Consider the following 207,500-nt stretch of genomic DNA (forward strand, 5'->3'; position numbering starts at 1 on the left):
TTCTTTCTTTCTTTCTTTCTTTCTTTCCCTGTTTATGTCCATTAATAGTCCAGCCCTCAGAGGGGTCCTGTCTGCACACAGACCACTATTACAGATGAAGAGGCAAAGTGATTTCCATGTAAATGGTGTCAGAATGTCATTTTCAAGTGAAGCTGCTGAGAAAATGAATTCCTGAAGACGAGAGAGATTACCAAGGGGCAATGACACCTGGATTGCATTCTCACAGATTCCCTATGCAGCTCTTGTATAATAGTCCATCCATAAAAATAGCTTCTTCTTTTTTTCTTTTGGCTTCGGGACAGTGTAGATACTAAAGTGTCAGTCAGCCCAGCCAAAGAGGGTAAAGGGAAAAGGACTCAAATATTACCATTTAAATGTATGCTAATATAGTCATTGGTCATTATTTGATATGAACAAATCACAGTTAAACTGAATGTGAAGTATGTGAGCAATCTTACTGAAGAAATGTATTTTCTCATCACTGTGTAGTATGAGTACAAGTTGTCCAAGGTAAATAAATCATATGTAAAATCACTAGACCTCAGGGTCACATTCACAATCATGAAAATAAAAACAATAATCAACTATTAAAGAGGGCAAAAAGGCTAAGACCAAGTGCCCTAATGCCAACGTTCACAAAGGTAAGTATAGTGCTTCATTGTTACTGTGTGACTAACCTTATGGCGCTGGATAATTTCAGAATATAAATGAGAATTTAAATATAGTTGAGATTCTAGGTGGTTCGGTTTTTACTGTGAGAAATATGTAGTGGTGCGTTTCATTTGTGTCTTCAAATGCAAATGAAATGCACCACCACACAGCTAATGTAGATGCAAATCACATTTGCATCTGCGTTAGCTGTTTCCTTTATTTAATAATAGCTTTAAATAAATCAGTTAGATCCCACAAATGGGAAATGCAAGTTTTAATTAGTCCTAGAATATCATTCAATAACACAGTGTTTTTCCTCATCTGGGCGTTTCAGGTATGTTTTTTTTGTTCAGTTATTAGTGGAACTATAGCTCTTTTCACACAAGAACTCCAGAAAATGTCAAGCGAGTCAGGTCTGGACTTTGTCATCACCTGCAAATAACTGCATTTGGTTTATGATTGGTTTGGTGAGCACTCCTCTCGCATAGCTACAATTGGACATCACTCAGACTTTGTCCAGGGAGCTGGCAGGTTAAAGAGAATTTAATTGTCTGATCTGACTGCACTGAATATTTGCATTTGCATATGCAGCTCTGTCAGATATTGTTTAGAAAGGTTCACATTCCAGTTGCAAAACACTTTATCCCAATGAGTAAATCAAAAACAATAAGAATGATGCATATCTCAAAGGTGACAAGGAGCTCAAACAGCACATGCAAACAGATCCACAGAGGACGCCATCGCTGTAGCTCTCCACTCTGTGTTGAGCCACTTGGAGCAGCAGCAGAGCTACGCTCGCATGCTCTTTGTGGATTACAGCTCAGCGTTCAATACAATCATCCCAGACATTCTCACCACCAAACTGCACACACTGGGCCTCCCCCCTCTCACATGTTCCTGGATCAAGGACTTCTTAACCAACCGGCCCCCAGACTGTGAGACTTGGCCCCCTTCTCTCCTCCACCCGCACACTGAGCACTGGCTCCCCACAGGGCTGTGTGCTGAGCCCCCTCCTGTACTGCCTCTACACCCATGACTGCAGTCCGGCCCACAATAACGACCTCATCGTCAAATTTGCTGACGACACCACAGTGGTCGGACGCATCTCAAAGGGAGATGAGGCAGCTTACAGAGAGGAGGTCCTGAAGTTGACAGCCTGGTGTTCAGAGAACAACCTGGTACTGAACACCATGAAAACCAAAGAGATCATCATCGACTTCAGGAAGCACAGGACTGACCCAGCTCCCCTCTACATCAACGGCGAGCGTGTGGAGAGGGTCCACACCTTCAGGTTTCTTGGTGTCCTCATCTCTGCTGATCTTTCTTGGTCAGATAACATCACAGCTGTTATCAAGAAGGCTCAGCAGCGACTTCACTTCCTGAGGGTCCTCAGGAAGAACACTTGGACCTCAACCTGCTGCTGACCTTCTACCGCTCATCCATTGAGAGCCTGCTGACGTACTGTATCACAGTATGGTACGGCAGCTGCACTGAGGCAGACAGGGTCAGGCTTCAGAGGGTAGTCAAGACAGCACAAAGAATCGTTGGCTGCCCTCTCCCCTCCCTGATGGACATCTACACCTCCCGCTGCATCAGCAGAGCCAGGAACATCATCAAGCACAGCTCACACCCTGGCTTTGACCTGTTTGACCTGCTGCCCTCTGGCAGGCGCTACAGGTGCATCAAAGCCAGAACAAACAGACTCAAGAACAGTTTCTTCGCCAGAGCAATCACCACCCTGAACTCACACACCTCACCACTGTAACTGTGCAACACCCACATCTCTGTGCAATATTAGATTATTCATACTGAACAATATCTAACATTCCTATATTGGTAATATCCAGTATTCATTCACTAGTGCAATATTCATCATCTTCATTTTTATATGTATGCACTTATTACTTTTCTTACAATGTACAGATGCACCAATGTATGTATATATTTTTATACATTCTATTTTTTTGTTATTTTATACATTGTTTATTTTCTGTATATTTCTTGATTATACTAGACTAGAATATTTTTATTTTTTATTTTAGAGAATTTGATTTCTATTGCATGGCAACTGAACAGGAGTGGCCCTCCTATCTCATTGTACATCCTTTATAATGACAATAAAAGGCATTCTAGACATAATCTAGAATTCTAGATTCTAGATTATGTTAATTTTTTATCAGCCTAACATTTAATATACATGGAAGGGGATGTGACTGTCATTTGTTTCCTACAAATACATGACTGCAGCCTTCAACTAAGATTAATTTTGTTCTCTGATTGGCTGATTCATGCTGTCTGTCTTTTGTCGACGTCACCCCAGGTTCAAACTGCTAGTGGCTTGCCATTCTAATCACTGAAGCAGCATTCCTGCCAGATATGGCCATGTTCCTTTTGATTATCTTTCAGTGTCACACTCACAGGTCTGCTCCTGTTAGATCGATGACCGTGATATTGACTCGAGGTTAATTCAAAGCTGCACTGCTGAGTTAGATGAAGGATTTCGATAAGAGTGCTGACGATAAGAGTGCAGTTGAAAAGAAAAAGGTTTTGGGTCGCATGCCATGATGCTCCTCCACTGCAGCATCAGACTATTTACAAGTCCCCATCTTTTTATTATTTTTTTTCTTCAGTAAGAATACTCCAAAGCTGTTGTTGAAAGCTGTTATATATGTGGTGTGTACTTGAATCTGCAGTGCATTGCACAGGTTTTTCCTCTGATTTATTGTTACTTAGGAGAAGACATTTTAAACTGGAGATGCCTCAAATGTAATATAAAAGGATGCCCACACAAAGTAAGTGTGATGGGCTCTACTGAATCCTGTATGATATATTGAGTTGTCTAAGAAGCTGTTAAACAATGCTGCGGATCAATTCCTTTTGTTAAACACATCATTTCACACAAGAAGATTCATTCACCAGTGGACATTGCCTTCTGTAAAATAAAATAAACTCTGTACTGCAAATACTGTAAAGTTACTGTAAATTTAAATTGTTTGATGTGAGCACAGGCGACATGTTTACACAAGTGTATGATGGGAGGCAATAGAAAAGGGCAGAGCTTAATAGTCATGCAAGTCAGGTGGACTCAGAACCTCTAAAATTTCTGTTGGTGCAAATGTGTTTGTATTTGTTATCTCCATGATGAATTGGGCGTTTTCCTGCCTTGTGACCCATGCATCCCTAGGTTCCAGCACCCCCACTGTGTATAGCTGAATAGGAATGAGAAAGAAGAAAAATTAAACGGGCGAAACGCGTTTCAGTTTCACTCACCGGGAGCACCAGCGAGAGAGGCAGGCAGGTTTTGCTGCAGGTAAACATGGACCCTGTGGGATACTTTTGTGCAGATTGAGAACCACGAAACAAGGATGTTTCCCCTTATTGCAACAACACACCACAGTTCTCTATCCATTTCCACAGGTATCTGGAACTTTGCTGCTCTATTTGGATCACTATATATGTACATACATGCACTGATTTCCAAATTCTGTCAAACCATGCATGATGACAGTGCATTTTGCTATACATAAACAGCTACAATAGAATAGTTTTGTAAGAAATGACAGGGTAGTGTTGAGCACAGATGCAGTAAAATGTTTAAAATGCAAAATCAGTCAGAATTTAGTGCACATTAAGACACTGGTATTCCTGAACACAAAAATATATTTCCTTGGTTTTATTCTGTTAAGGTTTAATATTTTCTAATGTGCTTGAATGTGTGAGGTGTTAGTCCTCATATGTAAGAGTAAACTGTTAGAGTGTAGCCTTAGGACCCTGAGGATATTGGACCTAGGTTGCTGCAGAGGTAGGTCTGTGATTTGTATTCACCCCATCTGATAGCGTCTCCTAGATCACAGATGGATTATTTAGGCTCTTCCTCCAGCATAGGCTCCTTCTTTTAACCCCCACCACTACCTTTTTTTTTATACAGGTCTACAATGTTCCTTCTTTTTTCTTTCTCCTTCTGCTTCCATTGTGGGCTACTTGCATGCCTCAACAACACACAGTGGCAGAGATTTGGCTTTACCAGGAAAAATGGAGCAGTAATACTTAAGGAATAACCCAGAGGGGTAAGTTGTAAAGTTGTTCTCATTCATATTACTAATTGCTTAGTGATATCACTGTCGTAAGTGCAGTTTTTTTGGCATAGGTGGCTTCAGAGGGAACTGAATCCTATTCCTATTTATACTTCAATGCACAGACACTGTCCACGTGCTGTAGTGCTGAAAGTTGTTTAATTTATTCTGATCATTAAGAACGAATTTTTTAATAGAAGGTTTCTAGAATTTTCACTTTACTTAGTGTTCAAATGTTAAATAGTAGCTGTATCACAATTTTCCACTTCTCTTATTAGTTCAAAAATAATAAAATGCTAGTCTAGACTGTAATCCTAATGAATGTAAATGCTGGCAAAACAAAATAATAAACGTATGTATCAAACTGATATGAGAAACCTGTACCCTGGCTTCTAGTTCTGAACATCCACGGGTGGTTCTGGATTGATTTGGCTGTGAAGATGTGCAGTTTAAAGATGGTAGAATTACATTCAAAATAATTCAAACTCATGACTGTTCATCTGGCCGTTTTATATTATTTGTCTGGAATAACTCAGACAGACCCCCCCACCACCACCACCACCAAAAAAAAAAACCCTGAAGTTGCTTTTAAATTACTTTCCAGGCCAAATGTGTGGAAGTATGATGAGCATGCTGTATCACTAGCCACTGAAAATTAACAGTTGTCACACTGAGTGGGATTAGTGTATTTCCCTTGAAATCTTTTGATCTGACAATGCCTTGGGCTGTGCTTGTGCTGTATCAAGTACAGATAATGCAATAGTTTGCTGCAGTAGACTCACTGCTGTGCTGTGATTTGTGTTGTGATCTATTTGTTGTTTTCTTGATAAAATCTAAATTCTTAATTACGTGTTTACTGCTAAAATACAAAAACACAAAGCCAGCAGCATCTTCAACTAGGAAAACTCCTGATCCTGACACGCGGGGGTCATTCATCCTCTGGGGTCACGCCCTCTGTGGCTGCTCTGTGGGATCATCTGTTATCCCTCTTTCTTGTGTTCTTGCTCCACTGTGCCTACTCAGCTGACTATGACTTGTTACTATGAACCCTGACGGAGCTCTAGACATATTCTCTCATACTTTTAATATCCTTTGTCTTGCTCTGATAGCTCCCTTAATGCATTCTTGTGGCAGTGATGAAAGCTTGCATTTGTCTCCCTACCATCCATTTCCCCAAAAGACACAGCAATATGTCACAGAAAACTGCCAGGTGTTGATAAGAACTCCCCAGAACTTCTTAGTTTTTCCACGAGAAGACAGCAAGCCTTGTATAATGTAAAAGTATGTGATATATGACTTTCCCTGAGTGACAGTAATATATGCAGGTGGGATGTGTGTTGTGTATACATCAAATGCCTGAGCCTGGCTTTCTCAATAGCGTGAGCCTCTTTCTTTACATACCACCCACTGTGGCCTTGATTTAGACTCCAAAACTGTCAGTGAATCATACTTCCTGGTGGTGCCCCCTGCGTTCAGTTATCGCCCTGGAGCTGTTGTAGTAGAGAAGTCCTGATCAACCATTACAATTTGTGCATAGTATGTACTGAGATTTAAATATGCTTGGTGTTAAACTATGCAATATTACATTGATAGTCTTAAAATATGTATATACCTCAAGCACTTATTAATCATATTCCTGCAAGGTGCATTGAATATGTCTGCTTTCCTCGTAATTTGTATCCATGGTAAATATGCTTCTTGACAGACTTACTATGTATCTAAGTGTCTTCACTGTGCTTTTTGACATGCTACATTTGGCAGCATATTGCATTGCACGTATCTGTCTCCACGAGTACATGGGATTAAATTTTGGAGGTTGAAAAGATGGGAGCATGTGTGTATGTGGGGGTGCTGGAAAGTGATTTTGTTCACGGTCCAGTGCACTCTACTGTATTCGATCTCTCTGCTCTGGTATAGGGGGAGTTCTAGTCTGCAGCATCTTATTGACAATATGTTAGATGGTGAGCTGTGATTATTTCCCAACAGACAGAAAACGGAAAGGGACATCAGCAGTTCCATCTCCTGTGGACTGCCCTCTCTTCCCATTAACTCAAAGCCTGTGTAGATGAGTCTAATAGATACTGTCTTTCAGCAAGGGCAGCTCTGCAAGTGTTGGCTGTGAGTGGCCCTGTGTCCAGAGAGGAAAACAGCATCCCATGGAAATGCTTCTTGATGCAGTACAGATGCAACTGTACTATAATAGTGATTACAGATATTCTTTACATAATGCAACTGCTCTACTCTTACTCTTTATTGTAGCTTTTATTGTAGATTTGTTGGTGTGGTGTTTTTTTTCCTGTGGAGTCATTAGCATATTATGCATACCCTTATATGCAGTTTCTGTTTGATTAATATTTTTCTTCTGCTGGCATATTTTAAAATTACATTTTGATTTATACACCCACTTTCTACCATTCCCCTCAGCATTCTCCAACAGATGTTAGATAAAACTAAACAGTGCAATGTTATTATTACTACCTGCATTTAATATTCAGCACACTGCAAAAATCCTTCTGCGCTCATTATGTTTACTGTAGATTTCAATATGAATGGTATTCATAGTTCAGATTGTATTTCTATGAAATATTATTATTTCTGCTCATGGTTTTTGAAACATCAGCATCTTTACTAGATTTGCACAATATTATAAACACTGAACCCATCACAGCAGGATAGTTTTGAAGTGCCTACACATATGCTAAGCCCACAGTGTCTTGCAAGACTCTATAACTACTAAACAGGGGAAAGAAAAAAACAGTAACAGCTCATTGGAACAGAGACATTTTAAATGACATCATTATTGTTTACATGTTTCACAATCTTAGTTTAACCTGGTAACACATTTGAAAATTAGTGTTAAATACTGCAGAGCTGAGCTTTATGCAGATCTCATTTGCAAGCCTTTGGTCAATAAATAATATAGTGTGTTAAGCAAATTTTTACTCCATGGTGTTGGGTGCAAGATGAGAGCCTAAGGTATCACCAACTGTTGTTGGAGCATTTAAGAATCACAGATCTCAACAGCATTGTGATGCTAAAGGGAAAAGTCATGGGATCCTCTGACTGTGTGAACATCTACGCTAAATGCTGTGCCAGTCCTGCTCATAGTGAGATTAAATGAGAAATTCCACCTGCCACTGATGAAATGTCAGTTAAGCTGGTCCACTGGTCATCTGTAGAAAAGACACATGGTGGCACACCTGATTTTTTTTCCTCTGAGATCAAAAATGCCAGAGTCATTGTGGTGCCAGAAGAAAAGTTATCAAATTACCAAAGTCATTTGGATTCATGCTCTGGGGACCATTAATGTCTCTGCAAACCTTCTAACAGGCGCGATTGTGCAGACAGTCTGTGAGTCATTGAGATAATTTGGTCTGGTGTAATGAATTCACATACCTTTATATATTCCAGCTGTCATATCTGCAGGTTGAGTGGTACAGAAGCAAAATAGTGCATCTTGTTTGGTTTTCTAGGTTCTAGATATCTAAATTATAGAAGTCAAATTGTAAATTGTGTATTCATGAATCTCCACTACTCACACTTTGTGAAAATGACCAAAACTCCCCCCAAAAACCAAACAAACCCAGAAGCATAATCTTGCACATTACTGTAAATCTCCACCATCAGACAAAAAAGAAAATCATACCATTTCTATGTGCATAGAATATTCATGTTTGATTCAAGTTTTGGCACGTTTCTAGCGTTGGCTGTTGGTGTGTAATTCTCAGAACAATTAAAGTGATGCATGGAGCCGATGGCCACAGGATGCCAAGACTTCCCAGGAATCTGGCTGTCCATCAGACAGCTAGGAAGAGTTGCAGTGGCGTTTGTACCACAGATGGCTGATCAGTAGAACTGATTTCTTTTTTCTCCCTTGCCTGGAACTGTCACTGTGTCTCATCACCATACTCACTTGAGAGTAATGGTTTGTTTCATCTCGCTTTGTGTGTGAAACTGTGTGTTTGCAGCATTAAGATGGGCTATGCAGCAGGTAAACGTGACCATATCTCCACAGTGTTTGACTTGGAATATGTATGAGCGCATGAAATTTTGATGGAGCACTTCAGCACAAAGCTTACTCCCGCTCAGTTTTTCACAAAACACATAGAAAGCATCTTTAAGGTTTAGAGGCTCACTTGAGTGTTGGGGGTTGAAAGGAAATTCAGCACAGACTCCACAGCAATCTGCATTCACTTGCTAAGGTTGGACTGGATCAGACTGAAACAGGCAGACCCAAAGTTTGTATTCTGGATACATTTCAGAGGAAAGTCCATCTGCCTGCCTCTTTTCTTCTTGTGGAATTTCACACAAAGACATGCCTGCACAAACTAGCCAGCAGTGTAGATGGTGGATCATGAATGATTTCACTTTGGAACTGTAATCAGAATATCTGTGGTAGCAATTTGATGAAATGTTTAGTGCAGTGAAAATAGCAGTAATAGGCACATGAAACCGCATGTTTGTATCGAGCCATTTATTTCTGATGTATGTCCCAAATTTGGCTCAGTATATGTAATGTCCTAACAATACTTCCCCCTGTCTGTTTGCTCTAGCTTCTTTTTTGAGGACTTCCTGAAGACCCCCTTTGCCTTTTGGGACTATGCTGGTTATTCAAATATTCATTCTCATCGGCCTGCTTTGTATGAACCACCTGCAGCAGGGCTGTGCCATGGACTTTTTATCAGGTGAGAATCTCATATGTGGATGTAGGAATGATGAAGAGTAATATATTAGAAAGTACTTGATTGACTGTCTTGAGTACTAACTTGAACTTGACCTCCTTCAGGTGCATTTATGTTCTCCTATTGTGGCTGAAAACATGGAAGCAGGCGGTTTTTCTCTTTTATAAGCGCAGTGGGAGTGAAATGCATACTCTCCATTAGTGTACAAATCACACTGCTGCTTTGTGCGTGCAAACATTTCTTGTAATTGCCGACACTGATTAATTACATACACTCTGAGTTGTCTTTGAGTAAGATTTTCTTCAACCAACAATTATTTCAGGTAAAATAGATTTTAATTAGTCAGTAATTTTGCTTGATGTGTACCAACGTTGCTAATTTAATTAATTTCTGTTGATTTTTTTTTTTAGGTTTCAAGTGACGAACCCATCCAATGTCAAATGTGAAAACACTTTTTTTTTTTCTTTGAGCACATCTGACATGTTGAAATTTCTGGGTATTAATTTAAAAACTTAAATATTGAAAGACTAAAACATGACAGTGACTAAAATAAGCTCAAACACTGTACCTCTGTTGCCTTAACTCTGCTGTATTGATTAGGTAGTGGCGCCCTCTGGTGGTACACAGCACATCATACCCACACCACACACCTAACCATTGTCCCAATCAAGGGGGAAATTAATGAAAACTTTGAGGTTGATTTATGAGGATTTGTTGGACGAACAGACTGAGTGCTCACATTAATGTAAACACGAAAAATTAATATTGCATCTTTCTCTTTATGATCATAATAAATGTAGAAATTTCAGAAAACTTTGCAAAAGTTTTAGTGGACATTAAGCTAAATTCCAAATTAATATTGCACTACATTTATTTTCTGCTTACACATAACAGATCACTTTCCTCTTGTGACTGAGATATTAGGATGTTTTTTACACTCTTTTCTGTTACCGCAGGATTAAATCTGAATGCACTTCATGAGGTTTAGCATCTATAAAATGTGCTTCCAAAGCAAAATTATTTATCTACTGGGAAATATCTCTTTAACTTAATCTATTTATTAACTTCAACTAGCCAAGTCATCATTGAATACAATTAAGTCCTTTCCTAAAATGCCAAATGAAGTTCACAAAACTGCTTTGTTGCAAAATACATTTTGAAGATACCGAGAGATGATTAAAATTTATGTATGCAGTTTTTAAATCTAATGTAGTGCATAACCATTCTGCAGCAGTTTTCAGTTTAGTTAGCTGTTTGTGGTTAAACTTAGGTCAAGAAGACAATCCCTGTATTGTACAGGGAGCCACTATAAAGGGGCAATGCTTGTGTTTAAGGACTTAAATCATCTTGTACCTGCATATGTGTTAGACATGCTGCGTCCATATACTCCCTCAAGATCATTAAAGTCTGCCTCTAAGCCACTTCTGATCATCACACGCTTATTTCAAAAGGGACTCGTGCCTTTGCTGTTGTTACACCAGAACTCTGGAATGACCTCGCAAGTGACCTCAGAGAAGCATCAGCTGTGACTGTTTTTAAATCTAAGCTGAAATCGTACGTTTTCTACCAAGCTTTTGGAAACTGCTGATTTCTGGAACTGTGATTGGATGATTGGTTGCTGTTGGGTTATTTCATGTAAACATTGTGAATGCATGTGGCGTCACTTTTTTTTTTTTAGGAACCTGTTTATTCTGTTTTGTTTTAGTGTAAAGCAGTTTGGTTAAAATGTGCTATAAAATTTGCTTACTTAAATATAACACATATATAATACTGTATTTTTTATACTTGCTGTTGTTTTTCCTGTACAAACAAATACAGACAAACACAGAAGAAACCATGAGGTCATCACCCAGTCACCGGCATCTGAACCAGAACTTGAACAAGGCAACAGTCTGGGGTATAAAGGTATGATCCATGCATGAGCTGCTATTAAACAAAAAGTCTTAAAGTCTTGTGTAAAGCATCATACTGCTTTTACTACAGTGTACAGAATGCTTGGGTTAATTTGGTTTTAGGCAAAGGATTTAATGTCATGTTACTAGTCTGTATGTTTTTTTTTTATTTCATGGGATCCAATTTTGCTAATATTGGTTCAACAAAACTGTTTGCTTTTGCCTTAGTTTTGTCTTGTAAAATGGCTTTAAAGAAGTGTCTGAAATAAGCTTCAACAAAGCTGGTGGTGAAGTGGTGCTCCAGGTTGTGCTGATTCTGTATTTGTCCATTGAAAAATACAGTGTTGAACCCATTTCCCGGGAAGAATACCACATTTCCTTTTGCTGACAAAGACTCTAATACCGTTTAATGCCAGTTCAGCAGCTGTCGACCGCAAGTTCTGTGTCCAAAGCCAACACAGTTCAATCCTCCATCCCTTTGCTCTGACATTTTATGGTAAGGGCTTTGACATGAAGGAATGCTGTGGTAGAACAAAGCTAAACATATAAGTGTTCGGTCTCTGCAGCCTCTTTACTTTCTGAAGATGACAAAACCCCCCAAAAAAACAAAAAACTGATTTGTATGCTGAGCACTCTTCTGAATTCTGAAGCAAAATTAACACAAAGGAAAAAAAAATGACATGCCACAATATTGTGTGTGTCTGTGTGTGTGTGTTTATCTTTAATGGGCACCATGAAGATGTTTTCTTTTTCTATTATGAAATCAAAAGTGGAGCCTCCACTGTTCGTTTCTGTGGCACTAATGGTTGAAAGTGGAATTTTTCGAGCCTTTTCTCACATTTAAGATCTTAGTAGACCAGCAGGAAAAAAAAAGGACTGTGAGATGGTGCAAAGTTGAATGCATGTCCAAGTCTTAATGAACGATAAGACCATCCGGGCGGCTGCCAGTTTGCCAGTTTGGAGGAACACCGAGAAAAACAGAAGGCATGGCTGTTGCATCAGCATCATTTGACTGTGTAGATGAATGTGAAGGCAGGGGCTGCTGCACATTTTGCCTTGGTATTTTATATGATCCTGAGCAACTGTGAAAGGCATTTGAAAAATATGATACAAGCTGTCGGATGAAGAGGAGAGAGAGAAAGTGGTGAATCAGCACGGAAATCACATGGGTAAAATATGTGAAAGGAGCAGCTAATGGCAGTGATTTGTCACATACACGACTGGTATATGCGTACGAATCATGAAAGACTTTTTAGTGTAACACATTTTTAAAATTGTCCACATTTCTAGTGGATAAAAACAGTTGACAGTGCCTAACAGATGATTGAGGCCAAGTTTGTTGCTCTGAGGAGATTCCAAATTATAAATTTTTTGTAAATATTTTTTTTTCGGGGGGGGGGGGGGGTTATTGGAGATATTTCTCTCTTGGATCAGAACCAACTGGATAGCCATTCTAGGGTGAAATAAATAAATAAAATTAGGTCTCAGTACTTGGCACTCTCTCCTTGAAATCCTTCCCATTTTATGTGCTGTGTTGTCGTGAAGACGTGCATGTCTTTGTGCTCTGTTTTTTTTTTTTTTACACCATCTGTTCCTGGAAATATTGGTGCTTTGGGCCGCAAAAGACACAACAGAATTCACAAACTCTGCATTTACACCTGGTGTTATGTTTAGGCCACACATGCGTTAAAAGATCCACTCAGAAACCTCTGTTCTTTTTGTTTTTGTACTTTAGCGCTTCTCTGATTGCAGCAATGTATTTATATTATTGCAATGAATTGCAAACGATATGTCCTGCAATACAATCATAGGCCAACTATTGCTTATAGTTAAAGCCAACTGGGCTGCCAGAGAGTCATATTGTAGGGATAATATTAACTTGCAAGAAATGAAAAAAAATGTGAACAAACAGAGACCCCTTTGGGAAAATAAGAAGGAAAAATGCAATATGTGCAGCAGATAATTAAAAATGAATAATAGAGGAAAGAGCAAAAAGAACTGCACAACTGTACAAATATTTTTTTATCATCATTGTATTGTTAAAATACTATATATAACTTAAGAAAAATTGAAAATGCAGCAGAGAATGAAATGTGTTTACAGTGAAAAGAATAGAGTGCATGTTTGATGAAGGCAGACAAGAGCTCATAGTGAGACTGTAATTTCCCATAGTTTACTGGTTGTTTACCAACTGTGATGTCTTGGCATAGAGAGCTGAATGCATTCAACAGAGCCACCAGTGGTCCACAATGGGCAATTAAAGGATTTGAGGCGAGAGTGAAGGGAGTAAACTTTGTTCTGTCTAAATGTGACTTAAAAGAGCTGAAGCATCCCTGCTCCTTCTGTGGCACGAGTGTAGGCTGGATGGAAGCATTTGCCTAAATGCATAATTATTGTTTCTTTTCTTTTGTTACTAATTTCAGTCAGATATGTGGATGAATTTTCAATTGCACACTTTTTATTGTAGAAACTGAAGGGTACCTATTATGCTTATTTCCAACTTCATATATATATATATATATATATATATATATATATATATATATATATATATATATATATATATATATATATATATATATATATATATAAACCTAGCTTTCTCGGGTGGGTGGGGCCTTTGTGCGCCGTGTGCCTGAGATGACCATATTAAGGACGTTCTCAGAAAGCCGAGAGTAGAAAAAAAACCTGAACCAGAGCGTGTTCAGTTATCTGAAGACTGAGCTTTTGGTTCTTACGCATTACTTGCATTAATTTGCATTTATTTAAAACTTTGGGCACGGTTAATATAAGGAAACCAAGGAAAAGCATAATAAGTGAGAAAACTTGTAGTGAAATGTAGCCTGGCTGTTTCATTCAAGGGGCTTTGGGGGTTTCATTGTGGGGCGGACAGAATCGGAATGCAAACATTACATTTAAATAGTGTATTTCAGAATAAAATCCAAAACCAACGACAGAAGCGGTCACGTTGCTGAAGAAACAGGGAATATCAGGGAGAAGCTACATATCCAAGGAGGAATCCTTCCCACTGGACTGCACTGCGCTCTTACAGCCAGCAGAGGGAGTGCTGACCTGCTCAGACAACAAATACATTTCTGTGGTTTACTAGGTTAGAGAATTAGTTCAACTGCTAAGTTTATATATTTATCTTTATCGATCGAATTTTATTTATTTTATAGGGACATCACCGAGGATGTCCAGTTATTACTTCAAGGGGACATTAGGACACAATCTACTAGATATCACATTTCTAACACACTTTAAAATATCACCTAATTTCACAGTAGTGGAGGTCAGAGGGTGCGATCTGGATCGATTTTTTCAATTTCTCTGAAAGGCACAGTGCTGCTTCAGCCCCACAGATGAAGGCACATTTTACCGGCTCATTAAGATCGCAGCAGTTCTTTTGTGTGTTGCCTGAGCTTGTCCCTTTTGGATATAATAAGAACACAGTGCACGTCTCTCTTGATGGTGGTATAAAAATAGTATAAATCATTCATCAAGGTCATTTGTTCACTTTCAGCAATAGAAACGCTTTAAAATATTAAATATAGTTGAATTGGGGGGATCTGCATTTCACTAATGCTCTTTTTTTTTTTTAAACATGTTTAGCAATGATGGACACTTGACAGAGCGTTTAATTGGCGTTTATTGTCGTCCACTGCAGGCTACAACCAATAAACTTGAGTGGTTTTGCTTGACTTACATATGTGTTACTTGATCTTGTGGCACTTTGTCTGCTATGTTTAATTAACTGGATATTCCAACAGTTTGAGCTATTTTGATGGTTTTATAACACATATTAGACTTCTTCAGCCTCATTAAAAAAAACCGAGAAAAACTGTTGAGCATGATGCAAAGCCTAGTGGAGCCTTTTGCTGTCAGTGTGTCCGTATGCGGTTAAATGGTGCCTGACTCGCAGGAATCTCCTCTGCACAACAGAAAAGCCTCTGACTGGGTAGGAAAGCCAGACCAGCTCTGAGCGCAGAGACGCACGGCGCCTCATCCAACCAGCGCCAGTCCCACTAAACCGGGGTAACACTGCACGTTTTAAACCATTAAAGTGACTGCAAGTGGACGTTTCGGCTCTTTTCGGATCCTTGCTCTTTATTCAGCCGCGGAAATCTTCTTTCGAAGTCGGACAGATCTGATCCCAGATGAATTCCGTGAAGTTAGCAGCGTTTGGAAGTGAGGCGCTGGGCAGTGGGAGTGGAGAAAATCCAAGTGGCGTTGAGTGGATTAAGGCTACTTGTCGAATAACCCGTAAGGATGTCTCCGACTGATTTGAACTTCGATTCAAATACAAACTCACTCTCCGAGGAGCAGTTCTGAACATTATTATCTGTATTGTTGCGGAGCTCAGGAACTCTCCTCCACCCTGATCCCAGTCTTCGGCTCTGCTGGAGAAGTTCTAAATTAGATGAAATAGACAAAACACATTCTTACTGGATTAAAACCGTTCCCAGCCGCTCTTAGAGATGCCTGCGTATCACACAGGAGTTTACCTTCTACTGGCATTTCTAAAGATTTCTTCAGGTATGAGTTGTTTATTGCCTAAACATTTATTTTTCTTAGCCTGTGCTCTGGTGATGGAAAGTTTCCAAATAGTACCCACTGGGCATGTGTATATGCAGTAAAATAAAAAAAAAATTAAAAAAAATGCGATGGTGAAACCGAAAATGAAGTGACTCTATCTATCTGTAACAGCAGCCTGCAGGTATTTGGGTCACCTTTGCTCTCTGTAGACTGCAGTACCAGCATGTGGCCCCTGACCCGTGCTGCACGCTGTCTGTAGTAGCTGGAGGTGACCCATCTCTCCTGCGCTTTCTACAGTCCACTGAAGTACTTTTTACTTCTTATAACTCATGAGGTACTGTATGTGTGGAGCTCAAAGCTAAATTCACAGGCTGCTGTTACATTTATGTGAGAACACTCAGTTTTGCAATTGCATGAGATCATTTGCATGACTAAGTGCAGGAGGAGTTAGTTGGACATAGTAGGCTGTCACCCTCTAATTCTGAGTATGCATCAGAATATGCACAACATCCTCTCATGTTCAGACAGTGCATGTTGGGAAATCAGCCACCAGCCATCTTTAGACATCATTCTCACTGGGAGAAATCTGAGACAAAGAAAAAAAAAAAAAGAGCTTTGGATTACCAGTATGCACATTGATTATTACCCACAGAGTTTCATTTTCAAGGTTAACTCTTAGCAGTGAAGTCACAGATGCAGGTTGGGGGTGCATGATCTGAAAGGAAGGTTTTATTGGAGTGTTTTGCACAATTTATTGCGATGTATATAATTTGATGGATTGGCTCAGTCTATGTTGAATAACCCACAATGACCATTTGAAAGCATGCTTTTAAAAATGTGCGCAAATGTAGTTTTAACGTGTGTGTGTGTGTGTGTGTGTGTGTGTGTGTGTGTGTGTGTGTCAATGTTTGAATGCACTTTTATCCTCAAACCATTACATTTCTTTCATTTATTTATTTATTTCATTTCATTTAAAGAAACCCTGATGTTTTCTCCTGGCGCCAGACTTGGTCGCTCCGTAAGGCACAGGCAGCTGTCAGTAACATTAACAGTGGCAACAAGCTGAAAAAGAACTGCATGATTTCAGCACTCGAGCATTCATAAGCATCTGACACTGAGTGATGGCTTTATCTGGTGCAGAACTTCCTTTCCTTGACAGCACAGAAGGTCATTCTTCCAAAGCTTACAGCAGCTCAAGTAACTTCACACATGGGTTAAACACAATCTTATTTTTGGCTAGCGTCTTTTAAAATAAACACATTATGAAAAGTCTTATTTATTCAACACTTTCCAAACCACTGAAAATGTCCTGAATGGCCTTCCAGGTCACTTTGATCAAAGCGAAAAACAAAAAACAAAATGTGCAGCACCAACGTGGCTATAATGCAGCATTTTACCTTCTCTTTTCTTAAATTTCAGTGGTCAGTCAAAAATGGAAACACGCGAACGCTTGGCCCATCCTCTTCAAGAGCTCTAAAATGTGCATGACACCAGTTTTCCAGTTCGTTGTCTGTAAATTTCCAAACTGACAAATTTGGTAACCACATGATTCCAAGAGTTTTCAAGGAGGTCTGAGAAGTACAGCTCCCTTGTCTACTTTTTTATGTCTCTGAACTATAGTAATGTGAAAATCTTAATACATGAACCACAGCCAACTATTCTACAGATTTTTTGACAAACTGCAAGAAGCAAATTGGCAAGAAGGAGTTTAAAGTGCACATATCAACGTCTGTGTGATTCATGTGAACAGCCCTGAGATGAAACTAAAGTGGTTGCATACTAACAGGAGTCGTTAACACTTCATTCTTTTTTGGCTAATGCGGTGGCCAAACGCTCACTGACTGAGCTGGAAGAGGTGATTAGGTACACAGTGCATGCAATACCATTGTTTAAACCCGTGAGAGTACGGGCTTATGATTGATTACAGAGACGTTATACCTGAGATAGCTGACATTTTTATATGCCTGCTCTTGTAAATGGTCCAAATTGCAATCAGAATAATTACATCTTTTCCCCATTCTTCATGTGTTTAAAAGAAACACACCTAATATGGCAAACAGCAAACTCTTAAAGCTGTAGTTACTTAATCACATGGAGAAACCTGGAACTCTCCTCAGTTAATAGTGTCATTTTAAATAATAAATCAGGTAGTAATAATTGGATGATGTGTAATAATCCAAATGATGGCCATGAAAAGCATGTGCTTGTGTCGAGATGCCCTTTTCCCTTTCTTCCCACAGATCTTAATTATGCATCCCCAGAGTGTTGTTGTCTCACCATTCTACCTGCTTTGTTTAAAGGTCTACAAACACGACATAAAAAGGAACTACAGGAAAATGTACGATTGGTGCATCTTGTTATTCTTTATTATGATGACTGTTTTACAGCCGTGGCTTTCAAACTAAGTACAGGATCATTCTAATAACTGTAATGGCTTAGCTGCCACTTGGATCATTACTTTAGCCTTTAGCAATAAATATCCAAATCCTCTGAGGCGACATCTTACCTTTATAAAGCTTCTCATCCATGTGCTATCAGTGGATTAGCTCACTGATAGCAAAAGCATATTCTCAAGCAGTGTGATTGTTAAGTACAAGAGGGGCTCAGAGACCAGCAGAACACAGCACCGTTCTATAATCGGTGTGTACAGCAACCCCACAGGGGGTAGTTTCACTAAAACATCCAGCATGCTTCCCGGAGCTTGCTGTACACAGGTCAGAGTTCGCACATACTTATCATTTTTTTTTTGGGCAGAGGATGCAGTAGGTTAACTTTTGTGATGCAAACCACAGCAGCCAGCACCTGTTACTCAGTGCTAGACCTTAAGTAATAATAGCTTGATTGGGGGAATCTGGCCCACTGTGTCAGCCTTTGAGCTAACAAGACTCCTTGCAGTCTTTGTGATGGCGACAGTGATGACTCCCACTACTAATGAGGAATTCTTTGTTATGGGTCATCCAGGACATCTTTGTACACCAAGAATTCCTTTGTTTGTTGGATGAAATTGTGATATTCCTTAGAAATAATGCAGCTCAGAAGCTTCAGTGGACACTTGTTTGGTTGGAAAGAATCTTCATGAAGGTTTATTTTTGTTTGAATGCACCAGTATGAGGGCTCTTCTTCAGTCATACTGAAGAAGAGCCCATTTATGTGCATCCATATGTTCCGGTATGCCTTGATTTTTCATTAATGCTTTAAGGGTTTTAAAGAATTTGAAGATGAGATACAGATACAGCAGACCCAGCGTGAGGTACATATCTGGACTTCCTAGTATTTTATATAAATGCTTCATATTTTTAAAGATTTGAATGTGACAGACATCTTAAATCTCAAATGATAATTACATTGTCATTCAACACATCCAAGTCAGTCAGTGTAAAAATGAGGTCATTTCACATGAAGGTTGTCTGACACTCATGAGAAGTTGGCCCATCAAGAACTGCTGAAACAGAATAACTAAGGCTGCATGTTTACTTTCCCAAACCGCTGCACATGTTGCTGCAATTGTTTGCTTCAGCCTGAATGTGCATAAATGCATATGTAATGCTGTTAGTGTAAGCTTGTTTTTAATGTGTGTTTTCAGATTGTCTCCTGAAAGCTGTGATTCATAATTGCTTCCCTTGTTTACTCACTTGTCTCTCATGGTGCTGTGGGGCTGAATGCGGTTGCTTGCCTAGGGAGGATCAAGCTACTGGGAGCTTTGACAAGTGCCTGTGGGCCTCTGGGCAACAGGTCATCACACCTTCACACAGACACACAAATATATACACAGAGACACACAGGCATACAGTGTGTAAAGCAAAAGTACGTGTACACATCTCATTTTGAGAGCGATCGATTATTGTCTGCCTACCCTACAAAGGTAGCAGGTTCTCTGCCTGAGGGATCTTCACAAACCTCGACTACCATCTCAACCTTTTCAAGTCGTATTTGTAAAAATAATACAATAATACAAAAATAATGCAACATAAAAGAATACTTAGAATTGTGTATCTCAACAGACTATTATTTATACATAGTCACATCTTAATTAAGTTCAAAGGGAAGTCATGATGAAGGGAAACACATTATGTGTTTGAATTAAAACAACAAAATGCTATTAAAAGCATAAAGCTAAGCATAAAATGACACTCTGTCATTGTTACCTCACTGTGTATTAACTCAGCCTGATATAATATATACAAATTAATATAGTCTGTTACTTTGGTGTAAATCCAGATCCAGACCTGCAGAATAAGTTTCCTTCCAGTTTTTATGTTTCATCAGAAAAAAAACCCCCCCAAAAAACAGCTGAGTTTGATTAGCTGCTGATTGTCCCTCAACAATTTTGCCGCATCACTGGCCCATCTGTTGAGGGAAAATCAAAGGCAATATAAGATTAGCCAAATGATATAGACAGTATGCTAATGCTAAAGATTTTCCCATTGTTGTGAGGACCTTCACCATCAAAACTAAAAGTAGTTGACTGGGTCTTTAGATCCTCAGATGCCAGGACTGAATGAAAACCCTTGTGTTGCCAACATTTGGTGATCTTTGCATATACGAAAGACTTAATTAATACAAGTTGCAAGACATGAAACGAGCAGACTGTGAGGGAGCAGATCATTCTTTGTTTAAGGGCAAGCAAAACTAGCTGCTAGGTGGACATTATACAAAGGTGTTACACAGTGATGCAGATAAGGTAGAAAGAATTAGCTTGATCGGCCCTAATGGCGTGATCTTTCCAGATTTGCAGACCAAATAGAAAGACCCAAAAAGCAAGAATGGGCAATCTCTCTCTCTTTCTCTCTTTTTTTTTTTTCTTGTCACCCTGTGGTGCTGTTCTTCATTCCTCAAACCCTGTCAAGAAAACCTTAAATAGTAAAGCAGTAGCTTTGCTCATCTGGAGAGAAAAACTTCTAAGCTCAAAATTTGCTGTGGGTTTGTGGTTTTCTCTGGGTTGTTTGTACTCCTCTGGCCATAGTTTCCTGTTCTGAGGTTATTGTCCAGCTATGTCTGTGCGCCGAAGCACTTAGGACAATTACTTCTCTAAATAAATCAGCTCTCCATTGTCCTGAGGTTTTATAAATATTGTGACACTCTGCACCCAAAGCGTGTGGTTAATTTGCATATACGTGTTTTTTTCATCCCCTGATAATCAAGACAGTGCTGATTTTTCTTTTTTCTTTCAGACAAACTCTATCTCTGAAACTTGTTGTTAAGACCCGTTTCCCATTCATGCTGGCAGTGATTGAAGTGCTACAGTTCAGTGGTTGCAGTACTTTTAAATGTAATTATCCAGGACTTGGATTTGAAAGGGTCAGAGTAATAGGACCTCACGGATACGTCTTGAAGTGACCTCTGTGAGTTATCTCTTTTCCAGCAAGGCATGCTAATAATCAATAAAGTCAATATTCTTTTTGATAGGCCTTTAGAAGTCTTTTCGTAGCAATGCTCAGACATGCGTGAAAATAGATGGATTCTCTCACATATCTATTAGGCTAGCTCTGAATGTTAAACCTAAGATAAGCTATCAAAGAAAAATGGCTCAGGATTGTGAGAGAACCCATCAGTAATGCACATTACCCGTTTGCCATTTCCTCAATCCTTCTCATCTTTCACCTTTATTTGCCTGCCGTCTCTCCCCGTCATTACTGACAGGGTTCAAAGCTCTCTATGTGAAGACTTCAGCATAAAGAACTGTTTCCCACCAGAGCATCTCTCACCGAAGAGCCCGAAACGTGCATAAATTGCTTTAATTAGGGCACCTATTATTAGTTAGCACTTGAAATGCTACACTCTTGGATCCGTGTTTCCTCTAGGATTTTGTCAGCATTGGGGGGGGGGGGGGGGGGGGGGGGGGTGTTGTTCCTGGGTAGTGCACGGGTAGTCTGTTGGGAAAGTGCTGCTTCACTGTAAAACATAGTAAGGAAATATTAGCTGGCATCTATGCGTTAATACCTAATGACACTTTAGCATGCTGCTTACAGAGCATATTTTAGCCTCAGTGGCAATTTTTGCCAACTGATTGAGTGCACTTCATTTTTGTGGAAGTTTTAAAGTTTTAATGGAGCAGGGTGTGTGATATAATGAGCAATGGAGGGATCTCACTGAGAAACAGTGAGATATTGCACTTTCATACAGAAGTGACTTATTAGTCTCAAGGCAGCTACTGTAATTGTGACTTTAACTGAAAATGTATATATGTATCTGATCTGTAGATGGTATACTCATCATACACATATCCCCCCTCCCTCCAAAAAAAAACAAAAAAACTCAAAACAATTGGCATACTGTGTTATAAATGAGTGTCAGACAGTATAAACATTATGTTGTGGAAAAGACCTGCATCTCTCCAGGTTTGGCAGTATGGAAACAAAAAGACTGAAGCTGTTTCTTTTTAATTAGATCATTTTTGAACATATTCCAAACATGTTTTAGAAGAAAAGTTAAGAGGAGCTTTTCATCACGCTGTATATTTTCAGACATAGTGACAGATGGCATGCTGTCAGCTTCTCAAGTACAGTATATGGAACCGAGCCACTGTGTGCTAATAATATATGAGAATTTCACGTCATTTAAATTCAGGCATCAAAATGAATTCCAAAAGACTCGAACAGAACACTGAAACCCAACACTGTACTTTGCTTCAGTGTATGATAAAGACAGCAGCTTTATCAGTAGTCCAGTATGAACACGATATCCTCAGGACTGACTTGTTAGTTCAGGGAGAGGACCAGGGTGCCTAATATTTCCTTCATTAGGTAGAGGTGGATGTAGGTCAAAGCATCTCAAGCATTTTGATATTAACTCTCATTAGGTTGTGGAGACAGTGGGAGATATGTGTCCTATGTGTTGGTCACCATATGCATGATGATGTGCACCGAGTGTGTAAAGATTTAAAATGGGATGTAGATGAAGAGCCGTTTCTCTGCACCTGTTCTGATTTTTCTTAACTTTAAAACCTATTTTCCCTAATTTGGAACAAATATGAAAAGTTAATGTCATTCATGTATTTTTGTGCTTTTTAAAAAAATAATGTTCAATATTACAAATTTATGATATACTGTCATATTAACAGCTGTCACTGCTATATCTGAATAATGTGTATTTTTTTTTTTTGTTCACAGTCATAAAGAATCTTCCATCTTTGAATTCAGCTCTAGAGTTTGTGTAAATAAGACTGAAACTAATATTGTAATAAAGCTGGGCTTTGCCTGCTTAGACTGAATTATCTCTCTCGCAGTGCTCGGCTACAGCGTGCCTGAAGGCCATTTTTTGATAGTCGGTGTAACTGAAGCTTGCTGAGTGATATGATAGCCACTGGCCGCTGTCTCATCCCATTAGAAAATGGCTCAGGTTAATGAGAGGGAAGGAAAGACAGAAAGAAATGTTGACAGGAATATCATCAGCAGGCTTTGGTCACTGTGTTGTGAAATACATTAATTAACCCGTGTTCAGAATTTGTATGAAAACAGAGATAAAAAGAAACTTCAGACAGCCATTCATCCCACAGAGGTTGTGTTCACATTGCCTGTGATTCGTCCACTGCAGTAAGAGGTAAAAGAGCAGATTTACACCGGATTTAATGCCAGTCCACAGAAATACCTGCAGTGGAATTGCCGATTTCAAACAGCTACTTTGTTATGAACTGGAAGATTGTCATAAAATGTGGTGTGCAGCCAGATTTGCTTTTATTTTCCACAAATAAATCGCACTTCTATTCAGTCAACAAGAGCTCCCTTTTACAAGCAGCTGAAGTTTTAAAACTGAAAACAAAGTGTTAACGCTTGACACAAGGTTTCAGAACACACAAAGAAACATTTAACCTTGGAAACACCTTTTTGATAACCATGAAAGCATAAAGAGGTTGTTGGCTCATTACCCTCCAACTAATCCCAAAGCTAACCCAAAAGGTGGGCTTACGTGTCAACAATCAACCTAAGGGCAGGTGCCAACCTTTGTGATCAACAGCAGCGCCACAAGTGGGGCCAAATAAAAAGCTGTTCACACAGATTCTCAAATTGATGCCACACGGGTAACCACCTTCTTTAAAATCTACGGGAGCAGCCTTTCCTATGGTAAGCTTTTATCATTTACAGAAGAAAAAAAAATAGATTGAAGTTATAAACACTTCAAATCACTTCAAAAATAGTGAAAAGCAATTTGTGGGGAACACAGACTGGTATCCGTGCAGTGGAAGTGACTGACAGGTTTGAAAAAAGAAATAAATCAAAGAAATAAATAAAGGTCAGGATATTATAGACTTCCAGAAGCCAGTTCTCATCCTCTCCCCGCTGGGCTTTCTCGCCACTTGTATATTACTGCTTCACTGCTCCATGCTTTACATGTCAATTTGACAGTTCAAATTCACTCAAGTCAGTTCAAGCAAATAGCATCACTACCATTTGTTTTTATTGCTGTTATTGTAATTTCTTTAAAGCAGGTTTAAAAACAATCTATCCAAATGGATCAAAACTAAATTTTGCACTGTGGCTTCACTAAGGCCTAATATTTCAAATGAGGAATGTGTTTTTATGTAATACAGCACCGCCACCAGCAGCAGAGGTGGCAGCTGTGTTTTGATAAGCTTTACATGTGGTTCCTCAGCTCGGGCGCTGCCAATGTGTCAAACACCAGTTGCTGTTTTTGAAAATGTTCAGACTTAAGATTTGAAACTGTTTTGAGAAAAGACAAAATTACATTTGATTTTTTTACGTGTTGAATTGTGGGTAAAAAGTAGCACACCGCACTTCATTTCTTGTGAAAACCAGCTTTCAGAGAGTTTCCTCAGTGACAAGGAAAAAAGGGAAGCCTGAGAGACCAGATGCGTTGAAGATCTGATGAGTTAAACGATCTCTGCGGATATTTATCTATTGAGTCTCTGTGGCCCAAGTAGCAGGTTTAAGTCCAACAGGTGTCAGCCAGCTCAGATAGCAGGCTGTTAGTATCACCACAAAGTGCAATCTGTGAATCTGAAAGAGGAACCCATTTTTAATGTGTTAACATGTAGTGAATGTTGATTTAACATTTTAGGAAATGTGCTCATTCACTGTCTTTCCAGTGATTAGATTAGAAGGTTATTAACAATCTTAATATGTTAACTGGTGAGATTTAGAGGTATACTAATCTTATTTTTGGTCAATGGTTCCCCTTTCAATATTTGAGGTATACTAATCTGCTGTCTCTAGGATTATACTCAGGTGAGAACCAAATATTGCCTATTTTATATATGTATATATAAATACAATTCACCTATAAAGATATTAAAATGAGCACTGAAAAAATGACTATAATACAGCGCATTACAAGATTTTAAAATGAAGGAATTTTCTGTTAATTGTTTTTATGTTTTTTCTGTATTTAAAAAAAAAAAAAAACTAAAACAAAAAACAAGCAAACAAATAATACACTGGCAGAAAATTGCCAAGACATTTTCCACTTTTTAAAAAAAATACAAATTAAATTAAAATGTATTGCCTACACTTGGGAACTGAAAGCTTGTTCTGGGTTTAAACGTATGTGTGTCCATTAATGGCATGAACAGCATGTGCGCAGTATGTGGCTGTGTCTGAATGTGTATGAAATGGGATTTTTCTAACCAGAGTGCTTCAGTTTTGTAGTTGAGTTTGGTGCTTTGGGCAAAGTCTCTGTCTCCCCTCACAGTGTGATAGTCAGTTCACATCTGGGCTGCCACTACCAGGGGCACAATTAGGACCAAAAATAAATATAGGTCGTGCAGACATGCAAGTGTGACATGCAGTAGCACAGCATGGAGCTGATGTAACATTGAAGTATTGATTTATTTAGTTTAGCAGAAAATGATTCAAATAAAACATTTTTGCAAGGTACAAGCCTCAAAGGAGATGAGGAAGGAAACAACATAGACTACAGGTGGTCGGATGCACTCAATTTAACTGTAGCTTCAACTTAAATAGGACAAAAAAAGGTAAGACACACACTAAAACTGTAACATATTTCATTAAAAAATGTGTCAAACCAGTACATGTAACCAAATCTATTAATTTATATACATATATACAAATCTTTCTTTTTTTTAAACATAACAACATAACATAACATTTTTTTTTGTCTCTCTATTCATGGGAAGGTTTGCTCTCGAATTCTGCCTGAGTGATAATCAATGGCCTGTACAGCCACTTTACTTTCCACTGAGCATTTAATGGAGTGAGCATAAGTCCCTCAGATGGGCTACTGGCCTTTCCAGGCACAAATACTGGAGGTAAAATGCTGAAATCATCTCACCACAGCTTATGGTGATAAAATAAACAATATATAGTCAATATATAAAAAGCTAAACACGTAGAACCTGTTGACAAGACCTGACACAAGTAGAGGGTACTATTAAACAGCATTAGCAAACCTTGACTGGCAATGAATGAACTGATGCAAAAATAAGTTATGTGATTCTTAAAAGGTGCAGGGATATACGATGAGTGCAATGTGTTTGCCCCCTTATGGGAAATATAGACAGCCTGATGGATTTATTCTGCACTTAATGTGTCCTGGTGACCTACTTGGCTCAGATGATTATCACGTACCAGCAATGTTCTGGTTTGAGTATGCCCAGGGGACTTTATTGTGTGTTACCTTCCCAGTGAGCATTTAACAGATGGCAACCCAAAAGGCTTTTTTTTTTTTCTCCTCTCTTTTATTTACCAGCCATAACAGTGTGTCTGGTTACTGTTTTCACCATATGAGTCTTTATGTGTATACAGTGGCTTGCAAAAGTATTCATACCCCTTGAACTTTTCCATATATTGTCACATTACAACCACAAACATAAATATATTTCACAGGAATTTAATGTAGACCAACACAAAGTGGTATGAAGTGGAATGAAAATTACTTTTGCAAGCCACTGTATGTGTGACAAAATGTGGTACCAGCCACCCTACTGTAGTAGAAGCTAGCACAACAGAGGTTTCAAGTACTTTTGCAGATGTTTAAACAGGATGTCTGTCAGTCTGTGAATAGGTGTTGAAAGTTTGATAGCATCTGCATGATGCAGTCAAGAGATGCTTTACCGCAAAGAAGCTCTGAAATCCGGAAGATGGGCATGGTTTGACCAAGCGGCAACATTACAGGGCTGAAAAATTAAGTCAACATGCATGTATCAGAAACTGCAGTTTCTCAGATGTCCATGTCCCATCACTCCTAACAGACTTCATTTAAAAATCAAATGTACAATAGGAACAGAGCTGGTGCACCTTGTCTTTGATCTAAGTTCCCCTTTCAAAATACCTGTTCATAATAGCCGAGGGGATATGCCTGCAAGAGGTCCCCATACAGTCTATAGATGCAGCTAGCTAATCAAGCTAGCTAGCGTCTGCTCATTATTTAGCACTCCACCTTCTTGTCCAAACACAGTCATTTCTGACTCAATAGAAAACAAAAATGTGGCTCAGGTCTAAAATCAAGTTTTTCAAAATGAGATTTTCCAAACAAATGGGTTTTACATACAGTGCTGTCAAAAAGTGAGAACAGTTATCCACAAATGGAGAAAACTTGGAACAGTAGTGAACCTTCCCAGGAACCTTCCCAGGAGCGTACAAAATTACTCCAGGAGTACATTAACGATTCATCGAAGAGGTCACAAAAGAACCCAGAAAAAAATCTAAAGAACTGCAGGCCTCACCTGTATGAGTTAAGGTCAGGGGTCATCATTCAACAATAAGAAAGAGACTGGGCAAAAATGGCATCCATGGGAGAGGTCCAAGGAGAAAACCACTGCTGAAAAACAACACAAACGCTTATCTCACATTTACCAAAAATCATCTTGATGATCCCCAAGACTTTTGGGAAAATACTCTGTGGAATAATGAGACAGAAGCTGAACATTTTGAAAGGAGTGTGTCCTGTTACATCTGGCATAAAACTAACACATAAAAGAATATCAAAGCAAAATGTGCTGCATCAGGACCTGGATGACTTGTTGTAATTGATGGAACGATGAATACCAGAAAACCCTGAAGGAGAACGTCCGGCCATCAATTTGTGCCTTGAAGTTCACATACACTCAGGTTATGCTGCAAGACAATCATCAGAAACACACCACCAAGTCCACCTCTGAATGACTGACCCCCCCCCAAAAAAAAACAAGCCACAAAAAATAAAACAAACAAACAACAAAAGAACAAACAAATAAAAAACAAGAAATAAAAAGTGAAGGTTTTGGAGCAGCCTAGTTAGAGTCTGGAAGTAGATCCAATTGAGATGCTTTGGCGTGACCTTAAACAGGCCGTTCATATTCGAAAACCCTCCAGTGTGGCTGAATTAAAACATTTCTCCAAAGCAGAGTGGGACAAAATTTTTCCACAGTGATGTGAAAGACTCACTGCCTGTTATCCCAAATGCTTGATTACAGTTCTTGCTGCCAAGGGTGGCAGAACCAGTTATTAGGTTCAGGGGGCAATTACTTTTTCACACAGGGCAGGTAGGTTTGGAGAACTTTTTTTCCCTTAATAAATGAAATCATCATTTAAAAACTGCATTTTGTATTTACTCAGATTATCTTTGTCTAATATTAAAATTTGTTTGTTGATCTGAAACCTGAAAATGTGAGAAATATGCAAAAAAAGTTAGAAATCTGCACTCTTGTAAGGTTTGTTGTTACAAATGTTTTTGTGGTGGTTCGCCTATGGTTGACTTTGGTGAACTTTGTATCTCAAAGTGAAGAACTCGATAACAGCCACACGCTAACGACATTTTAGCGTGTGGCTTTGAGTGTGTGTGAGTGACTATTTGTCTACGCCGCTATGGGCATATGCATGCATGTAACGGCTCAGCTTTACCAGTTGATTGGTGAGTCTCTAGTAGAAAACTTATGTTAAAACAATATACAGTATGCTAATGATACAGTATACATTTGCAAACTGCTGTCGCCAATCCGTGCAGAAGCAGCTTCATAACCTCATTTAATGCAAGTGATTAATTTCACAGGAAAGGTTTGGAGGTTGGTTGGACAAAAAAGTATTTCAAACCATCAAATTTGGTATTCACTTAATTGTAAATGTAATCATTAAACATTAATCTTAGAATAAAAAAAAAAATCAATAATGTAAACACCTTCAGTCCGCATCTTGTTAAATCAATTCTTAAGCCTGTGGTAAGCTTATTTCCACTCAGCTCATATCTTGCCCTGAACATCTGGGTGCTGCAGTTGGGAGGTTTTATCTTGTCCGTGACCTTGACTGTCCTCCTTGGAGGCTGCCTCACTGTGCATTGTGTTGTTGGAGGGGAAGGAAGAAACATTACTGTAACCAAAGTTGATCATAACTTCCCAGTAATTATAACCATCTGTATAAATGCAACTTAAAATCAAATGCTTCAGCAAAATATAAGATAAAGTGTGGTTGTAGACACCTTGTCCTGGCCACACACAGGCACAAAAACACACTTGCATTCCTTCTCCTACATTCTTGTGTGAATGACAGTGTTCAACTGTTCCACTTAATTGTAGTTTATATTTATACAGCCTGAGCAGGAATGTCTGGCATCCATTGCTTCATTCAGTTTTACTTTACAAATGAGTGAGTATGTGTAAATCTTTGTGATATGTGTCTCCCACAGATGAGTAACTCAACTGCTTGACATACTGGGAAATGTGTGTCCTACCAAGAGTGAGCTGAGAACATGGATGAAACTCTCACATGGTTAGCTTACCGCAGCATAAAGACTGGAAACAGGAAACTTTAAAAAAACAAAAAACAAAAACACCCTGAACTGTAAAAAAGAGTTGTGGTTTAATGGGGGGGTTATGTGCTGGAGTGTTTCTTGGCAGGTAGCAGCTAAGCTCAGCTTATCGTCTCCTGGCTGTAGATTTTTAATGAACAGACATAGTAGGTGGATCCTCTCATCTGACATTCAGCAAAAAACACACAGAAGCATGTTTCCCCCAAAGCCATATCTTTATTGTAGAAATATAAAAAAATAATCTGACTATGAGACTTTTCACTCATATAATGTTTTTCCACTGCCTTATTAAAGTCGGTGTTCTTGTCAGAACTCTGCATCAAACAATAGCACATCTATTCTCAACCTCCATAAAAGCTTTAGCACAATGTCACATATTTGATTGGTAACTTAACCGTATTTCTTTTCCTTTCAAGTTTTTAAATAATATGAATATTCCCAGTTGACATTCACGCTGATCAATTGTTAAAGTAATGGGGGCAGATATGACATTTATAAGCTCCCCCTTTTGAGATAATTATGATTCAGTGTGGACAAAGTTAATAGTAAAAGATCATGTGGGTTGCTTTTAAAATAGCTTTTGGCGTGCACGTAACCTTTTACTACACAGTTTTATGAAACAGGTGTCTGGTCTCTCTTTTAGCCCCCGCTTGATATAAACTGAATCCACATTAGTGCAATCATGGCCTTAGAGGAGTGGATTTGTCAGATGTTATGCTGACATTTTAGTATAATAAGATGCGTTTAAAATACCAAAGTTGTGCAGTGATGCACAGCAAAAAGCACACTATCATCCTCTTGTCACACTAATACCTTGCTGCTCTTAGTTAAGTGTCAGCTGTGTTGCCTCATTTCTTATTCAGATATTATAAGATTCATTCTACAATGTAAATTCATACATAAACCAGTATTTTTTTTGAAACTGAGATATACTGTAGGTTGCTGGCCGAAGGTGACGAAGTAACAAGATGCATGTGGCACTTGCTGGCTGCTCAGTTTAAAAATATAATTTTTCTCTTTTGACTGCTAACTAAAAATCAAAACATCTTCAAGCATTTACTTAATTCACTTCATTTTTTTTCTTCTTTCACGCAGTGCTCTTCGATGCTATGGTGGTCATTTGCATCTTAGTGCAACTTGTCACGGCTGTCTCTCAAATGCTCTCTTAAAATCCTTCAAATCTCTCTTGTTTCGCCCTCCTTCCTTAAAATGTGCCTCGAGAAGTTCAACATGCGCTGCCATTTGATGCACGAGTACTGAACTTAGAAGCTTCTGGAAATCTCTGCCTCTCCATTAAAAGTGTGGACTTTGATCCATGATCTAGCCCAAGGCTCACAAAAAAGGAAACTAAATGACTTTTTCCACACTGAAACAAAGAGACTGCCTTAACAAGATATAGCTGTTCCACTTATTCCACATTGTTAAGCCTCACAAAAAAATTGGTCTGCCTTTTATTAGCTGTCTTCTGAATCCTGCTTCTCCAAAATGACATTGCCACTCAAGCACAGGTAATCCCATTGTACTGCAGGCAGAGATTTACCACCGCAAGAGGCTCTGGCAGTCTTGGTGTCAATGTTACTCTGTGTTAGTGTGTTCCTCTTGCTGCTGCTGACAGCTGGATGATTGTGTCACACAGCTGTCAGCAGCAGCAAAGGATGCCACTGAGTCTTCAGCATCCTACACTCAGTGCTTTTCTAGCACTCGCTTGTTTGGACAAACCGCAACGAGACAATTATGCACATTCTAAGAAGTGAATCTTAAGACTGAAGAAGATTTTGAGACTGAATGTGAACCAGAGGTGAAAAGTGTAACCCGAGACTCCGAGTGAGGGTTCAAAAATATGTGTCAGTATGTGTGTCGGCTAATTTGGTTATGCTACTTGATATTTTCTTTCAATTTTTCTTTGGCTTGTTTCCAAATCCATACATTGTTCTGCTGTAGATGACACCGGGGTGGGCTACCTAAGACCACCAACACTGCGATAAATTACATTTACAGTGTGTTATTACAATCTTGGTGCTTATGATTTGGTATTTTAAAGCCCCTTCTTCCCCCTTTATGATATCTTTTTTTTTCTCCTACTTTCCACCTATTATATATATCCCTCTTGCCTCCTTTTCAACTTTACGTATTCAGAATTTGAATTGCATACAAAATACCCAGCTTGTTATCCCAACATAGTTTGGCTTTCTACTGCATTTGATTCTCCAGACAGATGCACTGTTCACCTCTTTTCTTCATTGTCTGAATCAAAACTACGAGACAACAGCGCTGCCTCAGGAAAGACTGACTAAAAAAAAAAGATTTGTAGGTTCATAGGTGTTACAAATGACCCTTGTTGTGTGTGTGTGTGTGTGTGTGTGTGCTCCATTGTGCACCTGTGTGCATGTTTTTGCATAATGATTGTCTACTGGCTGCTGGCCCTTTGCAGATAAAGCCTGGTCTTTTTGGGGTCCACTTGTGGCAGGCTGATATTGCCTTTCAGTAATGCCAAGGAGCTCAGGGACTTCTGTGGACCCCTAGGCATCAGCCCAACACAATTAAGAACAAGGAAACAACATGTGTGTTGTGAGCAGGGACCGAGGGCCACATTGGCCGCCTTGTTTGTATTGTTCTGATACTGGTTTAAATGTCTAGACGGTGTGTAAAATTGCTCTCAAATTAAATATTTACAGTTTTTGCCCACAGCTATATGGGTGGGATTGGCTTTTTTTTGTATTTGGTTTGAAAAGCTACAGAATGTGTTTTGCTTTTCTTTGTGTTGGTTAAGATTACTGCACATCTTTCTCTAAATGATTCAGGGCTCCTTCACTCAGCTAACATTGTTTCAGTTTCAATTTTAGGATGAGAAAAAATGCATTTGAGAAACTGCTCTGTGCTGATACCTGAAGAATTACTTACCCAATTTACTTTTTTTCTCCCCTCAGAGTTCTAACAATTTAAGTGCACAACTGAAGTGTAAATGTTAATAGTGCCCAGGGGATGAATTCTTGTAAGCTTAGTCATTCTCCTTCATTCAAGTGCATCACAACCAGTCCTCATTTCCATCAGCCACAGCTATAAATGCTACCATGTTAACATGCATGCTCATCTGAGATGCTGGGAATGGTTAGTGCTACACCTGCTGAACAATATCGTATTAACATTGTCACTGAGAGCATCTAAACATGGTAACAAACAGTTACTATATAAGTGCTCAAAACACTGCAAATGTTAAAAAGTAACTAGCATTGCTTCAACATTGTAACAATTAAATTCCCCATTATTCCCCCATGATGCAGGCAGAAATCTCCGACACAAATGAAAAAATGAGGAGCAGGTATATGGTTTTGTAACTTGTGCAGTCTTGAGAACATTTCCAATTGATTTTGATGTGATTACTGCTGTTCATACTTCATGTCACTACAGTGTGGGAACTCAAAAACACTTATATGATGATTTAGATTCTGGGAGCAATAGTCGGTGTTTCAAGGCGTCCTAGTTGATGCTCTGGTCACACAAGGGAAAACAGTGGTTGGAGACTGCGGCATGACCAAAATTGTAAATCACTGTATGCAGTGGACTTTCAATCTTCTTGTCTCTGAAATGGTTGCTTTAAAGACAGGGAGCAGTTCTGAGACCCCTTTCAGTCAGTCGCCATCTCCAAAGTGACTCTGGTACTTCTAAATGGCAATAAAACGGCAATAAGCTGGAGTCAGTCAGCTATCAGTCTGCTATCAGCTTGTAATTGAATGGGGTCAAGCTGGCAATTACATGCGATCTGTTTGTGATAATATAACAATTAACTGTGATAAATCAGCAAAAATCACAAATTCACATTAACTATTTAGATTCAGAGTCCCACCAGAACCTCATAGATTTGAAAGAGAAATTCAGAAATTCTGCCACAAATCGTGACATAGCTGCCGCAGGATGGTGATTTAACCGCAGAATGACATAGGCACTTGGTAACCTTGCTTTAATACGGGAATATAATCCCAATACAACCAATTGAGTTGAGTCCAATAGTGCGAAGTGACACATTGCAGATGAGTTGCACTCATCGGTCCAAACTGGCTCAGATTGATTGTAACTTCTTGGCAATCTGCATTCATAGATTAGACGGCATGTATTTGTAAACCTTCGACAATCTGACTGCAGTTAGTCTGAGTCTAAAAGCAATTGAGACAGGTGGCCTCCCCCCAAGTGACCTGTGCAATCGCCTTGCGATTGAAAGTGATTGCGTAGAGGCTTAACCTCTGGGTGGTCACTGCACCTATTTGCAATCAGTTGCTGAGTACAATCACTGGGAAACCACCAATTTTTCCGAGTTGCAAGGAGTATGCTGTCTTATTTTTGTTCTAGTGTGACTGAGCCAGCTGATATCCCTTAAAGAGAAAAGTTTATAAAGGTTTACAGAAAGCTTATGGTACCAAAAATCTTGTGCCATGCTTAAAAATTCAGCACGTTCATTTTCAGGCATCTGTTTAAACAGATTTCTATCATTGTTACATGCCTTCAGGCTACATTTGCACCATGCCAGGGTGTTTTTGTTAAATAAGAAACTGCTGTGGGGTTCCTGAATAATTCTGGGGATCATTTTTTTTTTTACATGTGTAATTACCTGTCTTTTGTAGAAATCAGCTTTTGTCAAATTTTGCATTCATTACCATCTAGCCTGTTAGCTAGATCAATCATCTGGCAAAAAACGTGACGTGGAGACAAAGGCAAATATTAAGCAAACGATAATAAAAAATGTAAAAATTGGGCAGTGGGAGGACTCTCGGCTGTCCACATCCATTTAGTCAAACTGCTACTGGCCATGAATTATGGAGTATTTTGGATGCAAAACATACAAATGCCCGCATATCGTTCGATTTTAATGATACGCTTGCATACTTATCACATTTTTGTTCCTATCAGTTGGTGAATGGCAGAGTTGTAAGCTACTTATAATTAAAAGAAAAAAAAAATCTCCTCTAAAAGCTTTAAAAACCAAACAAACACATTCAAAAAACAAACAAACAAACAGAAATTTCAGTTTTGTGCAAGCACAGGAACTGTACCACACTACCCAGTACATCAAATTCTCACTCATTTCACAAGGTGTTATCTATCTGTGTAAACACTTGTCTGTATGGGATTTATTGGTTGCAGCGGGAGTGTAGGGGCTCATCACTCTCTAACACAGTGTGATTATCAGCTTTACAGGGCCACTGGTACATTAAAGTAAGACCGACTGAAGGCGGTGTAAAATACTGTTTGAAACAGCAGGAAAAAAACAGAAGTGTTTCTACAGTTACAGGGAGGGTAAACAGCAGCCTCCTTTTCCTATAGTGTGATGTTTTCACCTTTAAACGCACTTACTTGTGCCTTTTGTTTCAGGATTACAGGTGATCTAAGCTGATTCTGGAAAACAATAACACCTGTAGCAGTTTTGCAGAATTCACTCCAGATTCAGAAAATACTGGAGGGAAGAAGGACAGAAAATGAGTAATGGTCTGTTTGCAGACTGGTTGGTGGTGGGCTTGTGTGTGTACGCTTCAGTGTGATGGGGGGTTGGAAAGAGATGAATAGAATGTAAGATGTACAGAGGCATTGCAGTTGTGTACCTGGATCTCATTAGGGAGGTTTTCTTTGTCCTCTGCCTCACTGGGACTCATTCTTACACAGTTTCTTTTACAGCCCAGTATGACTGACATCTCCACAGTATTTCGTGGATTAGAGGTGATTTTGTAGGCGTTAGTGCAGGTGTGGCTGCAGATATTTCATTTGGGTTTATTTAATAATTTGGGAGGCTGTGGTGAAACTGGCTCCAACGTAGAGATAATCTATTTTTTTGAAAATATACATTTCCTTGATCATTTATAAAGTATACTTATTAAGAGACTTAGAGGCAGGTGCTTTTCTGCCTCTAGTTTCAGTTTGAACTGAAGTGCAGTCTTAATACAGTTAAACATGTTAAATATTTAAATTAGCAGAATAAGTGCAAAAATTGACATCACGGTGTTTTGGGGGGGGAACTCAGATAACGCCATAATCCTATTATAGTTCAGCTTAAAAGATTTTCTTAAAAGCTGTGAATACTTACGTCTTACAAATACATGTTTGAAGGCTAGACGTGTTTTCAGAGATATTACTTCCTGAGGATTTCACCTGTCATCGTTTTTTTTTAATTATCAGTGCCTCATGGGGTTCCAACTACTAAACAACAGCAAAACATATTATGAGGAGGGACGTGTACTATGAGAGGGGATGTGTTTGTGTGGTAATTACATTGTCAGACTGGATTATTGCTCATTCAAGGCACTTGCACATCAGTAATAACGTGCCATGTCTAATTCCTTTAGAACTGTTCCTGTTTTGATTAGCACCACTCTTTATTGAGAGGAAGGATTATTTGTTATATTTCACTATGGCTTGTTGTGATGTTTTTGTGTTCCGCTAACATGCACAACAAGCATAGCTTATTTAGTAGTAAAGGTTATACCTTATATTTTGCACAATTCTTCCTCTCTAGGGTCTCGTCTTCGCCAGGAAGACTTCCCTCCCCGTATCGTGGAACACCCTTCTGACCTCATCGTGTCCAAAGGGGAGCCAGCCACTCTCAACTGTAAGGCAGAGGGCCGTCCAGCCCCTACGGTGGAATGGTACAAAGATGGGGAGCGTGTTGAGACGGACCGGGACAACCCCCGCTCCCACCGTATGCTGCTGCCCAGTGGGTCCCTCTTCTTCCTGCGTATCGTCCATGGACGACGGAGCAAGCCGGACGATGGCAGCTATGTGTGCGTCGCCCGAAACTACCTGGGCCAGGCGATCAGTCACAATGCGTCTCTGGAAGTAGCCAGTAAGTTCCTATTAATGTGTTTTTGTTGGTGTCTTCTTGTTGGTAAGAGATGCAAATGGCATCACCCAGGAGGGTTTATCTATCAGAATCAGTGGAAGCAGTCAAGCAACACCAAAGTATGTCTCATATCTGTAAGCGTTTGATCAGGAATTCAAAAGTTCCATCTAATACCCAGGTCCAATACCCACATGACCGGATTTTAATCACCTAGGCTTTTATAAACATTTTAATTAAATCTTCCAAAGGATAATGATAACATCAAATTTAATATCTTCTAACCAAAAGATAATCTACTGCATGATTAGGTTTATTTATTTATTTGTACTACAGTGAATCTATATTTAAGTTTTTAACCACTTGCACTGATCTGATTAAACATGAAATACATCATGCAGTTCTATTCCTTTTCATTTTGCAACATTCATTCTAAAATAGTTCATTTTTATGGTTGAGAGACAGAAGGAAGTTCAGACAAGCGGCAGCTGTGTGTCCCTAACAGGTGACAACCTCAACTTGCTGAATCATGGCCTTGCTGGAAGCAGCAAGTATGGGGGAGCTGCCAGTAAAACAGCTCTTTACTGCAATATGTCTCAGGCAGGAATCCAACTGGTTGGATGCAGGAACCAATCATATGCATGTATTTATATGTTATCTTGAGTGTTGGAATGGAGCATTTGAAGAAGAAGAAGGCAAAGAGCAAAAGGTCAGGGCTCATGACCATCAGTACAGGGTAAGTGTAAATAGACTGACAGCCTTGCATAGGGCAGTTTTTGTAAGAAATACCAGGATTAGTCTGAATGAAACAAGAGTAAATAATGGACTGAAAGTGTTGGTGACAAGGGTTAATAACCATGGCCGTGCCCTCACTCACTTCATAGCTCCCCCATCTTTTACTGTCAATCCCCAGTTCTGCTCAGCTGCTTCAGCTTGCAGTGCACTAACCCAGACTCGATCTCCTGGGCAGGCATCAAGGTTTTGGAATAATAATACCCCTCCAGTATCTCTTTCACCTTTTGAATTGTAATGAAAGAGATGGTCAAATGCTATATTGGTAATGCTAGATCAGCGGTCCTACCTTGAGAAGCTAAGCCCTCTAGGGAGAGAGTTTATTACTTGTAGCTCACTAAATTTACTGCCAGGCTTTAAGGTCGAGGGGGAACACAGAGAGGACTTGTTGAAGCTGCCTGGATGAATTATGTCTCCCTGCTTTATCCTTCAGAGGTCACACAGATTCATGGGTCACCCTGGGGCTAGATGGTAAAACAGAATGCCCTTTGGCAAATGCTGCTGAGTTAAGAAGTTTAGAAGAGAGAGGTAAAGAGCTGGGGAGTGTTAAAAGGAGGACTGACCTCACTCTGTCAAACGGGTGTGAAATAATTTGTTTAGGCTCTTTAGTGTAATAGTAACTGTGTAGCGTTGCTTTGTTTAAAGGAGATGGTTTCTAAAAGGTGAGAGGGTTTCAAGCTGACATGATCCGGTTACTCTTTTTTTTATTCAGCTGTTTCCTAAAAGTTAAGATGCTGTGCAAATTATTTCGGTGCTATATTTAACAACAGTAATACATGCCAAATGCTGAAGCTGAAAAAGTGCATTCTCATTGTGAATTGGATGCCAGCAACATTCTGTAAGCGCTCAGTAACCATGAAGGTCAATTGCTGCAGTTTGTGAGCAAAATGTTTTCTCAGTCTTGCTCGATAAAGGCTTTTGGCTGCTCAGCCATTCAGGGCATCTTTTGCAAGAGTTCTTTATTTAATAATGCGCTAAATGTTTTCAGTGGGCGGAAGGTCAGATGACAGGCACTTTTACTGCCTGCATGCTGTAATAGATGCAGGAAGTGGTTTAACATTGTCTAGTTGACACAAACAAGGTCTCCCATGAAAAAAAGACAATGGGCTTCATTCACTAATGTGTGTAGGAATAAGTGCACATGCAAAATTACTGTGGAATTCAGTAAATATGCACGCTGGCCAATTTTGTTCTCACCACTGTGCATTTTGTTGGTGAATCACTATTTAAATCTACAGGCATGTTCTTGGTATCTGCAGTCAGTTTGACGTATAGAAATTACAGTGAGAATAAGCGCAACAGACAGAAGAATGAAGCAGATGGTGAAAGGTGCTCATACACACAGTTTAAGCAGGGATTCGTGTATACCCACTGATTGTGAATGAGGTCCACTGTCTAGGTTGAAGCATATCTCCGTGTTTAGTTCACTGTGTATAGTACCTTCACAGATGTGCAAGGTATCCATCCAGCTTCATGAACAGCAACTTCCCAACATGGTGACCATAATTTCCTGAAAAAAAAAAAAAGAAAGCATTTTTGACTTTGCATCAGTCTCTTTGAAATGAGCTCAGGTCAAGTAAAGACACTAATGTTTCTTGTTTTATATGTGTTTTTCTTTTTGCTTTGCATGGTATACAATACAGAGAACACATGATGATGGCAGTTTATTACATGCATATTCTATTTTACCAGTGTCCCTCCCCCCCAAAAAAATCATTAAAGAGGTCAGAGTCAATTAAAGATGGCTGTCATCAACATCTTACTACTTCATATAATATTTCAAATATGTTTCTGTAACGTGAGTTGGAGATGCTGCAGTACACTGACGTGGAGAATTAGCCTTTCCGTCTCTTGCGGACAAAGTAAATGTGAAAGCTACGGTGGAAAATTATTACTTACCAAAGCTTCAACCCAATTCCAAGGAAAATTACTGTATTAAAACCATTTCTGCTGCTCTTATAAATTAACTAAAATAAGGGAACGATGATGAAAAGCTTTGAGGCGGCTGACAAAAGACTGTTGGAAGCTGACAGATGTAAAGGGATGGGAGCAGGAAAGGAGTGACAGAGACAGACTGGAACGGAAGACACTGAGGAAGAAGTATCTGTCCTTCAAGGCACAGAAGTGGAACTTGTTTGCGGAAAATTGAGGTGAAGTTGTAGAGACAGTGACAGATGTACTATGTGCTGGTGCCTGAAGCATGACCACAGGGTTGAAATACTGTGTAAGCATGCACAACATGCGCGCAGACATGTGCACAGGCATACACACTCATGTGCACAAACAGTGTAGAGGAATCCTCTCTAAAATTGAAAGAGATGAAATGAGAGAAAAAAAAAAAACTTAGTTCCTATCCAATAAATGTCACTGAAGACACTCAGCATATTTTTCCTGCCTGCAGGGACCCTAGAGGACCCTGGGAAATGAACATATGTCCTGTTGACCTCAGCCACTTGATTCAATCATGAAGAGCTTTATTGAGGTGAAGGCAAAGTCACGGCTTGCGTACTCTAAAGGTTATTGGGTAATATAACAGTTTTAGGTATAGTAAGAGAGAGAAAGAAATAAATGTTATTCTTAATCAAATTGGACACTGTCATTTGCTAGAGGAAAGTGAGGCTCATTGCAGGGCTGAAGGTTAAGCAGAAGGACTGCAGTGATGAAGTAATGAGCCACAGGGAAAGACATCCATGCAGAAACACCACTCGTCATGCAATTAGAGTGTCCCACTAGATTGCTCTGTTTGTATATACAGTTTATTGGGATATGAACTAATGCATTATTCATATTATCAACAGATGTGCTCTACAGTACCATGTGTCCCTTCTCACCAACAGATGTTGCAATGCTATTATTTTTACTTCATGATTCTATATTGAAGCATGTCACTTGTCATAACCTGACAGTTTACAAGAAGCTTACAAGCTGAAATTACAGCACATCTCAGAGCCATTTTTTTCATTTGATTTCGCTCAATAAACTTGTTTGGATCCATTGTTGTTAATACTTTTTGTTGTTGTTGATGTGTTTGTTTTTTTAATAGAACAACTTTATATTAATCTGCACCTACTCAGAGAACTCATTGTCTTGTTTAATATAATTGGTTAAGACAATACTCTGAGCCACTTTTGGCCACCACACTCTGAGAGCTCTGGTTGTAGCTGGGAAGTCAGTGGACACCATGCGAAGTATTATATATATATGCATTAAGATGACAGACATGTCCACTGTAACGTCATTCTCTTTGATGTGGACGATGAGATATGCTTACCTCAGTCGCCCTTTCAGATTGGCAGCTTGTGGTGGGACCCTGTCTGTCTCTGTGTCCACAGCTCTGTGGTTGAAATCTTATGCTAAAACCAAGCAGGTTCAGATATGAGATACGATACGAGGCAGCAAAGACAGAGGCAGCTTCTTGGAGTTCACGTCCCCCTCTGACTGCCCTTATCCATTAAATGATGCCTCTTTACTTCAAATGGCTGTCACTGCTGCTGACAACATCTTGTCTCCAGTCACTCTGGATGAAATGCAGTCTAAGAGGCAGCAGAGTGGTATGTCACAGGAAGGTTGTCATTTTCTCTCCATATGGACCAGAAGTGATGTTGTTTCATAGACAAACACTGACACGTTGTGAATGGTCTTCATTCACAGCCACAGAGTCACATATCAGTATTTATTTCCAATTGCCTGTGACAGTCTGTGAAAGCTGTGCTAGCCTCTTGTTCCTTATCCTGTTTTCCGCTCCCTTATTCTCTCCCAGTTGGCCTATGGTTAGATCAGTCAGTGAATAAGTATCACACTCCAGGGACAGCTGGTTTGTGTTTACAGTCTGGAGACTGGGGGCGAGTGCTCCTCAAGTATTGTCTAAACAATTTCAGTTGCTGTATTCCCTTCAGCTGAGCCTTTCCAAGAGCCAACTTTGTACCAGAGTCTCAGGATGAAGGGAAAGACTTTGTTTGGCTTGCAACGGCATGGTGAAGGGAGAAGGGAAGTACTCAAGAGCCTCTGACAAAGACCATATGGCTCCTGGGTGTGTGGCCGTATAATCAGAACACAAAAACTTGGCTTTTAGTGTGTGTCTCTGTGTATATTATATCAGAAATGTGCTGTATATGTATGTATGTTAACTGAAACAAAAGCTGGAGCTTTGCAATAGAGGAAAGGACTGACCTTCATATTTTTACACTCTGGGTGATTACTGAATGACAGCATTAATTGCAACCACCTTGCTTTCTGATACTTTCTCTAAACAAAAGAATACTGTGTTTTTGTATGGAAATCAGCAGGGAATTTGTTAATAAAAAAAAAGCCCCCAAATCTGATGAATCTACCTTTATATGTGATTATATAAATTAAAAACATATTGTAGGAAGCCACCTTTACTGGCCTTACTGTGTGTCCCGGTCATAAGGTTATGGCAGCCTGAGGAAGTCACATGAACAAATCTTGTTTTTGAAAATGAGGAGACTTTTGTGCAGAGTTTGCCTCTGAGTATATGAGTGGCATAAAACATATACACTGGGTAGCTTTCCATCATTTGCCTTTTATCTCTTCATTTCTTCTTCATCCATTAAATCATGCTAGGTGGCATTTTGTGTTTAATTAGTGCGTTCTGCTCCAATTGTTGCCTGTTAGATACTGTTTGCCTTGTACCATTTCCCCTGACAATAACCCCCACCCCCCACCCCCACCCCACTTTTCACACTGAAAAACTTCCTTGTTGGCTGCATTTCACTGCATCCTTAGAGCAGTAATCCAGCTTGATTTTATCTATTTCCTGTATAACCCTGTGCTTGCTGTGTCAGGCTGCTCTGACATCATGTCCCCTTGGCTTGCTCCTTTGCTTATTTGTAACATAGCAGCATAAACAATAAGCAGCACTAATGTGCTTAGCTGCAAAAGTGTTTCTAACAACTGAAATTAAATAACAAAAAAAAAAACAAAAAAAAACCATCATCAAGCCACAACTTGTGACAAACCGTGTGCACTTACATAAATTATATGTCCGCTCTGCCTTTTTACTTGTGAAACTGTCAGTGTGAAAATATTAAGTGCTTACAGCATGGCTTAGTAATCTTGCTGTCACCCACAGAAGAGTGATGTCTGTGCATTTGCTAAGATATTAGTGTTATCCATCCTCGATCTGTCACACCACAGTCAACAGCACCCACCAGCCTTATGCGTGCTCAGGGTTAAAGCTACTGTAACACCCTCAGGTGTCAAACGTTGTTTTGCCTTTTTTCGTTTCCACCTTGCGTTGGTTTTGATTCTTAAACTTGCCGTCTTTTTTCTTTGCGCTCCATCTCAGCAGCCACTAGAAGTCGAGTGTTGTTGTGTTAAAATAAATAAAGAAATAACACTGTGCACAACTCTGACAGTCCCTTCAGGCCATGGAAATGAAAAATGAACACTCTCCCAGATGGTGCGCTGTGTAATTGTGGTTTGATGATTGTTTGTTAGTGTTTGTGAATTAAATGCCAACTTTTTGGGCTATCATTAAGCAAATCAGAATTCTAATGTGATCTACTGGAGGTGGACACTTTTATTTTATTCCTGCCGAGCACAATCAAGTCTTATATGTTGTGAATAAATACCAGGCAGACAAATTGCTGGAAAATTAAGCTCAGTGTTTATTGTTTGTTATTAACCATGCTTGAAGCAAAGCAGTTTAGACAAACAGATCCTTTCAGCGCCATTCACATTTTGCTTAACAAAGTCAAATTGGGACGCCATTAGACTGAAATGGTTAGCTTTTGCTTTTGTATCTGCTTCAAAGGCAAATAGCTTCTCTAGCTTTATAGCCATCATTACAAACCTGAAAATCATATTAATTAGCTGTTTCACAATCAAAGCATTTTATTTAACTTTCATACAGTGATAAGTCTATTGTATCGTATACATATAATGTAAAATATTACATTAATTTTGTAATAACTTATTCAGGGCTTTGCAGCCAAGCTACATTCGGGCCTTAGATGTTTGGTAAATTCAGAAAATCAGAATTAGCTGAATACTTTTGCAGCCAGCTAGCTGAAATGATTGATTTATAAGCTAAATATCATCTTCACCACAGCGACCACAGGTGGTCTTACTGTAAAGTAAATTATATATAGTTAGAAATATATACTGGCTAAATGTTACAGTATATTATAAACTTGACTACTGAAGCACAAACATAATATAAATGAACAAATGTGGAACAATATGGCCAATGATCAGTGTTGGCTTTAACATGATCCAAATTAAACCATAATCACATCACAGTTTTGAGGAACACAGTCATGTAAATACATTATTCTACTGATTCAGTAATACAGTTACTTATCAAGCAATAAGTCATCTGTTACACGCGTTGTGTTCTTCAGTTATATGCATGATTGACTGTTAGAAAAAAAATCAACACACCCTTTTCCTGTGGTTATGTACTAAAATGATATATATGGCACAATAGAACAAGAATGAGTAAAGTGCACTTTAGCTCTTTAATGTACAGTCAGTAATGCTTGATTTTCAGCAGGTAACAAAAGTAGTGACAGGCTTTTAGCGCTGTAGCCTCCATTTATGTAACCTCAAGTTTGCATTTTTCATTTTTAGCAGGTTATTATGCGATGGTGCATGTTTCCTGGTAGTAAAAAACTTAATGCAACAAGTAGTGTAACAAACTACTTTCTTCAGCAAGTAAATGGGTAACATGATTTATGCCTTTTTTTTTTTGTTTTAAAGTAGCATATAATGTGTAATTTTTGGAGTACCAACCCCAACACATTTAATCACCCAGTTTTAATAGAGAAATAATACGAGACACTGGGAATACTGTATCATGGCAGAGTACTTCACAGAACTCACACTACATAAAAGCGCTGACAGACACTTGGAATCAGAGATGTGAGCAGTTGCTAGTGCAGCAGCAATGTAATTGACTGTGGATGCAGTGTTGTTCCTCCTGCTTAGCCACCACAACCAAAGATTCTGGTATCTTCTCTAATAGGCTGCAGATGTGGTAATTTATAACATGCAGCAAAAATGGGGGGTGGGGGGTGTCGTAGGGGTGTGGTGGGTTCTCAGTGGAAAGTGGAATAATGAGATGAATAGTTCCAAGGCACCACATTCCTGTGCCTGCCTGGCTGTCAGTTCTGCATCTCCTATTTTCTGCCATTTTCTTCCTGCTTCTCTTCCTTCGTCTCTCCTGTGGGAATACTTGCAGACAGGTTTGTGAAGGAGCTGCTGCTGTTGAAGCTGTTTGCTGAAAGCTTTTTTGACCAGTAATGCCCCCCCCCCTCCCATATTATAAAATTGTCATACACACTAGCATACAAATTGTATGCATGAATGTGAGAGAGGCAGTAAAACAAAGGTGTGCCTGTGTGCTTTCATGAACCTTAATACTCTAACACACCTCAAAAAAAAAAGCACAAATATGGTTTATTATGCTTTTTTGGTTTCCAGTACCTATAACATAATTAAATTATGACAGTGTTTCTAATCTTTGAAGGGCTGTGCTTCATTTTTTTTTTTTTTTACCTTTTGAAAACTGACAGCCTTTTTGTGATGTTCAATTCAGAATTCAGATTTGCAATTTCAATATTTTTTCCAATTAATTGCAAGTGTGGGTGTCATAAGAACTAAAATTCGCAGCCTTTTGTTTTTCTTCCACCCTCACCCTCAAACACATTTTTTTTTCTCTGTCATCAAGGCCAATTTCAGGGTCTGTGTTATGTTGTGCCAGACAGACAATTGAATGAAAGCCTTCTTCAATCTGCTGCAACCTAGCAATCTAGTACAAGTGCCTACAAACACAATTGCAGTATATGCTTACAAGTAGACTTTCTATCCCATTCATTCTCTCAAATGTATAAAAGTATTTTATCTTGAAATGATACAGAATACGAAAATACATTTCATAATGCAATCATCCTCTGCCAATAGATCCCTCCTCTCTGTTTGGCCATCCTCTCTCAATCTGTGTTTTTCTCTGTGGAATATTTACTTTGCTGTTTCTTCCCAAGGCTATTGCAGAAATATAACAAAGAGGCACAAATGCAGACAGCATTAGAAGGAGCTGTGGAAGCTGAAGGAGAGGATAAAGCTGAGAGGTAAATGAAAAGTAAGGCACATCGAAGAGGAACTGGAGATAATTAAAAGGATCTTCTGAGTGATATAGCCCTAAGCACTGGGACTTCATATTAATTTATACAAATATAAATGCCCCTGCACACACACACACACACACACACACACACACACACTAAAACCACACGATGTACCTATACTCAGTGGTTTTTATATTTTTATGTTGCATTCAGGGCATAAATCTGTCTTCTCTCTCACACACCCCCAGTATATTTAATGAATTATGCAAAACATGTCAGCATTCACAACAGCAATCTACTGGCAATTTTTCACAGTCAACCATAAAAAAAATACTATCATGCCACCAATATTACTTTTTGGTGGAGTTTATTATGTCTGTTGTATTGTTATTAATTTTGTATTTCTTAATAACAATAAAGAAACACATTTTCAGGGTTTGATGTCAAATTTGAATATGTGCATTATACTAATAAGCGTTTTCCTCCATTTCTGCTACATTGTAACTATGGAGGCATGACCAATAAACATTTACAGCTCATCTGTCAGATCATCATCTATCATAGCAACTTGTTTTCACTGTTAAAAATGATAGGGGACTTTCTGTAGCTTTTATTATACATATAAAATGCATATTAGTTGATCAGCTTCTGATAAATAACCAAATTTAGTTCTGTAGGAACAGTCCATGCCATGTATGACTGACTTCTATTCCCTGCACTGATGTCGTGCTGCATTCTTGAAATGATGAGGCAAAAGAAACGAGCACCTGATTGTTTTAATCAAACAATGAAAAATGAGCACCGCCCCCCCCCTAGAGTGTGCATGAGTGTAAAGGTGAGTATGGGTATTGTAAGTGGAACAACCACATAAAGAGCCTAAAGAGAAATTAAGTAGATGCATGAAGTAGTAGCAGGCAAGCAAAGTGAGTGAGAGGCAGAATGAAGTGCCAACCACAGCTTTATAGTCTGGGAACACAGGGACCAGGTGTTCCCAGCTGGTGGTGACGAGTCCTGCCCCACCAACCACGGACCTGGAGCACATGCAGAGGAAAAGGTTGAGAGTAGGGCAAAGGTCATCACACATGGGTCAGAGAAATGGATGTGTAGGCATACTGCTCTTGTTAATCAAACTTTAAATATTGTATTGTGTAGTAAAATGTCCCCCTTCCAGTAAAAAAGAAACATGAGTTACATGATAAAAGCTTTCAAATCTCTGTGCCTGATGGCACCGCTAGCTTCTAGACCAGCATTATGTATAGTAGCAGATGAATGACAGGCATGCTCTTCTACCCTAATGCACAAATTCTCTCAGCTCCAGAGTGCTAATGCTTTGCTTTTAACAAAAACTGCACAAATATATTTGAATTTTCCACAGAGGAAATGAATTCCCATGAAAAAACAAACAATCAAACAAAAAAAAAAACAAACAAACAAAAAACCCAATTTGTTTCTTTGGTTGCTTATAATTTTATTGATTTCTCAGTGTCAATTAATATTTTAATATTATTAACCTACATTCCTGATGTAAAAGAACACCATCAAGATCAAGTCAACCTAGAGAGTTAAGAGAGTTAAGAGATGGTTAGCTGCTGCTTTTTGATTTTAATATTTCAGTGAGATGTATAGTGTGTGAGATCTCACCGTGCATTCGAACACTTCAAGTCTGAATGGGTCTCTTGGTGCAACTGAGTCTGAGTTTCATATTGACTGTAAGCAAACCTCCTCCTGGCAGGTTTTACATCTTCTCATGAAAAATTCACAGACTGACAAGAAATTTTTTTTCCAAACTCAATTCCTATATTTTATCCCAGTGGCCTCCAAGCAGAGCGGGCTAATTATAGGCCCACTGAATTCATTGGAGTGAATGAATTGAGCCAGGTTTCATAGCTGGACTGATAATTGGATTGATCAGGTGCTGAGAAGCAAGATCTCCCTCATCCAATTTAGTACTGCAGATAAATAGAGCATTAACATAGAAAATGTTGACATTTACACATTCTTTGTGTCAATTTTTGTATTTTCAGTATTGTTACTTGATTGCGAAAGCTTTCAGAACCTGTAAATAAATATACCAGATAGATCATGGTTGATGGAAAGCTCCCCACCCCTGCTGAGGCGCCCACGAAGCAACAAGATCCACTTTTTCTGTTTTGCTGCCGGCTGCCATTTCAGTGCATTCTCGTTTTTTTTTTTTCTTATGGGCCTTTATCAAACCAATCTATGTCACATATGCCATGAAAAATGTCTCGCTAAAGGTCTTGAACCGAAACGTCGACAGACAAAACATACACAACCACCTGCCACGGGCGTCTTTTTCACCCACTCTGCTCTGAGTGTGAGAGGCTTCTCATGATGAGTGCTTGTTTAATTGACAGCTGCTTCACTAACTGGTTCCCTTCACTGACAGATGAGGAAGTTTTTAGACTAATAGCCACTGGACACCTGCACCTCTTGTCAGCTTTCCTTGAGGTTTGTTGACACCGTGTGAGGAGACAGCGACTGTGATGCAGGAGTGCTGTCAGTCTGATGCCCCCCCCCCCCCCCCCCCCTTTTTTTTTTCTCCTCACACAGTGTGCCATTTATAAATAGATACTGAAGCCATGTGGTGCTGTTTTTGTTGTTGGAATGCATCATTTAAACGTGTGTATACTTATAACAACTTTTACTGCTTGAAATTGTTCAAAATGACAGAACTGTAGAGACCATCCCTTCTCTTCTAGCTGGCTTTTTCTTATGTGAGCACAGCTTGGCCTTGAATCAGCCTCTCTCCACCTTCTCTAGCTGGCGCTGCTCTGTTGGCATTGATTATCTCCGACCTGAGGTCTCCGCTGTGTGTGTACTGTGTGTGTTTATGTGTTTCTCCGTCTCTGGCCCTGGTGCATGCTGAGAAGGCAGATATCTCTAGAGGCACTGTAATAGAGCAGATACTGTTGCCTGCCTCACATTGCCACGGGGATGTGGAGGTAGTGTTGGATAGTATGGAGGAATGAAAAGGAAATAAATAGGGTAGATGGCAAAGGATCAGAATAACTGATGCTTGCTTGCAGATACATATGAAATCCTATCTGTTTGATTAGTCTGTTCACTCCACAGTTCACACCCCTGAATGAATTGTGTGTCTTCAGGAGATATTGTTCAGAACCTTCTGTCTTTGTGCTGGTCAGTGGTCAGTTTGCTGCCATTCATTTTGATATTATACACCTTTCATGTATGAACTGCAGGCAACAACTGAAAGAGCTAGACTGTGGATGAAGCTGGCTGCAGTGAGTTTTTTTTTTTTGTGGCAGACCTCAGTCTCTGTGTCAGGGTGCAAAGCTCTGCTCTGCAGGAGGACCTTGTATTACAGACACCGCTTCTCCAAATTAAAAAGAGTGAGTTAAGGTGGTCCGGTCATCTGATTAGACTACCTCTGGGCGCCTCCTATTGAAGGTCTAACTAGGCATGGTCAACAGGGACGAGACCACTAAGTTGGCTCAGGATCTGATCTGAGGATCTCGGGGATTAGCTGGAGAAAACAGTAAGGAACAAGGACGTCTGGCTTTTTTTTTTTACATTCCTTACTGCCACTAGGACCCTGGGTCTAAGAAAATGTATGGCTCAGTGTTTTAAGATTCTGAGATGTCTTCATCTATCCAAATTATATAAAAGAAAAATCTGTTTGTGGAGTACCAGAACAGGAAAAAACCCCCCAGAGATTTAGAAGAAGCAGCCCAAAACCGTGGTTAACAGTTCTCTGGATAATACAGAACAATAAGATCAATGTAATAAGTAATGTTCTAGAAAGATGTGTTTCCCTTGAATCTATTATTTTCAGTGCTGTGAGCACAACAAATAATTTGCCTGCACTGCACTGGGTTGTAGCAGAAATCTTATAACCTGTTATCTCAGTGCCTGACAAGCCTTCATATTTATGTGAGAATGGTTTGTTGTAAAGACCAAATATCAGTAAGGTTGATTTCCAAAGTCAGAGGAATGTTCGTTTTTGAACATTTTCTTTACAATTCAATTTTCCTTCAAGATTTGGGAATACATAACTGTAATAGGTACATGGACCAGTGTTTGAACCCTGTGTGTGTAGGCCTACATGTACGTAGTTAAAAGCAGTGGTGCTGCTTGGTAACTCCTATACCAAATTGCTTTTGGGAGGGTAAAGTGGAAGAGGCTGTACACTCTCATGAACACACAGCAGGAAATGTGCTGTACATTGTTTACAGTATACACAGTCTGCCATGTTCAATAGCTCTCCCTCTCACTCCCATTTGTTTTCTGCACAGAGCGACAAGCTCAAAAACACCAGGACTTTAACAGCTCATGCATGTTAGTCAGTATGCGTCAATGGATGCTATTAAACATGGGCTACCTTCAGAAGAGACACCTACTGGGTCTAATCAAGGGTTTCAGTCCCAGTAAAGCTCGCTGTTCCTTGCCTTGCAAATTACTGTAAGACTACCGTAAAAGTATGTTGACCTCCTACTTTTTATTCAAACCCCCCAAGCAATTGCATAGTTATGTCAAGCAGAGCGGAAGAAAACAGTGTGTCCAACAACAAACCAATTAATTTGGACACATGCTGCCAAATGAGACAGTGAATTGAAATTAAGAGAGTGGAAGCCAACCAAGGCTAGATTAAAAAAAAAAAAGACCCCTTATTATGATGTGGACCTGTGTGCTTTGCTGCGTGGGAGTGTGGGACTACAGCCTGAATGATATTTTGCACTGACCTCGTCTCAAACCGGATTCTCTCCTCTTTGTGGAGTTCTTTTGCTCTTCGCAGCCACTCATCTGTCTCCGTACAGACACAGAAGACTCTCTTAACAGACTGTGAAGGACATTATTTAATTTTAGTCCACAATGCAAAAACTGTCTTCCCAGAAAAAGGTTTTCCCTACCCCTAACTGCTCCCTTTAACATTTCTTCCTGTTTGGATCCAGACAGTGCTGAGTCTGCTTAGAGGCAGACAGCTGGAGGGATTACAGTGAACTAATTATAACCTATCTATCCATAATTGCAGCAGATTACGCTATTATTCATACACAGCTTAGCTGCATAAAATGCTTTAACCACCATCACATTACGTAGCATATATTGCTATGTATTATTCATTATTTGCACAGCTGAAGCTAAATACCACATTTCAGTTTGAGTAGCCTTAAGGGTGAAGACTAACCAAACCTCATTACCCTATTACAGCTTTTTCTCTCAGTCTGTAACACATCATTGATGACTCCATTAGACTCATGCATTGGGGGTATTGTTGGACAGAAATGAGGAAATGACATTGTCCATTCAGGTAGCAGATCAATCAGTGAAACTAATTCTTGTTTTTGGAGGAGTGCATGATTTGACTTCTAGGCTAAGATAACAAATAGTCTGTAGAGGAAACCATTAAGGCAGATGCTAGAGCTTCACTCGTCTAAGCAATCCTGTCATCTCCTGTACCCCCTCACTTCCTTTATTTATGTAATAATAATAAAAAAACAGGTGGATTTAAGAAAACTACAATACAGTGTAAAATTAAAGCAGCTCCTCATTTCTTTATATTTTGCTACCAAAGAGCCTTTTATGTATTTTTTTTAAAGTGCTCTTGAGCAATAGTTCTCCAGGCTTTCTGATGGTCTTTCAAAGTTTTTCTTTGACATGACCTGTTTTGGCACTCCTTTTCAGAAGAATATATTTTGTTAAGCCACTTAACAATGACCTGTGAATCATTTAAGCATAAATAAGGCACTGAAATCAAAGTGTGAACCAGTGTTGTGTCTTCACATAACAGACAACTGGACAAGTGGAGGACAAAAGAAGAAGAAGTGGAAGGCCTAAAAACTATCTACAGCAGATGAACAGTATCTGAAGCCTCATCAGAAATGCTCTAAATGGAACGGTGGCTGTCAAGAAGCCATTCTTAAGGAAAGGAAACAGGAAGGAAAGGCTGGAGTATGAAAGATTAAACACAAACTGGACTGAAAATCAGTGGCAACAGGTCTTATGGAGAATGAATTGTCGTCAATATGTAGGTCAGGAGAGAAGTACAACAGTGAGTGTCTACAGCCATCTGTAAAAGACGGTGGCGGCTCCATCATGGTTTGTGGCTGCATTTCAGCCAGTGGTGTTGGAGCTGAATGCAGAAAACAACGGTCAGATTTCGATGTACCATGCAATACCATCTCAAAAGTTCCTGACTGGAAACATCTTCATTCTTCAGCATGACAATGATCCCAAACACGAGCATACCTGGAAAGAAAGACACACAATGGAACCTTACACAACATGGCTCAAGACTTTTGTACAGTGCGGTACAATTTTAAATGCAAAGTTGGAAATCTGCTTTCTCTTCTTCATTAATTAGCACTACTTTTCAGTTGTTCTAAAACACCGAAAAATTGTTGGTATACAGTACAAGTGGTTTATTAATGGTCACCAGGTCAAAGTGTTAAAGCACCAGTATGTCTTGTGGTGAGTGGTTGCAACACTAACTTCTGAGGTTACAAGTTCTGCTGGGCTTGAATGGTGACGTGTACTGGAGCAGAGCTCATCGATGCTTTTGTCTTTGTTGAATATGCAATCAACAAAAACAAAACTGTAATTTTCATGCAAAGCAGGCATTCTACTTTCCTCTGCAAGAGGCAGCGTAGTGTGCATTAAATGATATTAAATGATAGTTTACTTTGTACGTGTTACCTTTTGGATATTGAATCAGGGTTATAAACAGCAATGAGAGAGTCACATAAACTATATCAAAGTAAAAGAGAAGGTATCTGTTTCTATCAAGATACCAAACTATTGGTTGAACCTTGCTGGTTGGGTTGTGAACAATAATTAACAAGCTTTGCTTCACAGCTTTGCTAACATGACCAAATATTAAGATTACATGGCCAAGAAGAAAAAAGCTGACTTGTTATTGAGCCAATTGAGTCCAAAGACTGTTTACATCTGCTGTTGTCTGCAAGAAAAAGTGCAGGAATAACTCACCTGGTTGTGGTAGGCTTTACGTTAGTTAGCGACCTGACATGCTTACATCTTTTCTGCTTCTTTGTATGCTTCTTGTTTTATAACTTATGCAGAGCCGGAGCCACATCAATCCCCTGCTGCAGAGCCTTGTGTCCTTAGCGACCGTATTGACTGAACTCTGCTCTCAGCATCCCAAGAAACTCCCTTTACCAGTGAGATCATATCCACTTACACAAGTTACATAGTGGGGAAAGCACTTGAGGGTTTGAGTGGGAAAGGAATAGATGCCATTTGCTCTATTAGAATTCACTGTCAGATCAAAATGAGTTTTGAGCTGTTGCAGTATTTAAAGGAAAATGGTTATGAGATATTTTTATTTCTACTTTGCACCAAAATAAGATGTTATTTTGTGTTTTTTTTTTTAGACATGAGTTTTAGAACTACCTTAAAAGAGTGCAGAAAAAACCAAAAAAAACCAAAATGGGAAGTACAGAGTTCTCCAGCTCCATTTCAATAAGCCTATGTGAGATAATCATAATTAAACAACCTGAAAACCATCTGTGATGTCATAACGTGTACTTTTCACTGGATTCTGGCGTGTCTTGTGCTGCTTTTAGTAACTTTTCTATACCGGTTATGTACGACCAGTGGGATAAGGAAACAGATAGTTGGTAACATACCATTAAAAGAGGGTTGTCTAGACATGTGGATTCACAAATGACCAGCAACTCCTATTACCACAGGAGATTAACAACACTAGACAGAAATATGTCCTTTGTGTGGGCCTCAGTGGAATTAGAGGCAAAGTGAATATTTACAGAGTATGGTACAAGTGTTTGCATGTCCTTCCATCCATCTGCATCCCTGTGTTGCCAGGCTGACAGTATGTTGTTTATCAACCTGGCTGGTTTTTAAAATAATCTATTTAGCAGTATGTTCACTTTGCTCCCTCCTACCTCCTACCCATCAGAGCAGCTGTCTCTGTGCACATGGTGCAGCAAGCCAACCTTAACATTTTCTTTGCACTGCTGCTAAAACCAATTAAATTTACAGCAAAGAAATCACCAGATTCTAAAGCTCAGCCCACCCCACCCTCTTTCTTTCCCCCTGGTGTGTGTATTCAAGTGTGCATCTGTGTTTGCATGCCACCAAGGGCAATGTTAAGAGCTGATCAGGTGGGAATGTGACATACTTTCAGCTTGTGTGTGCGCCTGTCTGTTTGCTAATCCATATGGGCGCGGCACTAATTAAATCCAGCGGCTCAGCCATTCACACCACTGACTGCTTGGCACTGAGCAAAAAAATCTGTTGGTGTTCTGTCAGGTAATATGACAAAACCAGCAGGGAGAGTTTCAGTGAGTGTGTGCTAATGTCAGTGAGAGAGACGGGGGGGCGCTGTTTGGGGCTGCAAAATGATTTTGTTTGTGCACAGAGGGAGCGCGCTCATCTACAGAGGCGGAAATATTAATTCCAGTCCAGTGTTTGTCGATGGAGCAGTCAGATTGGCAGCTGATGATGTAGATATTTGTGTAAGAGGCAAGCTTTTGTCAGCAGGGTTAATAGCAGAGGGGACATCATGTCATGTGAGGCAAGCCTGCCCGAGTCACTGGGGGAGACTGGCAGGCTGCTTGTCTCTAAAAGTGGATGCCTCACTCAGCAATTTCCAGGCCTTATCAAATCTAACCAGTATAAATGCTGCCTTCCCTCTTCCCTGACCCTCATGACTCCCTAAAGCTTTTTCCAGCCCCTTCCATCTCCACAGCGGAAACTTATTACCAGGGTTATAAGTGACGTGTTTTTGCCCCCAGATTTATTCTGTGAGTGCATCCCTTCTAGTATGCTTTCAATATTTTTTCCTCTCTCTCTCTCTTTTTTTTGTTTAGCAGGGAATGTTTTGGTGTTGTTTGCAGATGTTTGTGAGTAAGGGCACTTTTCTGAAGGGATTTTATAATGTCTTTTTGATTTGTGTGTGTGTGTGTGTTTGTCAGTAATAGGTTCATGTTCGTTACACATTGTGCGATACGCTTGATTGGCTTGTGCTGCTTGGGAGGGCTAATGTGTTGGTTTATTGGTGTTGTGTTAACAGGATAAAGATTTATGAGGGGCAGACCAGCGTGTGTTCTGTGGTTCACGAAACACAAAGATAAATACGTGGAAATTGTGTCCATTTGTCACTGTCTTGGCCTGCCTGGGATGTTGTCTACCTGTGGAGTGCCGAGCACAGCAGAGATGTGACAATTTGTCCCCGTCAGTCTCTTATCATGTTGTCTATCACACCAGTACCTGTGAGCCTGTTCCAGCCCCCTGCCTGCCCTGCTGTTGTTCACTCTTCCAAGGCAAAGAGCTGTAGCCTTGTTTGAATTCCTGCTGTTTGTGCTGCCACATTTTTAGAAAAGTTATCTCTGGATGAATTTGTTGCTCTAATGAAGAGCTGCATGGATCAAAACCAGCGGGATATAAACCAGACTTATATTTTCCTTAAATTCAAGGTGGGAATTATTTGCATTCTTTTTTTTTAATCTGTGCACTTTTACTTTTTTCATCAAAAGTGGAGTGCAGGGGTTCATTTTTGACTTGCATTTCTGCTTCTTAAACTAACTATGGAGAAAGTGTGTTCTTTACATGTGAAAACATTGTAACTATTAGTCACCCAAACTGCATTCATTGATTTACTTCAATTAACAGATTTTTTCTCCCAGTATTTTCCCCAGACCATCATCTGCCCTCAACAAAGTGCTCTGCTGAAGCATCAAAATAAACTTTAATTGAGGCTGAATACTTTGCAGACTCTTTTAATGGCAGCAATTTGTAAACGTATTACTTTGTCGATAAAAACTGTAACACTAATGTCGTTATGGTTCTAACAAAATATATTTGCAGCAAATTAGTAATATGAAAACATAATTTCTGGGAGACGGGATTGTTTACTAAGCAGAATTTTCCCATTATTTCCTTAGGGATCCAAGTTATGGCACAAAATTAGGGAAAAAAGCTTCTCATGCATAATATTTGCTGAGTTTATCAGAAGCAACAGCAGTTTCTTTGGAACATGGAATAACTGGGGTTATTGGTAGCTTCCATGTTTAATGGTAGCTTCCATGACTACATGAACAGAGGAAAGTTAAACCTAAGCAGTTTTAATAAAAAAAAAAAAACAGACTGTATTGAATAAATCTTATAGATGATCACCAGGTAAAATATGAACTTGAAGGTTTTTATTTGAAATATCAGACACTGGATTATGGCGAGTTCTCCTGCTATTATGTTCACCCAGCAGTTTTCAATTCTTTCAGGGTTTTTTTTTTTTTTTGTATCCCCTTTTTCATAGATGGAGTAGAGAGACACTGAGGCAGAGACAAACATGAAGCCACAGTGCAGTTGTGTGGTTTACTCTGGTATTCTGCAGACACTGGATCCATTAGAAGGGTTTGCAGGGTTGGGGGTTGGAGGTGGGGGTGGAGAATGCACAACGGGGCTGGAAGAGAAAATGAGGAAAGCTCAGGCCTTAAAAAAAAAAAAAAAATCAGCGAGGAAAATCTAGCCTTACCAAAAGACTTTACAGGAGGTTTGAAGTAGACGAAAAGAAAAGAAGATGGGGAGGAACAAAGCCCTGAGAGATGGTGAGATGGCTTAGAGGAAACAAAAGGAGATGAGAGTAAGCAGAGATAGAAGAGTTAGAAGACAGGAAAACACAAGGGGGGAATGAAAAGTGATGAGGGTGTATAGTACATGCAGGAGAAGACAGAGAGATGAGAGAAGGAGAGCTGGTGGGTGGCTGATTCAGCTTATCTCTGCAGTGATGGAGACTCACAGGCACATGGTAGAACCTGCATAAAAAATCGCAAATGAAGAATGTCTGCAACTTTCAGCATCACATTACAGTAAAGTGTCATTAAAAAATATCCAGGTGTGAACTTGCCTCAACCAAAATTGCTAATGACTCACACCGCTGACCTCGTTTTGGCCCACTAATCTGCACACACAGTTAGGTGAGTCACGTAATGTTAAAGTGGAATAAATAAAGGTATTTATCTCAGCAGTGCTTATTTATGGGATCCCTCATACTAATGAGAAGGCCAGGGATCTGCACACACACACACTTTGTGATCTTTCCTGTGGTGCCCAAATGATACCCTCCTTCCCTGTCATCACCAGAGTCTTGCACACCAACCAGTGGGAGTATCACAGTATTTGGAGCCTTGAAATACCTGGAGGTTAGCATCTTCCAACAACACATCAGTCAGTCATATTTAAGTGGAAGCAAACATTGACAGATGAATGTAGCTCCAGGGCTTTTGTGGTATTTTGTGATTGAGAACAAACGACAGGCGCTGCATTAACTGCACTTTCCAAAGTGCTTCACGAAATTACAGATGCTTCTCGAGGATGCACTTCTTTCACTTTGCTCACTTTTGTATGAACATTTTCACATGCAAATGTCCACTCTTCCCAATTACGCCTCTGACCACGACATCAAACAGAATGAGCTATCAGAGACGGCTCGGGCGAAACATCCAATATTAATTTTTTTTTCGTATAATCACGTTTTTCTCTTTCCCTTTGCATATAATTTCGAGCCTTCTGCTTTCCCCTCCCCACCGTACCTATCCGTGGACTCCAATCGTCAGAAAGACAAATTACCCACCGGGTTGCTCTTTTAGCTGTGCTTTCTGTACAATAATCAATTTGAGGTTGAGAGAAAGAGAAGGCTAGAAAAACGTGAAATTATTCATCAGGGTCTCTCAGTAGCAGAGCTGAAGCGGTGCGGGGGGGGTGGTAGGGGCTATGTTGTCCTCGGTGAGAGATAATTAGGAAGAAGACCAGAAAGCAGAATTAAGGAGAGGATTGCAGGCCACAGTGAGAGGGAAGAAGAAAAAAAGAGACTAAGATTTAGAGTAGTAGGTGCAGAGAGCAGTATGTTGGGATATTTGGAAATCTTGAGATGGTGTTTAGCTTGTTGTCCCAGCAACAGACAGATACACAAGGCAGAATGGAGGCCAGACAGCTGCGACCAGTGATGAGTGAAGGGGAACTGCAAAGAGGAGGACAGGCTTTGAGGGGAGCATGACTTTGAGTTAGCTTCAGTTAAACGAGTTGGGAGGAGAGGATAGTGCGAGCAGAGGAAAAATGAGCCAGGCTCTGTCTTGTGACAAGTGTTTATTCAGGGTCCTCTTGTTTCCTACCAATTAAGGGGCTGGGCACTGCCTCAGCACTGCCTCCTGGTTGTCTTCCCTCCTGTGCTCCATCTGCAATTTTGGATCATTTAAACATCTCACCGTGGATGTTTACATATGCGTTTTTGCCTTTTAAGTCTACCTACTTGGCTTATGACATGTGTATTTAACACATAAAAGTGTACTTAATCTTATCACTTGTCACTTTCATGTGTTTAGTTGTCTTTTATGTGTTTATCTTGTGTTAATTACTTGCATTATCTGGAAACCTGCATTTGCTCTGTTCTTATCTGTACCCTTCCCTGTGCTGCTGCACCGACCCAATTTCCCAAGGGGGATCATTAAAGTTTCATCTTTCACCCCTCATTCATTTCTCTTCCCATTTATTCCTCCCCGGCGCAGCTCGGTCCAAACCAAACAAGCTTGTCGTAATACCCGATTTCTGTTCCCATTCCTGCTCTAAATTACTGGTTTTTAGCTTCGCCATGACTTGAAGGGCTTCAAGTGCCAAAGACTTCAACTCCTCAGGCTGTTTTTTTTTCTTAAATCATTAACAGGGTATATATTTCATTTGTGCATTATTTATGATGTTTTATATGATAATTTATTTAATTTCCAGCAGTTCATGGTAATAAGGTGTTTAGAAATATATGTTTGGCCAGTGGTTCTTTTCTAGAAAGCCCTGTTACAGGAGAGTGTATGATATTTTTTAATGGAGAAAAAAGAGAGAAATGCTTGCAAAGCATGACTGAAGCACTGATGTTTGCCAGAACATCCTATTATCAATATCTGACACCTGATACGATGCGCTAAATGGATGTAAATCAGCCAATCGCTCTTTTTTTTCCTCTTTGTGTTGCATCTCTTCACGCATCCTTCAGTTATGTGGAAATTATCGATGGTGTGGTGTCAAACGCAGCATCTTTTCGTGTCTTGGGTTCATGTAATTCTGCTATCTCTTCTTGCACTGTCAGCATCTTTGCATGTTCTTATACTGCAGTTTTTCCCGGTTGAATGAAAGAACGGTTCTGCTATGTTGTGTATCTCAGCGCACAATGTATATCTGCCAATCAACATAATATGCCCTCGAATATAACTCTGTAGTCTCAAAATATTTATGCGAAACAACCCGCTGTTCCATCTCGTACGTTTGCCTGATTTATATTGTCCCCCCCCCCCCCCCCCCCCCCCCCTTTTTTTTTTTTCTTTCTTTTTTTTTTTTCCTGGCACACTGGAGTGTGTTACATATTTGCCCACAGCCTCCTTCTCTCCTGGGCCTTGAGTTGTCTCTCAGATTGATGACGAGGGAAAGACTAGGGCACCTCGGGGTACATTAAGATGCAGAACATAGCTGTAACTATGAATGTGTGTATTGTGTGTGTGTGTGTGTGTGTGTGTGTTTTAACACATAGCGCCTGCATATTTGGCACCTGCCTCACCATAATGCAAACAGTGACTACAAAGTTGTCTTTTTCAGTGCTGCGTTGACTATACCTCTTTGTGTCTCTATCTCTACTCTCAGGCTTCTGTGTCTTTGTCTGGCTCACTTTTCTCTTTGTTACAATACATTGCCCTCCCCACTACCAGCTCTTCCTGATCCTCCTCCTCCTCTCTTTGTGACCTGGGTGCACTCCTCCCTTGGAGCATCTCTCCTGGGTTTTGCACTTTATTATTTCTATCTCTACCCACTTTGTCTTCTTTCACAAACAAAGGCCAGGTAGGAATTAGGGTAGATACTCATTTAAACAAAGAGTAGCCCACTCAGGGTTGGATTTATGCTCTGTCTGCAGGGTGTAATTGCACATACCCTAAACTTTGCCCCTCTTTTCTTTTTGTGTACAGTTCGTGAAAGGTGCTTATTTAGAAATCAAGCTAGCCCAAGGAGATTTTCCACACACCATTCTAAGGTCATACTGCTTAAACAAAGGTTTCCATGGACCAATATACTGGAATACATTTGTCTCAAGGTCTGACTACTGTCTGCTATCCAATTCTTTTGTTTGGCCAAACAAAGCCGGTAAAGTCTTTCTTACCAATCTCTCTCCTTCAGGGGGATTCATTGGCCCTATTAGTGGAAAATCTGCAAATGTGTTTTTGTGTCTGCAAAAAATTAATTGACATACTCGCACACGTACTTACACGCACGCCTCCCTCCGCTTACCACATTTTATCTACTCGTTAATGTTCCCAATTACTCTGTCAAACACTGCCAACGTTTTGCAGCGTGGCACGCTTATTGAAATGGTAATGCAACCATCTCAAAGTGAAAGTCTTTCATTCACTGACTTCTAAGTGGATTTATTCATGACAATTTACTGTTCTCATGCAGGATTACACTAATGAGAGGGTTAAAGGGTGGTGTGTGTGTGTGTGTGTGTGTGTGTGTGTGTGTGTGTGTGTGTGTGTGAGTGTGTGCGCACGCGCGTGTGGCTTTTCTGCTTTCATGTGAGGGACTCCTGCCCCAAAGAGAGAGGGCCACTTTTCTACTGCCTCCAGTTCTCGCCATTATTCAGAAGAAGAGGACTTGATTAGGTTTTGTACCATTCCCATTCTCACTGCCATGCATTTCCTGCTAGCTAAAGGATTCAGGTGTCTCCCATTGCTGTCACAATTAATAGTCTTTTTTTGTGAGGCTTTTGTGTGCTTTGTATCACTAACCAGTGTATGTCCTGACTGTCTGAATACAATCCTCAGCAAATTACATCACACATGGAATAGGCCTCAAAGTAATAAAGCAAAGATTATGTGACATGGGACCATATTGAAAGCCATCTTCTAGCAAGGTGTTGTTAGTACAGATCTCAGTATTTAGGTCGTTGTGCTTTGAGGTCAACGGTTCCTGAGTTTTGCCCGTAATCTACAACTTTTTCGCCCTCCTACTGTCATCACATTGTCATATTCTTCTCTGCCCCTTTGCCTGTCACTCAGTGTCATCCACCAAGAATTCTATTGTATTCACATTATTCAATTTCACATTTTAAGTAATTATGCAACTTCTTAAGCCTAATAAGTGGTTATATGGATTTATTCCATTGGGTCTAAAAGCTCTTGGTGTGCAAAGTGTGTGCTATTTACAAAATAACGGGTGGAAAGCACAGACACCACCCACACACATTTTATTTAGACTTCTAAAAGATTAATTAATGCAAGGCTCGCATCACCAGAAACCAGAAGTACTGCTCTGTCCTTGCAAATGTAAGACTGCATGAAAAGCATCTTCATACCTCATACCTTCAACAGATTATCTTTCACTAACATGTTTCACAGAATGCTGCATTCTCACAATTATTGTGCGCCCCAAGGAAAGAAAACGCTCCCTGAATGCATTTGCACTTATTAAATTGGCCAAACTGGGTCTGATTTGTTCTCTGTTCATTTATTTTGTCCAATACAATCAATTGGTTTAATTAAATAGCACACCTTGGCAAAATTAATTAAAAAATACTTCAAAATAATTAGCTTGTTCATTAATTGTGTGTATTCAGTACATGCAAGAGGAAGTAGTATTATACAAATAATTCTAATTTAAAAGGTAAGGTGTGAGGTAATCCCTTTTGATGAGTGATGATGAGGACACCATGCTGAAAGCCTGTGGGTTTATACAGGCCCATGGCATACATCTTTTTAAATCTAAATATAGTCATTGTTCATGTCACTTAGACACTCACCATTGGTTTTGCAGGGCTGTAACACCATTTTTATATATACTAATATACAGTACCTCACAGATATTTAATCAGCATGTCTTTATAATGACAATTGCAAGTTACAACATAACATTAGAGCAGAACCACGTCTGTTCTACAGTGTACAGTCATGTGAAAAAGCACATCCTTACTGCTTCCACAGGAATTATCAGGATAAGCAGCAGCCAGGCGCTGCTAATTGTATGCACTTGATTAACTGATCATCAGTGTGGTCACCTCTATAAAAGCATAAGTTTGGGCAGTTTGCTGGTCTGGAGCATTCAGGTGTGTGTTGACGCACAATCTTCACAAGACTGAGCATCCCAGCAAATTCAGGTCAGACAATGATCAGACTGTGCAATGAGAACTGCAATAAAACCCCAAGAATTTCCTCTTAGACTCTACAGAGCTCAGTTAGCATGTTAAATGTTAAAGTTCATGGTAGTAAAATTAGAAAAAGGCTGAATAAGTCTGGCTCCTTTGGACGGGTTGCCAAGAGAAAACCTCTTCTCTCTAAAAAGAACATGGCAGCATGGCTTAGGTTTAGAAAGCTGCATGTGAACAGACATCTGAAAATGGAAAAAGGCTGACAGTGAACAGAGGAAGAAATGAACGGCATCAGAGCAGAATTTCAAAGTTAAGCGCTGAAGGCTTCACATTTGTGTGTTTTATGACTATTAAAAAAAAAACATTTTGAAAAAGAAGGGCGGCTACATGAAGTTGGTATCAAAATATAGGCAAAAATGTGAGCTTTCACATGACCAGCCACCTGCTCCATATGGCCATCTGACACTTGAACACTGACACATGTGACTCGAGTGATGATCAGAAAACTGATTTAACATCCCCAGTGATTGCTTCTGTTACTTTACATCACAGGCATTAAATTGCAGTTTTACTACTGAAACTATTATATACAAAAACAAAATATTGGCTTGAGATTGTTACAGTTGAAGTGGACATTTTTTTTTTGTTGTTTGTTTTTAGCCCTGAAAAATTTGATCTAACACAGTAATTCACAACTTTCCTAACCCTATTAGAGCTGTTCAGCCGCTGTTTTACCCAGCTCTTCTGCCACTTCACTAATACTCCTAATCTGCTTCATGCTCATCTGTCTTTTCATATCTCCGCTCTCCTTATTCTCACCGCAGTGCCTTACCTCTTGGAGAGTGATGGGACGAAGTGAAGGAGATTAAAATAGAGGCCATGCAATCCTTTTAGCTGGTTTTAATATCTGCTCCTTGAATGATATGTTCTGCACGTACATCAACAGGATTAGAGTGTCAGAACTTCCAAGAACTGATGAAGCGGTGCATCTATCACTGTACACACTCGCACAGCTCCATGGTACACAGCCCCTGTCAGAATGTAGTGCTTCTCAGTAGATGACATGCTTGTCCAGTCTGCACATATGATTATTTCTCTGTATTTTTAGTTATTGTCTTTCTTTTTAAAAAAAAATACAAATGTGTGTTTAAAGAAGAGAAACACGTGGGGCGGTCATCATTACCAAACTTGCCTTTCTCACACAAAGGTTTCTATGGTGATTTAGTTTGTATAAAGGCATAAAAGGACTGTTTCTGAATCTAAAAGATAAAGACAGCAATAGAAAACCAAAAGTTCAGTATTAAAAGACCTAACAAATATTATAACAAGCAAATTTATCTTATTAAGTGAGCCACAATATTGAGTTAATTGACTTGCCAAACAAAAGATAGATATATGACCCTGCATGCAAGAAAATATGTTTGCCTTGGGACCTTTTTTTTGAATAATGATTTCATTGGAGAAAATGAAATTCAAATTGGGGAGCTTATGAAGAACTAGCAAGGAATTTTTTTTGTTTAGTTTATGAGCAGTGTGCACTGCCTTCTGGATGCTTGTGTTTATTTTACAAATCTCGTGTGGCATAGTTATGAGACTGAGCTCATGTATGCATTCTAATTTGTATGTGTGAGACCTTCATTTTATTGGATTTGCTTGGTTGCAATTCGTATTTTGTTATTGGCTTTGGTGGGTGCTTGCAAAGGAGAACAGGGCCCACTGGACCTTCTGTGTGAGAGTGCAGTGTGTATTTGCTGGTCTCTCTCGCTCTCCCTTTTTTTTTTGCTTTTCAATCTATATTACCAACTATTAGACATGAGCTGCACATATTGGTTTTTCTGTGAAGCAACTGTTTCTCTCAAAGCTTTCTGCCTCTGCAGACTGTAGCTTTTTTTAAGAGCAAGGAGAAGAAGAGGAGGTGGTGGTGGAGGAGGGTGGTGATGGTGGATAAACACACCAGGGGGTGGGGGTAGCGAGAGGTCAGGAGATAGATTGTGAGAAAAGCCAAGGATTTTATTTCTGCTGGGACTGAAAGATAGCTGCATTTTTAAGGTTAGCGTTGGGTATTTATTATGTGCACATTTTCAAGTTGGTGCTCTGAGAAATTTGAGTCAATGAGGGCTGATTTGTATTTGAGCAGAAATGAACATTTTTAAGCACTGATAATATTCACCTAATGTCAAAAACTATTAGATATTTGGTGAACAGCTTTGACAAAAATGAACATTTTGGCCAAAAAGGAATAAATTGCTAAATATCTCTCTACTAGCAGCCTATTGCAATAGGCTATCAGGGTGAAGTGTTGTAATAGGATATAAGATTTATGAAAATATACATTAAACTAATAATAATGAAAGAAGAAATGCTAAAGTGTTGTGGTTTTTTTCTTCAAAAAAAGAAAAAGATGTTCTAAAAAAGACACTCAAATAACCTGTTTCTGATTGTTTTCCTTGGATATGACTTGAATGCAGAAGCATGTGCAGCTGGTTCTGCTTTTGGCAAATCTGATTTTGAACCATCAGTGCCTTTAAGTAATGTTAGTGTTGACCGGGACATAAAAATTATGCATTACTAAAATAGTTGTTCAGCTGAATCCATAGTATGTAACAACTATGACTACTACAGGGTAGCAAATAAGTGAGACTCTCACCACAAACGGTGTCTCTGGCTGTCTTGTACAATGATGTACTGTAGTGTGATAAGGTTACTGTCTGTGCCCAATCCTAGTCCTATCTGTGGGGTTTGATTGTATTTCTTTTGGTCCTTGGGCTCTGCAGAGAGGATTATTGGAGTCCTGCTACTGTAGGCCTTTCAAGCTGTGGTTCAGGCTCCAGAGGACTAACAACAAGTCAGACACTGTCAGATCCAGACTAGTGAGGCCAAGGGCTGATGCTTTGAAGTGGGCTATGAGATTCTCATCTGGAGGGATCAGATGGAGGCAGAAAAGAAGACAAGGAGAGGTGCAAAGCTTCAGCTAAATAGGCAAGCTGGGTTGGTCTCAGAAGCTGGTAAGGTGGTTTTCACTGAATCAGGGCCTACTTGCATGCTACATGCTCTCAAAAACCTGGGAAATTCCAATTCATTTAACAGCTTGTGCAATAAAAAAGTAAGATTTTTTTTAAAGCGGGGTACAATGCATTAAAATACGGTTACGCTAAAAGCTTTTGAAGCTGGAACGAACATGCAAGAGAATTAATAATGGTTTCACAATCAGCATGATGAGAAAAATATATGGCAAGAAAGCTCCCTTAAAATCACCATGTTTTTCTTTTTAATTCCTCCTGTCCATGTAGCTAAGTCATGCATATGCTGCTGACTTAGGAGATTTGAAGGCTACATGGTGGTGTCTAGCCTGAAAACTTTAAATCTCTATGTGCAGCATCACTCCTAGAAAGCAGATTGCCAGGATGCGTTTCTAGATATGCAGAAATTCTATTAACTGTGTGGAGCCAGTAGATGACAAGAGAAGACACTAATGCAGGAAAACACGAGGATTTGGACGACTGTGGAGAAACTGGAGAGAAGAAAACAGCCTTAGCATGCATAGTTTAGGTTTGGAGATCACAGTACAAGCACTGGTATAAGCTTTCATGGTTTTAACTTGGGCATGCATGATTTCCTATTATAATGTAATAAGCAGACACATTTTCCAAACTACAATCACAGCTTACAGATAATCTATGTGCTTACCCAGCACAATAGTATGACATGGAAAAACTACCCAGTTTCTCCTTGTTCACATACACACAAATGTGTGCACACTTACAAAGGCATTCTTACCTAACCTTCACATGCTCCCTCTGATTATCATCCTTAATCTCTTCTTGCCTTATTTCTTATGCTAACTCCAGTGCTATCACCAAAACTGCATCTTTAACGCAGGAGTTTATGGATACAGTCCAGGCTTTCAATTTCTGTGAAAACATTTGGACCTCACGCAATAGTAAAAGCAGATGTGAAACCCACCATTGGAATTAAACGATAGTATCAGTCAATCAGTCAACATGCACGCACACACTGTGCACAGAATTATGATGGTCTCACTTTCTTCCTGTCTGAGGTAACCCCAACCATGTTTTTGCGTCCCACGGGGAGTGCCTTTTATCATGTGACATGGTTGGTGTTGGCGGCATTGGGGAATGGGGTGAGGGGTTGGGGGTGGGGGGGTTGTGTAAGACAGCTGTTTCCCATCAGCACTCGGTCAGGCAGTCACAGCCCTGCTCAGAGGATCAGAGGGGCAAAGCAGCAGAGTGGGTCTCAAAGAAATGCGTGGGCCAAAATACTTCCAATTAGAAGGTCATCCCAATTTGTTCTCCCATATCCACAGTGCTCATCAGGCATCTGAGGCCTGCTCGGTGTTATGTACAAATGCGAAGCCAGAGGTGAACGGGTTGTTGCTGCCATATGGGAATGATTATGCTTTTTCCTCATTGTTTCCTGTCTTTTCACCCCAGCTCTACTGACGTTTGCTTCTCTGCTCGGTCTGCGTTGGCTCGGCTCCCGCCGCTTGTTTCAGGTTCTAAGCCCCTCCTGTAATTTAAGACTGGGAATGCTTAACAGCAGTCACTCATGCACGGGCGTCTACATTAGCACATGTCGTCCACCTCATCAGGGGCATAAATTTGCTCAGTGATATGGAATCAAAGTTGTTTTTCATTACAAAGAACTTTGCTCCTGTTCTACACGTCCCAATTTCTGTTACATTCTTGTTGCAATCTTGCAAATGATAGCCCCATATGTACATACAATATGACATTATTCAGAGGGACTTTGAATAGGTTTCAGATAAGCAGGAAGCCAATCAAAAATTTGCTCCAAACACCAAAATATAATGTCTATGGTGGAGACATGAAAGACCATCAGAATTCACACTGGAGTCGATGCGAGTCTCCGGTACAGCTGCTGGCTGGAAGATCTTTTTCTGTGCACAAACTAGTCGTTGTGGAAAGATGATAAATTGCTGTGGTAGCTTTCAGCCTGCTGCTGGTGTAGTCTGCTGGATCCCACCTTTACTGCAGAGCTTTATCTTCTCATCTTACTGTCAGCCATTAAAAGAACCAACTTTCTCAGCAGCTAGTCTCAACAGACCCTGCACGAGTAAGGGGGTAACCCCGTGAGGGACCCTGACAGACTGATAAATTAATACAATTTAGATGTGTGGATGATACTATATTAATATTAACAGACTACTAACAGCGTAGCTCTGTAAATTTATTTTGGGTAAGTTTTTCTGTGCTGCTGTCAAAAGGGGGCTGACGGAGCTGGTAAACAATCATGTTGCTATAAATGGAACGTGTAAGGTTGTATTTTTGACATGGAAGGTCAAGTACAAGGTATCCTGCTGGTCAAGTGGTTAAAGACTTGAGATCACAGCCCAGTTCCTGCAACAAAAAAGGTGTTTATTTTGTTGCCATACAGAAACAAGAACAAAAGTGCAGCTGAAGCCCAAATTATAAAATTCACACCTGTAAAAGCTGCTAATGCCACATCATAAAGTCACTGAAACGGACTCTTTGACATAATACATACTTGAAGACAGCAATGATATGAAGAAGTATTTACCACTGTCAAAGAATGGTTCAAGGTCATTAAAGTCCTCTCTCTGTGTTGTCTGTGTGTTTTTCAGTCTTGCGTGATGAATTTAGACAGAATCCTGTTGATGTGATGGTCGCAGTGGGTGAGCCTGCAGTCCTGGAGTGCCAGCCACCCCGTGGACACCCTGAGCCCACAATCTCCTGGAGGAAAGATGGCTCCAACGTAGATGACAGAGATGAACGCATAACAGTAAAAAAAACTACACTGACCTTAAATTACCCACTTTTTTGACTATTATTATTATTTCATTGCACTCACACGAATGTGCAAATCATCACATTTGTCTCAGTAGATTACACACACATACATATATACATATATCATTTTTTTCTTCGATCAAATAATTGATTGATCTGTTAAAAAACTTTAGCATTAAAAATTGTTGGGTTCAAATCAATTACATGGCTTCAGAGAATACTTTAAGTGTACTGAAAAAGGCTTTCAGTGTAAAATTCTGGTGTTTAGCTGCCTTTTTTTTTTTTTTTTACTTTAACATACAAATTAAAGCTTTGCTGGAATTTGGAAAAGAAACCTTGTGAAGTTGAGACTAAAAGATAATTTTCTTGTGGCCACCGAAACTCTTTCTGGTTCTTATTACCAAAAATGTTGGTGGTAATTTGGAGAGATGATTTATTTGGCTCAGACAAAATGCTGTCCATAGAACAGTGCATCAGAAAAAGAGTGAAAATTCACTTTATACCATGTAGAGAAGAACAACAGCATGTGATCATATGAGCTCTGGTGTCAGTCTAATGTATTACGTTATGTAGCATGCAGTAGACAGAAGTGATTTTCTTTTCATGCTTTTGTATACACTAAATTCATGTTGCATTTAATGGCTTCCCGCTCCTTTAACCTGAAAACAGAATCAGGTTTCAACAACTTAGAGAGCTGTGTGTGCGTGCGTGTGTGTGTGTGTGTCTGTGTGTGTGTGTGTGTGTGTGTGAGCTGATTTGTTTACTTGAATGTATTCTCTTCCATGCTCCCAGGAACATGCAGGAGATTCAAAGCTCATGTTAGTGTGGAGTGACAGGTAGAGTGTCTCTGGGGGACTGTGATGGACAGAGTAGCTATCTCTGATTTAAGAAGAGGAAAGGATCAGAGCCAGGGGGGGAGGCTCCTCTGAGGGAAATACAAAGGCTGCTTTTTCCTTTGTACTTTCTACGTGCCTGGCTTCGTCCTCCCTGATCATCTTTTTCTATATGGAAATGTGTCTTTGCCATGAGTGTTCTCTCAAAGACATTACTTACTGTACAAAGACCAAAGGAGTCTACCACAAGTGATTCATGGCTACTTTAAATCCTTTTGAGTGTTTCCCTTGTGGCCTTAGCTGTCAGTTATTAATAGTGATGTGTAGATCAAGTTGTGAGTTAACAGTTGGATTGGATGTTATGGATTTTAATTAAAAAGATGGGTGTCTTCATGCAGCAAAATACATACACATCACACTAAAGCAGCTAATGTATTTTCCCTCAGGGTATCTAAGACTATGTGAAGAGGAAACAGAAGACACTGAAGCATAAGAGGAAGAAAGCTGAGGTTTCAGTGTCCGAGATGGAGGATTGACAAACCACATTTTCATTTCTTTGCAGTGGAATTTCTGCTAAAAATGAGGAGCGGTCAGTCGAGGAAATAAAAAACCTCTTGGTCTACTCTTTAATCAGCTGCTAAAGTTACAAGTGCAGTAAACAGAAAAAAAAAAGTTGCAGAGCAGAAGTACAACATTAGTCAGTGGCGATGGTTAGATCATCTTTGCAATCCTCAAGAAATACTTGCAGAAACTTTACAGTACCACAAAATCTGATGTTGGTTCATCAAGGGATGATTATTACATTTCTCCAAGTGGCCACATATGCCTGACAAATAGGACTCACTTTCTCTGGGATTTAAATAGTTAACCTCAGTGAGCTGAAGTCAGTGTACTCTTCAAAATGGAAAACTACAGAAAGGGAAGATTAAGTCTCAATAAGAAATCTGTCAACTGACATTTAACTAATGCAGAAAACGATCCGGTAATACATGTGTCTATGTCATCCAGCTTCATCTGCAGCCCTGAATTGGATAGCAGTTAAGAATATGGCTGGATGGATGGATGGATGGATGGATGAATGGATGAATGGATGAATGGATGGATGGCTGGATGGCTGGCTGGATGGATGGATGAATGGATGATGGATGGATGGACCTTTCATGGCTCATTCACAGCAGCTTAAACACCCCCCTGTTGCAGTCACCATTATGTTTTTAGTCAAATATAGAACCTTTTTTTTTATTGTTCATAATATAACTCCAAAACATCCAACCATGATCCAGTGAATACTGACAGGAATGGCTGAATCTGCATTACTAGTTTCCAGATTCCCCCACGTGCCCCCTGTGATTACCAGTGGTTGGCATTATGCATCTCAAGTACACACAACCACAAGTCATCCCACAGTTTATTAAGTCTTCCTCTTAAAACCACATGATTTACAACAGATTTGAAATGTCATCCATTCTTAGTTCTATTTTATTTATTTTTTATATATTTGGTGGACAGTACGAGCTGTTTGTGGTGGAAGGTTAGCCTGGAGGAGGGTTACTAATAAATGAAAGGCTGCTGGCTGGGTTCATCCCTGCAGCAGCAATTTAATGATGTATTCCATGTGTAAGCTGGTGAGTTGAGAGTTCCTACTGAGCCAGGTGCTGTCTGGCATGATGCTGAATTACTCAATGGATACAGGTCTGTAGGCAGCCTTGACCTCTGAACTCCGTTAAGAAATGGCAGTGCTGTAGCATGTGCTGTGTCCCTAACAAGAATGTATGAATAGTTTGATTCCATGGCCTAGTGTGAGTAGGGAAGAAGCAATCTTAAAGCATAATAACTGGGATGAAAGTTTAATTGAAGTTGATGCTCTGGCTGCAGAGAATGGCTTTGTGTTTATTTTGAGGTCAGCATGTTTCCCTTCTACAGTTTCTCATCTACTCACTGCTGCTCTGCCATCACCTCTAACACTAAGTTGCTGCATACTATCAGCAGAGGATCTCGCATTCAAAGTACATCAAAGACATGGTGTGTGGAGGCGTGTGGTGGATAGAAAAGGCTGAAAGCAGCAGGCCACCCCAGTAGTTTACCTAGTAGACCACGGATCATGTATTGAGTCCTTTTTGCAGAGCCTTGGGTTTGAATCTAGGGTGGGCCCTTTGCTGCATGTCATCTCTTCTTTCTCTTACATGCCTCTCCTGTCCATCTTGACTACATCTACTAAATAAAGCAGAAATGCCAAAAAAAAAAAAAAAAAGTGTGAATGCAATATATCTGCCATCTTTTTTGTTGTATGTGTGGGTGTGCGTCTGTGTGTGCAGATATGCGTATGGAGAAAAGTTTGGGAAAGGCAAAGTAGGCTGACAGAACATCTAAGGAGCATCTCTACAAAGAGGCAGTCTCTTTGTTCCCAGGGTTCTCATGTAGTGCTAGATATGAATTATGTAATTTCATAATCGGTGACCTTCCATGCAGCTTGAAAGGCAGTGAAAATTTTATTCCTAAGCAATAGAGAGCTATATCAATGCACACAGGCTTACACAACGCTATGCACTTATTTTCAAATGAAGGACAGTCAACGACATGATGATACATCATACTTTGACATAAATGTGTCATAAAGAAAACTAGCTGTGGCATATTTTATTATCCATCCATCCATTTTCTTCCGCTTATTCTTTTCAGCATCCCAGCTATCATAAGGCGAGAGGCAGGGTACACCCCGGACAGGTCACCAGCCTTTCGCTGGGCTAACAAAGAGACTCACAGTAACACCTTTGAATCACCAGTTAACCTAACCCCACTAAGTGCATGTCTTTGGACTGTGAGAGGAAACTGGAGTGCACACAAACTCCACACAGAAAGTCTCCAGCTAAGGTGGATTTGTGAGGCAGCAGTGCTAACCACCACACCACTGTGCTGCCCATATTTTATCATAGAATTTACAAATTGCAGCCAGATTATTGCATGCTTTATGGATGTGCTACTCTGTTAGTAATTCACAAACACGGTACACATACAGATAGTCAGATCCTCTGTAAATACAGCTGTGCAAATATTGATTTTTTTTTTCTGTTGTCTTTTAGATTCGGAGCGGCAAACTAATGATCACCAACACTAGGAAGAGTGATGCAGGCAAATACATCTGCGTTGGAACCAACATGGTGGGAGAGAGGGAGAGTGAGATTGCTGAACTCACGGTGCTTGGTAAAATATGCAGCTTTTTGATTGCATTTCACAATGTTGCAGTGCTTCACTTAGTCTGAGTACTCTCTTCCAGTTCTCAGTGGCTTGCCAGTCCACTGTATAAGGCTTTCGTCACTGGGGTATAATAACCCATTAATTATTTTGATTATGCAGCACTGCCATCCAGTCTATCAGCTTTGGAGAGTTTTCCCACTGAGCATGTACTGAACATCTAACTGTGCTACATCTAATGTTATAACCTTTCAGTATAAGAGCTCCCTATGATACTGTACTTCTTCTAGTACCTGCCTTCTACTTCCCGCCTCTATTCTCAATCCCCCACTTATTTTCCTAACACTTTCCATCAGAATGGAGCTCTTATCAGCACCACACGGTTAGGTGGCCTGCCTGGTGGGCTGCAAATATACAGAGCAGTGCCTCATAGAGTGTATCAAATGTATGTGGATAATCCTGCTGAATACAGAAACACATTAACACGTGCTGTTCTACAGGCTGTACATAATAAATGTCTTAGGGAGATAAATACGTGATGATCCATAGAATATCATTTTTTTCCAAACTGTATGACAATTGCATTCATTTAATTACTTATATTTGTAATCAATTCCATCTTATAGAATTCATAAAGCAGTTTTTCTCCTTGGTCTTCCACTGGGTCTTGCAAAGCTTTAACTTGTGTTTGGGCTCATTATTCTACTGTAATATGAATTCTGCTGCACAAAGATGAAAAACCAGAGAGCAGCATGTTTCTGAAGAATGAAGAGTTGCTTCACTTTGCTTCATAAATCAGTAAACAGGACTTTTTTGCAGTCATCAACTGTGAAATGCTGTAATGTCTTAGCTCTTCTAAAGCATTTGATTGTTCCACCAAAATGTTTTGTAGACCAGTACCCATTCTCTGTGAGTGCTACTGGACAGAACGTTTGTTTGACAGAACTTTTGCTGATTTGAGTCTTGCCTTCTGCATCTTGGACCAGTTACTTTTCTATTTTTGACTTTTGAAAAACTTGATGTATTGATGTTCTGTTGGTATGTGGCCTTCAGTACAACCATGACACAATAACAATTTGACTTCTGACACTTCAGCTCTGTTCTAACACATAATTTCTCACACAGTGTACTCAATAAGAAATGTTTCGCAGGTAACTCAACGCTCAGCCATATTTATAACAGGTGAACAACAGCAGCAAGTTTTCTTGAGCAAAGGCTTTGATGAGTAGATCAAATCAGTCTGCGTGTCATCTGATCCCTGCTTCAAAGGAATTGATATGACACAAGAACTCTTTCCATGTTTATGAAAACTTATCAGATTTTCGATGCAGTCTCAGATCTTTTGATCTCACTGTAGGCGGCACACACAAACATGATGATTGTGGTCATGTAATGACATTTGTCTCTCTCGCTGTTGGGATGCCCTATAGAGCGTCCGACCTTTGTGAAGCGACCTAGCAGTGTAGTGGTGCTGGCAGAAGAGAGTGTGGAGTTCCACTGTGTTGTCCAAGGAGACCCTGTTCCCACTGTCCGCTGGAGGAGAGATGATTCTGACCTGCCTAAGGGCAGGTAACTCACAAAGACCCTCTACATTGAGTAATTTACCATGAAAACATGGTGTTTCGACTTCTACTTTCATCTCTTGGGTGTGTGTGTGTGTGTGTGTGTGTGTGTGTGTGTGTGTGTGTATGTCCTGCCTGCAGATTTGAAATCCTAGAGGACCATACCTTGATTGTTCGCCAAGTGACCTCTTCAGATGAAGGCTCTTATACATGTGTGGTGGAAAACATGGTCGGGAAGTCTGAAGCATCTGCCACGCTCACTGTACATGGTCAGTACAACCTTCACACTTAATGCTCTCCAACCATAGCACCTCCCTCTCATGTATATGCAGTTCACACACTTTTTTTCAAGGTCTTAGGTTTCATTTTTATGGATGAGAAGTGTTTGCCTAACAGTTGTTCCTAACAGGAGGCCTAATCCTGTGTCATAGTGTCACAAATTAGCAAGGAATGACTTTTGCATAGCCTGGGCGTTTATCCTGACCTAGCTTTCATCATTGTGCCTTTGGTTGCTGCTGTTCTCAGTACAGTAGATAAATGTATAATTATTTCTAGGGTTTTCATGTGTGTTTGTCTTCAGGCCTGGGGGGGTCATAACAACAGTCACCAGTTCTACATGAGAAACAGTCTAAGTCATAATGAGAGTTTGTTCTGCATAAACTAAAATGAGCATCCAAAGAAAATGTGTGTGACCACAGGAAGTGAATTAATTTGGTCTAAACTGTCCAGCCACAATGACACCCTTTAGTTCTTAAATTAGGAAATACGCAGTAAGACATCTCTTATAGTTGCAGATGCAGACAGTACACAAATACACACATACAGGGACACAGTTGATGACATATACTGTGAAGACAGTAGGACTTAATTAAAGATGAGCCGGTTGCATGCTGGGGACTGACATGGTTCCAATTACATTGTCTTCTTCCTCCTCCTCCAAAAACCTGAGAAAATGAGCATCGAGGGGGGTGCATAGCTAAATTTGGCAGACAACAGAGAAGAACAGGGATACGGCAGTTGAAGTTGTATTACTGGAGGAAACGGGGAGTTATCTCAGCTAATGCGTGTTGCATATTTGAAAAAAGAAAAAAAAAAAGAGCCTAACCTCTGAGTAGCTCAAATTATAGTCACAAGCCTAACCACAGAATTATTTTTACTGACCTAGAACATTTGGTTGATATTAAACAATTGCCATTATAAACAGTTATAGCAAGCCAAGGAGCTTAGTCATAATACATTTTGCGCAAGTTCCAAGTATGACATTGTGCTGGACTCATTAAATTAAGATGTATTTATTCTGTCTGTATTACCTCTGTCTACTTTCTCTCTCTCTGCTCTACAGACATGGATAGATATAGATATTTATAGACAGGGTGCTTAAGCCACGCTTTACCACAGTCTCCACAGCACTGCAGTTCCAAAGGCAGCTGGTTAGCTAGCAGTTCATTGCACTATAAATCTAGCTTTGACATCTTAAGATTTCCAGTTGTTCCCATCTACAAATGTGTGTTTGTTTGTGTGGAAATTTTAGTACAGCCGAGGTCCCAGTGTGGCACCAGCAGCTCCCACTTTTCCTCTCTTTCCAGACACAATGCTTCATCCTCATCTCACCCTTTATGAGTTTATGTCCTCATTAGGCAACTGTAGTTCTGTTCGAGAGTGCCTCTAGGCTGGCTGGCTGGATCTGTGACTCAACCCGGCAATTACATGTGTTTTTCACACGTCACAGCCAATAAGCCCACTGCAGCTAACTGGGGATAGACAGCCTACTTTACTCTTTAACATCTGTGCTTTGCTTTCATTTGTTAAGGGGAAATCAGGGGGGTGGGGGGATTTGTATCACTTAGTTCATTGAGGACACCAATCATGTAAGATATGTTTAAAATAAAAAATCTTAAAAATAAAAGAGATGTAACAGTTTTAAAATACCACTAACCACAAATATGATGAATAAATGTACCTGTGTCATGGAAGGATTACTGATTTGGCCTGTTGGGCACAGTGTCAGGGACTGAAGGGGTCAGGGATCCCTAGGACAGTCTTTTCATTTAAAATGAGCAACAATAAAAATGACTAAAAGAAATTAAACAACTGCAGAAACACATGTTAACCAATAGAGGTGCATGGGACAATGCAAATGTCAGAGACAGTCCAATCAGACATTAAATGGTCCTAAACCTACCTGCTCAACCCATGTGATGCCCATTACTGCATTATTTTTCCAATGTGAGAATAGCTCCTGTAACAGTCTGGTGAAATCACAGCTACAGTAGCAAGGTTGTTCTTCTGCCTGCATGGTTTACCCAGACGGCTCCATCGCTTAAACCAAACAAAGCATTTCCTAAGGTAAAGCAGACTATCTCTTATAGTGTTCTAACAGTGAGAAAGGGTAACTTTGGATACCTGATTGTGAGGTTTGAAGATGTCATTTGCAACTAGAGAGAACTGCAAACTCATGAGCAGCCACAAGGAAACACAAATTAGCCACAAAGAGAGAGAGAGCGAGAAAACAATCACAAGGTGAAGCAGAAAAGCAACAAAGCATCACTTTTGATTGTCTTGCACATGTGCCCATGTGCCCAGGTGCCCACAGTCTCATAATCCTCCTGTGAACTTGCAGAGACATTTTTTCATTCAAAAATGTCCCTGCGTCAATGCAGTTGTTCAAGCCTGTATGCACCCAGTTTATTCATTACACTGCTCTTTTTGTGTCTTTTTCCTTGTAGTCAATACTGGTAAGTTGTCGTCCATCCCTCATCCACCATCAGACAGCAACAAGAAATCATGAGCCCCTGTCACTGTCCTATCTTCACTGTAATTCCATCCACCACTACAGTATGTAATTCATGTCATGTGTGGGTAAATTAATAAAAAAAAAATGTAAAGTTTTCTTATAGGTAAAAAGTCACTGTTTCATGCTACACACACACACACTAATGTTATAACACTGAGAATAATGGAAATGTGTAATGCTAGCAGGTAATTAGGGCCTCTCTTCTCCTGCAGTGCCCCCGGCTTTCGCCATACGACCCAGGAACCAGGTGGTGTCAGTGGGCAGGACAGTCACCTACCAGTGTGAGGCTACTGGCAACCCGCAGCCTGCTATTTTCTGGCAGAGGGAGGGCAGTGAGGTGAGATTGACCCTTAGTCTGTCATCACACTACTAAATCACTGCACAGTGTAAATAAAGATAATGAATGGGTTTCTAACTGTGATCTCCATCTCCTCTCCAGAGTCTCCTCTTCTCTTACCAGCCGCCACAGCCCTTCAGCCGGCTGTCTGTCTCCCAGATGGGCAGTTTGACCATTACCAATGTTCAGCGTTCTGATGGTGGCTTTTATAGCTGCCAGGCTCTTAACATCGCTGGCAGTGTTATTACCAAAGCACTACTGGAGGTTACAGACTGTGAGTAAAAGGAAGTTGTGATGGAGGGCAGATCAGGGGAATTTTTATGTAGTTCTTTTGCAGCTTCATTCATTCGTCTTTGGCTAAAGAGACTATTTTGTAACAGCAGGTAAATTAAGCTGCAGTTTTGTTTTGGAGTGATATGGGTGTGGTAGTTTGCCTTGGCTACTGTCAGGGGAGGGATTTTATGAGACATTGTTCACATGTTGGGCTCAGAATCCTTGGTTTCTGTGGTGACTGTCTATAAAGAGTGTCTCTACTTACAGTGCTGTGCAAAAGTTTTGAGCCACCCCTCATTTATATTTGCTTCCAAGGAGCCAGACTTTTTTTTTTTTTTTCTTTTAAAGTAATCCTGAGCAACAGTTCTCCAGGCTTTCTGGAGGTCTTTCAAAGTTTTTTATTTGACTTTGGCTGCTTTTTCAATCATTTCCAGTTCACTGCTTGTACCTGACCATTTTCAGAGGACTGTTATTTGTTTGTTTAGCCATTTAACACTGACCCATGACTCATTCAAGCATAAAAAAAGGCACCAAACTCAAGGGATAAACCAGTGATGTAAAATAGTGTTTTGCAGCAACAAAGTTATTCTCAAAGAACTTTTAGCTGAAAACTTGCCATTTCTCAGTATGGTGTGCTGCGTGTTCTTTAAACACTTGAGAAAACTGGAGAACATAAGAAAAAGCGGCAGTGAAACCTCATCAGAAATTGTTTCAGTGGAATGGTGGCTGCAAATAAGCCATTCTTAAGGAAGGGAAACAGGGAGAAAAGGCTGAGGTGTGCCACATTACACAAGAACTGGACTGCAAATCAGTGGCAACAGGTCATATGGAGTGATGAAAATTTGAAGGAGGAGGTCAGGAGAGGTACAACACTGTAGAGTTATGAATGCAGAAAAGTACACTCTGGAAAGTGCCTGACTGGCAGTGACTTCATTTTACAGCATGACAATGACTCAAAACACACTGCCAGTACAATAAAAACATACCTGGACAGAAAACACAAATGGAACACTATAAGTCTTGGACTGGCCTCCCCAGAGCCCGGACCTCAACAGTGTTGGGTCATCATAATCCAAAGAAGAGCTTTGAATGTCCTACAAGAAGCCTGGAGAACTTTTCAAGAAGACTACTTAAAAAATGACAAGAAAGCTGCCTCAGAGAGTTCAGCTGAAGAATAAAGGTAGTCATAACAAATATTGACTTTCAAGCTCATTAGAATTGTACACTTTGTTTTTGTCTTATAAGCTATGTCTCTGTGTATGTTTTAATAAATCACTGCACCTATTTCCTATTTTCCCAGCAAAATGTGGCTCAAGACGTTTGCACAGCACTATGTCTCTCCTCTCTAAAAACAATATAAAATTTCCTAACTTGTAACCGTACAGTGTATAGTTTGAATAAAGATGGCTGCATCGATCATCATTAATCATTAAAATCCAATGTAGCTCTAGTTTGCCTTAACACAACACAGCACTGACTGATTTATTGCTCATGAGTTAAATATACAGGGTTTTTATAGAAAGTGGTCTGAGGGACTCTCATCCAAATTGTACATGATGAAATAACTATGTTGATTGCTTTAAAAAAGCAATTTGAATGTGCTCGGAGGCCTAAAAAGTAATTGCAGACGCAAGTAATTGCGCACCTGTGTGAACATGAATAACTACTCATACGTCTGTGTGCGTTCTATGTACATACAGTACATTAATGAAAATAATTGCTTCGCTTTTGAACAGACAGAACAGAACAGTTGATGCATATACACACTGAGTCGTTCAATGCGGCCCTGTGAGTTATAATGGACGGTCTTCTGCCTACACAGATAATGTGTCCTGCAGTCACCTCAGTCTGAAAGTGAGTGTATTCAATAAAAAAAAAAGGAGGTGGGGTGTTCAGAGGCGTTTTAGTATTTTTTTCCAGCAGCACAGCTCTACACTCGCACTTGCACATTTTTTCTCTCCCCTCCCCTAAATTCTATCCATCCTACCACACTCCTCTCATCCCCGTTTAGAGTAGTGCATTTGTATGGTAATAACTGGTTCACATTACCTCTGGCAGTTTTCAAGGCACGTTTCCATCACCTTTTTTGGAGGGTATTTTTTTATTTATTTATCTAGAGCCCCTGCCCCCATCCAGAGGGTTTTTAAAATGTAAGAGAGAGAGAGAGAGAGAGCGAGAGCGAGTCTGTTATCTAAGTTAGACTGTTATTAGTTGGGCTTTGCCGACATGATTGGATCCGGCTCCAGCAGTACCTACAACCCAATGAACGATTAGTTGCTCTCCGCTGGAGGGGAAAAGTTGATTTCTTTTTCCTCCACTGCCTGCACATCCACCTAAGCTTATTGTTCTCCCTCTTTACCAATTTACCTCTCAATATCTCCCACATCTTATCTGTCTTTTGTTTTTTTTTCCAGGCTTTCATTTTCTCAACTTTCACAACTCTGATTTTTGTTTCTTTCTCACTCTTTGTAGCTTTAATATTTTATGAAAATAAGAAGGGTTGGAGGGTAAGGAAAGTCAATTAAGGTCCCAATTAGAATCAAATATTTTATCTCCAGATATTATAGGCATCACAACCACTTAGCCAACAGACACCCCCATCAGTATACCATTAACCTTTTTTAATCAAATAAATTAGTTAATTTTAGGAAAAATGTTTAAGCATTATTTAATTTTATTCATTTTCTTTCATTGACTTTGTGGCTTCGTCCTTTTCTACACTGATTCACATCTGTTTGTTTTTTTCAAGTATTTCTACCACATATTTCAACACCGAATGGCCGATGTGTTCCCAATGAGACACGTCTATAATTAATTCAGTACGTTCACTTTGTGGTTTGATCTTTCACTTTTCCACTTCTTTATTTATTTTTTTTTCCTTAGTTGGGTCAGACCACCCTCCTCCTGTCATTAGACAGGGTCCAGTCAATCAGACTGTTCCTGTAGACAGCACAGTAACACTGGGTTGCCAAAGTGTCGGCACTCCGCCTCCTACAGTCCATTGGAAGAAAGATGGTGCGGTGGTGTCTCCTGTGGACTCCCGTTTGTCGCTAACAGAAACAGGATCGCTGAAGATTCACTATGCTAAGGTAGGAGACGAGGTGATGCAGCGCTTAGTAAGAAAGGGCACTGAGACAAGCCCACCTACCAATGTCTGGCTCTGTATCTTCTATCCTTAGCTGGGAGATACCGGACTCTACACCTGTGTTGCTTCTAATTCCAATGGAGAGGCTTCCTGGACAGCATACTTGCAAGTCGAAGGTAGGTTATTCAGACATATCTCTAAAAACACACATTTCTTGAAGAATCCTGCATGGTTAACTTACTTTTTTTTTTTTTTTTTTGTTTGTTTTTTTTTCTTTTTTGGTTCCTCTCTGGCAGAGTTTGGAGTTGTCGTCCACTCCGGTCATCCCTCAGAGCCTGGCCTGACTCCCAGTGCTCCATCTAAACCTGAGGTTACTGACGTCAGCCGTACCTCTGTCACTCTGTCATGGAAATCCACCTCCAATACCGGTGCACCACCTACCTCTTACCTGATTGAAGCATTCAGGTTAGATATATGTAGGGTCGAACATGTTTTAACTACTTATTCTGGTTAACATGTATCAAGCTTGACAAAATATCCCTTGTGCTTGTGTGCTGTCATTTTTGGCCACTCTCTGCAGTTACACATTAGGCAGCAGATGGGTGACCCTAGCAGAGCATGTGAAGGCACAGACCTTTGTCCTGAGAAATCTGAAGCCTGGAACTGTATACCTCTTTATGGTCAGAGCAGTGAATGCTTATGGCCTGAGTGACCCCAGTCCAATCTCTGACTCTGTTAGAACACAGGGTCAGTGTGGGTTTTCCATTCCTTTTTAAGCTTTTAAAATACCAGTTTTTAACCACAAATAAACAGAAAGTTTTATACTTCTGTCCTTCCTTTGGTGCACATAGACAGCACGTCCACTATGCAAGGAGTGGATCATCGTCACGTCCAGAGAGAACTGGCAGATGTAGTGATCCACCTGCGCACACCCACTGTCCTTTCGTCTTCTGCTGTCAGGGTTCAGTGGACGGTAAGGGGAGCTGACTGGCTTGTGCATGCTCATTGTTTGTGTGCTGCGTATAGAGCTGTCAGTTAGTGTAAATATAGGAAAAAATGCTTCTTCTTTTTCATGTTGACAGATTTAACAAATGATATGAAAACCAAGCGGTCAAGTCTTGAACATAAAGATTATTCTTGCTGCCAAAGTTTTTATTTTAGGGATTCTTGCAGAGCAGAGTGCATGGTTTCCCAGCATTTATTAGCAGAGAGTAAAGCACAGCACAGAGATGCAAATTTATTGGTGCGCTACATTGCCAATTTGTTCCAAGCACATAAGAATGTGTCTGTTGCATTTTTCTGTGTGGATGCCTCCACAAAAATCTTTTAAAGCATCCCTTTTCGTAATAGTGTGGTTTAAATGGAAAGTGCTGAGTCCTCTCCTGGCTTAATTTTAACCAGAACCCTACTGAATGGAAACCATTAATGACTTCATATTGTGATTTACAGTGAGAACTCACAGATGAGGAAATGGTAAAATGCATCGCCCTAAAGGAAAACTGAGTTTTAACAGATCCTTCCTGTTGGATGTTAATTCTCACACAAGATGCTGTCACAGTTTAACTCACAGATACTGTTGCGAACCTTTAATTTATGTGTTTAGTTGCCTGTGTACAAAGAGGTTGTCTTGTCATGTGGTGTTTTATCTCTGTTAGGTCGAGCAGCAGTCCCCATACATCCAGGGTTACAAGGTTCTCTACAGGGCGTCTGCTGAGCACGGCCAACCAGACGGGCAGTGGAGTGTCCTGGAGGCACGTGCCTCACTTGAGGATGGGGTGGTGATCAGTCAGCTGAAGAAAGGATCCATTTACGAGTTCAAAGTGCGTCCCTTCTTTGATGAGTTCCAGGGAACTGACAGTGAGGTGAAGGTGGTCAAGACATTGGAAGAAGGTGAAGTTTTGTTTTATAAGATCTATAAATACCAAAGAGATAATGAGTGGAACAAATTTCTTTCAATATTTTCCATATCATTACACATCATCATATAATGTCATCACATATATCTATCCATGTCTCCATTATTAACTGTGTGCTTCTGTGTTTTAGCCCCAAGTAGAGCACCCCAGGGTGTTACGGTCACGAAGACCGATGCCAATGGCACTGCTATTCTTGTTTCCTGGAAACCTCCTCCAGATGCAGAAGAGGCTGGAGTCATTCAGGAATACAAGGTTAAGAAAAAGAAAGAAAGAAAGAAAAAAAACATTCTTCTTTGTAAGACTGAAGGTGCCTCTTGTGTTATTCAGTGTGTCCCTCGGGCAATCACTGTCCTCTCATCTCCTCCTCACCTTCTCCCGACAGATCTGGTGCCTGGGTAATGAGAGTCGCTACCATGTAAACCAGTCGGTGGACAGCTCCACCTTCTCTGTGCTCATTTCCAGTCTGGCACCAGGAATTCGCTACAGTGTAGCAGTTGCAGCTAGCAATGGGGCTGGACCTGGAGTAAAGAGTGATGTTGCTTTCTTTCAGTTAGGTAAATGTTCTCCCAAAGTGCAGTATTTGTTTAGAAGGCCACGGTTTTGATCACAGCAACAGAATCTTTAAGTGAAAACCTCAATATATAATTGTCCGGAGCCTCCTTTGTTTCTTCAGTGAAAAATCTGAATCAAGCATAATGTTGTTCTTAATCTGCTAATGGTTAGATTCACATTTTTCATGTTCATGCAGTGCTTTTTCTATCTTTGGGCTCCATTAAAAAAAATTCTATCTTGCTAAAGGCTTTAGTTCTATTTTTTTGCATCCTCTGTTAATATATGTGTTGTAATATATGTTTGAACTTTTCCTTTTTCTTTTTACTGCTCAGACTCTGCAGGCCAAATGATGGATATCAGTGAGGAAAGAGACACATTGTCTCAGATCTCAGATGTGGTGAAGCAGCCGGCATTTATTGCTGGCATTGGCGCCACCTGCTGGTTGGTTCTCATGATTTTCAGCGTGTGGCTCTACCGTCATCGCAAGAAAAGAAGTGGCCTCAGCAGCACATACACTGGCATCCGCAAGGGTGTGTGCCTGTCTTCTATGTCCATATTGCACACTGGTAGATGTAAAGATGAATGTTCATAACCATACAGGCCAAATATGTGTACATTTGAAGGCTGTTAGGATTGTAGAAGGGATCAAGCCGTGACATGTTGCCACCACACAAATATCAATTGTCATTTCAGTGATTTATTTTTTTTTTTTTAGGAATATTTTCAGTGGCCAATAAGTAGATCACATCAAAGGGTGAAAAATAGTCTGGTCTAATCTTCCTTTGACACAAAGACTTCAGAAGCAAATTTGCATTTGCAGCTATGCAGACATTCAAAGGCTGACCTTTAATTGCTTGTTTGTAGAGTGCCATTTCCTCAACACAGAACAGTTCTTGGAGTCTCAGGCCTGTCAAACTGACATTACTGTGTGTGCTACAGTATTGCTGTTATTTCCTCCCTGTCTCTTGGGTCACCTGTCACCCTTATTAACCTTCTCCTGGGCACTTGTGTCAAGGGCAGCACTAACACAGGTGGCATGTGGTTATTAAAATATTTAAACTTTTACATGAGGAGATGCCCATCGCTCAGTAATGGTTACATACAAAATGTTTTCAATATTATAATGTTCAATATCTTGTAATTTATAACTAAAGCTTTACTAAAACTGATTTCCCTTGTTTGTTCCTTCAGTCCCATCATTCACCTTCACACCTACAGGTATGTACTGCATGGTTTAAGTTTTATGCATCTGGGAAATATATTTTTATGATTGGATATAATGTTTTAGGCATCTAAACATCCCAACCGGGTGTAATTAATTACAACCTAAAATTGGAAACATCTTTACATAGAATAAAGTAAAAAGCAGCACAATCACGAGAAATTAACTTATTTGGTAAAATCCTATCAAGAATATGAGCTTTTCTTTTTGGTAAGTTATATATTAAACAAAGACTTGCTGCTGTCTCTTCTGTATGTTGTTCAGACACATTATAATGAAGCAGCAATCCACTTGTCCAATTGTACCAAACCCACTGGCTCAGGTTAGGTTCATTTGATCAAATAAGAAAAACACGGAATGTATTATACAAGAGAAATTTCTTTTATATCAGATTTTGCTGTTGGAGAAACTCTGTGTTACTAAATCAGTGGTGAAGGTATGCTGAGATGTGTAAAGGCACAGGCGGTTATTTGTGTTGTCTTCATGCAAATTAAACCAGACAGTCAAAGGATACACCCTGTGGATGAATGCATGTAGAGCTTTTGCTATAATTTTTTTTTTTGTTGCTTAGACTTCTTTCATGGTTTTCACTGCCTTTAGCACTTCATCTTTTTGACAGCTCATCAAGGTTGAATGTTTTCCTCTTTCTCTTTGCAGTTGCATATCAAAGAGGAGAATCAGTATGCAGTGCTGGCAGGTGAGGTATATTTTTGTCCCTTTGTGTTGAACAAAGATTAATAAAAGAAATGCACTTGTACAGTGGAACCACTAGGGGGAGGTGTCTCCTTGCTTTAAATGAACTGAAATGCACCCATTCCATGCTCACTCATTATTGATTTATGGAGTTGGCAGATTTTGATTGACATCACTGTGATCCTCCTTGTTGCAGACCTGGCCTTCTCAGCATGGGTGAACCACTAAACCAGCTGTGGCTGCCAGACAGCTGGCCAAATGCATGTGCCAATCACAAGGACTGTAGCATCAACTGCTGCAATAATGGCAATGGCACCAGTGACAGTAACATGACAACATACAGCCGACCGGGTGAGTGCAATCTGAGTTAATTTAGCTCTGTTAGAGGCCTAGAGATACATATAGTTCAACTAATAAAAATCAAACACCTTGTAGATTTGCTGAAATTTTGTGACTTCCTGTGTTCTTGCGTGCTCATGTACTGCTTTGTTTCATGTACTCAGCCGACTGCATAGCCAACTATGGAAACCACCCAGAAAACAAACAGGAGGGACAGCTTGGGTCTGAGACAGCCATATACAGTGATGTGAATCTCTCCAACAAACTCAATGAGATTAAAACATTCAACAACTCCAACTTGTGCTATGCAAGTCCAGGAGGGGATTCAGCAGCCACATATGAGCCTATTCCATATGCCACCACACAGCTTATTCAGGCCAGCATTAAGAATAAGGCAGCCTCTGGTGGCTCGATAGCAGAGCCTCTGGATATACCCTGCTGGAAGCAACCCCCCAGTTTGCCTCCAATACCAAAGGAGATGGCAGCACAGATGCAGTACAACATGAGTGAACAAAACAGTAATGGTAGGGAAGGTGCAAATTTGATATGCTTTACATTGATTTTTTTTATGGAAAAAAAGAAAGATGGGTACATTTTCCTGCTGCTTTGTCTTCAGATCATCTGCAAGGAGGAGAAGGAGTGATTCATCCTAAAACTATCCCCTACAACCAAACCCGAGATCACAGCACAGGTGGCTCACACCACAGTTCAGACAGAGGCAGCAATAGCACCTCAGGTGAGGCCAGCAGCTACTCTGTACTGTTTAATATTAATGAGGCAAACTGCAGGACTTAGCTTATCTTGATGTTTACTTTTCATTTCTCAGGGAGTCAAAATCTAAAGAAGGGAATGCGGGTCCCAAAGATCCCAAAATATAATGGAGTAAGCTGGGGAGAAGCTCTATCTCCTCCTCATGCTAATGCCTGGGACTGTGATGAATATAGCCTGCCCATGGAAAGAAGGTAGGAGGAAAAGATGCTTGGATTTCTATACAGCATATGCTGATACACAGATGTGCATATCGCTTTCAGTTAGCTAAAGAAATACTGCTGTGTTCAGAAGTTTACATCACTCATCGTGGTCATGGTAATTTGGGGCTTTTAATGATTTATTTGAACTGTTTTATTTTCCAGGGTTGTGGATTGATTGTACAGCATACATCTTTAATATCTTTAAAAAAACAAGAACAAGAATTTGGTACCAAAGTTTAAATTTATTTAGGATTTTCTCTAATCCACACACGGTCAAAAATATACATATGGGCATCAAGCTTCTGGCATAATTCTGACTGGATATCTGACCACTCTTCTCAGTAAAATTGGTAGAGTGCATTTAAATAGGATGGTTTCCTGGCATGGACCCAACTTTTAAGCATAGTCCGCAAATTTTCACTAGAGCTGAGGTCGGGACTTTCGAGAAACTTAACGTTAGCCTGCTTTATCCATTACAAAACCAGTTTTGATGTGTGTGTGTGTGTGTGTGTGGGTGGGGGGTCATTGTCCTGTTGGAACGCCCAGTTGTGTCCAAGTTTTGACCTTTGACCGTCTAGCTGTTGATTTGAGGTGAATTTTTCAACTTCACCTCAAATCAACAGCTAGACGGTCAAAGGTCCAAGTTTTGACCTTTGACCGTCTAGCTGTTGATTTGAGGTGAAGTTGAAAAATTTGGAGGTAGTCCTCCATCTTTATTGTTCCATCCTCTTTCTGCAATGTATCAGTACCACTGTCAGCGAAACAGCCCAAGATGCTACCACCACCAGGTTTGGCAGCTGGTACAGTCTTTTTAGGTTTGAAAGCCTCACCTTTACTCTTCCAAACAGACGTCCTGTCATTGTGGCCAAATAGCTCAATCTTTGTCTCTCTGACCAAAAAACTTTTCTCCAGAAGGCATTTGGCTCGTCCATGTGGACAGCTGCATATTTCAGTTTAGCTTGAAGGTGTCAATTTTGGAGCAGGGGCTTCTTTCTGGGTCCAATGTAAAACTCACTTCAATGTGGACAGCGACACTGGTGTTCCAGCACTGTCCTGTTCACGGCAGGCTTGAGCATTGGTGGTTCCTGGATTGTTCCTGAATATCCGAACCAACTTACTCTCATCTGAGGGAGACAGTTTGGTTCTTCTTCCAGACTTTGGCAAAGTGCTAACACAGGCAAATAACTTGTACTTATGTGCAATTGTTTGAATTGATGATCTTGGAATCCTGAAGTTGTTCAGAAATGGCTCCAAGAGGCCCTCCCAACTTGTGTAAATCTACAATTCTCCTTCTTAGATCTTCATTAAGTTCCTTGGACTTTCCCATTGTTTTGAGTATTGGTCAGTCCAATGAGTGCTGGCAAAGAGAAACTACCAGTTGTAGTTAGTCATGATCACTAACAAAAAGTAAATAGGCCTTAGCCTCATAAGGTTAAAATATATTGTAGAACTTTTACCAGCACTTAGTAAAAGGCTTAAGTGAATGTATCTATATTTTTTAGCTGTATGTGTATTTTTGACAGTGTGGATCAGAGAAAATCTAAAATTAATTCAAACGTGTGCACCCAATTCTTGTTTTTTAAAGTCATTAAAGATGTATGCTGTACAATCATTCCACCCTGGAAAAAGAACAGTTCAAATAAATCATTAAAAGCCCCAGATTACTATGACAGTCATGCCTATGATGAGCATATGTAAACTTCTGACCACAACTGTAAATAAATTAGTGCATTTCAAACTGCTAGAAAATATACGCCAAAAGTATTACTGTTAGTTATTCTTAACTGAAACCAAGAAGATAAAAGTAGCATGTCTAAATATATAAAACAACAACTGTGGTATAGCACGTTGCTCATTAGGCAGCTGTAACCATCAGGTTATACTGACTGAAAAAAAAATAACGATAAAGTTATCACAAGCACACATGCCTAATTGGCTGTATGCTGAGAACATCCATAAACCTGTTGTAAAAACAAGGGCTTATTGTAACAGCCAAACCAATTACAACATTCACATTTTTGACATCGTCTGACAGTCAGTTTACTATCAGAGCAGGATTATATGACTTGAATTACTTCATGAAATGTTTAATTAAAAAAAAAATTCCTTTTTTAAAACACTGAACTTTGGATTCAGTGTCTTGCCCAAGAACCTAAAGGCACTGCTCCTGTGGATAATTTAATCTGTCACATTTGGGGAATTAAAAAAGATTATGCCTTTGGTTCTTTTCCTGTATCTTCTGTAGTTTTCTATGATGGAATGTGTTGATGGTGCACTGAGGGTTCTGCATTAATGTCTAATGGACTGTGACTAATGTGTCAGGACTGTTAGCACCCTAATTTCATTAGCCATTATTTTATGTCAACTATTCTTTTTTAAATAAGTTTTAATCCAGAAGAGAGAATAGAAGACTGTCCAACTCCACCTGTTAGAGGGCCAGACTCCTCCACTGAAGTGTCCTATAGTCACCCACCTATCACAGCATTACAGGGAGACCTAACTAATAGCCTACACAACACAGAAGAACATCTCAGGTAGCCCATTATAACATCCTGACATTGAATTCAACAGATTTTAATTAAAATGAAGCTATTGTCATGACAGAACGTAACAGCTTTTTAAATGCATTTTACAGCCAACACATCACCAGCAACCCTCGCCCTCTTTCCCCAACACACACCTACAGCTCAATACCCCTCTGCATGGATACTGATGGACAGGAAGAGAATGATGAGGATTTGGAGGAGGAAACAGATGCAGAGCTTACTGAAAGCCATTATAGCCAAGACCACAACCATGAGAAGCACAAACACCAACTGCACCACCCTTCCCCACACAAGCAGCTCCTCCATGGACTGGACCAGACCCCGGCTTCCAGCACTGGAGATCTGGACAGATCAGTCACAGGGTCTATGGTTAACAGTTGGGGCTCAGCATCTGAGGACAACATCTCATCAGGGAGGTCCAGTGTAGTCAGCACTTCAGAAGGATCCTTCTTTACAGATGGGGATTTCAACCAGGCAGTAGCCTCTTCACGGGACATTGTTGGCCTGCGCATGTGCAGATATCCAGAGGAGTCAGGTGAGGATGCGTATAGCAGAGGTGGCAAAAGTACTGACATTCTGTACTTAAGTAGAAGTACAAGTACTTATGTTAAAAAATACTTTAGTAAAAGTCGAAGTACTGGTTCAACTTCTCTACTTAAGTAAAAGTAAAAAAGTACAGGCTCTGAAATGTACTCAAAGTAAGAAAGTAAAAGTAGTTCTTTGGAGGATGTTTCTACCTGCTATTTTTGTGTAAAACAAACCGAACCTCATTATATATTATTGTAATAATATAAAATAGTACATGAGAATACAAATGTTATTCCAATCTAAATTTTAATTCTAATGAATGCACTCAGCTTGAATCTGTTATGTAGGACACAAACTGTGAAAGGGAATTTAAACACAGCTCTGTTCTCTGTGTCCTCCATAGTAGAGGGTGACTGTGCCTCCACCTAAACACCCAGTATTTCACAGCTCTCTGAGCTGATCTCCATCCCCTACACTGACAGCATACAGGCTGTAGAAATGTTGGATTCAGTGAATGAATCTCAGCATCAGCAGCTTTGATTCAAACTCATCTCTGCTGCACTGATGTAACCTGTAACTCTGACCATGAACACAAACACTGTGCTCCACTCCAACACAGAGCTTTACTGTAAATACAGTACAACAAACTAACCTATTTATTAAACACTAAACTGCAGCATTTTCATAGAATCTCTGAATTACACAAAGTCAGCATACTTCAGTTTATTTTCCGGTCCTTACCTTTAATTCTAGCCTCTCTTCTTCCTCTCCTGTCCTCTTTCTCCATCTCTGAGTGAACTTCTCTCTCTTTGCTCTCCCTGAAATACAGCAGCTCTTCTTTTAGCTAGCAGACACACTGTGTGACAAACTGCACACACTTTGTGTGTTTGCTGATATTTGTTGAGCATTTAGAAACGTTGCATTTACCTGACACACGTTACTCCCTTCATGCTCGCTCCTCTTCAGTAGCGCTAGCTAAGCTGTTTATGTGCCGCAGCGCAACTTACGGACTCAGTCCGGCCCGCTGTGACCCCTGATTATAGCGCTATAAATGATACATAAATTATATGGGTTTGCGTATTTAATCCCTTTGTACGAGATAAGCCCCGGTGATGGAGGATACGCAGTACGATTGTCTCTTATATGTTATTATTCCTCCGTTTAGGCTCATATCGTTTTATGTTTGAAGGCGCACTGACCGGAAATGCAAACTTCTCTCTGACGTTAAAAAGTAACGAGTCTGTTTGAAAATGTAAGAAGTAGAAAGTACCGATACTTGCGTAAAAATGTAGGGAGTAAAAGTAAAAAGTAGTCAGAAAAATAAATACTTAAGTAAAGTACAGATACCTGAAAAATCTACTTAAGTACAGTAACGAAGTATTTGTACTTCGTTACTTCCCACCTCTGGCGTATAGGGAGGTAAAACAGTTAGGTCCATAAGTATTTTGATTATGACACACGTACTAGCCATACTAACTGTCAGAATCCTCAAAACACAGGCCAAGGAGGAGGAGTGGCAGCAATCTTTTACTCTAGTTTATTAACCAAAGGCCCAGACAGAGTTTTAATTCATTTGAAAGGCTGACTTTTAGCATTCTACATCCTTACAAAGAAACAATATGTACAGTAAAAACAGTTTTAGTTGTTGTTATCTGTCATCCTCCTTGCAAAGAGAAAACCAACGCCAACTTGTGGCCTGGCATGGGAACTACATCGTTTTCATCGTTTCACATGTCATCAAGTAAACGCGTATCGTGCTGAAACGCATCAAAACGACACCGTTTCCAGTGAAAACGGCATCGTGTAAACGGGGCCTAAAAGTGCTGTAACTAAGTTTAAGAAAGTGAGTCCTCCACTGTTATCTTCTGCCATCTGTCAACACAATGCACAGCTACCTTAACTCTACTTCCACAGAGGTTGATTGTCTTGTTAATAGTTTTACATCCTCACTACACATGACCCTGGATAGTGTGGCTCCTCTGAAAAAGAAGGCAACAAATCAGGGGTGCTTGAGTCCCTGGTATAACTCTCACTTTAAAGCAGATAACGTGTAAATTAGAGAGGATATGGCATTGCACTCATTCAGAAGATCTTTGTTTGCCCTGGAAAAGTAATTTGTTGCTCTATAAAAAGTCGTCCGTAAAGCTAGGACAGCTTACTATTTGTCACTGATCAAGGAAAACAGGCACAATCTCAGGTTTCTTTTCAGCACTGCAGCCAGGCTGACAAAGAGTGAGAGCTCTGTTGAGCCGAGTATTCCTTTAACTTCAACTGATAATGACTTCACAGCCGTCCTATACATGTGCCATTAAGTACAGCATCTCGAATAACTGCTGATATTTACTTAGACTCTCTCTCTTCTGATTAATTTCAGTAATGTCTTCCTCTAAACCATCAGTGTTCCTTTTATACCCCATTCCTACGAGACTGCTCAAAGAAGTTCTAATAAGTAATGCTTCAATTTTAAATAATATTAATCTATCTTTTTTGACAGGCTACTGAGCACAGGCTTTTAAAGTAGCAGTAAAACTTAAAAAGCCCTTGCATGCTCTAGCTGTCTTAGCTAATTATAGACTGATTTCTAACCTTCCTTTTAGTTTGAAAATTCTTGAAAGAGTAGTTGTCAAACAGTTAACTGATCATCTGCAGAGGAATGATTTATTTGAGGAGTTATGGTCAGGATTTAGAGCGCATCATAGCACAGAAACAGAATTAGTGAAGGTTACAAATGATCTTCTCACAGCCTTTGACAGTGGACTCATCTCTGTGCTTGTCCTGTTAGACATTCAATACTGTTGCTTACAAAATCTTACTACAGTGATTAGAACATGCCATAGAAGGAACTGTGCTGCAGTGGTTTGAATCATTTCTATTTGATAGATTCCATGGGGTTCCATGCTGGGAGCAATACTTGTTTTTACATTATGCATGCTTCACTTAGGCAATATTATTAGAAAACACTGCATACATTTGCATTGTTATGCAGATGATACCCAGCTTTATTTATCCATGAAGCCAGATGATACAAATCAACTAGTTAAACCACAGGAATGTCTTAGAGACATAAAGGCTTGTATGACCTCTAATTTCTCGCTTCTAAATTCAGATAAAACCCTACAAATCTAAGAACCATGGAGTCCAACTAGATAATTATGACATTAGCTTGTCTTTCGTAACATTGTGAGGAATCTTGAAGTATTTTTTGATTAGATGTCCTTCAGCATGCACATTAAACAAAGATGTAGGATTACCTTCATTCATTTGTGCAGTTTTGCTAAAATTGGAAATATCCTGTCTGCATGCTGTATCAGAGTAATGCTGAAAAATTAGTTCATACATTTATTACTTCTAGGGTGGACTATTGTAATCAATTACGATCAGGTTGTCCTTAAAACTCCCTGAAAAACCTGACAGGGACTAGACAGAGAAAACACATTTCTCCCATACTGGCTTCACTTCGTGGGCTCCCTGCTAAGTCCAGAATCAACTCCAGATTAAAATCCTTCTTCTCACATACAAGGTCTTGAATTATCAGACCCCATCATGTCTTAAGGACCTCATAGTGCCATATTATCCCAAAAGAGCAGTTTGCTCTCAGATTGCAGGCTTACTTGTGGTTACTAGAGTTTTCAAAAGTAAAACAGGAGGCAGTCTTCAACTATCAGGGTCTCTACTATGGAACCGGATCCCATTTTGGATTTGGGAGACCTACACTCTCTCTACATTTAAGATCAGGCTTAAACTTTGCCTTGTTGATCAAGCTTAAAGTTACAACTTGATCAGGTGACCCTGAACCCTTAGTTATGTTGCAATAGGCCTAGGCTGCTGGGGGACTTCCCATGATGCACTGAACGTTACTTTTTCTTCACTCATCTCTTTTCACCATCTGTATGTTTAAACACCACTACTGTACTTAATATTTCGTCATTTTTAAACTCTGGCTCTTTGTCCCTTAGTGTGATATTTGTCCTGTCTCCCTCCCCTCACCCTCAGGCAGTCACAGCAGATGGCTGCCCCTCCCTGAGCCTGGTTCTGCCAGAGGTTTCTTCTTGTGAAGTGGGAGTTTTACCTTCCCACTGTTGCCAAGTGCTTGCTCATAGGGGCTAGTGTGAATGTTGTGGTTTCTTTATAATAATGTAGAGTCTTTACCTTACACTATAAAGTCCCTTTACTGTGAATTGGCACTATTTACATAACATTGAATTGAACTGAATATATATTTTTTTGTAATTTTGCCTCTGTACACAACCACAGTGGATTTTAAATCACATAAGATGACTGAAGTGCAGGGGTTTAATAAAAGTATTGCACTGTTTAGCAATTATAGCCATTTTTTTACATAGTCCTTAATTTTCATAGGCTCAAAAATAATTGGACAAACTGACATAATTTTAAATATAAGGTTTCTTTATAATATTTGGATGTGATTGTTTGTTTTTTGGTTCCACAAACCAAAAAGAACTCTAGTTGTCTTCATTTCAAGCACCACCATGACCTGGATGACTGACAATCTGCTCCGACACCCTCACAGAGAACAGTCTGTCATTTGAAAGAGCCAAACTGTTCAACTTTTGCAGAAAATGTAGGGCTATATTGCTCACAGAAAGGGAGGAAAGTATGTTGCCATTATTATTATTAATAACATTATTATCATAGTAGCGTTTACGTAGAAGTTCTGGAAATAAAACATTATCACTACTTGACAAAAAACAAAGAGACAAATTATTTTACAATTAATTTCCAATTACAATGGCAAATGTAAGGTTTTTATTGTAATATCTATGTCTGTGAAATGACTTTAGGGCGGCGGCAGCAGCGACCCAGCAGTCCCATGTCAACAGATAGCAACATGAGTCCTGCTATAACACATAAAAGGCCCAGGCGGCATAAACAGAACCAGTCTGCTCAACAGGGTTACCAACCCAAAGATGTCTTCAATGACGGTAAAGAAAGAACCAAGGCTGAGGTTTGCTATTGCATACTGTGTCTGTCAATGACTGTAACATTTAAAATGCTGTGCACTGCTCTGTCCGCAGACACTTGCATGCCTCTGAATTTTACCAGCCAGATGTCCCATGGTGACTATAAAGTGAGGGGGGCCACGCTGCCTCGGATGGGCTCTGGGGATGCCCGGGGTAGACGAGGCAGCACTGGGACTCACAAGGTCAAAGAGGGCACATTTGAGGAAAGAGAGAGCCAGGACAAGCACAAGACTCCATTTGTAGGAAAAGGAAACAGCAAAAACCGACAGCACTCTGGTACTGTATAGATTACCTTGCTCACTTTGTAACTTTTAAATTAATTTTGCAACCAAATTATGATTTACATTTTTTTAAATCTAGTGTGATCTTTTTGACTGGTTTAATTTTAGGCCAGTGAATCTGTGATAAAGATTAACTGACTTTTTTTTTTTCTCTCTTCTTCAGAATTTGGGGACATCCTTCTATATAGTCGTCCCTCTTTCCCATCAGGACAAGCTCAGATGGTGCCAAATGATTCTAATTCATCCAAATTTGCATCATCTGGAGACTCAAGGACTAAACAGGGAGGACAGGTGGCACCTTCAGGAAAAGTGGAAGAGGTAAATGAAAAAAATGTTTCGATTACTCTTGGCTGAATATATACATGAATGCAGAAAGAAAAGAGGAATGAGACTGATGCTGTTTTGTTTCCACAGTTCCTGAAAAGCTAAGAAGCAATGTGAGCTCAACAGGAATATCCTATTGTTGCATCAGACAAAGGACTACGACCTTTAAAACATGGAAAAAAGACTCCAAAAATACTGCACAATGTCGTTTTTTTTTTCTTTTTTTAAGTCAAACTTCTCATTAGGTGTTGAAAAAGAAAAAAAAAAGAAAAAGAAAAAAGTGCTCTCATGTTTAAGTCGGTAGACTTTAATTTGATGCACTGTTTATTGTTTGCTTTCTTTGTTGACCAGCCTCCAGGACACTGACCTGCTGGAGTCTGAGTATAGTAATACAAATGCACATTTGATGGCGGTTGTGAGTGTCTGCAAAAGTATTGTCCACAAAGACTGCTTGATGCGGTCCAGTATGAGCTTTGTTTGTCAGTTGTGTTGTTACTTTGCTATAATTGATATACAGTCATTACCTGCCATCTTGTAAATTGTTTACTGCCACAGAAGTGCTTCAAATTCAAATTTTATATAACAGTGTTAATGTTTTCTAAGTGATGTACATGTTGTCTTTGTATTATTTGTCTTACTTTGGTTAAAAAAAGCACAATCACATAATTTTATTCTAAGTCATTACTATATGAATTTTCAGTCTGGAGAAAACCAGTTTTTGGAGTCTTGTTGATCATTTCATCATGCTGAGAAAAAGATTGTTGATTGTGCATTCAGTTGTGTACATTTCAGCTGCTTTCATTGAGATTTGAACTATCTGTTGTGTGTACTGAGAGAATTGCATGCAGATTCACCTTTAGGAGGTTTTACTTAACATCTCGACTGCTTTGTCCTCCCATTAGGGATGGCCAAAAGTTTGTTCATGGACTGGTTCCATTTATTGTTTCTCTCCACTGAATTAATTCCATCTACTCCTGTGTTCCCCTGACCTTGGCCAACTTATGGAGTAGGGCTGGACAAAATTGCCAGATTTACCAAATTACTGACTATGAATCTCTTACTGATGTTATTTCACATATTTCAATAATAAGTAAGCTTCCCGAAACCCATATATTTAAAGTTAGAATGGCTACAACAGTTGGTGACATCCAACCAAAATTTTAGCCAACCAAACTGTCCAGAAGTAGGCAGCCAGTTTCCTACTATCTTAAACTGCTTATAAGTAGTCAAACAAATGTTGGGAGTCAGTTTAAGAAAGGACAATTAAAAATAAAATAAAATGTCATATTTAAAAAAAAAACAATCGTTATACTGTTTATGTGTTCTAGATTTTAGTCATATTGTCCAGCTCTATTCTGTAAGTTATATATGGAACAAATATGTCACTTTAACTACTCTCTTTAAATAAATATTGCTGTTCCTTAAGCGACAACAAGACACAATCTAGTAATTCATTTATGTAACACAATAAGGATAATATTTATTCCTCTTTCCAGTGTTAAAGGAGACAGTAATTTTCAACAGACAAAGAATCTACATGTATATGGCTAAATCTGGCCACTATGCGTGCCATGAAGCTTATAATTATCCACATTTTATTTGTGTTTTCAAAAGATTGTTTTTTTTTAACAAAACTGATCTTTGAAAGAAAACGATGAGTATGGCTCCCAGTTTGAGGTGAGAACTCTGCAGGAGACAGAAGCAGGACAAACACACAAAAAGCAAAAGTCCAAGCATACGAGAATCTAAAAGGCAGAAAATTCAGAGCTTAAAAAAATGATGAAATCACACACAGCAGACAACCAGGGAACAGGACCTAAGAAAGGGAGAGACAGGACTGTAGATAGACTGAAATATTACTCGGTTTATGTTGTTCACTTTGGTAAACCCATCCCATTTTGTGATTGTGATGTGAGGTGAAAACACAAGAAGGGTAAACTGAGAGGGTGTGATGGAACATGCATTTTAATTGAGGTGAGTGGTGAGTAGGTGCTGACATTTTCAATTATGTTACCTCAGTGTGGTTCCCTCTGACCTAAGAGGCCAAGAAGCCATTGCTGTTAGCATGCAGGCTAAATGTGCCACCAGCAATGTATTATTTATAGCTATTCCATATACTCTGTTACGCACTCCCTTTATTCCACTATAGTGATGATGAGAAAAATAATGATCATTTTATGTGTGTTGGACAAGCACATGGTTATCCTCCAGAGTACATACTGCTTTAAATCCTTTGCAATGATCACCTGAGATTCTGGAGCTGCCCTTTCATTTTGCTGAAATGACATCGAGGAGTTTCCTGACAGAGCCACAGCAGTACTCAAGCCAACCTTTCAGCCCCAACCGGTTGCGGCAGATGACCACCCCTCCCTGAGCCTCGTTCTGCTGGAGGTTCCTTCCTGTTAAAAGGGAGTTTTTTCCTTCCCACTGTCGCCAAGTGTTTGCTCATGGGGGGTCGTTTTGACTGTTTGCTTTTCTCTGTAATTATTGTAGGATCTTTACCTTACAATATAAAGGGCCTTGAGGTGACTGCTTTATTGTGATTTGGAGCTATATAAATAAAATTGAATTGAATTAGATTTAACCTTTAAACTGGGTCAAAAATGTATTCCTGTAATTTTTTTTTTTTTTTTTGACCGAGCTATTAAACATCTGACCAGATACTGGATTTTAATATGACATTTCACCTCGAGCGTGTTGATCACCTGTGTAACACTGCAGTTTTCTAACTAGCCAACAAGAGTTCTAGAAGAATTTCAGTAACACATAGTACCACAGGTACCTGCCAAATATACAATCAAATATAAAAAAAAACCTGCCTGCTATCGCCCCGTGCACTAGCACGTGACAGAAGAAGTGCACATAAGTAATTTATCATAGGTTCCACTTTAAAATATATCTATTAATTTTTAAAAAAATGTTTAGCAGTGTAATTTCCTGATTTTTGACAGATGGTCAATGATAACCAGGAGCCAACATTCATAATCTTAATAATTAAAGCCTTTTCCATTAATTAAACCTTCACCTTTTGCAGTCCATTGCACCACTCAACCTAGAAACAATTAATCTCTCTATTTGGCTGTTTACCAACTTGTTGTTCAGAATGCACACAGCCAAGGGTAAGGGGATGAAAGGATGATCTCTTGACCTTGCAAGTAAGACTGCACATTGCACTGCTTCATCCCGCTTTTGCTTTAACATAAAATAGCTGAAACACTTTGTGTGAACAGAACAACATAAAGAACGGAGCGCCAGTCAGTGCTTTTCAATCTACAATCACCAGCATCCAAGGTTTTATTTTTACAAGCCCTCTGCAAAGTCACTCGTCATTTAGTTTGAGGACTTGTTGGACAACGCACTTGACTCAAGTCACTTCATCTCGGTCATAATAATATGAACCATTTACTTGTGCCGACAATTTTTTTTCATCCCATTAACTCTACACGCTCACTTGCTATGTGGCAAAAGAAAAGATGCAAAATGTGCAAGAACTGCACACTAATAGATTGTAGAGTTAGTAACACACCTCAGTTTGAATTACAATCTACTTCTTAAAACAAACTGAACTCTACTGACCCCATTAGACTTCTTTCAGGTAATAGGGTCAAAGAGCCATTCAGGTGAGTAGTATGCCAATAACAAAGTCATGGATACTGATTTTGCACATGACACAATAAGAAGTGGCCAACTAATGCATGGAAGAATAGTATAATAGAGAAGATAAAAACGTGCACTGCAAAGATTATGCTGTTACCTTCTGTAATACATAAAATGGTTGGATTTGTAAGCTTTAGCCATTCTCTGCATGTGTACTCTCTATAAAACCATGAGACAATATTATTGTGTTTCCAACATGTACAAAAACATTGACTTCCTTTACAGTTGTATACCAGCAGCTACAGCATCTTTGTCAAATTATCACTTCAAGCGTGAGCAGTATGACTGACACAACTAAATGGAGTGGAAGGAAATATCTACTCCAGTTCTCCTATAATAGCTTTGAAAAGCTAAAGTAGTGATCATAGATAGTATGGATGTTACAAACATGGATGTTGCTTCCTGGTCAGAAAAATAAAGCCAATGCCAAAGTGACTTAAACCTGCATTCTCTCTGAAGGCCACCAGAGAGCAATAGCTTGTGGTTGCAAAAGGATTTCCAGTCCTATTAAAGTCTATGGGGAAAATGGCTTTCTGAGTTAAACCCTGTAAACACTTGCCTAGTGAGTTTATGGTCTCAGTCACTCCTTTTGGGTGACATTGAAGAAATAAAATTAAGCCTGTTCTGTAAATCTCGGTCTTGGGATGAAATGGCACTCTTACTGGCTAATGAGCTGCCAGTCACAAGTCTTCTCACAACCAAGGTGGTGACCGTGGTAATGCTCATCTCAAGGCTTCAAAATGACTTCAGAAATCCTGTATACGCTAGCAATCTATTTATAACAAAGCTCAGCTTCACCTCTAAGGTGAAACAGGCTATATTTAAATGAACACACTTACATAATGTTTCCAACTCATTCATGAATCATTGCAGTGCTTTGATTGCAACTAAACGGAATTCAGAGCAAGATTAAGTTTTCCGAGTAATGCTCCTTTCTTCTCTAAAAATTATTCCTCAGCACCATGAATGGCTGCTTTCATTCTTTCTCTTTTTTTTTTCTTCTCCCAAGGACAACTGTCTGCAGCGGGTTATTCAAGTGTTTGCCTTGGTTTCTAAGATACTGGATGTGCATGTGTGTGTGTGTGTGTGCGCACTTGTGCATTTATGTGTGTGAGCTGCCAAGATTCATTTTCAATTTTGCTCTGTTTATCCAGCAGATTCTCTGCAATCTGTTGACAAAGAGGCAGCCATGACAGCTAGGGCAAATGTGGCAAAATTGCACAGAGGCTGACAGAAAAAAAATGAAACTGATGGCTGTCAACTCTGAACAACTCCTTATAAGAGGACAGATCTATAGAGGCAGTATGGCTGAGTGCTGTGCTGCAAATAAAAATGTCTCCTCTGACACAGCAGTTGAACCGCAACTGTATCTCAGTTAGATGATCAATTTTCTCCTCTTACCAACATAAAAGGTTGAATTTGAATTTGTTCTGTTGGCATTGGTGGTTGGCCTCTTGAACACGCACGTGCAGTCATTCGGGCAATAGGATTTTCAGCATAATGGAGTTTATTGAGGATGTGCAGAAAACATTGGTGTAGGAAAGAAGCCCTGAGGTGATGAATACATCGATTAGTTTTACAGCAGTGAAATAAACAGGTGGTGTCAGAGATAGGCAGCTTTTCTCAGCTCTGAGAGGCAGTGCTTTCCATTGCCGCTGACAATCTTGGTGACAAGGAGGGTGCCAAGGTTGAGGACTAAGGGATGTAGAACACAGGTGTTAAATGAGAAGTTATGAGTGGGGAGAGGGGCAAGTAACAGACTGCAAATTTATGATTTTTAAATTTATTACAGTTGTGTTTGTGGAAGATTACTTTCTCTTAAAGCAGGCAGTTGGTAAGGAATTAGGATGCGGCAGAGATAATGAATCTGGTGGTGAGGCGGAGCTCGCTGCAGCAGTGGATAATTCAGATTTGTTTATGGAGCTATATCACTGTCTGTCACTATAAAATTTCACTGTGCACCAGGGGAAGATATGTCGCACCGTGCCAAGAAAGACCTCACCGTGGCAGATGAGAAGGCAGGGGTAAGATGTCAAAAAGCTGCACTCAAAGCAAACAGGATGGTACCAGGGTTTCCTTGTGACAGGGTGGTATTTTTAAAGTTGACTGTTATTTTTTTAAAAAAATATAAAGTGACATTTCCAAATAAAATGAGAGTTTCTTGCAGAATTTGCAAAAAGTAGTGTGCTCTCATTTATATTTTAAGAGCAAAGGAATTTTATAGTAGCAATACAAGAATTTCAACCACCATCATCGTCAGTGGTTAATCTTTTTTGAGGTCTTTATGTTTATATGATTGGGACATAAAAAGTGTAATTTGTTTCTGTTTTGTTCTAAAGGAAAAAAAAATAAATACATTGCACTAACCTCTGTTAAAAAAAGAAAAAATATTTGCGATGTGAGTGCATGCTTTCCATTACTTTTATGTGTGTTCTCTATTGGATCATGTTTGCCTTCCAAGTTGTAAATCACCATTCTATACATATGTTAAACTTCAAGGTGAACATAGCTAAACACCCTTCAGCAGATAAATATGAAAATCAAACAGCCGTCTTATGTCAGGCTCACCGTGGCTCAAAGGAACTCCCATGAGAGCATCAGTACACAATAAAGCCAAGGGTCTTAAAAAAAGCTGTTTTGGCAATAGTACAGAGAAAAGCTAACGAGAAAAGCTAAAATCCAGATTTACTCTCCAGGGGTCCTCCAGTAACTAGAGATGGATTTTGTTGCCAAGAATAAACAGCAGAACTTATCTTGGCTGACACTTGTAGACTGTGAGTCAGGACAAAGATACATATCAATATTGGCATGCATGTGGATTTGCTTGAATACCTCGTATCAGAGACTTCATTGCTTGAGAGGCTTCCCTGCTTCACGTCAGTGGCGCAATGTGAAGTGGTAACATGAAAGATGAACCATTAGGGTGAACAAGATGAAAATAAATTGGTCACTGAGGGAGCTGAAGGCCATTGGCCTTTAGCTTACCCTCAGGGTAGGCGAGCCGCAGAGCAGGACTTGTAGTCTCAGGTGGGGTGCATGTGAACCGCCACACTGTTTGAATGTTGCAATTAGCCAAATGTCATGAGTCACATTTCAGCCTTTCGAGGCACGGTACACATAATCATACTGAAAAGGTTGTCCACCACATGTTGGGAAAATTTCGTGAAATGACACAGCTCGTGCTGAACTGTGATCTGAAAAAAGTGAGTGAATAGTTCTCTTTATTCCTCCCTGAAAGTGACAATAACAAATAACTGCAGAATAAAATAGCACAGCTGATTTTATGGTAATATAACCGACTGTGTAATCAGTGTAAAGTCAAGCTATCATGTTCGTTACTTTAAATAATATTACTAATATAGATTGGAATTCATAATGTTGGTTAAGTTTCAAATTATGCAGTGGATCTTTAATCACTCTATCTACACCTCCTCTGAAAATGTATTATTCCGACATTTCATGTGTCTGAACTTGGCTCTGCTCTTATGTGAAAGCACTACAGATATGAACATCCTGTATGGAAATAAGTTAATATTGCTTTACATGTTGTCATATCTTGAATAAATATGTCTCCTAACAGGCACTGTGAGAGGCTGACTTTTTCAGTTCAAGTATGAGACTGTTAATGTTTCTCTTTCGCTTTTTAAAGTGACAAATTGAGTTGGAATTACAAACAGTCTGACTGGTTTGTGGTAGCAAAAGTCCCTGCAAAAGGATAACACACAGAATTTGGAGTGGATCTTATGTTTGTCTTCTTTTTTGAGAGCTAAAACATGAATTTGCGAGAAATAACTTATCTCATGTCCTATCGTTTGCTATAAGTATGAGATATCATAAAACACACAGCCTGGAAAGTATGCAACAGTAATTCAACAGTATGTCCAAGCCTGCAAATCCTCCTGAACACATGAACAATTGTAATTTTTATCTGCAGATTACTTACAAATTGATTTTCCATTGAGAAGTGAAATATAACTTAATAACAAAAAAAAAAGGTCAGTGTTGTTAGTTTTTCCCCATAACAACATTACTATAAGAACATTCAAATGAGGTGCAGAGTAGATTCTGTTTTTTAAGTAAGATGGTTTAGCTGCTTTGCTGTCATTATTACCACTTGGACCACAGTAAAGGAGGACCTCCATTCTCCATTCTGAGTATTTTTCATTTGTTTGCAGCAATCTCTGAAGAAGTGAAACCGTTTCAGGCCAAATTGGTCTCCTGGGGGCTGAAAATGTACCAGTAAACTGAATTTTCATCGAACCAAAACCATAACAACCCACAAAGTCAGCAACGCCATCGCTAGACCAATATATTAACCTATATCTTTATTAGACTGAGGTGTAGCTATAGAAATGCAGGTGCCCTGTAATTGGGCTCTGTGGGCTAGGTTGTGTTTCTATTCTTCCATTAAATTCACACGTAGTACAAATTGGATAAATCAGGAGGAGTCACACTGGGTGATGGGATTGTGTCTATGTGCTGGGTGGTTTCTAGTGATGGGGTGATAGGTAGCTAAATTGAGTGAAAGTGATTGAGAATTGTCAACACAATGGTAATTTTGCCTCCTTTCTCCTTGTCCTTGTGGCACTTCTGGAAACCTACACAGTTGGATATCGAGTTTAAATGGTCAGCTGCACACTGTGCTCCTGGTCTGCACAGTATCTGCAGCCTTTCCTAATCCCTGTCCATCCATTCCGAGATACTAATACTGACAGGCTGGCCCACCCTGTGCATAGCACCTATTGCACCGTTGCCTGAAGCTAGTCTCCACAATGCTGATCGAGTCTAGCAATAAAAAAAGTTATCTCCATGTAACATTGAGCTGTCATGGGGTCCAGAGATAATGATGATGGAAGCTGAGCCTGATACTCTGAAAAAGAATCAATGTCAAAGATAAGAAGAAGACAAAGAGTTTTTTTTTTAAGCCTAAGTAGGTGCACCATTTTTACATATACAAGTGTGCCTATAAAAGCTACAACTAACACAGAAACATTGGTGATACACTGGTTAAAATAATAATAATATAATATAAAGTCAGGTCAGGAATTAAATAATTTTAAATGTATGCACTGGTGCGCAGCTCATTTTTGAAATATTGCTCAAGAAAAATTGTCTGGTTTCTGATATTTATTCTAAAACTGGCTTAAAATTCCCTGGATAATTTATTTATTTATTTTTTTATCAATTTACCACAGCTTACAATGCTTATTTACAAAAACTATATAATGGTATTTAGTTAATTTAAGCTGTGACTGTGGAGTATATTCTAAAGGCATTTGCAATATAAAAAAAGTAATTGTTTCAGACATTTCCAAAATGGGCATTTCTAGTTAAATACAATTCAGGCAATTGCGATGAGAGCATTAGTTAATTTTCACATACACATTTTATTTTGCTTCATAGGATTGAAAAAAAAAGGCCCTACTGTATGTGGCTGTGTATTCCTGAGGGCAAACCAATCTGGCATGTGAAGATTCTTCATAGGGAGAGCCATTACCAGAACAATGGTCACAAACCATCCAAACAAATATAAAGACATCGCATCCCCAATCTCATTGGCAGAAAATGGTAACTGGCTGCATTTTTAAAACTTTACAAAACATCTTTAAATTTGGCAGTCATTCAAGTCTATACATGTTCATGATAGTGTCAAACCATAACCATTCAGCACGGCAGTTCATAGCAACACTTTTGAACGGCATCATTTCTTTGATGTTTAACATCATAAATAGATCTCATTAAAACATCATCGGGCGTTTTAATCGATCTAGCCGCCACCAAGTTCCTTTCATCTTCTCATTTCACCAACTGGCACATCGCATTTTTAATATTGCACTATCATGTCACTGGATGTAACTGTAAAAGGAACAGATATATATTATTTATTAACAGATTAATGCTGGGAATGGCAGAAAAGAATCTATTTTGACTTGCTTTTGCTTTGGATATCACAGCTGATGTGTTACTTTGTTACCATACAAAATCTTGTAATAACCATTTGTTGAGAAACATTTTTTAGTATAATGCATAATAGGTTTCCCAGGAAAAGAAGTATGAGACACAGTTTGTTATTTTGGCATATTAGTTTCTGCCTGTCTTTTTGCCTCTTAACTCTCAATATATGAACATTTCTCAAAAAAACAAACAAACAGCACAGCCAAGTATACATGTCTTCTGTTTATGTTCTGTTTCACATCGATTCCCCTCTTTGCCATTATGATTCTCCTCCTCAGCTTAGCCGACAATGGGTTTGTGCTTATTTTCACCAAAATGCTCTGTGCAAAATACAATGATACAGTAGCTTCATCAAAAAAAGCTAACAGTTTGAGCATTAATGAAAAAAAAAAAAAAAAAGGATTCACTGTAATAAATCACAAAAAAGGACAACGTTGGATTTGGCTTGCATAGCAAAGCAAAAGAAAAGAGAGAAACATTAAAAAATATATTTACAAATTATGCAAGTCCTTTTTCATTTTAATTAGTCATTTTGTTAGTTGTGTGTTTTCCTCCTCATCTCCACTGTGTGAACTGTTGTACACCATGTGACAGAAAATAGAAGCGGACATATAACACACTGTTTACTCTTTTGAAGAGGGGGATGAAAATAACACTGTGAGAGTGGTGTCTGTGTCTGTACATGACATTTACAGCTCTGCATTTTATCTTGCAAAATTTTTGTTTCTTTGTCTTTATTCTGTCGTCTCTCAATCTTCCAAACATCATACAGTGTCACTCGCAGAGAAAAATCTCATAGCGCTTATAAACAAGGTGTCCTGGGACAGGCAGCAACTGCAGGGAATGATGCTTCACATAAACTCTGAAAGAGAGGCAAGCAGAAAGAACGGAAAACATGTAAAGTCAGGATGACATTAAAAAAAAACTTCAATCTCACAATCTGGATTTTCAGTTGCCACTCTCAGGATGTGCCTGAGCTTGACAAGACAAAAGATTTTATTCATTCTATACCAAAACTGTATTAGTTTTTTCTAGGTTGTGTCTTGAATTTAATTTGTGTCCTATTAAATCCCAGTTGATATGGCATTAATCATTCCCCTTCCACCAAATTCTCCTGTTTCTTTGAGCTGGATATTGCAATTCAAAGTAAGAGCCTTCTTAAGTTTTTGGGATAGTGATAGAAAATAAAATTACATATACAGCTCAAAAAAATTAAAGGAACACTCATTAATCAGAGTTTAGCATCAAGTCAGTTAAACCTGCGGGATATTGATCTGGTCAGTTAAGTAGCAGAGGGGGTTGTTAATCAGTTTTAGCTGCTTTGCTGTTAATAAATCAACAACAGGTGCATTAGAGAGGCAACAATGAGACATCCCCCAAAACTGGAATGGTTTTACAGGTAGAGGCCACTCTCATTTTTCCCTCCTCATCTTTTCTGACTATTTTTCTCACTAGTTTTGCATTTGGCTAGGGTCAGTGTTACTACAAAGGACCCTACAAAGGTTGCACAGGTAGTTCAACTCCTCCATTGCCAGAGGGTTTGCTGTGTCTCTCAGCTCAGTCTCAAGAGCATGGAAGAGATTCCAGGAGACAGGCAGTTACTCTAGGAGAGCTGGGCGAATTTTTAGAAGATCCTTAACCGATCAGCAGGACCGGTATCTGCTCCTTTGTGCAAGGAGGAACAGGATGAGCACTGCCAGAGCTACAACATGACCTCCAACAGGCCACTGGTGTGAATGTGTCTGACTGAACACATCTGAAATAGACTTCATGAGAGTGGCTTGAGAGCCTGATGTCCTCTAATGGGCCCTGCGTTCACTGTCCGGCACCATGGAGACCGATTGGCAATTGCCACTGAATACCAGAATTGGCAGGTCCACCACTGGAACCCTGTGCTTTTCACAGATAAGGGCAGGTTCACCCTGAGCACATGTGACAGATGTAAAACTGTCTGGAGAAGCTGCGGAGAACGTTATGCTGCCTGTAACATCGTTCAGCATGACCGGTTTGGTGGTGGGTCAGTCATGGTTCGGAGAGGCATACCCATGGAGGGACACACAGACTATACCTAATGGCACCCTGACTGCCCTGAGTGGGCCCTGAGTTCCTCCTGATGCATGACAATGCCTCATGTGATGACAGTATGTAGGCAGTTCCTGGAGGATAAAGGAACTGAAACCACTGACTGGCCCCCACGCTCACCTGAACTAAATCCAATAGAACACCTCTGAGACATTATGTTTTGGTCCAGCCGATGCTGCCAGTTTGAACCTCAGATTGTCCAGGAGCTCAGTGATGCCCTGGTCCAGATCTGGAAGGAGAACCCCCAGGACACCAGCCACGGTCTCATTAGGACAGTGGTTCTCAAATCCAGGCCTCGTGGCCCAGTGTCCTGCAGGTTTTTGATGTGTCCCTGATCCAACACACCTGAATCATATGGCTGAATTACCTTCTCAGTATGCAGTCAAGTTCTCCAGAGTCCTGCTAATGACTTCTATATTTGACTCAGGTGTGTTGAAGCAGAGGCACATCTAAAACCTGCAGGACACCGGGCCACGAGGCCTGGATTTGAGAACCACTGCATTAGGAGAATGCAGTGATGTTATCCGGCATGGATACAAGCACGTTGGGGGCCATACAAACTACTGAATACCATTTTGAGTTGCTGCAATGAAATTTTGGCAATCTGTACTAGCCTGCTGGATCATCGTTTCAGTTTGATTTTCAGGGTGTCTTTGAATCCAGCCCTCTGCGGGTTGATTATCTTTATTTCCATCAAACAATGCAGCATCCATTTGTTCCTAACACATAAACCAGTCCATATCAGTATAGCAGAGGGGATTGATTCATTCTGTCTGAGAAGACAATAAAGACAGCATGGGTTTTCCCCCATTGAGATCTGATGTATCTTTAAAGTGTTCCTTTAATTTTTTTGAGCAGTACATAAATCTGCCATTAAAATCACCAACAATGAAATTTGCAAAACCTGGGATGCTGTATACGGTATTAGGCTTCAAGCGAACACTTAGCTTTTGAAGTTGATTTGTTAGAAGCATGAAAAATTGGCAAGCATAGGAATATCAGGAATTCTGCCAATGGCCAAACTGGAGTGGCTAGACTGCTGGGGAGAGCATCTCAGTTCTATTTGTTATATGTACTGCAGTGGTCAGTACATATAAGAAGTACTACAAGAAAGGATAAGGTTGAACTGGTGGCAGGTTTAGGTGCATGGAGAGTGAATTCTAGCCTGTAGGGTCCATTCCCATGAAGAGCTACTATAGTTGGACAGCTGCTGAAAACCTGCTGGAAAAAGGTGTCTGCATATATGGCAGTATAGCTATAGACCAGTCAAACTGTCATTCTGAACCTTATCAGCTACTTAAAGTGCCGACAGTGGGCACGTAAGCCTCAAAGCTGGACTATGAATTATTGCAAGAAGGTGGCCTGATTTGATAAATCCCATTTTCAGTGAGGTGCGTTTCTGTGTTATGCAGGGAAGACAGTGATGCACTTCTCTGTAACACTGGGTCAAGGCACCCATGTGGTTGTTACTTTAACATCCATAACCTGCCTAAACATTGTTACAGTTCATCTATATCCCTTCATGGCAACTGCAGTAGCCTCTTTAACTAGAATAATGATCCCCTCCACACCATAAACATCACTCGTGTAAGGTTTAAGAGACACAACAAGGATTTAAGTTTTTTAACTGACCTCTAAGTGTCCCAGAACTCAACTCGATTGAGCACCTCCAGGATGTCCTCAAAAAACAAGTCCAATCTATGGCAGCTTTACCTTACATGCCACCAGACACCATCAGAGGTCTTTCAGAACTGAATTATTATTTAGAATTATCAAGTGAAAACCACAAAATGCATCATTATTTATGAAAACTTGTTTGTTATTGCTTGCTACAGATATTGTGTTTGCCTTACAAGAGATATCCAATATTTGTCATGTGCGCACACACACACACACACACACACACACACACACACACACACACACACACACACACACACACACACACACAGATCCTTGTGAGCACGAACACTCACAGTGTTCCCTTTTCTCTGTGCCGTTTGTGGAAGGATGCCCGTTGTGGGAGGGGTCGATGCCAGCTCTCTTGTTTGAACCCCTACTCAGGGTGGCCCTGCTGGATGATGTTGTGCCACTCCAGGATGCCATATGCTGCCGCTCCAGCGTGGACACACTCACCATGCACTCCTCAGAGGGGTCTGAGGGAGCAGCTGCCCACGAACTGTGCATGTGGGAACCCATGCCGTTCAGGGACTTCATTGCCGGTGTGTGGGCTATTGAGTGGATGGTAGATGAGGGTGTTTGGCAAAGGATACAAATGAGACATCATGATATGGGCATTCTCATTAAATTTACTAAAAAGACTTAAAATAAATAAAAAGTAATAGCTGGGGGGGTATTAAAGTCCAGACTCACCGTCTGTGTTAGTGTCTCTTCGTCTGGGAAGAGTTCCAACCTTTTCTGTCTGAGGTTTGTTAGCAGTGAGTGGCGCCCTCTTGTGTCCAAGGCTATGTGTGCCCTGTGTGCCATGCTCTGCTGTGCCAAAGCTGTCTGATAGACAGTGCTCAGAGGCCTTACCTATAATGGACCGAAATGAGACAATTACTGAATATTAAGGTTTGGGTAAGCATTCCAAACCAAGTATGTGGAAACCAGACAGCAGATCAGGCCAGACAGAGTTGCACATAGCCAAATGTGTCAGTTGTAATGAAAGTATAAATCAAAACTGGAATTGAAATCAACAAATACTAAAAATTTCAAAGCTCAGTGAGTTACATTCTAGTCTACATATGATGTCTAAACAAAAAATATGAAAGAATATTGTTACTAAATGCCAGAATCAGAACACAAAATCACTGTTCTTTGATGAAGCAGCAAAAAAAAAGCAAGCTCTAAAATAATCAGCTTTAAAAAACAGACAAGCATTTAAAAAATGTATTATTTAAAGCAATACTCCACAACAGCAATATGGCAGCTGCCATAGAAATCCTGCCACCACACACACACATAAAAAAAAAAAAAGAAAAAGAAAAATGAAAGAATGTTATTCATGTTTTGATTTACTGGACTGAAAGTATTCCCTCGGTGTGCCTGAATGCGCTTCTAAAATGCGGAGGACATGTGACAGCTAAATATGAGCTGATAAAATGTTTGCATTGCTAATGTTTGTAAATATTTTTAGTCACACCGACCTGTTTCTTGCCCCACGATGGGTTAATAAAAGGGCTGAAAAAACACATATTCTCAATGCACATTTCAATCTTAACCTTTCAAACAGTGGAGTCTAAAAATGGTACAGTTCTGTCCCTGTGGGAGAAGCCATCAACTTTCTGTTTAAAGAAACATTTGCAGACAGAAACCTATTTATAAATGCATCAAACCTTAAATGTTAGATGTGTTTCTTTTCAGAAGAGACCTACTAAAAGTTGTTGAAATATTATACATTATTGCTTCAACGTCTATCCAAGGATGACTTCAATCAGCTTTCAGCTGAAGATGTCTTTGAAAAAAGAATACTTAGTTATAAAGTGGTAATAATATTTTCGACTAGGCTGTCTGGATACATCTGAGTTGATGAAACTGTTTTACATTTGACCAAATATAGTGTCCGCATCACCTTACATCAATCGATACCCTAAAAGACTCGACTGCTGTAGCGTAGTGATCCACTGCATGCTTTTGTGCATGTTATGTTGCGTGCCCATAAGTGACAATTCAGCCAGCCTACAAACTACAAAGCATTATTAGTTTGAGCTTCAGTGGCCAGAACGCTGTTTTTTTTGTTTTTTTTTACATTACATGTGATAACTGGATGGTGAAACAATGGTAACGTTGTTGAAAAGACAACATTGCTTGTCACCCACCATAAAAGACAATTCTTCTAACTGTGAACACTGTTGCTGGAGTTAAAACGTGTCTGACATGAATGCAAATCCTAAGTTGATTGGTTGCATGTATGAGGAAGAAAAGCAGAATTGTCTCCCCTTTGATATCATCCTTTTTTTAAATAACATCATTCAAAATCTCTGATAAGAGACAAATTTCCTTTTGTTGCATTTTGACATCTGTATTGTTATATGTTTTAAACTTACACTTTCTTGTTTTTAAATCTACATCGCTCCAATTCATATGCCGTTGTGGTGAAAAGAAACTATACCCTCTTTCAATTTGGAAGCTTTCTGTATCAGGACATAACAAATAATCATCTGGTCCTGAGCAGGTCTTAAAATGATTTAATTACAACCTCAGATGAACAACAGCTCATGACCGTGCCATTATTTATTTAACAAAAATTAAGCCAAAATGCTGAAGCAGTGGGTGATAATCTAACTAGCAGCCAGATGCTGTTAAACAAATGCGCTCTGATCATCAGCAACTGTGAACACCTCTGTATAAGCAGATGTTTGGTCAGTTTGCTGGTCTGGAGCACTCAGGTGTGTTTAACACAATGCCAAGGAGGAAGGGCATCAGCAATGATCTTAGAGAAGCAACTGTTGCTGCCCACCAATCTGTGAAGGGTTAAAACACCATTTCCAAACAATTTGAAGTTCATCATTCTACAGTGAGAATGATTATTCATGATATAACATTCAAGACAGTTGCCAGATGTCCCAGCAAATTCACCCTATGGTAAGACCATACGATGCTCAGAGAAAAAACCCAAGAGCTACATCTTAGACTCTACAGGCCTCAGTTAGTATGTTATTGTTAAAGTTCATGAGAGTATAGTTAGAAAAAGACTGAACAAATATGGCTTATTTGGATGGTTTACCAGAAGAAAGCCTCTTCTCTCTAAAAAGAACATGGCAACATCGCTTAGGTTTGTAAAGTTGCATCTGAACACCCACAAGGCCTCTGAGACAGTGTCCTTTGGACAGATAAGACCAAAGTGGAGATGTGTGGCCATAACGCCCAGCACCACATTTGGCAAAAACCAAACACAGCATATCTGCACAAGCATGTTGTTCAAACTGTTGAGCACAGTGCTGGAGGATTGATGATTTGGGCTTGTTGTTTGCCATAGTACCCAGACACCTTGCAGTCAGTGAGTTGACCATGAACTCCTCTGTATACCAAACTGTTCTAGAGTCAAATGTGAAGCCATCTGTCTGACAGCTAAAGCCTGGCTGAAATTGTGTCATGGAACAGGACACAATAATCACAAGCATAGCAGCTGAAAATGGAAAGAATCAAGCTGTACAGTACATGTACCAGTGGCCCGCTAAAATCCACACCGCAGCTTGATTGAAATGCTGTGGCAGGATCTTAAGACGGCTGTCCATAAACAAATACCCACAAACCTCACTGAACTGAAACAGAGCTGTAAAAAAAAAAGAATTTGCCAAAATTCTTCCACAACGACGTGAGAGAATGATTGCATCACATTTTTGCTGCTAAAGGTGTTTCTGCAAGCTACTGAAGAAATAATGGCACAGTGTAATATATCATCTGTTGTTGTTCCTCTGAGGTTGTATTTAAATTGTTTTAGATGACTTTTTTTTTTTGTTATGTCCTGATATGTAAAACTTTAGATTTGAACGAGGGTGTCCTATCTTACTTTTTACATTATAATTCATCTACTATACTGTAGACAAAAAACTTTTATTAACTACATCCTTAAATGGAAATCCTATTATTCTGAAAAGTGGCACGCTTTCAATGAGAATGCATCAAATGAAAGCTATGAATTAAAAACGTGCGATATAAATAAGTAATGACCAGTCCTCGGTTTTACAAATTATCCATATTCCTAATGAAAGCTCTATTGTTGAAATTGCTGTAGGCATATCAAATATATATTTAGAGTGTGCATTTTCAAATCTGTCATACTTTCAGCACCTATGGCATTATAATTTTTGTGTGAGCACGACCTCATAGTGTAAATGACCCACTGGTCTATTCACTGAAGACAGCAATTAATTTTTAAAACATACCTGAGCCCTCAAGGTTATCCATGCTGTGACCAGGAGTGTAGTCAAAGCCACACAAATGCTTTGACACCACAGCGTATCTTTCATCCTCCTCCTCCTCCTCCTCCTCGTCTTCAGAAAGGAGCGTAGTTCCCAAATCAGAGCCCAGTGTACTGGACATGAAGTCGATTGGGGAGTTGGACACATTAGGACTGCTTTTCATATGCCTATTTAAATATGGGGAAACACTGTATATTAATAAACAATGTATTTTTAAAGCAATGGAAGTCAGATAATGGGCATGGAAAATGCTGCAAAACAAGTATTACAAAGGCAGAATCAGTAGATATGCAGGAGGGTAGAGATGCAATGTGCATACACTATGAATGCCTGCAGTGATTTTACTGATTACTTTCTCAGTGCTGATGTGTGTTGTGCTAGCACAATGGAGTTGTAATTGGACTGGATTAAGGATATCTGGATGGGCAGGGCTGTCACCAACATGCCTGTTATCTCCGGCACAGCTGTCCTCCATGATGGCTCCCATCCCACCATAGAGGAGATGCATGCATAATTACTAACTCTATTTACTGATGTCAGAACAGCATGTAAGACTAAACCCAGTCATTACCCTCCATGTCGCCACTGACTTGTCAAGTTTTCCAATGCTCCATCAAAGGTGTAATCAATGGAGAGATGTTTTTATCGCTTGCAAGACACATGGGCCGCAGGTCTGAGCTGACACATGTAAATACCAGCATTGAAAGATGCGCAGACATTGTCCATTGATATGCAAAATCCAAACTTTCACCAGAATAAAATGAATAAAATTACAGGTATCTCAGTTCAAAGCAAACATAGTTGAATTGATTTGCATTGCCATGTAAAGCTTTCACATTTTCACATTACCAAAAAAAAAAAAAAAAACTTATCTTTTTAAATTTGCTTTTGGGTAATTTTTTTGTTCTGAAGTTCTACCATTTTTGCTGTGGAGCACTTTGTGATATTTATCCTGAAAGCTGTTATATAAATAAAATTTAACTTGCTTACTTTTAATAAAATCGAGCTTTAAAGGATTCTTACCACGCCTGCTTAGCCACCTCATATTGGTAGGCTCTGGTCAGCTCGTCCAAGTGAGCCTGCAAGATGGATTGCATTTCTTCATGATGGGCAGAGCTGAGAGAGGAGGATGAAGGCTGACTAAAAGTAGCTGCTGCCGGGGAGGAGGATCTTCCTCTCAGGGGAGGAGTGGGACCTCTCTCCTCCTCTACCTCGTTTTCCAAATTCTGATGGCGGTAGGTCTGGACTGAAATTGGCGGTGCCCAGCTGTTGTTGTCATATCTGGCATGTGGACAAAATATTTTCATTTTAATCATCACACTGACTTTCCTAAATAACTGATTGGAGATTTATGCTAAATATATCAATATATGAAAATGTTCTACAAAACAAAATAGTCTCAACACTTTTAAATACTCAGACGCTGGCAGCCACAATAGCTTTGGGAATTGCTTTTACTATGTGAGTCTGTCTATGCGTATCAGGATGACAAAATGTGGTCCTGAAGACACCTGCTCTAGAAGACTTACCACAAAGTCTGTAGTACTTTAGCTGGCATTTATTTGTCTGCCAGTAACTAGAGACAATCTTGCAATGGGAACATGCCAGCTACAGCCATGTGTGCCTGGCCAGTTTATGACTGACCTGCTTGGATTTTACTGAGGCTTAAAGTCAGGAGAGTTTCCACTTTGGTTGGCAGGTGTGGTGACACAGGCAGCTGTAGCTGATAGCATTTCACAAGACTTCGCCTTCACTAATTTCACTCACTGAATTGGACCTCTTGACCATGTTTTTGCTCTTGAAACATTTTTAATGGACCTATGTGACAAATAATACGGCTTGCAGTGAAGTGCCTTCCATCCACATACAAAGCCCTGAACGATCAGGGCCTGTCACATCTTGAGGACGTGATAGTCTCATATTATCCCAATAGAGCACTTTGCTCTCAAAGTGCAGGTCTACTTGTAGTTCCTAGAGCTTCCAAAAATAGAATGGGAAACAGAGCCTTCAGCTATAAGGCTCCTCTCCTGTGAAACCAGCTCCCAGTATGAATTTAGCATAATCCAAAGACATGCACCTAATATGCATATCTTTGGAGTGAACCCACGCAGGCACAGCGAGAACATGCAAACTCCACAAAGGAAGACCTCAGCTGGCAGTTGGATTCAAACCCACCCAGCGGTTACAAGAAATGTGAAAGATAAATAATTTAAAATTGAACTGAATCCAGTTCTTCTCCACCATGCAGTTTAAATATGGTCACTGCTGACTCCAAGAAAACAACATGTCAGAGATCAAGACATGAACATACTGTAGACGCTTCAAATTGCAGAGTTCAGAAATCACTGGGTGACATCATGGTGGCCACGTCCATCTTTTATATATATAAAATATAATTTGGTCTTAGCCAAACAGAGCTAATAATAGGCTAGTACCTTACTTTGTAACTTAGCTAACTAGGGTGCCAGCTGTTAATGGGCCATTACAGCTAATTCTCATAGCCTAACACCAATCAACCTGTTGTTGGTTCATATTACAAAATGGTCTCTACTTTATCCATTTTTTTTTTTTTTTTGCTTTCACAAGGAAAATTAAATAGGTAGCTTATATCCAAACTCTTTCAACACACACATCCACACAAACTCCTTGGGCCCAGGTGCAGCCCTCTGTGTTTGCATGTGTTTCGTTTCTGTTTTTGTGTGTTTGAATACAGAGACTGATGACATATGAATGTATGTTACCCTCCTCCATGATTTTCCTGGGGGTAACAGTCAAGGTCAACCTCGGTCCCAGGCAGAGGGTTCATGGGTGGTGGTGGCAGAGGCATATTAGCCCAACATGACCCATTTGATTTAGAGGTTTTTGTGCCACTTTTTATCTTCTTTTTCTTCCCAACCTTTGCACCTGGGGGTAGGCAAAGAGATGTTTAGCTTCCTCTATACAAAATAGCAAAAAAAACAAAAAAACGTCTACCAATATTATTGTGCTCTCAATCCACACATATGCAGCGTTGCTTGGAAAAGCTATTTCCTATCTTTCCCTGCTAGGTGAACTTTTTCCAAACCTGTCTTCAACCCCGTGTTCATTATTCCTCTTTTTGTGTGCTGACAGCACATTACAACATTTTCTAAATGTTGACATTTCTCAAATAGGCATCAAAACCCACGGCAAACCACTTTAAGATGCTTCTCCACTTGCTCTCTTTATCTCTGGTTAGCTTGACATTTAGCTGAGCACATAGCCTATTGTGCAAAATAAAAAAAATAAAAAAATACAGACAGAAAAGCCTCCATGGCTTTACTAAATGTATATAAGCTACACAAATAGCACCAAACACTGAGGGGTTTTCTGCCATCTAATCAAATTAACCCAAAAGAAATGTGTCATGATTGCATGACATTTCTAGGCAAGATAAGCTCCCAGGGTAGAATTGTGATGAAGACAGAAGATTAATTAAGAACATTATCCTAAGGGTTCATTTTTAGTGAATATGTAAACAAATTCCCTGCTTCCTCGTTTGGTCTTTCTCTGGTTTAGTTCCCAGTAATTTAAATGAGAAAAAAATGCTTGTCCAAGTATGTTGCACTTCAATCGTTCACAGAGACCCAAGGAGTTTATCATAAAATAAAAAAATGAAAAATAAACTACAACCAAATAAACAAATTGAGATTTTGATGATTTCATCATGGCTCATACCGCTGCCCGGGCGTCTGTCAGTTAGCGAGTAGCCCAGGTTTGCTATTTCCTGCTGGGCTTGGAGAGAAGCCTTCCAGCGGGGATCTGGCCTATCCACAGCCAGCTCGTGGAAGCTATTGGACTGAAGTATCTGAGTGGTGGCATAGGGGGTGGGCTGAGTGCCTCGTGCTGGGCTGCTGTAGCCTGCCTTCCCCATGAAGTCGATACTGCTGTAGATGGCACCATCAGACAGCATGGTACCAGTTTTCTCCACCGCTGCAGACGGTAAAACATCTGAGACAAAAGAGGATGAACACAGAGAGAGGAGGGAAATGGAAAAGGCATCATGGAGAGATAAGTTGACATGAAGTTAACGATCTTTAAGGTCATTAACACTCCCTGCTGCTCCAGCACTCTGTATTAGTTAAATACATTTCTCAAATGGACTTGATATGAATGAAAGTGATTATCAACAACCATAATTAGCATGCAACGCTCTGTGGGAGCCGCGTGGAGTGCTCACAAGAGGGATGCTCATACAGTGCTAACCTTCAGCTCAACAGTCTTGCACGAATAAAGCCTGAAGCTCGCCAGGGTGCCATTGAACTTTGAAAACATGTAGGCAGACAAATACAAAATGGAAACCAATATACTTGAACTATCGGATATAGCCTCGAAAAATGCAGAATGGCAGAGCATGACAAAGAATGACAGGGAAAAAAATATATATCCAAACACCACAAATTTAAGCCAAATATCAGGCTTGTCACATCAAATTAGTAAAATATAGCCCTTAAAGGCTGTTTTAATTGGTGCATGTGTGTGTTAACCTATTTGTGCGTATGTGCTTAAGTGTGATGTCCTGTCAGCATGCTTCCCAAAGGATGAACATCAAAACTGTCCAACTAGGCATTGCTAAAGCTGCATTCTTCATCACTCCAGCCTGTTTATGTTTCTTACCTCCTCGGCCAAAGTTGCTGCCGCCCTTTGGACTCCCTAAGCCTCCGTTAGCTGGGAGGCTTGTAGAGGGCCAGGAGTCAGCTAACCAGGGGAGGCCTGGATCACCTGCTTTTAACAGCCCCGGACGGCTGTGAGAGGATGTTTAAAATCAGACAAAGGGGATGAGAGGTGGAAGGGACACAGAGAACCAGTGACATTGTTAAATATTCAGCCTACCCTGCAATGGTATTGCTCATTTTCTTCCTGCTCCATCAACAACAAATTGATGTGAAAACTCATTCAGCATATTCTCGCCTGTGGAGCAGCCGAGCACACAGGCAACAATAAACAACAGAGAGACATAAAATGGCAAGTCTATAAATCAGACTTCTGCCTCCCCTCAACTCTACCACCACTAACTCTCCCCGGAGAAGCAAGGCAGGCCTAAATACACACTAAATCCACTTTAGAGCCTTAGCACAACAGAAATTTACATTTTAAATTGAGAATCATGGACAGCCTCTGGCAGATCAGCTACACTGGTGCACGGTCTCCATGGCAACAGAGACAGCAAAAGCCCATTAGGTGGTTTAGGAACGCTACCATGTCATTTTGTCTTTGTGAAGTACAATGTCCATGAATAAAGGCTTTTGCTTCAAGGTAGGAAAGTTGTGGGCAGCAATTCAGGGAGAGAAAAAAAAAAAAGACAGTTTACACCCCCTTCATATCAGCTGCTATAAAAATGGCAAAACATTCACATGCCTGCACATTAAGTAAACATACTGTGTCTGCATATGTTTACTTAATGTGCAGCTACACAGTGAGTTTTCCACTGAGCCTGATTTGCCAAGTGCCAGGGGAATTGTTCACAGCTGACTTGGTGAAGGCTCAAAGGTGTTCAAACAATTACGTCAATAATTTCCATTTTAAACTACACAAGCGTAATACATACATTTACATACATTTCCTTGGAAGAACATGACAAAACCGCACAATAACAGAAGCAGTCTGCGCACTTTCGGTGCAGAGAAATGCACTCATGCAAAAGGGGTTTTACAAGAAACCGTTTATTTTTAGTTTATTACTTGCAACATTTGTTCTGGCTTTGGGCTTATCTGCTTGCTTAGGTGTAACAAATATGTAGCGCAAACCGCTGTCCACAAAGCAAATTCACCTTTTCCCCCTGTTGTTTCAGGAATACTCTGATATTCTGTGGACACGCTGTCTTTGCTTTGGGCATTTTGAGCAGACTGGAAATTCTATTGGCCACTGAGAGGAGTCTCAAGGTCTAACGCATTGTTCTTCTGTCTCCACATAAAACCCATGACTCTACTTACTCTAGGCCAAGCTTTTTAAACAGCGCATTCATCACCTCTCCCCTTCTCTATTGACCTCTCACACACTCACAAGAACTGAGAGCGCGCCGGTGACTAAAACAGCTGTCCACCTGCATTAATTGGTAGCACTCACTTCAAAGGAGTGATTAATGATTTCATCGCAGCGAACAACAGTGGAAATCATGCACTGATACAGTGTGAATAAGCAGGTGGAACATATATGCAAATTCCATTCATCAGGAGAGAACTCTTCATATTAGGTTTTACAATTACATTGTGTCATTGAAAAGTTCACTGCGTGACACAGAAATGTCAGCGGGGAAGCTTTAGCAGTGGGGTTTCTCTGTTTTATAGGAGAAATTCTCACCTTCCATTTCTGATCAGGCCTCTGTCTCTTTGGAATGTAACTTGGGGAGAAAAGAGGGAGGAGAGAGAAACAATTAAACTGTCAAGTAATGAACGGCACCACTGCAGATCTGAATGACTGATACATTACTGCTGTCAAGAATGAAGGCAACTAAATTACTGGGATATTTTATATATGACGGCACAATGTAAAGACATACCTGCTCGAGTGAAGGTGAAGGACTGAACTGCAATTCAAACAGACATAAAGAGTGTGCATATTAAAGGGCATATAAAATGTCATAAATAACACATTTAAATATTAGAAAGATGAGAAATGTTCTCATGTTTAAAAAAAAAAAAACAGCCTGGAATTGAGCCTAGAAATGTGGATTGAGTGCCTTCATTTTTGCTTTGTTTGTTCATCGATCACTGATATGTCAGCACTGGGATCATATTTTGATGAAGCTTGGGCAATAATGCATCTAACATTTCAGAATTACACTGGCTGCCCTGAGGGGGATGTTTAAATGAAGGCAACATTTTTGACCATTTTTTTCCTCTCCCCACCTTCATCATAATTCTGTTTTCTTTTAAATGAAATCCTACCATAATACATTTTAAGGAATGAGGTTCGTGCAACAAAAAATAGAATTAATGATGCAATTAAATGTTTTTTTTTTAACTCATTTAAAAATTGAGAAATCAATGAATATTTTAAATGAATGGTTATTATAAAAATAAATCCATTGTTTTCAAAATGGAAATGTGAAATTTTGGAATTAAACTCTCTCGTGGTTTTTGAAGAAAGGGATCAGAGAATCAGCACTCAATCATATAAATCCCTGCTGAATTAGGAAATCACACTGCTCTCTCCCCAAGTCACTAAATAAAAGCTGCAATACACATTATGGAAATTGCACATAGCTTTATGCTCGACTCACAGTGGAATAAAAGAATATTCCATACATAAACCTAGATGTACCTCATGTTAATGTGCAAACAACACCAGGCATGGTCTGATAATGGAAGGGGATGTTAAATTACTTATCTCGCATGAATGTATTAGAGTGTTAAGGTGTGCTGCTGATGGAACGCAGCACAGTTGATGCACATCAGTGCACAGTGAATTAAAGTAAATAGGGCCTATTTCCATTCGCGCTGAATATATTTTCTTTGTTCTGCATTTTAGCCAGCTCAAATGGAGTCACATCTGTGATGGCATCAGCTTCTGCTGGAGAGAGACCTACTTTGCTTTGTGAGCCAGTTTTGATGCAGAACCATGTAAATTGATTTTTTTTTTTTTTTTTTACCTGCATAGTTGCTAAGTCCTTTCCTCTTTTTTCTCCTCCAGTACAGCCAGGCACTGAACCCCATGAGGACAATCCAGCAAGCCCCTCCCAAAGCAGCAATGAAGGCTGGCTGCTTCACTACGTCTGAGATGCTATTGCTGCTGTCCGATCCTGTCATTACATCCCTCAGTTCTGCACCTGGAGGCACCACGCACAGAAGGAAACAAAAAAATTTTCATTTGAATTGAAGTACCTATGATTTTTTTTTCCAATAATGTGCGTGAAAAAATATGAGATTAGAAAAATTAAATTGGGACAAAATCTCATTCAAAACTCATCATCACGATTCTAGACGTGGGGCATGGCAAGTCCACTCAGAACCACAAAATAGGATATGAATACAAAGACTGCCATAAAATTAAATTAGATTGCAAAAATGCATGAGAGCATGTCAATTTTAATATTTAAAGCAATGAAAGATCCACTGTGGTGAAAATATACAAGTTAAAGTAAATCAAAACAGTGTGGAACACACTATATATCAAACATCAGGACACATGGACTACAGAGACCACCAAAACATGAGCCCGTGACAAAACAAACACACACACACACACAAAAAAAAAAAAAGAAAAAAAAAAAAGCAGCATCAGTGCATCCAATATAGTGTTAATCAATTCAGCAGTGCACTTATCAACTTGAGCTGCAAGACACAAGATTGACAGAGCAGCTCTGACAGAGTTTGATTTTCTGTTGCAGCTACTGTGCTGTGAAATTAGATTCACAGTCTCCAGCAGGAACCACCCCCCCATCATTAAGCTTCATTCCACAGGCCTGTTTCCCTTTCTCTGGGCGTTAGGGGTGTTATTATATATCAGTCAAAAGTCACAGATGAAGAGCATCTGGCCTGAGCTCCCATATTGATTCTGGGCTTATATACTCTGGGCATCCTTTAGTGATTTCATAAGATGTGATAGGCTGATAAGCTCCTACAAAAACACTGTCTACTTTGTTAGCGCCAGCTGCACACATATTGGAGAGGATTATTGATATAGCTAACAGTATTTGGCACAGTGTTACCAGGCACTACACTTAATGAACTGCTATTGATTTCTCTATAGACGTCTGGCGTTGTAAAGCGCAATTTTCTTTCTTCAAGTGCGATAAATTGATAAATCATTTTCCCAGACCCCCAATCTGTGATAGAGACCTAGGTCTCCTATCATAGGGTCATTTTACTTGACTCCAGGTTTGGTGTGTGTGTGTGAAAGAGAGAGAGAAAGAGAGTGGATTACCCAAAGTGATGAGCTGGGGTTTGCTCTTGACCCCCACCCCTGCGCTGGTGCCTGCAGCCACCTCTACACGGTACTGCACTCCAGTCTGTAGACCCCCAACTACCACTGAACGGATGGTTGCATCCACAGACTTATTGACATGAAAGCGAGTTTCGTTGGCCAAACACCAGATCTGACAAAGACAGACACACCAGACAGATTTCATTGTGAGGCTGTATCGTACATCGCTAAAATATTCAGTCTGGAAGAGGCTGAGCTCACCTTGTACTCTTGTATGATGCCATTCTGCTGGTCAGAAGGAGGAGGGTCCCAGGACACACTGATAGATGTGCTGTTGTGGTTTCCCACTGTCAGCACTGTCACCTGCTGTGGAGGCGCACTTGGTGCTGATGGGGGTAAAACGATTAAAGAAACAAATGAAAAAACATTGTTCATTTTAGAAAATGGCGTGTCTTGTTTTATTTATTTATTTTTTCATATGTCAAACAGGGATTTGTCTCACTCGCTACCTCAATTCATTTTAATACAGCAAGCCAGACAACAGCGCTTTTCTATTTTCTAAGGTTGCCTGGCAGATGGCTGCCAGAGTACTTCATCTCAGTTTCTTATCTTAATGGTGAGATTCTTATTGCGTTGCTGAGTCCAGTAAGTAACATCCCTTTCATCATGTACTATAAATACTACACCATAGTGGCCACATGCAAATGCTTCCAGTGTAGATGCATTCAAGTTTGCATGAAAATGGTCAGTACAGGTGTCCTATAACGAGGACTTTGAGATGATTTCTTACCATGAATGTCAAAACTGAGGGCATGAAATCCAAACTTTAATATTTTTTTGTTTTTTCTTTAATTTGACAAACTCGCCTGACAACCTGCATCGATAGATCAAAACATTTTAGAGACTATAGGTAGCAGGAGGCAAAAAAATCATATCTATGCAACTGTGCAAATCATTATCTCTTACTAAAAAGACAATCTCACAGTGTCTCACAGTTCCTAATAAAATTATCATTACAGTCTGCCTCGATGGATGAAATAACTAGTCTGAACCTAATTAAGGAGCTGGAAATTAGTGATACTAATTACAGTGTTTCAACATATGCAAGGCACTGAATTCCAAAGCTGTGCTGAGAAGTCAAGGCAGGTGGGCCATCGCGAAAATGGGCACTGTGAGTTGCAAATAGCAAATTTTCAAAATGGGCTTGGTTGGCTCTGCACCTGGTCAGCTCAAAGTTCAAAGCGCTAAGCCATATACTGGCAGACGTGAACGCAGATATGACACAACAGCATGTTAGAAGTATATGACAGAGCATTTGTGCACGTTTTGATACTGACCTCTGCCAGTTATTTGACACGTGGAAAGCTCAACATTCGTCTCGGTTAATTTACATAGCAAAAGATGACAAAACAATAGATTCCTTTTGTTGCCAGATGAAACAAATCTCCCTGTATAACATAGCTTGTACTCAAAAGAGAGGCTCTGAACAGATATGGCATGTCTGCAAAGCACTTGACAGACTGGCAGGACAAAGGAATTAAATCAGCCATAGGAGATGGAGTTTATTTTTATTACATTTAACAAATTAACTGAGCCCAGTTTGAGGATATCTATATTCAGACATTTAGGCAGTATTGACTTTCCAAAGCAATTACTGTTAAACAGACTCCCACGAATGTACTGTCCCAGTGTTGAATGTTGTTCAGAAGGAAAAAAAAATACATCGACAATGAACAACCAGTGAAATATAAAACGGAGGATATTGTATTACACCATATCATACTGATACAAATAATGTTTACTCTGTGCATAAGGCAAACATTTACAAGTAAACACAAAGTGATTGCAGCTGAAGGAAGTCAGCCTTTTCAAATCATTTGGATAACCAATCAACAATCTGAACAAGGAATGCTCCTAATATCTCATCTTCTGGCTCTGAATTTTTGAGGCAATCCGTTGTCTCTGAAGACAAAAATCAAATCATAATCATAAATCTGATGCAGCAAAACACAAACAAACAAAACATCCCATAAAACACACACCTCCACGTTTGTTTGAGCATTTTTAGGGGACTTTCAAAACCTCAGCCAGGAACAGCTTATTTGTCTGTTTTGTTTATTTGTCTTTTGAGCTTGATTTTCTGAAAAAAAAGGCACATGAATACAGATAAACTCAGAAGGCACGCTGTAATTCAGGAACTGGACAGGTAGTGGCCATATATAGCTTTCTATGATTTCTTTTTATGCCATTTAACAGTTTATTTCAAAAGTATTAATTCCATTTGTCACTACATGTCTGTTATTCTGGAAATATCACCAATGAGTTTTTTTATTCTGAGTGCTGCTTCATACACTTTCCACAAGGCACCGAGTAAGCTTAGAGTAGTAGTAGTAGTAGAGTGACCAATAAAAACAGCAGGAGGGCAGTGACCACTAAAATATGCCTTCAGTGTTCCAAGTAAAGGTATTGTGAGTGCGCCATCATGCAAATAACTTCCAGCTTTCCAGATGTCATTTCAGTGGTGCTATTTTAGCAAACAGCGCTTTTCCAGTCAGTCAAAGGTTTACATTCGGAGAAGACAGGAGCCATTAAGTGTAGTCCTACTATTTCCATATGTACCGCAACAATCCCCCAGGATGAATAATAGCTAGAATACAGTAATGACTCAGGATAACATTACTATAAATGGGTACAAATTCAAGAAAAGGTCAAAGATTATGTTCTTATTAATGTGACTAATACTTGTATTAGGACTGATGTGAACTGTAGCTAGAGAGTAATTTCAAGCAATTAATGCTTTCAGTGTCTGAGTAAACATTTCAGTTTTTACCACAGCTGTGCAATTAAACAAATGCAACTAAAGCTGCTTAATGTTCTGCTATGCAGGATATGAAGTAGTAAACATAACCTGTTATACAAATGGATGCATAAATTAAGCTAATTAATTCATGAATTGGTGAACATTACTATACAACACATCTGTTCCCCCAAAAACAACAATAAATCCTGTCTAGTAAGATTAGGGAGTTCAGTTTCATACAGGAATGTCTCAGCTTTTAGCTTCACTAATGTCCGTGTGAGACCAGGGCTCACACAGAGGTTAGAGTTCTCTTCTTAATAGCTATACCTGCCTAGAACCTTAGCACACCATATTGGCTCATTTGACTTGCCATGAATACTGGTTGAAAGCCTACTGCCCACTTAAAACTCACCGAGGGGCATTAGTATACAAATTCTCACTCATGCAGTAGGGAATTCCATTTCCAATCTGCCTTTGATGGATAACAAGTGCTTTTCTTATAATTTTTGCAAGTAGCGCATTGCTGTGCTGTAGAGAATTGATTGCGCAAGCCAGTTTTTTCCACCGTACCGTGATGCCTTGTTTCCAGGATCCCTGACTAGACCACATGCCCCAGTCTGCAAAGACCTCTGTGATCCTGTGTGGCCATTTTAATTGGGCTCCAGTGAGGTGAGTTTCTCTTTCTCCACCAGCTGTATCCCCTAGTCTAAGCTGGCCCTGTTCTCCTACTGGGTGGAAGATGCAGTTCTATGATCCACTCATCATCAAACACAGATGCTTTGGGCTAATATTTTCTTTGACATTAATGGCCTTGTCATGGCTTGTTTTCAGTGCAAGGCAAGTTCCTCACTGTCCAAATGATGCAACACCTGAATGCAATGAAGTAAATGAAGACATTCCCTTGTTCTCCCACAGGCAACATATGTAGCTTTTGTAAAGGAATGATGACACGGTGTATTAATTTTTTGTTCTTATTTGATTTTATAAACTGAAGTTTGAAAATGCAGTGCCACCTTCAGGGTCATTGATTAGATCTGAAAGCAGTGTTAACCTTAATGACATAGTCTGTATCACTGGCTCATGTTTATTTGGTTGTTATGGAGATCCTTTGCAATGAGAGCATATTAAGTCTCATAGCTTTTAGCACATTTTCGGATGAGCTGGTAAGGTCTCCGTGAAAAAAAAAAAAAAAAGCTTGTGAATGGATGTTGAGTTGGGATTGTCACAGAACCATTTTCAAGGTCAGAATGAATTTTCACATCTGTAGCTTTAAATAATAAAGACTGGGTGATGTGACTGGAAGTTATAGAGGAAGTTAATGAGAGTTCAACATACGCAGCTTTTTTATGGTTTAACATATGTGGCATAATCTTTTAACCTGCATAACTTGATTAGGTTCCATGACTCCACCCATGAGATTCATATCTATAACTGATTTTTTTTTTCTTTTCTTTTCCTTCAAAGTTTTCTCCTTGGGCAGCACTCCACCTACTGTAATTCCTCTGGAAGTCAGCAATGCACGCTGATCTCCTCCACTGTGTTAAGGTTGAGTTGGTGTGGTCAGAAAAACAATGCTTTGATGCTAGCACACATGTGACAGTAGAAGCTACAGTTGAGATGGTTTCCACCAAAGGGTCAGACTCCTTAGAATTTAATAGTAGAACTCTGCAGGGACAGGCTGACCCTGGGGGACAAAGTGTCTCATTGAGTGAGACATGATGAGCATGTTGCAACAAATCAAGTCACAGTCATGAGTTGATATTCTACCTTTAGGCTTTGGACACTGTGGGCTCTTTCACTTTAAAGTGCTTTTTCATCTCCGATCACAGGAACCCAACTCTCCTCAACATAAAATTTGGGGTTCATCACTTGTGATTTTTGCTGTCTGCACAGGTTTGAGGCCCAATCACACATGTAAGTGGTGCAAATGGGACTTATGCTAAGTGCTTTCAAAATAGTTGCCATGCTCAAAAGTTGTCCAAAGGTGCATAAGGAGAGGACGTTGAAGGGGAAATTGGGCAAATTCAAGTTAAGCAGGGATTTTGATTTTTTTATGGCTGGAGTCAAACTATGCTTGCACCTTGCATTTGTTTACATTTTAGCAAATCAGCAGTAAGAAATGCATGGCAAAATAATTATTAGTATTTCCTATGTGAAATGAATAGAAAACTATTACAGGACAACTGTGAGATTAACAAAATCTTAAACAAGATTAGTAGCTGATAAAAAGCAGGAGGAGAACGACAAAACCAGGAAGTGTAATGACACAAAGAGCTCATTGGTGTGTGAGTGTAAGTGAGGCGGGAGGTCATATCATGTACATTTAGACAGAGACATGGCAGCAGGAGTTCACTGAGGAGGAGAGAGACAGTTGAGGTTTTCTGCCCTCCCTCTTTGCCCACCAACACACAGAGGCTCAGGGTTGTCATAGAGCCTCAGTGCGCTGTCTGGGAGACCTGTTTTCGCACACAGGGGACATGGCACTGCAGCAGTACGCGTGTGTGGGAGGGTGTACTTGAAATGCCATTATCCATTACTATCTAGCCAAGAAGCCATTAGTAGCAGCAACTAAATATGAAAGTAGGTAGAAACATTTACAGAAGAGCTTCTGCTCATGCATTAGTAACTATATCTTACTTCTTTTGAACATTAAGTCAGCAGAGAAATTAATTTTTGTCAGAAATGTGAATTAATTTGTGGCTTACCTTCTTCCATAGTGCGCGCTGTCATGGATTCACTGTCGGCACCCTGGAACTCATTGAAATACGGCCGCACTTTAATCTCATATACAATGCCTTTCTTCAGACCAGAGAGAGTTATGTCTCTCTCTGAGGCAACCTTCAAGTCCTGTATCTGCCATGGCCCTGGGGAGGGCAGCCCTGAAGTTTGCCGGTACAAAACACGGTATCCTTGGATAAATTTGGATGGATTTTCCACCTGAAAAGAGAGGAAGAAAGAGTGGGATGAAGACATGCTGTGTTTTGATAATGTGGAAGGTGCCATAAAAACTGCTATGAATCAGCATTTGCCTGTTTACTTAATCATACAGTTCAATTAGCAGAAGAGAAGCAGAGAAACCACATCAAGACAGTAGCAGTGTATTTGCCAAGTCGGCACAGTGCTACTAAGTCATAGGCCTTCAGTAAAAAGTGGGCTAAAAATATTGGATCAAAATATTCTTTTCCTCTTCTTCTTTAAATTCTTCCAGATGCTTTTCAGGACATAACAGATACAAATCATAGTAATGGCTTCTTAACAGTGGGAGAAGCGAGAAAAAGCTTTTACAGGGGAAGTAACACATCAGATTATCACCAAAACAGTGCAGAAGTGGCTCTCTTTTCAACATTTCCTCTTTTTCTTTTCTTTTCTCTCTCTCTCTTCCTCTATGCAGTCTCAGTTTGTAGGTCCGTAACAAAATGATTTGTGCATCTAATGCCCCATAAGCCTGCTCTCTAAAGCGATACTTAAGGATCACTGTTCTTGGGAGTGTGAATCAAAATAAATACTTGTGTCTTATGTTCAAATTCTTATTTTCCTCAAAAGATAGCAAAAGATATCAAATCCTGTAACTATTATATCATTTGTATATAGCATCTTTAAAGATATGTGATTTTTCACAAGTCAGGAGGAATTTGTATTGTTGCTTTTATTGTCTCAGTGGGACTTCTCAGAGATACTGAATGCTACACATGGAATAACACTCCCTAGGAAATACAGTCTGTGAATTGCGCTGCAAATGTTGTGGATACAGGCAGGGAATTTGGAAATCTGAGTACAATATGAAGTCTGGAATGAGGGAGCTAGGACACAAGGTGACTAACAATATTATGTACCTGAGCAAAGAAGTATGCAATTAAAGTTGACTACAATCCAAAATCCAAAATGGAAAAAACTATTTTTCCCAAATGATGTGACAAAACAACAAAAATTTAAATAAGTTAAAAAAAAAATCTTGCTGCACTGGTTTAATACAGAAAGTTTGGGTAATGACTGAACTTCTGTTAAACGGAGCCAAGTCTAATAACGCCTGTGAACCTATTCAGATCTACCTCAAACACAGTTGTCTCAGTTGTCTCAGTTGTCTCGGTCTAAAAGCTGTGTGACAGTACACGGTTGTCATACTGACAAGCTTGAAATAGCAAACTGCAGTAAATGTATCCAAGGTGTGTTGTTAACCTACAGCAGCATGCACTGGGACACCTTGCCAACAGACAGAAATAACATTTCCCAGATAAAGCACTGCAAACTGCTTCCCGAAGTGACACATGTAGTGCCTAATGGTGATGTATTTGTCCTGAATAGAAACATTAGTCTTGATTCCTGCATCACTTCACACCAATCAAAATTGATGCAGCAGCAGCTGTTCATTCTATGAATGCGCATCCATCCCCTCATGTTTATTCTGCGTGTGTGCCAGCTGATCCAAAACAAAGTGAGGTGCCAGGTATAAAGTTCTCAAACAAGCTTAGACCAGATTTGTTTTACCTGTACTCCTCCAAACGTAACAGTAGCGCTTCGGATATAAACTGAAGCACTACTGTTACGTTCTCACAACTTTTTTGAGTGTTATCAGTACTCACAGTCCAGGTGACCTGCACTGAAGTGGAACTGAGGACAACAGGATTGTGCATGTTGACCACAACATCCCCCAGCTCCTTCTGCACGCGACGGTGGTCCACTCCCTGGGCTGTAGGACTAATGTCTGGAACAGAGAGAGGAAAAAAAAAGGACTGTATGCAGAGACAGTAATTTTTAATCACTAATAATCTATTACAATCCAATATGATTTCTGTACCTTGAGTGCGGACAGGCTCAGACATTGGGCTTGGATCCCCGAGCCCTTGAGCATTGACTGCCCTGATGATGAACAAGTAGACGGTATTGGGTCGTAGATCTTTGACTGTGAAAGCTGTGGTTTTCACATGGTCTGCCACTGTCTGCCAACTGTTGCTCACTGACTGACTGTAAAAAAAAAGAAATCTAATTAGCAATGAAAAATTCCTAATGTAAAAAAAAACCCCAAAAAACTTTCCTGCTAGACCTCAGTGCAGCGTTTGATACTGTTGACCATAATATTGTCATGGTTCTGGGCCGTGTGCCCAGTGTTTTGTTTTGCCCTTATGGTTTTGTTTCATTGTGTTTCCAAGTTTACTTATTGTTTAGATACTTAGCTGGGTTAGTGTTCTGTATTTTGCTATTAGTTATATTGAATCACTGTGTACTTGTCTCCCCCCACGTCTGTGGGGGGAGACAAGTGTCTGTTTTGGCTAAGTTCCTTGCTTCGTGTGTTTTGGTATTCAGTTTATTCCCAGTGTTGTGTCACTTCTGCATCTGTCTTAGTATTCAGTTGTTTCCTGTTTTACTTTGTTAGTCTTAGTCCTGTCTGCCTTGTATTTAGTTTACTTCCTGGTCCTGTTTAATTATTCCTGTTTAATTATTCTCAGCTGTGTCTCCACCTGTTCCCAATCCTCTCGTAATTCTGTGTCGGTAAGTAAGTCCTCAGTCTGTCAGTTCTTTGTCGCATCCTCGTCATTGTAGCCATCGTCATCCTTGTCGACTCACCTGTTGTGCGCCCATAGTTCACGTCCATGTTAAGTTTAGGTTCTTAGTTCATGTTCATGTCCTTCAGTTCAAGTCGCTATTAAAGTTTAAGTGTAAATTTAACTCTCGCCTCCGAGTCCTGCATTGGGGTCCTCTTCCTTGCCTGCCACAGCACATTATGACAAATATTTTATTACAGAGATTAGAGCATGCTGTAGGTGTTAAAGGCAAAGCGATGCAGTGGTTTGAATCATATCTATCTGATAGATTCCAGTTTGTTCATGTCAGTAAGGCGTCTTCTTCCCACACGAAGGTTTATTATGGAGTTCCACAGGGTTCTGCGCTAGGATCAGTTCTATTTACATTAGGCATAGCTTGAATTTTCATTGTTATGCAGATGATACCCAGCTCGATCTATTAGTGAAGCCAGATGAAACATTTTAATTCAATTCAATTCAATTTTGTTTATATAGCACCAAATCATGACAAACAGTCACCTCAAGGCACTTTATATTGAACAGTTAAGTTAATACAATAATACAGAGAAAACCCAACAATCAAAACGACCCCCTATGAACAAGCACATGGTGACAGTAGGAGGGAAAAACTCCCTTTTAACAGAAAGAAACCTCCAGCAGAACCAGGCTCAGGGAGGGGCAGCCATTTGCCGGTGATTGGTTGGGGGTGAACACGGTGTCTAACCAGATACTTGCTCTGGATGGCATTACCTTGGACTCCAGTAAGATTACGAGGAAGTCTTAGAGTCATTTTTGACCAGGTTATGTCCTTCACTGTGCTTATTAAATAAATATGTAGGAGTGATGCTGAAAAACTAATTCATGCATTTATTACTACTAGGATGGACTATTGTAAATCATTACTATCAGGCTGTCCTAAAAGCTCCCTGAAAAGCCTTCAGCTGATCCAAAATGCTGCAGCTAGAGTACTGACAGGGACTAGAAAGAGAGAGCATATTGCTCCCATATTGGCTTCTCTTCACTGGCTCCCTGTTTGATCCAGAATTGAATTTAAAATTCTTCTCCTCACCTACAAGGTCTTGAATAATATGGCCCCATCTTATCTTAAAGACCTCATAGTACCATATGACCCCAATAGATCACTTTGGTCTCATACTGCTGGCTGACTTGTGGTTCCTAGGATACTTAAGAGTAGAATGGGAGGCAGAGCATTCATTTTTCCGGGCCCTCTTCTGTGGAACCAGCTCCCAGTTTGGATTCAAAAGACAGACACCCTTGCTATTTTTTATTTAATTTTTTTTAGATTCAACTTTATTATCATTGTACACAAGTAAACAATGAAAAGTACGTTCCAGAACACCCATCCAAGAGATAAGTGTTCCATGGCATTGCTGCCGTCACGGGCGCTGCCATTTTTATGCTTAAAACTTTCCTTTTTTGATCAAGCTTATAGTTAGGGCTAGATCAGGTGATCCTGAACCCTCCCTTAGTTACATTGCAATAGGCCTAGGCTGCTGGGGGGCTTCCCCTGATGAGTATTTCGTCTTTTCACTCACAGTGTGTTCATACACTACTATGTCATTTAACATTAGTTATTATTAATCTCTATTTCCCTTCCACATTGTGTCTTTTGTCCTGTCTCCCTCTCCTCACCCCCAACTACTTGTGGCAGATGGCTGCCCTTCCCTGAGCCTGGTTTTGCCGGAGGTTTCTTCCTGGGAGTTTTTCCTTTCCAAGTGCTTGTTCATAGGGGGCCATTTGGTTGTTGTGTTTTCTCTGTATTATTTTATGGTCTTTACCTTACAATATAAAGCACTTTAAGGCAACTGTTGTGATTTGGCACTACATAAATGAAGGTGAATTGAAATTCAATTGAATTGAATTCATTTAAGAAATCCAGACAGCTTTTTTTTTTTTTTTTGAGATAACTAGCTGTACTGCTGAAGAGTGGGAGCTCAGATGGGGTACTCTGGGCTCAGATGACATACCACATTTTAATGACAAGCCAAAATCAGAATTCACAGTCACAATCTCAATTCTCGTCAAAAAGGAAAGTCAGTCCAACAAACAAAAGACAGGAAAAAACATAAATGAATCAATTCTGTGCTAATCGTATTCTGCTTAAAAATAACCAATAAAATTTGCATATAAATTTAAATACAAGCTATTTTTCACTCTTGAAAAATGAATTGCGAAGCTATAAGAGCTACCCATGAATGCTCTCCTTAAAACTGCCCAGGCTTGCTTGACTGCCCACAGAAACGCCCACATCTGTTACTGCCATGAAAGTTCGAGGTCACTAAATGTTGCTCAAGGCCATAGGTCACAGACATACCCAAAAGCCTCAATGACATAGGAGGACACTGGGGAACCCCCCTCTGGTCCCGGTTCCCATGACAACGAGATACTGCTCTTGGTGACATTAGTAACCTCAGGCTTGGAGGGTGGCCCTGGGAGGGCGGTCGAATTGTGAGAGATGAAGTCAATGAGGTCAGTAGAGTCTAAAGAAAGAAGATAGACACAATTAATACCCTAAAAGTGAAAAACATAGCAAGTAATGTTATATCTGTGTTATTCTCTTATTTCTACTGAAGCAGACCTCTCACATCCAAGTAGGCACTCCATGATGTTTCTCCACTGGAGCTGGTAGCAACACATGTATACAACCCCGAGTCAGACAGCTAAGGAAAACAGATTTTGAGATTATCATTCGAGTTCAATCAAGCTCCTATTTAATCAGCAATCTGCAAGAACTGGGCTTATTTCACAACTGCAACAGAAACCAGGAAGCCAAATTCAACACACACACACAAAAAAACAAAACAACTAAAAATAATAATAAGGATTGCAGACACTTTGTCTATTAAACTGACCAACAAACATTTTCTGCTCATCTGCATCACAAAATAGCTTTTAGTTTGTACTCTGTTGCTTTGTACAGCTGAATCCAATAGCCTTTTTTGTAACTCTGATCCCAGATGGTTTCCAGAAGCTCTTACGTCACTCTGGGCTTTGCACCTACTAGTACAGTAAAAATGCATTAACCTCCACTGGCCTGCATTTGGCTCGAGAAAAGCCGGAGAGTGGATGAGAGGGAACTTTAATGCTGGCCAATGAAGAAAAAAAAAAAAGAGATCCCAGTAAAAGCTTACATTAATTTTCTTAATTGATTTGGTTCAGTAATGGTCACCCGCCATTCCAAAAGCCATCGACATTATCATCACCAGTGCTGACACAGGAAATACTAGATATGACAACCTATTTCATATTGGCAATGCCTTAGGAGAGACTGACAACTATGTTATCTCTCAAGAGAAAGTAGTAGAAGAGTGACACAGGAGGAGCACTTTGACATTGTGAGAGTACACTGTATATTGTAGATTCTCCATTATATTACCCCCTTTAGACTCCATTTCCTCATTCTTGGGTCTAAATGAAACTAAGGACATTCAGACTGAGAGTTTACTAACTAATAAAGACTAGACTCAATATTCATCATTTAAAAGCAACCTGACTGTACTTGTTGATTTGAAATACATTCAGCTGACATAATTTATCAGATGAGTGAATTTATCTTTATTCTTTCATGCAATGCAGGATGTGACAGCCGCACATAAAAACAAACAAAAACTTCATACACGAGAAACATGTCATTTTGCTTTTATGCGTTTATGTACTGCATGCTCATTAACTTCAAAAGGATAAAATTCAGCATCCTTCTCACTAACAGAGAAAGATTTCACTGCAGTCTATATATGAATAATGTCCAGGTTAGATGAATGTGAAATATGTGCAGTAGGATTAATTGGAGGCACAATAATCAACAGGAGAATCAACCGATATGGTGCTGAGAAGGTAACAAGGGCATTTTAATTTGGGGGGTAAAACACTGTCTCCAAGATTAATTAACTATCCTTTGTTTTGATTAATTAATCCTGAAGACCTGATTGAACTACTGCAAAGGACACTTCAATTTTGTCTGCCACATATGGCATGACGAAATAGAAAGGTCGCATGTACCGCTCACTGGCAGAATGTTTGTTGTAATGTAGTTTAACATGAAATCAGTCAGATTAAAAAGACAATTGTAGTTTATTACTTCATATCATTGGTGGTTTGTTCATCTTTTCATGCCATTAATTAGAGCGAACCACATGAACTACTAAAACTTGGGAACATGACTGATTGGCAACAAAAATGCAATAAATACGAGGAGCCCAGCTGCTATTTAAAGAAAACTACTATTACATGTGCTTGAAGCAGCCATATATTGAACAGGAAAGTTAGATGTATCTGAAAAGTAATGACAATGAGTCGCTTAAAACTCCATTCTTTCTAATGACCAGCACAGAGAAACTCTATTTGTTCCAGAGACTCTATGTGTTCCAAGGCTAATTGTATAGAAGTCTAGGAAAACAAACAAACAGAAAATATTATATTTTTTACTTTGGTCTCAATCACAAGTAAAATAAACACTTCAAGGTACAGTCTGTCATTTTTTTAGATCATTTAATAGAAAGTAGAATGTTTTATTCATAAATATATATTGATTAGTGTGTAATTATATCTTCTGACAAATTGATGTAGTCTCATAAATTTTGATTTAAGTCATTAAAAGTGCATAGGAGAGGGCACTGGTTTGTGGAAACCACCGTGTTGCCCTACAATCTTGAATACAGTGGGCGAGATGGGCATTGTTGTGCCAACTAACAGCATTTTATGTATATGGCTATACCTGCACCTTCAGACTCAGGATATGAAGGATCATACCTATTTTTTATCACCTGAGAAGGGGTCCCTGAAACCGTGAAGGAAAGCTAACATTGTGCCCGCTAATGTTAGGAGTGAGTGTCCAAAAATCACACTTTATCTCTGATAAATAGTTCAGTTACATTCTCACATCATATGACAGTTTATTCACTTAGTGTCCGGGTCAAACAATTTTTAATCTATTTCAAAGATTCACTAACAGCGGATAACAGAGGCTAACAGGAGCTAACAGGAGCTAACACCTGCGAAAACAACAGTGCTCCCCGAGGGAAAAGTTCAGGCTATCCTCAATAACTCACCTCAGTATTGCTGTGATTGGACAGAAGTGGGCTTCACTGACTCATCAACTCATATCAGACTTCTTTTCACAAGCCTTTACAGCCTCCTTGAGAATAAACAGACACTTCTCACCCAGCATATTGACTGCTTGCTGAAGTAAACAGCAGACTGACAGCCTACACTCACTACAGATGGAGTTTTCGAGGTGACTTGGGGTTAAAAATGTAAAATACTGCAAAAAATTTAGATGACTCATCTGTATTTTATTCTCAATTTATTACTAAGTGTTGATATTATTCAAATATGTTAAAACATTGTGTGTACAAAAATGTTTGTAGACACAAACAGTAAAACGCTGCCCGGTTATGGGGTGCAGTCTAAATTTAATGTTTTTGATCTCTCTTGGCTGACTAAAACATGTTGGTCCTACAGCAGCCACCATAACTAGGAATATGCACTTGAATTCGGAGGGGTAAGAAAACACAATTGAGTTGACTGCAATCTGCAATCTACTGACATCAAGTGGTGAGATTTTACACACAGTAAATTTAAGCAAAGTAAACTACAGTACATGCTACACATACAATGTATTGCTGCCTACTTCAATATAACCCACCCTGGTACTCTGGATCTGAAGACTCCCATGTTCCAGAAGGGAAAACCGTGCATCCTTTCCAAGCAGATTGGCTCCATTCTTCCGCCAAGTGATTGTAGGCTCTGGGTCTCCTGATGCCTGGCACCTAAGTAGGGACACACCTCCCAAAGCCTGAGTTTGGTTGGATGGGCCCTGCCGGATGATTGGTGGTGGGCGGTCCTTCAGGGCTAAGGATAACAAACAAGAATCAAGCATTATTTGAATGCATTCCTAACGTTGTAATTTGGATGTCATAGTCTTGGCATGAAACATGAAAGTCTTTTCTTGGTAGTTATCAGCTTTGTGGGAAAAAATACTTGACCTTATCGCAAGGTGTTAATTTGTGATTGCAATAATTATATTAGTGGTTGCATGCCCGAGATGCTAGGGTTCAGTGTGATGGATTTGTTGTGAGAGGAACTGACTGTTTTGTGAGCCTTTTCCGCAGTAGGGCGGTGTGTTCATGGCACTGCATCACACCTTTGAGTTTTAATTACTAGGTGAGGATTAACGATGCTTCACCCATGGTGCTAATTACCATACCTCCTTTATAACACCTCTCAGCACATTCATGACTGTCCTCTCTCTTCCTACTGTGACTCATGGCTCTATCTCCACCCTTTTGGCAAGTCCCCCACAAACACACACAAACGAAACTCTGAATTAGCATGCCAACCAGAACAACAATACGTCTCTTTTAAAGCTTTTTATAGCATGTTATATCATCCAGAAAACAGCCTCTGCACTCTCAAACAGTAATTTCAGAAGTGTTGAATCTCTCTAGGCCTTGTAACTATCCCTCGCTTCCAATTTCCTCACTGCTGCTCTCCACTGTTATCAGGTCTGTCTCCATTCACACAAGTGTTTACAGCAGGCTCCCCCTGCCTTATCTTTCATCACACCTTCTTCAGGACAATGAGCAATACAGCAGCTCAAGCAGAATAGCAGAAAAATCAGGATCAACTAGGTGCAGCATAGTGTACAGTAAGCAGAACCACATGTGATTTTCAGAGAGGTTAAATTGTTTGCACATATATATGGCAGCATTATCATGTTGTGCTGTTAAAAAGTACTTATGAAGGTTTAACTTATATGTGAACATGAACATTAAATAAATGGGCAGCTGCCATTATTACTTTTTCCAGCTGAACATAAAATTACTTTATATATTATCTAAGAAAAGAAAATATTACATCTACTGTAGAGCAAGCCCAAGTGATTACAGTGCAAAACAAACAAAAATATGAGATTGCTATTCCTGATTTAGTCTGCTCCGTAAAACAATTCAATCATACTCACCAGCTTTGGTGACAAAAGTGAAAATTACAGTATTGCTTTCCAAGGTTGTTACACAACGGTCTTCAGTTTTATGGCTGCTACTTATTGAACCGTATTAAAACACTGATTACGTGACTGTTCATAAGAATATCAATTTCTACAATTTCTACACTTGTGCCTACATTTCTACAGTAACTCTCCCGGCCCTGGTTTGTACTCTTCAGTCAAACATCACAGTAGTAACCATCCCTAGATTCCAGGCATATTTAAGGGTCTTTCAAAATCAGTGAGGTAGGTACAGCAAGTGTACAGTATGTCATATCAAATTCTCCTTCCTTTATGCTTGAAATCTGACTCTGTGCATTTTGCCTCAATCTGGAGGGCAGCAGCGGTGGTCAGCTATGATTCACTGCTGTTAGAATCAATTCTAATCCTGACCCAGTTTCAAAGAACTACTGAAAGCTTTTAAACCTCTTCTGCAGCATATCACCTTTCTATTTTGCTCAGCAGTCCAAACTGCTACCAAAACAATAGGTTAAATTCACCTCAAATGTCCCCACTTGTGAAATAATAAAGAGCATAAAAGTACATGATTGTTTTTTCTAAACCGATTAGAAAAACTGCTCTTTCCCTGAGATTTTTTTTTTCTTTTTTTAAAGAATAGCTACAGCTTTAATTCCGAGCTGTTGCAAACACGGTTCTTTCAAGTTTACCTGGAATAATTAATAACCATGCCACTCACACATCCAGGTCATATTCAAGAACGGAGCACTTCACATATTTTTCATCCAGTGAGAGACAGGGAGACACTTATGGACACATACAGTATGGTAGCTGATCTTAAAAGCTTAGTTTATGTTACAAATTGACACAATACAAGCTTGCAAAACACCCCAGGCATCGCGCCAACTCTATCCATCTTTGTTTTCAGCCATCAGTCAAAGGAATTCCTCCCATCCCTTGCACTCTACACCTTACATTTTGATATTTATCCATCTCCTCTGAGTGACAGAACAGAAGTCATTTCCTCTCCAAAAAACACTTCAACAGATGCTAATTTAATAATGTGTGGGAGAAAAAGCCAAGAAACAAATGGAGAGAAGGGCATAAACAGCTCCCAGCTGGCAGCAGCTCAGCACTTAATGCTGACATTAAAGCTTTGTCAAAAAAGTGTCGCGTCTCTCCACGAAGTAGACCCGTTTTATTTTACATGGTTTCAGTCTTTTCTGTCTTTATAAAAGAGTAAGGTGCAAATGGAAAGGTTTGTTGTGGGTGACTGGCTTTTAGAACACACAGATGCATCTTTGCCAGTAAGTGTGGGAAGATAAATTGTCTTTGATACAGTGATAGTCAATGTTTGAGTGAGGCTGTAAGCTATATGTGCATGTTTCATATAATTCTAACAAAATACTAAACATTGATGTGGCTCTTAAGTTATGCACAGTGTTATAATGCTGCTGTAGTTTGAACAACACTGCTAAAACACTACAACTTCAGGAAGCAAAGTTTATACTATGTGTATATAAATGGCAGCTGTCCTGGAAGTACCTTAATTCTAACAATATTACCTGTGTATTGAACCATCCAATCATGGTGGTGAGAATTTGCATAACTATAAAAAGTAATGTTTTCCTCCATTCTGTGTCTCTGTGAGGATGATGTTGGCCTATAACTACTCTCGTCTTACCGTCTGCTACTTCAAGCTGAGCCTTGGCCATGATGCTTCCAGCCACAGTGAGGGCTTGGCAAATATAGTACCCTGCATCTGAGCGCTGTACAGGAGAGATGGTCAACTCTCCATTCACAGACACAGACACACGGCTGTCTCCTTGTGCTGGCTGATTGGGGAACAGCAGATCCTATTTGGAGTGACAGTGAGGAGAAATGTCAATAAAACTGAATATATGTTTTAGTAGCACACAAATACACACTTGTACTGCACAGAAGCTCCTTTAAAAAATGTTTTTAGCCTAGCTGTTTTGAGACCAGATAGTGTACACACACTTCTTCATTTCTTTCAACTGATTATTAGGATTATTATTGCTTTTATATTTCACATACACTCACCTGATGCTTTATTAGGTACACTTTGCTAGTACTGGGTTGAACCCCCTGTTTTCCTTCAGGATTGCTTGAATTCTTTGTGGCACAGATTCAATACAATGTTGGAAACATTCCTCAGAGATTTTGGTCCATACTGACATGACAGCATCACACAGTTGCTGCAGATTTGTCTGCTCCACATCTCCAAATCTGCTGTTCTAACACATCTCAAAGGTGCTCTGTTGGATTGAGATCTGGTGACTGTAGAGGGCATTTGAGTACGAGTGAACTAATTTAAATGTTCAAGAAACCAGTTTGAGATTATTTGAGCTTTGTCACATGGCACCTTATCCTGCTGGAAGCAGTCATCAGAAGATGGGCATGGTCATAAAGGGATGGACATGGCCAGCAACAATATTCAGGTAGACTGTGGCATTCAGTTGGTACTACAGGGCTCAAAGTTTGCCATGAAAATATCTCCCACACCATTACACCACCGGGAGCTTGAAATGTTTATACAACACAGGATGGATCCATGCTTCCATGTTGTTTATGCCAAAATCTGACCCTACCATCTAAATGTTCCAGCAGAAATTGAGACACAACAGACCAAGAAACATTTTTCCAGTCTTCTTTTGTCCAGTTTCCTCCCTTTACCTTTTCCTTCCAGTGTGGTCTTTTGCTGCTGTAGCGTATCTACTTCAAGGTTCAATATGTTGTGCATTCTGCATAATTTGGTTGTAACAAATGGGTATTTGAGTAACTGTGGACTTCCTATCATCTTGAAATGGTCTAGCCATGCTTGTCTGACCTCTGGCATTAACAAAGCATTTTTGCTCAGAGAAATGCTGCTCGCTGGATATTTTCAGACCATTGTCTGTAAACCCCAGAGAAGGTTGTGTTGGAAAATCCCAGTAGCTCAGGAGCTGGGGCCAGTCCGGCCTGTCACTTAAATCACCTTTCTTCCTCATTTTTAAGCTCAGTTTGAACAGGTTGTCTTGACCATGTGTACATGCCTAAATGCACTGAGTTGATTTGCTGATTAGATATTTGTGCTAAACAGCAGTTGATCAGGTGTACCGAAGTGGCTGGTGAGAGTATTCCTGACAATGCTCAGCTCATCTGCTTAGCTCTCCAATGGTTAAATGTGATGACAAATTTCCTGACATATACATAGCTATAACTAATTATTTTAAAATTATTTACATCTTCAGACCAACACAACATCAACACATAATTTCAATACGCTTGCATATTCACTCCCCTGTGTACAATTCAGTTAGAAAAGTGGGTCAGTGTCTCTTTCCTACAAGGTCTGAATAGCTGTTTACCACAAGAGTGATAATTCTGCTGTGATAACCTGAAGTCATGGTCATAAAACTGAGGCATCAGCGTTGTCCATTTCTGCACCCTAGGCAGACAAGCTGATGGGCAGGAAAGGACATTAGCCTGCTTTCATTATGTCTAATGACTCTAATGCAGTACATGACATTGTCTCTTGCTAAGTGAATTGGGTAGCCAGACCAGTGTAGATTGATGATAAATGACCACTTCATTATATATATGTGGAATAGACCCACGCTGCTTTCCACTGGCTTGATCCATTTAGTCGGATGACCATTTTAAAAAATTATTTATTTTTGATTTTGCAGTTGTAGAATCTATGTCTGTATAGCAATGCAGACCTAAAACAGAAATTATTTGCACAACCCTACAGGCACAAAAACCTAAAAATAGGTACATTTTTGTTCAAATCACAATCACTATCCTCACCTGGCTCCCCTCTCTTTGCCAGAAGACAGTGGGCTGAGGTTTTCCTCTGGTCTCACAGGGAAAGGTAGCTGTTCGTCCTTGAGCGACTATCTGGTCACGGGGACGCACCACAAACTGAGGTGCCTCTGAGTTTAAAAGCAAAATAAACCATAACACAAGTGCAACACAGTTTTACAGCATTCAAAGTGTGTTTTAAATTGGACTCCAGTTCTACTTTCAAAACAAAATCCATGAACTGAAGGTCCAGCCGCAAATTAAAGGGATTCATGCATTGGGTCTTCATTACTCACTGAAGAACTACACTACTAACACGAGCCAAAGGCAGCTGCCAAAATATCAGAATGATTTATACTGACTTATTAGAGTGCCTTAATAATCAATATGTGTTCATTTTTTTTCTAAATAAGGCACAGTACACATATCTGTAACTCCATTTTGAAAAAAAGTGACATGGGAAATTCGAGGGTTTTACAAAAGACTGGCAGAATAAATCATTGGTTGACTGAAACAATCTAGAGCTGCACGTCTAAAATTAGTTTGATGGTTGCGTTTGTGGAATGCCACAACAGTACATGCATACTGAACAGGTGTGTGATTAAAAACAAAACGAGAGCAGCGCATGCACAATGGGATCAGCTCTTACTTACCAACGGGGCGAGCTGATGATACAACAATGGTGTGGGTGAGATTTACACACAACACAGAGAGAAGGAAAGCAGAGGAGTAGAACAGAGGGACAGAAAAAATAAATAAATTAATGAAAATCAGAAATGAATGAGATGGAGTTGGGTTTCCATCCATGAAGCTCAGGGACACGGGGGGTAAAAATCAGTCACCAAAGCAGGTGATGGCATGGACCTCAAGGAAACAGTACCTTGGTGGAATTAGTGGGAAAAGAAACCAATGCCAAAAACTATGGAACCCTTATATCTCGCTTCATTGATTTTAAAAATAACACATTCACAAAGTTAACAGATCTGTTGGTCGATCAGAAGTCAAATGAAACAGATCTTTGATGAGGGCAGGCTAAAAACAGATTAAAGATGAGATATGTTACACACAGTGTGCATCATGATGTATTATATATGCATTCACGTGTTAAAAAGATAACTTTAGGTGATTCCAAGTCATCAGCACTTGACGTGGTTATGCTTTTCCTTCATTTCTGTCATATAATTATTCTATCACAAAAGTGCAACACGGCCAACGTTTCAAATGATAAAGTCAGTATATGTGCTCTAATATAATGTCATGTAATCCTTGTGACCCAAAGCTCAGGCCTTCGACTACTCTACATGTTTGGGTTCAGGCATTTTTTTCTACTGTTGGATCTTTCTGATGTCAGTGAGACCAGGTAATCTCAATATGGTCATCTCAGGCATACAACTCTGGCTGCGAGGCTTAAAGTGAGGGGATGAGAGCTAAAAATAATAATAAAACGAAACAGGGACAAGTATAAGATAAACAAGGATTATTTTGATCTGTGAATCACGTGAAGCTACTTCAGTAGCATCCAAGAATAAAAATGAAGACTGTAAGTAAATGAGCATCTGATTTTAGTTCTGTCAACAATATTTTCTTACCATTTAAATGGAAAAAAGAGAATTTAACTTGGTCAGAATCTGCCTTGATTTTTTTCTTGATCTTTTAAACATACTGTATCTGCATTAAATATGAAACAGCTTCTTCCCACTGATAAGGTGTAAATATGGAGTGAGTGGCTGGAGAGAGAATTAGCCCCCCAGGAGAGGTCGTAAAAGTTCACTTAAAGCTGGTAAGATTGTTCATATCTGGCGCCTAGCTGGAGATCTGGAGCAATCAACTACATCAGCCTGCTATATAAAAGAAAAAGCTGAGGCTGGGCCTAGCCTTTCAGCAGGGGGGCAATAATGCTCATAAAGTGGGCAATAAAGGACTGATTGTCTTGTGGCCTGCTTTGGGATGGGTTATGAGTTTTTCCAAATGTGAGTCCACAACCAGTTACCCACCTCTGATAGTCAGATAGGCAGAGGCCTCTGCCTTACCCACACGGTTCTCTGCGAGGCACGTGAAGGTTCCCTGATCACTGACTGATGCTTTCTTTATCCTCAAAAGGAAGTCATCTTTTTCATATCTAATGTCATACCTGGTGATAGAGAAGAACAGTGACAGGAAGTCAAGTGACATCTCTAGTTGATTTAATAAAACTGGAAGTGCGATAACAGTTATATGCAAATTAAAAATCTCACTTTTAAGGTGTAGTGTAAAAACAACAAGCAAACAATGATATCAAATCACTGTTGTATAAACTACTGTGTGATGTTTTCGATGGAAGCTTAAAAGGGTTGTGTTATTTTTGAAACATTAAAGACAGACTTTCTAAGGCAATTTCAACAGTGCTAGAAAAAGGGAAGTAATTATACTGCGATGAATGCATGGCAAAATGAAAGGTGCTTTCAGCTGGAACCCTGACTGTTCCACTTTTTCAATATTTATAATGACGAACCACCCACTGTGGTGTGGGCTGTGCAGTATACTTACTATGTCATGTGTGTGTGAGTGTGTGTGTGGGTGAGAGCAAGGAAAAAAGACAGAAAGACGGAAAGAGAGAGAGGAAGAGGAAGAGGTAGACAAACAGTCTGAAAATAAGGGAGTGGCATAGTCTGACAAACAGAATATGATGAATGAGCCGAGCAGTAAGAAATGACTAATTCATAGAAATATTCCATGCATCAGTGTGTATCCACCAGTGCAGCCTACTGTACTGTAAGGCAGCATCGGTGCAGTTAAGAGTGAGAGAAGCATCTCAGCTACCAGAGTTTAGATAAGTGCCTCAGAGGGGCTACAGACAGAATGAGTAAAGGAGCAAGGAGTCAGGCTCTCCCTCTCTCGGGTCCCTTTTGGCGTGAGCGATCCTGTGAAATTGTCTAGCCAGCCATACTGATTCAAAGATGGGAGACAAGTCGAGCAGAGAAATGGCACAAGGGGTGAGAAAAAGTCACATCAGAAATAGCTGTTCCAAAGGGTGTGTGCGGAATATCGATGGGAGTTGTGGGGTCTGTCCAGAGTCTGGTGAGGACTCCATTCACAGCACATCTCTGACCCAGATTCAGACTTCCCAGGAGGCCGGTGGATTTCGGAAAAGAATGAAAGAAGTTGAAAGAGGGAAGTGAGGCGAGGTAGGCCTGAAAGTAGGACATGTTTCTGGAGTCAGGGGGTGCTGAGGTAGAGGGCATAACAGTGGTAAGCAGGAAGACATGGGGAGACAACCGATTGTTATAGTCTGCCTGAAAAAATCTAACACTGGTGTGCATTATAGCAGTTATGGCATGGTGTGGAATTTATTAAGGAAAATGTTTATTTCTTTTTAAGTAATGCCATTTCTAAGCATTATGATGTGAATAATCTCGTTTTATATAAAAGAGATGAATTGCTATGTTTTAACTATGCTCTCTAATACTCTCTAATGCCTTAATTAACAATACATATCTGATTAATTTAGTAGCAGTTCCAAAAGAAATTGAAAATATCTCAAAGAGCAAAACTTATAATTATTTTTGCATTAAAGCTGCAAAAATTATTTCAGAAGCAGTTCAGAGAAACAAACTAGTTAAACAGTCATAACTATAGACTGCGGTTGTAATTAGTATAATTGCAGTGTACCTAGCGCTGCACTGGCTGATAAGCTGATAATGCTTATAGTGAAACAGTTCAGACAGAATGCTTGCCATGCTTATTTTTCAATTAAATTTAGTTTAATTGTTTGCTACAGACAAAAATGATGCATATCTTATTATAATGTGTAAAAGCCTTGAAAGATGGCTGAAATTAGAAGTTGATGTAAGTTACATATTGTAGACTGACAATTTGAGAATTTATCATTTGGTCTTCAGATTTCAAACGTCAGAAAACTCTGATAACTGAATCACATCGTTTAGACATCGCTGTACTTCATTTATTTGTGCTACACATGAATTATAATGGTACTTGAAAGCTGGCATTGATTAAAAAGAACACAAGGACAGGCTTTCATCTGTTTTTGGCCGAGTAGTTCAAAACAGCAAAAATGAAAAAAAGGATTCTCTGCAGCTAATAAATTATTTTTTGACAGACTAATTAAGGTCTCCCATGAGTAATACAGTATGTTGAAACTTATTTTTCTGATGGGACTCATTAGCTCTGCTTAAATATTTATCTATTATCAGTTTAGTATTGATACACACTCACACAAACATGAATGCATACACAGACGTGCTCAAAAAACATTCAGTCAGGGTCCTCACCTGCCACGAGGAATATCCGCATCCTCTTTTTTCCATCGCAGCACAGGCGGTGGGTCGCCATGGACTTGACACCTGAACTCTACACCCTCGTCAACTAAGACCACCTGGTTCACTGGCCGTTGCACAAACACTGGTCTTTCTGGATATCGGTAGGAAACATAAAACAGGGCCGAAATATACTTTTGACTTTTTGAGTGGTCAAATGATGCAGGTGCTAAAAACGTTATGATCTATTATTTTTTTGAACCAAGCATTTGCACATGTTAGACTTCTCACCAAAAACTGAGAGCTGAGCTTTTTCACTATCTCTCTCCCCAACCATGTTGGCTGCCACACAGACATAAATCCCTGAATCGCTCTTCTTGGTACTTGAGATGGTCAGCTTTCCTCCACGGACCTGAGGAAGAAAAAGCACCTGTAACTAGAACGAACCGGTTCAATACAAAGTCCTTTACCCTGTGACAGTTCCAGGTTAATGCAAGTAGTTGAGTATGGGTCATGAAAAAGCAAAGGAGTCCCTCCCAAGGGAATTAACCCACTGTGATCCTGTCATCCTTAAGGTCAAGACGAGTTTTATCTTTCCTCCAGAAGGTGGTTGGTTCAGGATGTCCACGTGGTGGCTGACACTCAAAACTGGCAGTCTCCCCAACTGCCACTACCACATCCTGTGGGTTCTGCCTGAAGTCGTCACGCAACACTAAGAGATGAAAAAAGAGAGTGCAAGGGGTTGTTACTATAACTTTAAGAAAATCTCCTTCAGGCCACTAGTTTCAATTTTCCTTTAGCTTCAGCTGCTCCATTATGTGAACCAAAAATTAACTTTAAGACTGAGCTGCCATAGGCCAACAGAACTCTGCAACCTTTTTCTAATTTAAGAGTTCAAAGATAAGTCTGTCAAGTAGACTTCCTCACAGGACAATCAGCCAGCTATCTGTCTCCGATAATACAGCCATCACCCTGAGGGCACCCTGTATGTATGTGCTCTTTGATCTCAGCAGATAAATGTAACACCGTGTATATCCAGGTAGGATTAACAGTACAGTGTGCAAAGAAAAGAGACAGTGAAGGCGAGCAGGAGACATGAAAGCAAGGAAAAACTATAGAAGACACACAAACAGGCAAGTCTAGATAACACGTAAATGATTGTGCATTAAAAATTTAAACTGCAATAAGTCTGACTACTTGGACTACTTGAGGCTGAATCACATAGCGTAAAAGTACCTGATAGAGCAACTGAACTACCCTCTTTTAAGTGCACAAAAGATATTGTCATACTGACATAGACACAACACATCAAAGACCCCGAAGCAATAACCTGACCTCCAAACTTCTGATCAAGAATATACAAAAAACAAGCCTGATTCTATTAGGTCACCCACAGCTTAGTGGACTCAAAGGTTCCACTGCTAATGGACTAGTGCCAGAGACCACAGGATACTCCTACAATTAAACCCACACAGCAGGTTCAATCTCAGGGTACCGTGAATTTCCCCCAGTGCCTTAAAACTTTATTTCTTGTAGTAAAACTTCCATAGTAAAGTATACACTGACCTGAACTGGCCAGTGTTGAATTTTTCTGGAATTCACTGGGTTACTAACTCATTAAAATTTATATTCTGGAAAATGTGAATGCTCCAAAAGCAGTGCAATAAAAACGATACTAAGTATATATATATATATATATATATATATATATTTATATATATATATCAGTGACGTGCGGTGAGGGTCGTGACTGGTGAGGCACTGACGTCATCACATCAGATTTACAAACATATAGCTTATTCACCATTTGATTGGCAACAGTTGTTTTGTTTAACATTAACATAGTCTGAAGCAGGGTTATTATAGTTAACGAAAACGAACGAAATAACGAAAACTGAAATTGAAAAAACATTGTCGTTAACTGAAATAAATAAAAACTACAATTAAAAGGAAGAAACGACAACTAACTAAAACTGAATTGTGAGTTTACAAAACTAACTAAAACTAACTGAAATTATAGATATTGTTATTTTTTCAAAAGTCTTGTGGATTGATATGAAATCATTTTTTTCTCTCTCCGAGTTTAAGCTCGGAACGCCGTCGGGCAAATGGGTGCGCATGTGCGTGCGTGCGCACACCGCGCTGCTCCTCAGAGAGTCCCATGTGGTGTTTTTTTTTTTTTTTTTTTTACTATGATAGCACAGATAGCAGCGAGTGTCTTGTTGTGGATGATGTTGTGGATGATGTACGGAACACTTCTTAGTCAGGAAAAAAAACACCAACATCAAAGTAGACCTGAGAAGCGCACACAAGGCAGCTACGGAAACCGCTCTCATCCTACGAGGCAACCCGGCCTGCACCTCCAGAGAAACGTGACTACTCGTCTCAACGCAGCCCACAACGTTGTGTTTAGTCCTTGTGCGTTTCCGGCTACTTTATCAGTCAGATAATAACAATCAGGACTAATAATCAAAGCATCAATATAAGGACTCACAAATGTCAGCACATTCCTGGAGGGAGCTGCTGAAACTATGGGAATGGACGTGAAGGAATGAAGAAAGTGAAAAAACAGGGACAAATATGTTTGCACCCTAAAAACTGAGCATAAAGAGCGAGGACCAAAAAACCCCCAGCACACAACCACAAGGTAATTAACACACGCAATCCAGCTATACATGCATAAATGCGGACATGAGGTCGGACACTTCCGTAGGCTACAGAGGCCGCAAAGACCCTGCAAGTCTAATCAGCGAGCATCTAACCAAGCTAGCTCCAAAACAGAAGCAGCATCAGGTGGTGAGAACATCAGGATGCAGCTGGATTTGAGCTTTGACTCCTTCAAGGAGTTTGTTTTTGTCAAACACCACATGTAGCTGTTATTAATCTGCTGCACTGAGGCTGAAATTAATTGGGAGTTTATTGTAGAATTTATCGAGTTTTGGAGTTCATATTGTTCTTTGTTTCTCCCTGTTGATGTTCATGTGTGTCCTTAATATTACACACATTTAGCATGTAGTGCTGCTGTCTGTGAACAGTTGGTTGCTGAATATATTTCTTTAAAGGGGATCTTTAAAGCGTACCTGATTAAGTATGAAAATACTAAAACTAATACTGAAACTAACTAAAACTAAGCATAAAACCAAAAATAAAAACTAATAAAAACGAGCAAAACCACTCTGAAAACTAATTAAAACTAACTGAATTAGAGAAAAAAAAGTAAAAACTAACTAAAACTAAACTATAATGTAAAATCCAAAACTATTATAACCCTGGTCTGAAGCAAACCTTTTAGCTCCGGTGTTGGTCTTCCTTTAATTATTATCTTCTGCTTCGATTGAAAGTCCAGTTTAGAAAATTCTTTCAGTTGAGTTATGTAATCTTCCATGTTGAACATAAGGCCAAGCAACAGGAAAAACTAACTGGCCTTGCTAACTGTTTATGGTAGCTTGCCGCCGAGGAGTCGTAGAGTCCCTGGGATCACCAGCGCCCCCTACCATGAGGCACGAGAACTGCGTGCCTCACCTAGTGTCTCTTCGCAGCAGTTTCATGATCGCTCAACACAAGAATGCATTACACACACATACAGTTGTTAATGAAAAAAACAAAAAAATAAACTGTGCATTATATACACCAGCTAAAATATAGAAATTTAGTTCATATAGTAAAAGTGTTAGAACATTTTAATAGCCACATGCAAAGGGAAAGTAATCCGGTCTCACTGCATAGCATGCCAGCACAGTTAGTAGTCATTGGCAATGACTATACTGAGCCGCACCACGGATTGCGCAATCCGGGGTGCGGCTCGCCGGGCTGGTGCCTCACCGTTCGTCTCTTAGTATTTGACCGGCAAATGCGAAAATTCAGCGATTTTGAAAAAACTAATCTAAAAATGGTGTAGTTAAATGGAAAAGAACTTTAAAATACAAATCACTGAATGAATATAACCATTTAATTTATTTTTTAATTTTATATTTCCACGATGACAGGTGAGGCCGTGCCTCACCTGCCTCCCCTGACTGCACGTCACTGATATATATATATATGAAAATAAGTTGCAGCACTGCGTGTATAAGTTAGCGACCACTGATACCAATTAGCTTGAACTCTGTTCTTGCAGGTTTATGAAAAAAAAACAAGGCAGCAGGAGCAATGTGTGATTTAGAACTGAGGCTAAAAATGTTTCAAAACAACAGCTGCAAATTTAACAGAGACGGTCATGTTATACTTCAAGTTATATATTGATGTTATATACAATGACAGCTGGATAAAGCACGTCGGGTAAAAAATATTCCTTGTTTATTTTTATTCCCCATCTAGAGACCTTTAGCTCATTAGAATGCCATTTATGAGCAGTATTTCCATTCTTGCTCTCTTGTCAGCATTTTAATTAATCCATGGCAGATATATCTGCACTTGATTTTGAGTGTTCAAAGGAATGAGAACATCAAGGATTGTCAAGCGATTCCCGTGAAAGCTGTGCATTTTGAACAGATGTATGCGATAGCTGCTGCTAAGTTAAAGGTTAGTGCTTCAAAACTCCCCAGTTCTGTCACAACTGTTTTCCACATATCATTTTAAAAAGCTGGTGTTTTAACTAGCCACAGGAATGACTGTTCTGCAAGCCAACACTGAAATAATAGTTAAAAATAGATATCATGATCTGGTTCATGCAATGAGTTGTTGCCTCTTTACATTAATAGCTTTTGACATCTTTTTTTTTTTAACAAGTCTAGCTGTAGGCCTGTTTTCAATTACAGACTGTTATATAGCAACAATGATGATTTAGAAAATTGAAAAAATTAAACAAAAGGAAGTTGCTAGTCTGTCGTTTAATAAAACTCAACTGCTAAGTACAGTTTCTAATTTTCTGTGTATTATTAATGAAAAACGGGAGCACTTTATTATAGCCCACACTAGATGATAGCCAGTGTTTGCTTTTCATCCACATTACTGCCATAAGCTATTCTGCTGATATACTGTAACATGAATTCCAAGTCCCAGAGGACACCTCTAGTGAAAAAGCAAATCAGGAAGGAGCCAACAGCCCTTTGGCCTAACTGTCAATCACATCCAGTAGCTAGAGTAAACGAGCCTCAGTTGCAGACACTACTTTGGCACAGACATATGCCTGGCTGGCTGTCACATTGTACTATACGCTTACTGACCCATTCCATGAAGGCAACACTGCACTCATCCAGTCACACAACTGCTTTCCTGTTTTTGTGTTGTCACATCAGAGGTACTCCTCTAACAACTTGTCCCAAGAGATGGTGACGCCCAGACGCACACAGGAATAAACGGAAAACCAGTTAGTTGAAGACATGAAGTGAAAACACAATTACAAGAAGTAAGGTAGGAAAAAGTTATTGTGTCTCAAACTAATGGTGCTGAAAGTTTAACATAATGGTGGAGTTTGTAATTGTGACACTATACTGGTGAAATCATTAAAAAAAAAGGCGCATATTCTAGACATGACATCTGATGTCAGATACTAATTCAGTATTAGTCATTTGTAGTTATACAGCATCTAAATCTAAAGTCCCAAATTCTCTCTTTTTCAGTGGGAGCTTGGTCGAGCAGCCAAGAGCCGAAATGTGGAGGTCACAAGTCCAAGAAGAGTTTTGAAACATGAAGCACAAAATTGTTCCACCGAAAGACGGAAGAAAACGCAGTTCTGTCCAGCCTCTTCCCACAGCCAGACACCGGCTCAAAATGCAACTAAAGAGTTTCCTGTACACACAAAAATGTACAGTATGTACATAAAACCATTTCCAATCCAATTTAGAACCTCTATTCATACTGACAACCCCCCAAATCCCCAATAAGTACAAATACACATGAATACCAATCAATAAATAAATACATCTAAAACAATAACACCAAACACGCTTCTACCCACTGATGTTACCCTCCTGGAGCTAATTACAGGTGCTTGTGCCCCTGGGGAATACTTTTGCCTGAACACTTCAGGAGGATGGAGGATGAGGCAGAGCTAAATTTGTGTAATGGCTGGATTACATTTTACTTCTTTCTTGTATGCATGAGTACTGCATGAGTCTTTTTTACTGAGCAAGCATCCAAATTAGTCCTACAATATGTTTGTTTGCTAATTCACAGTTCAACAGCCAAGTGGAACAATGCTGTGTCACTCTTGTCACCATGTGACTCGGATACACTCCAACTTACAAGCCAACCATAAATGTATGTTAACTGCAGTGTGTGTGTGTGTGTGTGTGTGTGTGTGTGTGTCTTTCACACAATACATGTGCACCACTGTATAATTTTTGTGCATCAGTAGCTGTGCAGCAAATATCTATGTATCAGTTACCTACATTATTAACAATGTTCTCTGGTAACTGCAGCTAGTAGCTACATTCTGATACACTGTACCTATTGTCTCTGGAGTATTTCCAATTTACATGCCACACCACACATTACTAACATGCTTTTTAATGATTCATTTATGTTTTGGTTTGCAATTCATGGTGCACAGGATAGATTATGTCTAAATACATTTGGAAAAGAGTAAGTTAATGACTTACAATCTATTGATGGTGTGCTACTGCAAACCTGAAATGCTAAGAAGATGGGATCGAACACAAACAACTGGTGGTGGCTGTGATTTATTCCACCCTCACAGTATGGACTGCTTCACGGCAATAATAGTAATTTTACACGACCAACAAAGCTGTGGGTGTCCTCCTCCTCTTTGTGCTCTCTCTAAATGCTGCCTGTGCACAGATCTGTGCTTTTGGGGGCAGCATCGTGGTGCAGTAAGAAGGGTCCTGGTCCTGATTATTCTAAATTGTCCATGGGTGTGAGATGCTTAAAGCGTATAGAAGTGTGATCAATAAAACTAGAAAAGTGCTATATAAATGCCAGTCCAGTCCATTCCATAAACTGGGTGAACTTCATCAGTCTATATGTACACAAAAATAATGAAGACTAGCAGTCTGACTACCACTTTCTCCCTGATACACTTGGAGGTAAATGTGTTTCCTTATATAGAAGAAATGGGGTTGTGGCAGTATACAGATTCATCCTATCAATTTCAAATGATTCTGATTCCTGAACTTACACAAGGTGGTGAGAAGAAAATGGGTCTTTCTGCATTTTTAATGAATTTTGCATGCTCACTTATTCTCTGTGCAAGCAAAGAACATTTCTACGCAAATATTAGTGGCACCCACTGAGAGGCCTAGGCAGGTTTCTGTGAGTGTTAAACATGAAGTTATGTGAGGAGGAATGGGGTTAAGGTGATGTTAATCTGTTGATCTTAAATGTGGAACCCCTGTGGAGGCAGCATCCATGCGTAGGCTGTTGTCAGATGGTAATTATTTCAGATGGTGGGCTGCCACCACTGCCTAATGTTGTCTGATTGAGTACTGCTCAATTATTCAAACAAGGCATTCAGAGGACTCACTCATTTGCCAGTTACATTTATCAAATCAGAAGGAGAATGACTTGTAAATGGGCTTCATTTCATAGCACAATGGGTGGTAAAAATATGTGACAAGGTAGAAGTATCTGAATACAAATAACCACACGGAGACTCATTCTATGATTAAGAGAAAAAGGGCGGCAGTGTGGTTGTTGTAAATTTTGAGATATTCCATCTCACTATTTTGATTTCTTGAGACTCTCTACAGGCGGGACTCTATGACTGAATTTCATTACAGCGTTTCACCAGCACATCAAATCTGTGAAGATCCCACTTGAGAACTGGATGCATGTTGCTCAGCTTGCAAGCTGCCCGGATTCAGAAATAGAAAATCATCTCCATTTTGTCACAAGTACGCGGATTTAAAGCTGTATTTATTTCCTTACAGCAGGTGATGTTTCAAAACATGCCTTGGCTCTGTGCAGACAGGGCATTTATTAGACACTGCATTATCTGGTGCAACTGATGTCTCATGTATCCATTAGGCATGCATACATTTACTGCAGTGTCTATCTTCAACCATGCACATCAGCTTAGTGTTAGTCAAAACGCATCCCTCCTGAAGAGAGAAAAGAAAAAAAAATGTGGCAATTATGATATTTGGATTTTAGTTACACCTACCTCTAAAGCTATTGAGTTATTTTGTTAGTCTCAGGGTTCACACAGCATGCTAATGAACTAAATGGTGTGCTGGAATGCTAAAAGGATTGCAGCTATTCTATATATAGCCAAAGTCCTTATAATGCCTCTGATAAAGTTGAGGTTGATAATGTTCACTTACAACCAAGAAAGTAATGCTTACACTGATAAGTCTGACTAATGAGAGTGGTTGTCCATTAACCTCAGGTGGCTGAATGTTCTCCCTTAAACTGCTTGAGAAGCTGTTGTAGGACTTAGTGCTGGCATGGTGCACAACTGAGTGAGTTCCTGGGTGCAATTTAAAAATAACAACTGCACTAAAAGCTGTCTAGAGATGCATAAGTGGATGATACTGAGGGGAGATTGGGAACATTTTTTTATTGAATTTTCATTAGGCATGAGTCCATGACTAATGAAAAGGTTTCACTGAAAACAAAACAAAACAAAACAAAAAACAGCCCAGAGCAGCTCGATTAGATAGCTAGACAGATGTAAGTATATAAGAACTTTATTCAAAATTCAAGATTATGAAACTGCACCTGCAAAATACCTGAGACAGATACTAGGTAATTCTAATAAAATAACAAATTGCATTTTCAAAAATCACAGTGGACCTACTATTTTGCACTAATCGAGTCATTTCAGAGTAGTAATTAATCAAAAAAGGCATTTGCACAATATACACAGTGACAGACAGATGGTGACGGGTGACAAAATTACAACCAAATTAACACAGGAAGAATTTTCTTGCTGTTTCCTAACATAAAGCATTTTGAGTGCCTTGTAAGTCCATTCATGTATGAGTCAATGCTATGTAAACCCATCCAAAATGAAATTGTTGTGATAGAGTTACACCTCAGAAGCAAAAAGAAAAAGAATTGTAGATGAGCGGAGGGGGAAAATGAAGATGCTAACACCTGTGTTGTTGTGTGTAACAGATGGCTGTACTTCCACGTGGGATTCAGTGATGCCATTAAGAACTGAGGTGCTTCATGTAGACAAAGTTTGACACATACAGTCAGCATAGTATACATAGAGGTTTAAACAGGTCATCAGACAGAAATGGTTAGAACAGTTCTATTTCTATGAATACGTTCTTTTTGAGCTTAAAGTGAGGTACTGTTACTTAAGGAAAACCATACTATTTTACAGGCTTTTGCAGTCAGTGTTCCAGCGTCCACAAATGAACTGCAGCCCTGTCATTTCCGATGACAGAGGTCTGCTACATTTTGTTTTCAAGTTTGCTTGAGATTTTTTTTTTTTTTTTTTTTTTTGAATGCCTGTAGGGACGTGTCATGTTCTCAGCAGCAGGCAAGAATGTCCCATATCTGTCACATGCATAATATGCATGCTGACATCCGCACACATATACACATAAACAAACAGTAAAACAGCTGCCCTGTTCCTATATCACAAACTGTGCTGATGACCACAAAACATCATCACTGTTCAAGCGACAGAAACAGAAACCGAGACAGTTATGCCGACACACACTCAGGGGGGAGGAGAGAACATGGAGTCAAGAAGGCTATTTGCATTGGGCATTTTTTTTTGAATAAATAAACAACTTAGCATGTCTGTGCCCTAAAAAAGTCATCAGCAATCAGTCAGGACTAAGATCAACAGGGAGATGAGGAACATTTACACAATGTCCCCTGAGGCTGAGAGCCCAGTACAGACGTACATTACCTATTATAATTCTGACTTCCCAACAGCAGGACGCTACATAAGTAAATTAAGACCCTCTTTTTTTATATAAATAATATGGTACCCTGCACATGGAACCATATACTTTTGAATTTCTGTCATTATTCTAGGGTATGAGAATATCTATGACATCAAATGTGGCAAAAAAAATAATAAACTGGCTGAATTAGCTTGAAATTGGCAGTAAATGGAATCCTCTAGGTCTTATTGGCATCTACACACACTTTCCAAGTATAATTTGCATTCCTGACAGCTCCTTAAATGTGCATGTGAAAAACTTATCTTTATCTTATTGAACTTTACTTATTAGTTCACATTATTAGTATCAATTATGACCCAATTTTATTTCCATTTTTACAACCTGAAATAACGAGTGGAAGACCAGGAGGTACAATAGTAACCGAGGTCAGCAGCCTTCAAAAGTATAATCAGGCCGCCCTTGCACTGCTTTGCTTTGCTTTTTTGGCATCATTAGTGTCAACGCCAATTAGTGTCAATACAAAAGCTGGAAATAGATGAATGGTGAAACGTGTGTACGCCTGTGGCAACACAAAATTTAGCAGAGTTTTTAGATGTAATTTAGTTTCTATTTTGACTCCAGCTAGCACTGGAAGAATTTGGTGAGTGCTGTTTTAAACTGCTGCTTCAGTTAAAATGATCCTTCTTAGCTTCATTGTTAACCATAAAAGGACATTTTTACTTTGTTCCCTTTTCAACCAAATATGTAACACACACCACCACAGGGCACATTTTACCCATATCTTTACTCATAACCTTTCTTTCCATGGGATGTTTGAGTGAGAGTTTACACTTTACTGTATGAACACAGTCATTATGAAATCTTTGGCCTTTGAGTTAGGAACCAGTCAACCACCATGAAGCATTAACAATAAATGCCCTATACCATTGTCATGTTTAATTAACTTCCATTCTCTTGCCGTGTAAAGTAAATTGAAGTTGTGGATGGTATAGGAGGAATCACCCCTCCTCCCCTTCCCCACTCCCTCATCTCTCACTTGCCTTGCCTCTAGTTACTGTAACAGCATTCCCTCAGACCACATTTCCACATCTATAATTAATTACTCCTGTCTGCATGCATTTCTTCACAGGAACACATTCCTTTATCTCTCAGAGTAACCTATGTAAATCTGCTTCTCCCTCCTCTCCAGAGCCATGGTTTCAATCTCATCCATATAAACCGGTAAATCCAGATGCACTGTTGTTTGAACGCTGCTGCACAAACATTTGTGCGTGGCCTTAGTTCGTGAATTTGCATTTATGGATACTTAATTCCTCCTCATTCACTGCAATGTTCTATCTTCCGATTTAATATTTAAAGACTTATCTGGCAGTTAGTGGAGAAAAAAGAAAAATAAGGAGAGAAAAAAAATGGAAGAAAGCAAGATATACAAAAGGTCGATCACAATATTTTTCTCGAAGACCATGGGTGTCATAGACCCTTACAGCAATATTTTGGAGAAGTAAAACATGAGCTGAAAAATGAGTCAGGGATCAGAATCTAGCATTTTATCCGCCTTGTTTCACTAAAGCAGTGGTCACCAAGGGGAAGAAACCTTTCTCGCAGGCACTAGTTGTATCTAACTGAATTTATGCACACTGCTGTGTTTCATACTTATCATCGCTGTTATCATCACAATACTGCACAGGGTAAAAAGAAAAGCTATTGCAGACCTTTAAAGGTTAAACAGGTTTGATCTGTTTTTTTTTTACACCTCTCCTGTAGATCTAGCAACCACTTTTTCTCTGTTCTCGACATCCTTGACTGATCCATGGGAATGTTCAGTATCTACTGTTTATAGCAAAAAAAACATATAAATGTTCTTTAAGTGTTGTGGGGGGGGGAAAGTCAGAATATCAGAAAAATAAAAACCCACCTGAGATGCCATAATCTGAGCATCTTCCCAATCTAACATCCTCAAACAGATTTCATGATGCCCACCAGAGGTAGTTTTACTGAGCTGTGTTTACCACAGCATCCCGGCTGTATCCTTCTTTAGGTACACACAGATGGGGCATAATGTGTGTATGTTTGGGCAGTAGCCTCTATATAGAAATATATGTTTGAATTTGAATAAATGGTTGGAGCAATAATACAGGGCACGGCTCCTAAACTGCAGCTGGCATTCTACACAAAAGAAAACTAATTAATATGATAATGTCATGCAAACACATTAACTGATAATATATGGGAGGTTTTGTTGCTTTGATTGCACTGATTTGACCTTTGCTCTCTAAATGAGAAAATTAACTGAATTAATCAAATATATGTGAAGCACACAGGGTTCAGGTCATGTAGATCCATGTTGGCTACATGGATATATAACAGGCTATCAGAACATAGACTGTTTATTAAAAAAAAAAAAAAAATGGATGTACCCACCCTTACGTCACTAGTTCAGGTCTCTGGTTTGTCAGCTCCCATTCTGAGCGCTCAGTTGTAGCATTTTGACCATACCTTGAATTTTTGGAGCCAGATTTGGACAAGATTCTTATCAATTTAATGTCCTCAAAACATAAATAAATAGAATAAAAATAATACTCATAATAAATCATATTTCTTCTGAAAATAGGTCCCCATCAGCAAGCCTAAACTGCTAAGAATTTTGACCAGTATATAGATGAGTTGAAAAATCAACTTATCAGGACAGAATTCAAACAAGTTCTTTTTCACTCCTTTGTTAATATTTACATGGAATATTCAACGGATCTGAGGAGCTAAAACTGGCTGTCCACAATGCCTCTGTATTGGTCATGACCTCATTAAGCATTTCAAAGTGAAAATCCAGATTGCACAAGGAAGGATGAGGGTCTAGGTATATTTCTTAGTAATTCTTAAGCTTCTCCCATAGCTACCCAAGCCCCAAAACCAACTTAGGAGCTTAGGAGATTATTCACCCCAAACTGCAGTTAATCAGTTAATAATTAATTAATTCTGGTAAACCTCAGGTCACCAGGTACATACCCTGTATATACATAGGGACTGGAAGGAAGCAACCTTTGGTGGTTGACACTAACTCTGCTACCTCCAGTACCTTCCTACTGTATGGGGCCTTTTCTATGTCCTCCATCACATAACGCAGATTAAAAGGCACTATCTATGAGAAGACAGACTCTGGTGCCCCTTCAGAAAATGGCATCAATTTTTCATATATGACATTTCCATAGAGAGATAGGTATGAAGAATCAGACCAATCTTCCAGTGATAGCCCATCATGGGGTGATCAGTCTCAACTGAGAGAGAACGTCCTTCCCTGCGTGAACACACACAAGCATATTCATGCACTTGCTGGAGAAGGTGCACACACAGGGAGGTACATGTGCAAACACAATCACACCTAACGACTTCATCTTTCTCTCACATACAAAGAAGGCAAAACTGCTCGATTCATCAACATCTCCTTGCTGCTGACATCCACATTTCAATTTCATGTCTCCCTTCGTACTCTATCTTCTATTTTATTTCCCCTTCACATTCTCAATCTGTTGTACAGGTTTGCAAAACAAAGGAGCTGGCTTCTCCCAGCTCTTCATAAAGTTCAGTTTATCCATGCAACCAGGCATTATTCTGTTTCACAGCAATCTAACCTGCCTATCTCCATCAAACTACACTCTCTGAATCTCTCCACATATCCTTCCCTAAACACACACAAAAAAAAGCACATGCTGTTTTTCAGAATGAATCCAGCAACAAGAATGTAAAACAAGACAGACCAGGAAATTCAAAAATCACAGTTCATTATTTGAGCAGAGTGTGCGGTGCACTGCTTGACAAAATAACTGTAAATACTGACACGGCTAATCTCAGCACAGCTGTTAGTATTAGGTCCTTTAATCCTGGTCCAGATCGGTGATGTGCTCACACTGGCTTGGGGACAGATGAGCAACAGCCACCAGGCTGCCAAGTAGGCTAAAGGCAGCAGACTGGCCTGACGCTCACTTTTCGACATGATAAGCCATGAATCCGTGAGCCCCGGAGTGGAGCTCCAAACAGCACAGTCTTTGTGGTGCATCATGAAGCCTTTGGACTAAATATCACTGGCCATGCTGCAATCCAACACCAAATCTCTGCAATGCACTTTTTCTTAAACCTTTGATCATAGCTGTTACATACATCTGTCCTGACATGAAGCCTACTTCTAAAGGAAAACACGGGTGCATGGCAGGGATGGCTTACATTTTTATTTTTTTTTTATTTACTTGTTATTATTTGTTTGTGAGCAGAGTCATTTGTCAATAAAAAAAAATAAAAAATTTCAGTGTAAACAGCACTGACATGTCAGGACTGTGTAAGAGATGCTGATAATCACCATAAGCTGTTAAGTCACAGTGTTCTAATAATATAATGGACAGACACACAACTGTGCTTTTGTTTCCTTCTGAAATGAATGAAATGTTTTTGTAGTATTATAAAAGGAACATCTAAAGTGAATTCTGTTTGAATATCCTGCAGCCAGTATACTAAACTCAAGTCTAAATATGACTGAATAAAGCAACAAACAAAACTGAGCTCTACTTACTCTCTGAACCATCTATTGTTGATTTATCTGTTGCTTTTCTTCCAGCCTTTCTTCCTCTAATTATATTGCCAATACTAAGTAAATCCTTTTAAGACCGGCAGTAAAGAGAAAAAGTAAACACAGGCTACATATGACATGCATCAGTACAGTTAGCTCAGATGCTCTTCATATAAAGAAGGATAATACCTATTTGATTTTCTAGTCCCATGTTTCCTCTGATTTTATCAAATCATATTTGTTCATGCTTTCATAATCTGTCAATCACGACTTCTAACTGACACACTATCACTCATTGTTGAGTGCTCCCTCTGATGAAATACAGTGCACAACAAAGGGATGGTTCTCTTCCTCCAGGCATCATAATAACCCTTTAAATCTCTGTGAAAATGACTGCTTTGAGAGGCTGATTCTGCAAGTGCTGCACTTCTCTGTTGCTGACATACTGGAGCCAGTCTGCAGACTTTACTGTCTGATCTGCATACGACGCCATGTGCCAAAGCCAGTTGTCTGTGGTCAGAAGAAGAAGAGCGAGAAAGAGACAAGGCAGCATCTGTGTCACGTATCTGTAAGAATAAAGGTCATAAGTGTAAGACATGCAATAAATGACTGACAGATGGAAGTGCAGACATGGATGCCAACTCAAATTCTCTAGGTACAAGGCGTAAGGAAACTGACAATTCTGTCTCAATCTTCTGGATTAGGAAAAACAACCAACACCCTCGCGGCATACAAACAGGCAGTGCAAACAAAATGCACCCTATTTTGAACAGCTTCTTTATTTCACCACTGAAATCCAGAACGAAACTATTAAACTGGAACAATTCATTGAAATCATGATATGCTAAGGAAACTTAAGGAAATTTGTGTTTGGTCAATTATTTCTTTGTTGCAACAATGCTTCTTGGCACTAAATCTAATAATGTTGGAAAGCCTGTTTATTTCCGCTTAAATGGTGCCACATTTATAAGGAAAATGCATTTGTGGGTTGAGCCGCAGAGTTCAGTATCTGGGTTGCACCCATGAAAAACTTGCCAAGTCTTCTCTGCAAATGCCAAACAGCTTATTCTGCCACTGACTCTTGTTTTGATCTTCTGGAACCACAGGACGTGACAATCAGGTGCCTGATTGGCACCTGATTAGCAGCACCTGTGAGCATGGACCCTGCTACAGCAGTCAGTTGGTGTCTGCTCCAACCATGTCATGTTTGACTGATTAGATAAGGCCCATGCCTTAGGGTAACTTCAAGCTGGTGCGCCACAAAACCAAGTTGCAGCAATATTGGGAGTGAGCCCTTGTACCATCTCCAAATTGAAGGCCAGTTTCTACATAATGGGGGATGTTAGAGACAGGCTGCAAAGTGGGGGTCCAAAGAAGACGACACCACATTAAGACCATTTCCTGACCCTGTCAGCACTTAGGAACGTTACACAGTCTTCTACAGTTTTGGAGTCAAGGTTTGCAGAATAACATGGTTGGATTGTCTGGGTAGAGAAACAGACTGCACACAGCCAATCTCTGGTCTCATAGGGCTGCCAGGAGGCCTGCCATGACTGCCCTTCAACGTCAGGCCCGTTTGCGCTGGATTCGGCAACATGTGCACTGGAATCTGAACATGTGGAGGAATGTAATGTTCAGAGATGAGTCCAGATTCTGCCTATGACAGTTGGATCTTTGGGTCAAGCTGGAGAAGAAGTGGAGAACACTATGCTGATTGCTGCACCGATTGGTGGAGGCAGTATGATGATGTGGGGTGGCATCTCCCTCACTGGAAAAAAACAAGGTTTGTCATCATTGGAGGCAATCTCAATGCAGAGAGAAATTGAGATGAAATAATAATAATAAATAAATTAAAAAAAACAGTAGGTTTTATGTGCCAAAACTAATGAACAGGTTTCCTTTCACTGCCAATTAGTAAATCTTCTAATCTTCTAGGTAAGCACCCAGATGCTTTGAAATCCAAATTTAAAACACTAGAAAGTGATCAAATGTTTTCTTTTCATAACAATGTCCTCCTATTTTGATCTGTGGTGTTTTTGTTAATGTACAACACAAAAGTATGAGGCCAGTAGATGTCAAAAGAGAAAAAAAAGAAGCTGCCAATCATGTAAGATGGCTTTTTATAGTTAATAAAACAGTATTCAGTCTGTGCTCCCTGCATTACAAAGACTGCACTTATGATTGTTACGTTGCACCAATTACTGGCTGGCAAAGGCATTTGAGAAAGGCACCATTAAACCCAGCATCCAAAGAAACAGAAAACAGCCGGGTGTTTTCTCTAAGGGAATGTAATTGATGAGACACCGTGGAACAACACACCCACTGGAGCGTCCAGTCCCTCAGCAAATTATTACTTGGCTTACAGTATGTGTGGAGTCTACCTGGTTGTCATTTTTTATATACCTCCCTGTCACTACATACTTTGAATCATAGACGTTGAATGTAGGCAGGACTGTCACTATTAAACATCTGCTACCACAAAATTAAACCTTCCTTTTTTTTTGTCTTTTTGTGTAAGAACGTCAAATTGTGCTTAATGTTCTTTGTGGTTATTGACATTTTTGGAGCGAAGATTAATGTTTGTGCATTTCAGTATCTCACTTCTCCTGGAAGCAGTAATGTGCATAAACACAGCTATATTCAAAGTGTGCTCAACAGACAGTCTAATCCACCCAGCAGCGGGAGAATCGTGTTTCAGGCCGACACCATGAGCCTTGAGCACCCATACATCACTAATGCTTTCTTTTCTAAATTCTTTGAATTAGAGGCTACATATAAATGAACTATTTCTGTATCTCAGAATGAAATCCACAGAGTGAGCAACGTGTAAAAAGTGTACTTTGCTTAAAAAAAAAAAAAAGCAAAGCACAAGCAGTAAGTGGTAAACACTGTCGCCACACGGCAAGGTGGTCTCAGGCTTGAAGTGAGTTTGCATGTTTTCCCTTTGGGTTATCTGCTCCCCTCTACAGTGCGATGACATGCACTTTAGGTGACTTGGAAACTCTAAATTGCTTGTAGGTGTGAATGTATTCGTGAGTCCACATGTGTGTTAGCCCTAAGAGAGACAAGACTGTTCAAAGGAAACTATGCATCACACAAAGCATGTGGTAGGATAGAGCTGGAGGCACGGTGGTATAGTGGTAAGCCTCACAGCAAGAAGGTTCAAACCCTGGCTGGTGTCTTTCTGTGTTGAGTTTGCATGTTCTCCTTTGGACACTCCGGCTTCCTTCCACAGTCCAAAGACATGCATATTAGGTCAACTGGGGAGTCTGAATTGGCTATAAATGTAAGGCAGGTTAAGTGTATAAAATAATGCACTACATTGACTGCATGCTAAAAATGTGACTTATAGTCTAAAGCACTTTGCATCAGCAAGATCAGAAAGTGAAATCATAATTTTGAAAATCACTTCTATGCTGGGTTTATCCTGCAAACAGCGACCGCTGAGGACTGACAGATAACCGTCCGTTGGTTCCCCACTGAAATATTTCAGCAGCTACATCCTTAGCAGTTAAATTCTGAGATATCAATGCTCCATTCAGGCTGAACTGAACTTCGGTGAGATCAAAATGTTTTAATTTTGCCAAATTGACACCTGAGGTTATGGACACCTCCCCTCCTGTTGAAGTTTCTATTTACTAGTAATAGAGAGTTTCTGAGTATAATGAAGACACTTTTAAGGTATTTGAGGTTAGAAATGGTCAAGGTTTTGGCCACTGTTAAATACCTCATGTATCTAAGCCTGTGTTGCATTATTTAACAAAGAGACTGCAGCAACATGTTTAGTTATAATGTCTCAACACGGGAAAGCACATAATATGTATACATCATGTATATTTGTACTCATGTGAACTGGTTCACAGCTGTGGCTGGCAATTTGACAGCCACATTAATATCACATGCTTTAACTGATTGTGTGTCAGCGTGATAAGTGCCACTCCTTTTGAAAGGGATAAAGCCTGTGAAAATTGAGGAAATTTCATCAGTAAAAGTCCACTGAAAACTATTCATGGATGTGCGGGATGCAGCCAGATAGATTACTGTTGAGTTTCCAATATCTGGAATCACATCTTTGCCCCCATCGGCTTAATGGACTGAATCCTATGGGAACCTTCACTCCTATGTCACTGCTCTGCACCACTTCTGGCTCAACAAAAGCAGAAAATATTAAGGTATGAAGGTGAGTAGACTCTACATTCCCTTAAAAAAAAAAAAAAAAATTCAAAAGGCTATGATTTATCCTGCAAGCACAAGAATCTTCCTTTGGAGCATGCAAGACCTTGAGGAGTCTTATCCACCTTGTCAGCTATTTGGTGTAGGTATTAAACTACCCCTTCATACTCTGTGGGTTAGGAGATAGGGGCAAAGCATAATGAGCTAGGCTATCACATAAGGGTAGGCTTCAACATCTTTCAATTTTAAGGAACGCTTTCTTGACTATAGCATTTTCCATTAGCTGATTTGTCTTCATCCTATGCAAGCAGTCGAAATTATTGCAAAGCAAACAGTTTCTCTTTGTTTCCTTATCATTTAATTGATCAGCGGAACGATCTGTAATAATGAATTGTTTCTGAGCAAATTCATAAATGGCAGAGCGCAGCATGTAGTAACAACTTCATTAGCTGGAGCTTGAGGTTTTTATCAGAATTAAATGCTCATCATAGTATTACCTTGCATTCACGATCCTATCTATGACCAATCCAACTTAGAGCAATATTTAACAAAAAAAAGAAGACATTTCATTGTAAGCAGTTCCAGCTGAACAAATTCTCCCTTAGACCGTGTGTACTTTTCTTTGTTTGAGGAGTATGCATGAATTAGTAATAAGCCCAGTGATCCCCTTGCTGCTAAATAGGTTAGAGGAAAGAATATATAATTATGTATGAGGGAAGATGGAGGCTGTGACTGACAGTTCTACAGATAAAAAAAAGAAAGTTAAAAAAAAAAAAAGAGAGAAGCAGACAGAAAGATGTAGAGAAAGAGTTTGTTAATTCTGGATGGGTAGCTGTATAGTTCTAACCTTGGTGGGTGAGCTGTTGAGCACTACATGCCTGAGTTGAGCTGCAGTGCATCTCGCTGTGGCTCACTCTAAAATACCCTCACCCACAGAGAGTTCCCCCAACTGTCACATGCCACTGAACCACAGTAAATACAAACACACACACACACACATACGCACACACATGTACACACAGCATAGCCATTTTCATTAAGAGAACCACTGGCACACTCAACCCAGCTGGTCCCTGAGTCGACACTGGAACTGCACATCTGGTGTCAATGCTCTGTTAGAGGGAGGCCATCTGGTTGGGTGGAGGAAGGGGGAGCCAGGACCAGAGTGGGGAAGTCAAAAGACATTGGGGAGACAACAAAAACAGCCTTCTCATCGATAGTCCGCCATTCGATGTATGTGCATTAAAAAAATGGATCTGTTTGTGAGATGTACTGCATACTCTGCGTGCATTAGTTCTCTTCCGAGTAAGAGGATTAGATGTCAAAGTCAGGTTTTCTCGCTGAGCATTTGGAGCTAATGGCAATGAACAGATAGCTTGTTTAATGGCTCTGACTCTTAGGATAACACACGTCTTCTCAACATGAATAATGCTCCCTCTGTATTGTCCTATGGCTTCCACAGGGAACTTAATATTACATAATACATAAAAACATTAATAATTCTTAAGCGTTTCCATTTGATGCTGCAGTACATTTTTACTTCCCTGTCCTTCTTGCTGTAATGTTTAATGTTATTAAGTGTTGCGGTCCCTACCGGTCTGTTTGCATTAGACAACTGGCTGTTGAGAATCTAAGACTATATGGCATTATTGTAAAGATGCCCCACCTATAGCTGCAAGAATAAGACCAGTGCAAGAACAATTTACGACAAAAAGTTCTTAATCATCCATTGATGCGCTGAGCCTAGAATGCAGAAGGTCCTGCAGTGGTTTGCAACCACACAGAGAACAGCACAAATCTGCCCCTACCCTTCTGATTACATTATTAAAGACTCACGACAACAGTCTGACACTGCTATAGTCATGTGCCACACATTTAGCTGTTAGATTTGTGTCAGTGTGAGGCAAAAGGTCAGAAATTGACCACCAAAACCTTTGAATGCACCCCGGTAATGCACATTACTTTACCTTAAAGAACATGCACTCACACGCACAAAGCACAAGCACAAGCACAAAGTGCCTTCTGCTGCCAGTAGCCGACTGAATCATGCTCTTATTAAACCTTGATCGGAATTCGAACGAGGGCATTATCCACTTACAGTTATTAATGCTGCAGCTCTCAAGGGAGGATAGAGCAGACAGCAATGGGGGCGGGGGGCGGCGGGAGGGGGACGGAATCGTACCACACATACAGATGTTACCATAAAAGTTCTGACTGGAGGTAGGATTGTTTCGATTGCATATATAGATAAGGGTTGCATTCCCATTGGAGTTGGATAAATGTCCATCTCTCATAAAAGAGAGAAACACACACACACACACACACACACACACACATTATTATCAAACTAATCAGCAAAATGTTGAGTATGTGGATACAATAACCACAACACCAAGTGTTTGATTAGAGATAGCATGGACTGTTCCTAAAATCCTAGCCTCAAGGAAGTCAAAGAAAATGAGATCCTCATTTTACATTTCCAATATGCTACAAACACAGCATCTGTTAATTAGGGACCCAAAGACATTCGTTCTTTTGGCAGAGTTAATTAAGAAAGAGCAAAATTTGCACTACTATGGAAAGGTACAGAAGATAAACATGAGAGTAAGAGAAGAGCAAAGTCGAGGAAAAGGCAAAATAAAATTGTTGTTCCATGTACTGTAATGCCTATACAAGAAAGCAATTAGACATCAGCTGACTGAAGATCTGAGTGTGCTGTGAAAGACAGAGGGAAAGTACCAACAGAGAATAATATATATACGTTTTCATGTTATGGAAGTAAGAATTCTTTCAGTTCATAGTATTCGGCAGGGAAAGAAAAAACACAGTAGCCAGATTATTGTATGTGAATGCATCCTGTATGAAAACTATGAAAAATAATAGCCTTAAACCCTATCTCTGCTTGAAAGTGTTGCACTACGCCACATGCTAACGTCACACTGACATCCAAAATTACTAGATGCGATTTAAAGAAGCACATTTACACACAAAAGCCTTGCAAATACAGTAGTTAGACCATTTACTGGGTTATAGGATTTATTTTCTTTGTAGCTTCGGATTTGTGGCTTAATTTAAACGATACAGCACCTCTAAAGTGTGTTGCTGTTTGCAAGAGGCTTTGTTTAAAACAGAGGACAAACAAAGGTTGACTGGAAACCAAATTGAATTTTTTGCCACCTACACTTATTCTTTTTAATTAGATAGGACTGAATCACGCAACCGTTTCGATTGTGTTTGTGGAAAAGACATTGCATATATGCATTGCATTTTATATAGTGGCCATTATTGCTATAACACGGTAATGAAAAGAGGTGATAAACTTACTGGATAATTCTTTGTCTTGCGTTCATTTACAGACACCAACACACAATTTTTCTTTCAATTTGTTTGTTTATAGATGTTATTACACATTAATTGTCAGTGACTTTGTTAGCTAAAGCATCTGATTTGCACTTGTAGTTTGCAGAAAAAATACGTCCTTCCCTCCAGCGCCACCAACTTAAGGCTTTGTGCCTTTAGCAGTTTGTCATCCTTCCTAATCCTAAATAGCCCTTCCAAGAGTCACAGCACCTGTACGTACATCCGCCAAGCCACATGAATTTTCCTCTTGGGGATGGTATGATACCAGCAAGGTCTGACTGCCTAGACAACACAGTAATACAAGGGGAGTGGTTGCTGCTGAACACAAGCCAAGCCAGCTAGACGGGGGAGGGGAACACATGCAGGGAAAGGGAAGCGACAACTGTGGTTGGATCTGGCTTTGATGAGAAGGCTCGAGAAGAGGGGAGGCTCAGTCTTCGATGGAAGCAGGTGTGTGAGGAGGTGATAAGAACATTGTGACAGGCACTACACACAAACACCCTGGCGCACACACAAACGTGCAAACAAATAAAAATACTCCCGCAAACACCACTTACTGAAACTGTTCCTTCAACTTCAACGCTAATTTAAATGGCATCCCTTCAAATAACCGAGCCTGCACTTGTGCAGCCTGCAACACTTCCTGGTCCCTCGTAAGAAGACAGACGGAGAATTATGGTGTGAGAAGCGAAGAATTTAAGAGGGGAATGAAAATGATGAGAAAAGGTGAAATGGGAGAGAGGTGGCTTTTAAGCAGCTAATATTGTGGTAAACAAAAGTCTTTTCTGGGAGAGAGGACGTGTGTCTCAGTTTGCACTATAAGCGTTTCAGCTTGCACACATACACTGCACCCATATGCATTAATTTATAGGCCTCCCTAGGGGCTGCTTTATGGCAACATGTGTTATGGCACAGAGAAAAGTAATTTATGGATAAGATATTTGTTTGGCTGGCTTATTTCAGAAACCATTAAGATTAATTAAGTGCTGCTAAACGTAATGCTATGGAGTTCGGATTTTGCAGATGCATTCTCGTCATTAGCTCACAGTTTACTCACCCTGCTTAACAGCTTCTAATAGCCTGAGCAAAGCCAGACCACAGTGTTCTAATGGCTTGAAAACAGCAAGTATGATTTAGTGATTGAGAACGACTATCAAAGTGTTAATGTATAATCCATAGTGTGCGAATGTAAATCGAAATCACGCACACTTCAGCATAGCACGCACCTGCCCATGCTTGTTAATCAAAAGCAGGGAGTGAGTGAGATAGAAAGCAGGCAATTAGACACTCTGTCATCAAATATTTGGTTTGTTTGGCAGGAAGACTGCATTAAAGAGTGAAGAAGACATCGCCAAGCATCCTCAGCCTACTTTATATCCAGCCTTATTTCAAATAGACTTTACACAAGTAATTAGCTCCAATCAGGGATTAATTGAGCTAACACAGAAGGAGAAGGATGGTTTTGGAATTGTTCTACTTCGGCATTTGTCTTAAGTCCAATTAAAACATCATTTAACTGATTGCCTAACTGTTCACTTTAACTTCACCACGTGATGTGTGCAGTTGCACTATATAAAACAGTTAGATCATGATGTGAACACCTGCACTATCACTATGTATGTGATATTGCAGAAAGCTTCAGAGAAAGCTAAAAGGTGGACATTGAGTTGATAGCATTTTGCCAAATCGAGGTCAAGAAATTTTGACAAGATTATGTTTCCAGTTTCAGGCTTGTTTTTTTGTTTGTTTGTTTTTTGTATTGACTTATATTTGCTCAAGAGAAAGGATAAAAGAACAGTACTAATAAACTCCAGTGAGTGATCACACAATAATCAAAATTGTCAGCTAACATTTAAAAGTAGGGCTGCAGCTCTGGATTAAATAAATGAATGAAAAATTGTGAACAGCACTGTCTCTTCTAAGCTAGCCAAAGAATTCCTTTTCTCTGCTAGCCTCAATCAGCCTGCTGTAGATAACCAGTTTCTGTGTTTAATCAATGGCACCGATGGCCAAAGACCTGATCGCTTCTGATTTTTAAACCGGATTTCAGAATGAAATGAGACTGCTTTCACAGGATTTTCAAATGTGAGAAACCTTTGCAAGACTAAACAAGTGTTACTTTTAATAACATCAGACCCCATTAAATGACATGCATTACCTTAATAATCCATTTTTCAGTGGATGAGAATCTTTGTTTTTGGGTTATTTATATCAGTCCTGTTTAACGTTGTAAATTGGTCAATTATAAGAACAGGAAGAAAAGAATAAAATAAAAACTTTCTCTTTTTTTGTTGCAGTGTGACACAGAGAACTAATTTAAGTGTAATAATGTCATAAAAAATCTAATGTAAATACTTAATAAAAACACAAATTAATGCAATAAAATATGCAAAACAGACAAGAAAAAAATTCATATTTGATGCTGAAAAAAATTATGACTGACTGCTCTGGCTGATTAAACACGGAAGCTGGTTATCTGAGGCAAGCTGACTGAGACCAGCAGAGAGAAAAGGGATGGCCTCTTTAAACGTGGAGTGACACGAACTTGAAACCAAAACTGCAAATTTTGTGTGTTTGGTTGCACCACTAAAGGAATATTTTTGTTTGTCTTCTTGTTTTTCAGTCAGTTTAACTGCATTCTTTCTGCTTCAAAAGAAAATTCCTGCTAATTTGTGTCATGACTTACATTGGCTCATCTTCAGTTTGGACAGAAGTAGTTAAACTGAAGGACTGGCAAGTTGTCTGTCAGCAGTATTAACCAGCAAACAAAGAAACTTCAATTTGCAATTTTAATCCCATGGATCCTTTGTTTCCGGCTGTTATTAAAAACAAAAGTCATGATGCATCTGTCACTACACCATTAGTGGCTTTTTGTAAGTGAAAAAGAGTCATAATTTTATACTCATGTGTCTTATTAGACCAAAACAACCTATTTTTGTTCCTCTTCTAACTTTTTGCTCTATGAAAGGTAAATTTAACATTAAAATGGGTAAATAAATAAATTGAAAAAGAGTGTCAGCTGTATTCAGTATCTGGAGCTAAATCATTATATCAAGCAGTCCTTCCAAGTACTAATGTAGACATCTTTCCATTTCTTTTTCTACCAGCACAAAAGTTGATGTTGTCACTTGAACATGCTATGCTGGTATACAAAATTTTGCATGATGGTAAAATTAAAAAAAAAAAAATAATGTGACAGACTTTTAATATTGCTAATATAAAAGAATGTTTAGAGTAGGTTTTATTTATATTGTCAGTGTTGCTACCAAAAACTTAAAATTGGATTTTTGGACACTTTTTTTTATTAGCAGCCTGTCATCATAAATAAATAATTTGTTCCCATTTCTTTAGTTGAATCTATGAAAAATGTCAATAAATAACACAGTTTGACAGGCATAAAACAATATTTTGCAGTGTCAATATGTGCCGAGGAGCTTGCGAGAGCGGTATAACAGTGAGTGCCTACAGCATCTGTGAAACACAGTTGAGGCTCTGTCATGGTTTGGGGTTGCATTTCAGCCAGTGGTGGTGGGTATCTTGTTAAAAATGATGGAATTATGAAAAGTACCATTTTGATTCAAATGCAATACCATCTTGAGAGTACCAGCTTCATTTTTCAGCATGGCAATGATCCAAAATACATGACCAATGCAGTAAAAGCTTACCTTGACAGAAAAATACACAATGCAACACTTGCAGTTATATCATGGATTGGCCTTAACATTACTGGAGCAATGTGCGATCATCTTGACAGAGAAAGGAATAAAAAGCCACATTCAAAGAAGAGCTTTGAATGTCCTCAAGAAGCCTGGAAAACTATTCCTGAAGACTAATTACAAGAAAGCTGCCTAAGGTGGTCAAATAAAATATTGACTTTCAAGCTTGTTAAAATTGCAGAAACTCTATTTTTGCCATTTAGACTATTCAATTTATTTAAGATGAAGCAATTCTGAGTGATAGCAATATCAGGAAGTAGGAACATGAGTAGCACCAATTGCTGAGAGAAGAGCTAGAGAGGATGTGGAAGGTGACGGTAACAGTAATCCTCATGGTGTCCCGTTTACCTATCATGGTAATCGGGACACCTCAGGAACAACATCCAAGATCTCTGGAGCCTAGCCCAGCTGACATACTGTAGGGCGAGAGGCAGAGTACACCCTGTACAGGTCACCAGCCTGTCACAGGGCCAACACAGAGAGACAGACAACCATTCACACCTATTGGCCTTTCCACTCTGCATCCTCTTTATAGCTGCTCTTACTTCCTCCTCATTAATCCTGTGCATTTCCTGAGTCACTAATTTCTCCTCCATCCCTCTATCTATCCTCCTCTATCATTTTTTTCATTCATGAGCTCCTCACATTACTCATTCCATCTTCTCAGCACACTCTCTTCACTGGGACATTTCCAACTCTGTTCTTAACCACCCTAACCTGACGCACATCCTCCCCAGGTCAATCCCTCTGCCTTTCCTTTGCCTTTGCCACCTCTGTCTTTGCTGTATACCTAGCCTCCCAGTACTCCTGTCTACTTTCACAGCTCCCTGACTGTCCCACTTTTTCTTTGCTAACCTCTTGCTTTAAATACTTTCCTGTAATTCCACCACCAAGTCACCTTGTCTTCTTTCTTTTGTTCTGGTGATACACCAAATACCTTCTTGGCAGTTACCGTCACTACTGTACTTCAGCTCTACTGTGCAACATGCTTCTTTCCAACATCCTTGACTCTACCTTTACTCGGTTCCATTTCTTGATTTCCAAAGTCACCCTACAGACTACATCTGTATTCACGCACCCATCCAAATCACTGCATTTAGGTGTGTCAATCATTTTCATGACTACAGGTGTATAAAACAAAACACCTAGGTATACAGACTGCGGCTACAAACATTTGTGAAAGAATAGGTTGCTCTCAAGAGCTCAGTGAATTCCAGCATGGTACCATGATAGGATGCCACCTGTGCAACAAGTCCAGCTGTGAAAATTCTCCATGACTAAATATTCCACTGGTCAGCTGTTAGTGGTATTATCACAAAGTGATTGGGAATGACAGAAACTCAGTCATTAAGTGGTAGGAAATGTAAAAGAGCGCAGTCAGTGGATGCTGAGGCACATAGTAAACAGAGGTTACCAACTTTGTATAGAATACAGCTACAGACATCCAAACTTCACGTGCCTTCAGATAGCTCAACAACAGTGCATGGAGAGCTTAATGGAATGGGTTTACATGGCCAAGTAGCTGCATCCAAGCCTTACATCCCCAAGCATAATGCAGAGCGCTGGATGCAGTGGTGAAAAGCATGCTGTCACTGGACTCTGGAGTGACAAATCACGCTTTTACATCTGGCAATCCGATTGATGAGTCTGGGTTTGGCAATTGCCAGGGGGAACGATACTTGTCTGACTGAATTGTGCCAAGTGTAAAGTTTGGTGTTGAGAGGATTGCGGTTCCAAAATGACTGTGCACCACTGCATAAAGCAAAGTCCATGAAGACATGGGTGAGCAAGTTTGGTGTGGAAGACCTTAACTGGGCTACACAGAGTCCTGACCTCACAAATGCGCTTCTGGAAGAATGGTCAAAAATTCCTATAAATGCACTCCTGAACCTTGTGGAAATCCTTCACAGAAGAATTAAAGCTGCCATAACTGCAAAGCGTGAGCCAACATCACATTAAACCCAATTGATTAAGAATGGGATGTCACTCAAGTTCATATGCGTGTGAAGGTACATGAGTGAATAATTTTGGCAATATAGTATAGCTACATTCTCCCCTGACACCACCTTGCAGACTCCTACATGTATGTCTTTCAGATTGCACCTTCTGCATTCAATATAGTCCACCTGTGTGCACCTTCCTCCAGTCTTATATATCACCCTATGTTGCTCCCATCTACTGAGATGAGGAAGAAGATTGTGGCCAAACTCAAGGTCGCAACCCAACAAAGAACATGATTCCCCAGGTCATTGACAAAGTCCCATCAGAGAAAAGCCCCACTACATCACTGTGCCCCACCACTGTGACAGTAATCCTAGAAGCATTTAATTGCATGTAGCATACCCCCCAAGAAGAAGGCTAGATGCCAAAATCAGGGAAACCTGGGTGGGAGGATGTTAGTTGGTTAACTGAGGTGCAGAAGGGCATAATGACAGACAGGTCCTGGATGCTAAAGACATAAAACAAGATTTCCATAAATGAGGCTCTAGAAGCTGCCAAACAACGTCTTACAGCTCTAGTTACAGGACTGAAGAGTTATACTAGAAAAGCAGAGGCCAAGGGAATAAATAACCTGTTCTTCAAAGATCCATCTAGGGCAGGGGTGCCCAATACGTCGATCGCGATCTACTGGTCGATCGCAAGAGGAGTGCAGGCAGATCGCATGGAATTCCCAGTGAAGTTGGGGAAAAAATGTAGATCACCCTACGCATGTGCATTTAACCACGCTAGATTTGCTTTAACCACTTTAACAAGCTGCCGTGTCGCAAAGCTAGCTTCCAGTTTGTTTTAAACAAAACTGAAGAAAGGAAAGGCTATAAAAATGAGTTCCGTAGCCGGTCCAAATAAGAAACCCAAAACTTACCACTTCCATACGGAATGGGAGGAGGATATTTTTTTTTTTCTCACGATGTCATATTTGAAGTGCGTTTACCTCATCTGTCAGTGCGCCATTGCTATTCCAAAGAAGGGAAACGTAGAGCGGCATTTTCGGACTGTCCACAAAAACTATGACATTGACTTTCCTCATTGGACTAAGGTAACAAAAATGAATGTACACAGTTGAATTGTGCAATGTGGGTTAATGCAGTTATGCAAGACAAACTAATATGTGTTATAGATGAAATTATAATTCAATTAAAATATACTTTATCCCAAAAGCACAAAATATGCAATAATAATAATTTAAATAATATAAAATAAATATGCGTTTTGCATTTTTATTGTGGGTAGATCCTTTTGGCTTGGTCATCTTTCAAGTAGCTCGCAAGCTGAAAAAGTGTGGGCACCCCTGATCTAGGGTGTACTCTCAATAGCACAAAGGCAGACCGATCCAATGCTGAGGGTGAGCAATACGGGAACAATATCTGGGAGAGAGAGGCATTACACAAAACCAACACCAAGTGGCTGGTGGACCGAAGAGCAGACCACAGTAACCTCCCAGAACAAGAGCAAGTCAACATCACAAAGGCAGACATCCAATAATAAGTACCGTATTTTTCGGACTATACGTCGCTCCGGAGTATAGGTCGCACCAGCCAAAAAATGCATAATAAAGAAGAAAAAAACATATATAGGTCGCACTGGACTATAAGTCGCACTTTTTTTTGGGGGGGGGGGGGGGGGGGGGTTTGATAGAATCCGAGACCCAGAGCAGAAATTCCATCTTGAACGGCAATTTAAAATAATAATGGATTAAAGAACAGGACGAACACGGTTACGCCTACGTTATGCTAACGTAGCACATTCAGCTACATGACGCACAACAAACACGTGTTCGGTATGTTAACGTAACATTAAGTTATTCAGATAACCATAGCATAAAGAACATACTAACAAGTTAACCAAACCATCAATCCATTGAATTCTTCATCCTCGGTGTCACTTCTAAACAATTCCGTACACTCCGTAGACGAAGCGCCGCTTCCTCTTCTGTGTCGCGTTAGTCAGACTCGTCGTCAGCTGCAGTTCCAATTATTCCAGCCTTTCTGAATCCCAACAGGATGGTTTGTCACTGAAGCCCATGTTTTCTTGATCCATCCAATGACTTCCAGGAAAGTTGGGTGGCGCATTCTCCCAGTTGCCGTTAAGCTGTGCTCTCCATCCATCATCCACTGCGCCCACAGGTTACGCAAGACTGCCTTAAAGCTGCAGTTCACGGAGATGTCAAGTGGCTGGAGTATTTTGGTTCATGTGTTGTAAATGTCACATATACGTCGCTCCGGAGTATAGGTCGCACCCCCAGCCAAACTATGAAAAAAAGTGCGACTTATACTCCGGAAAATACGGTAATGTCTCCAGAATGAAGAGCTGGATAGCACCAAGACCTGACACAATCCACGCTTACTGGCTAAAGAAGCTAAAAGCACTCCATGATCAACTGACAGCACAAATAAGGATGCTGCTAACAGCAGGTACTGTACTCATCCAGATGGGCTTACACAGGGTAGAACAATCCTGATCATGAAGGATCCTCACAAGGGTACTGCACCATCAAAACACCAGCCTTCATGCCTCTGCACAACATGGATGCTCCTCTCGGGAATCATAGCAACCAAGATGAGTAGGCACATGAGTCAATACAATGGAAACTACATTGGAAATAACACCAGAGGACCAAAGCACCAACTCCTGGTAGATAGAGCAGTACACCAGGACTCTAAACAAGGCAGTCAACCTGAGCACCACCTTGTTTGACTTCAAAAAAGCCAATGACTTAATACCCCACACATGGATACTAGAGTGCTTGACACTGTACAGTGCTACTAATATTCATCACGGACTCAAAGGGGATGTGGAAGACAACACTGGAGGTCAACTCCAAGGCTATTTTATAAGTTACAATTAAGTGCGGAATACACCAAGAGGATGTACTGTCTCCACTGCTGTTCTGCATAGGCCTCAATTCCCTAAGCCAGTTCATTACAAAGAGCGGGTATAGATATAGATTCAGGAGTGGAGTCACCATTAGCCACCTCCTGTACATGGATGACATCAAGCTGTATGCCAGGAGTGAGCAAAATATTGACTCACTGATCCACCTAAAAACACCACAGGAGCAAAACACCAGCTACTGGCAGATAGAGCAGTCACTTGGAACTGTAAGACCAGACTGAGCCACTTGTGCACTGGATTGACTACAACAAAGCCGATGACTCATTGTCTCACACGTGGATCCTGAAATACCTAGAACTGTACAAGATAAACAGGAGCCTTCGTCAGGAATTCAGTGGGGATGTGGAAAACAACACTGGAGGCCAATTTCAAGCCAATTGCACAAGTCACCATCAAGTGCAGGATTTACCATGGAGATACTCTATCCCCACTGCTGCGTAGGCCTGAACCCCCTCAACCAGGTCATTAACAAGACTGGCTATGGATACTGACTACGGAATGGAGTAAACATCAGCCACCTGATGTTTACTCCAAAGTGGTTGGCACAGCATACAGGAACATCTGTGCCGAGTATGGCCTGAGAGACCTGAGGTCAAAATAGGATACACCCCCAAGGGTATTTGAGGGTAGTTTATCATAATTATTTTTTAATGTAACTTCAATATATTGAATGAAACTTGAATATATGGAATGAAAGTCTGAGTATGTGGAATTAAATTTAAATTTCTTTTCCTTTTTAAAAACCTAACCAAGTAGTTTTTTGTGCCAACAGCTAAACAACAAGTGAAAGTGAAAGTAAAAAACAAATGAAAATTAAATGAATCACTGAGTGAAGTAAGATAAAGGTCCAAACGGGATGTCAAAACAAAGCTATTTTATTTCAATATCTTTTAAAAAATTTGAAAAGACGTAAAGTCAGACCCAGGTCTGGCCAAAGTACTTACTGAGTTACAAGATACACAGACTTCATGGGTCTTTAAATCGTTTCTCTCTGCTGCCAATATTTTGATTGCTTTTATCACTGCTAAAGGTCAGCTAAAGGTTATTATTAGTTTGGACAGTATAGCTTCATTACTTAGGAATACAGCTTCCCTGCTGATTATTCACAGTGCTACTTCTTGTACCAACATCGTATGCTATAATGTTAAACATCTAAAACACAAGATGGTGCCAGAGCCTCTGTAACATCGGCTTTCATTCAAAATATTTAGACTTTCATTCCATATATTAGTTTCATTCCATAAACTGGAGTTTCAATCGATGTATTCAAACTTTAATTCCAAATTTTATACTAGTATACATAACTATTCTAATGGCATAGCAGTAGAGAGAGAGAGAGAGAAGTGGGTCCAGTGTATTATTGCTATGTCCAGTATCTGTCTGACCAGGTCAGAGTTTACGAGTTTATTAAAACTGAGGTGCACATACACACCACTATTTTTTCTTGCTGTGATGACTCCTTTATTCACCAGTCATTACACTACCAAAAGCCTGAAACTTTATCTCCACCTTCAATTCGATATTATGTGTGGTGCTCTTTAAAAGCATGCTGTTTGGCAGAATTGAATGAAGATAGATAAGTAAGTTGGATTGAAGGGAAGTTTGAACAATTTGTCACAACAGCTTGCAAAAAAAAAAAACAAAAAAAAAAACATTTGGCTGTACCATCTGAATGTATTCCATTAGATGTTACAGGAGAGTTGTTCCAGTGATAAATAAAAAGACTGTCACTGTTCTGTCACTGGTGTTTCTGTGATATCCATATCAGAGCCATACCCTAGGGCAAGGCTAAAAGAACAGAACTGACCTTAAATTGCTTTATCTATTGGATATGGAAGTGCTTGTCATCTAAAAGGCACTGGATGTAGGTAGGAAATATAAGCCAACAACCTGACTGTTTCAGGGGCTTTATGACCCCTTTTGATAACTGCTTTCCTATCCAGTATTCATGATACGAAATGATGAGGTCTGTGTTTGTCTCTACTCTATATGCATTTCCGCACATTCTGACAGAAAGCTGTCAGCGGTGAAGCTGGAATGATTTTCCACTGGCATCCATGGAGAAAATCCTGGTTGGATTCAGAGCTGGCTTTTCTGATGTGTAAGAGTGCTGGAGACAGGCCTAGCAGGTTTAAGCAGATTAATTAGGGTGTAGCATAGACTGTGAAGAAATCTCTCTTCCATAGATGCTATATCCACTGACAAAGCTTTGCATAGCAGCAAGTCCCTAAAATGTGCACACAAGCACCAGCATATCTTCCTAACATTATAATACACACAAGTGTGCTGCACACACACACAGAAGAGACACTGTAGGAGGGCCAAAAGTCTGCCATGGCCCAGACTCATCCAATAATAACACCCTCCCTCCCCTCTCCCTTCACTGAATATGTTTATTCTCCCTGTTTCCCTCTTACTCCGTTTTTGCTTAGAACACATTTCCCCTCGTTAGCACACTTGCAAGGAAAATGTTATTCTATTAGGGATAATTTACACTTCCCGTCTCTTCCTCAGAACACACTGTTCAAGTAATCATGGGTGCCCTTGAAGTGAAGAAGAAGGAAAAAAAAAAAACAGAAGAAGAAGGACTGACCCAGAGATTAGCAACCATGAAAGTGTTGGAGCTTAAATTTCTAAAGTGATGCAAAACATAAATAGTGATGAAACCTGCTCCTTTGTGTCTAATACTTGGTGTTGCTCATGAATTCCTGGAAAGTGAAAAAGGAAACTTAAACTAAAACTTATTACCCATGTTACACTCTGTGTGACCACCATTTATCTACTGTCTAATCTCAATGCACTGATTGATATTGAAGAAAAGACAAGGGCAAAAAATAGAAGCACCCCACCTCTCCCTGATTCCTCATCACCATCATCATTTTCATCATTACATGAAATATGACCGAGAGCAGAATCCCACAATGCCGTGCAAATGTCTACGTGAGTTAGCATCAAGAAGACACAAGAGATATGCATGCATCATCTGGCCAGGAGAACATCACTTGTGGGGAGACAGCCAGAGGCCCTAAGGAGGAGAAGCACAGAGAAGGGGGTTGGAGGGTGGTGGTGTTGATGGTGGTGGTAGTGGTAGTGGTAGTTGGGGGGAGGGCGGGGGGGGGGGGGGGGGGTGAAGAGGGGGGGGGGGGGGGGGGCTGGTAGAGGGAGGGAATAGTCTCTGTACAACAGAAGACAACTGAGTGAAAAATGAAAAGAGAATGAGGCACAATATTAGGGAAGAAAAAGGGATAAAATGAGTGAAGCATTCACTATAGCACAAGCAGGGAAATAATACAAAGAGGCAATCAGAGAAAATGGAGGCATAATATCCCAGCGCTGCATAATCTCCACAGATTCAAGCACGATGCATAATCTCCACAGGTTCAACAATAGTCCATGTGCCCTAATTCTGAGCCAATTACAAAGTGTGGTGTTTGGTTTTGTGTATGTACATGGGTATGGATTTGACTAGGAGGGCCTTGAATGTTGGAGTGAATTTAGGATTTGTGGAGGGAGGGGGGGGGCTGACTTCTTAAGAGTGCTGACAGCTGGGGTCCCCATCCATGCAGCATCGATGCCCTTTGCCTTCTATATACTCTAATGCCCTTCACTGACCAGATTAAAGCTGAAATGACAAACGCACAAAGGCTGGAAACATCTGTTCTGGAACACACTGTTCGTCCCTCCCTGTGTTGAGCTCTATTGGTCACTCCTCAGCTCCAGTCCCCATGCGGACAACATCTGCAGCAATGGACTAGTACACATTAACTACTAGAGCATGAGAGACCAAGCAAGCCCACTAACCATGGGGACTTCATCCTTTGCACAGGAGCTTTTATAAAACAGCTTTCTACAGGGTTGCTGCTCTGTATAGTACCGTCCCATTGTCTTTTAACCAAAATGATAATTTTGTCTTGACTCATTGAAGTGTGTGTGTGTGTGTTTTCCTGATTTTGCATAGCTGAATTTGGTCTAAATGTAAGTTACCGTGTGTCATCTTACTCTTTTCTAGAAGCCCTCGGAGGTGTAAAAGGGTAACTGCAAGGAAAAAGTTACAAGAAGAAATAAAGTGTTGTGCCTTCCATAAAAATGTTGCTATTGTACAGTCTTCACTTAGCTTTCTTAAAATAACCTTTTTTTTTTCTAGTGTATAAAGCAGCCAGGCGAGTTGCTTGTGAGACAAACAAAAACAAAGAAGAAAAACAGTGATTTTCTGGGGAGTCTTTGGTAATAAAATCATTCAATTCTACAAAAAATGAAATTACATGCTACAACATCCCTCATTGTGAACTAGTTTAAAGTGTCTTTAAGTATGAAATTAAGACCCTGTAGCTCACGACATGTTTCCTATCACTTTTTACTCAGATAAGGGATTTTTACAGCTGCAGTAGAGGACTGTCCTCAGATATAGTAGCTGCACTGACAAATCCATAAAGTAAAAGGCACCTGATTCATCCAACAACCTAGAAAATCTGTTTTGTACATTCTACATAAAAGGAATAAGCAAGGACCTAAAGTATCAGAGTCTAGCAGGTCTCTGGCATATACAAATAAAGAACAACCTAGGACACGGTGTGCTGGATGTTGGAGAGGAGAAAGTAATAAAGAGAGCGGAATGACAAGTGAGCGTTCAAGGTTGAGAAGAATATGAAATCAGAAAAACAGGGTTATGCAACTGAATGAAGAACTAAAAAGATTATCTGGTTTAAAGGAAATTAAATCTTGTAAAGTACAACTGAACCACACAGCACGAGACGGTTAGCAGCTGTGTGATTATCAGAAACCCCACTTAGACCCCGGACACACTATTCCCGTGTCTCCCATCTAACCACACCAAGAGTAAGTATCGCTTGCTTTACACAAAAAAGACACGTCAGATAGGATATAATGCTATCTGCCGCCTTGTTGCAATTATACCCTTTACAACAGTGGGGAATGAATTAACAGGAATAGGGGTGCAGCACTTTATGGATTTGCTGATATAAAAAGGTAATGACAGGAAACATAACAGAGCGCACTTTGTCTTGTAGGAGAGCATTTATTTATGAAATAACCTTAGCCAGGTAAAAGCATGAGCGAACAGATGCTTGAGTATGTGAGTTTCAGGGTTAGATAAAAGAAAAATACTACATTCTGTGGATTTCATGAATTAATCAAGCTTCCGGATAGTCCCATTCCTTTTTACTCATTCAGGTGTATACTGCGGAAGTCCGATGTCACTTTATTGCTGCCCTGGTCCTTGCACTCTCCACATTTTGTGAATCAGAGTATAGGGTGGATGGACTTGATGATTTCAGCATAGACTGATGTAATGGAGGTGAATGAATGGGCAAACGGAAGTCTCGCATGTGACACTTAGCAGTTATAACAGCGCTCTGGCCTAGATTGGGTAGAATGTTGGGTAGACAACATGAATAATAAACCAACTACAGAGACCCTCTGGCTGGTTGGTGATGTTCCTCACTCTCATCACCCCAACCAGACTGAAGAAGGGAGTGGATAGACACACTTAAATTAGCAGTATTACACAGTGAAACAGCAGATATTTTAACACATTCACTAGCTTCCAGCAATGTTTAATATACTAAGAAAAGAATGATGATAATACATTTTAATAAAACCGCATGCGAATTTGTCATAGTTTCTCTTTTGCATTAGCCAATCTGCCTGAATATGCCCTCCAACCCACATCAAGAACATGCAGATATTGTACATCAATAACTGCAGTGCAACAATTATGAAGCATTATCATTTTGCTAAGAGACACACGCCTTTGCTTCGTCACACTCAGATGCACACACAATCACACATGAGTAAAGACACCCGAGCCCACACGCAAACACACAGAAACAGTGTGAACACATTATCATGCTAGGGGTCACTTTAAATTACCAATTTAGTTTTACTTTTTTAATTTAACTCCTAATTTAATTTCTGAATGTAATCCATTCTGCATCCTAATAGGGCCATGGCGCTTTATATATTTGTTATAAAACATGGCTGGATGTAGCTTTCTGAAAACAGAAGGCTACACCCAGCTGCAGCTTCTACAGATGACAGACGCAATAAGTTACAGCTATATCTGTAATAGTGTGAAGGCCCCATTCAAGGTCTGCTAATGGAGTAGCTTAAGCCAGCGCCAACTCATCTAAAAGGAGATGTATAGCCATATTTCAAATTCAAATGTTGGAACACGACTGCATTAAATTATAGCCAGTAATGTACTGTGTTTGGCATCACAATATAATACCTTGAAAAGTAGACAGTGGTGTGTAATGAATCATTTTGTGATCCGTCATATTGAAAATGGATTTTGCAGCACGGTCTTTGCAAGCTCAACACAAACATGTACACAAAATAAATAAATAAAAACATCAAATGTTTTTAAGATTAATTCTTCTGACAGAGATTCTTAAATGTATGTTATTTAATTGGCTAAAAAAAAAAAAAAGAAAATCATTCTCATCACACAGTCCTCACTACTGCAACTAAAACATTAAAGCTCAAGGCTTCTTTGACAGTAAACATATTTTTTTCCTCACTCGATGAGAAATCTGTAGCTGGAAGCTGCAACTCTCGACACAATTTTGCAAGAAGATTTTCAATATGAGGACAGGACTCCTCAGGTAGATAGGAATATTTGGTTTATTCATAACAGCAATCGCCAGTCACAGGTTGTGACGGGTGCATGTGAGTAGCTTGACCTAATGTGACCTCTGCTAAAGTAGCCACTGACTCAGTAAACACAATCACTTAAACAAAAGGATGACACTGACTGCTGCTGTCATTAGGCTGAAGTTTACAGTTAATGGGCCAAAATAAACCCAGAAACTGTTAACCTAAAAAATAGACTTTTTATAATCTATCAGATTTATAACTGCAGATAATCTGTTCTACTATTAGAAATTTGAATACCTTTGTCAAGCACTCCTCTGTGGAGTATTTCAGAGTACTTTTTCATCAGGCTGAGTTACTGTAGATTTTGTCACAGTCTTCTTTGCAGGAATGTGAGGAATAACCCTAAACTTTATGACACATCTGTAAATTCAGGCTGAATCTCATGAGGGTAAAGTTCAGCTGACCATGAAACTTAACCAAATTACATAATGCAATGATCTGTTTATTAAGCACCTTTGTTTGTCACTGCATTATGTAACTGAAAATTGCTTCTTAAAAATATTTTGGTCATAATTTTCCTGGAACAGATTAAATCTCCCTCTTGAAGGGGGACAAGTTGTATTGTGTTATTTTAAGTAAAATAAAATATGTCGATTGAAGGAGACATGAATGAGCATTATAAATATTTTAAATATTACACTTGGGTAAAATATATAAAACAAGGCAAAAAAACTACATTTATCCGAGAAACCAAATAAATCTTGGATAGAAAAAGAAAGTGTAAGATGTTATATCTTAAATTTCCACATACATGCAACTGCATTCATAAATTAGAAAGTTAAAGCAAGCTTTAACACAGCAAATCAAGCCAGTGTGCTTCTTCACGCCAGGCATATGTTTCTTCCAACCAACTGTAAGAAAGTGCACCAGAGCTCTTAAAGGTGTTTGCATGGTCCAATTAACACCAGATGCTAGCCCTTAGCTAACTTACCGAACCTCATAATGCACAGACCTCCAAGGAGTGAACATGGTCCAGTTAGCACCAGATGCTAGCCCCTTCTCTCACTGTCTTCAGCCAAAAAATATCCATAAATTAGTTCTACTTCCCTGCCCTGGTCACCTCTGTATAAATACTTTTAAGATAAGATTGCCTTAAAGACATGAAAATAAACACGCAGCTTGCATTTTCACCTCCTGCGTCAAAATAATAATAATAATAATAATGTTCTAGACTAAGATTAAGACCTAATAACAAATCATGAAACATATCTAATAGATTCTAATCACATATGCTTTCCAATAGGATTTTACAGTTGGACGAGAGAACAGAACAGAAAACTATCTCTGCAGTACAGCTGAATTCAAACCCTTCTGAATTCAACATCAAACCTGTGAAATGTGATAGTCTCATTCAAAAATCAAGTTTGTCGATTTTTGAACTGTTCTGGAAAGAACACATTTATTTAATACATTTAAAAATGTGGCTTAGCTGTTTTTGTCTATATGCGTTTTGTTTTCAGTGAGTGAGCTAATTTAGAAAAAAGCTCAACTCTGAGCATTTCAGCTTTCTCTCTACCTTGAAATTGCAAGTGCGTGGCCTTCCCAGCTGCAGTCAGCAACAGAGATGGAGAACTAAAAGGCTAATATTGCTGAAAACCTTGAGATACAGTATCTAATTTAAATGAACAGAGAAAAAAAATCAAACATAAAGAGTAAATATCACATCTAGAGGAACATTTGACTCAAAATAATGGGACATGTTTTACAAGATTTACAAAAAAAGATTACCACACACATACTAAATAACCAACTTACTTAAATAGCCAAAACACGTACCATTACCCAAATAATTTCTTAAGTACATATCACTCACATCAACTTCAAGGATCTGATAATTATCATATATATAATAATGTCCTATGTATGTGATCAGGTTACATTTGCATGTGGAGTCTTGATAACCTTTTCACAGGCTAAGCTTCGCAATGATAAACAAATGTACGCTGCGTTTAAGTGCTGTGGAAAACTTGGACATTTTGGCTTCTAATGGATTCATGTGTAATGAGGGAATGCATTTTTTCTAAATAGACAGCTTGTTACTTCATAATAACAAGTCATACACTTACCAGCGATTGACTCTGTCTTCAGTAGTAGTCTAGAAATGTTAATGTATGTTTAAACAGATCATAACTGCACTGGGAAAACTTGGAAACAACTCCAGGCAAAAAGCAGATAGTTAGACACAAAAGACAACATGGTAGGCTCTCTCACTGGCTTATAGTCGAGAAGTGAGTACATGTTTGGAACAGTTTGTAATGTATATAGCTATACACTCATTACTTCAGAAAAGTCTCAGCCAACTAAGGTCTAGGTCTAAAATCAGAATATCCCAGCTGTGAGACAAAGGTCCTGCTATATTTTTCATTTGCAAATCATGTAATCATTCATTTGTGGCCATTTTGAGGTTAATTCCTCTCCTTCGTTTCAAGGAATACTTTAAGGTTTCTGTTTTTGGCTGCCTAATAAAGCTACTGTAAATTATACAGTATGTAGCTCACTGACACACAGGAAACTGATGGCTGATTACAGGCTGCTTAGCAACAGCAAGATGGCCCTATGGAAAAAAAAAAGCATCAGTATGATTGGGATCACAAATGCATGTGGAGGAGCATCACTTTTTTTTTAAGTACAGACACCCCCCCCCACCCCCCCCCCCCCCCCCCCCCCCCCCCCCCCCCCCCCCCCCCCCCCTTGGGGGTATTAAAGAAATATGCTCTTGTACAGTTTTGCATTTATCTATTTTCCATTTTCTTTTCTTATACATATGCTCTCATTTGCTCACATCAAATACAGCTGATTTAATTGTGAAAAGACTTGGAAAAATCACACATAACACTGAAAAACTGCACTGATTTGACCCAAACATGGACAAAAAAATGTAAATTGCTAATGTATGGCACTTCTTATGAGAACATGTATTGATAATGATAATGATTAAATTTGTTGAAAAGCTGAGAAAGCTCACTTCTTATCATCGGGGTTCAAAAACCTATACTGGCTTAACAAAAGCAGGGCAAACAGAGGAAAGATACACAAGGGCTGCTGAACTGGAAACAGACTGTACAATGTGGCCAACCTATCTACTCATACAAAACATTGACAGTCTGCCTAGAAACACACAGGGCTGGCAGGCAGACACTAACCCTGGGTGTTTTCAAAACAGTGAAATGCATGATTAATGGCAACTTGCCACTTTTTGAAGCACCAGAGAATGCCTCCCAATAGAAAAGCCACTAAACCTTGAGTGATTTACAACATTTTCAGATCCACACCATCAGCGCTAACTACAGGTAAGTACCTTAAAATAGTAATGACTGTTCACAACAAAACTCCAACCCAGAATACAGATGCTTTCTAAAGAAAAACTCCCCATGTGGTATGTACCCGTTATAAAGCACAAATATGATGATGGGGATAACCGATGCCGTCTATGAGATGCACTTTGTGAAAGAAGACATTTTCATGCCTGGAGAAAGTGTTGCTTTGACTCTTACAGGACATTAGGCCGCATTGCTCAGGGTAATGCATATCATTGAAGAGGACACAGTGACAAGGAAGCGGTGAGTGATGATATACGTAACAGCACAGGCTGCACACTGAATATTTCACCCAAACCTACAGTACATCCTACATGTTGAACATGATCATTATCTCAGCTTTTCTTTTATAGTACTGTGCAAAAGTCTTGACCCATTCTTCTTTTTTTTTATATATTTTGCTTCCCAGGAGCTGTACATTCTTGTAATTTTTTTTTTTTTTTTAAACTTGTCTTAAGCAATGGGTCTCCATGCTTTCTGAAGGTCATTTGAAGTTTTAATGTCTTTGGACATCTGTGAAAAAAAATGTCAAAAATAACAGTTTGACAGGTATAAAAGAGTATTTTTAGAGCTATTAGACAAAAACTTGGCATATAGCAGCATGGTATGCAGTTGATCCATCTACTGTTCACTGAAGCCTCATGAGAAATGGTCTCAGGGGAAGGGTGGCTGTCAAGAAGCCATACGTAAGGAAGGGAAATGGAGAAAAGGCTGAGGTCAAATTACATAAGAACTGGACTGGAAAATGAGAACAAATCCAAATTTGAAACTTTTGGTTCAAAGCCTCATCAACATGTACAGAGGAGGTCAGTAGAGAAGTACAGCAGTGAGTATCTGCAGCCATCTGTAAAACACGGTGGAGGTTCTGTCATGATTTGGAGCTGCATTTTGATGCATACCATCTGGAAACCATCTGCTTTATTTTTCAGCATGACAAGGATCCCAAACACACTGCCAATGCAGAAAAGGCATAACAGGATAGAAAAACACACAGTCAGTCATGGATTGGGCTCCTCAGTGTCCAGATCTCAACATTATTGAGGGAGTGTGGAATCAATTTAACAGAGAACAGAACAAAAAGAGCTTTGAACGTCCTTCAAGAAGCCTGGAGAACTGTTCCTGAAGACTGCTTAAAGAAATGAGAAGAAAGCTGCCTCAGAGAGTTCAGGCTGTCTTAAAGAATAAAGATGGTCATACCAAATACTGACTTTCAAGCTTATTAGAATTGTACACATGTTCTTTTGCTTGGTATACTGTATTTCCTTTTTTGTTTGTTTCAATAAATTGCTGCACCTATTTCCCATTTTCCTAGCATGATAAAAAAAAAAATGAGGGCTGATTCAAGACTTTTACACAATATTGTTTATGTCATGCACTGGTAGCTTGACAAAAATATCTGTGATTATTTTAAAATTTTGTGTTATTACAGGATTACCTAGTGCATTTCTATTCACAACTGCCAAAGAATGAATTTATTCCCCCCCAAAAAAATCAGAATAACTATCGTGTTTAATCTTTCAGCAAAAATGATTACCATAGAGAATGAAAAAAAAAAAAAATGATGTAGCAGTGTGTCTGCTTAGTTCGCTAGTTGTCTGAGACTGGGGACAATTTAATTGATGATTGTCTGGCTGAGTGACTATACATCTAATTCTCCTAGCACAGTTGAACAGAAGGGGACTCATCTTGTTCTTGAGTTTTGTGCTAATGAACACCCTTGCATCCGCCGCCTCTCCGCCCACAACTCCCTTCAACACATCACTGTTTATGTCTTTCTGTCCCTTCTCTTAATAGTTTGAGGAAGCTGTTCTAATTCCATCAACAGCCACTCACTCTGATGATTAGTGCCAGTCCACTGGTGGCCTGGAGGTTGCACAGTTGTTTGTTCACATTGCTCAGAAGTAGCGCTCAGCTGCGATGTCTGACTTAACAGAGTGAAGATGTGAAACGCTGGCTCAGTGGTTGGCCAAGTGTGATTGTACACGCTGACAGCAGGTGACTGTTGATTATTAAAGTTACATACTTGGATGTGTGAGACTCAAGTGGCATACTGCAACAGTTCCAAAAACACAATGTCTTGTTTATCACGAAAAAAATAATAAACATCCTATTTATTCTAATAATAAACAGGCACCCCCCCACCCCCACCCCCACCCTTTGAAATGGGTGATGTTATCATTTGTGTCAGACATACACCAAATAAGACAGTCAGGAAATAGAATTTCAACAAGGCTGAAAATTCTCCTTGCTGTGCTGTAGTCCATCAGCTTAGACTGTAAATATGCTCCCATTGTCCAAAGGATAAGATTTATGCTCGCTAACCTTCTGTTTTTCCCCTCCTACTTATTTAGGGTTACTTCACTCTTGCTGAGCTGAAGCACGGTATGTGTTCAATGTAAAAACACTTCCTCTGTAAACCCATGAGTCTGGAAAATATCCACAGTATGCTAAAAGATTTAACAAGGAAGAAATAACCATGCAGATGGTATGAAAATATGTTAATACTGTCCCTGTAGACATCACAGTTGTATTGAAGTCAGCCTGAAGCTAGACGATTAGGCACAAGAAGGAAGTTAAAGGCAAAGGCTTTTAAATATGCCAGTGTGTTAGTGAGTAACAAATCGAATAATAGAGGAAATAAATAGATGGTGAATTAAATGCAATTATTTCTTCAGATTTAAACAAACACTCATATTTTGTGTGTGCTTTTTTTTTTTTTTTTTTTTTTTTTACCCAAAGTAATTTTAGAAGATCCTCACAGAGTATGAAAAAAAAAATGTGTACAAATAGATGTTTTATTATGGAGTGGCTAATTTATATGACAAACAAATGCTGTGAGGTATATCATTTGTTTTTGCCAGGCTGTCAGCTGTAGATTTGTCTGGCATATCTGCATAATTTACATATTTTAAGCTTTGCTGCCATCTTAAACAGCTGAAGTGTTTTGCATCACATGAAATGAATAATGTCTCTTCAAATTTCACTCAGACTCAAGCTCACAAAATGCATGACGAACCACCAAAATTGGGCTTGTACAGCACAAATGTACCCGAGGGAGCAGCACCCCTCTAGTTAGCTACATTTTCTAAGCCACTGGTTACGATACAATGCTACAGCCCATTAGAAAATCTGAGGATGTGTGTGGACTCCTAAAGAAACAGACCAGTCTGAGCTAGACTCACTGTCAGATCATCCCCACAGCACTTTCATATACCCATTTGCTCCCACCCGGAGCATTGCATGACAACTTTGGCTGCAGCATTACTGGCAGGAACCTGCAACCCCTGGAGGAGTCATGCGATTATGCATCCCTGTAGCCATGATATTCTGAATTACACAAAGAAGACTAAAAGCTGCCCTGGTTGTACTTTTTTGTATGTATGAATGGCCGTGGAAAATTCAACCTATCCCTTGACACTATGTACACATGAGGAGACGAATTGAAAAACCGATGTTACTGATTTGTTGATTTAAAGTGGCCAATCAGATCACCAATGATCACTGCTGATTTTGTGAGAGAAGTTGAGCAAGTGATTTGGCTTTAAAAGACCTGGAAATTGAGTAAACAAGGCTGTTTCAGAGCAGTTACATGGCAAGTCCTTTAAATGTAATGCATATTAAAAATATTTGTTATATCTGTTGTGGGTTTCCATTGGTCATATAACAGCACAGACATTCTGACTTGTACAGTTAGATCCATAAGAATTTGGACAGTGACACAGTTAAAAAAAATGCTTCTGCTTCTGTAGTGGACTTGAAACCAAACAGTCAGTATATGATTAAAATATAGACTTCTGGCTTTAAGTGGTTTAACAGAAGTATCGCATTAATTGTTTTGGAATTGCTGGCATTTTTCTACAACTCCCTTGTATTTGTCTGAAAAGCAGATTTATAGCCAGGTGAAGTCTGATTATTCCATGACAAATTAAGCAAATACAAGATCTGGAGTTGATTTCAAGTGTTGAACTTGCATTTGGGAGTTGTTCACTGGGACTCTCAGTTTGAGGTCCAAATGGATATTGATGCAAGTGAAGGAGGCCATCATTAGGGTGAAAATCAAAATAAACCAATGGGAGTGGCCAAATCTGGTACATTGTTGAAAAGAATGAATACATTGAGCAACACCAAATGGTCTGAAAGGCCACAAAAGAAAAGTAAAGTTTATGAACAGAGAATTCTTTTCTTGGTTAAGAAAAATAACCTCAGGATGTCTAACCAAGTCAAGAACACTCTCGTCGGGGTAGGTGTACAGTCTCGTTGTCAAAGGCTACAACCAGGAGTTGCCTTTACGGATGTAAATAGAGCGTTTACAACAAGGTGCAAAACATTAGTTAAACTCAAGAACAAGAACACCAAATTAGACTTTCCCATCTTTGGACATCTTTGGACAGATGAAATCAAGATTAATGTGCGCCAGAATGATAAGAAGGGAAAAGTATGGAGAAGGAGAAAAACAGCTTGTGAGCTATAGTATATCACATTATCTGTCAAACATGGTGGAAGCAATGTTATAGTATGGGTATGGCTGCCAGTGGAACTGGGTCCATAGTGTTTACTGATGATGTGACTGCTTATAGAAGTAACAGGATGAATGGTGACACGTACAGGGCTGTACTCTCTGCTCAAATTCAGCCAAATGCAGCAAAACTGATCAGACAGAGCTAATTAACCAAAGCATACTGCAAAAGCAACCCAAGAGATTCTCAAGGCAGAGATATGGGATATTCTTCAATGGTCAGTCATCTGATGTCAAACCAATAGAGCATGCTCAGTCAGTCATTGAATCCAAAGGATTTTCATACAGGTATTAAAAACAATCCTTATATCTAAAATTATGTTATGTTTGTCTAATTAATTTTGAGCCTCTGAAAATAATACTTTTGTTAGACCCACTGAATTAAAGTTGGAACTTTACCAACAGTGGTGGTGTAAAGAGGGAAAGGAAAGTGTCATTGTCCAAATATGTATGGGCCTAACAGTAAGTATCAGGTGTACTCCACTGAGCAAACATTGATCCTTCAATATGTCCTCATGGACAGAGATGGTGCTATGAATACCAAAATATAAACCAGCAGGTTTGGATTCAAAAATTACTTTAGGAATGATATAATATGCTGCAAAACATTTAATACATATTAATTTCAGTCAACATTAAAGCTAGAAAGACAGTTCTATACTCTAATATTCAGATACTGCTTCTTTATTTCGGGAAACATTTATATTTACACCATATGGGTGGCTGATGCATATAGCATAATTTTTCTTACAAACTAAAAAAAAAATATATAAAAAAAAAGGAAATAATAGCTGCAGCTTAAGCACTAACAAAGAATGTAAAAATTAACTCAGAAAATCAATTCAGACTGCCTGTTTGAGTTACAAAATACAAATGAGCTTTATTGTATTTAGGGAGAACCAGAAAATCCCCACAAAATCACTCTGACACAGTCACTGTGTTCATAAAGTCAGCCTCTATTCAGTCCAGGGAATCAGTGAAGCAGCCAGAAGATGTGTCTCTTGACACTGTAACGACAGTTTTGGGTCTCTGGTTTCTATATAAGAAAGAATTATTCACTATCTTCAAAGACAACTGTACAGCTCAAGAAATGCAGTGTAAATGGGATTTAAAGTACAGTGTAAATTCCAGTTACAGTGAGACAAGGATGCTAGATAATACCAGCTATAATACCCAACACCACAATGTCTCATTTTATGTGTGAAAGCCAATGCTATATCCTCTGATGGACTCATACACACAGAGACACGCACGCATTCTTATGGCTCAATTTATATGTCCTATTGCATGCCCACCATCAACTTAGGCCTCAGCATTTTCAGGACAGCTCACTGTTTTGAAACAAAGAAGAGAAATCGCCAGTAAAGGAAGACAACAGAAACACAGGAGACTAATGTGAACACAGCAATAAGACAAAGAGACAGTGTGGTGCATAAAAGAGGCACAAGGATATCAGATAATGTCTTGAGTTGCTATAAGGTTCATGCTTCATCTCAGTTTTTCCTTCATATTGTATGACTTTCCAATAAAGCCGAGGGTGACAAATCAGCTGAAGTCCCAACAGTGTCATGATTCTGACTGTGAGAGCTCCTTCTTTTAACTATAGTAATGTAACTACAGTGCATCATAGTCAAGTCATTAGGTTTAACAATTCTCATACTCACCCATTTTACAATTAAAAAGTAAATAAAGTAGAATGGCATGGGTAGATTTTTTTTTCATTTATTTTAAATCAAATTGCAATATATTGTTTGCATGGAATTTCCCATCTGTGCTAATGATAAACAGAGAGCGGGAGAGACAGTGTGGGTGTTTGTGTGTGCATGCATGTGCGTCCGAGCGTGTGTGCATCTTGTTCATGGCAAGAAATCAGCTCAGTTTAGCACATAATGGAAATGTGAATAGCCCAGAGCGCCTTTCTCCCACACAGGGAGAGAACTGGCTGGGAGCTGGCTGCATCTTTCCAAATCCAAACACTGAAAGGGAGTTCGCTGGGTTAAAATCCTGCCTCCTTTGCTCTCCCTCCCCGGAGCGATTCACAGCTTTGCCCATACATTACTCTAACAGGTCATCCAAACAGGTCTCACTAGCAGTCAGAAAACATATTCACACACATATGTGCACACATGTTACGCACATGGTTGGGTGTAATAACGCACACTTGTAGGTTCAGTGGAAAGGTTGTGTGATGCTGCCCATATTATGACAGATGACATCACATACACAGATAGAGTAGCACAACAGCTCCACAATGTTTGCTTAATTTAACCTCTACCTTTTTCAGATGCAATATTAACACATTTTCATATTTTCACATACCCCACAAAAGGTTACCAGCCTCACCCATACTCCATATTCATTTTTTTTTTTTCCATTTTTTTTCCCACGCAACAGTGAGATTTCTTTGACCATGTTATTACCTTTGTGCCTAGAGGGGCATGATGAAAAGTCAAACTTACATGCTACTTCTAGAGATGCGTTCCGGCTTATGGCCTCTCCCAGATAGTTTCGGGCCACACAAACATAGATGCCATCATCCGGCTTGCTCCGTCGGCCATGAACGATGCGCAGGAAGAAGAGGGACCCAGTGGGCAGCAGCATACGGTGGGAGCGGGGATTTTCACGATCTGTCTCAACACGCTCCCCATCTTTGTACCATTCCACCGTAGGGGTTGGACGACCCTCTGCCTTACAGTTGAGAGTGGCTGGCTCCCCCTTGGACACAATGAGGTCAGAAGGGTGTTCCACAATGCGGGGAGGGAAGTCTTCCTGGCGAAGACGAGACCCTAAAGGGAAGGAATAATGATAATGTTTATTTCATACACACAAATGTTTCCTTCTAACCAGCTGTATGTTTGGAAGAAAGGCAGATAGCCTTTTAGTTACTAAGAGCAGCAATACCAACTATGGATGAATAGGCTTTAAAAAATGTAGTTAATAGAAGCCCAGAATGCAAAGTATAATACAATAGTAGTAAAGCAATATTGGCTTATCACAGAGTATCGAGTTAAATTAAAAGAAAAAAAGAAAAAAAAGAAAGAAATTGTTGATTACTTCTCTTGATTAAAATAATGATGGCTGATGACAGAGAGAAATGTTGGGAATTATGTTGGAAAATAAGAAATGGTTTACATCTCCCATTAAAATAATATTTTTCACTGCTATTTAAACAGCCAATCATAGATCTACATCAATTTGTAAATATGATTGGTGGAACACACTGAGTATGATTTCATTACAGTACCTGAAAAAAAAAGTTGATTAGTGTCAGGTTTTTATTTGCTCTACAATGTGCTACGTTACTAAACTGAAGCTTCCATATTTACTTTCACAGACAGGAGCTGAGGAGTCATTACATCTCATTAGCTTTTTCATTAACACGTTCCATCAAACACTGACATCATCAAACATGTTGTCTCAGTGGGTGTATCACTGCAACTGCTACAATGGATTTTTCACTTTGTGCTTTAATGCTGAGGATGTGCAAAGTTCACTATGTTCTTTCCAAATAAGTGGCTCCATTTTACCATAAATAATATTTACATTTTAACCCCAGTATTTGATAGCTGATCTCCAGCAAATGTCATGTGGCTGTAGTCATCCACATCCTATTTGACTACATGAAACCCTTTAACCAATTCAGCGCTGTTTCATATATTCCACCTCTACATGTCACAGAGTAATGACCTGAATGTAGTGGCACTGTGTTGTTTACAGACATGACATTCTCACAACTTTCATCTGTCCCATGGTGTATAAGCACATTATAATATCAGAGTTAAAAGGTCTTCTCTGTTACGTGCATGCAGACATGTCGAGTGTGTCATGTTTGAGTTAGACTGTCATAAGGCCAAAATAAATGAAATACAAATAAATGAAAATGATGTTACACACTCTCTTGTCTTTTTACCTGCGCTGGTGACAAATTACAAAAATTGCAGAGGCAACTGTGATCATTGGCTTTACAGCAACTGAAATAAGGTCAGAAAAGTGAGTGAAAATTCATGCAATGCTCTATAATGTTAAGAGGTTTGTTGACAAAAAGTATTCCATTAGCTGGCACCAGTATGCCAAAGTACTGTGATACACTGTGTATTAAATATGCTTTTAAAACCCTAAAATCTATAGCGTTTGTGTGGATCTGTAAAGTTGCACAAACAAACACACATTTCGTGCAATACTGGCTTTGTTTAATTGGTTGTCCCATTACCCAGTCTCCACTGTAGCTAACGCAGAATTTGAGGCCTGTGCTGTCAGACAACAGAATTTAAATGAGATGGTTTAAGTTGCGGGTGGCACATTGGCTCAGTGGTTGGTACTGTCATCTAACAGCAAGAAGGTCCTGTGGGGTCCTGTCAGTCTGTTGGCCCTGTGATGGACTGGCATCTCATCGGGGGGGTTGTCTGTTTCCTGCTCAAAGCATCCTCCATGCACACTATGACCCTGAATGTAAATGAGTGTAGAAAGAAGGGATAGATTTGAATTTTTTTAATATATATATATATATATATATATATATATATATATATATATATATATATATATATATATATATATATATATATATATATATATATATATATATATATATATAACTCCTTTAATTGGGGTTAAAATGTTACTATATTATGGCTGGAGACTGAAACTGAAGATTCTTGTGATAGATACATTTAGAATTATTTTTTTTTTTATTCAAAAATGTGTCTTATCTGGTCCAGGGCTGTCTGAGTTAAGGCTCAGCCTTTGAGGCATGCCTTTTTACAGGGATCTGTCCATGGTGCTGAAGCATGCACTCACAGTCTTGAAGCAAATAAGCAGTTATTTAGGAGCTTACAAGCAGTGGGCACTCTGATAAAGGCCAGGTTAAGCTGACACTGTTTTACCAGTACAAGCTTCAGCTTATAACTGGAAGATTAATTTAACCGAAAACATGAGAATGGGTATCCTGGATGTGTATGAACATTGGAAACTCTCATTATAATGCTCTGTTAAGAATCACAGTGTGCCTGCATCTTTGTCACAATTCAGACAACGAGGCTCCTTCTTATAGATGTTTCACTAAATTTTGATACTGAAATGTACAGGCTAAAATGTGAATAGCTAGACATATTTCTCCAGAATCCTGTACAAAACCAGCGCAACAGCCCTGCATTTACAACAGCTTTTAATGTAGCTGTAAGAATTTGCTGATTCAACCCAAATGTATACAAAATGTGGTGTGCCAATCACCGGAAACACCTGTCAGCAGCAGTCCAGTACAAACTTCAACTCCCATAATGACCTTAGAGTTCAAGCAACACCCCCACTCATGCCAACATAAGCTGAGCACTACAGGTGTCATAAAGATGAGATGATAGAAGAGCCATTGCTACACTTTCCTTCTGAATTTACATGGTGTAACATATAAACTCAGCAGTTCCAGTGTACAGGAAACACCCCTATCAGTACCCACTTTATCTGCTGTGTAGTGCTTACACCTGCACAACATTTACTCTACTGACACAGATTTGTGTTATATGGGACAAAGTAGTACAACACACTTCATGATATGAACAACACTTCAGGTCCAGAATCTTAAAATCTTAAAATCTTAAAAAGTGCAAATTAATTTGAATGTACAATATGTATTATATACATATATTAACAGGTCCTTGCATTGTACACATAAACAGCTGGGGACACATTTCAAGACTATATGAGTGAACACTGTCTCCATGTCAGATTAGACATTTCAGGTCAGAGAAACCCTAAGCTCCATTAAGTTAACTGATTCACCTGAGCGTGAGGCCACATATCTGACGCAAGATAAAGAGAATTAAAGCAATATGTGAGTACAGCAGGAACGATTATAGGTTTTGATATAAATAGAACATGAGCTTGAGAGAGTAGAAAATATATATTTAAAAGGGGAATAAAAAGGGAACATAATTTTTTCTTATAATATAGAAAAGTTAAGTTTGGCTGTCTGGACTCTTTTTTCTTTCTCACATTACTGTATATTGAAAAGCTGTCAACGATTTCATTCAAGTAAGAAATGTGTTGAGCTGGAGTAGCCCTTATAAATAAATAATCAACTTTTGTCTACCTAGACATCCAGATATTGTCTGGAACAATATCTCACACAGGGACAAAATTAAAAAGAAAAAGAAAACTATGATACGATAACTGCAAATTCAAGAGTATCAGCTGTTAATCATGTGCCGTACTCGGTATATTCTTGGTGCACTTGAGCTGTTGAGACTGTTGTCGAATACGCATCGGGTCGCATCTGAATGTCTTTCCCATAGCTTAATGTGAGACATGACATCGTTTAAACCACGACATTAAGTAAGACATGCCTTTATAAACTTACCATAGGTTTGGGTGCACAGAAGTCCACAGAGAAATAAATACTGTAGAGGACCCATTCTGGCATATTGGCCTCGTAAGCTATCGGCGCATGAATTCCTCCCCAAGCAGAAACAAAAAAAGAATCTAAATCAATCCTATTTTCACTTGTTAGACTTTGAGACAATTTACTATTCCGATTTAGTGAAGTAAAAGAACCAAACGAGTTATTTTAGCCGCTGAGGGAAATCGTTCTCATTCACATGTCCATTCTCCCTCTCCAAGAGCGCACCAGTAAGCTGTGGTCTGTCGACTCGCCGACACGTTGGCAGTTTCTGCAGTCTCCAATTGCAAACATCACCGACGCCCAAAGACCCTCCAGTGACTGTCAGTCCCCCCGTTCAGCCGCATTCTTCTGATACTTTACAGCGTCCAACAGCGGTGGAACTCATCCATCCCTACGCGGGACAAGTTGAGGGATGAAAGGTGGAGATGGGATTCAGTATGAGGTGAGTAGTTGAACGGTGCAGCACAGCTCAGCCCCTCCTCTCCAGTCTGCTTCCCTGGGAGAAACTACCGCGCGAATGTAACAAGCACAATAAATCTGAACCTTAAAACTCAGCAGCAGTTTAGATTTTTTTTTTTTTTGCAAAATCTAAACTGCTGCTGCTATGATCATGTCATGACGGTTTTATGTATTATTATTATTTTTTTAGGGAGAAATGATTGCAGACAGCTGATATACTCATAGGCATAGTCAGCAATATGATCGAGTAAATCAAAGTGCGCTGCTTTGGCTGTTTTCTATTAGATTTTATTTTTTCCTATATTCAAATTTTATGTCCTTCTTGGTCCGGTCAGATGTTAAAGTCCACCTGTGGTGCTTCTAGTTATTATTTCGTCGTCATTTCGCAGTAGTGTTTTTCTTTTCTTTCTTTATTCAAGTTTATTTCTGTTTTAATAAAACATCGGAACATGTTATCTACACCTGCTAGGCTTACGTTTATACTTTTAGTGACTCAGTGCAATCCAGTGAAAATAATCTTTAGATCCCCAGTACATTGTTTTTGTTTGCAACATTGCACCCGCAACTATACTAGAGCTATTTTGTACATCCAGCACACAAACATTCCTCGTTTTTCTTGCAGATTTACCCTCACAGAGCTGATGCATCGTTTCTGCTATCATTTGTCTGCGACTGAACTTGACCCTGCACCATCCTGCCAAAAGATCCACAACGATTGAGTAAAACGATTTAAACAAAGCTCTCTGATTTTAGTAGCTGGCATTTTATTTTCACGTTCATGGTTGAAAGAGCTATTACAAAGGTGTACAGCTGTGAAGAAATGGCACTTCATTCCTGCCTGCTGCCTGAAGTGCTTATCCTGCTTTGCTGTCAATACTGCTCAATATTGTCAATAGCATTATAAATGCAGTGCCTCACTGTTGGATGAGAATGAGATGAGACTGTATCAGGTGCCATTGATCTAGCAAGTTAAATTAAAGCATTTTTTTAGTACTGTGTTCACAGCAGTAGATCGAATAATAATTGTGGACAATGACTAAAATTAGTCTGTATGAAAGGGGTGTAAAGTGAAGACAATCATTTACAGCGGATAGATCTCATCTATCACACAATGATGTTTACAAAATATTTTTCCCTATGGCAACAGCTCTGTTCATGGTGTTATGGAGACCTTTTATGTCACCTTAAAAGTGCAAGCCTTTACCAAAAGTGGATTAATGTCATTAAGTGTCATTTGGGAGGAAAAACTACTGTATTACCACTCGTGACAAACCACAATGGTATGGTCAATTTAAGTGACCTGACACCAATTCACAGTTTTACAAAATTTTATGCTCAAAATGACCTTAACCCACTGTGAGTCCTGTCTCTCAGAGGAGATAGAGGGGATAATAAATTGGCTTTTCAAGAAATTAATAACCTCACAAAATCCATCAAGGTGAACTTTAATGACATGTAGAGGAATCTTCAAGAACACGGTGAGCATAATTATACCAAATGACTTGATACATAATGCTGCTATTTATCGTTAACACTTAATCATGCAAACTTAAAAAAACACTTATTCTGTATTATGGTGATGTAATTAATGTCTTATACACAGGTCTATTTAAAAAATCCCAAATGTTATTTATTAAATAAAAGTATACATTATGCAAATGAACACGTTTAAGAACCCCTCAGTTAAAATGGAGATGCACATGAGAAAGGGTGTGTTGCATAGGTAATTGTGTACTGACATTTGATGTCTCGCATAAGGTTAAAAAAAAAGAGAAATACGTTTATTGAGTGAGGTGATTTGATGTTTATCTTTGAAGTTGAATAAGATAAGGGAGGCAGAGAAAGACCCCATCTTTCACCACACACTATAAGATAGACAGGTTTCCAGGCAACGTGGGATTCTGCTGCCTTTCTCACACAATCCAAAATCAAAAAGACTCTCATCAATCTACCTCTCTCTCTGTGCTGATCACACATAGGAGACAGTGTCAAGGTCAGAAGTTTTGTCTGCACCATTACCTGCTCATAGCCGTGTTTGTCCAAGCCAGGAGTGTTGGAGGTAACAGATGGTGTGTGTGACAGTGTGTTCAACACACTCACGCTCAGCCTTACTGAGAGTAGACAGAGTAGACATGTGTCCTGACCACAAAGTCCAAACCTGCATACAAGTGCCAAACCTCTGTCTAACAGCTCACAGTGCTCAGTGCAGTGGCAATGTCTTGAAAATAAAGCCTGTGATCTGTAATAGTTTTATTTATCTAATGATGAAAAGTGTAAAACAGAGGCATGCTTGTAGCACTGTTGATAGTTAAGTAACAATTTGTCCAGGCAGTTGTGTTGTCCAGGCAGTAATATATATATATATATATATATATATATATATATATATATATATATATATATATATATATATATATATATATATATATATATATATATATATTCATTTTCCATTTCTAAACTGCATTTCTTACACTTTTTTTCTTGATCCAGTACATTTGAGGGAAAATCATCAATTAGAGGTCAGTGGAAGAACTTCCTGCATGTGGCTTCACACTTAATTAAGCAATAATAATGAAGGACTGCTGATCCTGGGGTAACACAACAGACTACTAGCGAATGCAGATCACTGAATCATTTTGTCTTTCAGAATACATACATGAACACATGAACCTGTATTCAACTAGAATGCAGGGTGGTTGAGTTAGTAAGGTTTGGGGTAGTGGGGATGGGGTGGGGGTGTTGGATATCCCAGATGGCACTGGACAAGAGACGGGGTACACTCTGGACAGGTTACCAGTTCATTGCACTGACAACTCAGAGATCGATGTATTACACTGTATGATCGATCAGTTGCAAACAAAAAAGCCTTTGGTTATTGTACAAAGTTTCTGCTTTGCTCACCCCCCCCCCCCCCCCCCCTATTTTCAAATTAGTTGAATTCCATGAATTACAAGCTTTATTTTTATTTATTTAAACCGTTATTTAACCAGGCGAACAGATTAAGAACAAATTCTTATTTACAATTGTGGCCTGGCAAAAGGGGAAGCCTTTTGAAGGGAAAGGAATAAAAGAATTAAAAAAGAAAATGAAAATAGCAACAGTAAAATTGCAAGACATTGTACAACAATAACAATCATAAAATGAATCTAGCCACATACAAGCCAATTACAAGCTTCATGTGTGGGTGTGTTTTTCATGGATGTCACAGAAACATGATCTGAGTGTCTTTGCAAATACAACACGAGGCAGTTGGAGGCTTATAAAAAAAGAGACAAAGAAAGCTGTTTGCGGCAATTGTGAAGGTCCAGCTGACTTGTCAAGGAACAAATCCCTTTTCTGGGATCTCTTGCTTGAACATTGCCAACACAACACAAGACGGTAGACAAAGTCAAGAAAAATATTGGTCAAATGTTGGACTACTATTACAGGGAGAGTCTGAAGCATTACAGAGAAAAAAACAGCTTCACAGGAAAACGAATGCAGTTGCAGGTCAGAAACCAACCAAAGATTGTTTTTAGTTTACTGCAGCTCCACTGGGGGAAACCTTTGTTTTTCTTTCAGACCTGGATTCTTTAAGGCCAGTGCGACACTTTGGTGTTGGCATTATGATTAATGATTCCTGAATTCACCAGTTGCAAATTTGAGTTTTTACAGAACAAAGTAGGAATAAGCACATAGAATCAGGCCATAGAACATACAGTATTGTAGATGCTCCTCATAAAAGGCTGTCATCTAACACGTGTGTAGTGAGATCCCTGTATGCCATCCCACCTGTTTAAGGGCAGGGAGTATTGCCTCCTCGCGCTGAAATGTTGCCCTTCGTCTCCTTGAGTTTGAGAAGGCAGATTTTATCCTTCAGACCCAGCAGGCTGTGAATAAAGTAAGTATGCAATGCAAATCAAAAACCATGGGAATAACTGTCTCCACTGTGGTTCTTCCGAAGTTCCCGTGTTGCCGTGCTTTTTTGGATCAAACCTGTTCTTTAAATCTCAAAGTGTACCTTACCTCTTGGGACACTTTTGTAGGACTCTTAAAAAATCAAAACTGAACATCACAAGATGTCTCTTCTCAAGAGACATATTTTACTTTCTGGTAGATGAGTGGTGTTGTCAATGCATTACTATCACTTTATTCTCTTGCAGTAGACACATTGCTTCCCCTGTATGAATTCACGCTTCACAGAACACCATTGAACTCCTGACACACCTTGCTAGAGTGGGGAGAGAAGAGTCCAATCTTACAACTCCATTTAAATGCTTTCAAGGTGAAAAAGACCCCATTCGGTTTCTGAAAAAGGTACTTTGGGGACACTAGTGAAAAACTTCTCTAGCAATATATAGATGTAGAAGAAGCAGAAAGGGTTTGTGCTTAATCAGGCAAGAGGACATTTACACCATTTGTTTTTCCTCTGGATGAGTGCAGAAAAAAAAAAAACAACAAAAAAACAGACAAACAAAAAAAAAAACAAGGAAGAAAATGCTGAGAGCAATATGAGGTAGAAACCCCAGGAAGCACTGTGCACATAACATTTTCAAAATGGCAGATAATAGACTTCTCCCATGCGTGTAAACATTGCATTTCCATAGAAATGGCCTCTTTCTGTGTTTCAAACGGGTAGTCATGGGTGAGAGAGTTATGTGGCACTCACCTCTTAATCTTGTTAGATGTTTTTAAAATAGCACCAGTTCTGTGGTTTTAAAAAGACGAAATAAAAACAAAAAAATGCAGAAAGACAGAAAGCTCGTGTCAGCATTCATAATTTGAATTCTGTTTTAAACATTATGTTTCTGTCAATGACAGAGATATAATTTATTTTAATGTTGATAGAAGTGACAGGCTATTGGCCAGATGTCATGGTTGAAGTACTTCCTTTTTTTCTCCAACATGGTTTTTGTTGTTTCTTGTAACTTCCAGTATGAAACCAATTTGATGTAGAAGATTAAACAAGAAATTTCATCTTCGGTTTACACATATGTATATTGGAAATCCAGCAGTTAAAATGACAGTGTTAATCTGCAGCATCTCTTCCAGCGACTGGGTTCATATATTTTACCATTATTGTTTCTGAACAATTATGTAGGGAACATAACTTTATCAGATTTTTTTTTTTAATGATTCATAGTTACAGGTTTTCAAATGTGGACAAGTTTGTGCATTTTTACCTGTAGTGAGTAATGGCAGTTAGCAAATTGCTGTTAGTGCATTAAGCAATTTAAAGTTTGAAATGCTAACAGTGTAAAGTTTTATTAACAAATACAGCCCAAGGATTCCAATTCATAATAAGAGCAGATGATAGATGTTTATTAATAATGTGAGTACTGCTACACGTTGTGTCTTGTTCCAGTGCATTAGGTGTGAGGCATTATGCATCATTGTGACATTCTTGTGTGTAGGCACAGTCTTGAGAAACATAATAACCCAAGAACAATACATGCCACAAAGCTAATACCTAAATTGTACTTACACCACAGGTTTCCTCTTCAAAATCTGTCACGCACTCCTCCATAGTAGATGATCTGATTCGATTTTGGATGACTTTTCTGCATAAATTTGCATTTCTTTGAGTGAAAAAATGCATTCATTTTAGACTATCAGGTTCATGCAGCACCTGCATTTCTGAGGAGCTAGTTCTCTCCTAGATAAATGTTGGGTTGCTTGATTAATGGGGTGATATGATCCATGCAGAATAGTTCAGGTTTGTCAGGAAGCAGGAGAACCAGGAAGAGTGAGTTTTTTGATTCTGTGCATCACTTGAAACTCTGTTTTCTGGTCAGGCTTCTCTTTGCCACCGACCTGCAGTCATAAGGCTTCTGGGTAGTGACCGAAAGAATGAGCCAGTGAGGGTTTAAGGCCTGACTTTGCATGACTGGGTAAGGGATTTAGTGATCCAAAAGGACTTTGATATTGTTGTTGCTCCCTCACATTGGCAGAAGGTTGTTCAGGCTGCTCCCCAGGGCCTTCGCCAAGTCTAACAGGAAATGTAGTGAAAACATTTTATTCATGAATATAAAAAATATGTCCTTTGTGTGGTCTGCTATTATTTAACCAATTTTCTTAAAGGAACCATTCATCATTTTTGAAAGTGTTTTTTTTTTTTTTTTATTTTTGGAAAGCATGTGGTGATAATATTGATGCCATAACCTAACTGGCTTATAACTGACATGTTATATATTCTTAGTTATTTAATGTATTAATTTTGAAATAGCTTCACTGAAATTGCTGTTTTATTTTTTTAAAGACTTTGGAAACTAACAGTTGACCTCACTTGAAAATAATTCTATTGTGCTGGAGAGGATACAGTATTGTTTTGCATTTACAGCCTTGAGTTCTATCAGTACGTTGGGGTGTGGGGCTAAGATGAAATTATGATTAATCAAAGGTGAATCCAAGGTTCAATCAAAAGAAGCTTTGGCCTGTTCAACTTGAATGGCTTGTGACCCAATTGTTTTTTGTTTGCGTTTGGTCTTTTTTTTTTACTGGATGCTGCAGTCAAATAATTATACAGCATCTAATACCTGCTCAACTGCTCATTAATAAAAATATGTTATCAGCCATTCACATGGCAGAAACTTTTAGGGATGTAGACATGTTCAAGACAACCTGTTAAAGTTCAAACTGAGCATCAGAATGAGGGCGAAAGAAGGTATAAGTGACTTTGAATGTGACATTGTTGTTGGTGCCAGACAGACTGGTGTGGTTATTTCAGAAACTGCTGATCCACACAGATTTTCCCACATTATCACCTCTAGAGTTTACAGAGAATGATCCGAAAAAGAGAAAATATTGAATGAGTGACTTTTTTGGGGAGTGAAAATGAGGCCATATTAGCATGTTCAGAGTGCTTCATGCTGATAGGAAATCAGCAGTAACTCAAATAATCGCTTCTTACAACAAAGGCAAGACTCGCCAAAACTGGACAAAAGAAGACTGGAAAAACATCGTCTCGTTTGACGAGTCTTGATTTCTTCTGCAACATTGCAATGGAAGGGTCAGAGTTTGGCATAAAGAATATGAAAGCATGGATCCATCCTACCTTCAGCAGTGTGGGGGGATAGTTCCTTGCCACACTTGGGGTCCCTTAGTTCCAAGTGAGCATCATTTAAATGCTAGCCATGATTTGCTGCTAACTATGTCCATCCCTTTGTGACCGCAGTGTACCCGTTTTCTGATGGCTGATTCCAGCAGGATACTGTGCCATGTCACAAAGCTCAGATCAGCTCAAAATGGTTTATTGAACATGACAATGAGTTCACTGTACTCCCCAGATCTCACTTTAATAGAGCACCTTTGGGATGCAGTGGAATGGGAGATTTACATCATGGCTGTCCAGCCAACAAATCTGCAGCAACTGTGTGATCTTATCATGTCAGCATGGACCAAAATCTCTGTGGAGTGTTTCAAAAGCCCTGATGAAATTATGCCACAAAGAATTAAGCCAAGGCAAAAGGGGGTCCAACCTAATACTAACAAGGTATACTGGTATTACAGTCTTATCCTTAGTGATGACAGGAGCATGAGATGGAGCTTACCTTACAGGTGACACTCACAAAGTATGAAAAATACCTCTGACTCGGCCTTTTTAAAAAAAATGTGATATACAGCCAAGGACACCATGCTGTACAGTGCTGTTGTATGTGAGACAAATATCAGGTTTATACTCAAATTAAAACAGCTGGATTTAATACTAACTTGTCACTGATAAATAACTGACAATGTCTTGCCACACAAGTTACTCAGAAATGCCTTTTATATAATAGAACATATTAAAGCATGTTTCTATTCCAAGAATGTATAAGTTTTTATTGTTTTGTAGATGTTATAGAATGGCCTTGGATTCAACAACATTCAAAAACAGGCAGAGGAATCCTTATGGATTAGCTTCCACAGCAATGTCACTGTATCCATCGTACAGTAGTGCAAACAGTGCTTAAATTTTAACTGGAAGGAGAGATGTATTTCAATTAAAAGTGAAGATTTTTTTCTGTTTGTTGCTATACAGTATACAGTAAACTAATCATTAGAGAAAGAAAGGCCTGTAATAGTTCTGTGTCTTTCACTCATTTATTTTTGTGTGTGTGTGTGTGTGTGTGTGTGTGTGTGGGGGGGGGGGGGGTATGTACCCAACAAGCCTGACTGGGGAGGTGATACAGATTGTGGATGGTGAACAGTAAGTATGGATTAGACAGGTATTGGTAGATCTTCATTAAAGAGATAAGTGTCTAAGGAGAAGCTCATTATTTGTGGCTAAATCAAGTAAATACAACGAGATTAAATGGAGAGTGATTGGGTATAGAAGAAAAGGGGGCTCGAGAACATACAGATAAAAATGAGATATTTGGTAAGGAGATGCTGGTAAAGGAATTTGAATTTACCAAATTAGTTTTTGCTTTTGACCTTGTTGTAGCTTCATTTGTCAGCTCTAACTTGGCCATAGCGACGTTCCTGCAGTGACGGTCGCCTTGACCGTTGAGATCACTGTTAAGTATTGTTAATGTTTCATTCTTCACCCTAATTTACCTGATTTCTTACACTGGATGAGTGAATTCCTGTAATAAATATGTGCTTCTGTGCATTTCTCATAATATAACATTGTTGATTTGTATGACGAGAGATATTTTTGTTAGGATATTCATATGAGAAATGATGCTAATATGTGCAGGCAGATGGATTATTTCTGCTGCTGTAACAAGGGCCTATGTGCTATTGCTCTGTTAAACTCTGATAATCCACAGCAACCTGAAAACAAAACAGTGACCTCAGGGCTTGGCATACATGCAATTAGTTTACTTCTTTTTAAATATTTGAAAAAAAAAAGTCTTTCAAATTTTGTTTTCAAGCAGAGATTAATAAAATATAATAGCAACACAAATTATTCATAGAATGCACTCTAGACTCATGTATTTGAGCCATCATTTATAGAAATTGTATGTTTATGTTGGAAAACTGCTTTTACTTGAGTAAATTTTCAATGAGCAAGGCCGAGAAATAGCAATATCTTGATTATTCAAAGGCAGATAAGCCTGTCTAGCTTTTTACTAAACACAAATTTTTAGACAGTTTACAATTTATTGTGTTTTATATCCCAGTGCTGTTGTGTACCATGGTAAAACATTTTATTTATATAGATTTTATAGATTATGATATTTTATCAACCTATAGGACCCTGCTCTAAGGAACCAATTAAAATAACAGTTTGGCATAATGACATTTTACTATAAAGACTTGAGCTTGTAAAAATGTTGTACTGTACTTTTATCCTGAAATTGTTCCTTCCTGTGGATCTAAATAGTGAATACTATCAACAGTGTGAATAGTATGGAAGAAAATGTGCATCCTGTCTGCAATCACACCACTTTCCAGGTGCTGGGATTCTGGGCTAAATTCCAGTACTTTGAAGAACGTTTGCGTCTGTTGGAAATCGGCCTTCTGCAGATTTATGATGACAGCTGGTACTCTTAAAACTCAAAAGCTACACACACAGATCCATGCGCCATTTTCTAGGTCTAGGAAAAAAAACATAAACTGTAGCTATTGCTGTTGTACTGTTGTGAAAATTGTTTTGTGACCTCTGTTGTGTGTGTCTCATATACAGTTATGGTCAAAGTTTAGATTCAATCAACACTGGTATGAATGTCGTTGTAATAATGATTTATTTGAACTGTTCTTTTTTTTCAGGGTGGAATAACTGAACAGCACACATCTTTAAAATCTCCAAAAAAAAAAAAAAGTCAAAAGCATGCATACAGGCTCAGGTATATTCATAAACCAGCACTAATATTTGGTTAAATGTCCCTTAGCAAGTGGCACCTCAATCAGACACTTTTAGTAGGTAGCCATTAATTCTGGCTGGACATCTGACCACTCGTCTTGGCAAAATGGCCAGAGTTCATGTAGATTGGTTGGTTTCCTGGTACGGATCTGGCACTTGAGCACAGTCCACAAATTTTCAGTAGGGCTGAGGTCAGAGCTTTGGGAAGACCATTCCAGAAGCTTAATGGAGCCATTTCTAAACAGCTGCAGATTCCAGGAAACAGTTAAACACAAGTACAAGTTATTCAGATGTGTCACCACTTTGGAAGGTCTGGAAGAAGACTCAAACTGTCCCCTTCAGATGACATGAAATTGGTTAGGATGTTCAGGAACAATCAAGGAACCATCAAGGCTCAAGTCCACCATGAACTGGAAACTGCTGGAAAACCAGCGTCATTGTCAATAGTGAAGCCAGTTTTACATCACCATGGACTGACCAAGAAAGAAGCCCTTGCTCCAAAATCAACATCTTCTAGCTCAACTGAAATTTGCAGCTGCCTCCCTGGACAAGCCAGATGTCTTCTGGAGAAAAACATTTTGTTCAGAGAGACAAAGATTGAGCTATTTGTCCACAATGACAAGAGGTGTGTTTGGAGGAGTAAAGGTGAGGCTTTCAAACCTAAGAACACTGCACCAGCTGTCAAGCATGTTGGCAGTATCATCCTCTGGAGCTGTTTTGCATCGTTTGTCATGATGAGGTCATTCTCTGCTGCTGACCCTAAAAAAACCTTTTTGATGAGTCTGCACTAGGGACTAGCTTTAATTATAAAACAAAAACCTGTTGTGGAGCTTTGTTCATTTGCGTCTGTTTGCATGACATAAGAAAATACAGCTGCTGTTTTCGTTAACATTTAACAAATGTTAGCCAAGAAGAACCTTTTGCCACAAACACAATGTGTTCAGTTTCTAAAAACCACACAACTTTATTTTAAATTCAAATGGAGATCCAAAAGTTTGCAAATATATCAATCATGTCAACTTGAATAATAGGGAAAAGTTTCCCCATGGTGTCAGTAGAGAGCTGACAGTGCGGATTAAGATGATTTTAATCCGCCTAAGGCTACACAGACGTGAACAAAAAGAGAGTGACACTGCATGTTAAAGGTATTAATTGTTGTGACAAGTTTAATACTATTTTGTAGCTATTTTACTTGGATGTCAGTTAACCCTTCTGCTTTACTTTTCTAGATATAATTATTCAACTTGCTTCACATGTGCATACTCCTTATTTTTGCATCTGCACTGCAAGAGCTGTGGACACCATCAAGATCTGGAATTGCCCTTGGAATCCCAAAGTTAATGAACTGTGGCACAGTTGAGGGTGCTAAGCAGCTATTGAAGTACTAATTTGAAGTATCTGTGGCTACCATCAGCTTACTGTTCCTTTTTCTTCCATGTCCAGACAAATCATATTTCCTGCTATGCTGCTGACATATATTTATAATCAAAGCTCAACATTTCCTCTGTAGGCCAGCTTTGAATATCACAGTCAGTCTAGTTTGCCGGCACAATTAAGAGGTATTTACAGTTATATACGATTTTCAGTTGCACAGACACACTATGTTTATCCAACCTCTACCTCAGCTTTGTCTGCCTCTGCAGTTGTTTTGATTATTGCCTTTACAGCAATTACCAATTGTCTGTATTGCACTACTGCCCCCTACTTATGAGCTGTGGTAAACAAACCTTCTAGGAGGTATTCAACACGCTCTTTGTTAATACAGTACGCTTGAAAGACATCTGCTTCTACAAAACTACACATTTGCTGCCACTCCAACCCCCACTGTTCACTAAGCTGAAAAACATGTTTATGCATTTTGTTTGCAGTTTTTCTTTAAATATTCAAGACTTTATACATAACTTCCCATTTTCATAAAAAAATTTATTCTATTCCAAAAAAAAAAAAAAAAGTAAAAATGAGAGAGGCCGTCAGTGTCTCTAGCAGCCTCTAGACACTTGTTATTCAGTGCTATTGTTTTGGGTGTCAAACAGACAGAAAAAAGGAAGAAAAGCGGGTACATAATATACTATAGATGGCACTCTCAAGACAGCAGAGTTACAAAGGAATATATCCAACAGATTTGCATTCATTCCCTGGAGAGGTGCTGCTCACTGCACATCTAGTTGGAAAATCAACCTATTCTTAGATTCTTGGAGGGAGGGGGGAGGGGGTGTTTCACATACATAAAATATGGTGCTGTCTTCAGGAGCAAGAAATATTCATACAAAGTAATGTCACCTTAAATGTTGAAATGTTCTATGAAACAAAAAAAACAAAAACAAAGAATAAAGAAAACAATTATCCTTCCTTGAACGGACTCCTGGCACGTTCTCTTTCACTGGACTCTCAGGTCAACTTTGAGACTGAAAGCTGTGTCCGAAGAACATGTACTCAATGTTGGACCAACAGTCAGTTCGTGCCCTGATTTGAAC

General features: G+C 39.5%; 2 protein-coding genes across 2 annotated transcripts; one reads left to right on the forward strand and one right to left on the reverse strand.

The window, feature by feature from the left end:
• Positions 1-15,252: 15,252 nt before the first annotated feature.
• LOC115791818 (roundabout homolog 1-like) lies at positions 15,253-96,005 on the forward strand. The gene is made up of 30 exons (XM_030746086.1): positions 15,253-15,834; positions 36,029-36,355; positions 66,987-67,144; positions 71,066-71,186; positions 72,608-72,746; positions 72,881-73,008; positions 75,466-75,474; positions 75,746-75,870; positions 75,973-76,144; positions 79,027-79,232; positions 79,323-79,404; positions 79,525-79,693; positions 79,809-79,975; positions 80,080-80,201; positions 80,884-81,118; positions 81,275-81,396; positions 81,527-81,698; positions 82,029-82,226; positions 82,888-82,914; positions 83,576-83,615; positions 83,808-83,962; positions 84,115-84,474; positions 84,567-84,686; positions 84,777-84,912; positions 87,306-87,455; positions 87,557-88,002; positions 92,798-92,938; positions 93,032-93,253; positions 93,422-93,576; positions 93,673-96,005. Exons 1-30 carry the CDS (start codon positions 15,777-15,779, stop codon positions 93,685-93,687), a joined length of 4,677 nt encoding a protein of 1,558 aa, XP_030601946.1. The 5' UTR covers positions 15,253-15,776; the 3' UTR covers positions 93,688-96,005.
• A 6,636-nt stretch (positions 96,006-102,641) lies between these two features.
• Positions 102,642-194,845, reverse strand: LOC115791814 (roundabout homolog 2-like). Its single transcript, XM_030746078.1, has 27 exons — positions 194,754-194,845; positions 190,861-191,187; positions 143,984-144,141; positions 143,721-143,841; positions 143,445-143,583; positions 141,171-141,307; positions 139,183-139,307; positions 137,054-137,225; positions 134,071-134,276; positions 131,005-131,086; positions 130,741-130,906; positions 127,682-127,848; positions 127,467-127,588; positions 125,592-125,823; positions 120,348-120,472; positions 120,087-120,258; positions 118,813-118,989; positions 117,721-117,747; positions 117,522-117,561; positions 115,839-115,966; positions 114,900-115,172; positions 113,945-114,107; positions 112,227-112,484; positions 111,168-111,370; positions 107,650-107,811; positions 107,253-107,507; positions 102,642-104,056 (listed from the first exon to the last, which is right to left on the reverse strand). Coding segments are annotated over exons 1-27 (4,194 nt in total). The 5' UTR covers positions 194,809-194,845; the 3' UTR covers positions 102,642-104,054.
• Between the last annotated feature and the right edge of the window lie 12,655 nt (positions 194,846-207,500).

This window comes from Archocentrus centrarchus, chromosome 14, assembly GCF_007364275.1.
Source record: "Archocentrus centrarchus isolate MPI-CPG fArcCen1 chromosome 14, fArcCen1, whole genome shotgun sequence".
Taxonomy (NCBI): Eukaryota; Metazoa; Chordata; class Actinopteri; order Cichliformes; family Cichlidae; genus Archocentrus; species Archocentrus centrarchus.

Bases quoted from the DNA above. Each gene is read 5' to 3' on its own strand.
- LOC115791818 (XM_030746086.1), top strand. From the start codon at position 15,777: ATGCCTGCGTATCACACAGGAGTTTACCTTCTACTGGCATTTCTAAAG. The intron at 83,616-83,807 runs GTGAGGTATATT...TCCTTGTTGCAG, and splicing joins TCAGTATGCAGTGCTGGCAG to ACCTGGCCTTCTCAGCATGG. The intron at 84,687-84,776 runs GTGAGGCCAGCA...TTCATTTCTCAG, and splicing joins AGGCAGCAATAGCACCTCAG to GGAGTCAAAATCTAAAGAAG.
- LOC115791814 (XM_030746078.1), bottom strand. From the start codon at position 194,808: ATGGGTCCTCTACAGTATTTATTTCTCTGTGGACTTCTGTGCACCCAA. The intron at 191,188-194,753 runs GTAAGTTTATAA...CCTTCCCTTTAG, and splicing joins TCTGTGCACCCAAACCTATG to GGTCTCGTCTTCGCCAGGAA. The intron at 115,173-115,838 runs GTAAGAAACATA...CTTTTGTCTCAG, and splicing joins CAGCAACTTTGGCCGAGGAG to ATGTTTTACCGTCTGCAGCG.